This window comes from Desmodus rotundus, chromosome 1, assembly GCF_022682495.2.
Source record: "Desmodus rotundus isolate HL8 chromosome 1, HLdesRot8A.1, whole genome shotgun sequence".
Classification (NCBI taxonomy): domain Eukaryota; kingdom Metazoa; phylum Chordata; class Mammalia; order Chiroptera; family Phyllostomidae; genus Desmodus; species Desmodus rotundus.
In genome coordinates, this window is record NC_071387.1 from 30,405,043 (window position 1) to 30,691,009 (window position 285,967).

Sequence of the window (285,967 nt, forward strand, 5' to 3'; positions counted from 1 at the left end):
TTATAGCACCTTTTATCAAGGATTTCTAAATCCAATTATGATCTATTCTAATAATGCCCACCTCTCCCAAATGAAAATCACTATCAACAAATGAGTTATACTTTTTAAAGGAAATGTCGTATTTTGCAGATATGTTGGAAAGGAAAAACAGGTTGGGATCCACTGCCTCAGACACCAAATACTTTTTCAACAAAATGTTAAAAGTCGTTAATATATTTTAGCTAATTCTCACTATTCCATCTATTCTTCATCTTCTCTTTGGTTCTGGATCTTACCTTTCCAGGTATACATTCTCATATAGGAATATTACTTCAACTATGACTAATCTTCAATGGGTAGTAATTATATTTACTGTTTTTGTGTACATTTTTATTCTCAACTAAAAAATGGGTTTCTAATCCTTGTTCAAAAACAAATAGGTAAATAAAAATACGTGATAAACCTGGTTTACTTCTGTGTCACCTATAAAGATACTATAAGATATAAACTTATTAAGGACCTAAAATTGAGGCAAAACTCTTAGCTTTGGGAGAACTTTACAAGGGGAGGACCCCCCCCAAAAAAGGAATTTATTTATAAAAAAACTGTGTATTTAGCCCTGGCTGGTGTAGCTCAGTGGAATGAGCGCAGGCTGCGAAACAAAGGGTCGCTGGTTTGATTCCCAGCCAGGGCACATGCCTGGGTTGTGGGCCAGGTCCCCAGTGGGGACCACGTGAGAAGTAACCATACATTGATGTTTCTCTCCTTCTCTTTCTCCCTCCCTTCCCTTCTCTCTAAAAATAAATAAATAAATTGGGGGGAAAAAAGGGTATTTATTCTTACATGTTTAAACTTCAGTTACCTTCAAAGCACACTCCATTTGATGCAATACACTTAGTATCAAGACATTTTCCCCCTGCTCAAAATAGTTTTTGAATTCACTGATTTTGATGCCTTGTAAGTGCTTCTGCTGTTTTTTGTTTCACCTCTTCCACATTGGCAAAACTTTTCCCCCCTTTGAGGACTTTTTTCATCCGGGGAAACAAAAAAAAGTCACTCAGGGCAAGATCTGGTGAATAGGGAACGTAGGGCACAGGGGTCAGGCCGTTTTTTAGTCAAAAACTGCTGAACACTCAGCATGGTGTGGGCAGGTGCACTGATAAATCACCCGTCATGAAATGGGCAAAGACATTGAGAGTTTTTTTAAAAAAATTCACTGAAGCCAAATGCAGCCTCTCACGACATTGCCAGCTGGTACACTGAACACTCACCCAGTGGAGGAAGTCTGTACTACAAGGAGCCTACCTTCCTGAGGATAATTCCAGGTCCTGGAATTTTGGGGGGTCCCCCCTCTTACTTTCCAGCTGTGCATATTAAATCCTATCATCCTTCAACTCAGCTTAAACGTCACTTTCTCAGGGAAGCTTTCCTTGACCCACCGGACTGAATGAAGTGTCCCCTGCCCCAGGCTTTCACAGCACTTCCAAATTACTCATCATATTTCTAATTACTAATTTAAAGGAAATCTCCCACAAGCACAGATCACATACCCCCAGAGGGCAGGAACTCTATGCATTTGGTTAAACAATGGATTCCCCCAAACCCAGCAGAGTAACTGCTATTTAGCAGGACCTCTATAAATGTCTGTTGAATTAATAAAGAATAAATAAATGAATGAATCATCAGGCATTTGTTCTTCAGCCCTGATAAATCTAATATGTGCCTAAAAATGGAAAGTATGATGGAACAGGTTTTGAGGTCGTCTCCAAATATTCCACCTATTCCAACTATTCTCGTATCATCAACCAAAAATCTATACAGTAGATGTATCAAGTAGGTACCAATGGAATATTGATCAAAATGAGAGCTCTGCAAAAGTAACTCATGTTTGTTCAAAACCCAGGGACAGCCTACACGACAATTACAGTAACTATTCTTTCTACACCCCTTTTAGCTATACAGATATAATTTAGAAAGACTAGCCATTTTCTCAGTTTACCAACTCTCTCCCAAATTGTCGGGGAGTTCTAATGGTAGCTTTGGTGGCAAAACCAGCTGACTCCAAGGATCAAACAAATAAGAGCCAATAATTGTATTACTGGAATTAATGGAAATTTTTTACAGAAATAAAGAAAGCAACTTTGTTGTATATCTCAAACTTACACAAGGTTGTATGTCAATTATACCTCAATAAAGCTAGACTTTTTAAAAAAGATGATTAAATTCCGAATTAACAATACTGTACTGTATCCTTGAAATCTGCTAAGGGAGTAGATCTTAAATGTTCTTACTGGAAAAATAAAAGGAAATATGTAAGGTGATAGATGTATTAACTAATTTTAGTGTGGTAATCATACATACGTGTATCAAATCACGTTGTACACTTTAAACTTACACAATGTGGTTTGTCAATTATATGTCGGTAAAGATGGGAGCGGGGAAACAAACTTCTAATTCCTTTTTTTTCGAAGGGTACATTTTTACCTGTCTCCTTCTTGCACTGTCCTTCAGGTTGCTACCCTGTTGTCCTATTAGTTGAATGTGGCTGTCTGAATAACGATGCTCCTAACATTTATCAGTTTATATTGAAATGTTAGCTCAGAGCAATTGAAATAAAAGATGAATCCTTTCCTTTTTATTTAAAAGGTAAATTAATTCTAAAAGAAGTCAAAGGAATTATGCTTCCTTCAAAATCCTTACTGGATCCATCCTGAGGATCCAGTGTGGACTTAAGATAAAACATAATTCCGGTGCAGCACAGCAAAAATTAAAGAGCTAAATTACAGAGCTGTAAATGTGTACTACTCTTGGAGTCATCCCAAAGGAAAGGGATTAAGAATAGAGCCATAGGCACACCTGTGAATGTATGCCAAAAATAAACTACATAAATGTAATAAAAACTGACTTCCTTGGGTCTAAGGGTTTATCTCTTTCCCTGAAATGTGGAAAAATGAATTTAACAATTTAGCCCCTATGGCCTTTAAGAGGATTTCGTATCTTCTGTACTTGAAAATTGTGCTCAGCATAACTCGCTCTTCTTCTATTCATGTATGCCAGGGTTAAGGTTTGCCTGAGGCTATTTTGGTTCATGTTACTACTTTAATTAAATTCAAATGCATTTACTTTTTTTAAAAAAGTGTATACTCAGAAGATGAATATGAAATATGTCTTGATTCAGAAGGCTTTCTCAGCTTTTTGATGTCAGGCATACTTAACCAGATAACATAAGGTCCCTAGAAGAATCACAAAATCTTAAATCTGGTAGAGACCTTTCCGATTATCTCACACAAGATCCTCAATTTACATACAAGGAAACTGAGGTCCAAAGAGATTCGGAGCCCTACTCAAGGTTTTGTAGCTATTTAAGAACATAACCAGGACCAATTCATATTTCCGGCTCGGCAGAGTGTTCCCTAAGATTTTTAAAAATAATTTCAAGTAGGAATTAAAAAAAAAAATAAAAACTTCCTTCAAAGCCATATTTGAATTGGTTCTAACACCTAAATTTACTTCATGAATATCCACTTTACTTCCCAGTGGAGGATAAAAACCATGAAAGAAGCATTTTAACTGGAAGGCGTATCATACATCTGAGTTTGTCAGTTTACCACCCAGGAACCTCCCAAGTCGGTGCTCAAAGAGCATAGCAATTTCATGACCAAAAATGATTTAGGTTATGTTAAGAAACCAAAACATTAGTTTGGGAATGAAACTTATCTAAACAATTAAAATGTCTTAACAAATATAAAAGTCATAGAAAATAACTGCAAAGGCTCTCAACATTCTAAAGTAGAAGCAAAACCAAAAAATAACAAAAGTGGGAGCAGCATTCATTCACTGACTTTTTAAACCAGACAACTGAAGGTTTATTTAAGCTTTTGAATTTCACTATACAATCTTTAAAACCAACAGTTCTGTTCTAACAATCTACCAACTGATCATTCTGCTCTTATTTCCTTTGAAAGAACTTTCAGCCTACATATTTCTTCTTGACAGCAGAGGTATCTCAACGAGATTTAAATTTGCAGCTTAATTTCCAAACGCAGTTTCCATTGGAAAGTGACTAGTAGAGTTTATTTTCAACTTCAAAATCTGACTTACTTTTAGTGAGCTATATCCTGACAGTGACAGATTTTAAAAACTAAGTTGACTCTAGTGTTAAAATGTCTATTCTTCAAATGTCACTTGAAACAAATCTGACTGCAGCAGAGAATCCAAATGGGTGAAACGAGTCACAAAAAGGGAGAATACAAGATGTTGGTTGGAGAAAATTATGCTAAATTTATTCAGACAAGTCCAGCTGTTCTTGGGATACATAAAATCTTCTTATCGTATAACTAGTCCTACCTCGAAGCACTTCCTTCACCTTTCCCTTATCTCTTTTTCCTTTTCCTACGCAGTATCTTATCCTTGTAACTACCTTAACAATCCTCGCTTCTACTTCTTCCTCGGTTCATTCGCGACCCTCAAGATTCTCTAGAAAACAACAATACTGAATGTGCCAAAAGCATAATGCTGTCGGAAATAGACACACAGCCAGCCCACTTAAAAGTCTTTGGGTGTGATGGCCCAAGTATTCCAAACACAAAGTCGAGTTTTGGAAGGGCGTCGTGAGTCACTAAATTGAACGTTTTCAACACAGAGAAACAGGGTCTCAGAAACTTATTTATTCTTTGAGCCTAAAAGATCTAACTCAACCCTGTAACCTGAAATAAGCGTAAATTCAGCCAAAGGATGAGATTTCTAGAGTCACCAGCTAATCTGCGGTAGAGAAGCGGCTACACCTCAGGCATGCTGACTCCCAGCCAGTTTTCCAACTGCACCAGCAGCTGTTCCTTAAAGTTGAAGTTCACTGCATGCTCACAAGATGTGAGGGATAAAGGGGATCTTAACTAACACAGTCCACAACTCCCCGTTTTACAAGAGGGAAGGGGCACATCTCCCGCAATTTTTCTGGCCCTGCAGCTATTGCTTCTGACAACAGAGGCTGAAGCTGACCCAGGACTACTAGGTCCTCACAGGCCAGGCCCCATCAAGGTGCGGCTGAACCTCCGCGTTAAACTGACCCGCTTCTCCAAAAGACAGGGAATCTTGGGGGGAGTGGAGGTAAAACAGGCAAAACGGCCACCCCCACCGAGGCCACGGGCGCCCTGCCCTTTTCGAACAACGATCTCAGGCTTTGGATCGGCAGGGAAAGGCGGACACCCCAGCTGGTCAGCTGAGCCGCGTGGGGCAGCGCCGCACTGAAGGGCCACGAACCGCGCGCCGGCCACGAGTGGGGGACCGACGGGAAAAGCGGAGGCCGGCGAGAGAACACACGCTAGTTCCATAGCCCGGCGGGCGAGGCGGAGGGCGAGCAGGGGTCCCCCGATCACCGGCGGCTCGGGGTCCGTCACACACATACTCACTGCCGCGGCTGCGACCAGGAAGCACCAACCAGGAACCAAAACGCGTAGAGGGACGGGGAGGGGCGAGGACAAATGAGGTAAGGAAACCGTGTCCGCGAGGACCCGGGAAGAGGGAAGGCACTTCCGGGGAAAACACTGCTCCCGGGAGTCCTCTTCCGTCCCCGCCCACCCTGCGGGCTCTCGGTACGCATGCGTATCGTCTATTAACCCTTTCCTTCCCCGTTAATAATCTTTTGGTTTGCTCTCCTTGCTTTCCCCCTTTTCCCTTCACTGCCTACTTAAGAGATGCGTAGTCTGCATCTATAATAGAGGACACTTGGTTTGAATGACTTGCGCGAAAGAGATGTTACTTACCTGTCAAAATCCGGCTTGAGCTTGCACTCTTACGTGCGCACGAGAAAAACTACGTCTCCCGTGATGCTCCTGGGCCGGTTTCAGAACGGGCTCCACCTCCTCCTCTCCAGCCTTGGGCCACCCTCCCTACACCTCGTGGCACGGCGTCCCGGTGGAGACCAGGAATGCTCGCGGGCCGGAGCGGCGGGTGACTTACCCTACTGACTCAGAGATCTCCAGCGGGGGAGAAGTCTCATCTAGGGCGCCTTGCATGTAACTTCTGTGAGCTAAGTGACCTTAGGCAGGTACCTTCTATCTTTAGTTTGAAGTTGAACTTAGTTCGTACTGGGGGTGCTTTCGTCTGTTTTTCTTACAAGGCCACAGGTTTAACTCTTAGTGAACCTTGAAGAGCTGTATTCCTACTAGTGAATGAAGTGAACAGTGGTGCTTTGGAAGCTTCCGGAGGCTAGATGATTGTGTCGGGAGACTCTAGCTTCAGTTCCTCTTCTCGCTCTTCAATACTTGGTAATAATAAGCCCATCTGTACAACTTTATAAATAATAAAGCACTTTATAAATTCCTTGGCCCTCGGCAACAGTCCTGGAAGACAAGTTCGACATTGGTTCTTTTGGCCATTTATTGAACATCTGTTAAGAGGGAGGCAGTGCTAGCAACTGCAGATATAGGGACAAAATTTTTTTAAGTCTCTGATCTCCTAGACCTAAGAGTCTACCTGGGAACACAAAATACGGATAATTGGGTTATAAGTCTTAAGCGTTTGGCCAGAAAAATAGTTAGAAATTTTAATAAATATTATGGTAAGTGCTGTAATAGAAGAAGGACAGGGTACAATGAAAAGGTAAAATTGAAAAACGTATTTTGCAGAGAAGGAAACTAAGAAATGGGTCACAGAGTACTAGATTATTTAAGTAATGTGTATTGTGTAGAACAACTGTTATCTTAATAAAATAATTTATTGAGCTTTATTCAAGTGCCAGATTGATTTTTTCAATTCCTGTTTCTCAAGAAAAGGAAGTAGATTCAGGGAAGATAAGTTTCCCAAGGCCATAGATTAGAAAATGCTCCAAATTATTGTGCCCAATCCTCCCACTTAACTCATGTATTCAGTCTAGGTTTACTACACTCCCATGTTCAGAATGCTTTAGCCATCCCACTTGAAGTTATTTCGTAAAACCTAGAGTACTTTGGATGGCATAAAGGGTAGTACATGAGCTGAATCTGCCTCCCTATTCGCCACCCTGCTAAATCATAGGCAGTTGCTAGAACTCGCTGTTCTCGCCCACAACTGTATCTTTGCAGAGGGCATTCCCACTGTCTCTAAAGTCCTTCCTCCCTGGCCATCTAACATACTCCTACTCACCCTACTGTGCCTAAGCCCTGGGTCTTCAGGGAAACCTTGCAACAGAACAGGCGTTCCTTCCTCTAGGCTCGCCTACACTTTGGACAAACTTCCATTAAGGCAGTTATATTGTGTTTATCTTACCGTTGTCTCCCAGCTGGATTGTGGACTCCCTGATGGCAGAAACGTTGTCATTTTGTCTTTGTATTTTCCCCAGCTAACATAGTTCTTGTCAGACAGTGAGCACTCAATAAAGGTATTAAAGGAATGAAGGCAGTGTAACTCTGTAGGCTCTAGGAAACCAAGAGCCAGAAGTGAATTCAGTGTGGAAACCATGCCATAACCCCCCAAAACTGGAATGCATTGTAGTGCTCCATAACATTAAGGTGGGTATAAAGAGCTATGAGGGTCCCAAGGATAAAGAGATTTCCAAGGAGAGTAGTAGACACCCACCCTGCCTTTACAAGGTGAATTCTCATTTAGATGGCTTTTAGAAATCATAAGTTCCAGTTTCCTATTGCAGTGATAGGGAAACGGAAGCCCAGAAGGGAAGATGTGCCTCCAGTCAGTGAGCAGAGGCAGAACTTTGTCTGCAGTCCAGGTCTCTGAGTCTCTCCCTTTGAGGTGGCCACACACGTATTTCTCTTTCCACCTCATGCTGTCTCTGGTCCACACTTCTTGAGATCGTGGGTGGCAGCATGCTCAACTATCTTGAATCCTCTTACAGAGAATGTTCTAAAGAGCCCATTTATTCAAGGAAGGAAGCACCTGCTTTCCCCAGGGCAGTGGCGGTACTACATCAACAGTAAGGAGTTGAACTGGGGTGAAGGCCGTGACAAAGGGGCTTGCCTTACTACAGAGGACAGATGGGGGCGGGCAGTATGTGCTGTAGCAGGGTCTAGACAAGAGGCATATATTACCCTTCCATTATAGATAGAGGAGCTACCTCCTTTCTTTTATTCCAATTTATTAGTAGTACCTATAACCTCAGAACTAACTAATCATTTTGACCTCTTACCAGTTACTTCTCAATTACTATTCATTCACTGAGGGGCCACTACATAACAGGCCATTGCTAGCCACTTGAGATATATCGTCTCTTTCGCGTCCTCAGAATGACTCTATAAGGGAGGTGTTAACCCGTTCTACCAGTACAGAAATTGCAACTTGACAAGGTCATGTGACTTGCTCTAAATCGCACAGATTCAAACCCAATATTGTCTGAATCCCAAATCCGTGCTTTTCTGTGCCCAAAGCTGCCTATCAAAACTAAACCCCTTGAACCCTGGCCGAGTGGCTCAGTTGGTTGGAGCATTGTCCTATACACCAAAAGGTTACAGGGTCAATTCCCAGTCAGAACACACACCTAGGTTGCAGGTTCCATCCCTGGTCAGAGTGCCTCCTTGAAAGTGGAGACTATGATGACATGTTTCTATCTCTACACTCAGCACCTAGCTCAAGGCCAAGCACATAGTGACCTCACGGAGAACGCTATGGAATGAGTGGATCCAGGATGAAATGTCTGTCCAGTGAAGGCCTGCGTGCTATATGAACAGTGTAGTGGGACAACAGAAGAGGGAGCACCTGGCTGCAGAGGCAAGGTAGAAAAACCTCTTTTTGTCAAGGAGGAGACCAAATAAGTAGAAAGAAAAAACCCCAAGAAGCTAGCGTTCTAACAGCAAAGAAACCCACAGGCAATTCACAGAAGAAACCCAGAAGGCAGTGAACTATGATAAAGAGATGCTCGACATCACTAATAATCAGAAAAGTGCAAATGATCTCGTATGTGGTCATCACAGGAATACAAATTGGGAACGCCGTGTGGGGGTCTTTCTGATAGTGTCTATTCAAACTAAGTGACCTATGTTCTTAGTGTATGTACAAAGGTAGTTTGTGATAGATGAGTGGGAACATCGTAAATACTAGTCGGGAATAAAATAAATAGGGATACATTTATACTATTTTTAAAAAACTGTGCTGCTTTTAAAAGAATGATATGAATCTGTATGTACTGATACAGAACAAACACCAAGACACACAATTGAGTGAAAAATTGCAGAGCAATAGGCTTATTATATACTCATTTTTGTTATAACTTTAAAGGATATATGTGTGTATATGTATGTGTGTGCGTGTAAATGCATAGAGGAAATACTGTCTGGATACCAGTCAGTAACCTTGGAGGCAGGGTGTGGAATTGGAAGGGGATGAAAAGGGACTTTCATTTAAAACAAAGTGAGATGTGATTCATTGAGAAGAAAACCACATCACTGATGTGATATTTCAGCCAAAGCCCGTAACCTGAGGAAACTGTCAGACAAACAGAAATTGAAGGACTCTTGTCTCTTCAAAAATGTCAGTGTCATAGAACACAGAGGAGGACTGAGAAACTGTTCTCCGCCAAAGGACGACAGAGAGTAAACGAAAAGAGAAGAGATGTGATATATGCAGCGCGTGCTCTGGGACTTTCCTTCGTCATGAAGGGTAGTATTGGGACAACTGGCAAAATCCAAAGGAATCTAGTGCTGTATTGATGTTATTTTCCTGGGTTTTACATTGCAGTTATATAAGAGAATGTGCTCCTTTTTTTTAAGGCTATACACACCCAAGTACTTGGAGTAAAGGGACATCATTTGAAACTTCCTCTCAAGGGGCTCAGGGAAAACGTGTTGGGGAGAGGGAGAAGGAGAGAAAGAGAATAACACAAATGCGGTTAAAAAGTGAACATTTGGGGAATCTGGGTAGAGGTATATGAGAATTCTTTATAGCAGTTTTGCAATTTTCTGTAAGTCTGAAATTATGTCAAAATACAAAAGTCAAAGGAAAAAATTAAAGAATGAGTAAGTGTTCCAGATAGAAAAAGCAGGGGAATATTCTGGCAAAAGCAAAAGAGAAGCAAAGGAAACTGACAACAACCAGTGGCTCTGAGTGTCCAGAACATGTGTGGTCTGAACACTTAGGGAAAGGGAGGTGGGGAGAACAGAAATGATGAGCAACCCAACTCACAAATGGACACATTTCCCTGCTACCTAATATTGGAAATGAAGGTTTAAAGCCTTCTTTATACCCAGCCTCAAGCCCTACAAGAAAAGACTTGAGTTCTGGCTGCCCGATGATTTCATTGGCAATTTCTCTTCAACAGTGACTATAGAATAGTGACTGAAAGGGACATCTGGTACAACTCCCTCATTTTGCAGAAGGGGAAAAACTAAGGCCCAAAACAGAGAAGGGATTTGCCAAGTCCCAGCAAAAGTTAGTGTTATCGCTGACTTTCAGTTCACCATCCATCATTTCTTCTGTGGCACCAAAGTCTTAATGGTTGAGGCAGAAATAGAGGTTTGCAAGTGAAATGACCAAATGTTACCCTTTAAAGTTTGGATGATTTTCCATTTGCCACAAATACAGACTTAATATCTGTACAATTTAAAAATGTAATTATAGGACTAACCTTTTTTCGAAACCCTTTACCTACCCTTTTTTCTCCTTATAGAAATGCTGGCTTGAGATCAGATATTAAGATGATTTTTGAGGGTATGTAACCCTCCATCTTCTCAGATCACTGGCATCTAAATAAAGCACCCATAGAGATTTTTTAAAATGTAATTATAGAAACGGTTGTCACTTAAAGCCCATACATTGCAACTGATAAGTGCTGTTCAATTCGGGCTCCTAGTCTGAAGCAGCAATCAAGGCAATTCTCTGGAATTCTCAATGACATTGGTACCCATCTGGATTTCTTGAAAAGTTTAACATCCTTTTTTATTATTCATGATTTTGTGGTTCTTCAAATTGCAAGGTGATGGAGAGAGCACGCAATTTTCATCTAGGCTATGAAATCATTCTTGAAAATTAGGACATTCATATAGATGGTTTTTAATTTTTCCTAGAGATAGCTTTTCCTTATAAAATTATGAAATTTAGAATATATGTACTATAAATTAAACTGTATAATATCCTCATTACAATAAAATCCAAGGGATAAGGAGTTAGTATTTCGAGTACTCTATTCTCGTTTGTTATCATTCCTAGTTGGAATTGTATTCCTCAAAGCTTACATCTAAGTGATTACATAATGAATATTGACTAGCAAAGCTATTGAGATTCTAATGTATTTAAGAATCATTGGATTCCATACAGGAAATCTAGAAGCATGTCATCAGTAATGTGTTGATGTAATATGCGCACTCCAAAAGGCATGTCTTTATTTTAAATGGCCGTGAACCCTGGATCCCACAGATTCTTAATGCATGAAGGGACATCCATGCTTAACCAGGGATAAAACTTATTCAGGTTTCATTCTATAAAGGGGGAAACTTTCTTCATCTGCCTGTCTCAGACTCCAGAGTAATGCAATTTTCAGTCCAGACACGTCTTTGTAACAACATTTGCATGAATTATTTTCTGAGGATTGTAAAATGAAAACAAATAAAAATTGAAAATAATCAAGATCACCCTACCAAGTGAGTTTTGTATACAGTTTACAACAGTAACTTAAGCAGTTATACACAATAAATTATAGATGTTATGCTTTGTGTCTCGGTCATTAATATCCACTGTTTTTTACAAAATTGGTGAAACCACTGGCAAAGTGGGGCTTCAAAGTTCTGTCTCTATTCTGACAGAGTCAATATCTTCTTCTGCCTCTATTCTGGATCTGACATTCTTCCGTAAATGATACCAGTGTGTGTTTGTGTGGTGTGTTTCTTGTAACAGAAGTAGTAATTGCAGAAGACTCTGCTTCCTACCTGCCATACCCAAACTTCACACTTCTGTACAGTCTCCAACGACTATTTTTGCATGGCCCTAGCAATCCCTGTTCTTGCTTTGCTACTAGACAGACATACTAAAGGCCTGAGCTACTGCACATTTTCTTGAGAAGGTTCAATGTTTCTCAAGAATGGCTTTTTTTGCTCTGCTGTGCTGTTGATCTTAGAACTTACTTTCTCTCCTCTGTGTCTGTGCTTGGCTGTGCAGGAGCAATAGGAGCTTTAACAGTCTGCCTTGGTTTCTTGGTAAGAGAGGGAGCCTATCTATCTGACTGAACATCACCCAAAGAAAGCTCCAGGCTGCTTAGAAGACACAAATTCTGGTTCTGTTTAGGTAGCATCATCAAAGGCTCCTGTTTCCTATCTTCGAAGACCATCTGGGCAAACCTTGACCAGATTAGAACAGCACAGAATTGTGTGAATGAGACCAGGAAGACAATGGGCAGGAATTGCTAGGAGCTGTACTGGGTGGCAGAAAGTAAACGGCATGTTATCTGTGAAAATAAGAAAGTAGGGGTAGGCCACCGGTTGACCAGCAGGGTGACTACAGACTACCAGGACTAAAGGGATGTCATGTGGCACCGCACAGGAACAAACACCAAAAAGCCAGAAACGATGGACTCAGGCATTTTGGTGCATCGAGAGAAAAAAGATGAAATATCTGATAAATCGTGCTGAAAAAACTGCAAACAGGCAGTTAGAACCCACCTCATGCCACTCAAAAATAAATTACTAATTAGTCAAATTATAAATAAATTAGAAAACATTTAAGATAGTACTCTAAGGAGAAAGATGCCATAAACAAAATTAAAAGACAAATCACAGAGGGAGAGAGATTATTTTGTTTCTCTCACATACCCCAAAAGATATCACCCATCATATATAAAGAGTTCTCACAGTCAATTAGAAAACTGAATGCAACCCCAGAAAAAGAGACAAGGGTTTGAGCAGAAAGTATATAGACAGAGAACTAAAAACAACTGAATAACATGAGATGATCAATTTTCTTAGTAGTCTGATAAATGGAAATTAAAACAGTATAATTTTTTGTAAATCATATTGACAGATTATTAAAGATTGATAATATCCATCATTGTTTCATTCATTCAAATATTTATTGGGTGTCTACTATGCGTCGTGCATGGAAAATGATGAGTATATCAGACCCAATTCCTGCATATATGTTCTTGGGCTGAAAACAAGTTTGTCGTAAACAGCATACAGTTGGATTACATTTTATACATTCTGCCAATCTCTTAATTGATGCATTTAATCCATTTATATTTAAAGTGACTACTGATAACACAGAAATTATGTGCGCCATTTTGATATTTGTTTTCTATGTGACTGATACCTTTTTTGTTCCTCGATTCCTCTACTGTATTCTTTGTTTTTTGATTTATTTTAGAGTACCACTTTGATTCTCTGTTTATTTTATTTTCTGTCTATATTCTATTATTTTCTTATTAATTTATGTGGGTATTGTAACAGGGTACAGCCAAGAGGGGGACCCCAGATAGGGATGTGTAATGGGGTCAAGAAGAGCTTGGGGATAATTGGCTTCACACCACAGGGCCACACCTGCCGGGAATGCTGGAGGCTGTGGCCCATTGTGGGAGGGCCTGGAAGTGGGGCTGCGGAGGAAGATTGGTGCTGGGATTTAAACCCAGGCGTGGCAGCCATTTGGGGTTTCTTTTTGGGACCACACGTCTCTTTGGGGACCACGCGGCTTTGGAAGTGCTCCCTTTTTGCCACGTGGATGGTGCCAGGAGCCTGAACCACGGGCTTCTACTTCTTTCCTGAGATACGGTACCCAGGACTGGGCAGAGGGAGAAGGAAGGACTGTGTGTGTTTGTGGGTATTCTAAAGAATTACAGTCTGTATTACCTTTAAATAAATAATAATTCCTTTCCTTTTCACCAATCTCTGGCATTGAGAGACTTTTTTTTCTCTGGTGGTGGGCAAAGGGAACCTAGTACGGGGGAGGAACCCCCGGAGAAAGAGGGGAGATCCTCATATATCCTTCAGCCCCCCATGGTCTGTTCTGTAACAGTATGACCGATAACATGCTAAATTTGTATGAATGTAGTTTAAATTGATACCAACTTAGCTTCAGTAGCATACCTTAACTCTGCTGCCATCCAGCAGAATCCCCCGCTCCCCATTTATGTTGTTATTGTCACAAATTACATCTTTATACATTAACATAAACATAAGTTTATAATCATTGTTTTACGCGTCTTTTAAATCATAAAGGAACAAAAAGAGGATTTACAAACAAGAAATACAGTAATGCTAGCTTTACATTTACTTTTGTAGTTATTTTTGCCAGAGGTCTTTATTTCCTCACATGGTTTGAGTTACCATCTAGCATCCTTTCATTGCAGCCTGAAGGATTTTCTTCAGCGTTTCTGGAAGGGCAGTTCTGCTACAGGCAGACTCCACTAGCTTTTGTTTATCTGGGAGTATCTTAATTTCTCCTCCACTTTTGAAGCGCTGTGTTGCCAGGTATACAATTCTTGGGCGACAGGGTTGTTTTTCTTTCAGCACTCGAAATATATTACTCCACCGCGTTTTGGCCTCCATGCTTTATGATGAGAACTTGGCTGAGAACCACGCTGAGGATTTTTTGTATGGGACAAGTCGCTCCTCTTTTGCTGATTCCAAGACTTTGTCTTTGTCCTTGAACAGTTTCATTATAATCTGTCTCAGTGTAGATCTCTTTGAATTTATTTTGCTTGTAATTTATTGGGCTTCATGGATATATACGTCCCCATACTTCATCAGATTTGGGGAGTTTTCAGCTATTATTCTTTCAAATATTCTTTCTGCCCCTTTCTCTCTCTTCTCCTTCTGAGATTCCTGTATGTGTACATTGGTGTGCTTGCTGGTGTTCCACAGGTCTCCTGGGTTCTCTTCACTTTTTTTAATCCTTTTTAATTTCCACTTCTCAGACTGGATAATTTCAACTGACTTATCTTCAAGTTCACTGATTGTTCCTTCTGCCTAATAAAATCTGCTGTTGAGCCTCTGTAGTGAAGGGTTTTGGGGTTTTTTCCAGCTTTTATATTTTTCAGTTCCAGAATTTACATTTGTTTCATTTTGTAGTTTTTATCTTTTCATCTGTTATATATGCTTTTTTTTCCTGGCTGCTTTCAGTTCTTTGTGATGGTATCCTTTAGCTATTTGGGTGTATTTTAGGCAGTTAATTTAAAGTCTTTGTCTAGTATTATGGGTTGATTATATCCTCCAAAAAATCACAAATTGAATCCTTAACCTCTAGTACCTCAGAGTGTGACTTTATTTGGAAATAGGGTTGTTGAAGATGTACTTAGTAAAATGAAGTTCTTAAGGACACCTCATCTAATTATGACTAGTGTCCTTAAAACATGGAAAATTTGGACACAGACATGCACACAGGGAAAACACTTTTAAAGATAAAAGCAGAAATCAGAATGATGCTTCTCCACCAATCGTTGCCAACAAACCATGAGAAACTGGGCAGTAGACTTAGAATAGATTCTCTCTCACAATTAACAGAAGGAACCAACCCTCCTGACTCCTGCATCTCATATATACATATGCTATAGTGGCAGAAAATATCTGGAAAGGTACTTCACTTACAAAGCAGGTTGAAGGGGAGAGAAAGGATAGTGAGAAGTTGGACTTTCATTTTTTCACCTAATACACTCTTGAATTGTTATACCTTGTTACAAATGTATATTTCTGTTGTAACTTTGAAATATTGTAACTTTGAAAAATCAATATGTATTTTTTAATTAAATTGATATTTTAAGTCTTCATATGGAGTGCAAAATCACCATTATTACTGGTTTTGTTCTCTGGAGCCTTACAATGCATGTGAAGATATCAGAAATCTTGGATTTGATGGGTGGGCAGGATGGAGTGGAGTGAAGGGGGGGAAATGGGACAACTGTAATAGCATAATCAATAAATATTTTTTTTAAAAAAGAAATCTTGGATTTGAATTCTAGATTGTGTATCTTCTCTACTTCTCCAGACTTAGTCTTCTCTTCCGCACTGTAATGCCCTGGGAGGGGGGGACTGATCTCCACAGACTGCTTCAATAGCATCCTTGTTTTCTGGACTTTGTTTGGGTTTGAAAAACAGGAGGCAGGTGCAGGATTTAGGAGGCAGAAAGGAAGTGAGGTCAGCTTCCTACTCTGCTCTACAAGTCTCTCTGAGTTGGCTACTTTCCTCTTCCAAAGACCACAGATTCTGCCAGGTGTCTGTCTTGTCCACACAGCCGCTTCTTCCTTTCCTTACCCCTTTAGGAGTAGGGTTGGTGATGTTCCCTGTACTTACTACTAACTCTAGAGTACAGTGCCATCCTTATTGGCTTCCCTTGTTGGTAAGCCCTGCCCATCCCTTTGCATATAATCCCTTTGTGGAACTTTCCTCAATTACTTATTTAGAATGCACCATCTCTTTCCTGCTGGGACTCTGATTCATGCATCTGCAATGTATTAAATGGGTACATCTCTCTGGACTGAAATCAGCCTGCAACAGTCCAACAATCACTTTGCACGATTTCTGGCTTTTGAGCATATGTAAGTCCTTGGCTGGGTATAGGGATAGGAGGCATTTGGTAAGAGCAAGGAAGAGAGCTTGCTGCTTTTTATGCCAGGTATACACACGTGAGAGATAAGACATACCCAAACCATGAGACTCTGGATCCCAACCTGAATTATTGAATTAAGATTTGTGACTGCAGTTTAAGTAAGAACAGAAATATCCTTTTTACCTCTACTTCTGATTCTGTTCATCATCTATTGTCAATATCCCGGGTTAGCATCTGACAGTAACATGCTCAATGCTTGAACTTCCAAGGAGTTGTGCCTAGCCCAGTTCTTGGTCTGTAGCTGCCTCCATCACAAAGACCTTAATGGATTCTACAGTACCTCTCCTGGTCCAGGGAAACCTATGTGCTGGCAACATAGATGTATTAGTTTCCAGCAGCTGCTGCAACAAATTACCAAAAACTGATGGTTTAAAACAACAGAAATTTATTTTCTCGCAGTTCTGGAGGCTAAACGTGTGAGATCAAGATTCAGCAGGGCCATGCTTTCTCTGACAGCTCTAGGACAGAATCCTTCGGTGCCTCTTCCTGGCTTCTGAGGTTCTTAGCAGTCCTTGCCATTCCACAGCCAGTGGGTATAATACTTCATTCCCAGCCTCTGTCTCCGCATGGCCATATTCTCCCTCAAGTCTCTCTTCTCTTATAAAGCCACCAGTCATTTACACTGGCGTAGAGGCCCACCCTACTCCAGTATGAACACATCTTTTTTAAATTTTATTTATTGATTTTAGAGAGAGAGGAAGGTAGAGAAACATTGACCAAACATGCATTCATTGGTTGATTCTTGTATGTGCCCTGACCGGGGATTGAACCCACAACCTTGGCACATCAAGATGTTGCTCCAACCAACTGAATTACCTGGCTATGGTCAGTATGACCGTATCTTAACTAATTATATCTGTAATAACCCTACGTCCAGATAAGGTCTCATTCTGAGATACTGGAGTTTAGGACTTCAGCATATCTTAGTGGGGGTGTGTGTGTCACAATTCAGTGACGCAATATTCAGAATCCATAACAATATATATTCATAATTTTGAATGACTCAAATCTAATTAATTGCAGTCCTGGAAGATAAAATCTCACATATTAAAAAACTTCAGAACATCTTATTCAAGGAAAGCAATAAACAGAAAATAACCCTGAGCTGGAAGTCAAAGCGCAGGTTTATAGTCCTAGCTGTGACACGATTTTACCGTGTGAACTTTCAAGCCACTTTACCTCTGTGCACCTCATTTATAAAATGAGAATCCAGACTTAATAACTGCAAAGGCAGGTCCCTTTGAGCTCCCAACTTCCAAGATGCTTTATCATATGCATCCAGTGCTAATAGACATTTTGCAAATAGTAGTGTGGGCTTGTTTAAACTGTTTCCTCAGACTCCTTATGCTAAATGTCTCTCTGGGCTCATTTCCAATTACCGTCCCATTGACCGTGAGGTAGTTCGGTTTATTTGTGAAAGCATCTTGAGGATTCACTAGCCTTAATTCTGAGCGTCAAATATAAAGTCCCTGTTTAAAGCTCCATAATCAGAGCCAGATGTTTCTCCTGACATTATCACATCTTCTTATCTAACCTTGGTTCCAGGAAGAGTGTGGGGTTTCCTCTCAGGGAGACTCAGATGAATGCATTGGGTCAGAAGGGGAAGGAGGCGAGCGGGAAGATTTAGGGTCATGCTGCATGGTTTCCCTCATCATCCCACCTGTGCACTAGGCCCCCCATACATTCCTGTCCCCATTTACCTGCAGGAGGGACTCCTCCAGGGCAGGTATTCTATTTTATTCATCTCTGAGTCCCACACACACACACATGCATTAGTCCCCAAAACAACACCTGGCCCAGAGCCAGTGCTGGAGACAGGAAGGAGGAAAGGGAGGGAGATCAGTCATGAGACAAGATTCATCACTGCTCTGTTTCCACCCCATCACTTACTCTGACCCTCGTCAGCTCTAGGAACTGACTCTCCTTTTTTTTTTTTTTTTTTTTTAAGATTTCATTTATTTATTTTCAGACAGAGGGAAAAGGAGGGAGAAAAAGAGGGAGAGAAACAACAGTGTGAGAGAGAAACACCGATTTTTTTGCCTCTCATATGCACCCCTGACCAGGACTGAGCCTGTAACCCAGGCATGTGCCCTGACTGGGAATTGAACCAGTGACCTTATGCTTTGCGGGATGATGGCCAACCAACTGCACCACACCGCTCAGGGCTCACTCTCTTTTTTATTGAAAAATTGTGGGAAAATATACATAACAGAGAAATGAACCATTTTAACTATTTTTAAATATATATTTCAGTGACATTCAATACAATACATTCACATGGCTGTGAGACCATTATCACCACCCGTTTTCAGGACATTTTTGTCTTCCCAAACTAAAACTCTGTACCCACTGAACAATAATTTCCCATTTTGCCCTCCTCTCAACCCCTGGCAACCACCATTCTATTTCTTTCTCTATGAATTTGATACTCTAGGTACCTAAAATAAGGGGTATATAGGATTTGTCTTTTCGTGACTGGCTTAGTATAATGTTCTCATTTAGCATAATGTCTTCAAGTTCATCGTTATGGTTGGACGTGTCAGAATTAGGAGCACTGTCTTGAGAGCACCAGAACCTTTCAACTCCCTTCCCACACTAGGCTCTTCAAACTCTGTAGGAAGACACAGCTTCTTTGATTTGTCAAGAGCAAGGACAGGACTGATACGGCCTTCTGGTCTTCACCACATGGGCTTTGCAACCAGACTTTTGGGACCTCAGCTTTAGAGATTCTTTGGCCCTCAAGGACTCCTTTATTTATTTAACAGACACCTGCTTGATCTCCCTCTCTGTCCCAGTCCTATCCTGGGTGTTTATAATCTAATAGAATGAAATAGATCTGCAAATAAATGTGAAATAAGCTTCTAAGATAGAAGTATTTGGGAGTTCATGGGGACAAGAGTGTAGTGTTTTGGTGTTCACATATAACTGCGAGAATGAGAAAAGTCTCCAGAAGAGGAGTTAGTGTTCTCTGAGGTGAAACTGGAACAGTGGAGGACCATGCCGGGCATGCTAGGTAGGAAATTTGGTTTTATCCCAAGGACACTCAAGATGCATGGAAGGTGTTAGGCAGGGTAACATGGTCAAATGTGTGCTTTAGCCAGTCTCTCTAGTGCAGAGGACAAGACTAGAGGTAAGAGGCCAGCCAGTAAGGAGAGCATTGCCTTAGATCAGCCAACGGGTAACACGTCATGGTGAAATGGAGCCAGCTCATACTCGCTCATGAGAGCTGATTGTCAAGTTTTCAGAAATTTTGCAAGCCTGTTGTTAAACACAGTCATTGTTAGGAATTTAATTATGCAAACATAATTAAATAAATTATATATTTAAATGATAAAAATACTCATGTCATGTATTCCTAATTATTACACGATTATCTTTTCTCTATATTTATGTCTTTGTATCTGTATGGTGAAAATACTAGATGATGGTATGTCACTGCTCATCTCTTCCCAACAACATAGTCAATGAATGACATCACATCGGCAACTTGAAATCAGCCATTGTGGGAATATTTATACAATGGAAATCAGCAGCTGCTTTAGATCAGGACCTCCCCACTCCCACCTCCCTGAGTGCCAGTTATTAAACATTTACAGCACACCATTAGATGAGGTTTTCATGGCCTGGAGAGATGCACTCAGACCAAGGGGAAGTAGTAGAATCTTCTAGTTACTACCTGGGAAGACAGAGTAAATGTGCTAGTTTTTCAAAAATCCTCTAGTTTCAGTACCCGTCCACTGAGTGGGCATTGTGCCTTCTTAGGGCCTTTGCAAGAGGGAGCAAAGATTCTGCTGACTCTGCAGGGCTAAGGATTTTATTTTGTTGGCCAATAATATTCAACCAAGGGAGAGTAGAATTTCAAAAACAAAAAACCTTGTTTTTACCCCACCTCCCCAAGGTTTTGATTGAATAAGTCTGGACATCCTTGGAAAGGTTTAGCAGGGGTATGACAAGATCACATTTTCACATTACAGATAGTAACGTCACTTTAGTTTGCAAAAGGGTGAAGGAAGGGGGGTGGTTGCAGAGGCAGGGAGACCAGTTGAATTATTGCAGTCATCCTTGGGCAAGGCGACAAGAACTGAACCAGGAAAATGGCAATGGGGATGGACCGGGGAAATGTGGGAGAGGTAGAATTAACAATACATAGTGACTGGTTGAGTGTGGGGAAGGGGAAGAGTCACTAGGTGGTTGCTGAAACTGTTTATTGCGACAAAGAGAACAGACAAAGAACAGGTTTTTTAGGGGAACCACTTTTTGGCTCGCTGAATTTGATGTGTCTCTGGACATCCAGGTGGCAAAGTCTGATAGGCAGTTAAATGTAGAGGAATGGTACTGCTCGGAAGAGAGAGCTCTGTATATATACGTGTTGTATGTTTGGGAGTCTTCAGCTGAGATATGGCCATCGAAATCTTGGGCAGAAATGAGCTTATTCAAGGACAATGTGTAGAATGAGAAGAGAATCAAGAACAGAACCCTGGAAGTTGGACCCCAATGTTAAGAGGCAGGCCGAGGAGCTAGCAGCAAAAGATCAAGAGGGGAGGGGAATCAGATACAGGGATAGCATGGTAAGAGAAGTAGGAGAAAACTGGGAGGGAGTGGTGACTTCCAGTAGAGATTTTGGGAGACAGGACTGATTGTGGTGTCAGATAACAATTCCAAGTGAAAACTGGAGCACCCACAGGAAGAAGCAGCCAAGAGTCCCAGAGGCCACCTTCAGTGCAGACTAAGTGGGAGAAGCAGATGCCAGGCGCTCTGATTGGAGCGGAAGTGGGAGCTGAGGTTACAGACAAGCATGTGCAAGTCTTTTGAGGGCCATACTAGAAAGGGAGCCACACCAAGGTTTGAGGGGGCGTTTAGTGGTGTTTTTAAGATAAGAGAGACCTGAGCATGTTTGCTGCCGTGGGAAAGTAGAGAAAAGTTTGGAAAGGAAAGAAAGACTGGAAATGACCAATCAAGAGACCTATGGAGGAACACAGGAGAGGATTGCAATTGGCAGTTTCTTAAACTCGTGATGGGCACGTGAGTTTCCTGGGGATCTTATCAAAGTTCATATCCTGATTCAGTAGCTCTAGGGCCAGGAATTCTGCATTCCTTTTTTTTTTTAAAAGACTTTATTTATTTATTTTTAGGGAGAGGGAGAGAAACATCAATATCTGGTTGCCTCTCACATGCCCTGTATTGGGGACCTGGCCCCATAACCCAGGCATGTGCCCTGACTGGGAATCAAACTCGTGACCCTTTGGTTTGCAGGCCAGCACTCAATCCACTGAGCCACACCACCCAGGGCTGCATTCCTCTAACATGCTTTTAGGTGAAGCTGATGCTGCTGGTCAGCGAACCACGAGATCCACACTTTGAGGAGCAGGATGCTAGAGCTCTGAATGGTCATTGGGTGTTCGTTTGTCTGACTCCCTCTCTAGACCCTGAAGGGGAATTCTTCCAGATAATTCCCATTGTCTTATGCTGCACCTATTATATAAAGGTCTGTTGAATATATGGAGTATAATGGAATGTGTATTTGGCATTATTTACAACTATGAAAAATGGGAAGGAACCCTAAAAGTCCAATAACACAAGAATGGATAAGTTAATTTGAGTATAAATATACTTTGGAATATTCTAAAGTAATTAAACTGGTCATTGTGAAGTCCATATGATAATAGGGGGAATTTCCTATGACAACATTTTAGAAAGCATGTGAGATTTTACATATAATATTATGATTGCCACTGTGTGGAATTATGCATTTAGACAAGAACTAGAACAGAACAGAAAAAGCAACTTTGATCTGTTGGAGCAATAAGATCATGGATGAATTTTTACATTTAGATTTCTGTGAATGTTATAAAAATTGAGGCAAAAAATAGCAGTGTTACACACATGAAAGAAAAGAAATCAAACATGGATATTCTAGCTGGAAAACCAAGACAGAGATACAAAACCCCTACGTATGGTAGCTTAGATTTGGGATTGTACGTATTGTTTTATGTATGTGTGTTTCTTTGCTCAGTCATTCTTTTATTCTTAATTTGACAGCTTCTCTCTTCCTTTGTCTCTTTTTCCTTCCTTGACCCCCTTTCTTTATGTTTCTGTTCTCCCGTCCCTCTTTTTAAGACATCTCTCCCTTATGGAATTCCAATTCCCAGTGATGTCTCATTGAAGGAGCATATGAATAGCTGACACTATGTGATGCTTTGACACTTGGCTTTCCCAAGGCATTCCCCCACCCTTGATGCAGAAGAAGTTGTCAGAGCATGAAGTTGATATTTTTACATACTCTTCATGTACAGATGTCAGTCTGAAAACCATTCCCTACTATGACGACACATTCTTTGTCACGTTTTCTTTCTAGGCCAAGATCTGTTCTTGTGATTTCTTTTCTTTGGGGAGTTTCCAAAAGGGAAGACAAAACTTTAATGATCCAGCTTACAGATTCTGCCAAAAGGTAAAAGTAAACTTTTACATCTCTGACCATTTTTGGCAACCATCCTCCGGGGACAGGAGAAAACATGTATCAAGAAGGACCAGGTGCAATATAGAATCAATGGCCCAGTTGATGGGGCCAGATTCCTCAGCATGTTCCAAATCAAGTCTGCTTGCAGGATGGCCTATGCTTATGGAAGGAGCGACATGTGTAAAAGTAATAACCTTGTACAAAATACACAAGGAGAACCAGAAGGGATTCAGAGACAGTCCCATCCACCTTCCTGTATATTCAACAATACCTTCCTTAATAGGATCCCTGACAGATAGCATCCAGTCTCTGTTTGAACACCTTCAGTGATGGACATCTCTCTACTTCACGTGGCAACCACTTCATACTTGGCAAATGCTCTCCAGCATTCTTTCCTCCTTCTAGAAACAGTTCCAACTTCCTTTAGGGAACTGCTACTTCTTCATTCCATGTGATTTCTGACAGGACATGTGGTGGCAGGCTGCTCCCTGGCCTATTGCCCTTATATCTATGCCCTGTCTTTCCCCTGCTCCGTCCCGGATTGCACAGGAGAGGGTGCTGACCCCCACAGGCCCTCAGTCTCAGGCTCCTATGTCAGCTGGGTTTCGATGGGTCTGACAAATGAGAGGCATTGGCAGGAGATTGGAGGGCGAGGGAAAGGAGAGGCCAAGGCATGTCTCCCCTTCTCTAGAAGAGGAGGATGGTGCCGGGCTCGTGTACAGCAGCTGCATTTCTTTCATGCTTGGCTCCAAGTTCCCCTTGACAGATCCACCCTGGTTCCAACCTCCCATGGGTGACCCCAGCAACACTACCTTCTCCCTTAACCCTTCCAGTTTCGGAATAGCATTGGCCTCTCATTGTTGGTAGTATCTGAGCTGCTTCACTGTTCTAAGGAAGCCTTCCATACCTCTTCCATCACTTGTGTGTATCCAATACATTCTCTCTCTTCCCTTGGCTTTTTCCTTCTTTCTTTTCTTTCTTTCTTCCTTTCACGAGTAATTTCATGCATACATTTAATTATTTATTAGTTATTTCATGTGGCCACTTTTTCATTCAACAAGTGTTACTCTGTGTCTTCTGTCTGGCAGTTCCTATGCTAGACAGTGGGGATCCAAAGACAAGTAAGAAGTGGTTCCTCCTCTAGAGGAGCTAACAGTCTATTAGGGTTGGAGAAGGTATGATTCGGAGAAGACCATCTGGGGAGGTGGCACTGAGCAGAGTTTTTCTCTGGCCAGGAGTAGAGAGGAAAGGGCAATTTGGACAAAGGGAAGAGCAAGTGCGAAATTACACTGATGTGAGGAAGCTTGGCTCAGGTGAGTGAGTGCAAAGCCTCTGGTGTGGGGTGTCAGAGAGGCCTGTGGGGAGAGACGCAACTGGGAGCTGAGCAGGGATCACATCACAAAGGGCCTTAAACGTCGTGCCAAGGAGTGTGCACGTTACTCTAAAGGACCAGAGAGCCACAGAAGAGTTTTAAGCAGCATTTTACTTTTCACCATTTTAATCCCACATCACCAGGTATGTTCTTTTCACAGCACCAAAGGAATACATTTTCTGACTTCTCTCTTTTCCCATCCTTTGTTTTCTATCTGGTGCTCCCCATTGGCACCAGATAGGGAGTAAGATGGCCAGGGCACCAAACAGAGGGGAGAAGGGTAGGAAGTAGGTCTGGAAGAGCATCTGTTTCTCTTGAAAACATTCAGCACCTTCCTCAAAAAGTTAAGAATCATACCTGACTGGTGTGGCTCAGTGGGTTGGGCATCATCTTGCAAAGGGAAAGGTTGCTGGTTTGATTCCCGGTCAGGGCATGTGCCTGGGTTGCAGGCCAGGTTCCTGGGTGGGGGTGTGCAAGAGGCAACCGGTGCTTCTCTCACACATCCATGTTTCTCTCCCTCTCTTTCCCTCTCCCTCCCCCTCTCTCTAAAAATAAATCTTAAATAAGATGAATTCTAGATATGAAAGCCTCATGGAGAAGGGACATTTGAACTGGGCCTTGGAGATCTTTAACAGGTACAAGTAAGAAAGGATCTCCTGGAAAAAGCAAGGAGTATGAGCAGGGACAATGCACAAAAGAGGGGCAGGGTTATGTCAATACTGGAGTAGCATCCAGAAGAAAGGTAGCCTAGGGAGAAAGGTAGATGAAACAAGATTAGGAGAGCCAAGACTCTGGAGACAGAATGCATGCTTCGAATCCCAGCGGGGCGATTTACAATCTGTGTGACCCTGAGCATGTTACTTAACCCCTGTGCTTCAGTTTCCTCCTTTGTAAAGTGTGGCTGCTTCTATACCTACAGGTTAGTACAAACCCTGTAGGGTTGTTGTGAAGATACAGTGAATTAAAATGTAGTGCTTAGAACAGAGCCTGGCACATAGCAAATGCTATATATGTGTTAGCTGGTGGTGGTGGTGGTGGAGGTGGTGTCTTTAGGAGAGCTACCTGATTTTAGCCCCTGGGTTTGGGTACAGCTCTTAGAATGTGACCCAAGATCTCCAATGTTTCTAATGCAACCTGTGCAACACAGATGCCCCTGCCCAGCACTACCTGGCCTGCTCATACACCCACGAAACCTGAATATAGAGGGTGTGGGTATAAAGGGGTACAGAGCAAGGCCATCAAGAGAAATGCATTACCTCACCTTTGTTACAAGGCAACCATAAACTAATCCATGACAAAATGGACAGAACACTGGCCTCGGGATCAGGATACCTGGGCTCTGACCTGAGCTATGCCACTAATTCAGTAGGTGACCTTGGGCATGTCCCTTCCTCTCTCTGGACTTTAGTTTGACCCTCTGTAAAATAACAGGGAAGGATTATGATGATGTCTTAGGGGCTCTCTTCCAGCTCTATCATTCTGTGATTCTAAATCCCTTTATAACAAAGTCGTGGAGAGGAGCTTTGCTCTTGCAAATGGAGTGTAAAGTTAATCCTGCCTGCGCTGAGGCTAACTACTGTGCGTGTGTGGTTTATCCTACTTCATTAAACCCTGACTCCCCACAGAGCACGCGTAAGGCAGCCCAGGCAGGTAATACTGATGTGTTGCTGAACCGGGTCTCCTAATGGAAAATGATTTCCCCTCACTCTTTCTGGGGCATAGACACAATACCCATAACTCCCATTTTCCACACTGTTACTTTGCGACCTGTGCAGATTCAAACCCAATCAGAGGTATGGCAAGTTGGGTCCTGACACCTTATTTTTGTGCACCCTGTCCCATGCTGCAGGCCACACCATCATTTTACATATGAAGAAGCCAAAGCTCAAACACCTGAGGGAACTCGCTAGGGGCAGGCACAGGGTGTGAGCATGATGTAGGAAGTAAAGGCGGGGCTGCTCTTGAGTGAATGCTCACCAAGGGGTGGAAAAAAGGGAAGGCAATTGGGAAACTCTGAGGCAATGTCCCTGAGTGAAAAATTTCCCCAAGAATCCTTATCTTTTCTAAAAATTCTTGCAGAATCCTAGACTAGAAGAGAGCACCCATTCTAGATTGTCTCTTGAGGACAAAATTGAACAGTAACTGTCTTGGATTCCCTCCGTTTTTCTTCTTTTATTGTGAAGTACAGCACACGTAGATACTGAAAAACGCAGATACTGAAAAATGCCTAAAGCATCTGTGTATAGTTTCATGAGTAATTAAAAGTGAACACTAGTAATCTCCACTCCAGTCAGAAGATAGAGCATAATGTTGGGTGAAAGAAGCAAGACACAGAGAATCCACCCACGACGATCCCATTCACGGGCAGTTATAAAACTGACGGACTTGATGTTCGGGCAAAGTGACCAAGCTCTTCGCTCACTCCCATGCTTGTGTTTCTTACTCTAACGAGACAGAGTTATCTAGGCCTATGAATGTCCCACCAGAATCAGTCGGGGGGGGCTTTAAATATATATATGGCCAAGCTGTTCTACTACATCCCAGTCCTACCTAAAATGCAATCTCTGGGCCCTGGGGTCCCAGGATCTGTTTTGGTTTTTTTGTTTTGTTTTGTTTTGTTTTGTTTTACCACAAACTCAGTTGTTCAGGAGGGAACTGAGCCAGGCTGCATATCTAAGAGCCTTGATATATTAATAGTTTCTCCCCAATATTGTTTTTGTGGTTAATGCATTTTATTTTGCGAAGCAGCTTAAAAGATTCCTAGCTACGATGCTGCAAGGCATTCAGCTCTGTGCCGTGTTTACAATGCCTTTGCTGTTCATTAAACAAATTTACCCAGACCAACCCAACATGAAAGAAATCATCTTGTTTACAGTGAGCTCCTGACAAAAAGACATGTAGCAAAGACAGACAAACACACATAAACCTGGACCGCCAAGTGGGACATAATTTGCTGCCGCATCCAATTTTTCTCATTAGAACTTGTTGTATTTGAACATGACTCAGTACCCCGTGTAAATGCGAGGCGGTTAATCTTATTACTATATGGAAAACAAATTAATTAGTATGCATGCTCCTGGAGACGAGTTGTAAGGTTGGTGTTGGAAAGATTAGAAAAATACACTCATTACTCCAAATGATATCTGATGTACACGTCTGACTTCCACTTTAAGATCAGTTCCATTATATGGGCAACAAATACAGCTAATAAAAATCAAGCTTTTGTGCTCAGCATCTAAATGCTGAGATTGACCAGATACAGACATGCTGGCTTTTTTTTGTTGTTTTAAAACAAAGTCGTGTGATAAATAACTGCTTATCACTATTCCTCAGCTGAGACTCAGCTACCTCTCAGCTGCTGTAGACTTCTCAGGGACCAGCTCCCACCCCGACCCTAACCAGCTGAGAATGACCTTTTCTTTCTTCTATTGATACATGACCACTGCACTTTATATGCTCTTCCCTGAGCAGGTGCTAGCTCCCTTTAGTGGTCATCATAAACACATCTCATTTCTCCAGAGGACTGTGTGCTCCCTGGAGGTGGGGAATATGAGGTCAGTCCAGAAAATATCCAGCCATGTGCTATGAAAAATAGAGACATTTATTGAGGAAGATACAAGAAACATTGTACGTAAGACAATGACGCCTCAGTCCCCTTCAAAGTAGGCACCTTGGGACCTCACTTAGTTCTCCCAATCACCATCAGCTGCCCTGTTGTATTTTTCTGAATTTCATTGATGATCTGAAATCTTTTCCCTTTCAAAGGTGATTTTAGATTGGGGAAAGGCCAGAAGTCACAGGGCACCAAATCTGGGCTGTAGCGGGGTCGAGTCACTTCAGTGATTTGATATTTCACCAAAAAACTCTGCACGAGACGCAGTGCATGGGGGTGCACATTGCAGTGCTAAGCTGCCAATCACCAGGTGCCCGTAGCTGCGGCCTTCTGAATCATCTGAGTAGTTTCCACAGAGGAATGTTCAAGCTTAATGCAAAATTTGATACAGATTTGTTGCTCTACTTGCTCATTTTGAATGCAATGGCTACCTAGTACACGTGCTCACTCAACTGCATCTACCGCCCCCACTGCTAGTACAGTGAAGTCGTCATTGTTCACACATGCACATTACTGTCCACTCTCCTTGGCTGCCAGGTTGCATTAATGTTGCTCAAACTGTTTTCATTATATTAACAATGGTTGGACTTTTTCTCAATAGACCTCATATTTTTCAGTTGGAGGTTCAGATATTGATCAGAAAGCAATGTGACAAAAAAAATACAAAGAATGAAAAAGCTGTTTATGTACCAATGTGGAATAATCACCAAAATATATTGTTAAGTGCACACCTCTGGACTTCCTCTGGAAGTGTACCGGTAACATAGATTCCCAGAATACCAGGAAGGGGACTGTGGCTGAGGGACAGAGGCAGAAAGAGGCTGTTCTTCAGGTTTATTTTGTACCTTTTGAGTTTGAGTCACTAAAATGTGCTACCAAGTCAAAAAAAAAGACAAAGAGAGAAAACATTAAATTTAAAAAGAAAATCTAGTATAAAGGAGATATTTGTTCAAAAGTTAAAAACACAAAATATAAAACAAATAAATTTTAAAAATGTCATTAATGGTGTTACAGAATTTGGTTAAGTCCTTTAATAAATAAGGCTCTGTTATTTTAACTCAGTGTTACCAGACTTACTTTACCAGGGAGCTCCAAAAGAAACGTAAGGTATCCAATGTTTCCCAAAGGTTTTGACCCTGAAATCCTTGATAAGAATATTCACCTATTACTATCTCACAAAACACAAGTGACCCACTAAAGTGCTGTAGGCGACATTTTAAACCAGAGGGTGGGGGAAAAGGAGAGGTATTGACTGTGCTGCCGACTTCATGAATGAAGCTGGTCAAGTCTTCTCTTCTCTGAGCCTCAGTTTTGTCATCTCTAAAATAAGCCAGCTGTATGACATCTCTGAAGTCCCTTCCAGCTCTGGAGCTCTGGCAAGAATATATTATAGATCTCCTCCACGGTGAGCCCCTACTTTGAGTAACAGTTGAAGGCAAGGAGGTCTACAATGCTTGTTAAAAGAAGTTACAAATGGACATGATGTGGGTATATTTTTCCAGCTTCTTCAGGAACCTCAGGGATCAAAAACAAACAAATAAACACACACACACATTTCAGGAGGTGATAAGAAACCAATGCAATCATCTCTGATTCATTACAGCTACTGACACTGCCCAGTCTCAGCACTTCCACTTACTCACTTGTGTGTCCTTGGGCAAAGCCCTGAGTTGAGACTCAGTTTGCTCAGCTATAAAGTGGGTATAACAATTGCTTTGCTGCTTTCCTCAAATTCTTAGTAAATGCATTCAATTCACTACAGCAACAGAGATAAGAGAGTAGAAAGCGGATGGCAGGTTTGTCAAACCAAGTACAAATGTTGCTTATCAAGTTATCTTTCATTTATCAGTAGAAGGCCCGAAATTGGGGCAAGAGGGTGGTATGAAATTATCATACTCATCCATTACTAGAGGCACAATACATTTACAAAAGCCTTTTACAAAGTGACTTGTCCATGTATAACAAGAACTATAAAAGAATTCAGGCCCTCTGACCAAGTAGATCTAAATCTGGAGATTTTAGGAAGTAACAAAGAAGAAAAGAAGAGAAAAAAGAAAAAGTGAGAGGTCTAGAAATTGTACTTTGGGATTATCTGTCATAGTGCCAAATTGAGTCCTTCTAAATAGACAGTACTACGGAATGTCGTGTCTACTTAAAAGAGTGTTAAGCAACCATTAAAATAATTATTAAAACATTTATTTTTAAATGATAATTACAAAGACCATGTGGAATTGTAATGACAAGCTGTTAAGTGAGAAAGCCGAGTACAAAGCTGTAACTACACTGACAGATTACCTATGTAAATTTGGCCGGATGGAGGATGGAAGAGGAGCACCAAATTGTTCATTTGTTAGGATGGTAAATTCATGGAGAATTTTTTTCCCTTTTAATTTCCTTTATTGTTATAACACTGTAAAATAAATAAAATGAAAATATGGGGAAAATGCAATGAAAGTGACAGATAGGTACATTTCGTTGTATCCTTTGTAAATCCTTTCACTAAAGAAAGGGATTAAATGTGGCTTACCATAGCAAATCGTAAAAGAAGACCACATATTGCATTTCCTTCAGACCCTCTCCCCTTCTGAGAATAAATTAAAATATAAACACCAGAGTTGATTTTTTTAAATCCAGGATTATCTCATTATTCTCTTTAAAACATATACAGAAAGAAAATGTCCTTTTTTTCTTTTGGATGAAACGATTTCTCAGCCAAGTTCCAAATGTCTGCTCTTCCCTGTCAGTGGGGCACGGGTCCTCATCCCTACATTCTGCATTTCTCAGCTTGTGGCACCTTCACTCAGATGCATAGACAGTGGTGGAGGAGGTCCAGTCACACCGAAGGGACCCCAACTGGTCCTGTTTTGAGAAATGAGCATACTAATTTCTGCCCGGGCTGCCACCGAGGTCTGTTGTCGGGAAGCCCCAAATAACATGTACGAAGACCTGAGAGTGCAAGTCCTCCAGAACTGCGCCCAGCGGGTCTTTTTCCCGTAGGAGTCAATGTGGCTCAGTAGTGCACACACAGGGATAGAATCCGGGTGAGCGTGAGCGTCTGGGAGAGAGGGGGACTGGGTTTCAGGGAGGCAGTAAGTTTGAGCCCTGGCCAGTAGCTCGTTTGGTGAGATTGTGTTCTGATGTGCCAAGGTTGTGGGTTCAATCTCCTGGTCAAGGCACACACAAGAATCAACCAATGAATGCATAAATAAGTGGACAACGAATTGATGTTTCTCTCTCTTCCTCTCTCTCTCAAATCAATCAATAAAAAATTTTTAAAAATCTGATCGTGAAGTCAGAACTGGCTTTCAAATTCCAGCTCTGCCATGGAGCCTTAGAGATGAGATTTCATTCAACTCATGGTGATGATGTATATAAAACACAGTGCCTGCCATGGCTGGTGTGGCTCAGTGGATTGAGGGCTAGACTGAGAACCAAAGGGTCACGGTTCCATCCCCAGTCAGGGCACATGCCTGGGTTGTGGGCCAGGGCCCCAGTAGGGGGCGTGCAAGAGGCAACCACACATTGATGTTTCCCTCCTTTTCTCCTTCCCTTCCCCTCTCTAAAAATAAATAAATAAAATCTTTTTTAAAAATTAAATAAATAAATAAAACACAGTGCCTAGTAAATAGTGAGCACTCAAGAATTGTCGGTTATTCTAATTAGTCCTGCCTGTCTAATTTGCTGTGGAACCTTTGGCAATTCTATTTCCTTCACTGGGCCTCAGTGTCTCCATCTGTCAAATGGGACAAGGGGCTGGATTCAATGACTTTCCAGCACTGTTTTAGGGACAATGGCTTCACAGTGGTGGTTGTAGCAATGTCCTTTTAAAGACAGATTTATGTGGGAATCTATAGCCCATGGAGATACAACCATGGGAATGGGGTTCCAGAAACTTCCCACAGATTGGACTCTCAGCTTCATAGTCCTGCTCCTGTGTTAGTCCTGAATGTGCCCCCCCCTCCCAGGTGACATTCCAAGAACACTTTTTCCAGCTGGCATTATTTGTCCAATGGCACAGGGAAGATGTTGAAGCTCACCTCACACTGTCTGAGCAGATCTCCTCACAGGAGCCCTCGCTGCGCACCTTGTTTGTTCTGTCCTGAGGGCAACGACCCCCCGGAAACAGAGCTAGGACCAGTGCATAGAAGTTACGTGGAAGTCAATGGATGCTCAGTGAGGGAAAGAACTTCCTGGCCGCCATTCCATAACACAAATTCCATAAGGGACTAGTGAGCTCACTGTCCCCGGAGGATTCAAGCTCAGGCTGAGTAACTATTCAAAGGGATGCTGTAGAACAACCAGCCTGGATACAGCTTATACAATGTAATGAGGCTCACTATCCCAAGTTCCTGTGCTATTAATGAACTATGTACTGATTTATTATTACTTTAACAATACGTTGATTGATAAACTATTTTTTATACCATCTTCAATTTCTCTCTGAAGAAAATGCCCACTGGAAGTCTCTCGGGGTTAGGGGCTGGTGGGGAATCAGAACACGTGACTTCTGGCTCGTCTTTCTGTGACACTCTTTCTACAATGTATAGGACGTGTGTGTGTATAGCAGAGTTCACCTCATTAATGCACTATTGACAGCAATGATGTCTTTTCAGTTTCCATCTAGGATATGAGGTTTGCATCTTCTTTCAGCTCTGCCCAGCGCTGTTTTTCCCCAGCAAGTCTAGACCCACGTTGCCTTTTCAGAAATTTAGCAGCGGTATCATGACAGCTCTCGGATGTGCTTGAGTTGAATTTTTTGTTCTTTGCTTTCTCTCTTGCAGTGCTGGCAAAGGATACTTCAAAAAGAACCACATGATGTTTCAACACAGGAGAACCGTCAGCCTCTTCCTACACAAACCTTCACTCACTGCTCCTGTCAAATGTTGGGCCATCGGCTCTTCTACCAAAGAAGAAATATATTGAGTCAACTAAAAACAGATTTTCTTAAAACAGCATTGGGAAATCCAAGCCCATGGCAATAATACTTCATGAAGCCAGAGCCAGGCTATTAATATGATTTGGTCCTCACAACAGCCCAGAGAGGTAGGTTATGTGGGTGGTGATGAATCGCCTCATTATGCGGGTTGGCAAACTGAGGGCCAGAGGGGTGAAGTGCTAGGACAGCACGTGGCAAAGCAGAAAGCACAAGGCACGAACTGCAGAGGCCCCTTCACGACATGTTTCCCTTCATCACACACTGAGGTGAACATCTTTTATGTGCAAGTCCTATGTTGTACTGGGGTTGCGGAGATGGATCAGACGCTCTCCCTGATCCCGTGAGGGGAGAGAAAGACAACACTTGCTCCGATAGTGTGACAAAGACAATAGTAGAAGTGTGGGAGCCAGAGGGAAGCTGATGTGGTCACTCAGGGAGTGACCCTAGGCATAAAGCAGACACAAAAGCCCAAAAAGCAGGCAGCAGGGACCTCTGCTCAGCCAGAGGGGCTTGGCAGGAAGGAGGGGCTTGCAAAACTCAGAAGGAAGTTCAAGTGTTCCCATGGGTACCACCTAGGAGTGGTGGCTAATGGTTGAAACTGTGAGATTGCTCCTATGCAATTCTTACTGTACCTCCCTGGGACTCCGTTTCCTCACTGGCCCCAGTTTCATCACGAGGGGACATTGACTATCCCCTGCTCTGCCAATTCCTAAATAGGCCAAGAATTTTCTGTCTTCAAGCCATTGTTCGTCCTGAACCCTTGGCCTACAGGCCCCCTTCTGCCCATCTTTTCCAACTCATTCTTCCAGGCTTAGATCAAAGACCACCTCCCTCAAGAAATCTTCATAAGGTGCCTCTTTCAGAAAAGGATTCTTCCTTCATTTTCCTAACTGTATTTAATTAAAAGCCTGGCCAGATTTTGCCTTAGAGTCGAGGCTTATTTCTCTGCCCTGACTTCAAGTAACTCAAGGACAGGAGAGTCTTACTTCCCTTTAATACTAAGCACTTAAGTCGTTGTTGAATGGAAGTTGAATTAAAAATGGGAGCAGGGGACAGGTGGTTCTTTGATCCTTTGGAGGCACATTGAGAGTTGTTTGCAAATAGGGTCACTGGTACTTTTGGAATATGGGTGCTCCCACCCTGATAAGCTCTAAGTTCTCGTTATAAGGACAGATGTAGACCTGGTGAGGGGGGCAGGAGTCAGTGGAACACAGGAGTTTAGTCCTTGCCCTGGAAGAGCTTTTAAGCCAGTGTTTCTCAATGGATGGCCAAGTACCTTGTGCATCTGACTCACCTGGGGAAGTTATTAAGCATTCAGATTCCAAGCTCTTTCCCATACCGCTATATCAGGCTCTCTGAATTTGGAGCCCGGGGATCTGCATGTGATTCTTCTCACACTGAAGTTTAGAAGCTGCTGTTCTAAGGGAACAGAATGATTTACTGCTGGAAGAGCCTGGGTCCCAGGTGGAACCCTGCCCATTGGAGCTCACGATCTAGGAGGAGTGGTGAGGACTGGACACACCCTATCAGGCCAAAGCACAGGGAAGCAGGAAAGAGAGCGCTCAGGGCTGTGTGGCCAAAGCAGTAAGTGGCAGCCACCAGCTCTAGCTCTGGGAGGGTCTCCCATAGCCTGGGAGGATTAAGTAAGGTGCATGAGGAACATTCCAGGCTGAGGCTTTTTTGTTGTTGCTGTTCAATTTCCTAGACTGAGGTTTTGATGATTTTTGCAAACTTCCCAAGGCTGAAGGTGGGACATTGACAGCTTTCTTGTGTTTCTTTCCTTTGATCCCAGGGTCTTTCCCTTACCTCTCTTCCTTTGACCCAGGATTCCACTCACTCCATCTGGTAATATCTGTAGCTGCTGTTCTGGCAATCTTAAGGGGCTTGCCCACCTTATTCATCCTTTTTCCTCTGCCCCTCTCCACAAGCCACTGTGAATCCCTTCCCTCAGAAGCATTTACCTTTCCTCCCAACCCCCAAGTTCCTGGTCTGTTCTTTTCATAGCATTTTGCGTATATGTTGACATGCAGCAGCCTCATCTGCAAAATAGCAATATTTATCATGCCCTCCATGTCCTCATTTACCTAGCAAAGTTCTACTCCCCTTTCAACACTCCTCTAGGTCACTCCCCCCCAAAAGGTCTCCTCTGACCTCCCTCTTTCCAGAGTCTGGCTTGACAACCCTGCTTGGTTCTCCTTCAGCCCCCTTTGCTTATGCCCATCCTCACACTTTTAGGGGCTAAGTAGAGGTCTGTCCCCTCTGCACAAGGATTGGGGCTCAGGTGACAGTACACCCTGGCACTAGACACGGAGCCGTGCACCCCTTCCCAGGGTGGCTGGAGGATCAAATGACTGCTGCGTTGGGACTCACTAAGGGCTTCTCTGCAAATGTTCTTGCCCTCCTCTCTGGCACTCAGGACAGTGGAAGGCACTGGGCTGGCCCACGGGGCCAAGGGGGCAGGGGCCCTCAGTATCTCAGGCATCGTATTTTCCCTCTGGGTCTGGGGAAAGAGTGGAGGGCTATCCACATGGGGTATGTGGCCCTTCTGGACCAGGAAGCACACCTCCCCCCCTCCCCCATGCCAGCTAGGAGGCAGCTTCTGCCTGGGTGGCCAGAAGGACTTTAGGGTCTCCAAAGCTGCCTGGGCTGCCCAAACCCAAGCACCTGGCCTGCACTGAGGGCCTCAAAGGAAATGGAGGAACCAAACCAAGAGCTCACTAACCAGGTTTTGGTAAAAAGAAACCAGGACAAAACCCAGCTCTGAGCTTAATTAAAAAGAGTGCTTAATCCCTCCCCCAACAAATGTAGATCCACCACAAAGGAGACCAGGACTGTCAGTGGCCAGGAAGACCCGGAGCCTTATAAACAAGCGCTTTGGGCTGTGCAGGGCAGCTCCGCTATGATCTGATACAATGACTATTGTCAGGGAGGGCTGTTTTTCCGTGTTTTTGTATCCTTTTCTTCGCATTTTCTTTTGCTACCTAATTTCATGCATCAGAGGTCAAAAGACGAAAGGTCAGGCCTGGTTTAGAGGCAGCTAACTCCCCACCACCCGGAACGGGTGTCCAAAGGAGCGCTTTGAGACACCGCATGCAGACCCCCGCAGGTTTTCATCCCGGCCTGGTTTTCTTTTGTCACTTCACGGGATACACAAGTTTACATGCAAAGTACATCAAAAAGGAGGCACAAATTGCTGTACCAACGTAGGAAAAAGTGGCCCTCTTTCCATTCACCAAACTATTTCCATCTCATACCTTACTTGTAAGAGTTTGTGCCTAACAAGAAGCCCATCTGCGGGCCTCTCAACCTGCCCATGCACAGGCCCTTCTACATGCATTACATGTAATATAAAACCTGAGAGGTATTCCTTAATTGTTTTTCTCTGGGAGAATTTATAAAGATCTCTCCAGGAAATTACCAACATTTGTCCTAAAAATAGCTTTCATTGAGATTTTAGGCAACATTTTAGTGTAAATAATTTAGTATGGTTCTTTCAGTATGAATATTTTGTCTGAGACCTCCAATCTTTCCAACGGCCCATCTTGGATACTGAAGAATTGTGGATTTTTAGTTTCCTTGTGTGATAGGCAGGCACATATTTATAAAGAGAATATAGCATCATGCTTTTCCACTGGAAATATTTTCATCATTTAGGAGGGAAATGACTTTCTTGTTCTATGTTCAGAAGTTTCTCATATCGACTTGGGGGTATCTTTACTTTTTCTTCTTTTAGACAATTTTTTCGTCTATTGACCAGAGTCTATCAGACATTTGATGTCTGAAGGTCTGGCGCCCACCTCCAGTACAAAGTGAAGGAGAAGTTAGGCACATTGAGAGGTGAATCTGGTGATCGCTAGACAATGGTACTGGTGGCAGGGCTCACCTCCAAGGCCTTTTGGACCCCTGCCCAGCTCCTCTTTTCCATCTTCCTCTGGGCTGAGTTCTGGAGAAAGCTACCAGCAAATGGCCAGTCAGGTTGCTAACATTAGGTACCTTTCAGCAGCAAATCTGAAAACATTTTAGAGCACAGTTTTATTTTAGGCACGTTTTCAAATCCAGGCTTTACATCCCACAGTCCCCTCTTTACCCTATCAAACTTCTCCTCAAAAAAAAAAAAAAAAAAAAGCCATAGAAATCAGTCCACAACTTGCCAGCAGACTGTCCAGGGAAAGCGTCCCAACCCTGCTGTGATCCTCGGCTATAGCTCTGAAGTTATGACAGATAAATAGAGAATGTAGTAAGTGAGAACATTAAAGGGCCTACTCGCAGGCAGGCTTCACTTCCGTTTAACATTCCGATCTGTGTCCAAACATTTACAGAACTGTTTAACCTGTGCACTCACTGAAAACCGCTTGAAAGTAGGCTCCTGTACGCTCCTCTACTTCATGGAATCAAATGATATCACATTAAAATGTTATTAGTTTAAAACATATTAAATAAATGCAAGTCTAGGCTGGCACATGAATATTTAAAGCCCACATTGCACAGAGAAATACCAGAAGAAAAAGGGTGAGGATAGCTAACAATTCATTGTATGAATATAACTTTTCCTTCGCAACATATGGTTTTATTACTTACAAATTATGGCATTGTTAAATTTAAAAGGAAATATGAGAAGAAATAAACTGATTTACACTTGTTTTGAATGTTCAATAGAGTGCCAGTAAATCTTTTCAAGGCTTCATTTTGGATTCTTAGGTAATGGTGGATTCCTGGGATGTGTTGGCAAATTTTAAATGTAACTGACTGACTGTATTCCATATTCATAAATTTTGAATATAACTCCAAGAGAGTGAATTTTATCTCAAAATTCTTCAAGGGTTGCCTTCAAATCGTCTCTGCGCCTGTGTATACAGCATACACTTGACGTCTGCCCTGTGTACCTGCGCGCTGGAAACCAGTCGTGGAACTGAATTGAATTACTGGATTTGAGTTGGAATGAACCCATCCAAACGACCCAGCTCTGCGCTCTTTGAGGCTCCTCTCAATAATACTTTTAATTAAAGCAAGAAAGGCAGTAAAGTAAAACAACAACAGCAATAACCCAAGCAGGAGCACAGATTCCCGGAACACAACCCCATCGTATTTTCCATCGGTACCCTAGTATTTCTGGGTGGCGAGCCGCTAACACATGGTGCTCCAGCGAGCCAGCAGCCAGCGCTCGAAGTCCTACACGCGCAGAGGATCCCACTGGCTGCAGAAATGGGTGCTTTGACCCAAACCATTCCTCAACCCCTTTCCGCCGCAGGTGCCACTTTAAAACCTGCGGCGGCAACTGGCCTGTGTTGTGCACTTTCTGCGCTCTACGCGTGGGGAGAGGTGAGTGGAGAGGTGCTCCCACTCACCCGGGCGTACCCCTAAGCAAGCCCCAAGCTTGTGCTGAGAGGGACGCACTCGTCGCGAAGTGGCCTCCACCCTCAATCTTGATACTCTCCAGCCACTGCAAACGAAGTGGGGTGGGGCTGGGCTTTAGGGGTGCCGCCTGCCCAAGGTTCGGTGCCACGTGCGCACTCACTGCGCGGACCCCGAATCCTGAGAGTCCAGCTGCGGCCTCAGCAGCTCCCAGAAGTGGGTTCCCAGCGTTAGGGCGGGGCTTCCTCCTTGCCGACTGCCTGGACATCGGCTCGCACCCAGTCTCAGCCCAGAGCCCGAAGGCCAGGGTCGTCCACCGCGGCTTCTCCTACAGCTCAAACCGAGGGAGGCCCAGCGGCGTACCACGGTGGCCCAGCCTTTGCTGGGTTCCTGGCTGGGCGTTTAGGGATGGAGGCGTAGGGGCACCCGGCCGGAACTGGGTCCTGGTCGCGGCTCCATAAGCCCTGGCATCCTCAGGTGTCTCCTGGCCGAGAATAGCCTGACCTAGGCTTCTCGCTTCGCGACATCGGCCTCCCCCTCCCTAGACTGCAGTGTCCTAGCTGAAGGGAAGCTCGCATCATGCCTAAGCCAACCCTTTCTGCGACTCTTTTTTTTCCTGTCCCTCTGTCCTCGGTTCCTGCTTTCTTCCTCTAGAAAACGCCAGAGCGCGCGGGGGCCAGAGGATCTTCCCCACCAGCCCCTTCCCTGGTCCTCCAGTCTGCCTTTCCCCACGCAGTCGTCTCTCCCTCTCCATATTTTTTTCCTCTGTGGATTCTCCCCTCATCTCCTTGCCGGTTTAGCCAGCACGTCTTTCCGCCTCTAAATTTGCCTCTCCTTTTCTCCCTGGTGCAGCATTAAACAGATTCACGTGTACCAATGTTGAAGTTCCAGCCATGTGGACAGAAAGAATGCTTTTTCTGGCCTCGGAACATTTCCGGACACTACAGTTTGGCTTCCCCTGGAGGTGGTGCCAGCGCTGGATCCGCCCTGCAGGCCGCTGCCACCAAGGCGCTGGCTCGCTCTTTCTCCTTCTCTAACTGTGTCTGCGTATGTTCGAGTATGGATTTATCTGTCTATGGTTGCAAACCAGAGCAGGCTCTACAAACCGAAAGCTGAGAGGAGTTGGGTTTCTAGGATTCTAGGGCTGCAGCCCAGTGAGATGGGGGATTTTTCGGGGGTCTCGACGCCGATCTCCTCCTAGACTACACTCGCCCCTAACCCCTTGCCCAGTATCTCTAGGGCCGCAGCATCAGTTCCGTGTCCTCCGAAGAGGCTTGCCACCTGCTCCGCGGCGGGGAGCCGGTCGGCGGTCTAACGCTGCGGAAGTCGGGGAGGTCGGAAGCACACTGGCCAGGCGCGAGAGGAGCTGCACCCACAGCAGGCAGGGCGTGCAACAGGATGGCGGCTGGGCCTGAGGACCCCGCGAGGGGCGGGGCGGGCTCTGTGAATTCTGACTCGGGCACTGGAGCCACAGCACCCGCGCAGCGTTATAACTAGGGGCAGGTGCCCCATCGGGAACGCACAATTGTTTTGCCTTTGTCTGGAATGTGCAGAGCAGGACACGGCGGTGCGGGGTCAAGTATTTCGGAACCGGCGAGCCTACCCTTCGTGATGCTTGGCCTAATTCTTTGCCCTTCCTGGGTGCGGACAGGAACGAAGTAGTGGCCGGTGTCCCCTCCCTAATTCAAAAGCCGCCCAAAGTCAAAACACATGCATTTCGCAAACACAAAAGCTTAAGCCAATACACCAAAACATAAACCAAAATCCCCATCCAGATGCGCAGTTCATAAAAACAAAATCAATATCGAAGAAAACAAAATATATACAAACACAAAATTCACCTAACACAAAACACACAAACGACACCGATTAGCGTAAAATCGCAACACATCGAAGCTCCACGCAGAAGGAGCAGACTCTCAAACGACACACAAAAAGACAGCCTGCAAGGACAAAGTATAAAACACGCACAAAGTCAAAACACAAGACGGGAAACAAAACCCACACAAAAGGTCAAGTCTCACGGAGCAAAACCCACGAAAATGAAATCCCCGAAAAAACAACACGCAAAACACCGAAACAAAAGACCCTCTCTTAGATAATGAAACAAAACAAAACAAAACAAAACCCGCAGCAAACAAAACCAAACAAACCCTCTAAATAGAAAAACAAAACAAAACCCGAACGACTCCCGCCCCTCGTCCGGGGTGAAATGTCAATTCCGGGAGAGCTTTTGATCTCAAGGTGCGGACTGGGCTGCCTTTGGCGCAGCCTCCCCGCGCGGGCTGAGCCGGCGGGCGGGAAGCAGGGGCTGGGGCCTGGCTGCGGAGGGGGAGAGCCGAGCGCTCCGAATTGGCCCAAAATCAAATCAGCAGGCAGGGACCCCGACCCGCAGTTTGCTGGAAGGAGGCGGCGCAGGGGGACTACGCAGACTACTTGGTGGGGGGGCCGCCCGGGCATCCACAGCCAGGTTTCCGATTGTAGCAGAATCCGCTCAGTGGATACGCGGTGTCCGGCGCCACCGCGCCCCCCACCCCTTTTCTCCAGCTCTGGGCTCTTCCCCTTAGGTTGAGGCCCAGCCTCGTGACCACCCCCTCCAAAAAACAAACAACACCCTCGCCGAGGACCAGTCACTTTCCGAAACTGCCATTGTCCAGCGGGCCAAGAGTCCTCCTGTGGAGCTCTCCCCCGCCCCGGTGAACCCTGCCCCTTCGACCACCCCACAGCGGGGCCCCACCGGCCTCCAGTGGCCAAGCCCAGCAGCTGGACGCGGGACTGGGGAGGGGTGAGGGGAGGGAGGTCTTGAGACTGGGCCGAAGAGAGCGCGTCGGACAGGCCACTCCTCTGCCCTGTCTCTCTCGGGCTGATCTCCCCTCAGGAATCAAGTCCAGGGGCTCGGGGACGCCTCAACGTCTCAGGAGTTGAGGGCAAAGGGATTCCATTTATGGGCCGGGGTAAGGTGTCCGGGACTCCCGCCAGTCTCCAGGACCTTCTGACATGGTTCTGCTCAGCCCGGGTGCTCCAAAGCGGAGGCCCGGATTTTATCTCCAGCAATTCGCAGCTAAACCGCCGTGCTCTGGGCCACAGCGAGACATGGCGTAAGGAGAGCTGCGACCAGGGGGCTGAGTGGGACCCGAAGTCTTCTCGGTTCCCGCACTGTCCAAGAGTTAGGGACCCAGCCACAGTATCAGAGCTGCAGACAGGGGTGGGGGTGGGGTAGCCGGGAGCCCTGGGGACGGGCGCCGCCCTAGGGGTGAATCTGAGGAAACGGGATGTCTGGCAACATCTTGCCTTTGCACCCCCTTCAGAAGCACCTGCTGGGCAGATTGGTTAATTTCTTTAAAAACAAAAATCCGTCCTGCACCCCCCTGCGCGGCGGGGTTTGCATCTAGAGGGGTCCCAGGCCGGGCGCACCGAGAAGAGGGCCGCGACACCAAGACGCGGGGGTTTGCTGAAGGTGCTGCCGCGAGGCCAGGGCTCCAGGCTCGCCTTGGGTCGGCCCCTTCCCGTAAGTGCGCGGGCTAGCTCCCGGCCGCCTGAAGCCTTCCTTCCCTCCCCCCCAACCCCCTATAAAAGTCCAGGGCGCCGCGCCGGCGACACTGCTACGCTCCCGGCCTCCAGCACTGCTACGCCCGGCCAGGCCCGGCCCGGCCCGGCCCGCCCCGTCTGGCCAGCGGAGCAGGCCCCGCTGCACAGCGCGGACACCCTCGCCCAGCTCTGCGCCGGCAGTGCGGGGCCGCACGCTGGGGGCGCGGCGTGTCAGGGGACATCTTGTGATGTTGGCGAGAACAGGACATGATCTCACATGGCGAGAAGCTCTTTAGTTCCTTAATCATTTCACGGTGCCTTCGGACGCTTTTTTTCCACCTAAAACGTTTAGTTTCAGCTCAGTGATCAGCTACCCCAGCTCGGCGGGGGAGCGGAAGGCTTGAATTATTTCGACCTGTGAGCGGCCCCTGACGCCAGAAAAAAAAAAAAAAAGCACAAAAAAAGTGGAAACTTTTTTCCCCCCTGTTCATTTATTCCATCAAGTTCTGAAAAATCAAAATGGATTTAGAGAAAAATTACCCAACTCCTCGGACCGGCAGGACAGGTAGGATCGCGATACCGGCTCTAGGCGCGCTAAGCCCGGGACCCAGCCGGGACCCAACCGGGTGCTGGTCCTCCAGCGCGTCGGCCCCGGGGGAGGGAATGAACCTCATTTTCGCTGGGATTGACTGCCTGTCTGTTTGTGGCGCGTTTGTGTGTTTTTCGCCAATCTATTCCCAGACTTCTGCATCAGTCCCAGTGGCTGAGAGTTTGCCTTTTTTCCCCCTCTATTTCTGAATGTTTATGTAGGTGTCTAGCCGGAGGTCTGAAAGTTTGTTTGGGTCTGCGAGTTTACGCACGGGTTCAGCCTGTGCATGTGTGATAACAAGTTTGTGTGTCCCGTATTTTCAAGTGTCTGAGTGTGTGTCCAAGGCTTTAAGTGGCTGTGTGTCTTTATATCCATGAATGTGCTAGTGTGTACTTATGAGTTGGTGTTCCTGAGTACTGTTCTTTTGTATACAAAATGTGTGTCACACACACAATTTGGATAAGTGTATGAGTGTGTATCTACTCCTTTAAGGGCCTGTGTTTGTCATATCCCAAGTAACTTTGGAAGTGAGAAAAATGTGTACCTGTCAACAGCTCTTCGCTGTGTACATGCCAGTATACATGAGAGTGCCGGCTTCTAGGCACAAGGATGGGTCTAGGGCCTGTGGGAGTCTGCTGTGCTGGGCCTGTGAACAGTCAGGCTCAGGTCCTGTTCTGCTGGGGGATCCAGGAGTGGAGGTTTGAACTCAGGGTGCAGACCCTCCGTGTGTTGTGTGCACTGCCTCTCTCCGTGGGCACTGTTGAGCCTACCATTTATATGAAAGGGTCTCCAGTGGCAGGCACAGCCTTGGCAGGTGAGAGCAGGTAGCCCTTAAGCTAGTTGAGACATTCCTAGGGACTCCTAGCCTGCCTTCCCTTTCACCTAGACAAGCCTCTGACACTGGTGTGTCTGGTTGTGTGTATGGTGCTCAGGTTTTATCTTGTGGGTGCCCCTGCAATGGAAGAAAGTACAAGTGGGGTGGACATGTGTGCCTCGCTGGGCATCGAGTTCTGGTGCCTGTATGCACACAGGCCTTTCTGACAGAGGACCAGGTGTGCCTCCCACAGGCCCAGGCAGCGAGTAGCAGGGTGTGTTTATATTTGAGAGGAGATGGCAGGCAGCAGGAATCCTCTGTTTGCTCTGAGGCAAAAGCTAGGCACAGGAGCCTCTTTTACTCATTAGGCCAAGTGTGCTAACCCACACCAAACGCACTCCTGGCCCTGGCAAGAACTCCCCTTTCCCCAAGCCTGTGGATCTGTGAGCCCCCCTTCTGTACCCTAGCCCTAGATATAGACAGGTCAGAGAGCAGGAGAGGGGTGAACTTATATTCTAAACCAAGGACAATTCCCGGGGCTTAGATATGTTTCCAAAATCGTGACTGAAGAGAAGTTAGGGCAGAAATCAGAGGCAGAATTGAAGAGGGTTCCGCAGGTTGAGAGTGCAGGAAGGGGAACCTAGAAACACCCTCTGCCTCCATCCTTACTCCCCCTCCTCACTTCCCAAGTGCGACCCTTAGTCTGTAGGACTCCCAGGGGGGCTCGTGCGGGGACTAGGGGTTGTGTTTGTGTTGGGAATGGGTTAGAGGCCGGTAAGGGTTCAGGCGGAGGGTCTGCGTGGCTGGCCCCGGCTGCCTTTCCCGACAAGCTGTCTACAAAGAATCTAATTCATGGAGGTCGATGGGCTCTTTGATTAGTTCAATCGCCTGAATAATCGTTTAATCAATAAAGCATTTCATTCTTCAGCGAGATGGACCTGGGTGGGGTTGGGGGGTGGCCTACGGCAGGCAAGAGTTTTAAAATCTGAAGAGCCACGCCCCCTCTTCAAGCCGGGTTGGGGTAAGGGCCGCTTGCGTAGGTAAATGCGAACATCTCAGGTGACACTGCATTTTTGCCTGTCTGCCCCAGCCGGGGCCCCAGCCTGGGCCGCAGCTGGGGAAGAGGATAGCCGGGGGCAGCCAGGCTATCCTCTTGTTTGGGGGTTTCTGCGTGGGCTTCTTCCCTCTCCTAACTTTGAGGGTTTTTATGGGCCTCTTGACCTCCCTTTGCTTTCTTCAGAACTGTATTTCATTCTGTCTCTTGCCCTCAGTTTCCCCATCTGTACAATTGGGAAGGAGTCTATGCCTTTATAACTCTAAGCTCAAGATCGGGTGAGGTCGGCCTTGAGTAGGGAGGCGCTAGGATTTTTTTTTTTGTCTAATTTTTCCCTTGTGGTACCAAAAAGGAAAAAATGAGGTCCAGAGAGGGGCAGGGATTTGTGCGGGACTTTTCTGCCCTTACAGTTCTCATTCCTGCTGGGAGAGGAGATAGAATCCCTTGCTCATAGGTCCCCTTGGAGAAAAACTACGATTGGGCACACAAGCTGCTGTGTGAGTTAAGGCTCCCCAAGGCCAGGGAGACCAAGATAGGCTGAACACTGTCTGACAGGCAATGGCATCCAGACCCTCAGCTCTAGAAGGAGCCTGGTGGAATGATGCCAATATTCTCTACCCACGGATCTTCATCTTTCCGAACCTTGGGAGGCCTCATCTCAGGGGTTTTTTCCGCTATTAGACATATGGGGAAGCTGAGTGCTAGGTGCTAGGAGAAGGGGCTCCCTGCCTCAAGTCTTTAGAGAGAGGAAGGTAGCCCCAGAGCCCTTGCCCTTTGGGGTGCTCTAATAATGGAAATAAACCCTGACAACAGCAATTGGCATTGCCCTTGAAAAATGTGCTTAAATCTCCCTTTTGTCATCCACTTCAACAATTTCTGCAGACAGACCTGAGCCAGGCAGACGGGACTCATGACCCAGGAGCAGGAGTCAGCTCTGACCCCGCTAGCTGTGTAACTTCGGGTCAGTTGCTTTCACTCTTTGATGTTTTTAAAATGAGGATTAGAGAGGACCCACCAAGTTAGGACAGCGGTGGCCATGTCATCTCTGACTTTACCGAACTGAGCAACCGGTCTGAGCCCTGTGGGCGTCGCTTTGCCAGCAGCGAGAGGGAAATGGGCTGGACTTGGGCTGCGTGAGTCAATCTCAGGTCCACCGAACGCTATAGCCGCCCCAAACCCCCGACGCCGCTGGGCGCTGGAGGGGCTGGCGGTGGGGGAGAGAGGGGAGGCGGGAGGCAGTGTGTGCGAGTGAAGCCAGGTTTTCTAGCTGAGGACCGATGTGGACGTTTCTCTGAAGGTGTGTTGGCGCCTCAAACCTTATCCTCAATGGGCTTTCTTTCAACAGCAAACCTTTCAAAGTCAATGCGACTTACATAAATTGTGTTTCGTTCCCGGGCTTCCTGCCTCCAGCGCTTAGCACAGGGCTGGGCCCAAAGCCCTCCTGCCGAGTGAACGAAACCACGCGGCTGCTGTGCAGAGCGAGGCCCGACCGCTTTCAGCAGGGCGGCGTCGAGACCAGCTGCCTACTTCGTTCTCTCCTGGACCCAGACTCGAGGGCTTGTGAGCTTCCCGAGGCCGGACACAGGCGCCGAAGCCTGGCTTGGGCATGGAATCGCTGTGTTACTGAGAATGGTTTCCTAACCTCCCTGGGCCGCCGTTCATTGGCCTGTAGGGTTGGGCCAGGTGGCCAGGACATCAGGTCTGGCCTTAGAAGTTCCCGGACGCAGGCCCAGTCCGGAGGCGGTGAATTAACCGGGAGCCAGAGGGAGCCTCCCTCTGACCCGTGCAGCTCCCGATGCCGAAGGGGGATACTGTCGCCTAAGACACAGCCCTGAAGCAGAACACCTGTATGAAATGGGAATCTGAGCTATTTCTGCTCCATTAGCACCTGCAGTTCCATCCTACTCCAGCAGCGATCGGGGGACTCTGCCCAGCCTCCCAGGTATGGGATGGAAACCCGTTTGTGAGGGCATATCCTAGCTGGGTTCTTTTTATTTGGTATCGTACCCCGACCCGCACCCCCAGGCGCCCCGCCATTCCCAGAGTGGCTCTGGAGAGACCCTTCTGAGAAAGAGGTTCCTGGCCCACGGCCTTTCCTCTAGCCTGGACCTGCTATGTGACCTTGGACAAGTCGCATCCCGCATCAGCCTCACTTGGCGAATCTGTAAAATGGGGAAAGTATAACCTCGGGGCTCTTGCAGCTCAAAGACTTTACAGTCTGAGATGCCAAGCCAGAACTCAATGAGCGAGGCTGGAGGTGGAGCTGTCACTTGCTGCGTCCCTCAAGGCAACCCCAACCCCCCATCCCCTCCCTCCCCATCTCAGGTGGGAATGCAGAGCCTCCCGGTGTAAATCTAGTCACCTATCCACCCTGCACCACCGATGGAGCGAAAGCGGGAACCCTAACTCATCCTGGTCTCTCTTCTCTGTTTCGACCTATCTGCTACAAGGCGGGGTGGGGGTGAGGGTGGGGGAGGGTGGAAGACACGGACAGGCATGGCTCCAGACAAAGAAGAGATCACGCCGCTACCCCACCTCAGGGGCCCCAGAGGCCCGCCTGACGCTGTTTTCCACAGCTGTGCCCTGGAGGGGATGGGGACGGGTCAGCGCTGGAAACTTAACTCCCCATTTGGGGGGCAGCTGGGTCTGGGCCAGGAACAGAAAGAAGGTGGGCAAGAGGACAGACCCAGTGTAGGGTGTGAAAGAAATGGGGCGCAGGTAGAGAGAGGGAAGACTGAAGTGGAGAATGACCTGGGAGCCTTCCCAGGTCAGCATGTGCTCTGTCCTCCCAACTAGCCCGGGTTTAGAGTGGGCATCTCAGAGCCCTTGTTCTGGTGGATTTATGTGTAATATTAGAAGATCATCGCTTGTGAATTGGAAATGGTGGGACTTGGGACCACTCTCATGAGCTGCTGGGACAGGAGAGTCTTCATTGTCTCTGCCAGGGCCCTGGGAGACATAAGTGCTCACAGAACTATTGCCTCCTGGGTATGGACTGGCTGTCACATGCTTTCTTTTCAGAGACCAGTTCTTTTGATTGTGGTCCCAGGTTCTCACACCCTCCTGAGAAACAGACTCGCTGGTCAAAGACCTGCCCTTCTGGACCTAGAGGATTTTGTTATGAATTCCACCCATTTTGTCTTAAAAGAAACAAGAACTTCCCTAGGAGAGGCAAGGTTAGGTTTTCTCAGCAGCTGATAGCTGCAGCATGGTAGCACTCCTGGCATGGTTTGGCAGGCCCTTGCAGATAGAATGTGCCAGCCCACCCCCCCTCCTTCATTAGCACCAGTCAGGACTGGGTTCATTCAGTTCCCAAGAGGCCTTGCACCGGGTGAGGAATTGCCCCTGTGGAGAGAAGCCTCCAGCTCCGAGAATCACTAGCCTCCAAATCGTCTGGCGGCTCCTGGCCTGAGGCTGGAAAGAGGTGTTCAGGGCTCAGTGCTTGGCCAATAAATACGATCCAAAGCCTCAGATAACCTCCTTTCCCCAGGAACACCCTGGTTACCAACTTTAAAATAATGTAAGATTTCTTGCGTCTCAATGTCTCTGCCTCTCGGTTATCTCAGAATTGGGGACCATGGGGTAAAAAGAGGGAGAGGGGTGGATGAGGAGGCCATGGCTTAACAGGAGTTTGATACAATTGTGAAATGTTTCCACTAGAAGGAGACTTCATTCAAGACTAAATAAGCCAACTCTGCCCATTCTACAGATGAAGAAACTGAGAACGGGGCAGATGTGCGCACACTACGAGTCCATCGTGAGTGTGATGGTGCTTAGACTGAAAGCCCTTTCTCTATTGCTCTCCTTGTCTTTCTCCAACATTCGTTGTGTGTGTGTTTTCTGGAGACTGTTTCCCCCACCTTCACGCCCCATCCCCGCATTGGCTGTCCCCAATCCTTCAGGGCGTCCCAGGGTCCCATCACCGCAGCGGATAGGCCAGGCTCCCTCGGGATGTGCAGCGGGACTCTCCAGGCACTAGGTGGATCCCCTCCCCCCTCCCTCGATCCTTGCTTCACTAGGCCTTCGCGCCGCGGGTTTGTCAATGAACGTGGCGCCGCCGCCTCGGCCCCGCCTCCCATTTTCTCCCATTGCCCAGGTATCCACTAATTAGGCGGAGCCCGCTGGTTGCTCAGCCAATGGAGCGGTGTCTCTGGCTATGGCCGACTGCCACCGCTCTGATTGGCTCGATGAAGCGTGATTGGCATGTTAGCGCCCGCCCCGCCCCCGCCCCCGCCCGGAGGGAGGCTGAGCCCCGGGCGGCGCTGTCCACACGCAGCGGGTCCTGAAAGCGGCTCCGGGGTGGCGCGGTGGCGCACTGTGCGCGCCGAGCAGGCGGAGGGCTAGCGCCCGCGGCGGCAGTGCCGGCAAAGCCAACGGCGGCTCCATTTCAGCACCAGTAGTCCCGGCGGCCTTGGTGGAGGGGACCTTTTTCTGTCTTCTCTGTCCCTCCCTCCACGCCTGGGGCAAGCACGGCGGCCGTCCCGGAAGAGGCAACTGGAAGACGGTAGAACCAGACCTCCGAGAGAGGGCGGAGGGGCTCGAAGAGTTGGTGGGCGTGAGGCAGATACTCAGGCGAGGAGGACACTATCGCTGTTGTCCCTTTTCCTGGTCCCAGCGATGGGGGAGCAGCAGGAGCCGCGGGAACTTTGAAGGCAGCAGGTCCCAGGGTATGAAGACTACAAGCTCCCGGAGACTCCGGAGTCTCAGCCCCAACGTCCGCGGCGGAAACGTCTGCGAGCCCGCCTGGGCCCCACACCGCCAGAGAGGAAGTTCTTTGCAACTTCATCCAAGACGTCGGAGAGCGGGGTAGAAAGAGGCTGAGGCAGCAAGTCCGAGTCCCACAGACTCAGAGAAGCAGAGAGAAAAAGAATCCGGCGGAGACCAAGAAGTCAAGGAGAGACTCCAGAGGCAGCGAGGCCGCGGAACCAGCCTGGCAGCCTGCGGGCCTCGCCGCCCCCTGAGTAAAAAGCCAAGGGCCGGGTGTCCTGCAGGCCTCCTCAAAGCCACTCCTCGCCGAGGTCAGGGGCGCCCAGCCGTCCCGGAGGCGGGCCCCTACGCTATGCCCCCGAGGCTGCAGGCGCCTTGGCAGCAGCTACCCCGAGTCGTGTCCGGAGCCGCCGCCTGAGCCAGCCCGGGAAGAAAGCCGCCAGGAGTTGGGCGCCCCTCATCCAGCCGGACTGCAGTAGCGCGGTTTCCCGCCTCTAGGCGCAGAGCTCTGCGATCTCCGGCAGGGCGGCTCTGAGAGAAGCCCCGAGGCTTCAGCAGTGTTTTCTGAGTCCAGCTCGCAGAGTGCCCGGCCTGGCGGCGCGGCTTCTGAGCCGCGCTGGGCAGCCCCTTGGCGTCGGGAGGCGGCGGCGTGGGCCGGCCTGCAGTCTGGAGCGCCCCGATGGAAATACACTGTAAGCACGACCCGTTTGCATCCATGCATAGTAAGTAGGCGGCGAGCTCGCTTCTCTCACTCTCCGGCCGGGACGGGGTTGGGGTGCCGGACTGCGGGGCAGGTACCAAGGCCGGTAGGACCCAGGACTTCTGCAGCCGTGCAACCAAGTTTGCGAAGTGCAGGGCTCCCAGGCAGGGATGTGGAGCAAAGTGCCTGGGCGCCTGGGCCCGGAGCACCTGGCACCGGGAATCCCGCCTCCACCAACGCGTAACGTAGGCAGCGAGCTGCAGCCTTTCCTGCAGCCTTTCGGGGGCTCTGGCAGCGACATCTCAGTGTGCTGGGAGAATCCAAGCTGGGACCTGGAGAGGGCTCCGACTGGACTAGTCGGAGGGCACGAAGTTGTAGCGAAAGGTCAGTCTGAGCCTCAGCGCCCCACACCCAAATCCCGATAGCGCCTTTTTCAATGGTGGGGCTAATCAGGCCAAGGGCTTGGAGGGAAAGTGGGGCCCCAACCAGTGTCTTTGTGCTTCCATGTGTGAAGGAAGAGGTTGAAAGATAAGTGAGACACCGTGTCCAGAGCTCCCGAGGTGTTCTGGAGTTGAGGAGTGGGATTTGAAAAATCAACCAAGTAGAGGTCCCTGAGCTGAGCTGCTTAGAAGCCGCCGGTTCATACACAGACCCTTAAAGACACCTTCAAGTCCTTCTCTGCAGGACGCTTGCCTTATGATGGCTTCTATCCTAAACAAACAAACAAAAAAATCAAGAAGAAGCCAATTAGTCACCATACAGGCGCCCCTGCCTTCTGAAAGACGCCGCATGTGTAAGAGACGGGAAGGATCATTTTGGGCGCGAGCGACGCGGGCAGCGACCGGCGGCCTGACCCGCCCGGGTCTGCCCGTTCACACTTTGGCACAGCCTCCTGTGAGATGAGCGTTCCTCTCACGGTGAGTTAGCGCCGGATTAGATTTGGAGATTTCAAGGAAATACCAAGTGGAACGAATCGCGTTTTCCCTCTGCGCGCTGCGGAGCCGGGCCGGAACAAGGCGCCAGGCTTTGGAGGCATCCAGCCGGGTGCCCAGCTTGAGTCCCCACCGGGCGCAGGTCATAGGGGTGCTCCCTGGGTGGGAGCCGTCCCCAAGCCAGCTTCTCAGACAGCCCAGGATCTTGCTTACTAGCCGCGGGTCCCCTATTTAACAAAGGCAGCAGAGACCCGGCTGGAGAGAAGGGGAGTTTTCCTGGGTGAATTTGTCCTTTTTAATCCGGAGGGCCGAGTGGCTTAGTAGGAAGAGAAATGCTGGTCTTGGCGGCCGGGGCTGACTGCCGGCAGGTCAGTTTCTCTTTGTGTCAATTTCCTGAGTCGGAGGTAGTCCACCCAGGCCGTGCGGACGTTTGTGCAGAGAAGCCGCGTGCTCCGGTCCCAGCCCAAACGATTCCTCATCGTTTGGGGCCTGTGCCAAAAAGGTTTCTACTCTGTGGTGACCCCAGCGCCCCCGCAGCCGGCTCCTGCGCACACTTGAGCCAAGCTCGGGGGAGGCTCTGATCACGCAGAGCGAGACAGAAAACGGACGAGTTGGGGTCAATCAATACTCTGAGAGGTAGGCAAGCTCTCAGCTCGGCCAAGGAGTGACTGGGGAGGGCTGGCCGCTACTCTTCTCTTCTCGCGGTGGGGGAGGAATCAACAGACCCTCACTGCCTCCTTTTGCGCTAAGGGGCGCCCCAGAGGTCTTGCACAAGCCTGTGCGGAGATAGGGTGAGACCCGGTGGTCTTCCAGCTGTGCATGAGGATGGAGAAGGCAGCTACTTAGAGAGGTGCTGTTAGCCAACCGCTAATGACTGTGTATCTGTCCCTCCTTGTCCTGGCCTCCATCTGCCCCCTCCTTGAGAAGTGCTCCCTGCTCCCATTTTCAACCTCTGGGCAGTGCAGGGTGGGGGCTGGGCCCCAGCCAGCCTAGCTTCCAGAGCTGGCTTCTCTGGAAGTGCCCTTGGTTCTGACGTCCAGAGCTATTTGCTTGAACAGTGTAGGCCCTCTATGGGGCCTCAATTTGTTGGTGATTGGAGGTGGGGAATGGGGTGCACAGTACATCCTTAGAGATCTCTGGGTAGTAGGGGCTCAAACAAAGTCTCACCTCCCCATCACCCTTCTTGGCCCAGGTCAGGTTCATGCCCCTACTCCTCTGCCCCCATTGGGATAGGACAGCTTTTGGTGGGGGGCGAGCAGGGGCAGACCCTACCAGGAAATGGGCTTCTGAGTTCCCCTGCCCCCACCCCCTATTCCAGGCTCATCACTTTCTTCAGCACAACGCTTCCTCCCTCCCACCCCAGATGTCTCCCTTCCTCAGGTATGGCTACCATTTATAAGGCACTTTTAAAACCAGTCTCCCACCTGAGATTTGTCTAAACCTTTGGTTACACCCATTTTATGGAGTGTGATATTGGGGTCAGGGAGACAAAAGGGCTAAAAGTTCACAGGGGCAAACCTGGAGCTGGTTCTTGGGTCTTCAGGGATTCACAGAAGAAGAGGCGGAGGGACTTAGGTTCCAGAAGGAGGAGAGGGGACTGTCTGGGTGGGCGCACTCATGTGCAGGGTGCTGTGTCTGGTTTAACTGTGTCTGTGTCCATGGCCTGGCTGTCAGTGTGTCAGCATCTGTCCGTCACTTAGAGAGCGCATTAACGAAATGTCATCCCTGCTCTTCCCTGTGTCCCTGTTGGCAAGTCTGTGTGTCCCTTCATTCATCCTCTTGGGTGCCACTAGGAAAAATTTCAATGACCCTGAAAGGCCTGGAGTTCAATCTGCGACTGAGCAGAGACCCTCTCTCTAAGACCCTGTGCCTAGCCGTGTGGGCAGCATGTTCTTATCAGGGCCCGAGGAGCATCTGTGGAGGATGGCCCTCCCAGACCAGAGCCACAAAGGCCCCAGGGGCATCTGCAATTCAACCTTTCTCCCTCGGCACCCCCCAAACCCTTTCCTGTCAGTCCTGTGGGGGCAGGGCTGTTTCCCTTGTATCTGTGTGTCTGTTTCCTGGTCTTTGCCTTAATTTGTTCCCATCTATCTTTGTGTCAGTCTCTCTGTAAATTCCACTTGGCCCTGAAAAGTGTAGCTGAGTCTGTGTCTCCCCCCAGCTGCCCCCACGGGGATAAACGGGTACCCAGCTGGAGTCCACAGGAAGTCGAGGCTGGGCTTGTGTTCTCTGAGGAGTTGCAGGGCTGGAGCTGGGGTTCCGGAAAACAAAGGTCCCCCTCCACAGAAGTCCCCTGCGCTCCAGTTCCCCCCTTACTGGGCTCCTTCCATTTTCCTTTCTGGTCTCCTGACCTGCCTCTGTGCACTGCACTCACCTTTCTTTTCTTCCCCCGTGCTGGCTATTCCGTTCCCTTTTTCCGTCCTTCGCCTTTCTGACTTGAGGCTTCCCTTCCAGTCTTGGCTGTTCTCTTGCTGTCTGTCTCATTTATTCCCACTCTTTGCACCCTTCCCCTAACACCTCACTTTCCCTCTTTTCTTTCCCCATGTTGCCTCCCCCCTCTCAGGCATCTAGTTTTACTTCTTTTTAATCTCAGGGTAAGTGGCAGACATTGCCCTCTGAGATCACAGTTATAAACCACCTCCCTACCAGCCTCGAAATGTTTTATTGGATAGGACTCTGACTGAGGCAGAGAGGGCCAAGTGGGTTTGGGGGCCTTTTCAGGGGACTGACTGGTCACTCTGGGTCTTGTGTCAGCTGTGGACATGAGCATCAGACTCTGGAAGAGTACTCGTAGCCTGGTCTTTGTGGGCTTTGAGTATAGGATGGCTTGCTGTCACCTAGAATGCCCATGATACAAATTGTCCCCAAAGCTCACAAATGTCCTATAGGACTGCTTTTGAAATTTGAGTCCTCTGAAGGTTGACATTGTGTTTTGGGCAGAAAGTTTAAATTGCCAGTGATGTAGGGAACAGGGTCTTGCAGATGGGCTACAATGCCTGGACTAACAGGTTATCTCAAAACCGTGCTGGGTGCTTTTAGCTTCCTTTTTGTCCTTCCAGAGGAGCTTGTACCAATTTTGAATTTACCTTCTTCTTAAATCCAGCCTCTTCTTGAAAGCTCAGTACAACCTTTTTTTATTAGATGCTCCCAACTCCAGAACAAAGCCTTCTTAAGGCCCTTGACCAGGGGTGGCTGCAGCCGTTCAGTTTCAGGTGAACTATGCAGTCAGATTCTAATCACAAAGTCTTGTTTGGGATGGTTTTCCTTTTCTCATGTCTGGAGTGTTTTAGAACAATCAAAAACAATGAATGTTTACTTTGAAAGTCAGAGAGAGATTCAGCTTAGAATTAGAATTAAGTTCTGTCGTTGTCTATAAAATTGTGTTTTTCCTTGAAATCAGCCTGATGTTGGAAATTAAGGGATATATTCAATTCAGACTCTCCTGGGAAACTTCATGAATTGGCTTGGCAGTTTTTAGGACATAAGTTATGTTATAGGTACCTTTCTCCCCTCCATTTCAGATGTGTGTGAACCTGGATGTAGTTGAGAGCTGGGGAGGGGATGGAGAGCTGAGATGAGGTGGCTCTTTTATGTTTTAGTGTTAGAGAGAGTGTATGTGTGTGTGTGTGTATATGTATGTGTGACCTCTGAGATACCCTGGTTTCCATGGTACAGTCTAGTCCCGGGCAAGTCCCAGTGTAGATTATCACCCCCTCCCAGCCTCTGAGCTGCCAGTAGCATTGGTAAATGCTTGAACTTGGCTTTTGGCTTTTGACAGCCTTCAGTGATGTCAGTGGCTGATTAATAGCTCCAAAGTCAATAATGTTGCTACCCCCTATGTTTACTGGTTTGGCTCTTCAGTGGCTTGTGTCTCTGTTTCTCTCCAGATGGGCCTGGATGTCAGAGAAGGAAGCTTATTGGGCAGAGGAGATTCTTTCCTAGACTCCTTTTACTTAAAATTTGTCTCAGAGCCTTTGTAAAACCTGGGACTCACAAGCCTTCTTTGGCTTCTTTATTTCCCCTGAACCAACTTATAGCTGCTTGTCAATTGCAAAACACTCCAAAAATTTTAGGAAAACTCCTTTATAGCAAATCCTACTGCAGTAGAGTGGAATGCGGTCCTCTGACCCATTCCTTTTGTGTGTTCTGAGAGGGGACAGTGGTCAAGTCTACATATCAGCCTCATCTTTTTTGCTTATTTTTTCCAGCTTTATTGCAGTATGGGTCTCACCTTCTTAAGGAAAGTGTTTTTTATCAAGGCAGTGGCTGGGTTTTGTCTCAGTACCATGCAGATACTATTTAAAAATTTTAAAAAGTACCTTAATCAAATTGCTGATCTAAAAAACATTTTTCCCCCTGAGACCTAGGTTTATTAGAGTCATCCCTGTTTCTTTTGAAGATATTTGTTAAAAGGAAGAGCTTCATTTTTAAAAACCTCTTTACATTTGACATATTTTAAAATGTATTTTCTCCTGAGGCTTTTTCGTAGACCTCAGCATCATGTATGTAGTAAGTTGTGTCCCTAGAATAGACTGAGGTCGTCACATATTCCATTGTTACAAAAAGAATTGCAAGGAACATGCTAGTAACTAAAGGAAAAATAGTATGGAGGTGCTCGCCCTCAATAGCCCAATTGACCGGCTGAAGATTAAGCTTACTTTTACAAGGCAAGTTAAGGTGTTTATGTAGTCTGTGTGATCGGACTTCAGGCTCGAGACATCCAGTCTGCAGTGATTTCTGTGTGAGGGGCTCTGGGTGTTCGGTATGGCGCTGCGCCTTCTATGCGACTGGCTCTAACTACCCTTTCCCTTGCTTTCTGTTTCTGATCTGTTTCAGGACATGGAGGAGTGAATCAGCTTGGGGGGGTTTTTGTGAATGGACGGCCACTCCCGGATGTAGTCCGCCAAAGGATAGTGGAACTTGCTCATCAAGGTGTCAGGCCCTGCGACATCTCCAGGCAGCTTCGGGTCAGCCATGGCTGTGTCAGCAAAATCCTCGGCAGGTAAAGGCAGGAGCTCCAGGCTTCCATTGATTTCTCAAATAACAACCTACAACATGACCCAGCAGCTCGCCAGTGTGCCAGCGCCGCGGTGAGAACCATTGTGGCGCTTCACCCGCGTGCTCAGCACTTTAGAGTTTGCAAAGCGCTTTCGAGGCTATTCCATTCTAAGTAGCTCTGCTTGGGAAACCCCAGGGACACGTGGAACGAGGACTCAGTCAGGAGGGGTGACATGTTTTCTGAAAGCTTGGTTAATTATTCCAAAGAACCCAAGAGTAAGAGATTCTTGGGAATTTCCCCTGCACATCTTAGGTGAGACCAGGGCTTGAGCAGGGCTGGGTGGGAAATCCACAAGGTAAAAATCACCAAAATTACCAGCGTTCAATGTTTTGTTTTAATGTTTCCAAAAAGCACATTCCATTTTATAAAGTTGGCTGTCATTTTTAGTGTGGGGTTATCATCAACCTTCTGTCGGGCTACAGTATTTTCCTTCTCTGCTTTGTCTCTTTCTTGTGACAGGCATTGTAAGTATATATTAAATTAGAGGGGAAAAAAATCCAAGCAAACACTAACTCGGAAGTTTGACATTTGAAAGTTGCCACTTGACCCAGCGATTTGCTACAAGCAAAATGCTAACAATGCTGATTCTCCCAGAGGGCTGTACAGCCTTTAGCATTCCCATTGAATGGCCGGAGGAAAGCAGTTTTGAAATAAGGAAACAAACCTAGAGAGGCAAAGTGGCTGACCCAGGTCCAGCCCGCCAGTCAGTACCCTGGTGGAGAAGAGGACTTAGGGACCCTCAGACCATGAGCATCCCACCACACCCTGCAGCCAAAGCCACAGGTTTGTTTCCAGCCCTGTGAAGTTGTTAGAGGTCTGGCGGGGCAACCAGGAGCAGTCTGGGGTTTTAGCTGTTCAATGCTCTCTCAGGGTTTCTCTCCCCGGGTCAGAGAATAACCTTTGTCCTGTAGCTTGCGTTATGGTTTGAGAACAGATGCCTGAATAGGAAATAAATAGTTTGAAGTATGTCAGTGACATTGCGACTTCCTGCTTGCTCTTTCTCTTCCACATGCTGGAATTTAAGAAATTCTCTCAGATGGAAGGGGACAACAGTTTTTAACCTTGGGGAGCCTTGCTGGAGGCCAAGGAAGAAGTTTCAGGGCCAGAGGCCTGGCGGTCCCTTTGGCGACTTTGATTCCTGTGTTCATTCCTCATTCCCCTGCCCATCTTGAGTCACCTCAAGCTGTGGAAGCAGTGGGCTCCACTCCTGTTTGGAACTCGGCAGCAAACGAGCCCCAGGCAGAGTTCAAGGAAGAAGGCAGGACATCAGTGTGGTGTTCTTGTTAGATGGTGGTTTTATTGGATGGAGAATCAGAGTGAGAGTAGAAGAAAATAAAGGAGATAGAGAAAAAAGCAAGAGAAAAAAAAACAAAGAGAAAAGAGAAAGATTGATTTAAAAAAGAGAAACAGAAAGAAATGAAGACAAAAATAGGAGAGTGAAAGAAGGAAAATATTTTAGACTGTCTCAGCATCAGATTCTGAGAGCCGAAAGGATCTTAGATATCTTCTTGGGAAGCCTCTTCATTGTATGGAACGGGAGAGAGAGAAAAAGAAGGCCCTTCCTTTGTTTTTGCCGAGACATCTTTGCTGAGCCGACATTTTGCTTGCTCTTTGAAATCTTCTCAGGGCAAGATGCTGAGCCCTTCTCAGAGGGGATGTCTAGATGCCTATCCTCATATTCTGGTGCCTGGGAGCCCTCCAGATCTCCCCTGGAGACCGAAGGGGACAAGGATCCTCCCAGGCCCAGCCGGCAGCCTCCCACGACCCAGAATAGATTTGTCACTAGGTAGAGTGGCACTCGGAAGTTACGCGTCGCTCCGGTGCCTGGCCGTTTAAGTTGTCAACAATAAATTGGAATTTCATAGCTCATTATTTTCATAACTAAGAACCACAGTGGACAAAATGTCACTCTAATTAGAACTGCCTTTTAAGAAACAAGTTCAGCCCTAAAACAGTGTGACTGGGAATTTCTGAACTGGGGCTGTTCTATCCACTAATTTTTTTTTTTGTCACTAAAGAATTTGATGGGTGCACACAGGGTGACAGATTGTAGAGAGTGTATGGTGTGCGGTGGCCATCGTTTCCAGAGGCTAATGGCAAGGCAGGCAGAGTCCCCGGGGCTGGCAGAGACCCCCGTCATCTCGGGAAGGTGGCGGTCTGCCAGGAGTGTGGGCATTCAGTTCACAGAGTTCAAGGCTCCAGAGGGGCTTGAGAGGTACAGCCTGGTGGCGTGTGAGGCCCATTTAAATCCACCCAGAAAGCCCGGCTGTTGTCTTCTTTCACTAGAGCCTGTCTGGGAGGTTCAGGCCGTTTGGAATTGGGTGTTATGTTACATAGTATTAAACACTCAAAGGATTTTAATCCGCAACCTGTGCTCTTTATATTTTGCAGTTTTTCTTAATCGTTCTGTATTTCTGTCTTCACAACAGCACTGCAAGGCAGGCAGGGCCAACACCTTCCCCTTATTATACAAATGGGATAACTGAGGCCCAGAGAGGCTAAGTGAGTTGGCCAAGGTCACACAGCGAGTTTTTGTCAGAGCCACTGACTAGCATGTATACCTCTTTGCTCTCAAACAAATGCCCTTTGCACTGAACTGTGCTGTGTGTTGAGGGCTGCTGTTTGACTGCTGTGTGTAAGCCAAAGGGATGCGTGACTCTTTTGCAGAGAAGAAAGGGAGGTTATTTAGTCTGAACCCTCACTTGACACAGTTGCTAGCTGGGGTTTCCTGGAGTGTTAGGGTTGCCTTCTGAGTGTCTGGCCCGTGTGTCAGTCAGAAGGAAGACAGAAGCTTCTCATGTCAAGAGCACAGCCTCTTATGGTTGGCACAGCTCAGGTGGGATGGGCGGAGAGCCCACCGCCCCAGCCATGCGAGCAGGGCGAGTGCTGGCGGGGGAGGGGTGCTTCGTCCTGCCACCTTTTCAGACTTGCTGCCTGAACATTGCAGTTCCATCAACTAACATGTGCTGAGTACCCAGGGCAAGGTGGTCTGTGTGTCTGTGGCCCTTGCCCCATGACAGTGCCTGTTTTAGCAGGCACTTGGTGACTCTTGAGTGAGTGAGTGAATGAAAGAAAAAAAAAATACATGTTGAAATTCCTGGTAAATGGTAAAGCCTTCTACAGTTGGGGAGCAATGATGATGATGATGATGATGATGATTTAAAATTTTACAGCCAAAGCAGCAGTTGGCTGTAGTAGGAGGCACTCCAGATTCAGAGTCAGGTTTAAAAGCTGAGGCTGCCCCTAACTTCCAGGATGGGGTTGCACACGTCACTTATTCTTCTGATCATTGGTTTTCCTTTCTATAAGACCCTATGGGCCTCTCAGGATGGCTGTGAGGATGGAGATCATTCAAGGAAGAGCTCTGTAACCCTTAGAGCACTGTGCCTAAACAACAGGTTGTTGTGTTGATAGTAACACATGGCTTTCTACTGTACGATTGAAGGGTAATTAGAGGCCACAGAGATTCCTGTGTGACCTGATTTAGCTACTTTTCTAGACTTCTGGCAAAAAAAAAGTATTTTCTTAAATGTTTCTAAAAACCTTTCTTATGACTAATAACAATTTTCCAGCAGTTTTGGAAAGAAGGAGGATAGGCTGAGTTTTGCTTTATGGTCCAAATTTGTACATGACTCACTCTTGTCAATGAAAAATAGAATTTCCAATTCTACATCACTGCTCCCAAAATATCTCATCTGTTTCTGGAATATTCACTAACTCGGCCCTGCCCAGACTTACCCAGGCTGAGAATTTCAACATCTCTTCATATGTAAGCAGTCATTGTTCTGGGTAACCTTTCCCACCCATCCTGTGAAAGGATCACCTCTTCCCTTTACCAATTATAAACTCTTGTTGGATTTGAAAATTACCCATCATTTCTAAAATGTCTTTCTGGTTAAAAAGACATTTCGACTGTAAGATAATCTCCTTTGCAAGAGGAAGTCAAGAATTCCTCTGTGAATGTTGAGAGAGACATCCAGGGAAGGCTCAGATTCAGAAAAGGAATCAAGTCATTTTGTCACCCTGAAATGATCTTTCGTGGCACTCTTCTCCCTGGTCTCGGTTTTACCGTAAAGCCCTGACATCCTATTTGTGTTAACGAGGGAGCGGGAGCGCAGATAGCATGGAAATGCCCTTAGAAACAGCAATTTAGCTCAGGGGAGATCCTTGGAAGTGCTGCGTGATTTGTGGATGGGTTGGTTTTTTTTTTTTTGATTACTTGGGTTTTGACCTATATTTCCAGTTAATTCTGAAATCCAACACTCCCGTTAATTTTACACCAGGGTTCTTGGTTTTTTTTCTTCTTCTTATGAATAAATAAGTTGCATTTTAGGGGACAATTTTACAGAAGACAGATGAATCTGCTAGGGGGTGGGAGAAGTGGCAGATTAAAGGGGCAGGCGGCTCTCTGGGGAAATTGTAGCTCAGGAGGCTGGACCACAGGCCCAGTTTGGCCAGTGGGTTTTTTGTGCCCATGAGCAAGACGTTTAACCTCTGTGGATCTCTGTTTTATACTGTAGATGGCGACCCATTCATTTATTTATTCACTCATGTAAAATGTTTGAGTGCTGTGGAACTGTTGTAGGGATCAAATGGGAAAACTGACTTGGAAGTGTTCTGTAAACTGTAAAATGGTAGATAAGTGTAAAGGAAAAAATGAATGCATAGCATCCTGACCAACTGTCCAATAGAAATATAATGTCACATATGAAATTAAAAATTTTCCAACACATTTAAAAAAGGAAAAGAAAAACAGGTACAATTAACTTCAAATATATATATTTTATTTAACTCAATATATTAAAAAATCATTTCAACTAAAACCTGTATCAAAAATTATTAATGAGATATTTTACATGTTTTGTACTAAGTTTTGAAAATCCAGTATGTATGAAGTTTATAGCATGCGCCAGTGAACCACATTTCAAATTTTCAGAAGCCATGTATGGCTAGTGGCTGGACAGCACAGGTCTGAACCTTTTCTGGATAGGGCAGCCTGTTTTTCTGTTGCCAACGTCCACTTTGCCGGCTCCTCGTGGCTAAGCCCCTTTCTCCTTGGTCCTAGGTACTATGAGACGGGGAGCATCAAACCGGGGGTAATTGGAGGATCCAAACCAAAGGTCGCCACGCCCAAAGTGGTGGAAAAAATAGCTGAGTACAAACGCCAAAATCCCACTATGTTTGCCTGGGAGATCAGGGACCGGCTGCTGTCAGAACGAGTGTGTGACAATGACACGGTGCCCAGCGTCAGTTCCATCAACAGGTGAGAGGCCGCTGCCTGTGGGGGGCTAGGGGTCTGGGTGGAGTAGGGGGTCCTGGAAGCTCTGTGTGTGCCTCTTCTGAAGATCTGGTCTTTCCTTTCATGAAGGCCCTTAGGGGCCATCGGACCAGAGGGATGCCCACGGGTTCAGATGGGTCTCTCTAGTGCCCTTTTCTCTCCAAAGTGGAGTTGTTGCCCCAAGGTGAGAAGGCCATGCCAACCCTCTGACTCCTTGAGATTCTTCTGAGTCTCCATAATTCTCTTTACTACCCAACCCTGTGTGGAGTGCCTAACAGTGAATTGCCCTGATTAGACCTTCAAATGTCTCTTCCTTGTAAGCCCAGGCTCGAGCTCTTAGCACTGGCCCATTTCAGAACTTTCCAGGAAGAAAAATCTCTGCGTCCGGTTGGGGCAGAGGTTGAGCCATTGAGTGTAAGGAACGGAGCCCTGACTTGGAGTTGGAAGACTTAGCTCCTTGTCTCAGGTCTGCCACCAACTCAAAGTGTGACCTTGATGGAGCTCTTCCTCTCTTTGAGCCCAGGGCCTAGGTGGTTCCAATGTGGGTCTGTGATCTCCAAGAGCAATGTTCAGGGTGCTAGGACACTGTGGAGTTAGAGAGTTGCTCTCTCCCTGGCTGCCCCAGGTCTTACCCATGGACAGAAAGAACCAGGGAAACACCACGAGTGCCAGGCTCTTCCTAGGAGCACAGTGGCTCCTTCTCCTCTACAGTCAGATCCAGGCTATATCTAAGGGAGCTCTCAGAGCTTTAAAAATAAATTCCAGAAAGAAACTTTTCTACTGTAGGTGGTACAGTCTCAACTCTACTTAAAGGCACAGAATCAGGGGTGAAGTTTTGAGATAAACAGAAATGGTTGTTCTATAAACTCCTCAAAAAAAAAAAAAGAAAGAAAAGAAAAGAAAAAAAGAGAAACCAGCAGACTGAAAACTTGAGCAGTTCCCATTTCTTCAAGGTCATGCCCTACCCTTGTCAGTGCTGAGTCTGCCTGGGCCAGGGAACCCCTCACAGCCACCAGAAGGAGTGGTCATACTAGAATGTCTCTGAGAGTCCCTCTGGTCCTGACCGTTATTCCTTCTATAGTGACTCAAATGCACAGAATCACTGTGAATATATGCCGATGTTTTGAGCCCTGGCATTTGGTAAACCATTAGCCCATTTTTCTTTTCTCAATAAACCTTTACCTTGCCCCTGGCATCCTGCATGGTGCTGAGGAGAGAGAGGGGAATCAGGAACACAGTCCCTTAGTCTCTTCTAGAGGGCCTGCTTGCCCAGGCTGGGGTTCTGGCATGCACGCGGAAGGAAGTCTGGACGGCCTGAATTATGCCCAATAGGACAACTACTGTGGTGGGCTCAGGAGGAATCATTCCTGCTCTTTTTCTGGATTGTGAGGTGCTCCAATGGGCTTTGTGCGTCCCCTGCTTTTGGCTCGTTGCAGGATTTCCATGACCCAAAGCAACATGATGGTTTTTTTCTGGGTCTCCAAAAGCCATGGAATGAGGCACCGCTGCCCAGAGCAACGGTGGAGCAGTCAGCCTGCTGTGCAGGGGGAGCTCCCCTAAACCCGTGGGCAGGCTTCGGGGGCCCAACGATTTCCCAGTGTAGGGTATACATGAAGTTGGTGGATCAAAAAATAACTCTAGGTTACTTGTGGGATCCCAAACTATATAGGCCAGACAGATGATGTAACAAGCCAAGCAGGGCAGTCATAAAATGATGGGGAAACGCTGGGTCTGTGGCAGCCTAGACAGGCTTGTTGGGAAGGGGCGGTGGCTTCTCAGCCCCCGCTGAGTGCTGCCAGGAACGTGGGTCCCATTTGCGAGCCTTTTTCCATTCTTAAAGAGAAGCTGGAAACTAGGACTTGCGTGTGCGTGAGTGTATATATGCTTGTATATATGAAATCTCTCTATTTTTAAACAGTAGCAACTAATTTCCATGAAAAAAATGCCTTGCAGGACAAGCATAACTTAGTTGCAGGGCTCCAGCTTCTATCCTCTGTAACATGAGGAGGAAAACTGTTTCGTGATGAATTGGTTTGAATGTATTTTAGGAATATGTAACTAGCACGTGAAACCAGGGAGTGTGAACTTCATGAACTCCCCTTGCCCCATTTGTAATAAAGAATGAATATCCCCTATTAAAGTCAAAAAGTAAGTCATTTGAAGGAGACACACAAAGTAGAGAATGTGATGACGGACGTGGTGGAAGCTGTGAAGGGGCCCGTGAATGGGTGCTTAGGGAAGCGGTGGCTCAGCGGGCGCTCTGGGCCTAGAGCTGTGCTGTGCAGCGGTGGTGGGCAGGGCTCTCACTGCTGGTGGCTGGGGCCAAGGCTAGCCTCAGGGGCCTCCTGGGTGTCCCAATTCATAGTGGTGACCCAGCTGGCTGTGCCTCTAAGGTGCTTTCATGTCTGTGGTCCTCTACAGCCCTCAAAACCTCAGTCTACAGCCCTGTGACAGGTATAAAAACTGAGGAACAATGATCTTGGCATAGAGAAGGGAGTAGGGCCTGGGTCCCGTGATGGTAAGAGGAGGGTCTGGCTCTTTCCACCACTACACGGTCAGACTCTGCCAGTGACAGAACTGAGCATCTGCGGGAAGAGAGGTGAGGAGTAGAACAGTCATTCCTTCTTCCTTTCTGAGCCTGGCAGCCTGCGTGATTTGCTGCCTGCCTGTCTGCAGGCTTCCTCTGGGATCCGTGCTCCCCTCTCTTGTGCTCCTCAATGGTGGCTTCTCTCCAGGAGCACCCCCTGGCTCCTCACCACGTTCTTTGGTGAGAGCTCTCAGGTGTTTTTAACAATTGACCCTGCCATGCAAATTAAGTGTGGGACAATCTCCTGTTGCTGCATTCCGTCCTCCCTCCCCCAAGAAAGCCCGAGCCATCTCAGCACAATTTTACTTTCTATGTGAAGGCAAAGCTCCCCCTGCCCTCAGAAGGATACAGCTTCTCAGCAACTGTCTTGCAGATGTCTGTGTGTAAAAGGGTCCTCCCTCTCCCAACCCCTGCCTCCCTTGGAGAAAACTTCTCACTATTCGCACACTACAAACAGCTAGAGGAGGGAGCGGTGGCTGGATTTTTAGCTCTTCTGGTGGCCACAGGGTCATCTTCACTGTCTGCCCCTAGAAGTGTGTGCTTTCCCTCTGTTGTCTGGGGGACCAGCCTGGGGACCCATGACTGGCATGGGGTTAAACGGCACTGAACCAGTTCTGCTGAGCTTATGGGAGATTTCCTGGAACACAGACTGTCGTGTTGATGTGGCTCCTTAAGGACAGACACATGCTGAGCTGCTGCACAGGCGGCACGGGGGTCTTCAGATTCAGCCTGAGCGTCAGGGGGACCTGACTGTCCCAGAGCTGGCCCAGGTGTTGGGGAGAATGGAGCCTTCCTTCTTCTATTCCAGTCCCATGGCTCTGAATCAGGAGCTGCGTACAGGGGACTGTGAGTGGCCTTCCCAGTCTAGAGGGGCAGCTCCCGTTCACACCAACTGGTTGTTTCCTCATGAGAATGTGGGGCCAGAATCGCTGGGTGTTCTGTTTTTTTTTTTAAGAAGCTAGAAATGCGTGTATTTATGTAAAAGCTCCTAACTTAGAAACATTGGCAACTAATTCAAATAAAAGTAAATGTACGGTACAGGCCAGACAAAAATTGTCCAGCGGGAGACGTGGCCCGAGGATGACAGTTTGTAAAGCCTGCTTTTAACCCTAACTTGGGCAGCAAGCCTTGGAGACTGTCTCCCCAGCCCCTCCCTCCTTCTTCTCCACACCGGTCACAGGCCTGGGTGTCACCTGTGGGCCCTCTCCCAGCCTGGCCCAGTGGACCCCTGGATTCTTAGCGCAACTGATGGCCCAATACTTTGACTGTACCAACGGCAGTTTGATCAGCGCAATAGACATGGGCATTTCTCCAGTCCTCTCTCCCCATTTCCTTTTTTAAGGCGGCATGACTTTCTCTTTCAATGTAATTTTGTGTTGGGGGGGGCGGGCGAGGGGCGGTGGTGGTGAGAAGACCTAGCCTTCCGAAAGAGTAGGGGTGATGTTGAAATGGGATCCTTACAAATGCCTGTACTATCTAAAGTTCCTCAGGCTTTTCATCCTCAGATTCTAAATGGATTTTGACTCCAAATATGCTTTATGCTTCATACAGCACTTATTTAGCATAGGGACCACTTCCTTTGTGACTCAAAAAAAAGAAAAAGAGAGAGAGTGTTCAGGCATGGGAGCCGACTTGCTGTGTGATCCTGGGCAAGTCCCTGGAGCACTCTGGATCTTAGTTTTGTCACTCCGCGGAGCTAGTTGACGGCTGAGCTCCCTTCTCTGTGGGACCCTGTATTGCAGGACGTTCATGTGGCACCCAGGATTGCGCTCACGCTCAGCGAAGACAAGGCTGCACCTTGCAGTGTGAGCTGCCAATTGGCCCCCACTGTCTCTTGTTTAGAAAAGGTCCTGAGGGTGGCTGTTATTGTGACAAGCCTTGATGTTGCTTGTTATTTTTTTATTTTTTATTTCTTTAGAATTGCTATGATTCAATTAGTCTTGTTGTTGCCCCTGTTATTTCTTCTCAGTGGAGACGATACTCTTTGTCCTTTCTTGGCAGCTGCTGCAAGCAGATGGGCACAACTTCTACCCCTGGAGACGGCTTTGGAGGGTTTCCTACAATTTGGGTCTCGCCCATAGAGGACAGCCCCATTGTAGCCTTACGGTCGGCTGTGGGGATGGCTACCTTATCCCACCCCCCAGCTCCCAAGGGACCCCATGTGTTTTTAAGGCATTTTTGGAAATATGAACCTTATAGGGTCGAAGCTGGTCATTAATCTTTATGAAGATACTACTAACAATACCAGCTAACACTTATTGGGCACTTAACTATGCAGCAGCTTCTGCTCTAAGTCCTTCATTATTAACTTCATCCTCATAATAACCTTTTGAGGTAGGAATGAGTCTTGGTTCCATTTTACAGATGAAGAAACTGAGGTGTAGAGGGGTTAAGTAATTGATCCACAGTCATGCAGCTGGCGAATGGCAAGACTGCGATTCAAACCCCAGGTGGTTCTGGAACCGGCATGCTCCGTCGTTACGCTGCAGCTGCCTCTCAGTGATTCAGCACAATCGATGGTGTTTTTATGAATGATGTATACATATTTTAAAAGAAAAATAAGGAGGCCATAATTTTCTTTTTTAAAAAGTTTTTATTTATTTACTTTCAGAGAGAGGATAAGGGAGGGAGAGAGGGAGAGAAACATCAATGTGTGGTTGCCTCTCATATGCCCTCCCCACACCAGGGACCCGGCCTGCCACCCAGGCATGTGCCCCTGATTAGGAATCAAACTGGTAACCCTTTGGTTCACAGACTGGAACTGAATCCACTGAGCCACACCAGCCAGGGCAGGAAACATAATTTTCTTTGCTTTGCTTCTGTACAAATTTAACAGCCGATGCCTTAGAGTTAGGACTTTATGCTGGACTTCAATGGGAAACAGTTGTGGTATATTTTACCCTATATCTGTATATAGATAAACTATGTCTCCATCTGGTATATTCGTACATTCACATAGTGATATCTCTTTAGACACACACACGTATACAGAGAAGATGACATAGACAAAAATATAAAGATTAGATCAGATGCTAGCTTAATTCCAGGGGATCAAAAGGATTACTTCACTCCCAGGTATTTGTCAATATGCTGCATGTTTGCTTAGTGAAAATACGTGGTTTAAATATTGAAGAAAACAAAACAAACAAACACTCTGAATGTATTTGAGGCAGTACTCAAGCTGACTTGTTAAAAAAGGGCTAATGGCTATGGAGGCTCGCGTGGCCTGGGCTCCAGAGGGCCTGAGGTTGGGCATGAACAGAAATGTTCAGTCCAGGCTGCGCACCCACGATGCTGAGCGCCCTCGGTGCCGGGTGCGGAGCTGTGAGATCACAGAGGGCGGCGACAGCGAGGGGAGGTTCAGTGGAGGCACCTGCCACTTCTGCCCTTCCTCTCCATTTGCACAAATTGGAGACCCAGTGCAGCTTGAAACGAACTTCCAGAAATAATGGTCTGGAATGGGGGAAAGATCTTGCCTATAATGTTGGGTGAAAAGAGTAGGATATAAAACTGTATACATGGTTTAATCTTGATTCTGTTAAGAAAAAATGGGTATTTCCAAATATGTACAAGAATGCTAGCATAAAGGAAATACAGTTGACCCTTGAACAATGCAGGAATTATGGGTGCTGACCCCTGAGAAGTAGAAAATCTGTATATAACTTAATTCCTTAAAAACTCAACTATAGTTGTCGCTCCGTGTCCTCAGAAGGTTGGTTCTAGGACCCCTGCAGATACCAAGATCCTGAATGCTCACGTCCCTTATATAAAATGGTGCAGAACAATGTGACAGGCGGCTCTCTACATCTGTGGACTCCCAACCTCAGATTGAAAATACTGTTTTTGACTGGCAGTTGGTTGAATCTATGGATGCAAAATGGAGAGACCGAGGGTCGACCATATAGTTATTGAAAAAAATTTGCATGTTAAGTGGACATGCGTGGTTCAAACCCATGTTGTTCACGGGTCAACTGTACACGCAAATGTGGTCTTAGATGTCTTCTTTAAAGTGCTTGTCCAAATAATCTATAATGAGCACAACATACTTCTATGATTAGGAAAAACTCTAACAAATGTTCTTTTAAAAGAGAATAGTTGGAGGCACGAATAGAACTTTTCCCAAAGAAGCTGAACATTTTATTACCACCCATCTTTTTCCCAAATGCCAGGGAAGGAACTTTCTTGCAGACCCCAAAGGAACTTTTTGACTTGGCCATGGTTGACACAGGGGTCTTGGGGTCTAATGGAGGCTCCATGTGTTGTCCCAGCTGGAAATTTGCAAAGTAAGCTTCCAGAGCCCAGGGTTCTACATAAGGATATCAGAGTTGCCAGGTGGCAAAGGGGAGAGCACCACTCTTATCCCTTTTATGCACTGGACTTTTCCATGAGAGGGAGAGAGAGAGAGAGAGAAGGATTCAATTACCTGAAGTAAGCAGAGTGCCGTGTTCTAACTCCTTCACTGTGCTGAGGCCCACAATGGAACCGACTTGCCCAGGGTCACGATCAGGTTCCTATCTGAATGGAAGCAAGGTCTCCGGAAAGACAAGACAGAATACCCCTGGCTCCTAGCCCCAAAGAAGAAGCTTTTTCCATGAGGTTTTTGTAGACTTCTCTCAGCGAAGCCAACCAAGCCTCTCTTGGCAGCACCTTAACCCTTTCTACTTTCAGAGCAACTCATACATCCCCTTTGATGGGCGGGATGTTACTTCTGTGGCTGTCTAAGGCAGAGAAATAAGAGCTTGAGGGCTTCCAGGGGACAGAGAGGTCACCTTGGCCAGTCAGTTCTTTCATTCCACGGCGGGGGGGTGGGGGGGTGAGGTCCAGGGAAGGGAAGGAACTCCCTAATGTCACTCAGTGAATTTATGGAGCTGGAGCTGTTTCTGGGAAAAGGATGCCTTCATCATATCAGCACATCATCCTTTTCTGTACAAGAGGCACTTGAGGCCCTTAGAAGGGTGCAAGTTACCCAAAGACACCTGGGGAGGTAGGGGCTGAGTTGGGACTAGTCCATTATTCTTCCAACCTCCTAACTTCTAACCTGGGTTTATAATCTCCCCTCCCCCTCTGCCCCAGCTCGAGCTGTGCCCCAGCTTGATGTGGCTTTTCTGGTTGTCCGTGCGTAGCTAGTTGAGCTCTCTTTTCTGTTATGGTAAATAGCCATTTATTTTTCCCGCTGCCCGCAGGATCATCCGGACAAAAGTACAGCAGCCACCCAACCAGCCAGTCCCCGCCTCCAGTCACAGCATTGGTAAGAACTTTCAACAAAATTTTTAAGAATCAAATGGGCTCCAAATAGTCTAAAGAACTTTTAATCATTCTTATGGGCAGATAATTCTGCATAAAACACTTCGGCACACGTACTAATGCGCCTTCTTTGTCATTCTCCAAGGGCTGAACCCGGTAAATGAATTTTATAAATACTGCTAAAAGGTTTTGAATTTTACTGATTATTATGATAAATAGCTTTTAGCATGAGACAGAAAATTGAAATCTAAGCCAAAAAAAAAAAAATCCACTAATGGGGGTCTATAGAATGTCAGATAATTAAAGTAATAAATCAAGAAAGGGGTACTTATTCATAACATTTTCTGCATCATTAGTCAGTAAGTAGTTTTGAATGTGTTTTTTTCTTCTATCAACGAGCTCTTCTACAATTCTTTGTGCGCTTGCAGTCTTGAGTGAAGATGTGGCAAAACTTCTCAAACTTTCTCTCTCGCGCTTTGATCTCACGGAAAGTGTCAGAGGCTGCCAGCGGAGTTTCTGACACTCACGGTGAAGTCGGAGAGTGACCGTGACTTGTAAGGGTGGGAGTCACGTTTCCTACTAGTTGACCTTTGAACAACATGGGGGTTAGGGGAGGCATACTACCCTCCTGCCCCTCTTCCGCAGTTGAAACTCTGAGTCTAACTTTTGATTACCCCCAAACTTCACTGTCCTTCTATGTCTGCAGGGGGTTGGGTCCAGGACCCCTGCAGATCACAAAGTCTGCGATGCTCAAGCCCCTTATATAAAATGGCACAGAACGATGCATACAGTAGGTCCTCTGCACCCGCAGACTCCCAACCGCAGTTAGTTGGTTGAATTTGCAAAAACACAGTATACAGTGGGATGTTTGCATATTTATTTTTAAAAATCCACATTTAAGTGGACCTGCGTAGTTCAAACCCATGCTGTTCAAGGGTCAACTATACTCAAGAGTTCAGAAGTTTCCCTTGGCCTTCCCTTCTCTGCCAAGACATGCGTCTAATTAACGCATATTCTTTCTCCACTTGGGATAAAGGAAACCCCTCTGGTTAGCTGGGGGAAGGTCATTCTACTATAAGAAAGTGGGCAACCACTCAGCAAGCCTCTGACAGTTCTGGTTGCTCCGGTCTCTGTCAACTACACTTAATCACGCCGCAGACTCTGTATAGTTTCTACACCTCTGTCACTTCTTTAACTGGAAATTTGAACACCCTGTGGTGATGGGGAACTGGCAGAGGCCTGGCTTAGAGTCCTGGCTCTGTCAAGAACTCACCCAGTAAACTGTGTAAGTGCCTTCACCTGTTGGAGTCTCAGTTTTCCCGTTTGTGGACTGAGGTGCACAAACCAGGTGCTCTTTGAGGACCTGGTCCTCCATGGTTGCCTCTTTGGATGACGGTAAGACAGAATTCCTCCCTGCCATAAAATCATTCTTCATTTAGTAATCAATTCAAAAAGTGTTTGCTAACCCCTGCTATGCAGACCTTGGCATTGGAGACTACTGTTTTAATGAGGAGGCAGGACAAAATCCCCATTCTCAAGGGCTTCTCAGTCTAGTGGGGGAATGTAACAAAGAGAAGTTTGCAGAACACCGAGATAAAGCTCAAGGAGAAAGTTCAGGGTGCCTGATAGCCAAGGGGAGGGAACCACCTGCTCTACTGAGCTGGGGCCAAGAGAATTGAAAAGGGCTCCTGGGGAGATGTTTGTGGCTGAGATTTCACTCGTGTGGCTTTGTAACTATTTCAGGTCACTTAGCAATGAATATCAAACTAAGAGTAACTGATAATATTCTTCCAAATGTGTTAGAGGAATAATTCCACCATACTTGTAGGTTAGCAGAATGCTTTATGCCCAAAATTTTTGAAAAAACCCTATCATATAGCTGTATGCTCCCTTATAGTTTACACACTTAATGAGTGAGGAAAGGGAGGCTTCGAGAGATCAAATACCCAGCCCAAGGTCTCGTTGCCAGGAAGTGGTGGAGCAAGAATGGGAACCCCGGCCCTTGGAGTCTAGTGCCATCATGAAATGTTGGAACTAATCTCATCGGCTCTGTTAGCAACATGGCGAGCCTTGGTCATATCTAGTTGTTGTTGTGTAAAGTGCCAAATGACTGTGGTCTTCCTTCTTCCTCTGTTCTTTGCACCTTAACACAAAAAAGGTTGTGAGATTTGCATAAATCTATTTTGAGTAGCTTATTCTGGTGAAAGAAAAGAGAAGTTAACGATTTCTACTTCTCTGTCTCCTAAGGAAGATCTAAAATCAAACTGCGAGAAGAAAGGCGCCGTTCCCTCTAGGTCTGCAGGAGCGGGAGCTGGATGTGCTCCAAGGAAAGCAACAAACAGCTTCTCACACAATCCCCGCCATTTCCAGTAATTTCCTACACGGTCCCCTCAAAGGCAGCTCCACCTGCCTCCAGCTAGTTATAGCCCAAGGAAATGTGCCTGAGATTGGTTTGTAGGTTTTAATGAACCAAGAAAGAATTCCCACAGCCCAGAAATGGAAATTCAGCTGTACAGCTTGAGAGGACCCCGATGACTGGCTGGCTGGCCTCTCCCTTGGACTCTGGGGGCGAGGAGTTAATGCAAAACTTGCACGAAACCTCCCCTCCCCCATTCTTATCCTTAAGAACTCAGAGATCTGGCTTCAGTCACAACAGGTTGCTGACTTCTGCCTCCGTATCTGGGCAGCGGAAATCTAGACTTTAAGTCAGTAGACTCACGGCTGAGCCTGGTGCTACTGCTTATTGGCTAGATGACTTGGAACAAATCACTTCACCTTTGTGAAGCCTCAGTTTCCTCGCTTGCTAAATAGGGATAAATAATAGCACTCGAGATTGTTGCAAGCATCGAATGAAAAGCACTGTGTTATGTGGAGCATATTATTGGTTTTCATTATTAGTTAGTGAAGAGCAGATTACTGTAGGGGTTAAGACTAGTTTCTGGGTTCCAGTCACTCTGCCTCTTATTAGCTGTGTGACCTTGGGCAAGTCATTGACTTTCTCTGAGCCTTGGTTCCTATATCTTTTCAACGAGGTAATAAATGAGCTAACTTATAAGATTGTTCTCAGAATTAAATGAGAAAATGCTTCAATGCCTGGCACAGAGTAAGTTTTCAGAAAATGTTATCATTATTATATATATCAATATCATTATATATTATTTTTAGTACTATATTGATATTACATAATTAATATTAAAATCTAGGTGAACCGGAAGGAGAAAAGACAGCGAGGAACTGTAAAAAGAAGGGATAGTCTGCCATTTAGAGCTTTGTTGGCTCTGGGTGTGAGTGTGCAGGTATCTGCCTCTGCATGGATGGGTGGGGATGTAAGCCAGGAGTGAGCCTGCGGAATGAGGAAGTCTAGGTGGTGTTTAGCACTGGTTGGTGGTGGGCCCCAGCTCCCCTTTCTCTTCTCGGTCTCCCTGCTTCCTGTGTCCTTGGACAGCCTGGGATTTGAGCTAGTGCCCTTCTATACTGCCCCTTGCTCCTTTCTGTATTGTCAGTCCTCCTCATTGCCCATCTCCCCCCTGTCCCCTTCCCCAGCAGCAGAGAACCTGGGCAAATGGCCTGAGGGCTACCCAGGTGTGGCTGCTGCCAAAGGATGAATGTCCTCAGCACACACCCTCTTCCCTGTCCCTGCACTTCCACTCCCCGGCTTGGCTCTTGGCTCAGCAGTCAGACCCAGCCCAGTGCAGGGTGAGTGCTTTTGTTTTGGCACTCTGCTTCTGCTCCCTCTGTCCTGGGGCATCCCCACAGCCCTCCGGCTGGGCCCTGACAGCCCCTCTCCCTCTGCGCAGTGTCCACGGGCTCCGTGACGCAGGTGTCCTCCGTCAGCACGGACTCCGCTGGCTCTTCGTACTCCATCAGCGGCATCCTGGGCATCACATCCCCCAGCGCTGACACCAACAAGCGTAAGAGAGATGAAGGTAAGAGATGCGGGCCCAGCCCTGTCTGGGATGGACTTGACGGGTCTGCTTCGGGGCGCTCACTCAGGAGTGGAAGCAGAGATGCCTGCTGAGCACCCCCTTACCTGCAGAGCACCGAAGCTCCCCTCAAGGCCCATTCCCTTCCCTGGGCATGGAGACCCAGGAAGGGGCAGACAGGGAGCCGGCTGGGGCTCTGGATTTCTCGCTGGCCTTCCCTGATCTTTACCCCTTGAGTGGAGAACCATGTGTTTGGCCTGAGCTTTGTGGCCTTTAAGAAGACCTTGTGCTTACAGGCGCGAAGCTGGGTGTAGAGGGTGTGAGCACAACACCAGCATCCCCTTAGTGAGGGAGCCCTGGAGGAGCCGGAGGGGCTGGGTGTCCCTCAGTGAGGGGGGGCACACCTGGGGTGGAGGAGTCAAGGCTGAGCTGTGCTCACCTCTCTTAGAGAAGGCCTCCAAAAGGGGCGGTGTTGGGGGCTGAGGAAGTTAATAATCATCTCATCTCTGCCCTGGGGCCTGGAAGAAAGGAGTGCAGGGGCCTCCTGGGGATTACAAAGATGGCAGTCTTCCCGTTGGCTTTTCTCAACCCCTCAGTGGTACCAGTTGGGGCTTCTAGAGCTGGCTGCCCTACCCTGGACACTGGCCCACCTTAACCCAACTCTTCTTTCCCCTGGATGGGCTGCCAGCGCTGCTAACGTTAATGGGTTTGAGAGGGAAAGCGACCCCCTGGGAGTCTGTAAAACCTTAGTCAGGAAAGGGGGGGGACGGAAAAAGGGCCTTGGTCGAGGGCCTGAGAGAGGGCCTGAGAGCAGCGTGACAGAAATCTTGATTCAATTATTCTGTTCCTCAGCACAATTCCCGTTCTCAGCTCCCTGTAAGGGATGTATGTTCTGGTGAGCCCATGTCTAAGTACTTAAGATCTGTAACTAGAAAATTGAGTCAGCCCAGCGGTGGATTGGCCTGTGGGCTGTGCATCCCGGGCACTAAAGACGCTGAGCCTGTGGCCTCAGTTTGGAGCTGTGGGGACAAATCACGCTTTGGGAACCTGCCTTACCTCTTTGCCCTGCTCCTGCCGCTCAGGGCTGATGTCAGAGGTCTTTAACTCAGTGGGTGGCTGGGCAAACCCACTGTGCTTACTGCAGGGGGTGGTGGGCCTACCATTTCTTGTGGTGTATGGTGTCATCTGCTCTCCTGGTGTCACCTCGACTCAAAGCAGATGTGCCAAGCTGGGGCCGGGCTGCGTTTATCACAATGGAGGGGCCAGCTGGGTGCAGCTTCCTTGGGGCTGAGGGAGCCAGGCAGAGGTTTTTGGAGGAAGAAAAAAATCTAGTGTGATGTGCACTGCCAAGCAGACAGGTCCTGACGGGGGACTGTCTCGCTGTGTTTGCGGAGGGCCATATACTGCCTTTCAGTCTGTGGTCAGTGGTCACGTTTAGCCTCTCGGCTGCTTTCAAAGGTGTTGAATGGTTGGCATGTGGGTGTTGTTAGTCTCGACTGCTCTGTGCTGGTCAGATCATTCTTGAGGACTGTGGCCCATTTGGGGTTTTGACCTTTAATGGGGACAGTGACAAATTAGGATGTGTCCAGATGGGCATAGCCTGGATGAAGGGGGGCTTTGGAGAATACCTCAAAGCTCTAGGGATGTTTGGCACAAAGAAGAGAAGAATGAGCAGAACTCATTCCTTTAAATATTTGGAGGGCTGGCATGGAAGGCAAGAGCTGTGAGGCTGCTGTGTGGCTTCTAAGGCCAGTGTGTGGCAGACTCAGAGGACATTTCAGTTCAGTATAAAAAAGAACTTTGTAAATATGAGAATGGTCTAGAAAGGTAGTGAGTTCCCTGTCACTAGAGTTATGTAAGTGGAGCCTAGGTGGCTTCTTACTGGGCTGCTCTACAATGGTATTAGGAATCAGGTGCAGGATTGGATGATCTTTGAGATCCTCCCAATTGTGAAAGTTATGATCGAGCCCTGATCTCCAGAAAGACTTGGGAGGCGATCTAGTCTGTGTTCTGGGAGCGAAGGGAGGATGCTGTGATGGTCTCAGAAGCTTACGGGATTGGGGAAGATGGGAAACCCAAGCAACCAGAGCCCCACCCCCCTGTCCTGCATCACGGAGAGTGTGTGTGGTCGAGCAGAGAGGCTGGGCAGAAGTGCCCTTGCTCACACGGACAAGCCATCTGGAGGGAGTGCTGCCTAGAGTTTCCAGCAGAAGGGCTTGGTCAGAGTGTGCTGAGAAAGTAAGAACCAGCCACTGGGGAAACACAGGGGAATTTCCGGGTGACCTGGAAGGCTGGCCCATTGGGACAGCAGACTATGGTGCTGTTTTTCTCAGGAGACCTCAGCAGCCTGGGGGAAGGGTGATGGGGCAAAAGGGACATCAGGGAACATGAGGAAGACTACTGAGGGTTCTCACCCCCGTTTCTCAGATGAGGTGACTGGGGCTGGACAAAGTGGAGTCACTTGTTCAGCTCTTGTTCAGAGGCATCTGTAATTGGACTCGGGTTTCGCCCTGGGGTCATTTCCTGGTGTCACCCTTCTGCCCAGGCTTCAGGGCAGGACTGGGTGATAACAGTCCACTCACAGAGGGCCTGCCCTTTAGAGCTCACAGGTTGGCGGGGTTGACTGGCCAGCCCGAAGTCCCTTCAGTGGGCAGTGTGTGCAGTGAGATGTGACATGCGGGTGACACCGGGGGGAGGGAAAAGCAGGAGGAGCTGGTTTTGATCAAAAGGATCTGAGAATGCGCCTCAGAGGAAGTGGCCCTTTATTGAGAGAAAAACATTTTCCATTGCTTCTGTTGTTAAATTAGAAATTTAATTACTCAATTGCACTAGCCACATTTTAAGTGCTCAATAGCCACATGTAAATACAAGTGTGTGGCACATAGTAGGTGCTCAATAAATGCTCCTTGGGGCAATGGATCAGTCACATGTCCGTAGAGGCTTCACAATTAGTGAGGAGGGTATGTGTAGGGAGTCTCAACTAGGACTACTTCTGTTTGATATTTTTGGGCTTCCACAGAAACCTCTGAGTAAGGAATTCTGTAGTGAAAACAAATAAGTTAGAACACTGTTAGACCACTGGATTACCTGAGTGCTCTTTCAGCCTAGAGACTCTAGACGCTCCCCCCACCCCCCCGACGTTTGCCTCCAAGACAAGCCTTGGGAATGTGGCCACTGTGTCCCAATCTCAGATGGCAGAGGCAACAGATAAGGTCCCTGGGGACTCTGAGGGCAACTGGGGCAGGCAAGTTAAAGGAGGCTACAGGGAGGCAGAGTATGGCTCAGTGCAAGGAACAGCTTCTAGGCAACCTCCAGCCTGCACCAAGGATGGAAGCATTATCTTGGAAAGGCTGTGAGCTCCTCATCTTCGGAGATGTGAGCAGGGGCTGGACAAAGGGGAGCAGAAGAACCAAAGAAGGCATTCTGGTTTGCACTCTGAGACTTCTGAGGGCTGTTACACTCTGGGTAGACCGTGCTTCGATAGCTGCCCTGCGTCTGGAAGCGGTTCTGCCTGCTTGTTTTTCCCTCCTGCCATCTGACTCTGAGCCTGCCATTCACATAGACTTGCCTGGGCAGGGACCATATCGCACAGGGGTGTTTCCATTCCCGGCACGGCCCCATGGCAGAGGGCTGAAGCACAGAGCTACTCAGGACACTTATGGATGGCACCGAGAGCCAGGTTAGGGTGCTGCCCAGGTGTGGCTTGAGTCCTCTTGTCTCTTGGTTGAACTGACCAGAGAGCTTTCATAGAGAAGGCGGTGGGGTTGGCCTCAGGAATCCAGCTGGGCTAGGGGGACAGAGCCTGAGGCAGTACTTCCCTCCCCTGAAGGCCCAGAGGAGGTGGTGGCGGGGCTGGACTTGGCAGAGCAGGCAGGGTTGTGAATAGCAGACATGGGTGAAAGGGCAGCCCCAGACCCTCTGTTCCTTCCTGGGCCTTTGATCTCTGGTGGGGCCTCCTTCCGCCCCCATTCAGGTCCCCTCGACCACCCCCTCCCCTCATCCCCCCAGAGTTTGAAAGGCCCTGAACACACCGAGGTCAGCGGAGTGCGAATCCCTTTCACTAGCTCAGAAAGCCGCCCAATGCAGCACCAGTGTGGACTCTGGGGACCAGAAGCTTCTTTTCAGGAAGTGGAGGGTACGTCGCAGGTGGAATTTCCGGCGTTCTGGGCCCTGGACTGCCCTCTGTCTGAAGAGGCAAAGGAAGGGCAGCCCAAACCCAGAGGTGGCCTGTCCTTCACAAGAGATGCCAAGTCCAGCAAGACCCTCAGGAGGTTTGGGGGCATTTAGCAGGGGCTTCTGTTGTGATTGTTCATCCCTCTTTCTGGGGGTGTCTGTCTTGTCTCTGTCTCATCTCATGTCTTTTGTTTGGGGGTGCCTCTCATCCAGTGTTATCTGTGGGTTTATGCTCTGTTTGTTGAGACTCCCTCTACGTCTACTTCTGTCTCCTGGTCTAGAGTCCTCTCCCCCCCCCCCCCCCCCCCCCCCCGCCTTTCTCTCACGCTCACACACACACACATTCACTCTCTTTCTTCCTGTATTCACTCTTGCTCTCTCTTACCGACTCCTCTCTTCCAGGCTGGGAGCCGTCTCAGCCCTGCCCTGCAGACCTCCAGGGGCTCCAGCTTGGGGAGGGAAGGGCTTCAGAAGCTCACAGACCAATCAGGGTCCAGGGCCCTCCTGACTGTGGGCAGGCCCTGGCCTTCCTCTGTTAGGACCCTTTTCTTTTGCTAGATGCTCAGACCCTGTCTGCTGCTTCTGGGCTGGGGACTGAAAGCAGAGGCTGGAGCAGAAGGTGCAGAAGCCAGAAGGGAGTGGGAGGTGTGGAAAAGCTCCCCACCCCTGGAGGTGTAGGTAGAGGCTGCACAAAAGAGGGGCAGAAGAACTATGGAAGGCGTTCCAGTGTAGACGCCGTGCCTTCCGAGGGCTGTTACCGTCCAGGCAGCTTGTGCTCTCTGTCTGGAAGTGGTTCCGCCTACTCGTTTTGTTTTTCTCCTGCTCCCTAAGTCTGAGTCTGGGGTAGTAAGCCTCCCTTGTGGCACCAAGTGCACAGACCCCGCTTTCTGGAGAGCCCGAAGTACGGTGTGGAGGTGCTGAGGCAAGGGCACAGACTCACAGGCCAGGGGTGAGCTGGTTGGAGGACTTTCTGTGATGAAACCTTTGGCGAGTCACTCAATCTCTCCAAGCCTCCCATTTGTCTTCAGAAGAACAGAGGTGGCGCAAGTTTTATTGGTTACTGTGAGGGTAAAGTCAAGTCACATCCACGAAGGATTTAGCCCCAGGGCCTGGTGTAGGTAGTAAGCACTTCATAAATGGCCACGGAGGGAGAGGAGACGGGGGTGTGAGGCTGCGAGGCCAGTCACAGGCTGAGGGCAAGCAGGCTCCAGCCACAGTTCTACTTGGCAGCTGCGTTGAGCTGATCTGCCCGCCCCCCACTTCCTGTTTGTAACAGTCTGCTGTGTGGGCATCAAGACTGAGCAACAGTGCCCCCAGGTGTCAGCGCAGAACAAAGGGCCACTCGCTTTCCTGGTTTCCCGGCCCCCTTGATGGAAGAATACAAGGGTCAAGCCTCAGTGTGCCATGGACAGTGGCCCTGGGTACACAAGGTGGTAGAGGCACCCAGGACAGAGGGCAGAAGGCAGAGCGCCTGGGCCTGGGAGTGCTGAGCCTCTGGGAGCTGGGGTCACTGGCTTGAACCTCCAGACTGTCAGAGCTGGAAAGCCATTAGAGCATCCAGGACATGTCACTGGATGGGAAACAGGCTTGGAGAAGAGAAAGGGTCGGACCAGGTCACACAGCAAAAAACCCAGAAACACTAGAGGGAGAGAATGGACTTCTCAGGACATCCTTGGTATCCTGCTGCCATTTGATGCGACAGATCTCATTTTTTTCCTCTCCCCTCATTTCTTCCACTCTCCTACACCCATCTGTTTGACCTTCCCTCCCTGGCCTCCCATCTCTCCTCCTCTTCCCTTCTGTCTTCCTGCCCCTGTGTAGTCTCCGAGCTTTCCCGTCTCTGGGCCATCATCTGTGCAGGGCCTCCTATCTGCAATGCTGTCCTTGAGGCTTGTCTGTTGACCTGGATTGGTTTCCAGGGCCAGCCCAACCCCTGGGGAGATAGTCAGTGCCGGGCCAGTGGTCCTTCACAGCTGACCAAGGCCCTCGGATTCACCAGGGGCCAGCACGGAGCTTGGGCGACCAGACACACTCTGCAAAGAGCAAAGAAAGTGGCCACCACTTTGTCTTGGTCTCTCCTGGGGCTTCACCAGGGCAGCTCCCCTTCACCCCTTTGTCCTCCATAAGGTGTCCCCTAGATATGCCCTCAGGCTGGCCATGCAGGTGCAGAGACCAGGACCAATGTGCCTGGGGGGAGGGCATCACTTAGAACCCAGGTGGCAAATGCCAGCCCGACAGTCATGCTTTCCTTGGCTTGCCCTGTATTTAAAATGACTTCGAGTTAGTTACCAACATTTAAAAGTCAGAAGATTTCATATGTAGATGTCTGGCTTTTCTTGGGGAAATGAGAACATCAGATCTGGCAACACTTGGGTGGGCTTCCTTATGTGACAATGATCGTCTGGGGCTGCTGGGGCTGAGGTCTTCGGCTGGTCCCTCCTCAACTTGCTCACAGCCTCTGTGTTCTATTTTTCTCTGCCCTCATGCCTTTGAGTTTCTGGATTCTTAGTGTGGATTCTTAAGAACACAGCTGGTTGAGTCTAGTCTGTGGCAGATGAAGCCTACGGGAGGCAGGGCCTGATGAAACTGTGTGTGTGTGTGTGTGTGTGTGTGTGTGTGTGTGTGTGTGTGTGTGTGTGTGGCGGGGGGGGGGGGAAGGTTGGGGACATGGGCAGTCAGGCTCTCAAGCCAGAGGTGGGTGGGGTGAGGGAGGCCGTAGGGCAGGGCCAAGGCATCACACCTCTTGGCGGCCAAGAAGAGCAGTGAGATGGAGGTCATTCAGTCCACACCCTGTAGGCAGGTAGTCCAGGCACAGTGGGCACCAGCTCGCCCGGGGAGGGCAGGGCCTAGTTAGTGGCGGAGGTAGTGAGGACTGGGTTTTTATCTCCTGGCCTGGTTGGCCACTCCTTCCAGCCTTGCAGTCACTGGCCCTTCAGCTGAGCCCCAGGCAGACAGATTTCAGAGGCTTCCTTAGTAAAGCAGAGGACTTGAGGCCAGGTGGTCAATCCGAGGGGCTCCTTGGGCCTTTCCCTCGTTCCTGGGGCCTGTCCCTTATGTGGTGGGTCAGGTTTCAGTTCCTCCCGGCCCCCGGGTCCCTGAGTTTCACTTTGATTCAGTTTGATTCACTGAGTGAGAGCCTGCGTGAGAGCGCCATCACCACTGGACACCCCCCACCCCAACCCCACCTGCTTACCCACCTGCTTTGCCCAGGGCTCCTCCTCCTCTCTCCCTACCGGCTCCTTTCCCCATGGGACTGTGCACTGGTGTCTGGAGAGCCCCCGGGGGATGTGAAGGGCGGGGTGGCAGACCGTGAGGATCTCAGTGCAGAGAGTCAGTTCCGGGGTCTCTGAGAACCAGAGTTGTGGGGTCAGCTGAGGGGATCGAGGCTCCTCTGCTGTGAGCAGGCCCCTGCCAGGGCGGTCTGGAAGTCAAGGTGGAATGGAGTGGCTTTCTTCGCACCCTGTATGCCCTGTTGCCTTGTGGGGCAGAGGGTCCCGCGGTCCTTTCTCTCTGGCTTTGGAATATGGTTTAATCCTCAGCTGCACAAGTCTGTGGTCCAGGGCTTTGCAGCACTCCAGGTTACTGGAGACCAGGGAGGAGCCTGGGAGGAGGGAGCCAGGGGCTCTGGGTTCCTGCCTGACTCTGTGGCTGACTTCTTGGAGACCTTAGGGAAACCCCTTCCCCTTTCTGGGCCTCAGTTTCCTCATCTACCATATAGGATGAATAACTTCCTAAGGCTTTTTTTAGTATCAAGATTCTGAGCTTCTCCTAGTCCCATCACAAGTCCTTTGGCATTATTTTAGGCCAGGGGTTCTCAAACTTTTTGTTTTGGACCTCCTTTAGGCTATTAAAAGTGATAAAGGACTGCAAGGAGCTTTTTAGTATATGTGACATAATTAAAATGAACAAAAATTTACGCCCTGGCTGGTGTGGCTCATTGGATTGAGTGCCGGCCTGTGAACAGAAAGGTCGTCAGTTCGATTCCCAGTCAGGGCACATGCCTGGGTTGTGGGCCAGGTCCCCAGCTGGGGTGTGTGTGAGAAGCAACTGATCGATGTTTCTCTCACATATTGTTTCTCTCCCTCTCTTTCTCTCTAAAAATAAATAAATAAGTTTTTAAAAAAGAAAATGTCTCTCAACATATGTTCCTTCTATTCTCTTAAAAAAATAAATGAAAAACAATTTAAATACTTTGTTATTAATGATTCATTAAAATACCAGTAATAAAGAAGACATATAAATAATAATTTTGAAGTATGACAGAACTCTGTTCTCCAAATCAGAAAATTTAGTTAGAGTGGCATTGCTTTATGATTTTGCAAATCTCTTTAGCGTCTGACAATAGGAGACAGTTGGATTCTCAGGCCTTCTGCATCTGATCTGTTGTGGTATCACGCAGCCTAGAGCCTTTGGAAAGCTCCACTGTATACTTGTGAAAGAGCGAGAGTGAAGAAGTCCAATAGCATTTGGGAATTATTATGAAAATAGTTTGACCCCACAGACCCCTTAAAAGGGTCTTGGGGGGGCCCCCAGGGATCCCTGGACTAGGCCTTGAGAATCTCTGCTTCAGGCTGCTGCGAAATCTGAGGTTATTACTCACACAGATAGGAAGAGCAGTTAAGTGGTTTGAGTTTTCAGAAAGTGCCATCAGTTTGTCCTGTTCTTAGCTCCTGAAGGCAGTGAGAGCCATGAGGTCTTTGAGCTGGGGAAGGAGTGACAAGACTTGCTGGGCTTGTCTTCTAGCAGAGTGGGGGATGCGGCGTTTCCCGATCCTCCCCCAAGACTGAGCTTCCACAAGGAAGGCATAGCTACTGAGTTTCCTTTCAGTGCCAGTGGGATATCTGTAGGGTTTGAGGTTTGATCCCCCTGCTGTGGGCTTCCTTTGGAGGCCAACGGCAGCCACCTGGAGCTCCGTAAGAGCTGGGGAGTGGGCGTTTGGGACCCAAGCATGTCCCTCCTTCCCAGCTTAGCTCTGCATTAACCTACAGACCCCTGAGACTCCACTGGGGAATAGTTTTCGTGGGGGGGGGGGAAAGCAAATGCTTTTGATTAGGAATGAAACAAAATAAAAAAATAAAGAAGCGGACTTAGCATTTATCTTGGCTCCTGGCATTTGAGGAAAATCAGGTCCGAAGGCCGTCGAGAAAGGGGAGATCTTTGTTCTGAATCCATAGGGACCTCTGGGTTTTTCTGGAATGCTGTGGTCAGTCACTCGTGTGTGTGCATACTTGTGTGTAGGTGTGTAATTTCACTTTGAAATGTCCAGTTTATATTTTCACTGGTACAACTTTATCATTTGCATTAGTCCTTCCTGGGTCTAATGGAGTACAGCGCAGGCGAGGGAGAAAAAGAGAATGTCCTAAGGTAGTCTGAGAAGCATTGAGAGAGGGAGGAGAAAGGTGCCCCAGCAGATGTGCGTGAGGAGGTTGGTTGTGCTGAAATGACCTGGGCTGTGAGAGGGGACAGAGAAGGGCGTGGCTAGACAGACTAGTGAGGATGACAAAGGGGTCAGACACTTCCCAGCACCAGCCACCAGGTGGCACCATTGACCCAAGACAGCTTAGTTGCCATCGGGGTTAGGGACCAGAGGGGTAACAGGGCAGTGTGTGCTGGCCATTTGTGGTATGCTGGTAACTTGGTGGGAGGGGGCAGCGGGGTCCAGGTATGCTGACCATTTGCCAGAGTCTCACTTCTTTGCCAGTACGTAGTCAGGGCGTGGCGGGGGGGACCATTGCCATTGGGATCAATGAGGTCGTCCCTCACCTCTGTGGGGCAGATGTCCTGATACGAACCACGCTGGAAGTCCAGCTCTTGGTTCCTATTCTAAGCTTTTACTTGTTGCGTGACCTTGGGCAAGTCACTCCTCTCTGCCTGGCTTTCCTCAAGTGAAATGTGGAGGTTTGAACAGATGATTTTAAGGGGCTTTGTGCTCTGACATTCCGCGGTGCAGCAGGGCGCCCTGGAGTTGGAGTTGGTTTCAGGATCTTCCTCTCTCAGCTGTGTGACCTTAGGCAGCTCATTTCCCTTCTGTGGAGATTATAGCAACACCCCCCTCACAGACATTTGTATGAAACAGCAGGTCGGGACATGCTTTGCAAGCTTTGCTGGTGCTATAGGAGAGGGAGGGGTTGCTGTTTATTATTTCCCCTAGCATGTAAGTTCGAGAGGAGCAGCCACTCTGCCATCTTCACAGTTCAGAAAGTTTCTGCCTCTGCCTATGGCCACGACAAAAGGCTTTATGGCAGGCGTTTGCTCGGGCTCACTGCATCTCTGCTCTAAATATCTTTGGAATCTGCTCATTTTCCCCATCCCCACTGCTGCTGCCTTGGTCCGGTCATTTTCTCCTCTTGTTTGGACTGCTGCTGTAGCCTCCTAATGGTCCCCACCTCCACTGCCCCTGACTTCTCCAAACCGTCTGCCTTCTACATAGCGGCCCCAGCGGTACCTCTGAAATACAGTTCTGAACAATGACTTGCCTGAAGGGTTTTCACCGTTCAGATTGGCCCGTTGTTCTCAGAAGCCAGCCAGACATTCTCACAAGGCTGCAAGGCCTTCCTCGGTCAGAGCCCCACCCATTTTATAAGCCACATCCCTCCCACCCTCCTGTTTCCATGCTCAGCAAACCTCTTCCCTGCCCTGCGTACCACTTGTTCTCTCCTGCTTGCAGCCTAAGCGTTACTTGCATAGGTTGTAGGGCGAGGCAGCTGGGGTTCTGGTGCTAACTCTACCAGCGTCCTCTTGTGTGACTCTGGGCAAGTTATGAGTTTCCTGAGCCTCAGCTACCCTTTATGTAAAACAAGGGCACCAACTGTGCCTAGGATCGGGTTGTAACGTGGACAGAATGAGGTCATGCATGTGAAGTGCCCAGGATGACCCCTGATGCATGATAGGTGTCAGTAAAGGGTGCCTGTTATTATGATGCTGTCCCCACTGCCTGAAAAACTGTCCTCCCCACGCCACCATTTTTACCCAGCTTACATGCCCAAACTGCAGGACCCAGCTGAAATGTCACTTCCTAAGCGAAGGCTTCCTTGATGCTCTACTGTTAGCTCCTCTGGCCCTATCTGCCGCACACAGGACCTGCCTGTTGACAGAAATCACATTTGTCACTTACCTCTCTTCTCAGTGGCACTGTGAGGCCCACAGGGGGCGGAGGAGGGCCTGTAGTGGTCACTGTTGTCACCTAGTGCCTAGCACAGGGCCTGGCTCATGGTAGCACCCGTGTTCTGGATAGGACTCTGACTGTCGTAGAGGCCTGGAGCCCGTCTGGTGGGTGCAGACTGCTGAGTTGGACCCAGAGCCTGGCACCTCAAGCATTCTCCCACTCCTGCCTGCCCTCAGTCTCCATTCTCCCGCTGAGTCTGGCCCCATAGAAAGGATCTCATGCCAACCATTCTAGATGGGGAGGGAGCTCTGCCAAGGTCTAAATACACACGTGCACACACGTGCACGGACACGCATGCAGGGCCTGCGGCCCTGTTCTGCCTGCCTTACCTGAGCATGTGTTCCAGGCGAATACAGCTCACAGCCGTGAACAGAACGGCAACTATAATGGCTAGCGCTTATAGGGCGTTTCCTATATATATTTCAAATCATTAACACATTTTATACTCACCACTGCTGTACCGGGTGAATACTCTCATTATCTCCATTTTATAGAGATCAGGGAAATTGCCCAGGTCACACAGCTCCACAGTGGAGTGTTGGGACTGGCCTCCGGGGGGTTGGTTCCAGAGTAGCCTTACGTGCCACATTGGTCTGCCTCTCGCAGAGCATCCCGATGGGATGGCATCAGTGGGCATGTCCTCACCTCTCTCCAATATGGGTCTTCAATTCCACTTTTTTTTTTTCTAGTTCTGCCTGGTCCTCATCACCTTGCCAGACTGAGCTGGGAGGGACCTTGGCTCAAACCCCCCTTTCTTACTCAGGTACCCCAACACTGCTCTGCACACTTTTCTGTCACACCTTCCAGTTGGTCAGGTTCAAGCAGAGTTGGCTGATCACATGTGGACTTAAACCAAGCAGGGTAGTGGCCCTGAGTTCGAGCCCAGCCCTCCCAGTCGCTAGCTGCGTGAGCTTTGATGACAGCCTTCTCTACTTTGAGCTTCAGTTTTCTCACCTGTCAAAAGGGGATCATAATTCCTGCTTTTCCTGGTAGTTAAAAAACATTACCTATAATATTTTGATTAGGAATGGCAAGTTTAAAAAATATCAGCTACTATTATTTCTATGATCAGAGCAGTTTTTACCCTGAATCCAGATTCCTCAAGACGACCTTGTTAAGAACTTTCTAAATTCCCAGGCTTTTTTGTTTTCTCGTTCTCTATTTTTTAATGATCATTTTATTTATACTGCTATGTCTAACGGTAGGGTTATTCAGGCTACGATCAGAACAAAAAAGACGTTCCCTTCAGAACTCAGACTGGCAGGACTTCAGCTCCATGTTTCAGAAGCTAATCATTTAAGTTGCAGACGAGACGAGGGCAGCTTGCAGAGGCAGGGCGGGCGGAGAGGCCTGGGTTCCAGGTCCCAGTTCAGCCACTGTCTTGCTGTGCGATCTCAGCCAGGTGTCTGCCTTCTGGGTCCTTGATTCGGATGCCATGAGCCCAGACAACCCTTCCAGCTCCTGAGCCTCTCCCCTCCCTGCTCCCTGCTGTTCCCCCTCCCTCCTCCATCTTCTCTCTCTTCATCTCCTTTCTGTCTGAGACACAAATGCCATCCAGCACTTTTGAATGGTACTTTTGTTCCGCTAACATCTCTTTTCTGAAAAGAAGGATCAGTCAGGTTTGTATCTTTTAAAAGCTAGCACATTTTATCAGTTAAGAACCTGCATACCTCTCTCCCAAGACATAGCCTTAAGGAGATAGAAGCAGCAAAGGGAAAGCAGTGGAGGAAAAGCAGCAAAATCTCTTTGGGGGCCTGAGGTACAGTTGGTCCGTCCAGCAAATGCTCTCTTTTCCGGGAGCCCCCTTTCCCGCTCTTCCCATGACCCTAAGCATTCTGGCCTGACTCCAGTTACGACTTGTATCCCTTCCTAGCTCCCCACAGAATGGGGGTGGGGGTGGGGGAGGCGAGAGCAGAGCCTATGCCTGAGTCATCCTTGTCTCAAAACTCTTTGAAGTAGGGCTTGGAGCACTGGACTTGGAGTCACAGGGCCCTGGGTGGGAGTGATGACTTTGCTCTCCGATGCTGGCAATCTTGGGCAACACATTTTCTGGGCCTCTGTTTTCTTAGCAGCAAAAGAGAGAGCAGAGAGTCTTCCTCAAAGTCATGTGCAAATTTAGTGAGGAGCAGTGCGTGAGAAAGTGCTTTGTCAACTGGAAAGCTCTATGGAGGTATGAGAATGTCCTTGTAGTTCATTTCATGTGCCTGCTCTGTGACCTCGGACAAATCCCCTAACTTCTCCAAGGGTCAGTTCTCCCACCTGTAAAATGGGACTATAACCCTTAGGTCATACAATTCCTGTGAGAATGTAACAATGAATGTAAAACACCTGGCATAGTTCTTGGCAGTGGCAGGTGCCCAGGTCCCGGTTGTCCCTTTCCCTTTCTTTTTCTTCACATCTTCACACTACCTCTGCCTGTAACTACAGGGCACAGCGATTAAGCCCCAGGCTTCTGAAGTCTGGCTACCCGGCCTGAAATCCAATGGGCCGTTTCTTGGCTGGGAGATCTCGGGCAACTTTCCTAACCTGTGCCTGTTCCATTCTCTTGCCTGTCGAGGGAGGAGAGTAATACCTGCTTCGGAGGGTTGTTGAGCAGACAGACTGCGCCCATGAATGACTGGGGACAGCGTCGGGGCCAGGTGAATGTCGGTGACTCTGCCAGAGCTTGTTCCCTCCGCACACCCAGACACAGGACCCCAGCTGCCATCTCCTTAAGCCCCTGGCCCAGTAACCAAAGCCCGGCCTGAGCAGAGAGGAGAGGGATTCGCTCAAGGTCGCGCCGGGACTTGTATGCCAAGGTCTTGGAGGAATTTTCAGGGCATCCGCTGTGCCAGCCGCCTTGCTGATAAAGCCCCTGGAAGAGGCCAGACCCTTTTCTTCGGCCCTGCTCTCCGGGGCGCCCCCTTGGCCCGGAAGCGAGGGCAAAAAGGCCTTCCAGGAGGGCATCAGGGCATTGTCGAGTGTGATATGGAAGGAGAAAAAAATTCGACCGCGTCAGAACACGGAGCAAAAAGAAGCAAGTGCTCGCGGCGCCCTCGGGAGGGAGGCGGCCCTCCTGCCCGGCCTCCGCCAAGCATTTGCAATTTAATTGACATTTGGCGGCAGGAAGCCAATCAGTATAAGTCAATTGACGTTCCGAGATAAAACTAATCGCAGGCCGGCGCTCCCCCCGCCGGCGCGGCTCGGCTGGGCCGCGGGGCACAGCGTGGCGGCCGCGGCGCCGGCAGGTAATGGCGCGGGCGCGTCTCGGCCCGAGAGGGGGCAGCCGGCGGCCCGCTGATTGCGGCGCAGCCCACGGCGGCCGGCAGAGCCCCGTAATGAATGACTTTATTTGCCGGGGCCCTGCTGAGAACAATTGAGTTTGTTATGGTAACAACGGATGCCAGCTTTCCGGGCCCCGGGGAGCGCGGCGGCGGCAGCCGGGAGCTGGGCAGCGGAGCAGATGACGCGCGCCGCGGCGAGGGGCGCCAGCGGCGGGGAGCCGCCGGCCGAGGGACGGGAGCCCGCGGGACGCTACGCACGCCCGAGCCTGGGGGAGAGGTCAGCCGCCAGGCCGCCTTGGACCGGGGTGCTGGGGTGGCCTGATGTACACCACTGTCCCCTTGGACCACAGTGCAGAGCTGGCGTGGAATTCATAAACTCCTTGCTTGCTTGTTGGACTGGCCAATCCTCCCTGGTGTCCCTGCAGCCCCTTCTTCCCTCTACCCCCAAGCCTGGGGGGAGTTGTGTGTGCGTGTGTGTATGGGGGGGGCGCCTGGCCTTGCTGAATGATGCCCCGAAGCATCAACTTTTTGTCTCTTGCACCAGTGGATAAGTAGAAAAAGGGACAAAGGCATCCCTGCTTGGCGTGCCATGGCTTGACAAATTCAGGGCTGCGTTCCAGACCCTCTCATGTGTTTTGGCACTATCTCTGTACCCTCTGCCCTGGAGAGGTGACCTTCCTTCCATCTCTATCCCCTGTCTGGGTCCCCATGCTTTTTGGCACTTCCCACAGGAAGCCCTCCTTGTTCCCACAGAGAATGCTGTCAGCCACATGACTGCCTCTGAGCCTGGAAGCCTTCTACCTTCCTCCCTCAGACCATGGGTTGCAGGGGCCAGGGCCACCTCTGCTCCATCCCGGTGATTCCCTCTGCGCCCAGCTTGGGGCCTGACAAAGGGCACAGATGTGGAAGGAGTGGATAAGGGAGTGGACTTCTTTCTTCTTTGCAATCTCTCGCTTTCCCTTGGGTTACAGACAACAGAATTGCTTTTCTTTTTCTTTTTTTTTTTTCAGTTCTGTTTTCAGGCTTGCTGTCATTCATTCACTCAACAAACAGAACAAACCATGTCAGGTACTCTGCTGATGTAACAGGCCCCGCCCTTGGGGAACTTACCTACCATTGAGAGATGATAATGCAATGCATGTAATAAATATGTGTCAGGCACCTACTGTGTGCTGGTGAATGCCAAACATTTCTTGAGCTGGTGAAGGCCTAATAAGGGCTTGCTGAGGGCTTTTCCTGCTGTCATTGCACTCAGTGAACCGTGATACCACCCCGTGACAATCGTCTTCATTCACAGATGTATAAACTGATGCTTAGAGTGTTTAAGAAGCAGCATGATGCTTGTGGAAGGAGGCTAGATTGGGAATCAAATACTAGTTTGCTGTGCGAGCTCTGTCCATTTTCTTCTCCTCTCTGGGCCTCCGTATCCCCATCTGTAAAATGGAGGAGTCGGAATTGATGATCGGTGCTGGCCAGTTGAGTGGGAGCTGGGCAGGGGAGATTGAGCCAGGACCTGGGCACTGCTGCCAGCCCAGTGCTCCCTGGTTTTGCAGTGTGGCCAGTGGTGGGGTGGGATGCTCTTTTTTCCAGGTTTATGAGGCTGACAGTGAAACTGAAGCGCTCACCATGTGAAAGGCACTGTGCTCAAAGCAGCCTTAAGATGTGTAGGTATTACGACTATTTCCCTTTTGCTGATAGGAAAGATGAGAGGTTAAATAACCAGTCCAGGGTCACACAGCTAGCGAGGTACAGGGTTGGGATTTAAAGCCAAGCCGTCTAGTTTCAGAGCCTGTGCATTTAACTACAGGCAGAAGTCAGCTATATCGCAGGTTTGGTTCCAGACCCACCGCAAAGTAAATATTGCAATAAAGCACATCACGTGAATTTGGGGGTTTCCTACTGCACATAAAAGTTATGTTTATGTTATACTGTAGCCTATTAAGTGTGCAATATCATTATGTCTAAAAAACACTGTGTATAACTTAATTAAAAATACTCTATTGCTGAAAAATGCTACCTATTATCTGAGCCTTCAACAAGTCATAATCTTTGTGCTGGTAGAGGGTCTTATCTTCAATTTGTAAAAAAATGCAGTATCTGCGAACCACAATAAAAGCGAAGGGCGGTAAAGCGAGGTGTGTCTGTGCTCTGCTAGTGGCACAGGTAACGTGGAGGCCCCTTCCGCCCCTCCCCTGCTCTTCTACCTCACTCTTGGTCTCACCCCTCTTGCTCTCCAAGCTCCAAAGCTTATCCCGGACGTTTGCAGACAACAGAGCACTGATTTTTCAAGGTGCCTCTTCTCTCCCCGCCTTTTGCTCTTTACCTTGACACAGATGGCTGAGAAAAGGCACGAAAGAGAAGTTTCTGCAGAATCTGGGCCCCTTCCTGGTTCGGTCCTAGCTGGATTATTGTCTTTGGGCAAGAGGCTTCTGCAAAGGGTGAGGGGAGTCCAGGTGCTGTCTTCCAGGAACAAGCTCTCGCTATTCACGGCTTGGGGAAGTCCATTTATTTTGGAGTCATTTTTAACACCCATCTTCCTGTCTTTCAAAATGGGTCTGCAGAGCTCTCTCTCCCGGGCGATCTCCGTTTTTCAGGAACACAGATGAGGAAGATAGTCTTGCACAGGGGATGGTCCTAACTGGCAATTTGAAGGGGCTTTGGAAATCATACATACACAGTGATTTTAATTCTGTTGACGTAATGTCTTCGCTTTAAAACAAACCCTTTGTAGTGCCTCATTTGCTACCCGAAAGTGAAATTTAGAGAAAATATAACCTACCCTCATACATAATTTAAAAAGTCAATACAAAGCCCCAATTGTAACAAAAAAAGGGAAAGAAAAGTAAAATCATAATAAAATGATGTATTTCATTATGTAAATGCTCAGGCATGACCACACCAGCAGACATAATAAAATAGTTGCTCGCACTGCGTGTAGAAGTACTGTGCATGCAGGGGCTGCTAGTGTGGACAGCTGTGGTTGCTGGCAATACTAATACCTCTGGTGGCCTTGCCATCAGCAAACTGATTTTCTGAAATTGTGAACATGTCTTGATAAAATTCCAACAACAGCAAAACATAATCTTCCCTCCATTTACGTAATGGTTGTATTCCTGGAAAAGTCAGTGTCAATTAAAACACCGAGTTTGTGTGTATAGGTAAAACGGAGTTAGGTTCATGGCTCAAATATGTATAAAGGGGATTTTCCCAACCTGAATGTATGATCCACACGCCAAGGGTGTGAGGGATGTAGGGAGGTCCTTCACTGTGCTCCCGGGATGGGGCTGGGTAGCACCCTTAACTCCGTCCACAGCAGGCTATGACCCTTCCCCAGTAACAATAGCTTACAGATTTCCAAAATCTCCTCCTATATGATCATCCTTGTTGAGATCCTTGGGAACAAATGAGTTTCTTCCTCTCTGGGGTCCCTTCCTTTGGGAAGTTCTGGGACTTGGTTAAAAAGCCAAGTCTGCATATACTGTGAACCTGTTGTGTGTGAGACCTGGTGCTAGGCAGACAGGAAGCATGGCCTCATTTGTATGTGAGGCTGTGAAAGCATCTGACCCTGGCCCATGGTTGCCAAGCCAGTGAGTATAGCCCACCAGTCAGTGGGTATAGCCCACCCACATCTTACCTCCTGTCTAGGATACCCTCTGCCTCCTTCCTAACACACCCAAGTCCGAATCCTGCCTCAAATACCACCTCCTCCCTCCAGAAAACCTTCCCTGACCCCTCTCCTTTTACCCCCAGCTCCAGATAGGTTCTCTCTGTCTCCGGGCCCCCATTGCCTGCTCTTTGGCCTCCATTAGGGTACTTTTGCATGCTCGAATCCTAACTCCATCTCCAGGCCTCGTCCCTCTGACAGAGAATAGGCACCCCTGAGGGCTGAGACTGGGCTATTTCAGGGCTGGGCTTGGGGTCAGAGCACCAGCAAAAGACGAATGAATGCTTGAACCAAGGGGTGTGGCTTAGCCAGGTGCCCCTCTCTGTACACATCTTCTCCTTTTTAATTAAGCAAATGGTTTCCCTTTTCCTGCCCTTACTCCCTGTCCTCATTGGCTGACACGAGATACTCGCTCTGCAGACAGTGCTGCCTCATTGGGGGCCCACCCGCTTGCTTGCTCTGCCCAGTGCTGTAGGCTTGGCGGGACTTACTGACCCCATTGCGCAGATGAGCCGAGCCGAGTAAGACCACACAGCTGGCAAGTGGCAGAGCCAGAGGTGGCGCTCTGTGTGCCACCATCTTTGTCATTTAAATACTTCCAAGGGAGGAGTCTCTCCCCTGGGAGTCACTCATTCATTTACTGGCTCCTGACTCAGTGTTAGGCACTGTAGACTCAGTGGTGCACAAGGCTTTGTCCTTAGGAAGTTTTGTCTCCAAAGCCCCAGGCCAGGCAGAGAAGGGGAGCATCAGATGCCTCCAGGGCGGGAGTGGCCACTCTTTCCCAAAGCGTGGTGGCTGTCTTCCTTTGTACCTTGTTTTTTTGGCACTTAGAATGAAATGTCCACTTTTATCCATTCGAACCACAAGTATTCATCGTGTGCCTGCTATGTGCCAGGCGTTGTTCTAGGTGCTGGGGGCACAGCAATGAACTAGAAAGACAAAACTTTACTGTCATGACTGACATTCTAATGATGAGACAGTAAGTAAGGGAAATAAGCCCACCACATGTTCAGTGCCCTGGAGGGTAACACAGCTTGGTGAGGAGATGGAGAATGAAGCGGGGACGGAAGCAGGGTACATGCTGGTTTGCGGAAGGCGGGCATTTGAGCAGAGAGAGACTAGGGAGGGACAAGTGAGCCAAACTGGTATCTGGGGAGGACTGTTCCAGACAGAAGGGACCACACATGCAAAGGCCTGAGGCAGGGGTGGGCCGGGCTGAGGGACAGCAAGGAGGCCGGGTGTGAGCAGCATGAGTGGGAGGAAGGTCAGGGAGGCGGGGCTGCAGGGCAGGGTAACCAGATACAGTAGGACCTCGTAAAGCCTTGATTCACTGTGGATTTTGGATGGGGCACCAGCCCAGAGTGTCTAACAGTGAACTTCAGAGGCGAGTTCTGTCTCCTACTGCTAGCGAGTCACTAACTCTGGCAGACCTTCCCTCCTAATCCTGAACCTGGAGAGCCATTCCCGTCCTTAGCTCTCTCCTGGGCGACAGCCTCCATCTGGCCCGGGGCCTCTGTCTCATCTCTCTCCAGTGGAGTCTCTACACTGTGGCCAGATCAGACCACATGAGCCCCTCTACCTCACATCCTTTTCCTGTCTGAGTGAATTAAAAATGTATTGATATGACTGGATAAGGACCCAACTAGGGGACCTGGGATGTGGGGACTGAGGGAACTGGAAGGTGGGCTGTCATTTGGTGGGGAAGGGAGACAGCATGCTGTAGTTGGGAGGCCCAGAAGTCCTCCCCCTGACCCTCAACAAACCCCTAACCTCTGCCGTCTCTGGCCTCCGCAATGGCTCCCCCCAGAGGTGCCTGCTTTATTTATTGCTTCTCCCCAGTTCCCCGCGGGCAGAGGAAAGTCCATTAGTGTGTTTGCAGACAGGCAGCTCTGAGCAGATGCAAGGCTTATTTGCAAACTGTCATTGCCCTGGCTTTCTCCAGAGACCTACATGCTGGGCTCAGCCTCGTGGCTCCAAGAGCCACCTCCCCCAGGCAGACAGCCGGGCTGAGCCTATCCCCTGATTTCCCAAAGCGCAGAGTCTTGGCTTGCAGTTGGGAAAATTAAATTAAATGCCACAAAGGAACCATAACAGCACATTGGCCCATGTTGACAGTGGAGAATGGAGTTTTCTCTTTTGATAGGAGCTCAATGGCTTGGCATAAATTAGGGGTGGTGTTGAGAGAAAGCGCAAAAAGCCCTGGGCCTGGGATACAGGTTTGAGTCTCGGGTGGGCTGCTGAGTGTCTTGGTGACTTTGGACAACTTATCACTGTCCTCTGGGCCTCAGTTTTTAAGCTGAACAAGACCCTACAGGCAGTCTTAGAGTCCATCGTTAGCTCTGAAAGTCTCTGAAAGTCTCTGAATTGAATTTTGAGAATGTTTTCTTCATCCAGTAGTCGGAGACAGAACGGTATGCCCTGAATGGCTCTAAAATCCCAAGACTGCCTGGAGGTCAGCCTCAGCAGAGTAAGAGGCACTCAGAAGCTGAGACACCAGGGCTCTCAGTCTCACCTGGCCTGATCATTCTGCTGTGTGACCTTGAGCAAGTCACTCCCCCTCTCTGAGCCCCTTTACTCATCTGTTAAATGGAAGTGACCATTGCTTGCCCACGTCCTGAGGTTGCTTGAAAATGAGATTAGCTGATGAGTGTGAAAGCTCAGCGTGAATATGTACTTGAGGAGTGGTAGCAGTGGCGGTTATTGTTGTTGTCACCGTTTTCGCATACGCCTGACCCTGTCTCAGCACACTTGCTTGCCAGCATGATACAAGAATAGGCCCCTGCAGAGTGCGGAGCCCAGACAAGTTAGTTGAACTGTGTAAAAGGGAATGATGGTGCCTCCATACAGCATGAAGAGCCCTATTAATTTGTGCCGGCTCCATTCCACGCCATCACAAATCCACCATTGACGTGTATGTGTGTGTGTGTGTGTTTGGTGAAACACACCCCACAGATACACACAAAAAACACTCCAGTTCTTTTCAGCTGGGACAGGAGACGACACACGTTGGCAGGCAGAGGCTGATCTCTGTGTATCCAAGAGGAGTCGAGCCGGTCTGAGTATATCTAACAGGTCAAGCTCTGAAATGAAGAAGCAATAAGCCAGTGAAATGGTACTATCACCGAAACATGATTGATCAATTGAATTCTATCAGAGACAGTGGACAGTGAGATTAACTCAGGCCTGATAGGTTCAATGAGTTAAAGCATGATGTTCATTTCAGCTTCATTTCACCAGTCTTTGCTTGTGAAATTGGTCAATCAATAGAGGTTGAAGATCATATATATATATATATATATATTGGGGACCATCTTATGGGGAATATAATCTCGGTGGCTGGCTCTTGGCTGGGGCTGCCTGCCTAGGGTAATGGAGACAGAACAGGGACTCCATCAGCCCCATCGAAATGGCCTGATATCTTCTCCAAATGAAAAGTATTTTTGGATCTCTGATGATTTATCTTTTTTTCTTCCCACTCACTTTGATCTATGACAAAACCCATACCCATCTTGGAGAAATATAGTGATTTCTCCTGAAAACATTTGTGCGATGATCAGATAGATACACTTCGAAATATGAACCTTTTTTTTGGTTATATTGTCCTTGCGAAAAAAATAAAGAGTAATTTAAAAACTCAAACGGGGGTAATGCAAAGGTATCAGAGTAAATATGATTTTTAAACCCATTTATTTATTTATTTCTGCACGGTGGGGGGTGGAGACAGACTGCTGTGTGCGTGAAGGCTGAAGCAGGGACACATGCACGCAAAGCCCTTCCAGGTGTAATTAAAACGAAGCCTTTAGCATTCTTTGATCTCATTTAAAAGCACAATTCATGGAAACAAATCACCCTTTTGCTCCTAGTAATATTTCATTTGCTTTGGAATATTTTCACTATGGTGGTTAACATCCTTCCTAATTAGTGTGTGTATCTCTCTGGAAGGTGGAGTAATTAGGTACTACTGTATGAGGTAATGAACTTGGACAGTATGGATTAGAGAGAACAGACTTGTCCTGTGGCCCTACACAAGGTATTCCTTCCTGCCTGCCTGTTCCCTGAGGTCATCTTGATTCCTTTAAGTATAGAAAATCCCATCTCTTCATACCAACACCGTAAGAGCTTCAATAACACACTTGCACTATTTGTACATCAGAGAATGTATGAGGCTCTGGTTAGTGGATAACGGTGCTGAGCCACTAGACAGAGAGGAGAGAGCCTTGCACACGTGGCTACCCTGCTGTACCCCAAGTCTTGCATTCTGATCCTACTGAATACAACCCTTTCTCATGCACCATGCTTTCTTGTGCTTCTAGGCCTTTGCGTATGCTGTTCCCTCTGGTTGAGATGCACTTCCTCTTCTCTGCCATTTTCTTTAGCTAACTCCTTCTCACTCGTCCCTAAGACTGGAGCTTCATCTCTTCCAGGGTGCCTTTCTGGATCACCCTGCCCGATATCTGGATCTAGTGAGTGGTTTAGCACAGGGTTAGGGACAGACTCTGGAGCCAGACTGCTTGGGCTCGGGTTCCAGCTCCTCCATCTCTTAGCTATGTGATCTTTGGCAAGTCACTTAACCTCTCTGTGCCCAAATTTCTTCATCTGCAAAACGGGAAGGGATAACAACAGACTTGACATCATTGGGTTGCTATGAGGATTAAAGAGTTAAGGTGCTTGATATAGTGTCTGGCACAGAGGAAGCACAGATTAGGGTCAGCTACTACCATTTGGCTCCGGGGGCTGGCTCTGCTTCTCAGGCTCCCAGCACTTACTTTGCTACACTGGAATTACCCACTTGTCTGTGCCCTCCACTTGAGGGTAGACACTAGAACTCAAGCCCCTCTGTAGCTCAGGCGCCAAGCGCAGGGCCAGACACCCATTTGGTGCGTTTTGCTCAGGAATGAATGGACCCAGGACTGGTGTTTTCCTACACCCACCTCACCTTGGACCTACCTTCTGGCCCCAGACAAATCCCTTTGCCATCCTTGAGCGTGCAGTCATAGGTCCCTTGGGGCCTTTCTCTCCCTGACAGCCCACGACACATTGGGGAACACACGACACAATCAGATTCACTCGGGTCGAACCTGAACAGAGTTGGCAATTGTACAATTGCGCGTTTTCCTTCTCCAAGAAGAAAGATTGAGTGAAACTAATGGCTGAATAATGGTAGTTCCAATGGAATTTTCCTCCACGCCACTTTGATTTTTCTCAGCCTGCGGTCCCAGTTTAGGACGGGATTTATAAAATCACCCGGGACATCGATTTTGATTCTGGGCTGCCACAGGACATTTCTAGCCCTGCCACCCCAGTCCCCTGCACAGGGCCTGGCTCATAGTAGACGCTCTGGAAATTTCGCCAGCTGACTCTTGTTGTCTGTGCCCGGTATCCTTTCTTCTCATCTCAGCACCTTGTCCCGTCCCCTCCTTATCTCAGGTCTGGCTCTGATGGTCCCTCCTTCAGGTCCCCCTGCCCCCCCTTGTTAGTCATCTCCGGTCACCTAAGCATCCAAATGCCACCGTGCAGAGAACAGAAGCTCTGTGAATGATTTTAAGTAGAAGAATTAGTGGCATTAGGTTGTCACTGTTGGACTCTGAGTGATATAGGATCTGCCGTGTTTCCCTTTGGTGTGTGTTGCCAGGAAGCTTAGAGCTCAACTGAGTTTTGGTAGTTTCTCATTCTCTTGTTTAAATTTTATAAACTGCCTCGAATCTTTCTTAGAATTAGGTAGAATGTAAACCCTTAGTTGTTTAATCATCTGGGATCCCTGATGTAATGGAGATTACTCTCAAGAATTTCTACCGAGTTCTCTGATGATGTTGGAGACCATCCTACTGCTGATTCCCTTGAACCATTCAGGCCTGCGACCCCTCGAGGTCACTCATTCAGTCAACAAACCTTGATTAGCATCTCCTATGCTTGAGGTCAGACAGACCAGGGCTCTTTCCTCAGAGAGCTCATAATGTTAGTAGGGAAGGAAAGAAATAAAACTGCTTGAAATAACACATTTATTCAGCACTTACTATGTGCCAGTTACTATATACTAAGCATTTTACATTATCTTCATTCAATTCTTTCATCAACTGCAGATATTATTATTACATTTTATAGATGAAAAAATTGAGGATAAGAAAAGTTTAAGGAAGTTTCTCAAATATCATAAATTTGTAAGAGGCAGAGTGAGGATTTGAACCTGGGCCTGTCTGGGTTTGGGGTGCCCGGGCTTCCCTAGTGTGCCGTCTATCACAGCATTCAGCTTTACTCTACAACATGGTAAGAGGTATGCAGGTGCTCTGCCATGTATTTGCTGTGACCTTGGACAAGTTGCTTATTATCTCTGCCTGTTTCCTTGGCTACAAAATGGGGGTTCTGAGAGGACCACCCTCACAGGATGGGTTGTGAGGAGTGAAATGCGGGCCATTGTGGTGGCCTGTGTAGCTGGCTGAGGAAGCCCAGGAGGCAGTTCATTTGGCCTTGACTTGGAGGCAGCTTCAGAGAGGAGGTGGGGTGTAGGCTGAGCCTTGATGGGTAGAGGTGAAGGGGGAGCCAGCAGAGGGAACAGAATGGATGGTGGCATCAGTGAGTGGTATGAAGGGGCGCTTGAGGAATGAAGAAGAGCCTGCTGGGGTGCTGTTGAGGGATGTCTGCAGGGGAGATGCTGATTGGAAGGGCAGATCATGGAGGCCAGAAGGCTTGGGCTGTGCCCTGGGGAAGCCTTGGAAGGGTTTTCCTGGTGAAAATGATGATGGCCACAGCTAACATCATTTTGCTAACATCACAGCTAACAGAGTGCCTTTGTGCCAGGTACTCTGCTAGGCACTTCCAAGGGATTGTCTCATTTAAGTCTTACAAAATCACCGGGGATTATCCCGTACACCATGGTTCCCCATTTACAGATGAGGAAACACAGGGCTTTGGTCTTAGTAGTTAGCCTGAAAGTAAAGGGAAGTGGAGAGAGCACTGGGTCTTCAGGCAAGGGACCCAGCCAGGCACGAGTCCCAGCTGCTGCTCAGTTACCTCTCTGAGCCTCGGTTTCCTTATGTGTAAAACGGGATAAGAACACATCTCACACAGTTGTTTGAGGATCAGTGACAGGTAAGGATGCAAAAGTAACCTGGCTCAGTGCCTGGCCCTGAGTGGTGCTCCATCCAGGGTGAAGTCAGGGGTGCTTGGAGAAGCCCGCATCCTCATCATCTGTGGCAGGACCCCCTCCATTCTTTGCTAGACACAGGGGAGGCTCTCTCAGTTGTATGCATGGCATTTTGCTAATATAGGCCCAGAACAAATGCCCCATTACCTTCCTTTTATAACCCATGGTCACGCCTAGTCCCTCCTATGGAGAAATTCTAGAGCCACTATTGCCTTCGGCAAGCTTCCATTGCCTCTCAAACAATTTTTTAAAGCTACGAATTATACTGGTCTGAATTTGGTGGGGCTCTGTTTTATACACTGCTTTTAAGCCACTGCTGCCACCTGAGGAGATTAGCCCCAAGCTCCCTGCCTCATTGACCGAAGCTAGAAATGACCCTGCCCACGCGGGCTCGATCTTTCCAGCCACACTAGCTCTAGACTGCTGTGGCAGATGGCCTGCCAAGACCCGGCTCTGTCCCCTTGTTTTCAATCCGGGAGGCGGGTCTGGGAGGCATGGTGGGTGCCAGAGTCCTGGGGGAAGAAGCAGCAAACAGGTGGGGTGGCAGCTACCGTGGGACCCTGCAGGCCAGGTCTGGAGAGGACCTTGGACCCTGGAGTAAGGGCATTGGGGACGTTGTAGTGAAGAAAAACAATAATGATGGGATCTGGAAGTTATTTTCACCATTTCAAAAAGACTAAGGGTAAATGCATCCCAGTGAAGAAAACAGAGGTTTCTTCCTGTCTCTGACTTCCTCCCAGAAGCCCCCCAACACTGCCCTCTCTTCACATGTCCATTCCTAAACCAAGTGTAGGTAAAGGTAGGCTTGGGCAGTCATGTAAGGTGGACTAAATATTGGGAGGGAGGTCCCCTAAAAAGACTGCACAAACAACCAGAATGAGAAAATGAGTCAATGCCTACTTAATACTATTTGGTAGACCCAAAATCTAGGCAGATTTTGGAGGAGAAAACAGTTAGAAATGACTGACTTGGCTTCCTTAGTTTATTGATGGGGCCGCCCCTGAGGCCCAGAGAGGGAGAGGAGCTTGCTTGGGCTCACACAGCAAGTAAGGGCAGAGCTGGGGCTAGAACCCAGGTCTGCTGGCTCCCAGCCCTTTTCCCACTGGGCCCTGCCACTGCCCTGCCATGCTGAGAAACAACTAACTGTGAGGATGAAGAAGACTCGTGAGGGTTCAGGCTTTGGTAGTGCTTTGTGGAGAAATGGAACTCCAAGAGAGGTGGGGGCCTACCTACTGCCTCCAACCTTCTTTCCTGGGGATCCTGCCCCTCCGGCAGGGGTTGTGTCCTGAGGACCAGGATGCCAGAGGGGATTATGGAGATTCCTGTTTGTTTGTATTATTTTCCTCCCAGTGAGCATCTGTGGACATAAAGTACATGATGATTTTTAAAGAAACAAACCAGAGCCCTCCAAGAAAAATGCAAAATCCCTGATTCTGCTGTGCTCTGAAGAAAGCGCAATGGGTTTATGATCTTTTAAGACACACAAGAGACAGCTTTCTCTTGACAGATGGGAATCTGAGGCTATTTTGCTTCCTCCTCCTTTGCGTGACCAGACCCGATTGTGTAAAGCTTTTAGCTTCAAAGCCAGGTTGTGAATAACATTGGTTTAACCTGAAATTTAAAGCCAGCATTTCTTTGCTCCCTGAGACGGGGCTTCCTGCCCCTTGCTCCCCTGAAGCTAGCTTCCAGAATGTTAATTCTGACAGCCATGGTTGACTAAGCCCAGCACTGGGTCTATTACATATTATTTGATTTGGAGTAGAAAAAAAGATTTAAAGATACCATGCCCCCTGTATACCTTTGTACTTTTACCCATGTCTGTCCATGTATTTAAGCATACCATTCACATTGCAAGCTCGGATTTTTCTCCCTGGAATAAAATGGGCCCGAGAGTCTCCGTAGCCTGCCTCCCAGACCACATTCCCCAGTGAAGTCAGACAGCATCTCCGCAGCGCAGATGAGAGACACTGTGGAAGCTTCCGCTTGGAGGCCCGGAGGTTCTGATCGGCCTTCGGCTGACTTTCTGGTATTCATTTTTGTAATTGTCTGTGAGCGTATAATCTGTTTGTTTGTGTACCTACTATGTGCGGCACCCAGAAACAGATCGGCTATGTCCCTGGCCTTAGAACCATGAGCCTTTATTGGTTGACACTTCTGCCTTTACTGGCCTGATTATTTTCCAATGAACATTTGCCGCTTCTACTGGACGTAACTCCATGGTGACCAGGGCTGGGCCAGCGTTTGCCCACCACTGTATGCCTAGTGTTAGCACAGCGCCTGCTCACTGAGACTGGTTGAGGAAAGAAGGAATGAATGCATGAAGTCAGACAGAAGGGTACTGACATTTGCAGACCAGATCTGCAGAGTGAAGGTGGTTGCCACAGGTATTACTAATTTGTTCATTTATTCCAGAAATGCTCCCTGTGGAGGAGACAGAGATGAATTGACTGCGGTCCCTCCTCCCCTGTGGTAGCTAATAATGCAGAGTGAAATCGAAGGGTCCCAGGAGAAAGTGGTTAGAGGGGAAAGTGGCTGGGACATGAAGAAAGGCATCCCGGAGGAGGCGACGTGCGTGCTGCAGGCCGTGTCTGTCCTGGCAACACTGCACGTCAATGAGGGATGCTACGCCTTTCAGGAGGGCATGGTGGATCACCTGCAGCTGACGGGCTGACTCCAGGCATCGCCTTCAAATGCCCACACATGCAGAATTCATGTTGCCAGCTCCTGCTCTTTCCGAAGGAGCAGGCTTGGAAGCAGGGATTAGAAAACATGGCCGTATCTGAAGGAACTAGCGATTCAGGCCTGGGACTGAGAAGTGTGAAGGCTGGTTGTTTCCCCAGCCCCCTCCAGTGGCTCCCCACTGTGACCCCTGCCTGCCTCTCCAGAGTCTCCTGGGGTCTCTGCCTCTCACCCGCTCTGTTCCTCTCATCTCCTCTCATCCCTGGGCCTTTGTACAGGCAGTCTCCGCTGCTCGGCACACTCTCTCCACCCCTACCCGCTGTGCCCTGCTGACCCCTCCTCCTCCACTTTCAGTTCAAGCATGACCTCCCCTTGGAAGACTTCCCTGACTCCTCCCCACTATAAACAGTTAAAGGTAAAAATGTCTAGACACCTTTTCTACTTAGCAGTAATCACAGTTTGTAGTCGCAGGCTGGTGTGAGTACTTGACTAAAGTAGGCTGCCCTCAGTAGCTTGGAAGGAGGGGCCTTGGTCATCACTGTGTCCTCTGTTTTTGTTTTTAATATTTCCTGGCACAGAGTAAACACTTTATCAATATTTGGTAAATGAATAAATAAATGATTATATGGTTAGGAGCGTCTGAAGCTTTCTTAAGGAAATGACAGACCTTAGGCATCTGAGCAAAGTGACAGGGTAGGTTTCATCCACCTTCTGAGAAGAGAGAGCAAGTAGAGGTGCTGGCCGGGGTGGAGCAGCAAGAGCCATCACAGTCAGGGAGAATGCCTGGAGAGGCGGCTCTTCCCACCCGCAGTCCTCTGCTTGGAGTGTCTGGGTCAGCAAGACAGTCTAGACACCCTCCCAGCCATGGGGGCCGGGGACAGCTTTGAGAGAGCCAGAGTAGGACGCAGCGAGTCTTTCTGGCCAACTGGATGTGGGTCCCAATCAGGCTGTCTCTGCTTGGAGTATGTGTCCCCCGCCTTGCTGGGGATGGGCCTCCAGGACCCCCACTACCCACTATATGCACTTGAGTTGGCCTGTGCTCTGAGTCTTTACTCTGTGTTGGGCTCTACTTGGTGACCAGACAGTGACCTTGTACACAGCCGAGCCACCCTTTCTGAGCTTCCTCCATGGAGGCAAAGCTCTGCCTTTCCTCCCAACCTGCAAACACTGTGGGAGAGGGATAGAGCCTGAGGACATGGTAGAAGGATGACCTGGTGAGTGGGAGTGGCCTCCTGGAAGGGCAGAGTTGGGGCATGTCTGATGGGAGACGCCCAGTGGGAGAGAAGAGGCGGGCAGGTGAGGCCTTGGTAGGAGTTGTTAGGAGCTGGCGGAAAGGAAAGAGTCTTCACTCAGACTTTCAGGTCTGGCTGGCAGGATAGGGAATGGGGAGTGGGGAGTATAAGTGAAACTGGTGGACAGAGAGAAGTCTTTTAAGAGGGGATGTGGTCTCTCTGACATGGAGAAACTTGATAGCAACACTGTTGGACTGAGGCCAGGGTCAAGGTTTGGCAGGAGTGGCTGGGGCCAGGATGGCTGGCCAGAGTAACAGCTGAGGAGGAGCAAGCCAAGCCTTCTCCCCTTGTGTGTGTGTGTGTGTGTGTGTGTGTGTGTGTGTGTGTGAGACCTTTGATAACAGGGTTATTTGGTGGATGCCAACTGATGAGAGAACACGCTGGGCAGACACACACTGGGCCTTGAGCTCCCGCAGCCTGCTAGTCTTGGAGCCCATGGGGAGGAGCCGCTATGGAGGAAGGCATCATGGTGCTGATGAGGCTGATGTCCTGTGGACAGGGCAGGGACCCAGGCTCTGGTATCCTCTGTGGTCAAAATTTACCTGGGGTCCATTTTCTGAGGGCGCTCATGGGCCACCTCTGAAGGCTGTTCTTGCAGAAGATGCGGGGGTGCTCTGAGCTGTCACATGACGGGGACTTCCACGTGCCAGCCAACACTCGAGTGAACCTCAAAGCTGGTGTATTTGTTCAAATGTCAAGCCCTGTGTTACAGTTGCCCCCGGAGAGGACAACTGGGGAAACACCAACTTCTGGCAGCATCTCAGTGACACAATATCCCCCTGCCTCCGGCTCCTTGGTTGGCCCCTTTCCTTACATGGGTGGGGTTTAATGTGACAGATGAAGCCCAGGTCAGCAGTGTGCAGGAAGGGGGAGTGGGGGAGGCAGGGCAAGGCCTTGTGTGAGGAGGGGACCTGTCAGGGAGAGATCTGACGCATGCTGGTCCCCCCAGCACTTGCTTCCCAGTGGCAAAGGCAGAGGTGGTGTCTCCGGGCCTGGGCTCCAGCAGGGTCTCTGGTCAGCCTGCTAGCAGTGTGGTCCTGGAGAGCCCTGGGGAATGGTGGCCCTTGAGGTTATTTCCACCCGGAAACTTTTGGCCTCCTTGTTTTCTTTCATTTTGAACAGTTCAAGCCCCAGGCTTACAAAAGGTGTTCCATCGCATTTGCTTTTTTTATTGGTAATTTATAATATTTTCATTGGCATGTAAGCATCATCACCAAAGACTATTGCAGTGTGAAGAGCTAACAGTAAGGAACACATAGAGGATTTAAGCCTGTACTTTCTTGGTAATTTACATTTCTGAGTAGGCAATACATTTAAAGTTCGGCAACAAAACAAAATAAAACCGGCATACTATGAAAAGTCTGCCTCCCCTTTGTTTACCTCCGCTTAGTTCCTATATGCCTGAATTATCTAAATGTTTCTCTATTTCCTTCCAGAGTTCTTTTGAGCATGTGTGAGTGTGTGTGTGTATATATATATGCATTTTATATAAAATATATTTTAAAATGTATGTGCATCATACAATATACATCCCATAAAATATATATTAATTAGTATGTGTTATATAACTATAAAATACCATGTTAATAGATATATAATATTATATTAACATATTTATATTTTATGCATTATATAAAATGCATTATTTTCTTCCTTTTTACACAAAAGGTTGTTATTATACCTGCTGTGCTGTACCTGGCTTACTTATTTTTCACATGATAATGTGTCTTGAAGTTCTGTCCACACCGACTCACAGAGCGCATCCTCTTTCCCCTCGCAGCCGCACAGCAGTGCGCGGTGTGGGCGCCGTGTGGGCGTACCATGACTTACCCGTGCGGTCCCTGTGGCGTAGACTTGGGGGGCGTCCAGTCTTCTGCATCTGGGACCTGAACATGTGTCACTTCCCACGTGTGTAAGCCCAGCTGTAGAAACATTCCCAGAGGTGCGGTTGCTCTGTCAAAGGGAATGTGCATTGGTGACCTTGACAGACTTTGTCAAACTGTCTGCCGTAGGCGTGGGACCGATAGGCTCCCATCGGAATGCTGTGAGAGTGTCTGTTTCCCTACAGCCTTTCTAACAGCGTTGTATTGGCTGGTCACATGATGTGGCAGCAAATGCCCCAGGTAAGGGCATGAACTCAGGACAAAGCTGCACCTCCCAGGGGACTGTCAGTGCAAGAGTGGCAGTGGCACCTGCTCATTAAGCCTCTGAGTCCAATTTAGCTCCAGTGCTCAGGCAAATCGCTTGATCTCGCTAGACCTCAGTTTTCTCATCTGAAAAGTGGGAAGATAGTAGCATCTTCAGTGGGGTCACTGTGAGGACTGGACAAGGCGATGCGTGTAAACAGGGCTGCTCACAGTGCCCGGTGGGTGGCTAAGGGAGGCCGGCTCTGCAGGAACCAGCAGGGAGACTTTGGCCAGGATGCCCCTGTCTGTTTCCGGGCTCGTGGGGCTCTCAGGACATCTTCCCAGTCTCGGGGTCTGACATGTTTTTCCTCAGCAACTTGTGTAAGCCGCACTCACCCTTCCTCTCTCATGCTCATCCAAGGTATTCAGGAGTCTCCGGTGCCGAATGGCCACTCCCTGCCGGGCAGAGATTTCCTCCGGAAGCAGATGCGGGGAGACCTGTTCACGCAGCAGCAGCTGGAGGTGCTGGACCGCGTGTTTGAGAGGCAGCACTACTCGGACATCTTCACCACCACAGAGCCCATCAAGCCCGAGCAGGTACGCTCCTCCACGCGCTGCCTGCTACAGCTCCACCCAAACGCAAGCCTGGGCAGTCCTCCCAAAGGTGCCTGGCTGGTGTGGGTGAGAGCTCCAAGTTCTACTCAGAGGTAGCTTCTCCTTGTTCTTGGTCAAACTTGGTTGGTCACAGCATCCCATGAGGTCGGGAGGACTTGTTGGGGGTTCTGGAGATTTCTTGCCCGGTGCCTCTGTTTCTCCTGCTGGCCAGGAGGGGATGTGACTTGTCTGGCTGCTCTGCACTGTCTTGCCTGGTGGCCCTTCCCAGGGCTTTTCGCACAAGGCGTGTAATGATCTTCTGGGTCACTGGAGGTGGTCTTGGGTCATTATCCTGTCAGGGTGAAGGCGGAAATACGTAAGCACCCTATGGCCATAAGCCATGTTATGATGGTACTGGTGTGCACCCCACCGTCAGCCCTCTCGTCAGGTTGCCCGGTCCTGCTTTTAGAGACTGGGTCCAAGGGTTTGCAATGAAGAAATGCCTCACTGGACAAATGCCCAGCTGAGCCATTGGCAAGAGAGGGGAGAGAACGGGAGGGGGACCCCTTGCTGAGCAGCCCCCTGCACTGCCCTGGAGAAAGAAGCAGTCACTGCCTGTGGTCACACAGATGGGACAGCAAGGGTCCACCCAGTGAGAGGCTCCTGGGGCCTGGGTGAGGTCCAGATTCAATCCAGGACAGTAGTTCCTGATGCTCAGTCTGTGCTAGGCCCTGGGCTGGCTTTCTTGCCAGTGCGAGCGGCTCAGACACCGTTTCTGCCTGCCGAGAGCTCCCATAGGTCCAAGAGACCTAGAAGCAATGACTTTCCCAGAACTTTGCTATCTGGTGCTGGTGGTGAGGACTGGCCATGCCGAGCTTCTTCGACATGCTGATTAGATGCTGCTGCTGACGTGTTCTGAAAAAGCAATTCAAAACCGCGTACGCAAGCTCCTGTGGAGAGGAAAGTTGCCTGAGGGGACCTTGGGTGGTGAGGAGTGGGCAAGGCCTTCGGGCCACCATCCTGTGACGGTCTGGCCACCTCTCCACATTTCCTATGAGAGCTCTCCCAGACCATTGGTCCACTTTGTTCTCAGATGGGGAAACCAAAGCCCAGAAAGGTAAAGAGACTTGCCTGAGGCCACACAGCAATTGTGTATTCACTTGACACACATGGATGAGTGTCTGCTAGCGTACGACCCAGAGCAGATACCAGAGGTATGTGTGTGAACGAGGCAGGCTTGAGCCTGCCCTTGGGAGCCTACCGGTGTGTGGGAGGGTCACAGTAAAGAAGAATGGCTCAAAGGGTATGGATTACAGATGTGCTAGGTGCCGAGGAGGGAATGTCTGTGGCTCTCCAAAAACACAGAGCAGAGGCTGAGCCAGCTTGAAGGGGAAATGCATTTCTGCTGAGCCCAAAGAGGTTGGGCTGAATCGGGAGAAGGGACATGGGTGTGGGTGAATGAATGGGCCTGGCAGAAGGAAGAGCAAGTGCAAAGCCCTGAGGCGAGAGGGACAGTGGCAGGAGTGAAGGACAGAGAGAGTCAGTGGCCGTGCTTCAGGCAATGGCTGCCAAGAGGGGTGGGAGGTGATGTCGAGAGACGGCTCTGGTCGTGTAGACTGTGATCAGGATTTGGTCTTTCTCCCGCAGGTGGAGCGAAGTCTCCTCCGGGAATGGCGCAGCTGTATGGGCCGTACAGGCCTGATCCCATACTCAGGCTGCTGGGTTTTAGGGAAAAGAGTCTCTTTCCATCACAAACAGCCTTTCCCACTGCTCACAGCTCTTCTGAGAGAAGGCCAAGGCCACATTTCACCTGACAGAGCAGGAGAAGAAAAGGAATTTAGTCAGGAAAACCTCCTTAGGTGAGGTCTACCTTTCCCTCCAGAATCTAGGAGAAATTTATCTCCCAACCACTGACAAGATCCCAAAATTTTAGCACTTGTGGGGACTACAGAGGCAAGCCTTCGCCCTCCATCTTTAGGAGGCCCAGAGAGGGGACAGGCTTTGTGGGAGGTCACCCAGTAAGTGAGCGGTGAAGAGTAGGGGCCCAGGCACAAAGCCTCTAGCATTTCTGGTAAGCCCTTGTTTACGTAGCGCTGACATTCACTGGTATCAGTGACTGTCTTTCCCTCTGTGTTTCCCATGACCCTCAGAACCCACAGAACCTGAATCTTAGTTCATTTCGTTTAGAATGCCCAGAAAGACTGGGCAGAGACTACAGGGCTTCATAACCGGGAGGAGTCCATCCACGTGTCCGTGCAGTCACTTGCTCAGATACTCACATGCCCATTTATCCAACATGTGTTTTGCACACTGGCTGTGAGCCTGGCACCATGCCAGGCACCCCAGGGAGGGATGAGATGAATGAGGCACCAGCTCCTGGGGCAGTATGAGGTGGATTTGGATTCTGCAAGGCCAGGGAGAAGGTTCTGTAGCCCTGACGAATGGAGATATTGCCCAAGCTAGGAGCATCCAGGACGATGTTATGGAGGAGGTGATGTTGGGGGACCGGTTGACGGGCCCACGCAGAGATGGGGCCTGAAGGAAAAGAGACCTGAATTGAAAACTCGGTGAGGGCTCCATTTCTAGCCGTCTCGCTGCACGGTGTCCTTCAGAATGATGCGGACACAGCCATGGGCCTGTCTCCGACTGTGCGGGCGAGGCGGGCCTGCAGGCAAACCCGTGGTGGCTTAATGACTGACTCAGGGCTTTCTGGTTAATCTCCTTCACCTCCCCGTAATGTGCAGTAATGAGGAGAGATGGAAGGTGAGGCTGCGGGGCCGCTGGGCACACACACAGGCACTGGACTATGAATGACATACCCTCGCTCCCGACTCCCAATCACTTTGGACAAATGACGGTCTGAGCAAGGAGCTGCAGGCCAGGAAGGCAGGCACGTCAAGGGTACAGGTTCCTTGAGCCCCATCATGCTTGCTTTTGCCTTGCCTTGTGAGCCCCAGAGAGGACACGAGGGTGGAGACAGGAAGGGGGCCTGGAGCTCTGGCCGCTGAGGCTGGCCCCTCTTCCACTGTGAGCAGATCCGTGGCTCCAAGGGCTAGTGGCCTCGGTGAGGGCCCTGCTGTAAGTCTCATCGAGCAGCCTGATGGGGGAGAAAGAACATTTGCTGGCCATGGAGTTGGGGGAGTTTGACTTGAATCCTGGCTCCGCCCTGCTGGACAATTTGCTTTTTTCCTGTTCCCATATATGAGGCAGTAGTAACTGTGATTTTGATAATAATAACAACAGGGGCAGTAGAAAACCACAGTGGTCTTTCTCACCTACACATGATACTGTACAATTTTCAAGTTCCTTTCACATCCGTTCTCCCTGGACTTCAATGTCAATGCCTGCTAAGCAGACTGGGCAAGATTTGTGAGCCCCATCTTACAGACAGGAACATTTCTTCTCAGACTGTTCACCCTATGTCAGGCCCAGGGGGCTTCTGGGATTTGTCAAAGCCACAGAGCTAGAATTTGACCTCAGGATCTTCTGTCTTCATCTTGCATAAGATGGGTTGCATGGGCCTTCGTGTCCCCAAAAGATTCCAGAAGCCAGTGTTCTGACTGGCTGGTTTTTAGAACCAGCCTTTTGTAGCCAGAGTTCACCTGTTATTCTGGAACCCTCAGACACTTGGGTGCTCAAATCCTCCTAATCACCCACCCAAATGCCCACGGGAAGAACCTTCTTCAGGGCCGGGTTGGGGTCCTGCCAGTCACTTCCATGAGCTCAGGGCCCACCCTCACCTCACTGCTCTTCCGGCCAAGATCTGCCCTGGGTGGATGGGCCCAGGCTTCTTACTTTTATAGGGAAACTTAGCAAACCCTTGGTCCTGGGTGGAAAGGGTTAACATAGACATACTCCTGGGGCAAGGAAGGACTCCTTTTCAAAATAGCTATAGAAAAAGCAATTCTGTTTTCTCTACATGTGGAGTGAGTAAAAATCACCTTGGAGTAGGGAAGGAAAAAACAAAGTAACAACTGCTGGGGGTGTGCATTTGCATGCGCACGCGCTCGTGTTTCTGTTTCAGACAGGGAAATCTGCGTCAGGAAAACTCGAGCTGACGCTGTCGCGGGCGCTGTGCTCCTGGTGGGCGCTGGTCCCTCCTTCGGCCTCGGCAGGGAAGCTGCCACCAAGCACAGCCTGCCGTATTTACTCTCGGCAGACTATTAACCAACACCAAGCTATTAATCTGGCTTTTGAGCCTTCACTAAAGCCCATAAAAGCTCACAGTTGTCAAATGGAGTTCATTTTAATTTCCTTTCAATCACAGTAAATTATTCAGGTGATAAATCAGCTGGAGCAGCCTCCTGGCTGTAATAGAAACCCTAATTCCTGGCTAATTATCCAGCCCATTGCTGCCAACAGATCAATACGGGCACAAAATGGAACGGGCCCAGGGCCCTCCCTCCCATTGGGCCAGAGACAGAAAGACAGCTGGGGAAGGGGGACACGCTGCTGACCTCCCAGGAAGTTCAAAGGTCACGGGGGGTTAAATTGGGAGAGGGCCTGCCTGTCCCTTGTCTAACGAGAGAAAGCCACCAGAAATGCCTCCTGCTCTCATATGCTGCTTTGCCCTCTGGACGGTGGCATTTCTCCAGGCTTGTGTGTGTGTCTGGGGCCGAGCACTGCCTACTGCTGCGGGCGTCCCACTGCTGGGAAGCGGCCGGTTTGTGTTTTTGACCACGATGAGTTTGGTCATTGGGGGTGGCCTTGAACGCCTGCCTATCTGCGTCAGAAAAAGGGCTGGGACTGTGCGAGAAAAGATGCGGTGCCACACATGCTTGCTTTCCTGAGGGAGCTCAGGCTCCTGTGTAGAGTGGGTCAGAGCCCACCAGGAGAGGAGGGGGTGAGGAGACAGGTGTATAAGCTGAGGAAGGGGGAAGGCTTCCTGGAGGGGGTGTCTTTAGTGCTGAGTCTTGAGGGATGGGCAGAACCCAGTGCTGTGGAGGTTGTAGAGTTGGCTGGAGAGGGCGTTCTAGGCAGAGGAACAGCCCGGGCAAAATTGTGCAGAAATGCGGGGCTGGCAGGGAACTGCAAGCTGGTCCAGGTGGTTGGAATGCAGGGTGAGTAAAAGGAAGTCAGGGGCCTGGGGCTGGAGAAGCAGGAGGCGACCTGAATCCCAGGGGGCTAGAATGTGCAGATGAGGAGGTTTGGCTTTGCTTTGGGAACAGTGTGCCCTGAAGAGCCCTGAGTCCGTGGCCTGCACTGTTCTGCTCCCACTGAAGCAGCCTTCACTGGGGCCTCCTGCCTCTCACCCTGTCCCCACTGCTCTTCTCTTCTGGAGGCCCTTCCCCACATAAGAGCTCCTCGTGGTTTCCCACCACTTGAAACCTCAGCTTTTTATTTCCATTGCGACCCTTCACCGCCCCCACGTCCCTCTGCCTGCTTACAAGAGGCTCTGACCCCTCACAGCCGCATATGGGCTGAGCTCCATCTGAGACCATGAGCTGGCGTGTGTGTGTGTGTGTGTGTGTGCACATGTGTCAGTGTGCATGTGCACGAGCAAGGGAGCACCAGGCTTGGCTCTGAGCAGGCAGGTGGCAGGTACTGCAGTTATTATTATTTTCTCAGTGTTGTTGCTCTCACTCCAACCTCCCACTCAGGGTTTCCCTGCATGCAACACTCTTAGTCTGTTTTTAAATCCACTCTGTCCAGGCCCAGCAGGAGACTGCCTGGCCTGGGAGGCCTTCACTGACCCGCTTCTGCCTGCACTGACTTGCCTCTTGTCAGAGCCCCTAACTGCGCTGGGCTCTCCTCATCACTGTAGTCATTGTCGTAGCGACTGTGTGTCCATTGCTCACCTTGTGCCTGGCTGCAGTCTAAGAACTCTTCCTGCCTCTTGCTCTTCATCTGAGCCAGGGGGAGCCTCTGACACATTTTAAACCTGAGGTTATCAGGATTCAGTCCAATACAGATTAGATTATTCTGGCTGCTGTGAGGAGACTTGAAGGGTGGGGGACTAGGAGGCTATTGCCAAGGTGCAGATGAGGTCGCTGTCCCCTGGATGTCACTGTACCCCTGGAGAAGATGGTCTGCCCTGTCTGGGGCTGGCCATCTCTCCTGTTTGCGGCACTGACTAGGAATTGTGGTCTCATGATGCCCTCATTGTGTCTCTCCTGTCCCCTCTGCTCCTCCCCCAATTCCCACCTATCCCCAGGACCCCCAATTTAGCCAGGCTCCTGGGGTTACTAGAGTGGAGCTCATATTTGGTTCCAAACTTCCTGGTGGTCAAAGCAAAACATGAAACACAGTCAGCTGTGTGCTTCTCATTGTCCACCAGGAGAAAATAGGCTGGTTCCCCAAAGGAAGCCATGTTTTTTCTGACACTTAAGTGGAAAGGAAATTATCATGTGGGGTTCCAATGGAGCCCCTGCAGAGGTGGTGGGTACCGTCTTCAACGCACCCATAGAGATGCTGCAGCAGGTTTTATAGGGCTCTGTCCTACGGATAAACGCCACGATCACATGCCAATCCATGCATTTCTGCAGGGGCAGGGCTGCTGTGAATGCACAGCTCAGCCTTTCTAATATTGGTTAGCTTGAACTAAGAGAAACCCCATCCACTCTGGGTGGCCAGTCCTAGATTTTCCAATTTGATGCTCCAGGAAGATGTGTTGCTACCTGTGGGCTTTGTGACCTCCTGCCACCCAAGGTACCTGTGGGAAAATGTCCCCCCAACCCCAGCTGGAAGAGCTTCTCTCTTCTCACCATCCACTCAACTCGCGATGAGAAGGAGAATATAGTGGTTTGTATTTGACTTCTCAGATGAGGACTTGGTGTCCAGGAACTCTGTGGGTTTTGAGGAGGTAAGAGTTGTATGATTTAGAGATCACAGGAGCAGATGGCTCACCCACCCAGTTACATTGGAGATACTGGAACCGAGAGAGGTCAGCACTGGGCCTCCCCCGGGAAGCAGGCATGGGCCGATCTAACTGCCACCTGGAAGCCTGATAAACTGGAGGCAGACTTCTGACCCCAAGGCACAGTGATGCTGCCCAGGGTGAACATGGCCCAGTGAATGTCCTGGGCTCTGACCAGTCAGAGGAGTGACTTTTCCCGTGGAAGGAGCTCCAAGAGGGTGGTAGTGGCAGGGAGACAGGTAGGAGTTCCTTTTCCAGTTCTTCCCAGCATGAGGAGAAAGGATATAAACCCCCTCTTTCTGAATTGAGATGCTTACACAGTATGAACCTGGGTGTCATCTTACCTTTGGAACGAGATAACAACAAGGGTGGTGCTGGAATTAGACCTCTAAGGCACTGGCTGGCTGTCTCCCAGCCACACTCCCCCTTCCTCTCTACTGTTGTCCATGACCCAAGGGGCCTCGGCCTTCTCCACTTGCTCTGATGACTGGAATCTTATCTGGGGATGCCTGTTTCTTCCTAAAGAGCTCTTAAAATAGTTTCCAAACACTGAGTACTCCAAGTACTCTTGTCTTCCTGTGGATCATGCAGAAGGGTGTCTACCCAAGGAAAATCACTGTGCTGGATTTGCAAGACTGGGGCACATTTGAGGGAATACCGAGCAAGTTGCCATAGTGTAAAAGCAGGGGATGGACCCCTGGGCTATCGTGCTGGCTCATGGGATAGACATTTTTTCCTGAGTCGTGGTTTCCGCCTTTGGGGTGGGGGTTAGACGGGGTCATCCTTGAGATCCATTCCAGCTCAAACGTTCTGTAAGAGACAAGACAAATTGGAACTCCACCTCTTGTTTTCATTTTGACTTGTTTACAGTTTTTCCTCCTGTCTGCTCCACTCTTTTAGATGACAGGTAAATTCTGTGTATGTAGGATTTAAAGATTACAAGCGACTTGTCAAAGAGCTGCCTGTGCCTCACTGGGATGTTCTTTCATTCATTTATTCATTCATTCATCCAAGAAATTTCTACAGATATGTCATGTCAGTGACTGTGACCACCTGTGCTGTGCCGTGGGGCATACAGTAAGAACAATAGATGCAGCCAAAGGGACTGTATGAAATTTGACTTTTGAGATATTTCCCCCCAAACAAGGCTAACCAATATTTGCAATGAACAAAAGAGACGAAAGAACAGGCAATTTCAGGTCTACAGCTTGTTTGTTTTGAGAGTGCACTGGAAGTTTGGCTTAAGAAATTTGGCTAGTCTCAAAGCTCTTAAAAAACTCCAAACCTTTATTATATTGTAAATCACCCCCCCAAAAGAACATAGATTTCTGGTTTTGATAACAAGGTCTGAACTATTGCAGACTCTCCTCCCATCTCAAACAATAGAAATACTGGATCAAATGTAACAATTAATTATTTCTTATATATATATGCATATATATGCATGTATATATATATATATATATATATATATATCTGAGGTTTATATAATGAGGGGGAAATCCTCAGGATCTAGAAATTAGGAAGGAGCTCAGAGCCAGAACTCTAAGTGGGTGAGCCATTGTTCCAATCACCCAGGGCACTGGTCCCAGACACAGTTCCTAGTGAATAGGGGCTGGGCTTTGATGCTGGTGTTGAGACAAAAGATATGGCCTTAGACTTATGTGATATGGGACATGGAACGTGGACTCCTGGAAAAAACTTGGAACCTGGAAGGCCTAACTCTGCACGGAATGAGTGCTAGGCAAATTGTACCTACAGGCTGAGGAAAACAGTGAGGAAGCTTGATTCTGCATGGGACTCGGAGTGGAACAAAAGTTTCCCGTGGGAAGCCGAAATCCTAAGCTGGTGCCATTTACAGGCATGGCGCATCTCACTTTGTATCACTCACAAGAAACCCAAGAAGAGAAATTAATATGAAAACTAGGCTCACAGCAGTGAAATCCCTGAGATGCCTAGCAGAAGCCCACGCAAAACTTTCATCCGGACCCTTCCACAATCCCACATGTGCAACACACTGGAGTAGATGATAACTGCGGAAGATGAGCTCACACTTTAAAAATTGCAAACTGCACAAGGAAATAAGGGCAAGTCGGAAGACATACCAAGAAAGGTAGTATTCCAAGAACATAAAAGAAGAATAAGAAAGAGACTATCAAATGACTAAAGAGATGAAAAAGGACTAGAAACATTACAAAAGAATAAAACATCATGCAAAAAAGATAATCAGACTAGAAAACAAATTAGGGTTCTAGAAATAAAAATTTTGTCACCAAAATTAAAAATTCAATTTGTTTTTTTTTAAATACCAGGTAAGCCCTGGCTGGTGTGGCTCAATGGATTGAGTGCCGGCCTGCAAACCAAAGGGTCACTGGTTCGTTTCCCAGTCAGGGCACATGCCTGGGTTGTGGGCTAGGTCTCTGGTGGTGGGCACAGGAGAGGCAAGCACACATTGATGTTTCTCTCCCTCCCTTCCCCCCTCTTTCTAAAAATAAATAAATAAATTCTTAAACAACAGAAAAAGAAATCACTGGACATCTCAGGAACAATAATTTAATAAAGAAAGAAAGAAAGAAATACCAGGTAAGACACAGCTGAATAGAAAGCAAGTGATTTGAGAGACAGAGCTGAGGAAATTGCCAAGAACGTAGCACAGAAATCTAGAGCTGGGAAATATGAAGGAGCGGGTAAGAGATAAAACAAAATTTCATGTGAAGGTCCAACATACATCTAGTAGTTGCTCTGGAAAAATAAATAGAAAAAATAGAGGTGAGGCAATATTTGAAGAAATAATGGCTAAGGAATTTGTAGAACAAGTTGTTGCAAGACACGCATCGTTACGTTGAAGAAGCATTCTAAGTCCCAAGCAAGTTACATAAAAGTAAGAGCGTGTCTGGGCAAAACCAGTGAAACTGATCAGAGACAAAGAGAAGATTATGAAAGCAATCAGAGAGAAAGTATAACTTTTAAATTGACAAACACTTTTTAAAGCATCGGCAGAAGACAATAGTCTGAGGTCAATAGAAAATATCTTTAAATGTTAAGAGGTAACAATTAACCTATACTCAGGTAAATGATCATTTTTTAGAAAGATTTTATTTATTTACTTTTAGAGAGAAGGGAAGGGAGAGAAACAGAGAGGGGGAGAAAATCGCTGTTTGAGAGCAAAACAGTTGCCTCTCACATGTGACCCCAACCAGGGACCTGGCCTGCAACCCAGGCACGTGCCCTGACCGGGCATCCATGACCTCTCGGTTTGCAGGCCCATGCTCAATCCACTGAGCCACATCAGCCAGGGCAAGTAAGTGATCATTTAATAGTGAAGCCAAATAAAGACATTTTCAGACAAAAAGGGAGAGAGTTTACTACTTACATACTTGTGCTGAACAGCTAAATAATGTATTTCAATAAGAAGAATCCGAGAGACTTCCAGTTTCAGTTCTGACACGTAAGGAGCTTGGAAGTTGTCGCCTACACATTTATGACAGGAACTAAAACTGAAGATCAACAACTTTCCTTGACGCTTCAGGGAAGTGAAGTTGCAGGACAAACAGCTACTGCAGAATCTGGAGGGACAGGAGAATACAGAGAGTGACAGCTGAGATCTGTCAGATGGATACAAAACTTCATGCTAAAGATTTATTTACCTTAGTTTCTGTTATCCAATACATCGCGTCCAGGTTTCAACAAAAGGCAGGCAAGAAAAAACACAGTCTAAAGAGACAACGTAAGTGTTAGAACCAGACTCAGCTGTGACACACATGTTAGAATTTTTAGACAAGGAATTTAAAATAACTGCGATTGATGTATGAAGAGCTCTAAAGGAAAAAAAGTAGATGGCGTAAATTTTATGCCGTAAAAGAACAGATGGGTCATGTTCAGCAGAGACATGGAAACTCTAAGAAAAATCAAAAGGAAACGCTAGAAATAAAAAGCACAGGAACAAATAAAGTGCCTTTGATGGATTGATTCATCAGTGGATTGGACATAGTCAAGGAAAGAATCAGTGAGCTTGACGGCGTGTCAATAGAAACTTCCCAAACTGAAATGTAAAGAGAAAAAAGAATGGAAAAAAAAACCCCAAATCCCAAAGCCACTAGAACAGAATATTCAAGAATTGCGAGATAATTTTGGAATACTGGAAGGAGAAGACAGAATGAAGAAAAATATTTGAAGTAGCTGAGACACATTTCCAAAATTGATGACAGATACCAGATCACAAATGTAGGAACTCAGAGAATATCAAGATAGTTTGATATCTGCACCTCTGTTATTCAAAACTCAGAAAAGCAAAGATAGAGAAAATCTTTAAAAGAGCCAGAGGGAGAAAAACCACCTTACTTACAGAGGAACAAGGACAAGAATTATAGTGGGTTTCATGAGTGACACCATGTGAAGAAGAGAGTGAAGTGAAGTACTTAAAGCATCGAAAGAAAAAGCCACCAACCTAAACAGAAATCTATATTTTGGAAAATTATCCTCTAAAAGTGAAGGAGAAATACTTTCTCAGTCAAACAAAAATGGATTGAATTCATGACGATCAGACTTCCCTTGCAAGAAATGTTTAAGAATGTCGTTGTTCAGGGAGAAGAAAAATAATATGTCAGAAACTCAGGTCTGCAAAAAGAAAGGAGGGGAATTGGAGAAAGAATAAATGAAAGTAAAACGCATTCTTTGATTTTCTTTTTTTAAACTGATCTAAAAGGTAACTGTTTAAAGTTATAGTAGTAACAATGTATGGGGTGATTATGGCACGTGGATAAGTGAAATGAAGGACAGCAGTGTCACAAGGGGCAGGGAGGGGCAGGACAGGGCAGGAGACGTGGATGTTGCAAGGTAGTTCTATTTACTTGCAAGTAACGGAGACAGGGGATCTGAAGAGAGGCTTAGGCTTTGCTCACATACACTGTGTGGTCAATGACACATTGATTGCCGCTGGCTAAGCTTATCTGGGTGGGATTGCCCTCAAGCTCATCCTGTTTACAGCTGGTCTGCAAAATACTGTGCTACATTTTAACATTTAGCAAGAATAGCATTTAGTAAGAATGGCCAAGACCTTGAGACCTTTGTCCTGTCTAACACTTTTAGAGGATACAGACAACTCTAGGGTCGGGGTAATGGAATTGGTAATACTATTTTTTCAGGGCTGATAACTTTATCCACCTGTTGTAACTCAAAGGGGTTCCTGGCAAGAGCCGGCTCATCAGGATGAGGGTGTGAAAGGAAAGGGAAGAAGGGCTATGCTCAGCACGAGCGTAAGGGTTTGAGGTCTTGGAGCTGGACCAGTTCTGAATGACAGGGTGTAAGGTCTTACCTGTGGCCATCCATGGGGCTGGGACTGGGGAATGGAGATCAAGACCAATGGGGTCAAAGAGGTGTGCTCAGGGAGGCCCAGGGCCCAGGTAGACAACCGTGGGAGGTCCCCAGGAAGGGGGCATCGCCACGAGGGACAGAGGCAGTTACTAACAGTATGAAAGGACCGGCTTGGGCAGACGTGGGGGGTTCTGAGGTGGCAGAGTGGTATGGGGGAGCCGTGCCTGGAATTGGTGCTGGGAACAGGGAGTATGCAGACTCTTCTGTCCACCCCAGAAAGTCATAGGGAGGAGAGGAGGGCATGCTTCCCATTGGAGCAGTCGTCAGGCGCCGTTGTCAAAAGGACTCCCGGAGGCGGTACAGCATCCTGGTTAAGAGCACAAACTTCCAAAGCGGCGGCTTGTGACTTTGATACCTGTTGTTACTTTTGAGCCTCAGGGGAGATTATGATAAGTGATTGCCGGTTTAAGTCAGAGCCTGTGTGATTCTTCCTGTATTTCTGGGTTCGAGCATGCCAGTCCCCATCACGTCCCTAACAAACATTAGCTTCCCTTGTGTGCAAAGTATTATCTGAAACCTGCTTGGCTCCCCCACTGCTTTCACCTCAGTGTTCTCCTATGTAAAATGGGATAATGACAACTGTGTCATTTTGGGGGTACAGATTAAATGGGGTACACATAAAAAAGGCTTAGCCGGGGGTCCAGCCCATAACAGACAATCAATAAATGTTACTTCTCTTGTTATTATTATTACGAGCACCAAGGAGCATTTTTGCCACAGCCGAGGTCCCACAGAGCAGAGAGAAGAGGTCGTGGTGGGGAAGCGGTCAGGGCTGGCTGGGCAGGACAGGAATTCCAGAGGAGGCAGAGAGGCTGGCGTCAGGGGGAGGGATGAGAGATGGTCCAGAGGCGCTGTCTGACCTGCAGTGGCAGAACATTTGAGCTGTGGAGTTGCTGGGAACGCTTTCCTCCCCAGGCTTTCTGTGATTTCACTGTTTGCCCGGCTGCAGAGTACACAGGCAAATGAGCTCAGGCTTGGAGGGGGGAATCCCATTAAAGTAATCAAAACAACAATTTGTACCACTTTTCGAACTTGTGCCTAAGGAGCTAAGAAATCTCTGTAATAAATTATTAATTCTGAGTTGTATTACAAGAGTTTCCCCTGCAAAGAAGCAAGTTAACATTTCCGTGGTGGTGCAACAGAGGACGGGAGTTCCCTGGCCTCCTAGCTTTGTCTTGAGGCAGGAAGGGGGTATCCAGATGTGGACTCTCCAGCTTCTGAGCTTGTGAATGTTCCTCCGGGAAGGAAGGGCTGGGACCACCAGTGCCTGGGACTGTGCTCTCAGGGATGCCTGCCTCACACTCAGCCCGTCTGGGGACCCAGGCGGCACTACCCTGGTCACTCACATTGCCCATGCGGCAAGGTGGTTCAGAGCAAGGGCTCTGAAGTTTCCTGGTCCTGCCTGCAGCCTGGTGGCTGCACCTATTGGCTTTGTGATCTGATCAAGTTGTCCAGGCTCACTGAGCCTCAGTTTCCCCATCTACAAGAGGAAGACGGGGCTCCTAGTGTGGCCCTCTCCAAGCTGGTGCAAGGACAGAAGGGGAGGTTCCTGTGTGTAGGCCCTTGGACCATGGGAACACTCAGCAGGTGGTGTTTATCATTATTTACATCCTCAAAGAACGCCTGGACGACGCAGACAAGGCTCCAGCCCCCCCAGAGCTTAGAGTGTGGGGGCTGCACAGAAAGTGGGTAGGGAGGAGGATGAATAAGGGGGTGCCAGGAGGAGAGGAAGAGCAAAAGCATGGAGAATTGTGTGTGTGTCATTTGGGGAAGGGGGCGTGGTTTGGGAGGGCCAGAATGTGAGGGTTGATGACCCTGCAAAGCCTGTTTAAAAATATACACGCACACGCAATACTGTACCTAGACAGAGCATACAGTTAACTGTTTTATTTGTATTATTCATGTCATCCTCATGACAAACCCTTCCAGCTTAGAGTTATTTTCCTCATTTAAAAGATGAAGACAGGTATAATGGGGCTAAATGGTAATGGGAAAAATACAATAAAAAATTGTTTTAAAAAAAGATGAGGAAACTGAAGGGATGATACTTGATACCCCTACAAGGTTTAAATGTTTTTACATTACGTTTGCCTGGCAGGCGAACCAAACACAGTGGGTTTGGTTACCCAGTGTGATCTTTCCCGTCTTGGAAATCTCCGAGCTCATCACTTTTGGTTGCTGGAGGGTGAGGATTGCGTCCGGAGCTGCTGGGAAGGGGAGCGTTGCTTCCCCGAGGGACACTTAGGAACAGGTGTAGTGATTTACACAGATTTTCCTCAACAGATCCATTTGTGAACAGAATTTGGGTGTCAGGTTGTAGCATATGGAGTAAATCCGGAGACGCCCTGCGCTATCTGAGCCCTGGGGGCTGCGCTGTGTTTGTAGACGCTCTTGCTACTAACCTTCCTCTGGGCTTCTGATCCACTTTAGAACTGACATTTGGGATTTGGAAAAGGTAGCATTTCCCTTCTGTTTTGGTCCCGGTTGTGGCTGATTCCTCATTTATTCCTTGTGGTTTGGGAAGTTAGGAGCTAAGGAGCAGAGTGTGGGCCTGGGGCTTTCAAATTCTGTTGGGGACCTGCCTGTTAGTAAATAAGTTGCTTCAAGTGTCTCCTGGGGACACCTCACAGCTCGCCATTGAACCCTAATATCCTACCATGGACTTTACCCGCCAAGGGCTTAGGTGGACCTGCGACCTATCGCCAGCACCTGGTTTTCTCTTTCATGAGCCAGGAGTCAGAAACCTTCAGGTGTGCCGGGTGAGGGTGGGTAAGAACAGCTCAGAAATGCTCACATATGGTCTTGAAAGATGAGCTCTCATTTCCTTGGAGAATTAGATCCCATAATATGATTAGATCCCCTGGCCATTAGATCCCATAATATGGTAGATTTGGGGTCATAATCTCTAGCTGTTTCAACCTGGTGAACATGGGCCCAGGTTCTGGCTGGCTCTGGGGAAGTTTGTTTTCCAAGCTCTTTGAACTGCGGTCAACTGCTTGCATTTCTCCAGATCTTGAACTGGTTCCCAGTAACAGTTACATGATTAAAACACTCCAGCTGGCTGCCCGAGCACTGAGAGACACGGGAATCTCAGGGCCGCACTGCCCACCATGGCAGAGGTCCCAGGTGGGGCAGGTGGTGGGGGAGGCTGGGTGGGGCACCTCTGTGAGCCTCTGATAGAGCAGTGCAGGTTTCCGTCACACTTCGTTTTTAAATTTGCTGCTTTTGGGGAACGATGTGTGCGTTGCACCCTGGCACAGAGAATTGAAGTCAGATACCCCCAGTTCAGGACCGTGCTGATTTATAATAATAGAATGTTTATGTTGTGCCAAGCACTGGTTTGAACACTCCGAGTGTGTTGGCTCATTCATCCCTTCCACAGCCCTGGGAGGTGGGGTCTTAATTTTACAGATGAGGAAACCGAGGAACAAAATGACAAAGCAGCTTTGCTGAGGTCACACAGCTGGTGAGGGGTGGTGCTGGGATTTGAAGACCGGCTCCTCTGTCTTGGTCAAGGTGTAGCCCGAACAACTGGACCAGCTGATCCGATGTGCCAGAAAGAATGGCCGTGGGCCAAGTATTCTAAAGTTTTAAAAATCTAAAAATAGTTCTTATTTTTAAGATCCATTTCCCAGGTTGGAACAGATTTACAAATAGCCATTTATTTTAACCAGCTACTCGATTAGCTAGACAGATTTCACCTTGGGAGGCACTGGAAGTAGCATTGACTGAAGCTAGTTGTCCACAGGCAGTTTAATTTCCTTTGTGTTTCAACGACAGAGATGGGAGCGCAGCCACACCTGCCCCAGATATCTTCTGGGGCCTAACCCTGTGTCAGCGCTACACGGAGGAGAACTCTGGGTCTCCACCTTCCGGAGGCTGTGTGGCGGCGTGGACCCGAAAGAGTGTTCTAAGGAGACTCTGTCCCTGCTGGCAGGGAGTTGCTCCGCTGGCCTGTGTAAAGCTTCAGGCTCAGTCCCTGTCGGATGCCCTCCGTGGGGTCAGCGCCACTCCTGGCACGGCCTGCATTGAATGCTGGGCTCAGAGTAGCTTCCCTCCTGCCACTTGTTAGGTATCAAAATGCTTCCCGTTGTTACAGTTTGGCTCAGAGAAGCAATTGTTAGCGGGATTGCTTGGAGAACGTATAACCTGTGAGTCTTCTATGTATCCTAAAATTATTCCCAAATAAAGTCACTTAATTGGGTAACCCCCCATATAACCCCCTTTGAATTACTTTTACCGAGTTGCACTTTGGGGGTGATACGGGAACCTGCCTGAGGAGCACCCTCAGGGACCAGCTGTGGCCGTCACCCCTGGGTCTGGAGGACAGCCATGATTTCTCAGCCTGCTCCTTAGGGAGAGCCCTGCCTGGTGTGAGAGTCAGCAGGAGAACCTGTGAACAACGGGCGGTCCGCATATCATGGATTCCATGAAGTAACACAACGCACCAGGTTTCTCTGCTCCAGCTTGAAACGAGGAGGGCCAGGAGTGGCCTTTCCTGCAGCAAGTTCATAAGCCCCTTTCTTGGCCTTGAGGGTATGGAGAGCATGGAGTTTGAGAGTGTGGGCTTTGGCACCAGACTCTGGGGTCTGGGCTCAGTCCCCACTCCGTTGCTACCAGCTGCGTGGCCTCGGGCAGCTAACTGGGCCCTGTTAAGCCTCAGTTTCTTCGCCTGAGACATGGAGGTGGCGAGTGCTGGCCTTCCAGGGCTGTGCGTGGCTGAGGTGAGGGTGCCTGTGCAGCACAAAGCCACAAAGCAACTGAGAGCCAGAGAAACAGAGTCTGTCCCTTCCCTCCTTCCAACTGCAAGCGTCACTTTTCTGAGACCTGAGCTCTGATTTGGACCCACCTGTTTCCCCGCGGTGTCCCCTTGGGCCAGTCTTCCCCCTCAGCAGGCCTCACATTCTCACCTGAAAATTGGTGAGTGGAGATAGCCCAAATCCTTTCCCGCTCAGACGCTGCCTGGCCCTGTAGGTCTGGTGTAGGAGGCTCTCAGGCCTTCTCCTGAGCTGACGGGTGGGGTAGGGTCCTAGACAGGGGAATACATGCATTCATGCATCCAGCCACCGGCCACTGAGCACACTGCCTGGGAGACTCACGCTGGACATGCTGGGTGATGCAGAGGTACACAGAGTAGCCCTCAACACTAACGGGGTCCTGAGGGGCCCATCGGCACAGCTGTCGCCCTGCTCAAGTCCAGGCAGGACATGCTCATTGACATTTACCTGAGCAACACTCTTATTTTTTTTTATTAAATATAAATTTTTAAAAAGTTTAAAAATCAATTTAATAGGTAGTACATGCAAATGCTAACATTTTAGATGATACCAAATGTATACAGTGACAACTAAGTCTCCTCCTTACTCCTTTCGCTCAGCCGCCCACTTCCTCTCCTGGGAGGCAACCACCATTACCAGTTTCTCTGTATCCTGTAGAGGTTTACATACAATACTTGGGTGAGGACAAGGTATATGTGTATATGGGCGTATTCCAATATGTACATATCTCTCCCCCCTTTTGAACACATACGGTAGCAGAAGATATGCGTTGTTCTATCTTTGCTCTTTTCCTGTAACAGATATTTCCTTGTGATTGTTCCATCTCATTCTTTACAACGGCTACATAGTATTCCATTACACGGGGTATCTACTAGGAGCCCAAGTCTCCTATTAGTGGCTTCCAGTCTTTTTCTCTTTCCAAAAAGGCTGCAGTGAGAATCCTCGTCCATGTTATTTGTGCACACGTGGGATTATCCTGCAGGATAGACTCTCAGAAGCGGAATGGCTGGCTCAGTGCTCTGTATGCCTTGCGAGTTTTGAGAGCTGGACCCTCGCTCTCCCAAGAGGTTCATCGCGGGATGCGGAAAGACCTCACTCCCTGGTCCGCCCACACGGTGTATTAACAATCTCTTGACTCGTTGCTCACCTAATAGATGAAATATGATACATGGTGGTTTGAATTTGCTTTTCTCTTATATGAGTGAGCTCTGGCTTCTTATTTTTTCATATAAACTTTTTATTTGGGAATAATTTTAAATTTGCGAAAAGTTGTAAAGACAGTACATAGAATTCCCACAAACCTCCCACCCAGTTTCCCCGGCTGCTAACATCTTATGTAACCACTACCCATTTGTCAAAACTAAGAAATCGACATTGGCACAGTACTAATGACTAACCTGCAGACTTTGGCTTTTGAGCCAAGGTTTCCCGCTTGGGTGAGGGTGAGGTAAGGTGTACGCTGAAGGTGGCCTAGCGCCTCGGCCTCCCACAAGGTTGTGCGGGCCTGTGATTGACGTCATTCCCAGCACGGTACAGCCTGGACGCAGCAGCGATTGCTGCTTCTCCTCATTCCTCTGGGACAGAAACGCTGTTGCTGTTAAATCACTTATAGGCCCTTTATTGCCGACCCACCGGCATTTTCCCAGTAGAGGGAACAGCGTGTGCTAAGGCACAGAGGTATGAAACTTAAGCCTCTGTAGAATAACCCTGATGACACAAGTATTGCTTCTAGCAAAATGAACACATTACAGAGACGGCTTAAACCAACAATGCCGCCGTCAGTCCCTCCTTCCACCCCCCGGGGCAGTACTGCGGCTGCTTAGGTGTATATCCTGCTGGGCCATTTTCTGGGGAGCACAGACTTCTCAGGGTGCAGCCAGGGGTGGGGTAGCTGGCGATGACATTGGGCAGGTGTTGGGAAGCTCTCCCCTTCTTTTTCGGCTCACACTCCTGAGGAAAGCTCACGTCCCTCACCTGCAGACAGCACTTTATATGAACAACGAGCTTCCCAGCATGGCCTCGTTTGAGTCATAGCAGCTTCATAGCAGCTCTGGGTGGGGAGCATCTTACTAATGCTCTTCTTGGACAGGTGAGTGGAAGCTGAGGCCCAGAAGGGTGGGGTAACTTGTCCCAAACCACACAGCTAGAGGCAGAGTTGTACTTGAACTCTTGCTTCTGTTGCTTCCTGGAGGATAATAATAGTCACATCAATATTGAAGGCAAGGCTTGACCAGCCACCAGTCACTCTGCACACATTATCTCATTTAGCCCTCGGAACAACCCTGTGAACTAAGTACCATTATTAGACGTGTTCCATAGATGAGGGAGCTGGGTGAGGTGGTCGGTCTGTGGAGGGTGGAGCTGGGGTTCTAACCCAGCTGGGTCTGTTTCCTGGGCCTGCAGGCTTCGCTGCTCTGCTCGCCATCCCCCCATCGGGGTCTTTCTCTTACCCCACAGCTGCCTTGCAATTCGGTTTAGAGTGTCCCGGGCATTTTCACCGCCACTCACCGATCAGCGGTAGCAGCGTTCCTATTCCTGCCTCATTTCTCCCTGAGGCCGTGCGTCTGGCTGGCTCACCTTCACCCGTTTTCCAGGCTCTTCTCACCCACTCACCACCTGGGCCCAGGCTCCTCTCCCCTCATTGCACTGCTGTAGGCATAGCAGCGCACACAGCAGACCAATAGACAATGGCTGTCCTTAGGGAGCTTCCATTCTCCTGGAACGAAGGCAGTTTCTGACTAGGCGAGGGTTCTTCTAGGTCCGGTTCTGAGTGTCCCTCTGCTGGGCTCTGACTGTTCTGCCCTCTTACTGTTTGCTCGGCCAGGGGCACATTCTGGTGTCGGTTCTAGAGGTCCTGCCTGTTTCCCTCTCAAGACCTGCCCTCCTCCTACAGTGGCCTGGGAGTGTCGCCGTGGGCTCAGGGCAGGTCTCCGGGCTGCCCCCAGGGAACCTCCGTCTGCGTGATTTACCATGCCTCACCGTGCCACATGTCTTTAAAATTACAGTGGCCATTTCCCGCTGAAATAATTTCCACAAAGAGTAGTTCCTATTAGCGCAAGAGGCGTGCAGACGTCATGATTTATTATTATTTATGGTCCCAAGGCCTTGTTTATGCAGGACGGGTTAGGTGCGTGTGATAGAAATGCCATTATGCAAATGACATTGAATGTCCTTACTGTGCCTAAATAATTTTTGTGTTGGACGATTAAACCTCATCTGTTATTGATATGGGCTGCAGTTGGGCTATTACAGAGTCCCAACAGTACTTACTCCCAGTAATGGGAAAATGGAGAGAGAGAGACCAACACAATTGCCTCAAGTGCGCGGTGAGGGTGTGCAAGGAGTAGGACGTCTTGGAGGCCGGCGCTGAGGGAGCCTGCAGATTCCGCTGGATAAAAAAGGAAGGCAGCACCCGGCCATAAATTAAGTCTTGCGTTTGAGTGGGTGCCTTGGAGGATTTCTGGCCTTCCAGTGGTGTGATTCAGCTATTTGATTTAGTCAGGGGACTAGGCAGCCCCAGCCTGAGTCCCAGGGCGGCCTACATTGAGGGAGCTGCCGGCTGCAGCGGGGAGGGGGGTGGCGCAGGGAAGAGGGGTGGCCGCTGATGACACTGGGCATCCAATCTGCTGCACAGACACCACGGCCACCCACCGCTGGCCCCTGTGCGCAGCCGCCAGCCTGTGCTCTCACTCCCGCTCCCGATCTCTCTCTCTCTCTCTCTGTTTTGCTCTCTCTTTTTTTTTGACACAGCTGTGAAGTCCCATTTTGATCAGTGTTGATAGCTTATGAATTCCAAAATTGACAAAATTTACAGAAAAATGAGGATAATCCATCTTCCTTAGCGGCCTGTCAGGAGCTGGCCATACTTCATAATCTCCAATTACAGATGCTATTTTCCGACATTTACATGCAGATATTAGAACCAAATGAAAATGAGAAACAAAGAGAGAATGGAAATGCAGCTATTTATATGTATAAAAGGCAAACAGGTAAATTCGAGACGTTTAGATTGGATTTGGGGTCCCTTTAGGAGGCTGGAAAGAGACAGCCTTGAGCATGTGGGGTTTCCGAATAGAATGGTAAGACGTGTGGTCCACCAGGCCTGCCCTCGGCCTGGCAGTTCAGGTTCAAACTGGGTCAACTCTGCTGGGACAGCTGGGGGACACTTGGTTTGGGTGGGAGCATGCAGCACATCCCCCAGGATTTAGGGGGTCTCTAGGGATCACCCAGAACTCATGCCAAATAGGGGGACCACACTTATTTCACAAACAAGTAAGTTTAGAACCTTCAACATCGTTTAAAAAAAATTGTGCATGTGTACCGGGGAGGCAGAAAACGCCACCTGAGCCAGCTCTCTCTCCAAGGCAAATTTCAAAAAGTTGTCTCTTCGTTCTGCGAACCAATGCAAACACTGCCCCGAGGAGGGGACATGGGAAGGTGCCACGGCTTGTCAGAGGGGCTCTGGCCAGGTGCACAGGGAGTTGCACCAATAAACTTTAAAAATGGGATATAAATAATAAAATTAATGGGGAGAGAAGGAGTTCTGATATATGGGTCATCCGCTCCCTTCTCCAGGCTAATCTGGCTGAGAGAGGAGGCTTTGTAATGAAAATGTTCTTCCCATAAAATTGAAGGGAGAACAGCCTTGTTGCCCTTGCAGCTGTATGTGGCACTGGCTTCTGGAAAGCCAGAGATATTAATTAGCACTGCTTTGGATTAAGCTCTCCCAACCATGTCGGATGGTATGATTTTTTCTCTTTGTGAGCCTGACACGGGTGGCAAGGAGAAGTCTGCTTGGGTTTTTCCAGCTTACTATTATCTCTGAACTTTTCTTTTACTGGGGGATCAAATCTCTTTCTCGCCTAGAAATGAAAATGAGATATTTCAGGGTTTCCCTGGACAGTCGGTTAGAGTGACGCTGTTTTGTTGGAGCAGGAAGAGGAGGTGGAGAAGGTTGGGTGGGGAGACGTGAACTGCTCTGCCTTTGGCTGGAAAGCTTTTGTTTATTTGTGTGAAGCCTCTTTCCAGCCAGCAGGTTTATGTTATCTGATGTTTGATTTGTGGGAGAGAGGTGAAGGAAATAAAACTAGGAGGCTACATCTAACATATTGCATGTATGAGAGAGAAAAAGGAATTGTTAAAAATCAAACCCAACCCCAACTGTCACAAGTGTGTGTGTTTATGTGTCCAATCTCAAGGCCAATGGCTTGCCTGTTTCAGTAAATTATAGGTATTAGCACAAAAGAGATTATTATTCATGCATTGTTTCCAGGTACAAAATTCAAGATTCACAGAATTGACCCAAAACTGCAAAATGCAAACGTATTTTCAGTAATTAAAAGCAAGGGCTCTTAAGCCAAGTTAACCTTGATAAAAAGGTGGATAACCAGAAACACCATTGTTACTCTGCTAGTTTTTTCTCTGCTATTTACATTAGCTAAAATTTGGGTTCACAAATAATAGCTAAAACCCTAGTGTAGGGTCTCCTTTCTTTAATTTCTGATTTTTCAAAAAGCGAGAATGTTGTTACCTTCAGTGAAGAACACAGGGCCTGAACCAAGCCAACAGTCCGATGCCTGAATTTCCCTTCATGGTGTCACATGTTTTCATTTATTTTTCTATTATTTTGCAGGAATGTTAAGATCAATTGCTAATGTTGACAAAAACCTGAGCACTGCTGTCCTCTGAGTTTGTCATATAGGTCGTCCTCTGAGTCTAACTGAGGGGAATAAAGGATTAAGCTGACATCTGCGACTAAACCCATCTGCAAACATTTTCTACCGGAAAGTCGTTCCTGAGCCGGGGTGGGTAGACAAGGGAGGGGAAGGGTGCTCAGAATGGAGGAGGGGCCTGGTCACGGGTCAGAGCAGGCAGGTGTCTGAAGAGATCAAGATGCCCACAGAGGCGGGCCTGGCCTGCAGTCGGTATCCCTCCTCTGTCTGGGCCCCAGCGCCCCATCGTGAGGCACTGGAGAATCACAGTGAAGAGCACAGAGTTGGGGATCACACGGTACCTGAGCCAGCCCAGCAGGCCTCTCCACAGCTTACTCACTCAGGGGCCCTGCCCTCAGGATTCTCGCTCACACCGGGATGGGGTTGATGGTAATGGCAGAGAACTGATGCAGACTGGCGCTCAAGACCTTGGACTTAGAGTCGCACTGCTGGGGGGAATTTGGACACATTATTTTGTCCCCTTGTGCCTCATTTTCATCATCTGTAAAAGGGGAATCATAATACTTATCTCATAGGGTTGTCGTAAGGTGTAAATAATGTGTTTTAATGCGAGAACAGTAGCTGGTGTGGAGTAAGCGTCCAGGAAGTGTGAAGGTTCCGCCTCTCCCTCTGTGTGTGAGTTGAGGTGAGAGCTGGTCGACTCCTTTGAATCCCAAGCCCAGGAGAACAAATCAGCCGGGGGAGGCCGGCCCCCTTAGCCTTCTTCTCCTGGTACTTCTCTCACACAGTTTCTGGCTGGCCCCCGCAAGCCTCGGTGGCAAAGTGGGTACTCCCTCCCAAGGCTGCCTGTTTGCCTTTGCAGAACATTGCCTGTTAGAAAGTTCTTTCTTATGGGGAGCTGAAGGGGCAGAGAGGTGGCCTTGGACCTGAGGGGGGAGAGAGAGAGGGAGACGGACAGACAGACAGACAGAAAGAACACATGTGTGCCACAACTCAGCAGCAGCATGCTGGGTAGCGGAGAGGGTCAGCCAGGCCCACCTCTCTGCCCCCACCCTACCGATCTTACAGAACGGAGGGAAGGCTTTTCATGTACGGCCCCAGGATGACCTTCTGTCCTCCCACAGACTGGGAGTCTGTTCAAAAGAAAGTGAACCGTGAGCATCCTGGGATGCCCCCTACTCTCTCTTATCAGCTTAGGGTGGGAGGGGCCTCCCTTTGCATGTCCCCGTGTAGGCCCCTTGGTAGCCAAGAGGCCTGTGTTCCTTTAGGGGTGATGGGCCTCCCTGCTCTTGTCCCTTCCTAGCCCTGTAGCAGGATGGGGCGGCCAGGCCACACCATGCACCACCTGGAAGAAGCCTGTGGAATCTGGCTGCCCAAGACAGAGCTTTGTTTTGGAACTTGCCACCCCCTACCCCCATCCCACTCTTCTCCACATGAGGATTTGCAGCCGCTGTCACACAAGCAGGCCCAGCCTGAGCAGAGCCTGAGCTCCCGGACAGGGAGGCCTCCTCCCTCTCCCCCACATGACTTTCCCCCACTGCACCATCTTACCATTCAGGAGCTGTGGTCATCCGGGCTCTTGTCAACCACAAGAGGAGCTTTGTGCTCCAAGCCTTGGCGTTTCTTCTCCTGTATTTGGGAAGACAAATACAATGCTCCGGGCCCAGGGCCACTCTCCTTGCAGTTTTCTCAAGGTTCAGGGTGGGCCTGAGACCTTTACTCCTCCCCTCTGTCCCTGGCCCAGCCTCAGCCCCATAGGTCCTGCCCAGGCCTGCTGGTGGGAGCCGGCTTCAAACCGGGCGGCGATGCTGCCCCCAGGAGCCTCCCTGGCTCAAAGGGAGGGCAGACATGGAGCCCAACCACTGGAATAAAGTAGCATAGGACAAACGTCCTAAACAGAGAATGGGGAAAATGTCATGGGAATTTAGAGAGGGAAATGATTTATTTCAACCAAAGAGACTTACTTCGTAAAGTATCTAGGAAGAGATGGTATTTGGACTGGACAAGGGTTTAGACTGGGGCGAGGCTGGGAAAACAGCGTGAGCAAAGGCTTTGGGCGGAGGGGCCTTGGTGTGTGTGGTGTGGTTCAAGTGGAAGGCGGTGTTTGGAAGTAGGGTAGATCCAAGCTGAAGCAGGAAAACCGGGTTGGGATTTGGATTGGGGCCTGTGTGCCTCGGGTCACCATTACCGAACAGCAGTGGGAAGCCAGGGACAGTTTATAAGCACAGAATATTCTGGTTTGCAAATAGCACACTGGTTAGGGGTGGGAGAAAATGAACACTTAAAAAAATCATATGCAAAATCACTTTCCATTTCTAATGAACTTGTAATGAGCTCTGCGTTAACTGTGAGAACAGCATGAGTCAGCCAGGTGATGAGGCCACAAGAAAAGCAGAAGCAAGCTTTTTATGCCCCATTGAGGGAGTACAGAAGGGAGGAATGGAGGACTGAGACCCTTGCATGGGATTTGGGTGGTTTGGGAGGATGATTGTTGGAACTGGATCCCAGAGAGCACACCTGAGACTAGCACGAAGAGGCCTAAGGAGGCAGAGTTAGCTCTTTCTTATGGCCAGAGCTGTGTGGCCATGGAATGGCTGCCTCAGGAAGTAATGAGTTCCCCATCACTGGTGGGATTCAAGCATTATATAAAGATTAGCCTCCATAATCGCTGAGCTCTTTTGGACTCTGAGATTTGGGCTCACTAAAATTTTCTTAGTGGCTGGTGGGGGGTGGGGTAGGGTGCAGTGGGGGGGGGGCTCCTATTTAGTCAGTGCTGGAAAATTTTCTTCTACACAGAAACCACAATATGTGATTTCAGTCTCCTCTCTTGGGCTTCCCCTGCTGTTCCACACCACCTGGGAGTGTGATTGGGGCTGTGCTGGAGGGGGGCCTGGCAGGCTGTAAACTTTGCAAATCTCTTCCTGGAAGCCCCTCGATTCCACGGTAAACCATTCGACCCAGGCATGGGCAAGTCTGGACAGCCAGATGAGTAAAGGAGATGTCTTTTACACATATGGTCCTTTCCGATGACTAAAAGCACGTTGATATTGCTTATCCTCTCAGTGACCCTGGGAAGCACCTCTGGTGCTGTTGGCAAAGCCAGGCCATCGTACCTGTCCCAGTTCATTTGGTTCCACAGGCATTTATGTCACATCTGTTCAGTGCTGGGCACTGAGCCAGGAGCTGCTGTCACAAAGATGAGGGAGGCACAACTCCATCCTCGTGAAGTTCGGGGATGAGGGCCCTAAACAATTAAGTGTACAATGTAGAATGCTAAGTGCAGTGGTAGAGATGTGTCCACTTAGGTGTTCTAGGTACACAGAGGAGAGGAAATCGGGGAAGGCTTCCTGGAAGTGGGAGGCCATTCAAAATCTTTGGCAGTCCCCCTCTCCCCCCGCCCCCCAGTCAGTTAATACTAACAGCAGTGGTCATCAGTTTGGCCCAACCAAACTGATTAGGGAGTACTTTTGCAAACATCATACATAGTCCCTCCATTCAGCAAACATTTTTATTTAAGTTTAACTAATCTTTATTAGGTTTAGTGTGTGTGGGGGGGGTGGAATGCTAAAACCTTGCTTTTTGTTTTTTATTCTATTTAAAAATGAAACTTAACTTTGAGATCATTATAGATTCACATACGGTTGTAAGAAATAATATGGAGGGTTCCTGTATACTCTTATCCAATTTCCCCCAATGATAGCATCTTGCAAAATTGTAGTACAAGTTCACACTGGGATATTGCGGTGTAGACTAAAGATACAGAGCAGCTCCATTACCACAGGGTCCCTCCCGTGGCCCTTTTCAGCATTTTTAAAGTGTATATTTACATGGCTGGTCCCAAGAACTCAAATAATAGGGACTTGACATTCTTATCAGCCCCTCTGTGCCTTCCCATGCCTTGGGAAGTGAGGTAGGTCATACATCCCCTAGCTACAAATGAGAACAGGAGCCCAAAATGTGAGCTACCTGGCCTAGCTCCATAGAGCGTGAACTTGGCCATGTCACACTTGACCCCTGTCCTGCTGGCCCCGGGGCTGGTGGGCTTCCTCAGCCCACTCCTCCCCTGATGGCTGCAGGAGCCTGGGTTCAGCGACCTGGGTAACATGGGCCACATCGTCACCAGTCTGAAGAGGGTAGTCTAAGGCGGCCTCAGCCACACCAGGCAGAAACCCATTCCACACGGTGGGGTCCCCACCTGGGCGGGACACAGTCCCGGTGAGGCCTCAGAACCAGAAGGGCCCTGACAGTTCTGGTCCATCTCCCTCATTTGACAGACAGTGTCACCGTGGCCTAGAGAGCAGTGGCGTCTGCCCAGGTCTCCAGGCTCCCTGCCAATCAGTATAATCCATTGTAATCAAGGCAGAACTATTCCTTAACCTATGCTCTGCAGGTGCAGTTTTTATGTACCCAGGTTTGAAAAGTGTGGAAACTTCCTCCTCCTTGCTTCAGATTCAGAGCTCTCTCCCTAGCTGGAGGAGTAGGATTCGGTCTGTGGCCAAGGAGCTTCACAGAGAGGATGTGCCAGCCTCCCACCCTAAGTGAGCTTTACCCTCGAAGTTGGTAGTGAAGACTTCTCCAGATTCACTTCTGGTGCAACGGCACTGAGCTCGGAGTTGGCACGCCTGGGCTCCCCTCTCTGAGCTCTGCCTCTGCATCTGCCTTCACCCCAGGATTCCCAAGGATCTAATGGCCCTGCAAGGGCTTTGCAGCCCGGAAAGTGCTAGGCAGACGAGAGACCTGACGCTTCTTGTGTCTGGAACCCTGGAGTCCCTGAAGATGGCCTTGAAAAGAGCAAACGCCTGGCTGCCCTCAGCCTCTTGGGTCCTCTCGTTCCACGGGTGCTTGTTGGACAGCTGATGGGCGCCGGCACGTGGTGCCGTGAGTCAAATACATGCTGTTTGGGTTTTTTTGACTTTAATTATGGAGAATTTCAAAAGTAGATGGAATAGTCTAATCACCCGCTGAACACCCTCACCCAGATCCAGAGATTGTTGACTCCCCCTAGTCTTTTTCACTGACACTCCCGCGCTTCCCACACTCTGCTTTATTTGCAACAGCTTTATTGGAGTATAATTTTTATACCATAAAATTCACTCATTGGAAGCACACCCGCCAGTGATTTTTAGTGACCTGCGGCAACACCGGCACCACAGTCTAGCTTTAGGACAGTCCCGTCCCTCCGCGAAGACCCCTCGTGTGGGTGTAGAGCGGACCCCCGCCCCCACCCAGCTGCAGCCCACCGCTGCTCTGCTTCCTGTCTGTAGATTTTCCGGTTCTGGACATTCTGTTTATTTCTGGCTTCCTTCACCTAGCGTGCTGTGGAGGTTCATCCACGACGTACCTTGCGCCGGTGCCTTGTTCCTTTTTATCGTCAACCCCATGCTCCGCTGCGTAGACAGACTGCATTTGTTAGCCCCGCGTTGCTGTGAAGCCAACTGCAGGCACCACAGCAGTTCATCTGTAGATATTTCAGAACGACTCTGAAAGAGGAGGCCTTAAAAAGCGGAACCATGGTACCTTGATTGCACCTCACAAGTTAGCAAATTCTATAATGCCATTGAATACCTCATCGATGTTTATATTTCTAAATGTTTCATTATACCATAATATATTTTTAAAGATTTTATTTATTTATTTTTAGAGAGAGGGGAAAGGAAGGAGACAGAGAGGGAGAGAAACATCAGTATGTGGTTGCTGCTCATGTGCCCCCTACTGGGGACCTGACCCACAACCCAGGCATGTGCCCTGACTGGGAATTGAACCAGTGACCCTTTGGTTTGCAGGTCGGCACTTAATCCAGTGAGCCACACCAGCCAGGGTTGTACCATAATATATGTTTTTTTACATTCGTATTTTTTCCAGTTTGTTTGCTGGAATCAGGGTCCACATTGTAATTGATTGATGCATCTCTAAGTCTTCTCTAACCTGTAAGCCTTCCTCCAGCTCTCTTTCCGTGCCTTGGTATTCATCAGTTCCGGAGGGAAGCTCTACTTTGTCACGCGGCCAGTTGCAGAGGCAGAGAGCGTCGGGGGTGGCAGGAGACTTAGAGATCAAGTGTAAGTCCTCAGACAGATGGGGAGGCAGAGGTCAGCGAAGGGAAAGACCTGCCCACAGAGCCCTGTCGCACCCTGGCTGCCTCAGGCATCCAGACCGCTCTGCCTCCTCAATCTCAGGTCATCAGGCCAGGCCCTGGGGACACGCCTGTCACGCTCCAGCTTTCATCCTCCTCCGGGTAGGTGTGTAGGTAAGCAGGTGTCTGGTCCCTCAGGATGGGAGTGGTTGGCCTGGCTCTGGCCCAGCTCCCGAGGCCACCTGAGGCCCAGCAGTGAGCCTGAAGGAGCTCAGTAGGTGATGGGGAAGCCTCATGGCCCAAGGTGGCCGCCTGAGGCAGCCAGCCCCGCAGCCTTGCCCCCGCGCTGCCCCACTTCGTGCTGCCCTTCTTCTCACGTGTCTGTGTTTCTTTTCTCCTCCATGCTATGGCAGTGGTGCCCCGTGCTGAGGAGACAATACTTGGTGCAGCCCCAGGCAGTCCTTTTCCAGGTAATCCCCTAGGGACCCACATGACATCCAGCATACACTTTCCTGGGGCACGTGCCTCCTTGAGTCCCTTCTAGGGTTCCTTAACCTGTAATGCTGCTTAGTTTCCAAAGTGCCGCCCTTCTCTTTCTCCTCCAGAGGCTCACAGCCACGCTGGCAGCAGGCAGTGAGGGGCTAGACTTAAATCTCATTTTAAGAATGAGGAAAATGAGGCTCAATGAGCTCAGCTGGCTTGCCTAAGGCCACACAGGTGACAAAGAGTTGGAGCTGAGGCAAGGACCCCATGTTATCACTCCTGGTTCACTGTTCTTTTTCCACCATGGGGTCAAAAGATCTAAATGCAACACATAAAAATGAGCTAAAAAAGTCCATCCCCACCCCCCGTACCTCAGTTTCCCTTGGTTGGGAAACATAGCCCTGAGTATCCTGCTAGCTCAGACACCCGGAGCGTGGTGTCCGTGAGGAGGGCGTGGTGTTCTTAACCTGGAGGTCTCACAGGAGTCTGTGGCAGTAGGCAGAGAAGTTTCATCCCAATTGGGTGCATTGGAGTGGACAGTCTGTGAATTGCTGACCTCAGTTTCTCTTCCTGGGTCACAGTCAAGGACAGCAACAGGGGACCCTGATGGGAAGGAAGCAAAAGCCCAAAGTGACATCCTAAGAAAGAACTCCAAGAGCTCAGAGAAGTAGGAATGTGGAACATAGCTACTGCCCATGACTGTCAGTGGCCAGAGGTGGGGAGAAGGGGGCTGTGTTCACAAGTGCATGGGTGCACCAACACACACCTGCGTGCCCGCGTGCATTCCTAGGGTCTCTTTACCCCACTGGTCAGCCCTTGGCTTTCTATAACCAGAAAAAGAGGCACCAATCATGCCGTCTCTCTTTTCATCCTCTCTTCTGATCTCTCTTCCTCTTTCTTTTTCTGTCATTCTTTCTACGTTCCCCAGCCTCCGCTTTCACGGAGGACTTGAGTTGTCTTGCAAAATAAACAATCACAGGTATCTAAGTTTGCTAAGGTGGGAAAAAAGTTAAGAAATTATGTAGAGGAAAAGGGAATATCATTGTCCTACGTGTCAGCAAAGACGTAGTTGTGACAATGGAGCACTGAATTTGACTGAGCTTCCTGGCAGCCAAAGCAAAAGAGGGATATGTAGTGGTTTCCAATGTTCCTCTTGTTCAATCGGAGACAAATTAACCATTCATCAGGACAAAAAAGTTTTTCCTGGTAATGAATTATAGGAAGGATTGGCATGGAATTTGAATATTCTAATGGCCATGTCTCCAGGGGTTAAAAAAATTTCTTTGTATGGCTGTTTTCTTCATTGACTCTAACCAGTGTTGAATGCCTGACATTCCATCACAGACCAGTGAAGACACTTCTCTGGGGGCTTTAACTAATGCTCTACAGGGGACACTGTTTTCTGGTCACCTGACTTGATGAGAAGTGGAGGCAGAAGGCCAGGGTGTCACCGGAGCTGTTGTGGAAGCACTCCCCAGTTAACTTCTGAAGGTTGCGGCTAATGTCATGCTGATGGACTATACTTCCATTCATTCAACGGCACTTAGGGGGCTCCTGGGGTGCTTCATGTTCCATACTTTCAAGGCAATTGAGAGGGAGATAGAAAAACGTTGTGTATGGTGGGATAATGGAGGTCTGTGTGAAACGCAGTCGGCTAGGGAAGCATAGACAAGGACGTTATGATTTCTCTGTAGCAGTGTGGGGCCCTGGAGTGGCTTCATGGAGGAAGTGGCATTTGAGCTGGGTTTTGTGGACAAGGTAGGAGTTCACTCAGTGAATGCGTGAGATGGGCTCTCCGGGCAGAGGTAGGACAGTGCCTGGAGTTCCAGGGAGCCCAGGAGACTGAGGAGAGTGCAGTGGCCTGGAAATCATAGGCAGTTCAGAGGGACAGACAGTGACGAGAACTTAGGGAATAATCACATGCCAAAACTAAGTGACAGACAGCATCCCCGACTCATGCGGAGCAGAGTCAGAGCTGCGGGATCCCACCAAAAAGGAGAGACTGGGCTCTGGCCAGCCCTGTGAGGCGATAATAGTGGGAGCCACCGATGGAAAAGGACAGCAAGGCCTGGTCCCCAAGTTCTGCTGTCCCCTGAGCCCCCGCTCTTTAGGGAAGTTCACTTTGCCTTTTGGCAGCCAGTGGTGGTTGGGCGCCCGGAGTTTTGGACCTTCCACCACATGTGAAATGCAAGTTGAAGATTTTGCATTTTGAAAAGATGATCCAAACTCAACTGTTGAAGTGGCTGGACACACTTTGATAATGAATTTGTTGACAAAACAAAATCAAATAACAAAAAGGCCTTTCTATATGGACATTAAAGAAATTAAAAGGCAGGACACCTCCATGGGCCACCCTCTTGTAATTTTCTTAAACCCAGGATGGCTCTGCTTTTTTGGGGGGTGGGGTGGGAAATGGCAGCTTTCTCTTGCAGACTTAGCTGTCCAAACTGGAATCTAAGGGGGAGAAGGCTTGGTAGTGGGGTGGGGAGGGGTTCAGGGATGCTGACTCTGGGCTGAGATGCTGCCTGGCCCTCCAAAGGGTACTCATCCACTGTTCTTCCACATGTTCACTGTGCAAGCCCTTCACAGTCGAATCCCAACTTACTGACCTTTCCATCTTTACCTCTTCCATGTTCACCTTCTCCAACTGATGTCATATGCCCTGTTTCTGGGTCACTCCTGTCCGCTTACCTCGGAGCCTTCCTGCAGCTCTTCTCAACCTTGGGGGTGAGGGATTGCTCAGACTCGGCTTAAATACAGCCTTCCCCAAGAAACCTTTCCCGGCCACTTCCCGCCTCGTGTAAATTCATGGCTTGTGCTCTTATCCCTCTTGGATGGAGCTTCTGGGACCACGTGTCTTTGCCCTTGAGGTTTGTGGATGAAGGTCAAAAAGCATGTCTGGCCTTCACATGCTGTCTTGCACACAAGAGAGGCTCAATGACCGCTGAGCTGCCACTATGCTCAGGCCTCCACGAGGCCTCGGGCACTCGGAAACACAGGGAGGAGGGGTCCCAGAATCCTGGAAACTCCAGGAGACGCCATCTAGGAAGAGAGGCTTATCAGAGGCATTTTGATTTCCCCATCTTTGCACAGAGCAATGAACTGAAAGAACTGCTTCCGGCGAGCTTGACTTCCAAGTTTCATCTTAGCAAACCGGGAGGCTAACACCGTGACCAGGTCCCATTCTCTGTACGCGGGATGAAGTCTAGGCAGAAACTTTTCCCCATTAGGTCCCTATGGCATGGAATGAAGACTTTGCTGGCTGTAGGCTATAGCAAGAAATATATTTTCATCCCCACCTAGTACCTACATATCCATTTATATGTGAAACCAAGATTCACAAATAGAACTTACTCTTTCTATGTGTGAGACCCTTGGATGTTTTCTAGTCCATTCTAATTTCATCTTTTAAAATGTTGGTACTAGCAAATTGATTTCATATCTGTTAACGGGTCAGGATATACTGTGGTATAAAAATAATTAGGGTGATTGTCAAGACTATATGGTCAGATGGACCTGGGTTTGAATCCTGGCTCTGGCACCTAGAGGTGTGTGATTTGGGCAAGCCACTTCTCCTCTGTAATAGAAGTCTCAGTTTCTTCATCTGTAAAGTGGGGATAACATAGAACCTACTGTATGAAGGGCTTGCAAGGATTAAATGGGACAATACAGGTAAAGCTCCTGGCACAGAGTAAATGATTGATAAATGTGAGCTTTTGACATAATTGTGAAGTTTATGTCCTGGCACCACTTGTTAGGGTTCACAGAGAGAAGGCATGACTCCCGCCTCTTGGAGAAATGGTAGTCAGGCAGGACTTCCTGGTGGAGGAGGCACTGGAGCAGGGTGGCAGGATGATCGGAACCCAATACTGTCCTCACAGTGACCAAGAACCCTGTGTGAGTATCCCAGGGCTGCTTGTTTCCCTTCCATGAAGGGCAGACTTGTTCCCAAATTTGGCTAGACCTGGAGCTGCCCACATGAGATGCTTTTGCCTTTCTCATTTATGTCTCTAATCCACTGGCAATTGATTTTTGTGTCTGGTGTAAAGTTAAGATCTAATTTCTTTTCCCCTCTGGTTTCTGAATGGATAACAGGTTACCCTGCACCGTTTATTAGTGCCATCCTGTGCTGACTGGTACGTCACTGTTCTCATATATCAGGGTTCCATATACGCACAGATCAGTTTCTGGACTTGCTTCTGTTTCGTTGGTCTATTTATCTGTCCCTGTGCGAATCCCCACTGTCTTAATTACTGCAGCTTCATAGTGGTTCCTGATGTCAGGGAGGCGCGTCCCTATCTTGTTCTTCTCCCTTAGAAGCACCTGGGCTGGCTTCAGGCCTGTGCTCTTCTCTGCTGGAGGTGACTGAAGGACGCCGGGAGCTCTGGACAAGCTGTCCTCAGTGAGACTCCATCTCAGGGGCTGTGCCTGCAGCACCTTCAGGACACACAGCCACCATCCTCCCTGGCTGGTCTTTGAGCTGCCCAGGAAGCACTTTCTAATTCATTTGCAGAGAAAAGTGCCAGGAATGTGCCTCAGTCTGAGTCCCCTCTGCCTGCCACTTGCCTAGTGGGCCCTCCGGTTTCCCTCCCTGTGGCTCTGTCCTCGTCATCCTACCCAGGGTGCTTACAACTCCTTTCAGAAGACTGCTTGCTTCCCTGACCCTGTCTGCCAAGGACATAATTCTGGACAAACGGGTGTGTCTTCCATTGACAGTGCCAGGGTCCTGGAGGGGACTCCCCACACCAGAGCTTGGCATGACAACTAAATTCTTTGGCTTAGGTGTTTGCAAATATTTGCTTTGCTTGAAAATAAGCCTGGGGGTTGGGTAAGAGGGAGAGACCTGTCACTTATGCTTATAAATTAGTCTGTCCTTGAGTGGGAAGAGCTAGGCGGCATCTTTGCAAACTTCTTGGAGACCATTCTGGCAGGGGCTTGGGTGCCAAGGAAATGACTCGCGGCAAGCTCTGCCTTCATGACGTGGCAGAAAGGAAGGAGCGTGACTCGGGACCAAAGGCACGCGGTTGGTACGGATTCGGTGAACAGATGTACTCATGGTACAGTGTTTAGCCTACAGGTATTCACATGCTTCCAGAATTCCCAAACGCTGGCCGGACTGTCAGTGTGTTTGATGTATTGAATTTGGGAAGAGAGGTTAGGGCGAGCCATCCCCTGCAGTGGGACTCGGCCCTGTTGGCCTTAGGCAGAGCCCTCCTCCCCTTGGGCCTCAATTTACTCATCTATGAAATGACGGTTTGGATTGGATAATGTCTCAAATTTTGGTTAATCTTGTTTCTGTGATTCTGTCTGTGGTTTAAGAGCACAGAATCAGAAACGTTTCTTTCCAGCTTTTTGGCAAAAAGGCTCTTATGTCTCCCTTCCCGCATTGAAGAGGGTGGTTGTCTCTGGCAGCTGGGGCTGGGCGAGGGGAGCCTGCAGGCCCTGGAGAAGCTGTGTTTGAATTCTCTCAGAGCTGCACTGAATTCTGCCCACCTCTCCTCCTGGGTAGGAGTCAATTCTGCATACTGTCCTGTTCTGTCCACACCTCTCAGTGCCTGGGTGTTCATGAGCCCCCTGGAGGCCTTGGCCCTGGCATGGCAGCCCAGCTAGGTGGCTGAGCCCAGAATGCATTTGGTTGGGGTGCTTTGGAGTCTCGGTGCTGAGATGTCTCTGTTTTGTTTTCTCTTTCAGACCCCTGAGTATTCAGCCATGGCCTCACTGGCTGGAGGGCTGGATGACATGAAGGCCAACCTGACCAGCCCCACCCCTGCTGATATCGGAAGCAGTGTGCCTGGGCCGCAGACCTACCCCATTGTGACAGGTGAGGGCGTCTGGGGTGTGGGGGATGAGCGACAGGGAGAGAGAGTGGGGGAGAGATTGAGAATGCCTGTGTGGAGGGAAGAATGGCTTCCTGGTGCTTTTGGACTTGACCGGTCATTTTTGTTTTAACGAGGTTGTAAGGTCCTGGAACAGGTCAAGCAGGAGACTGCTGGGGCCAGGGGTTGTGGCTGCGTTGAGACACGGCTGTAGATGAAGACACGGTGCTGAAGAAGCTGGAGGAGAGCAAATGCCACATGGACTGTGGGCTGGGAGGGGTGGCAGGAAAGTCTCGTGTCGGGGGGCCCGGTGATTTCAGGATCCTCTGGGTGTGGGGCCGAGTGTCCGAAGGTCTGGGACTCATCCCCCTCCCGAGACAGGCAGCCCTGGTCAGCTCCAGCCTCAAGGAGGAGTGGGCCTCCTGGCAGATTGTTGTTGGCATTTCAGATTTCCAGGCAGAGGTCGGGTCCTGAAAGGCTGGAAGGTGCTTGGTGTATGCAAAGCAGCTGCCTTTCTGGAAGGCCCAGGGCCAGTCTCTTTAGCTGTCTGTGTAAAGATAAAGAGTTTGGGCCCTGGAGGTCCGCTGCTGGGTTGGAAGTTGCCATTGACTAGCTGTATATAAAATCTTGAGTAAGTTATATAAGAATTATGGGCTGTGGTTTTTAATCTCTAAAGTGGGAATGATGATAGCACCTCCCCCATAGCATTGTAAGGGCTAATGCATGAATGCACGCAGGGTGCTTAGACTTTTGTCTAGCTGCAGCAAGCCCCCAATACGTGTCACTATCATTATTTCTCGGAGCCCTGGCATGGCGGCTGCTCACTGCTGGGATCGCTGCTGCAGAAAGGGCTAGACCGGAAGGACCCAGATGGAGTCCCCTCCCTGCTCCAGCAGCGCCAGGACAGACTCAGCTCTGGGAGGCTGTCCAACCTGGCAGGAAGGAGGCAGTCTCTGATACTGTATAGACGGACAGTGGGGACTGATGGTAGCACTCTGGCCAGAGCCTTTGGGTCCAGCCTGAGGTAGCAGGATGTCCTTGCAGGCTGGTAGGCAGGACTCAGTCAGTAGTGACTGAGACAGGTGTTCTTGGAAATGCAGGTAGACTGTGATTGTATCAGGGAAGCTGGGGGCTGTGCTCAAGTCAGAACCCTGGGGAGGGGCAGGAAGAGACAAGGTCGCAAAGCAGGGAAGGTCCAGCTCTGAGACCTGGGCTGGCAGGTCTGCCGGCACGGCGCTCATGGGGCTCCAGCAGAAGCAGCCGGGACCCCATTTACAGGTGTGGGCATCATGTGGGGATCAGTCAAGTGGCAAGAGGGACTTAGTTCCCTGTCCGTCTGACATGCAGCTGAGCCTGCAGGTGGGGAGGTGTCTCCAATGGGGCAGCAATGGGGACACGGGGAGCCTCAGTCAGCATGATATCCTACGAGGTCCTCTCCCTGGGTGTCACAAGGGTCCGTTACAAGGCCTCTGATGGCACCCCCCCCCCCCCATTTTATATATGTAGAAACCAAGTCTTGGGGAGGGGCAGTGACTTGCACAATAGAAGGGATGAGGGAAGAAATTGGAGTTGGCCCACAATCCTAGGTCCTGGTCCTTGTTGTTTTCAAGGGACTACACAAAACGGGATGGGGGTGGGGGAAGTGGAAAGAAAACTAGTTCATTACAATAGTAACTGTGGCTTTATCGAGTACTTACTGAGTACCAGGTACTCTGCTAGGCAAACTCGTGCTACCCTCAGAGGAACCCTGGGCGGTGGGTGCTATTGTGTGCAGGTCCACTTCATAAACAAAGAAACGGAGGCTTTGGGGCAATCACAGAGCTGGCCAGAAGTCACAGCCAGTGAGTGGCGAAGTTCAAACTGGATTCCAGGGCCTGCACAGCCAGCCACTCTGCCACACAGATACTCCGGGGGCTAATCCCAGAGCTGTCACTTCCTTCCTGTCTGGCTTCGGATGCATCTCTGAGCCTCAGTTTCTCCATCTGTGCAATGGTCCCGGTCTCTCAGAGCCCCTTGAGGATCAAATGAGACCCCCGAGGGGACCGCTCTGTAGAGGGGTCAGGGTTCATGGGAAGCTTGGCTTTAGCCTGATCACAAGAAGATCCTATTCTACCATCTAAGCACAAGCCTGTTTCGATGGAAAAGAAGCCAGTACCTGCTGAAGCTGAGTTGGCACATCTGAGACGCTGGTCCACTGAGGTGGTAAACTGGGTGGCCAGCTGGACAAGGGATAATCCAGCCCACAGATATGATTCCTGGGCCCACATAAGACTTTTTAGAATTTTGAGTCAATATTTAAAATTTTTAAATCTGAATTTTTGACTTCCCTTGAAAAATCAGAAGATCTGGCCTCACTGAACTATATTCCCATGTGACTGTGGTAGGCGGGGCGGGGGCGGGGCGGGGGGGGGGGGTGCCAGTGGCAGCCAGCTCTCAGGACAGGCCCACCCCTCAGCCGAGCTCGCATTATCCTACAGGGCTGCAGGAAGAGGAAGTGGGGTTGAGCGCCCTGATCCAGAGTCGCGCTGGGAGCCAGCTGGGTGGTGCAGCGGCCACAGTCGCGGGGTCTGTAGGAGGCTTTGGCAGGCCAGGTGGCAGGTCTGGGTCTGGGCTGGGCTTCCAGGGAGCCCTTGACCAAGGACTTCTTTGTATTTTGATTTGTCCATTTAAAAGTGACATTCTAGAGCAGAAAAAGAATATAAATATCCCAGACCAAAGTCAGAATTACACTTATTTTGAAATTTAGAAGTATTCCAACTATAAATGTTTCTTTTGTAAGATAAACATATTATAATATATTTTAAATATGTTATAAATACATTTAAACTATACTACAAGTACATTTAAAATATATTATAATATATAATCATTAGTTTTCACATAAATAAATAATAGCTAGCCAGAAAACATAATAGAAGAAAACATTTATACTAACACCAAAAGAGAAAAATGGAATGCTGAGGGATAAATTTAACTTTAAAACTCCACTAAGGGAGGTTGAAGAATAAATGGAGATGCACACTTTGTTCTTAGATAGGAAGACTCTGGATTATAAAGATGTCCGTTCTTCCTAAATAATTGATTGACTCAAAGCAATCTCATCAAAATAACAGATTTTTTTTTGGAACTTGTCAAAGTTACACTGAATACTGGGTAAATAAACACTCAAAGGTAGCTAGAAAAATTCTGAAACAGACTCATGAATCAAACAGCATATTTAAAGGCATTGTGATCAAGTTACAGTAACTAAAACTACTTGTTACTAAAGTTGAAGTAAATAGATGAGTGAAAAGGCATACGGAGTCCAGAAATAGACTCGAAGTTACGAGGGCATTTATCAATGCAGCCTTTCAAGTCAGCAGAGAAAGAACCAAATCATTCGGTGAATGGCATCAGGACAATGGGCCTGTGGGGTCCACGCCTCATTCTTTATATCAAAATAAATTCCAAGTTGATCAAACTTTAAGCACAAAAAACATAAAACCATAATAAAACTGGAAAAAGAAACATGAGGAAAATGTTTTATAATCTTAGAGTGAGGAAGGCCTTTTAAAATCTGTTCCAGATACTAAAGACAAAGAAAAATAATATAAATGACTACTTACACTTAATTAAATATTTTGTATTTAAGAAAAAGGCAAAGAACAAAATTAGAAGGAAAACAGAAGAACACAAGTGACAAAAAACTAATTTCCTTAATATCTAAAGAGCTTTCAGAAATTAATAAGGGAAAAATTAGTTGAAAAAACAGGTAAAAAACATAAATAGGAAATTCATTGAAAAATGTGGATGTCCAGTAGCACGTGAAAAGCTAGGCACCTGACTCACAATTTTAAAACTGCAAATTAAGATAATCATGAGGCACTTAAAAAAAACCTATTAGCTTATTAAAAATTAAAATGTTTCTTGAGGTCCAGTGTCAGAGAGGGTGTGAAGACAGATATTCTCAAACGCTGCTATGCGTGTGTAAATCGGTGCAATCTCTTTTTGAGGGAGATTTGGCAACATCTGCCGAAGTTTTAAATGCACACACCTACCCGCTAACCTAGCACCTTGATGTGCACGGTTAGGACTTTGGTTCACAGGTTTATTTGCACGGACGCACAGTGAAACCTACCTCTGTAAAATTGCTGCAGGATTATTCACAGTGGCAGACAACGCAGTGTCTACCGACCGGTGCTGATTAAATAAATCTTGGCTCCCTCACACAGCAAAGCACTCTGCAACCATTAAAAAGAACTAAGTAGAGCCATCTGGGCCGACATGAGTAAATGTCCACGATGGAGTTCTAGGTAAATGCACAGTTTATAGGATGACATGTTAAGTATGATCCCACTGTTGTCAAAGCTAAGAAGGACACACGCACGGAGGCCCAGGCACAGACACTCAGGTCAGTGCTTGTATGTGAGGACTCGGTCGGAGAAGATGCCCCGCGCCGCCCCCCGCTGGAGGGGCATTTGGTGCTCTGCTCAGACTGGGCTGCTCTGCCCAGTCCCACCAGCGTCCCCCCCTTGGTTGGCAAATATTACCAGTGCCTCTTTACTCTCCTGAAGCTAACTTCATAAACAATATAGCCTCTCTTCACATCTGACTTCAAGGAAAATCAAAATAACGCCGTAACTATGAGATGAAGGAGGAAGTGAAATTGCATACAGTTAGGTGAAGTGTCCTCGGAAAAGTCCATAGCTCTGGGCGTCCAACCTCGGGAACTGAAGGCGCAGTCTGGGGCTCGCCCCACACCCAGAATCACTGCGGACGCAACAGCCCTGCACACGGACTTTTGCAGGAGGGTGGACGTGGGGACTCATCCTGCCTAGGACTGTGAGTGTGACTTTGCCGATAGGTGAGCCACCCTTGGCAAAGTTCCAGGTAAAACAAGGTACACCCTTTGGCCAGCTTACATGGTAGCGCACTCCTAGGGAATTCAGCGTAGAGAAAGACCACGGAAATTGCAAGTTCACATTCATATGCCAATGAAGTTCAGTTCTGGATTTAAGTAATTACAAACAGATTTTTCACCTACATGAATGGTTGGCAAGACACGGCAAGGGTGGGGAATGAAGGAAGACTGTTGCATGGGACGTTCCCCTGTAAACTGGTAACGCCCCTCAGTCACGTGAAAGCTCTCACAAATTTTCAAAGCACCTCCTAGGGGGCAGTTGTTGACCCCGCTACCAAATGTTAGAACCCGTGAGGGAGAGCCCCGAGAGCCGGCAGGGCGGAGTGGGCCTCCCAGTCCCCATGAGGCTTTCATCTCATCCCCCTCCCCCCCCCCCCCCCCCCGCCCCCGCCCCCGCCGTGTTAGTGGATGTCCCGACACAGTGCTGAGCTCTTCAGGGGAGAGCTTGAGTCTTCCAGCCGCAGGCCTTACTTTCTCCCACAGCTGGACTGTGAGCGTAGCTCAGGGCTCTAGCTGGGCCATGCCAGCCTGGGGCCTGGGGCCTGGGGAGGGGGTTGGGCAGGTGGCCTCCATGCTGCTGTGGCCCAGTCCTCACACCTGGAGCTGCCTCAGGACGATCTCATTAGAGAATAATTTCTCTCTGTCATTGATATGCTACATTAAATATTAAGTTAAACCCCTGTTCCACCAGCCAGGGCCACGGTTCAGAAACTGCTCGCTGTTTGCAAGCCAGTGACCTGGCCAGCCGGTTCCTGCATCGTCAGCGGCCCATCCTGATTGGGACTAATTATCTGCAGGTGTGTCCTTGGGCCACAGGCCTGCTATGTGCCCAGCTCCCAGGGAGGCAGCGGGTGAGGCACCAGTGAAGGGCCAGGCAATCTTGCCCCAAGCTGTGCCCACCCAACCCTTCGCCTGAGAGAACAAAGGAATGGGACAGCCTGTGTCCTTGCTGGCCCCTTCCCCTGAGGGCCATCTCTCTGCGTCAGCAGATTTGAATGGCGGGCAGAGACTTCTTCTGGTTAAAAAGTTTGGGAAACGCTGGCCTGGTGGATGACCCAGGCCCTGGGGTCTGAGGCTCCCCCTGGGCACTGTCCCCTCTACGCAACAGACCCCACACATGGGCAGCAGGTGAACACCCGCAAAGACAGAATGACTGCCGAGTCTCTAGACCACCAGCCCTGATTCGCTGTATCTCTGAGGTCTGATGTCTGGAACCTCAGGGCCCCAACCTTGGATGTGCAAGAAAGTCCATCCTCCTTGGCCTTTTTTGTCTAAGCTGTAGCTGAGGGCTGGAGGAAAAGGCTCGGGGCCAGGAGTCAGGGGAATTGGTTTACGTCTGTCCTCTGCCACCTGAACTGCCCTGTCCTTTGGCAAATAGATTGTCCTCTCTGAGCCTCAGTTTTCCTAACTATGACGGGGGCACAGCAATTTCTACCCCATTTGACTCATTTGGCCGTTTCAGGGATATAATGAGATAGGAGGGGGAGAGGGTTTGAGAGCTGCCCAGGGGGCGTCTGAGTGTGCGTGGCAGTTGCAGGAGAAGGAGACAGGTAGGCTGGGAGGGTCATTCAGTCCGCGGTCCACCTGCTCACTTCACAGCTGGAGAGACCCAGGTCTAGAGAGGGGAGGCGGTCTCAAGGCCACAGCCAGTGAGTTAGAGCTGGGCCTGGGGCTCACCCGGGGCCCTGGCTGCTGTTATGTGATCGGATGGACTAAGAAATTTTAGTTTCAGTGTCCAGAAGGCATTTCTTCTAGCATATAGTTGAGAGTGCCAGGGGGAAATCCAGGCTGTCTGGCTGGAAGCCCAGCTCCACTGTATCCTGAGCTGGGTGGCCTTGGGCAACTTCACCGGCCTCCATGCCCATGTTCCCCATTAAAAGGGGCCCGCCGTCCAACTTCCTCCCAGGCTTTCTTCAAAGATTACGTGCGTGTGTGGTCCTTGCAGGGTCTGAGCATAGAGCCTGGTACATAAAACCCTCAATAAATGGCAGTTAGGGGTATGTTCATGAGCTCTTGTATCAAAAAGTCTAGCCAGGTGCTCGGCTGCCCTGAATGGCCATGTGTTCCTCTCTCCCTGGGGAACAGTTCCTCTGACCTGTTTCTTGTGACCCTTTTTGAGGCTCAGTCAGACCCAGCTAATAACTCCTCCCAGAGTGAAATTATAATGAATAATAAAAGCAAAAAGACAAGAAATGCCTTATGTGTCCAGGCAGCCAAAAGGTGCAGGGGAAATGACAATAGAAGCTGCCACCTGCATAAACCATGGGCAGCCAGGGAGCTTTCCTAGGGGTCCTGGAAGGCGCTGGGTGTCCGTGGTGTCGTGTGTGGTGGAAAGGAAGCAGAGTATCGGCAGTGACTGTTCAGTGGACTGTCAAGCTGTGACCGGCTGGGAGCACAAAGGTGGCCGTGGTGGGTGGTCTCTGCCCTCAATGGGCTTCCCTGCTGGGGACAGCCAGACAATCCACAGCAAACAGAAAAAATGGGCAGTGCAATTTTGCAACAAACTGGGGGAGAAAGTAGAGAGAGTCTGGGGCTAGGGGGTAGGGTGAGTGGAATGGGGAGAATGAAGCAGAACCTGTCTAGGAAGGTGACATTTGATTTACAATTCCATCCATGAGACGCCTCTGAAGATTTGGGGGAAAGGCAATTCCGAAAGAAAATACAGCCTCAGAAAATGCCTTTTAAGTATATGAACGAATGAGCAAATGAGGTAAAAAGAGGGCGGGACCATTTCTCAGTTCTCTCTCCACTGCCAGTTATGTCCAGCCACAGCCAGGCCTGGGGGACTCTCAAAGTTAGTGGACACTAACTTCCGAGATTAGGTAGCCCCACCTTTCACCCACCCCTGGGATCTGTTCTACATCAGGGATTGCTCACCTCTGGTGATGGGGATTTCACTACCTCAAAGGCAAAGAAGCTTTAAACAGCACTCACCTGAAGCTGTTCTCCATTAATGTGATTTCCTATCCCGCTGGCGAGCAGAAGCTGAGGTGTCTGCAGAGTCCAGGCCAGCACTCGCGCTATGAGCTCAGACTGGGGCACTGCCCAGCACGTCCCTCCACTGGCATTTGGTGTCCCCATGATCCAGCCCAAAGGTTGTCTTCTCTGCTTCGTGTTTTTTAAACTTAAAAAAAATAGCCCTAACATTTTAAAGATCAGAGACGAACAACCCGAATGTCCGTCTGTAGGGGACCGGTTCAGTGGAGAACAGCTCCTCCGTGCGCTGGAATGCCGTGCAGTTGTAGGGAAGAATGAGGAAGCTCTTCATGCCCTGATAGGGAAGCTTCCAGGAGATACATGATCCAAACCGAAGCCAGCATGGTGTGTGCAGATGCCAGCTTTTGTGGAAAGAGGAGAGGGACGGTGGGAACGCCTATCTGTATTTGCGTGCACGTGCGGAAAGAAACTCTGGAAGGATAACCAGGGAACTGACTGCGGGGAGAGGACTAGACTGAATACTGTTTTTAATTTTAATTCTTTGAACCTTGTCAATATGGCACTGTTAAAATTTAAACTTAAAAGTGCCTTAAAAATCAGGAGATTGAACATAAAGATCCAAATGTCTAACTTCTCTTGAAAAACGGGAAGACTTGTCCACCTTGGGCCCACGTGCCCATGTGGCCACACTCAGACAGACTGAGAGGGGGCTGCCCTCTCTAGACCGGCTATGCCCTCCTGTTTGCCCCAGACACCACCTGGCCAGCTCGTTGCTCTTGCTTTACCTGCTGGCCCCTGTGGGCTTTTGAGTTTTTGACCCAGCTCCAGCCCTGTCCTTCCTGTGTCCTCTTATTTCTGCTCTTGCCCAATAGAACTCCCCCGCCCACGTCAAAGCTCAGTGTGAATGCTGTCCAGCGACAGGGCCTGGAGTACTGAGTGTGAAGTTCTCCAGAAAAGCGCAGCATTTGATCACAGTGTGGTGCTGGCCAAACGGAATAGTGTGGCCTGCTTCAGGGGACCACAGCCCAGGGAGAAAACGTAATAGCCAAGACTGGAACGTCCCCACATATGGAAGGCTATTTGCATTCCAGAAAGAGTCAAGATGAATCTGACTGGGGTTTAAAGTATTTGGCTTTGGACTACTAAATAGACTCATACTTATAGATTCTACAGAAACTTAGAGTTTTGGAATCTTGGTGTTTGGAAGGATACTCAGAGGTCCAGAGAAGCTGGAGAGCTGACCATCTTCAAGCCACAATGAAATTCAAGCACCTCTGTAACCAAAATGCTCATCAAAGGAAAATATGGTCTGTTTTCAGGTTAGCACAGTGCTCCCCAAAACTATCGTTGAATTAATATTTGTATAAAGGGCAGTGTCAATGAAAAAAAATAATTTTAGCAGTAAGTAGCCTGGTCGTTTCTGACCTTGTATTTTGTAGGATAAAATGAACAAAGCTGGCCGGCCGGCCTGGTAATACACTCATAGATTTTTACGGGCAGCTCTGAAGCCGACCTTTTCAAATAGCCTTCGAGCAGGTTCCTAGGCCTCCAGCTTCCCAGCCCACCCTGCTGTGATCCATCTTCCTAAAATAGCGGTTTCATTATTTGGAAATTGCTTGTTCTCTTGGTCAGAGATCTCTCCTGCCTTGCCATTATCAGGGAGAGCAGAGGCACCAAACTGTAGTGCCTGGCAGCTAGCAGAGCCGCTGCCGTTCGTTATTCATGCGCTCCTTCCTTCTTTCCTTCCTTCATTTGCCCATCTCTCCGTCAAACCCACTCCTCCTCTGTGTCAGACCATACATAGCCTAGGCCAGATCTTGAGGGTCATGGGTCCTGCCCGCAACATACCCATAGCCTGATGGGGGAGGCAAATGTGGACACGTGCACAAAGCAAAACAAGATAAAACAAACAGGAAAAAGAAGGATACAAATCACAGGCAAAGCCAAGTGTTTTTGATTGCTTTTCTTAGTCTGTAGGATCCGGGGAACACTTGGTGGAGGATGCGATGTCTAAGCTGCTCTGGGGGAGCCACATTCTCTTGGCTTCTCTGCTCTGAAGCTTGCTTTAGTCTCCCTCAGCCTCCCTTTGATAATTCCTTTATGATCACAAAGTAATGCAGGCTCACTGTAAAATAAATTCAAATGGCTGGGAAGTCAGTATAGCTACCTGTGACTGTACCTCCTCACCCCGTTCCTAACCCATTCTGCTGATGCCGTCAGAGTTGGTGGTTTGGTATTATGCCCTTCCAGAACCTTTTCTATGCAAAAAACATAGGTAAAAACCTATGAACAGTAAATGAACAGTAAAAACTGTTCATACCGTTGTTCAATTTTTTACATGTCTATTGCACGCTTATGGACCCCCAACACGTCAGTAGGTACAGAACTCCCGTCCTCTCCCACGTTCTGGGTGAACCATCACAAACATCTCTTGAGCAATATAGGCTATGGAATCTGTGTCCTCAGGGCTGAGAGGTGACTTGCTGTTGGTATTTGACACCCAGGACTGCAAACAGAGAAGGACAGGGTCCAGGAAGGGGAGAGGGCAGGAAGCCTTGACATCCACAGACCCAGGGCTATTGGCTTAAAGACAGCTGACCCGGGGCCTGGCTGCTGCCTCTGCAGTGCTCAGGGCTGTGGGGAGGGAGGGAGGATCAGGGGAAGCCACAGGGAGGCAAGGTTTAGTTGAGCACAAAGAACTTTTTAACAGTGTGAGCTCCTGGAAAGTGGAATAGGTTGCCTCAGGAGATAATAACAGTGATAGCTAATGTTTATTGAGCATTTGTTATGTGCTTTGGTTCATTTAATCCTTTACAAAACATAGGTACTATTTTTGTCTCAACTAACACTTACGGAGACTGCCTGAGTTCACACAGCGAGGAGTAGCGAGCCGGTTTTCTCCTAACCGCCGTACTGTACCGCTCTCGCAGGTAGTAAGCTCCACGCCTTCGGAGGTATGCAAGCAGAGCTCTCCCCCATTCACCGGCAGCACAGCTAGACCCATGGCGACTGGGGTCTGTGGAAGCTGATCCAGGCCTGTCTTTTTACCACTTCCCAACTCAGCCGTGCCCGGTTGTAAGCCTTTGTTTCTGCTGGTCCCTCTGCTTACAAGGCTTCTGTAATTTGCCCAGAGGTGGCAGCAGTCTGCTGTGAAAGGAAGAGTGTTGGGCTGACTCGATGGCAGAATCACAGATCTTCACCCAGCTGTGTCCTAACTCCCTGGTGATACTGGGAAACACCTCCCCCCCACCCCGGCCCCCGAGCCTCAGTTTTCACATCTGCCCAGTGGGAGCTGTAATCCCTGCGGGTCTCTCCCTGCAGGACCATGGTGAAGTGCACTCGAGCTGGAAGCTGGAAGGAGCTGTGCCCTTTCTTGTGAGTTCATGGAGCCTGTGCCACCTTAACAGTGTTAGGTGGTCAGGTCCTATGTCCCCAGAAGGAAGGCAAATGTGAGCTGGTGCAGGGCTTTGCCTGTAACAGGTTCTCCAACAGCTGCTGAGGGACTGAGGGACTGAGGAACCAGCGAGCTGCCAGTCTTTGCCACGTGCCTTTAGGGCAGATATCCAGGGAGCGGTCCCCAGGTGCCACCTCTTCTAGGAAGCCTTCCCCACTGAGCCCTGGACCAGGCTGCCTATTATCTCGTTGTACCTTGATTTTTAATTCTTTGTGTCCAACTTAACTTTCTCTTTAGACCATGAGGTTCTGATCTCTGCCTTCCCCAGCACAGCCCAGCAAGGGGCTTGGAACACAGTAGATACCCAGGAAGTGTTTGCTGGGTGGCAGGATGGATGGGTGGATGGATGGATAAATGAACTGTCTACTATGATTGGTTGTTACTAATTTCCCCAAATCCTATCCTTCCAAGTAAGCGACTTTCAACCAGTGTGCCACAAAAAATTTTAAAACATGCAGTACCTGACTGTTCAGTCAGGGGCACTGACCTCTTTTCCCTTAGATTGTCAAATAAAAAAAATGACAACAGCCAACACAACAATAGCCGTTGATGTGAATAAGTAAAATTACACCAATTTTTTGTCAGATTGGCAAAAAATATATTTTGGGGTGTGCTGCAGAATTTTAGTAATTAGTTTATGTGTGCCGTGGGATGAAAAAGGTCGAAAATCATCGCCCCGGGTTATTGCCAAGCTTATTGACACGATTCACACACTCACATATACTTTGATGGGCATGAGGGACCTTTGAATGCAAGACATTATCACAATTATTATTTCTCCCCAAACGCATAATAAGAAAGACTATACCCCTGGTCTGCTGCCTTCCCCGCCCTGTCCCCCCTCAAAGTTCACAGCCTAGGGAAAAGCTTCTCTCTACTTCGTCTCTATTAGCTTTCGTTTTCATTACCCGAGAGGCTGTAGAACTTCTACTTCCACCCCTGGATCTTTTGTAAATGTTTGATGGGGATGGTTTCAGCGTGAGTCCTTAGGGGCACCTGCTGCCGTCTGCGCTTGTCCATCCAGAGGAGGGTGTGTCTTTCCAGAGCCACCAGTTCCCTTCGCAAGCCTCTGTTAAACCAGGTCCGGGATGGGGTCACATGCCCTCTTCCAGGACAGGGTGGCAAGCAGCCTACTTGGAGGGCTGGCATCTAGGGTAGGGGCTAAGATAAGGGCTCTCCCTCCAGAGCTAATCTCAGTCCTGAGCAGGACCCAGTAAGCCCAGAGTCATCAGCAGAGGCGACAACTAATGCTTGTTCATTCACTCGGCATCAGGGATTGTTCTAAGCACTTTACGTATGTGACTTGTCTAATCTGCGTGACCCCCCTGTGAGGGAGTTAGTCGGATCAGCCCAATTTTACAGATACAGTAACCGAGGCACAGAGCAGCGCAGACCTTGCTCAAGGTCATATAGCTTCTAATTGGTGTAGCCAGGTTGCACATACAGTCAAGTCCTAGAGGCCACTGTGTCAAACTGCCTGTCATTCACCTGGTCTGTTGGTGGCAGGGAGGAGATCTGACCAGAGGAGGCCACTGGCCGCTGCTCGACCTGGGCAGAGTGGGATGTGGAGAACAGATCACAAACAAAGCTGATAGGTGTATCAGGGCCACACGTTGGGCGTTCTGCCTGATGCGGCCAGTCTTAATCCTGGGTGGTATCTGGTTGAAGGGCATTGGGTTGACTCGCTCTCCAACAGTGGGCACCCCGCCTGTACCCAGAGAGACCGGCCTAGCCTAGCTGGACCTCAGCACTCAGGAGGCCCTTAGCGAAGGCTCATTGAGTGGAAGGGCAGACAACAAGAGGTATCATTGTGCTTTCTTTCTTGGGAAAGTTAATACTTGTACCTTCTGGCATGTTCCTTCCTGGACCAGGCCCCCTGGCAAGCCCCTGGCAACCCTAGAGCTCTCAGTGCCTGTGGCAACCCCCTTCCCTGGGCCATCCCCTGTCAAATAAGGGGGCCCCAGCACTTCCAGCAACTTCCCACCTAGACCTCTTTCGTTGTTTTGTTGTCGGGAAAGAAAGCAATCATCACTGCCTTTGTTAAATAGACGTTTTCACTCTTTCCCTGCTCAAGTGCGGGTGGAAGGGTCATGCCATTTAAGTCCTGGTTCTCTGTAGGAACAGGCAGTTCAAGTCCCAGCTCTGCGCACCACACCCAATCAGCTTCCTGCTTTCTCCTCCTTTACTGCCCTGCCCACCTGAGAGGGAGAAAAAGATGCCCAGCAACAGTCCAGGTAGTGAAGGGTGGGAGCCTAGGCACGGGCCCTTGGGCAGGCTGGCAGAGACCCACACTGGGGTGCCGGAGAGGATGCTGGGGTAGGTGCTGCCCTGGTCCTCACGTGGGGGTGGGCTGGGGCCGGAGGACTCGCCTAATCAAGTGGAGCCTTGGGGTGTATCTCCTCCTCTCTTGGATCCCTGTCGTCTGTTATGGTCAAGGTATCTGGATTTAGGGAGGGCGTCCAGGGGGTCCAGCGGGGTGGGGCAGGGGTGGCAGAGGGTGTACTTAACAGCTCTGGGCAGTGACTCCTTCCCAGCTGGCCTGGTACTCTTATGGTATCTTTCACCACCGGTTGTGTCTGTCTGCATAGCTTCTCAGAGTGTTGCCCGAAAGAAGGCCGCAGCTGGCACAAGTAGTCGTCTCTGGCAGTATAGGGGTATAGTCCAAAGAGATACCTGTATTTTTCTTATTATCTTTAAATCTCTTTTGTACTAATGAGTCTGTTGAAGTAAAAGACTTCTGTAGCACCCAGTCTGGGGCCCCAGAGTCCAGGGTAGGGCTGCTGTCCTCTTACCACTCTGTCCTCTGGTCCTGCAGCCCATTTCAGCTGGCTCCTACCCCAGGCCCGCAGGGTCTGTGCCAGTCTGCTGCCTGGAGCATGCCCGGCAACTGCCCAGTCTCTGTGTGGGCTGAGCACACCTCCGGCTGGGACCGGCCCTGCCCGTGGCACCCCCCCCCACCCCCGAGGAATCCCTTCTTTGACCTTTGTAATTATTCCTATTCAATCTTCCTTTGTGTTTTTTCCTCCCCCCTCTCCGAGGTGCTCAACTCCTGCACTCTCTCCAGTGTATTAAGGATGTGAGTGAAATTGATGACTGGGATGTCTCAGGTCTTTATGATGATGAATGACTTTCACTGACAAAGCTTTTATTGTCTGTGATTTGGGAAGAAGGGGGAACTGATATATCAAGGCTGCCTGTCACACCATTTAATACAGTTATAAATCCTGACGTCACTAACTGGTGGTCAGGGGCTGGAGAATTCCACTGGCCGCTGCTTTGCCAAGTCTTTATGGATATCTCCCCCCCTCTCCTTTCTTGGCTTGGCTGTCACAATTGTGTTTAGGGAGGGGGGATGGAATGGCTGGATGGTGACTTTAAAAATCCCAGGGGCAACCTGGGCCAGGGAGGAGAGTGGGAACCCTCCCCACTCAAGGAAGGAGCAGATGGCGGGCCTTTGATTCTAAGTGGGCAGGGCAAGTGTTCGGTGAGACCAGGTGCGACTGTCTTCTTGTGTGTGCGCCGCCCCTTACAGCTGACCAAGTGATTTTACATGTTAGTTATCAGAGCTTCCTTATAGTTTTGTGGGAGAAGGGGGCAGGGAAGGACGATTCCCCCTTTTACAGAAGAGGAAACTCGTCAAAGTGACTTGGCCAAGGTCACGCCACAATCTGGGCCCATGCAGAGGATGACTTCTTGGGCGAAGCAACAGAGCCCCACCCTTAGGAACTGTGGGTGTGGAGTCAGACAGCCCGGGGTGCCCATCTGAGACTCACCACTGTCTGGCTGCTGGTCTCGGGAGTGTCCCTTCATTATTCTGACTCTCAGTTTTCTCACCCAGGAATGAGAATAACACTCCCCTCATAGGGTTGTTACGAGGATTAATTGAGATAATGCATATAAATTCTTAGCAACATTCCTGGCCCATCAAGAGGGCTTGATGAATGTTTTTAGAAAGTGGAACTACAAAGAGAAAAGTGCATGGTAGATGTCACAGAAGCAAGGGGAGGGCCTCCTGTGCCCACCTGAGGTTGTGTGGGAAGGGTGGCCGAGGAAGCTTCGTGCAGGAGATGACACTGCTGATTGGATCGAGCAGGGGTCAGCCAGACTGGGGAGACAAGTGAGAAAGGATGTACCAGGCAGAGGAACAACAGGAACAGGATAAAAGCAGATACAGCATAGGCTGAGTGAGGAAATGCAAGCAACTCCAGGCGAGGGGAGACATGAGGCTGGAGATGGGGGCGGGCGGTCAGACTATGGAGGCTCCCAAGGACCTGGGATCATAATCTCTGGATGCTGGGGAGCCTCAGAGGACTTCAGGTACGGAGTGGCATCTTCAGAGAAACCTCTTGGGGGTCTCGACAGAGGGCGGACGTAATGAGCATGAGACCCAGCAAGAAGACCTCAGGTATCGAAGGTGGTTGTAAAAGTCCAGGAGAGAACGAAAGAGCACCTGCACCCAGGCAGCGGAAATGAGGGCAGAGGAAAATTTTTGAGGGATAGATTTGGCAATAGTCAAATATCAGGTTTAGGTGAGATGCCGAAATGAAGGATGGCTCCCCTGGTTGGAGTTTGGGGAACTGGGTGGATAATGGAGCCACTGGCTGAGAGGAAGACAACAGGAAATGGAGCTGATTTGGATACCCGGACTTTAGGGTGCCCTAGGGATGCCCGAGTGGAAATGTCCAGAGGGCATCGGGGGAGGGGTCAGGGCTGGGAATGCGGATCTGGAAGCCATGGGCATGGAGGAGGTGGGTCACTCGTGAAGATGTAGAGATGAAAAGGGTTGAGAGGAGAAGAGACCTAGGAAGGGACTCTGGGGAACAAGGGCGGTGGAGAGCGGAAGCATGGGGAAGTCTGGGAAGAGGTGATTGGCGAGAGACAAAGTGCACCACCAACGTGGAGCCTGTGGCAGTCACAGCTCTTGGTTGAGAACAACAGAATTCTCTCTGGCTGCTCAAGTGGAAAAGGGATTTTCTGAAGTGTGCTCCAGGGCACCACAGAGCCAGACTCGGAGACTTCACAGCCAGGAGCCTCGCCTGGACGACAGAAGCACACTGCTGGACTGCTCCTGGGGAGACGCCACACACGGCCCGTGGACAGGCTCGTGCTGCTGTCACCGGACACCAGATGTCACCACTAGAACCTCCGCCTTGGCAGACCGACTCTACTGCCGCCACCTCTTTGTGTCACTACTTTCTGAATGAACGGCTCACGTGTGTGTGTCTGCCTGGTGGAGCCGGAGGGGCCTGTGTCCTAGCTGAGAAAGAGGTGGGAGCTCAAGCTTCTGACTTCTTCTGCCTTGAGGAGCCTGAACCCTTCAGGTGGAAATTTCTCCAAACAAATGAAAGGTGTTCAGTGGTGTCCAGCGGCTAAAAATGTTTGAGCAACGAAGGAGTGAGTGAAGAGATCCCGGATAACAAGGGCTGAAGCAGGGGTTGGCTTGGGCAGCTGGGAGGGCCTTGTTCTTTGAGTCACTTATCGACTATAGTCGACCCCTTCCTACAGGATTTGAGGCATTGTTAAATTCAAACCCACGGACATATGCACATAGGCCAGAAACCACGGAAACAGAGGGGAAAATGATTGCACTCGACTCCAGGAATGCCTTAGTGAGGAGAGGCAGCTGGGCTGGAAGCCTTGGGGTTGGGATATATTTTCAGGATTTAAGTGGCTTAGTGAGTGACTGGCCTGGGGGAAGAAGCAAGGATCCAGTGGCACAGTCCAACCTTAGGAGTCCTGGGGGTGGCTGGGAGCTTATTCCCTTTGCTAGAACTTGGGCAGCTGCTGAACTTTGGTCAGTGGCTTTTCTCCAGCGGGAAGAATAGGAAGTATCTCACCTGTTGGGCTCAAAAAGAAAGCCTCCCATTCCTTTTTCTTAAAATTTTGTTGTATTTTATTGATTCTAGAGAGAGGGAAAGGGAGAGAGAAAGAGAGGAAGAGAGTTATCAGTGTGAGAGAGAAACATCGCTTGGTTGCCTCCTGCATGTGCCCCGACTTGGGACCCAACTCCAACCCAGGCATGTGCCCCGACCAGGAATCAAACCCGTGACCTTTCGATTTGTGGGATGACCCCCAACCAATCAAGCCACACCGGTGAGGGCAAGCCTCTCGTTCTTAAAGGCATGAAATCCCCAACACCGGACACAGGACTGGGCCCAGAAAAGTGACTTGGGAAAGGCTTTTTGAGCAAAGGAAAGAACGAACCAGTAAGCATAAGTCTGCCCTCAGCTCTACGCCAAGCATTGAGCTGGCACCATAGGGAGACAGATCAATGGGCCATGGTCCATGCCACGGAAGGGTTCAGTCTAGTATCTTCCGCCACAGCCAGCAAGCGCTGAACCATGGAGCTGGGTACAGGGGCTCTGGGAACACTGAGGAGGGAACATTTGGCTGTGGGTGGGCAGGGCAGAGCAGGGCAGGGTGGGGCATCTGGGAAGGTTTCCCACGGGAGTGATGTGGATGGAGTCTGCTGGGTGCATGGCAGCAACATTTGCTAAGGCTTGGGAGCAAGGTTAGGGCCAGAGGGCTGAGAAGCTGGAGCCTACTCTACTCCAGTAAACTGGGGGGCAGTGAGAGTTTGGACTTGATCCAGAAGCTCTGGGGAGCCATTCAGGGAGGGAGCCAAGGAGTACAGGGCCCTTCTGTAGAGGGCCTGGTGTATTGGAGGAGGTTGGGGCCAGGCCGGGAGACAGCTGGGGGTGGGAAGTGATGGGAGTCTGAACTGTGGCCAGAGTTGGCCGTGGACGTAGTGGGGCTGTGACTTGGTGACACCCTCAACCTCCACTCCAGGGGTGTTGGTGGGAGAGGCTGTGTCCTTGGGTGCCAGGGTGTCCAGGCTGGGCCTTCTTGTCTGGGGGCGCTCTGGAGCCTGCTGGGTGCCTCATTATGCCGCTGAAGGGCGGGGAGAGACAAGAGCAGCAATGGAGATGCTGGATGCCTCCTGCTGGTGTGCTGAGTGCTGGGCAAACCACATGAGATCCCATCTCACGCATAATGTGCATCCGAGGACAAAATTAGATTGAGAAGTAAATGGAGCCGAAAATTTCCAAAGCATTTCCCGTCAAGAAGCTGTTTGATTGCGTGTTTTAATTCTGAGTCCTCCTGCCCCGTAGGCTCATTTTGGTGGGGACGGCTGCAGCAGAAGGGGATAGCAGAGGAACACCAGGGACCGAGGCCCGGACCCCAGGCGAAAGGAGAAGCCTTCAGTGCGTGCTGGCCATGAGACCAGGCTCCATGTGGCTTCATCTGCCGGGGGGCCTGGTTCAGACCTCAAACAGCCCTGTGGAGAGGGTGTTATTATTGTTCTCATTTCGTAGACAAGGAAATGAGGGCAGAAATCACATGGTAACCTGTCACGGTCACATATATAGCACGCGGTTGGCTGGGGTGGCAAGCACTGGCCTGCTGGACTTTAAAACTCAAGCTGATGCCCATCTGAATGTTCCCATTCTTTTGCCAGAAGGCTCTGCCTTCTTTCTCCTTCTCCTTCTCTTCTTCCTCCCTTTCCAAAGCCCAGGAACCCTGGAAGGCAGTGCAAGGGGTATATTCCCATTTTGCAGATTTGGGAAGTGAGACTCAGTGAGGTACAGCCATTTGCTGGTAGCATGGAGTGTAGAAGCCAGTAGCGAATTCTGTGAAATCTGATCCCTGTGTGGGATCCCCCTGCCTGCCTTCCTGGACCAGCAGGGCCAATAAATATAAAGATGTGACCAAAAAAATCTTCAGGGGGCTTCTTCACTCACCAGCAGTGTGGGCAATTAGAGATTTTCCAACAATTGTTAAATTTTTAAACTTTTTTTGTCAAGAAAGTTTTTATTCCCATAAAACCTTCGTGGGAAGCCCTTAATGTAAACCAGTCGGAACTGAGATTCAGTGGTGCGGGGGTCCCCCAGGAGGTCCAGAGGAGCGCAGCTGGAACCCCCGCACTGGCTGACTTTTAGCCTCCTGCGGACTCTGGTGCTCCCCGATTCTAAAGTGGTCTTCAAGCCACTGTGAAGGCGGCTCACAGAACACGTGCATCTTGTACTCAGCCTGGCTCTCAGTTCCCCCCTCTGAAACCTCACACCTCACTCCCCAGTTGCCCACCTGCCTCACCCCAACCTCTGCCTGTGACTGAAGAAACAGACCAAAGCCCAAGCACACTGCCTGTCGCGGCTCATCCGCTGGTGCAATGGGACCCCCTCTCACCACCAGCCCTGCCCGACTCTGCCCGAGCCCTGCTTCCAGTGCCCCCGAAGGAGCCCTGCCTACTGAGACCCAGTTCCAGTGCTTCCTCCTTCAGGGAGCCTACAGCCTGACCGCTGGCAGTGAACCTTAGGTCTGCCCTTCGCTGACTGTGCCATCTTGGTCAGGACATGTCTTCTCTCTTAGCCTCAGTTTCCCCAGCTGTGGTCATTGGGATGGTGAATAACCGGCCAGCTCACCCCAGGCCTGACCGACTCGTGCACTCGTTCCCACAGGATGCCCCCTGCTCAGTAGAACCCCCACCCCAGGTTGCACAGGGCACTCTCACTTCTGTGATCCTATGTGGGGCTCCTGATGGCCCATGAGGGAGTGAAGGCAGGGGTGATGCCAGAACTGGCGATGGTTTACCAGCAAGAGCCTGAGCTACACGGGGTCTCTCAGAAGCTCTTACCCCTGGCTCAGCCTCTCTGGGAGGGGAGGGGCAGGAAGGGATGGGCTGGCGACTGGGCAGCCTGCATTGCCAGCCAGCAGTGCGATTTGACGCGTGTTCTCTGCAGCACATTCATTTGCCAGCACCCTGGGAGGTGCCTCTGAGGGTGGGCTTGGTTCTCCCTGGCAAACAACGCACCTGCCCAGCCTGCCGCTCACATGGCCCCCCCGGGTAGTTACCAACTGCCACCTCACTGTGTGGTGGGGGGAAACAAACAGAGGAGTGGCAAGGCTTTCTCAGCTCTGGCTCTGGCTCTCTGTGACGTCCACTGTCCTGTTGTCCTCTGGACCAATAGCGGACCAGCCGAGCCACTCTTTTGGGAATTGTGACAGGCCCCCATCCCTTTCCAAGACGTCAGAAGCGTGTCTGAGGCTTTTCTGGCTTAGACATTTACCTATTGACTATTTCTTCAATACACAGGCTGTCAGCCAGCAGATGTGGTGTGGCAGAGAGCTGGGTAATATGCCTTCCTCATGTCTCTAGCATTGTTTGATTACCCCCCAGGTGGGTGGCCTGGGGTTAAGACTCCTGTACACAGAGAGGCGCGGGGACCTGCCTGAAGGCACAGTAAGGAGGTGGAGAGCTTTCGGACCCCAACTCCAGTGCTGACTGGGGCTCAGTGGGCCTTCACACTTGGTCCTCCAGCCCTGAGCTTACCCTTCAGCTTAAAAGGTCCAGTAGGTCCCTCCTACAATGCTTGACTTCATTTCAAACCCATCCTAGACATGGAACTTGGTGGTCAAGAGCACGGGTGGCCTGAGTATCTTTCTTCCCCCGACCCCTACCCTATTTCCTGCCTGTGCAAACTGGGCCAAGTTACTTAACTTCTCTCAGCCTCAGATGCCTGCTCTGAGTCCTGGAGGTAATAATGGCATGGTAACATGTGGGCGCCCTTGTGCGGGCTGGGTGTCTCTCAGTGGTTTACATGCCTGAACTCTTTCATCCTTTTAAACAGTCTAAGAGGGTGATGTTATCACTTACAGATGAGGAAACTGAGGCATAATTTTGCCAAAGGTTACAGAACAACTGGTAAGTAGCAGAGCTGAGGTCTGAATCCCGGCAGTCGGCTCCCAGAGCCTTTGCTCCTAACCATTAGGCGCGCGCAGGCTCTCGGTGACCACAGCCGCCACCGCCGCTGAACAGCAACGACAACAATAACTTCCACCTCGTAGGAGTGTGTTGATGACTAAATGACATAATGTCCACGAAGCACATAGGACAGTGCCTGGCAAATAAGAATTGCTAGCTCCCCTCCACTCGTCACTACGCATACTCGATGGTACTGTGGACACATACAGCTTTGGGTGGCGCTATTAGTGTCCTCGCTGTGCCTGGCCCTGTGCTGGGAGCTTTACACACACTTGTTGATTTAATCCACGCAACCATTCCATGAGGCAGATACGATTATCTTTACTTATAGAGGAGAAAACGGAGACACAGAAAGGGTAAGCCATTTGTTCAAGATCATGCAGCCAGCAAGTGCGGAGCCAGGGTCTGGGTGGAGGCTGCCAGCCTGTGGCCCTGGTCTCTGGCTGTCTTGCCACACAGCCCCCTTTTACAAAGATATAATGCCCCCCAACCTGGAAGTCCACTTCAGGGGAACTCGATGCTTTCCGTGTGTTTGTGTATTCCTTCCACTTCCCCTTTCATGATTGTGTGGTTTATGCAGACTCCACCCCTCAGGAAAGAGGACTTTCCCAACCGTCAGGGTTGGGAAGTGTGTTCTGAACTAGCAACTGGAGGTGGGCAGATCTGATGAAATACTGTGGGCCCTGAGTTGGAGGGGGGAGGGGGACTGCTCCCCTCCGCATTTCAGTCCAGCCTTGGGACTCAGGGATTCTGAAATGCCACGGGGCAAAGAGACGTTTCCTCCAGCCAGCTTGGGTGGGTGAGGACTGTGATCAGCAGTGGAGGTGTGGCGGGGGTCTCCGTCAGCAGTCTGCTCTCCTGCGATCTTTGCCGTCGACATGCACCACACAGGGGTTCTCCGGGGGCCCCTCCGGGACTGAGATGGGTGTTGAGCTTTTCTCTATCTGCTACTTATGAATACAGAGGTACCAAGCCAACTTTCAAAACACTAGTGTCTCGCTGAAGAGAGACACCTCATTATGCCGGAGTGACATAAGCTCACCTCCCTGCAATGACCCCGCCCGGGGTCACCTCTGCGGCATCACTGCACGGAGCCCGGGACAGAGGTCTGTAAGCGGGAGGCTTGCCCTTCCGCCAGGCGCCTCAGACTGCTGAGGTTTGGTTGTCTCAGGTCTGATTATGTTGTTTTCCTGTCTCCATCCGTGCTGCTCACCTGTCACCTCTCACTTGTCCTAGTGTCAATTTGCCTGGCTCTGGAAGTCTCTCTCCTTCTTATCTTGCTGTTTTCAGTCTGCTGGAGGCTAGAAACCAAGGCACTGAGCTCACTGGAACTGTGTGCGAATATGATTGGGCCTGCCAGAGCCGGTGCCCGGAGGGACCCGAGGGACCAGCTTTGTGCCCACCTTTTGGCAACCCGCAGCCAGGATGTTGGGCTGAGATGGCTTGCTGGCACATTTTGGGTTGGTGGGACAGCACCGTACTTACTGCCCCTGTCAGGGCTGGATGCTGGCCGGGAGGAGGCCTAGTGGGACCATGAGCTGTGAATGAGTGACTTGGCCAAGGTGCTTCTGGCATCACGATGCTGTCCTTGAAAGTAGGAAGTCCCTGCTGTGACAGCTGTGGCCGGATTGCTGCAAAAGTGGGAGCAGGGGGCAGGGAGGAGCCACGCGCTCCGAGCACCTTGTATTCATCAACACCTCCCCTTGGAGACTGTGAGTGCACCCCTTGGGGGCACAGACGGTGTCTGGTTCTGAAGATAAAGTTAATTTTAAATGAAAAAGTTAATTTCAAATAAGAAGTAATACATCCATGTAGTTAAATATTCAAACCATACAGAAAAATATAAAATGAAAAGTAAATCTCCTGCCCCCAGCCCTAGCCCGCCCATTCACAGTGCCTCCCCGAGGCCACAGGCTCGCGCATGCGCTCAGTGGCATTCTTCTGCGTCTCTCAGCGCATACTTCGCGTCTCTATTCTACTAGCGTGAATGGAGTAGTAGGGCACACAGCGATCTTCTGCACTTTGTTTTACTCATCCAGCGATGTGTCGTGGCACTTTCTCCACAATCCGTGCATTCAAATTGACTTCTCTGTTTTTCAAAACTGTGTAATATTCCATCATAGGGAAGTATCAGAATTTATTGAACCCCGCCATTATGATACATATTTTGATCATCTCCCCTTCCTTCCTTCCTTCCTTCCCAGAAAATGTAAATATTCATGTGGTTTTCTGTGTATTTCCATAGGTAAAACTTGGAAGTAGAATTGCTGGTCAAAGGGAAGGTGTGTTCTGCATTTTCAGTTCACCTACTGAGGCAGAACAGTGCAGGGCGGGAGGTGGCAATAGCAGGACTCTGGCCTCAGGTGGCCTCGGTTTGCATCCAGCTCCACCTCTTCCTATCGAGGTACCTTATCTGCAAATTGGGGATTATGAAGATTTATATTTCCCAGGGTGGCTGTGATATTTAAATGAGATAATACATATAAAATGCTTAGAATGGCGCTTGGCTCATGGTAAGAGCTGTGCAAATGCTAATTGTTACTGTTATGGACATTATTATTGTTGTTGTTGTTATTGCTGCTATTATCATCACCCAGGTCCTCTGGAGCACTCAGGAAGGTGCTTCGAATTTAGTAGGTAGCAGATAAGGCACGCACACATGAATGAATGAAGACATGAGCTAGCCCAGAGTTGCGCCTGCATTCCCTTGCTGGAAATACTGGCTTCCCTCTGTCTCTGGAGCAGGGCCTGTCCTGGCAGGGAGGCCCAAGCCAGGAGTGTGGCAGAACTCTGCAGCCTTGCTCATTAAATCCCTGCCTTTGTCGGTTTGTTACATTGGACCAACAGTTGCTAGTTGGAGGGAGATCATGTTGCAAGTGTGCATGAAAACACTGACTGAGCCCAGTGCCTGCTCTAAAATGCCAGGCAAATGAAATTCCCACACTGTCCAGAAACTGAAACACAGGGTTGGAGTCTGGGCGTTCCCAGTGATTCCGGGGAAGTAGGTGAGGTGGGTTCAGATGAAGGAACGGGGAGTGTGGAGACTGCAAAGTGAACAGCGCCCTGATGAATGAACTGTCAGAGTTCCCTGCTCTGCAAACCCAGCTCAGATCTCGAGCCAGTGCAATTAAAGGGAGGCCAGTCAGAATTAGTGAAAAGTGGGGGTTAAGTAATTTTCAGAAAAGAAATGTAGGGTTATTATTTGTAAGTAAATAATAGCACCTAAACTAATAGCTAATAAACCCGTCACTAGGAGCCTGCCGGGTCTGCTGTAACGACACTATGCAGCTTGCTGGCAATTAGCACGTCCACTGTGTGCGGGCGAATTGGGCAGTTCCACCTCCGCCAGCCTTTCCCTTGCAGGTGTAAGACTCGCCCTGTGCACCTCCCAGCTCGGCACACTCTATACTTATGGCGGGGCCGGACAGAGGGAGACTTCGGAGCGGCCCCTGTTCAAATTGTCACGCATTTCAGACACGGCCGGAAGGAAGGAGCCTGGTGGTGCACACAGGACCCGAACACACACACACACACCAGGGTTTGTGTAGCAGACACTGTGCTCCCCATACCCCGGGGTCGGGCTGTTTCTTTCCCCCGCCCCTCAGGGGACAGGTCACTGTCATCTGCCTCAGTGTTGATTGAAAACCTCCAGCTCATGTCACTCAGGCACTGTTGACTTTTTTTTCTATAACAAACGTTAAAGCATAGTTTTTTAAAAGTTGAGGACATAACGCATGTGCAAATATAAAAGGAACACCTGTGAAGATTTTATTCAACTCATAAATTAATGAGGGAACCTATAAAAAGATAAAAGTCATTCCATGAGCTTTTCAGAAACTAGGGGTTTATATTGTCCATCAGGAAAAGCATTTAAAAAATGTTGAATAAAATTGATAGATTAGGCACAAAGTTGGTTAATGTCCTACAGGGCTTACACCCAAACTATTGGGGCTGTCTCTCCTACCTGGTAGAAACCTATGTATTAACGTGTAACTTCCCCATGTCTGATCTCTAATCTAATAGTAAAGAATCATCAAACACGGGTATATTCTCTTAGAGGTATGATTCTTGGGTGTGCCTAGTAAATAATGCCAGGTACATGGAAAGGCTATGCTTTCCACCTTTATGGCCTGTTTTTAAAAGTTTTAATAATAGCTTTTTATACTCAAAAAGGTCTCTCCTGGTTCTGTGACTCTGAGGCAGGGCTTTCTGGGAAGATGTCCTAGCTGTGCCTGCAGGTTCAGGCTAAACGATTGCACTAGGACAGAATGAGAGCTTTGGCTTTGGAGCCTCCCTGAGTGCCCACGTGGTTCCAGATCAGCCTTCAGGGTGGGCAGAGTGGCTCTGTGATGGGATGCTGGGACAGGGGCCTTGACAGGCCGTCCAGAACGGAAGGCAGGGAGGAGGAAGCCAGGAAACAGGGGAAAGGGAGGACCAGTCTGAACTGGGCAGATCAGGGCCATGGGAAAGAGGGCCCTGGGGGGAGGGGGGAGAGTCACGAGGGGCTTGGGGACAGACTGGACGTGAGGGAGGAGGTGTCATTGAAACTGGCATGGCTGGGAGGCTGGGGCTGTCACCCACGAAAACAAGAAAGATGACAGGAGCTGAGGGCTTTGAGAGATGGATGAAGGTTGAGAATTGGCAGTCTGAGAGCTAGACATGGCCTTTGTACAAGTTTTCCTTGGCCCTCTGTGTCTATTTCTAAAACTGGATTAGTGTCAACATTCACAGACAGCAGATTCCCAAATGCAGTGGAACCAGAGTTCTAGCTGCTTTTGCAAACTAGCTGGAGCTGAATGGGGGCTGCTCCCCGGGCCAGGTGCCCGGTCACCCAGGTGGACGTGTGGTGAGAGGGCCATGCAATAGTGTGCACGTCAGCAGCCCCTGTCTGATCCTGCAAGTTCCTTTCCCGGAGATAAGAAATGTGACGGATGCTTACCCCGCTTTCACCAGGACTTAATCCAGGGGCTCCAGAGAGTCTGGTGCTGGGGCATTAGTGCTAAGGCAGGGTGGGCGGGCACTGCCATACCCATCTGGACAGCAGCCAGCACCAGCCGCCAGTGCCATCAACACAGGAGTAAGATGATGCCTCTGACTCAGGGAATGTTGGAGCAGAAAAAGTCCTGAGAAACCACCTGTTCCCACTGCTTGAGCAATCAGATGGGAAAACTAAGGCCTAGAGAGAGATGGAACTTACCTGAGGTCACACGGCAAGTTACTGATGCACTTTCCAGGGATGTGCAGGCTTCCTGGGCATTAAAAGTCCCCAGTGGATATGATTGCCATTTTGTGAAAAACTTTGCCTCTCTCAGCTGGCTCTGCCATATTCCCTTAGAGCCTGGGCCTCATGTGTGCGGTTGGCCCTCCTCCGGGAGGAACCCCCAGCCCAGCACTGTCCAGGCCAGCAGACCCTCTCCAGCCAGCGAGCCACGCCAGCATCCTGCCCCACCCCCCCAGCCCCATCTTGTTTGCAATAACTCCTGGCTTCTCAGTGGCTTTCTTCCTTCTTTCCCTTGCTCACACGCACGGGCAGGTAGGTAGACAGGAGCTCGGCTGGTGCCCTGTGGTATTCAAAGTGAAGGGTTTTCACACTGTCAGGGTAATGAATTCTGTAAGGGTTTGAAGAGAGGGGCTGGGAGGGTCTCCATGTCATGTGTCTAGGAGTGACAACCCCCAGTGGTTAATTACTGCCACACGATGAGAACCGAGCTGGTAGCAAAATGAGATAAGTTCATTATGAGCTAAATTTGAAGTTAATTGGATTCACATTTCCCCCCATTAGTGCACATAGAAAGAGCCTACCTAGAAATGAGCTGCGTGAGAAAGAAAAAGTTGCATCTAAGCAAAAACAGATAAATCAGGCCTCCTTAATTCAGTGGAGTTCATGACAAAGGGCTTTCTGAGATGCTGGTGAGACGGGAACCAAAGTTCCTTTCCGATTGTAGAACTAACATCTGATTAATTTCCTCTTGGCAGTCTATGGTCATACCACCCTGAACATGCCCGATCTTGTCTAATTTTATCTTGGCAGATATTTCCAAGCATCTACTGTGGGCTAGCCAGTGTAGGAGCCTCGTAATGACTGATTGTTAAACACCCCCAGCCTTGGTGACATGCCGGAAATACGTTAGAGAAGGGACAAAGGCGCCAAACGTGCTAGTGCACTGCAAGGTCATCAGATCCCAGCTCAGTGCCGGGAGAGTCTTTGTAGGCGATCAAAGCAAATGAGAGGCTTGAATCCACTCTGGGTTTTCCCACCAGCTGGTGTCTGGCGTCGGCTCATCTTTGGATAGTTGTCCTTAGAAAAGTCCCAGGTAGCGTGGTGAAAACAAAAACAGGTAACATTTATGAAGTCTCATGTCAATCAGCTACTGCCACAACACCGATGCTTAGCAAAACCTCACCAAAGCTCAATCATCTCTTCTTGCTCATGCTCCTGGGGGTTGGTTGTTGGTTGGGGGTTGGCTGATCTGGGCTGGACTTGATTCCAGCTGTAGGTTGGGTCCATCTCTGCTCCACATGTCTGTCTCCCTCTTTGTAGCAGGCTAGCCAGGACCTGTTCTCGTGGTGATGGCAGAGGTACAGAGGGGCACGCCCAGCCACACAAGCCTATGCAAGCTTCTACTTGCCAAATATCTGCTCACATTCCATTGGCCGAAGCAACGTACGTGGCTGAGCCCGACCTGAACGGGTCGAGAAGCACATTGCCTCCAGCAGGAGGAACTGCAAAGTTTAGTTTTTCATAAAAATAAATTTATTTGTTTTTTACTTATTTTTTTAATTATTATTTCTAATTCATTAGGTTTAAAAAGTTTAATATTATGTTTTTCCTACATTTTTGGTGTCAAATTACCATTCCTTTTCAAGATGATGGTTATAAGGACAGGGCTAAGGGTCGCAGCCAACAATTCAATCTCCTGGGGTTTACATGTTTTTTCTCACTGATCCTTCCCCCCAGTGCCCCAGGAAAGAGGCGTGTTTTTGTTTGTGTTGCCGAGGGGGGCACAGTATAGGGGTTCAGAGTGCAGACTGGCCAGCCAGACAGACTGGGTTTGAAACCTGGCTTTCTCACTTACTAGCTGTGTGACTGTGAGCAAGTCCCTTAAACTTTCTGTGCGGTAGTTGCCACCAATAAAATAGGCATAAGAGTCGCTCTCTAATAGGGCTACTGCAGGAGTAAATGGATCATAGTTTCCTGTCTATAAGTGTTAGCTAGATGAGTGTTGGCTATTATTATTCCCATCTTACAGATGGGGAAACCGAGGCTCAGAATGATTAAGGAACTCTCTCAAGGACACACAACCAGTAAGTGGTAAAGCAAGGATTCGAGCCTGGGCAGAGCGCTGTGCTCTGCTGCCTTCCTTTCCGTTTTGAGCTGCGGTCAGCTTCTCTGTGACTTCCCCACAGGGTCTCCTAAAGTTTATTGGGAATTTTATAAGCTGTGAGGATTAAATGGAATAATGTTTATGAGCAGCCTACCCCAGTGCCTGAGGTGGGAGGGTGTCGGGGACCTGGGGATGACACCAATGCTGCCAGTCTCTCCCTTCTTTGCCCACCACACCGCAAGTGATAACTCAGATCTGCCTCTGTGGCCAGTCCAAGGAAGGCACATGCAGCCTCAGGCGGTAACCTCTGGATCCAGGGACATTTGCCGGATGAAACTGGAGCCATGGACAATACAAAGGAGTTCCCTAGTCACAGGAACTCAGAGGCAGCTATTTGTAGGATATATGTGGCCATTCATCAGTTCCTCTCTGCACGGGAGGAGGGACGGGGGGTGGAATGAGCTCCCCAGCATGGTGGCCAAGCCCTGAACCCTTCCTGGAGCTCACACCAGGCTCCACTGAGGCTGGAAGCTGGAAGCACGCCCAGCCCTTGGTCCAAGGAGGACGTAAGCGCCCTCCAGGCGGCAGCTCACATTACAGGGTTGACTGTGGAGGTTCCAGAGCTGCGGGCGCAGTTGAACTTTAAGGTAGAAAAGTCTACTCACGGCTAAGTTATCTTTCATGTATTTGCACTCACAAACCAGTACAGGCTCTTGGATATCATTGAACTAAGAGCTTTTTAAAAGAAATTGGCAGAGACTGATGCTCAGACTAAATGGTTTGCTCAGAGTCCCACAGCAGTCCAGTAGCAAAACCGGGGCTCCGATCAGTTAAAAGGCCCTGATGGCCTTCTTGTCCCGGCTCTCCAGTGAGGGGTCATCAGCAGTTGCTGTGTGCCAGGTTCCGAGCAGCCCCGCCCCTTCGGAGCAGACTGATACTGGAGAGTTCATTCCCAAACAGACATTGACACCCACCTTCCCTTCTGGCTTCTGACAGCCCTCTGTGACCATACCCTCTCTTTCCTGCTTTAATCAGGTTACCTACCGCTTCCGGTTGCTAACCTGAATAGCAGAACCTCTTAGTTCTCAGCCTTCCTTAAGTCCTTGTCCGCCCCCTTCCACACACACACCCTCTACCCCACCCAAGAAGCTCAGATTGGAGCCCCACCACCTGGAGTCAAATCCCTGCTCTCTTTCCTACTAGCTGTGTTACCTTAGGCAAGTTACTTAACTTCCTCCTTGCTTGGTTCCCTCTTTTATAAAGTGGGCATGATCATTGTTCAAACCTCACAGAGTTGTCAGGACGATTAAATGAGTTCACGTATAGAAAAGAGTAAGAATGCCTGGCACAAGTGAGTGCTGCTTTATCATTAGTAACATCATCACCTCCATCTTGTCTGTTCCCCTGGCACAATGCTCCCTTCGCATTGGAAGAGATGGCACGGGGAGCAGGGGGGCCATCGGAAGAGGCAAATACATAAAGGGCCTTGAAAAAGTTGGTGGAGGAGCTGGCTCTTGAGGGTGACCCTTGGAGACTGGATGAAAGCTTGGACCGATGGGAGTGAAAAGAGAACAGTTAGAAAGGGAGAGGCAGGAGCAAGGGCGTGGGGACATGAAAGAAGTGCCGGGCGGTCTGGGGAATGGCCGGGGACGCCGGAGGTGGGGAGGCTGGAAAGGTTGCAGGTGGAGGACAGAATGAGGAAGGCATTGGAAGCCAACCTGGAAAATCTATGCTTAATGAAAAAGGCAGTGGGGAGCTACTGAATCTAGGGAGATGTTGATTCTAGACTTCCATTACCTGGCTGTCTCACCAAACGTTTTTATAGGTTCTCGTGGATGAGCTGATCTGCCTGTGATTTTCCAGATTTAAGATAGAGCCAACTAGTTTTGGAGTTCCCTCTCCCCCAGTGTTTATGTCTCTATCTCGTCGTCTTGTACCGGCTGAAACTTTCAGAACAACTTTCAGGAATAATAGGTTTCCCCGACATGTTCTTGACTTTATTAAGAATGCTTCAAGCATTCCACCAATTCGGTGTGATGTTGACTCTAGAGTTAAGATCAATATCAGATCAAAGAAGTATACTCCAATGCATATTTCCTAAGAGGTATTGTAGGGAATTAATATTGAGTTTAGGTCAATGCTTTTTCCATAGCCTTGATATGATCATATGTTTTTCCTCCTTTGATACATTAATGTGATTTCCCAGCCAATGCTTTAATATTGATCATCCTTGCATACCCCAAATAGGCCTTATGTGGTCATGGTATACTATTCTTTTTCTAATATTGTTTGATCAGTGAGATTGATTTTTTTTCACGTATATTAATAAATTGTGAGTCTAGCCTTTAATTTTCATTTTGGTGGACCTTTTTAAGGTTTTTACAGCAGGGTACAAGCTAGCTTTATGCTAGCTTGGCAAAATAAATTGGAAAGGGTTTTTTTTTTTTAGTTTTTACATATTCTAAAACAGTTTAGTAACAGAAACATGTGTCCTTTAAAGGTTTAAAATAACTTGTCCCCTCCCCACCCATAAAAGAACTTGTTCAAGAAGCTAAAGGGATAGGCTACCTTGTTTTTAAAAAGAATTTAAGAAACGACTACTTATATTTCTTCTAAGGTTATTAGGCTGTTCATATTTTCTATCTCTTCTTGAGTTAACTTTGGTAATTCATGTTTTTCTGGAAAATTCCACTTTTGTTGAGCTTTCCACATGTATTAGGAGAGGCCATACATTTTCTATGTTTTTAACAGCCTCTCTTCTGTATCTCTGGTGATACCTTCTCCCAGTTCCTTGTTTTGATATTCGTGTCTTCTTTTTTGACTATTTCCCCAGATTTGTCTATCTTTCTGGTCTTTTGAAATAACTATTCGCGGTTGTATCTATGGTTGTGTGTCTTTTTCTGTTTACTAATTTGTTATTTTCTGCTTTTTCTTTATCAATTCCTTTCCCCTCCTTTTCCTAGGTTCATTTTATTTCTTGTTTTTAAAGCTGGCTTCTTGTGTTGAGTGAAGCTTTGGTGAGGCACTGACTTTCAAACCTCTGCTTTCAGGGTCAAGGTTGTAAAGCACGGGTAACAGTGGCAGAAACGACTGGAATTTAGCCCCCCGTTGAAGAAAGAACCCGATCCCAGGGGCTGGCGAGCTGGATTCCACTACCAGCCTTGCCTCCAATCAGCTGGGTGTCTTTAGGCATGTCCCTTCCCCTCTCAGGACTCTCTTATCCACCCCAGGCAGTCATGTGGGCAGCGGATCTCATGCGGCTCGGCCCTGTGGGCTCCCCTGTACCAGGCCGCCGCTTAGCAGGATGACACCCTTCGCCTTCCAGGAGGCAGACACGGCTTCCTCCTGAGGGGCTCCTGGCTCTCATCCCAGCACATTTGCCCACAGAAACTATGTAGTCGAATTTCAGTCTGTATGACAGAGCTGACAAGCAGTGGTGCCATTGTGGCCTGAAGGCAAGGTTCAGCCTGGGTGTCCCAGCTGAGCCACGCGGAGTCTCTGGACCCAGGGTGAGAAGCACAGGCAGGTGTATGTGTCAGGCAATGGAGTGCCGTGGCTGAACGTGTGGACTTTGACATTGTACTGCTTAGATTCGAATCCTGGCCCTTGCTGTGCAACCTTAGACAAATTACTAGACCTTTCTCTGTCTCACTGTCATGTAAAATGAGGACAGTATCAGTACCTTACCTCACAGCATGGTGGAGGGTTAGATGAGTTAATAATTTAAAGTACTAAGAACAAAGTATTATTTAGTGAATAATAATAAAATACTAAAAGTACTGGTGTTTCGTAATGTCTAGGTCAGCGTTGTTGGTTTGTCGTTGTCATCAGTAGGGTGCCTGCGAGCCTGATGGCAGGGCCCGGGTGGGAGCATGGGGACAGCCCCGCCCACGGCTGTCTCCTCTCCACGCCTCGTAGTCCGGCCCTGGCCCTGCTCCCGCCCGTGCACTGACCAGTCTGACGCTGCACTCGTTCTTGACCGTGAACGGAGAGGACTGTTATAGGCTCCAGAAAACTCCTGCTTCTGTATCAGGGCCGCTTCTTTCATGTTCTCAACCAACATTTGCAGGCCTGTGCCATTCCGACCTGGGTGCAAAGGCCTGATCCTGGAGCTTACACTCTGTGGAGAGGAGCTGCTCTGGAGGGTGTGGGGGCTGAATTGGAAGAGGAGGAGGGGGGAGGCATGAGACAGCTGGGGAACCCCCTTCAACCACTTACAAATGTGGGCAGTTCTGCCAACTCCAGTTATCTGTTTAAGCGCAGCTTTTATGGGGGGTCATATGCAGACCATAGGGGGAATCAAGGACCCCTGGGGGCATTTGCTCCCCTGTCACAATGCCTCATGTGAAGAGGCACCAGCCACTCTTGTCACAAGCCCGGATGCCCAGTCCAAAGCTCGGAAGGTAGTAAGCAGAGGGGAGCTTCCTGGGTTCTGGAAGGTAAGCAGAACCGTAAGTGAACCGAGGCAGCCTCTGGGTGCTGGCTGGGCCGTCTGCATGACCAGCGCTAGAAGGGCTGTTCCTCTCTCTGGGAAACATTCATGTCTCATACCGTGCGCTGGCTTATAGTTTTTGGGGGTGTGGTCAGAGGTGGCCCTTCTTGCTGAGCCATCTGCTGGTGGGGCTGAGCTCAGAGCCATGGGCCTGTGTACTACCTGCACGGCCTCACTGGGCCTAATGGGGGGCTCCTGGGGCCCGGCCTGGCTGTGTGCCATCAGGAGCCGCTCTCTCACACCCCCGGACCTCTCCTGACCTCCTTAATCCTCAGTGTCCACACCCAGAACAGGTCGAGGTTCTGCCCTCCCTCCCTCGTCCCAAGGCCGCCTCATTTCCCACCCTCTCCCCAGCGGCACCCCTTTCTTTCAGGAGCAAGCAACTCTCAGTCCCATGAAGTGGGGTGGGGGCTCATCTTCAGGGGCCCACAGATAACCACGGCACGGTGCAGTCTCGCAGGGTCTGGGTTGTTGGTCTCGCCCATGAGCGCCTTGTTACCGACACGTAACTGGCGGTATGTGATGGGGCAGACAAGCCTGAGAGTCACTCCCGCAGAGTCCTGCTCCTCCAACGCTTGGATGAGCCACCTGTGCACACATTTCTTCACAAAGACCCTACTAGGCACCAAGCCATGTGGTGGAGGCAGGCTGTGTGGGCTTTGAAGGAGGAGTCACCCCTGTTCTTCCAGTGCTCCGAGCCTGCGAAGAGGGGGGCACACAGTCCCCAGGATTTCTGCCTCCATGGGCTGAGACCTTAACCTCCAGGTCCCAGTGCCCAGAATGGTGTCTGGTATCAGAAAGGACTGGCTCTGGGCCAAAGGAAGAAGAATTCAGTGAGGGCCAGAGCTGTAGGGGTTTGGGGCAGAGGGAGGCGTCTGAGATGTTTTTGAAGGCGGAAGGCGGGCGGTGTGGGGCTGCACGCAGCTGGAGGAGGGGGCAAGGCGTGGTGGTGCAGAAGTCCTAGTCCTACTTGGGGGGAGAGAGTACGTTTCCCAGGGACACAGCCGAGCATCCCTGGTTCCCGTGAGTGGGGCCTGGGTGGCTGGAGGGGTGTGTGCTCAAGTGTGTGTCCGTGCGAGTGAGCCGAGGAGCTGGGGGCATGTTGGTGTTTGGCGTCCAGACGTGACGCATGTGCAGATATCCGGGGAGCCGTGGGCAGGAGCAGCTGGCCGCGGAGACGCTCACCCTGTGATTTGTTGCTTTGATTCCTCAGGCCGAGACTTGGCGAGCACAACCCTTCCCGGGTACCCTCCGCACGTCCCCCCCGCCGGACAGGGCAGCTACTCAGCACCGACGCTGACAGGGATGGTGCCTGGTGAGTGTGCATTGTTGGCGTCTCTGCAGCATGGCGGATGGGGTTTCGGTGGGGGGCGTCCCCCCCAAATAGCCCTGGTGACCTCTCTGCTTCTGAGAAGTGGACCTGAATAAATCAGGCAGAGGTCTGCACTCTCAGCCTCCTCTGCAGCTGGGCCTGCAGGGGGCTGGGACCGGGCAGTGGCAGCACCAGGGAAAACATCAGAGAGAGGGGGGCTATTGGCTGTCGCTCAAACATCCCCTCATTGGCCACACGGGAAGTCTGAACACAGAGGGGTGCAGGACCTGGTCGAAGGTCGCCCAGCCAGTGGGGAGTGGGGGCCCTCCCCATCCTCTCTCCTCCCACCCTCCCTTTCCCACCCAGTTTATGTGACATGAACACAAGGAAGCACCGCTGAGGTCCTCTCCGTGGCCTTATTCCGTGGAAATGAGGACCACGTGCTCAGGGCAGACAGCTGTCCTCTGGTGGGTTTGTCACTTGATTCTCAACTGAACACCCTGTGGCCATTGAAACCTGATCTCCTCGGGCTGGCAAGGTGTCAGTTTCTTTCAAGACATTTGGAAAGGAGGCCACCCTGTGTGCTTCCACGGACGACACATCACACAGTAGTGGCTGGGGACTAAGGGCACAAGCACAGCAGGGACCCCCGAAGTATTGTCTTTTTGAAAAATGTTTTAAAAAATGATCAGTGGAAAATCAGGTTGAAGTGTAGTTACACTTCTCGGAAGGGCTCGTGTCGCCCCTTGTTCCGAGTCACTTGTAGGGGCCACACCACGCACTCAGCGCTGGGGCCTGCACGGCCGCCCCCTCCCAGCATGCACCGTCGACTCTCTCCGGGCCTGTGAAAAAACCAGGCTGGTTACTTCCTCCCTCCCCACCTGGTGGGTTCCCCCTCCCCACTTCTCCGAGCCTCACAACGGCTCTGAGAAGTAGGTGGGTGAATCCATCACCCCGCTTTCTTGGCGAGGAGATTGAGCCCAGGAAGGGTTTGGGACATGCCTATGTCACCCGGCAAATAAAAAGCCTGACCCAGGGTGAGCCACCCTTAGACCTAGGCAGAGGGACCGACTCTCGCCCTGCAGGCCTCCTCCCGCTGATGGCCGGCCATAGGGAGTCTGCGGGCCAAAGGGATCTGTCTGCCTGGTACCTGAGTCCCCCGCCTTTGTAGCCCCACTAAGGGTGCTGTCTGAATAGCCCCAAGCCTCCTCCGGCCTCTTCCCCGACCTATGTCGCAGCCGTGCGTGCCCCGGGGCCAAGCGCTGGCTCCTTGTGGGGGTGTGGACCTGAGGGCTGGGTGCCCCCACCTGTGTGCGAGGCCTCGCAGGACAACGAGGGGAGCTGGGGGTGGGAAGGGAAGCAGGGCAGATGGTAGCTCAGGTGGGCTCACCCCCTGCAGCCAGGTCCTGGTGCAGATGCCAAGGAGTCCCCGAATTCTAAATTCACTCCTGGCTTTCCAGGTTATTACGAAGATGTGTTTAACAAGGTAGGAGGACAGAGCATGTTTCATTTAACGGTTTGTTAGCTTGATTTATGGCTTTTAAATACGAGACATATGGGAAGCGGCCTCTGGGTGTGCTCCTGCCCTGGGCCTTGCCAATGCCAAAGAGGTCTGCCAAGGTGAGACCCGCAAAGCCTTTGCCTTTTCTGCTGCAAAGATGGGCCATGCGGAGCAGAGGGAAATATTAAGCATGAGGCAACTAGATCGTGGGATACCCCCATCCTCATTTCCCAACTATTAGCAAATCGGGGGATCCTCAGGAGAAGGATCTGAAGCCACATCCATTAGTGGCCCTTCGAATTTTTGTAACATTTTTAAGAATGCAGAGTGCTTTCCTAGGAGCCCCCTGATGTTACCACCCTTGAGGTAAGCTGGTCTGGAGTGTAGCCCCCATTTTCCAAAAGAAGAAGCTGAGGCGCAGAGCAGCTGGGGAATTTCCCGAGGCCTGAGTCTGCAGTCCAGCACTCCTTCCTCTGTTCTCTGCCGCTGTGCGTGCTCTGAGTTTGTCCACGCAAGCTTCTCAGTGCTCCCAGGGGTGGGCGGCAGTGGACTGACAGGTGGAGCTGAGGCCTCCCCGCTGCAAACACCAAAGAGGCCGAGCTTGGAGAAGCCTGGCAGAGCCCCCAGTGGGAACTAATGGCAGCTCCTTGCCCATTTATGGGGGCAGCAGGAATCCCAGGCCGAGCCTCACCAACCTGCTGGCAGCGGCCGGGCAGGCGCTACCACAGTGGCGTGGTTCCCCTGAGACTCTGTCCCCACAACAGAGGGAGGGCGCACAGTGTGCTCCTTCTGTGCACGTCTCTCCCCTCCCTTTCTCCTTCTCTTCTCCTCACACACCCAGCACTCGGTCCGCGCCAGGCTCTGTGTCAGGGCGGGGAGTCTGCACTCAGTGGGCACCGTCTTCAGTTCCTGTTCCTCAGTGTCCAAATCAGTAGCGTGCCTTTGGGACTGCTTCCAGCATGACTTTGATATCTGTTTCTTGGATGGCTTCACGGGATGGTGCTGGCTCGTGTGCACGGTCTTTGCTGGAACTGCCCCCAGGGCGGGCCCACAGGAGACGGCCCACCTTTCAGCAGAGCCAGTCCTTGGCCTGCCATCCACGCATCACTGTGGTCTGTCCTCAACTTGCCTTCCTGGCCTCCTATCCCAGCCTGTCCCCATCCTTGACCACTCACTGGTTCCCAGAATGACTCACTGTCCCTGGTCAGTGTCCCTCTTGGTTCTGCACCCTCAGCTTAGACCACTTCCTGTCCGGGCCTGTTAGGATCCAGTGGCACCCTCTCAGGGCTGAACACACATATCACCTGCTTCACGAAGCCTTCTGGGTAGCCCTCCTCTGGGGGTAAAGCTTTACACTTGGCTTTGCTATGCCGCGTGGCCCAGTGTGCTTGTGGCCCAGTTAGCTATGCCACTGGGAAGTGACCTTGTTGAGGGCCAGGCCCTCTGCCTTACTTCTCTTCTGTGCTCTTTATGGACCCTAGTGCATAGTAGGTCCTTTAATGGGTGTTTGCTAAGGGAAGGGGTCAGGGAAAATCAATATTAACCCATGAGTTCATTTCCCGTGTCTGCTCTAAAAAATTACTACAAACTTAGTGCCTTAAAACAATAGAAACATATTTTCTCCTTGTCCTGGAGCCCAGAAGTCTGAAATCAGTGTCACCGGAACAAAATTGAGGTGTTGGCAAGGTCTGGAGGCCTTGGGGTAGACCCACTGCTCCCCTCATCTACCTTCCTGTGGCTCCCAGCGTTCCTGGGCCTCTGGCTGCATCACCGCAACCTTCAAACCTCTCTCTGCTCCGCCTTTACTGCACCCCTCCGCTGGAGGTGTCAGATCTCCCCCCGCCTCTCTTATAAAGATTCATGTGACTGAATTTAGGGCCCGTCCACATAGTGCAGGGCGATCCCCCCATTTCCAGATCCTTAACTTAATCACACCTACAAAGACTCCCGCCCCCTGCCTTTGTTGGCTATGGAATTGACATTCACAGGTTGCAGGGATTAGGATGTGGGTGTAGCACAACCTGTTGGAGGATTTCACCTTCACGTATGTTCAGATTTCTGATTCAATACCTCTCAGGCGTCTGGACCTGGGAAGCATTTCTTTGATTGTGAGGTGCTGAGGGTGATGCCGTTCCGTAGGGGCTAGGGGCCGGAGGTACAGTTTGGAGAAACCAGCCAAGAGCAAGGTGTGGGGAGATCTGCTTATGGTGCTTTTGTCTCTCTGAGGCTATTCCAGGGCGATGTTTCACTGTACGGGATGTCCTCTCTTCCCGCCTGCAGGGAATCCAGAGAGAAACTGGAAATCCTCTGAATTGCTTTTCCCAGGCTAGGTTTTGGGACATTTGGCTGCCAGGTCTTCCATTTACAAGGGAAGGCTTCCATCTGTAAGGTTTGTTTTTAGGACAATGGAGGGAGATTGTCTCAAGGGTACATTCCAGCAGCCCAAATTTTGGGCCTGAAAAAGTAGACATTACGTTTTCCTGTATTAAATGCCAGCCTGTTGGCTTGGATTCTTGTTTATTTGAATCCTGAGTCTGCCGTTAGGGTGCTGCCTGCCCTTTCTGGCTCAAAGGCATCCTCACATCTGCAAACTGGGCTCCTTGGTCTTCCCCAGTGTTTGTGGGTCTAGTTTCTGCAGCTCTGTGGACCCCATACAGCCCTGTGCTGACCAGTTACAGGGAATAAAGCCAATACAGCCACCTCCTACCAGCTCCTAAGGGAGACAGTTTTCAGATTTTATTTTTATCAAGTCCCAGCCAACGCCAAAACTCTCACACCAAAGATTCTGTAGTGTCTTGGCCAGTGTAGCCAGTTGATTCTTGTCTGAAGATAATTGTGCAGTGTGATATATACCGACATGGCATTTGAAATTCTTAAAAATTCTATGCTGGGGGAAAAGGAAGGGGCGCTCCCCGCCTTTTGGCTTTAGTGAGTCCCAGGAGCAAGGTAACCATCTTTGAGATGAACCAGTCAAGGAACACCAGCCCCCAGGGACCCCCAGGCCCCACATGCTTCTTACTTGACTCCTTTTTGGAGGCTTCAGGCCAGAGTGCCAGGAAATCTTGACCATGTCCTGTTCGCCCCCCAGAGCTGTGATAGACACGATGCTGTTTGAGAGGAGGCCCTAGAAGGAGTGTGGTGGGTCCTCAGGTCCTCGGTCCTGGGCGCTGTACTTGCCATGGATTGGTGCTCACCATTTCTAGGTGCCTTTCAATCAGATCACTCTTTTAACTGATGGCTTTTGTTTTCTTGACGAAGTTGGAGGGTGAGGAGGTCTGGAACAGTAGCAAAAGCCCAGCAGACACAGGACCCCTACCCCTGCACTGGGTTCTGGCAGGTGGTATGAGAGACAGGTGTGATTTCCTCTGCTTCCAGGGCTCAGCCTCTCCCTGCTGCTCCCATTGATGGCCCCACCTGCCCTGACCCTCTCATCCCTGTGGGTTTCACCTCCTCAGAGGGCTCTTCCCTTTGACCCAAAATGTATTAGTCTCCTATTGCTGCTGTAATGCATTACCACAAACAAGTGACTTAAAACGAGAAATTTACCACCTTACAGTTCTGGAGATCAGAGTCCAAAATGGGTCTCGCAGGACTCAAGTCCAGGTGTGGGCCGTGTTCCTTCTGGAGGCGGCAGGGGAGAAGCGTTTCCTTGCCTTCTCCAGCCTGTAGATACTGCCCGTGTTCCTTGTCGCAGGGCCCCATCCCTTCAGCGCATCTTCACAGCTGGCAGCGCTGGGCGGAGTCGTTGTCTTGCTGGTTCTCACTCCAGCCTTCCTAGCCCATGGATTTGAAGCCTTGGGATGTTATCCGACTCACTTAGGTAATCCAGGATAATCTCCTTATCTTCAGGTCAGCTCATTAGCAACCTTCATGCCCTATAACCCGCCCTGCTCACAGGTTCCAGGGTTAGGATATAGACAAGTTTGGTGGGGCCTGTTGTTCTGCCCCCCACACCATCTAAGCCAGGACCCCCACCATGACTCTCTGAAAGCATCTCGTTCTTTCACTTGTGATGCTAAGCACATGGAAAGAACTTAATCAGTGCTTCACTCCTTCCTGGTCAGCCTTCCCCTCAGGTCTGTGCAGTACACGAGTGTTGCCCGTCGCAAGGCTCTGTCTGCTCCGCTCACCACTGTGCCCCAGTTCCTGGCCGAGTGCCTGGCCCGGAGTAGCACTCAGGAAATATTAATTAAAGAAAGAAGGCTCTGGGCTGGCTGCCGTGAGAGCTGGGGCAATGCCCCTGAGGATGCTGGGAAGCTTCGTGGTGAGACAGGGAGGCTGGGTGACTAGAAGCACGGGCTTTGCTCCTAGTCAGACTGCCTGTTTTGAATCACTGACCTTCCTCTCTCACTAGCTGTGTGACTTGGGGCAAGTTATATCACTTCTCTGTGCCCTAGTTCTTCCTCATCTATAAAATGGGGATGATGATAATAAGAGTGAGCATGAAATGATGCAATACCGTATTTTGCCGTGTGTAATGCATGCCCATATTTAGTAATACCCATGTATAATGCGCACCCTTATTTTTCCCTCAAAAAAGGGGAAAAGTGGGCAAAGAGCGCGCACTGTACCTGGCAAAATATGGTATATATAAAAAGCCTTAGAACTTTGCCTGGCACATATTGAATGCCTTAGAAGTGTTCATTGTAGTGCTGCTGCTGCTTGTTTATACTGAAATTCGAGCCGGGTATGGTGGTGAGAGGGGAAGCCTAGCAGGCATGCCTAAAGCTGGCCTGGCTGAGTCGGCGTTAAATCAAGAGCTGCCCAGCAAAGCTCATACCCCATAGATCAATGGGAGCATCAATTAGAGAAGAACCCAGCCACCATCAAGGGCATTTCCAGGCAGGAGTGGGGGCAGACGCTGAATGCTTCAGGTCTGGAGAAAACTGAGAGGCACCTGGGGTTGGTCCAATTAGGAATCATGTCTTGGTGAAGGGGGATGGTAAGCTATGCTGTGGCATGTGTACCCTTGGCCATCTGAAGAGGAGGGCAGGGGCATTGGGAGTGGGGCAGGGGCCCAGCCAGTGGCTGGGATGGGTTCACACGGGTAGGGGTGTGGCCTGCCCGCCCAGTGTGGGTAAATGGGGTTGACCGGAGGGGACCTGATGGAGGAGGCTGGTGGCCAGCACGGTTAGGCTTTGACTTGTCAACCTTTGGAGGCCAAGCAGACATCTAGGCGAGGCCCTCTGCAGACAAGTGGTAAAGCAGGTCAAGAGCACAGGGGCCAGGTCTGGCCAGGACAGGGAGAAGTGAGGGCTACTGTGGAAGGATTGTGGTTTCACTGCTGCTGAGCTGTGTGACTCTGCACAAGCTCAAGGCCTCTCTGAGCCTGCTTTGCCTTCTATTTTTGAGGATCATTTGAAATGATGGCTGTGCAGTTACTGAGGCCCCAGCCATGTGAGGCAGGAAGGATACTGAGTTCTGGAGGAAAGGAGATGTGGGTTTCCTCTGTCCACCTTAAGCCGCTCCCAACCCTGAACTTGCAGACTTGGGGGCCAGGAGACTCAGCACCAGGCAGAGGCTGAGCTCAGCCAGGAGCTCCCTGTGTGACCTGACATGCCGCTTCCACCCTCTGGGCCAGGGGTAGAACATTCTCTGCACAGCTCCACAGGCGTGGTCGGGACCAGTCAGTGTGAGTCAGAGGGACCCCTTTCTCAGTCTTGTATAAAGCCCCTTCCCCAGAACTGGAACTGAAGATAGGGGAATGGGCAGACTCGGGAGGGGCCAGCAAAAGCCAGTGAGGCCGGTGGGACAGGAGCATCAGGTGGGAGATAGGACCAGTGCTCTTGAAATGCCTTCCTGGCCCAAGCATTGGTTTAGGGAGTGTTTGCTCAGGGAATTAATGGTCTTTGTTCTTAGCTCTTACTACCCCCTCGACAAGGCTTCTGGTAGTTCTGGGGCCTGGGTACTCTCAAAGCTCCCTACACACCTTTCTTGGTGCACAGTTCTCCCACCTGTTGATCGTTTCTGATTCTTTGCTGCCCTCTAGTGGCCTCCAGCCACTCTGCCACAGCAGGAACACAGCATTTACCCCAGGGGATGCCAGGTACAGCCAGGATGAAATGGCAGGTGGCCATTTATTTGTTCATTCATTAATTCTTCAAACATTTCCTGAGAGACACCGGGTGCTAGTTCTGAGCTAGGTGTGGTGTTGCAGATACAGCCCCTGCCCTCAGGGAGCTCACAATCTAGTCGGGGAAACACAAAATCATCTTTGCATGCTATGTGAATAGCTAAAATCTAGGTATGCGCTGAGGAAATGCACGGGAGGGGGCTGCTGAGTCTGCTGGGACAGTGTGTGGGGTGGGGGAATCAGGGAAGACTTCCCAGAGGAGGTCATTTGAGCTGATCAGGTTGCAGTAGCCATCCAGCCACGCATCCATCCAGCCATCATCCATCATTTCTTCTTTTCTTTCCTGCTTTCTCCCCCCAATCCTTCCTTGCTTCCAACATTTGTGAACCATCTACATGTGTCAGGCACATGCCTTGGGGGTGCAAAGGTGAAAGCCACGGCCCCTGTCTCTGACAAGTTCTCAGTCTGTAGTTCAGACGGCCAGTCAATAAGGACCTAGGGCAGGGGTGTCCAACATTTTGGTGTCTCTGGGCCACACTGGAAGAAGAAGAGTTGTCTTGGTCCACACACTAAATACATTGAGACACATAATCACAAAAAGTATCTCATGATGTATTAAGTAAATTGACAACTTTGTGTTGGGCTGCATTCACAGCCATCCTGGGCTGTGTGCGGCCCACGGGCTGCAGGTTAGGCACCCCTGAGGGGGACAGATATGGTAACAGCTAAGTTCAGAGACTCTGGGAGTACAGTGGTGGGGGGGGCATCCTCGATTGGGGGTGTCAGGCAGAGAAGCCTCCAGAATTTTTCTGTAGGAGAGCTGGGGCAAGGAAGGGCATGTCTGAGGCTGCTTTTGCAGGGAGTTTTGCTGAAATTGAGAAACGATGGCCACACCGAAGAATGGGGCAAATTAGAGGCATAACTAAAGCGTCCCAAGTCACCCATGGTGCTGCCCTGGGCCGGGGAAGAAATCTAGGAGGAGATGAGTCCCTGGCGTGGCTTGTCCCTCAGGGAGTAGCCCATGTTAGCAGTGGGGGGTGGAGTGAGGAGGGAGAAAAGGAAGGATTCCGGCAGGGCACAAAGGTTCTGAGACCTGCTTTGCTTCTGTTCACACTGGAGTCCTTCCAAAACCCAGATCGAATTTACTGGGGTCATCTGGCTTTTCCCCACTGGAATCTGGAGCTCCTGTCTCCAAGACCTCATCAGCTGTCAGCCCTCAGCTGGACCTACTGCCACAGCTGAGTCTGTGGGCCAGTCACCTGGGACACTGCTCTCCAGAGAATTTCTGGCAGTGCCCGGAGCCTTTGGGGGCCAGAGAAAACTTCCCAGTGAAGCCAAATAGCCTCTGTCCATAAGCTAATTCCACCAACAAGCCACCCCACAACCTTCCCTGTGCCTTATAGTCTACACAGGGAGCCAGCCGCACCTTTCATCCCCAGCTGCAATTGGAAAGCACCTTGTGGGGTTGGGTGTTTATCCCCGTCTCAGAGGCTTGCTAGCTGAGTTCAGAGAGGTGCCATGCCTCACCAGGGAACGCAGCCAATCAGGGGCGCAGCGGGGCCTGGCGACTGGAATTCATGTCTCAAGTTCACCCGGGCCCTGGTGCCCATGAAAGTGAGAGGGAATGGGCTCTGGGCCTTGTTTTCCATGAGGCCCCGCAGGGCTGTGGATGGCCCTCCTGACCCAGAGACCTTTTATGGCCCAGGAGAAGCCCTTCCCAGCTGGGACACCAGGCAACCACACTTCAGATTCTAGTATATGCCCTCTACTCCCCATCTTCACCTGCCCGTCTTCGACCCATCCTGTTAGGCCCCAGTCAAATGATCTGTCTTGCAGGAAGCCTCCCCTCCCCCAACAGGGGCCCCATCTCTCGCTGAGCATAGCCCGGGCACTGCCCACCCCACAGCCAACCCCTGTCGAGCTGCAGTGACCAAAGGCTCCCACCTCCCCGTTCCTCCTCTCGGATCCGCCACGTCCTGTTTGCCTAGTCCCTGCAAACAGTAGGCGCTCAATGCATATAGGTGGAATTTATTTGAATGTGGACGTGCCCCTTCCAGCACAGAGTCAAGGGCTTAGAGTCCCTCTGTGTGATAAACAGGCCTCAGCTCGCCTTCCACGCCCCCACTCGCTCTTCCAATATTTGCTCTGGCTCCTCTCTGGAAGACGCTGAGACAATGGCCCTTGTTACCCTCTGCTTGAGTTATTTATTTTTTTCACTTTTCCCTCCTTCCCCTCTCGGGGGACTCGCCTCTCGCCCTCATCCCTCATGTTTTCTCTTTCACTTGACTGTCACTCTCATTGTCCTCCCGGGGCCGGGAGCGCAGGGTGACAGGCAAGGGGAGCCCAACCGGGCTGGGGAGGCTGAAAATATAGTCATTAATGGGACCCGCGAAGCCCAGATGTCCTCCCTGAATGCGGGTAATTTGTTTTTAATGAAAAACCACGCGGTGACCCTGAACAAATGAATTTTCTTTATAAGGAGTCTCTGTGCGGTGGCACAAATAGCGGGCCCGAGTGGGGAGACTTAGATCCAGGGTGGAAGAAAGAGAGAAAGAAAAGAGGGGAGGAGTGGAAAGGAGAGGCAGAGAGATAAAGCAGGGAGGAAAGGAAATTTTAAAACGGCAACTGTGTTATCATGTCCTTTTGTCTAAAGAGCAATCCCAGGTCCCATTGGGCATTGTCCTTCCGGAGCAGGATGTGGGGCTGTCGTGGCCCCTTCAAGGGCTTGTTCACAGCAAAGAGAGGAATGGCAACCACCGTCTGGAGGGGTCTTTACAACGTACAAGCCTCTTGTTCACGGGGATCCCAGAGGATGCCCACGGTGGCGTTAGGAGGGTGTGGTTATCGGCCCCATTTCACAGAGATGAAAACTGAGGCTTAGGAAGAGTGACTTGGTGGAGGTCACACAGCTAGCGAGCAGGGGAGTCCAGGTGACAAGGGAAAGACTTTGAGGATCTGGGGTCTGAGGCTCAGAAACACTGCTAAAATCCAGAAACTGCTGCCTCAGAGAGGCAGCGGCCAAGGCCACGGGAGGTGCCGGGTCTGTGCAGAGGGGCTTGAGTAGAAGCAAATCCCTGCGGCGCCGGGAGCTGTCTTTCCATGCGGGTTGTGTGAATGAGCAGAGTTCCTGAGAGCACTTTGGGTGGGAAATTCCCGGGAAGAGGACTCCCCAAAAAGGAGCCAGCGTCACCTGGGGAAATGGCTGCAAGGGAATTGGAACCTGGAGACCAGGTAACCCAAACACTAGCACCCAGGACCTTGTGGGGGGGGTGTAGAGCGGGTAACTGGGGACAGCAGGAAAGGCATTGACTCAGTGGAGGTCCAGGCTGAGAGCCCTGCCCCTGGGTTTGGGGGAATCCCCCCAAAGGAGAAGCACTGAAGGCCCAGATTGGGGTGCGTCTGTGTGGAGTGAGGAGGGGTCAGTTTTAACGCGTATGTCCCAGGGGACTGGCGATGGCCCTTGTGCCCTCTGCAGCCACTCCTCCTGTCATGGATGGACAGGGCTGGATACCACGGAAGTTCAGAACTCAGCCTGGGAGTGTGCAGATGAGGTCAAGGAGAAGACTTGTTCAAGGTCATACGGCATGTCAGAGGAAGAGCCAGGCTGCCCTCTTGCTGTGGTGGCAGCCTGCCCTGTTGTCCCTGCTGGGCCAGTGGGGAATATCAACCCTCCCCCCAACATACACACTTTAGCCCTTCAATGAAGCAACGGAAAGGAAGTATTTTTCCCCTGACCTGAGGCAGGCCTAGTGTCCCTGGGGTGGCCCCTGGGGTCCTGGCTTCTAGGTCAACTCAAAGCAGGCCTCATACCCCACCTACCCCAACTTTGTTGTGTTCTCTCTGAGCCCACGTCCTTCCCCCGGCCCCGGGGCCCTGGCCAGCTGCAAAAGCGCCTCCTGGATTGCAGGCAGTTTCCGTCCCCAGTGCCCGTCAGGGGTTCCGCCTGGGACCTGCAGGCCACGCCAAGGCCTAGTTCCTCTGCACTCTGCGTTCTTCCTAGAGGTGGGCAGCCAGACAGAAATGATTGTTTTCTTTTCCTGGGTTCAGTTTCCCTCTGGAAATTGTGACCCAATTAGAAAATTAGGCAAATAGAAAAATCTGGCTGCGGCCTGGCTGAGGTTATAAAGTCTCAGCTGGCATTTAGGGCTCTGCTTCCCACACCAGTCTGTGAGCCTGGCTGGCCCGGGCGCCCTCGGCACCTGGCGCAGACTTTTCCCGGGGCTGTGCTTCTCTGCGACTGATGGTTTATTCCCCACTGACTTCCAAGCTGGGCTTGAGGCAGCTTCTTGGCCTTTCAGTAACATCCGTTCAAACCTGAAATCCCTGAAATAAAATAGGAGGCCTGCCTACGGGTCACTTGGAGAGGCCCAGGCGTCCCCTGCTGGCCCTGCCCATGAGCTGACTGGCTTTGAACAAGCTCCCCCCCCACCCCCACCCGGTGGTCCTGTGCCTGGAACTATCCACACTTCGATTCTGGGAGCAGGGAGCTCGCATTTTTGGAAATAGTTTCTGTCTGGGTACATTCCAGAGCGTGTTTCCAAAAACATACTTTTAATCAAAAAGCAGATCGCTAGAAAAACTGGGACAAATTGTGATTTTGACAGTGGATGATTACACATTCCAGAAGGGGTTGCCAGGTGGTAAATAAGCTCCTCTGGTTAGGTCTTGGATTAATTATACCGCCAGTGAGCTGACCGGGTGGGTCACTAATTGTCCTCATTTGTGGGATAAGTTCTAGCCTTCCTTCCTCCCTTCCTTCCTCCCTTCCTTCCTTCCCTCCTTCCTTCCTCCCTTCCTTCCTTCCCTCCTTCCTTCCTTCCTTCCTTCCTTCCCTCCCTCCCTCTCTAGTGCTGTTCCCCTCCCTCCCTTATTCCCATCTCTCTCCTTCATCTCTCCCTCCTTCTTTCACTGACTCACTCACTCATTCAATCATTCAATCAGTCATTCAGTCATTCATCGCACAATCCCTGAGCTCCTCCTGAGTGCTGACCAGTTCAGAGTAGACACGGAAATCCTGAATTTCTCAAGACCCAGGAGTGTCTATGAGGAGACTCACCCACGTTACCTGCTCAGAATGGAAAGAAGCCAGCTTGAAGGTGGTGGTTTTGTGGGATTGCTAGGCCCAGGGACCAGACAGGAACTCCTGGGGGACCACAGAGGGTGAGGTTTGCAGGATGCAGGAGCCGAGGGCTTGACGGCCAATGGGGAGGGATGCTCTGGCCCGTGGCCAGCTCACCCTGGGTCTCCCCGGGAAGGCTCCAAGAGAAGCCTGGCCCCTTCAGATCTCCCTCCCTGAACCGGGTGCCAAGCCTGTGTGTACAAACGGGGGGCTCCGTATTTAGGATCGGGGAGGAGCAGGGAGCTGCCCTGAATGGCTGCCCGCTTTGGAAATTTCTATGCATTTGTAATAACAAAATTACCATAATTTGCTCGTTAACGCAGCTAGATCAGTCAAGCATTGTTCCATCGCAGGGAGGCCACTGCGCCTCTCTCTGTACACTCTACACACCCCAGCCAGCCTGCCAGCCCGTTAGAGCGCTGGAAATTAGCATGCAAATGGTCCTAATTCGGTGGGCGAGCTGTCAGGCAGCGCCTCTCTGGCCTTGTCTCTGTGAAGGCCCTGACAGCCCAGCTCCAGCGCCAGCCCACCCTCCTCGCTCCAGCCAGGAGGGGCTCCGAGGGGCACCTCCAGACTGACAGCTTGGCGGCCTCCCTCCCTCCGTCAGCGCCATCAGGCCTGGCGGCAGCCTCCCTGGGGAGCAGGCAGGGCCTGCCACCATGCTGGCCAGACTGAGGAGGCAGGCAGGCGGGTGGGCTGGTGGGGGAGGCTGGCTGGGGCTCAGGTCCACCAGTCTTGGCTGGACTGGGGCAAGGGGCAGAGCTAGGGCAGAGGGGTGGCCTCCGGCTCGGGGCCCAGTTGGGGCACATGGACCCTTATGGCTGATGAGTTTTGAGAGTGTCCCCGGGAACTCTGAGGCACCTTCCCCCACCTGCACATCTATAAAGAGTAAGTTCAAGTCCTGCCTTGCTCTCCCTTCTTTGTATTCCAGGGCTGACCTTAACATATCCCTGCTCCCCTTCCCCCACACCTGGAACATCGCTGTCCAAATCTGTGCATGGAATTCCTCCAGCTGCAATGGGGAATGTAGTGGAGAACGGTGGGGGTGGGGGATGGAGAAGGTGTATGGTGTAGGTGGGACATCTTGGGCCAGTGCTCAGCACCTTTGGGTCTCAGTCCTGCCTCCAGGTTTACTAGCCTATGGGGGAAGTCACCTTCCCCACTCTGGACCTCAGTCTCTGAATTTTTATGGTGGAGGCACCTTTATGTTCTTCCTCCCAGAGTCGTCTGGGATAAGAGGGAGGAAGAGGCCTGCTCTGCAGCAGTAGCTGACATCGAGTGCAAACTTCCGTACCCCAGGTCCTGTGCTAACTGCCTGTCCTTCCCCAAGCTGCATACTCTTCACAGTAACCCCATCAGGCCAGGGTGGGTGTTGCTCCATTCCATAGACGAGGAGGCCGCAGCCTCAGCTCGCAGAGTAACTTACTTGTCCAAGCAGCAGGACATGACAGAGTCCAGTCTTCCTTTCTCCAGAGCCCTTTTAACGAGAGGAAATGCAGGACCCTGAGAGCCAGATCAGGCCTCTGCCGTGACCCTGACTGGACTGATGAGGCCCCCTTGCAGGCAGCCTGTGCCTCCTCCAGTGCTTAGCACGTCCTCAGCACTAAAATATACATGCGCTGAAAGAAGAGCACCCAGGTGGGCCCAGGTATGACTGCCTTTGGGGATCCACTGTGTCCATCCTTATGTTCCCCTCCCGATGTGTGACAGCAAAGTGACGAAGCTGCTGCAGGAGAAAGAGGTAAAGCCAAAGGGCAAAGTTCCCCCCAGGCTGTCCCCAGGCTGTTTCTCCAGACCTTGCCCCTTCCTCCTGCTGAGGGGGTGCAGCCCCATGCCTGGTGGGGTGAGTGGAGAGCAGGCTGGATCTCAGTCCCCACATGCCCAATCAGCTGCTGGTTCTTGTGCGTGAACAGCCTACTCCTCCGTACATGGCTGCCAGCCACCTTTACTGGGTCTCTTAGCTTTCAGATAAGTGGAGAGATGAGAGAGACCCCGAGAAATTCAAAACCCCAGCTGGCTCCTGGCTGCCTAGGGAGCAGAGGGGGCTCATGAGCCCGTGTCTCTGCTGCATCACAGCACCACCCATCAGCCAGCACAGAGCCTGGCACCGAGCAGATGCTTGGGCAAGGTTTAGAAACCACACTGAGTAACACGTGGACCAAGAGAGAAAATAAACACACACACATGTACACTCATGCAGGAAGGAACTGAAAGCCATCCAGCCTGCCTATCTCAAAGCAAGTGCCTTGAGCCACGGGTAACTCTTCATTTCCATGTGTCTTTTCCTTTCCACCTGCTCTTTGTTTTGTTTATTCGGGACCCATGACATGAGCCTGATGGAAATTTGGGTCTCTGTGTACCAACCTCTCAATAGCCACTGCTGAGCTGTTCAGAGCATCTCTTGGAGAGAATAAGCCCTGTCAACCACAGGATCCAGGCAGGCACTGTGAGGACAGCTCAGGGACACGCACACTCCCACCCCAGAGGGCCAGGCTGGGGACGGCTGAAATTCCCTGGCCCAGGCCAGTTTGGTGCCTGCAAACTGCATTTCTACTGGAGGAAGAATTGCCCAGGCTCCCCCTAGTGGAGAGTCGGGATGCGTCGCTCTCCCGCGTTCCCGGTGTGTGGCAGGACAGGACAGGACCACCTCCCTTGCTACACCCCTTCTCAGTTTGGTAACAGCTGGTACATCCATGCTGTCATGGAATCCTCACCACAACCCAGCAGGTACTCTCAGTTTTTGCTTTTGCTATAGGCTCAGTGAGAGGAAGGGCATGTCCCAAGGTCATATAGAGCCAGCCAGGGCTAGAATCCAAGGTACTTTCCCTTCCACCCAACAGCTCACACCTGGCCTCACTCCATGAGGGTCCTTGGTGTTGGCCAGCAGACCATCTGCTTGCGTGGCCACACAGCCTGGCCCTTCCCAGCTTCCAGGGCATTAGGCTCCAATGACCAGAGGTGCCCACTCTGTGGGTAGATCAGTCTTGTAATAAATACTTGCAGTAGCTCCCTTCCTGGTCTCTCCACTCCCACCCTTTGCCAGAGTGAGCCCGTTACAATCTGAGTCAAGCCATGTCCCTCTTTTGCTCACTCAAAGTAGAGGCGAGAGTCTTCATCTGAGCCCCGCCTTCCTACTTCTCTCCTTGACCTCATCTTCTGCCTCCCACCCCTCACTTCTCCCAGCTACACAGACCTCCTCGATGCTTCTCCAGCACACCACCCACACTCCTGCCTCAGGGCCTTTGCACTTGCTGTTCCCTCTGTTGAGAGTGCTCTTCTTACAGATATTCACATGACTCTCACTCCCTTCAGCTCTGTATCCAAAAGTCATCTCTTCAGTGAAACCATCCTTAGTCACTCTAAAATTTTACTGCTTTATGTTTTCTCCTTCACACATACTGTATGCTTTATTTTTAACTTGTCTTGTTTGTTGTCTGTGCCATTCAAATATAAACTCCGTGGGGGCAGGAGCTTTTGCCTGTTTTGTTCACAGCTGTATCCTTGGTGTCTAGAAAAATGCCTGGTCCTTAGTCAACATCTGGGGAATGAATCAGTGGATGAAATATTGGCTGTGTGTGCCTCGCATCGAGGTAGACACACTCTGGGTCTCCCCAGCACACCTGTGGGTCCCTTAGGAGGCTTCTTTACTCTTCCTTCCTTGGCCCCTAAAGATATCTCCCCGCCTCTCCCTTCAGGTCCCTCCCTACAAAGCCACCTCTCAGCCAGGTCTGTGGGCTGGTCCCGGAAACACAGATGAAAGTGTCAGTTTAATTTAAGAAGGGAGCGATCTCCATCAGCACAGCAACTTCGGGGCTGACTCACTCACTGCACTCACGGGGAACCTGAGGCCTGGCCTGGGGAAGGCCATGCTCCAGTGACTCCATGGTACAGACAGGACTTTATCGGGGCTCTTGCCTCCCAGCCAGCCGGAGGGCTGATCCTGATTCACGCCCCTCCACAGAGCCCGGGCCTTATCATGCTGGCTGAGTGATGGTGGTGGCTGCCCCGCGACCTGCTTGGAGGCCACCCACGCTAGCCAGCCCCTCTTGGCAGTCAGTCTTCTTCCAGGTCGGCCATTTTGGGGCCACCTTTTCAGAGGGCCCGGGGACTAGACGCCAATGTGCCTCTGAGGACACCGGGAAACTCCTTAGCGTGGGTTGTGCTTCTCAGGCTTCACTGCACACAAACCACCTGTGGACCGTCCCTCGGAAGTTCGGTCAACCTGGAGCGAGGCCCAGGCTGCTGCAGCCTTTCTGACAGGCTCCCCAGCGCTGCTGCCGGCTCCCAAACTCACTGCACATGGAAGCACTTCGGCAGTCTGGGCAAACACTGAGACCTGACCCCAGCCAGAGATTCCGAGTTCGCTAGCACGAGGCGTAGCCTGGTCTTAAAAACCGCCCTGCATCCGGCCCTCTGGGGCAGCTCCACTGTGGGAGAACAATGCGGCTTAAAGAGAAAGGGGTTTGTTGATGTGGTGAGGAAGGGTGAGGAACTGGGGGGCTACATGCCTCCAAGGCAGCCTCTGGAGAGGGCACTGGAAGGACTGAGTGGGGGTGCAGGTCCTGAAGGAGGGGGAGCTGCTGAGACCCTGAGGCCAGCAGGGGGGAGGGTGGCGAGCTCTAAGAGCCCCTCCAGGCAGAGGAGCGGCCAGCAGAGCTGAAGTGACTGGATGACCCTGCAGAGTGCCATCTTTGGCTCTGTTCTTGACCCTGACTTTGATAGAGAAATAACTCCCCCATCCCCTCCTCTGCCCAGCCTGCCTCTCATACCTGTACCCGCTCTCTGGTCCCCAGTCACCCAGGAACCGAGTAATTTATGTGTGTGTTGTCCCCTCCTGCAGACTGCGGGCTCTTGGTGGGCAGGAACCGTGTCTGATTCATCTCCGCCTCCCCCAGGCCCTGGGCGGGTTAGGGGGTGTGGGCAGGAAAGGTGTGTGGAATTGAGTGCAATCCTTGGGGCGCACTGGGGCTCCCGGCCTCTGCGCGGCTGCGCTCCCAGTACACAGCAGCGCCCGCACATCTTGGTAGTAATTGTGCAGGTAAATCTTGTCTGGTCTTCTCGCAAACACTTGGTCAGGCATTCCATAAATATGTCAGCAGCAGCATTAAAATTTGATGGCAGGAGGCACAGGTCGGGACTAGCACTGTGACTTCCCAGCAAGGTATGACACCATCACCTCCCTCTCATTAGCCAGCGGTGGGGACGCTCTGGCCTGCTTGCTGAGCCAGACCCAGCCAGGGGCAGGCGATTTCTTCAGAGGAGGACCCCTGGCTGCTCTGAGGGACAGGCCAAGGTCTAGGCCACAGAGAAGTAACTCAGCTTTGGGCTGACGTGGGGCCGAGAGGGGTCCTTGAAGGCTCTGGGAGTGGGCCGGGAAGTTGGAGGGCCTCAGAGCTGGAGGGGGCTGGGGCCACTTTTTGAGTCTGGGAGCGGAGCTGGTAATAGGGGCTGGGGACTGGTTTCAGCTTTAGAGGCAGCCTGGTGGCAATTGTCGATTTGCCCACAGAAAGGCCTCCCAGAACACTTTAAAAGGGCATTGGGTTGGTCTCATTCAAGCAAGCAAAGGGGCATTTGGGCAGGAGTCAGGGAGGAAAAGTATTCCTAGTGGCAGAGACGGGAAACCAGTTTTGCCTGCCTCCCACCCGCCGGCCTCCAGGCTACATGAACATGGGAAGGACAGAGACAGATGAGATCGGGGTCCTGGCTCCTAGGTCAAGACTTCCCCTACAATCAAGAATTTGGGGTGCTTGTTGAAATATGAAAAAAAATCTGGAAATATAATTTGCACTAGAAAACAAGCCCCAGGGCGCCCTGTTTTTCGACAGCCCCACAGAGCATGTGCTGCGTGCCGAGGACTGAGGGGGGCACCAGGTAGCTCCTCACACTTTGACTCACGACAGACTTGAGTATGTCGGCATTAGTCCTGAGAGTGCTGTCATGCCGCGTCGCCCACGAGTATCTCAGGCTCAGAGAGGCAAAGTGATGTCTGAACGGCCACACAGTTCAGGGGCCGAGGGGCTCTGACGGGCCCCGGCAGCTCCAAGATTGCAGGCTTCCCCTCACCTCAGCTACCAACACAGAGTGAGAGTCACGGCTGCTCTCGGTCCCCGTGCAGAGCATCGGTGCGGCCTTCTCACAGTTATTTATACAAATCATGATGTGGCTCAGACCTGGCTAAGGGTTTCTGGGTGTGTTAGCCAAGGTCCTACATCAGCAGTTGCCTTGTCAGGGGCTTCAGCGAGAGGAGTCGGGCCTCTGTGGCTTGTTTCCGCTGGAGGGCACATTGTGTCCTGCTGAGCTTCTTCCTGTTTTTGAGGAGCTGGAGACGGGCCTCACCCCCAGGCTCCTTTCCATGGGGATGGGGCAGTGCATTTTGACTGTTTAGAACACAGCCAGGACTGGTGAAAGGTGCACAGTGACAGATTTCAGTAACCCATGAAATGATTCAGCTTCAGTGTCCTTCAAGGACCAGGTCACCGCCACTTCCTACAAGAAGCCTTCCTGGATACCCCAGCCAGAACAAATTATAGCTTCAGGTCTGTTCCCAAATCCACCCTGCCCTTTGCTAGTACCCAAATGTCTAGTTCTGCGTCTAAGAATCCCCTTAGATGCAGATAGTTTCCTGAGGCCTGGGGGTCCTAGCACAGAGCTCTGAGTGGAGTAGGGCTTCTGTGAATGCTGAATCGAATGGACTGACCACAACCCTCAAGTGTTCATTAGACATCATCCACCACAGATGTGTGAGTCGGATGTTCCTGGGAACACTATGTGGTGTTACCCCAACCAAACTCTTGGGCCCGGCCGCCTGGCAGCCTAGATGGCGGGATGGAGGCTTCCGGCAACATTCTGGTCACTCAGAAGAAGTCTTCAGGTTTCTAGGCCAAGCATTTTTCAATGGCCTGATGAGCACTAAAGAAAAACCTCCTGTTTTCAGCCCAGCTGCAGCCCCACAGAATGCAGCCCGGTCCTACTCTCTTTGAGCTGTAACTATCAGTGGGTTTTGCTTTAAAAAAAAAAAACGAAAACAAGACACCTCTTTGTCCTTTTAGAGTGAGCTAACCTTGGTGCAGTTGTTATGTGGCAGGGAGTCCCACTGAAGCCTGGTGGGGTCCTCGTCCCTCAGGAGAGCACCCATTCAGGGTCCCTTTCCACCGTGGGGCCTGTACCCTGGCCTCTTCAGCCAACGTAGCCCTCTTCCCCTTTCTGTGTGCTTTGCTGCCTTTCTCTGTCTCTCTCTCTCATGCTTCATCCAAAGATCAAAGGCCAGTGCTTCACCAACACTTGGTAGCACCTGTTTCTGCCTGATGGTGAGAGGGGCTGGCTCGAGGAATGTGTGTTGGCACAAGCAGCGCCCAGCCAGCATCTGGGCTGCAGGCAGGCCCTGTGCCGGGGGCCAGGGGGCTGCTGGAGTCTGTCAGCCACACAGGATCAGGCCTGGTTCCTGCCCTCAGGGAGGAGCCGCAGGCTCACCAAACGGGGAAGGGAGGTAGGGCCACAACCACTGAGTCTGGGCAGGGGTGGACCCAGGGCTGGGGGTGCAGGGGAGTGTGGGAGAATGCTCTCTCTCAGTTGAGACAACTGATCCAGAAAGGCTTCCTAGAGCAGGCGGTATTGGAGGTGGGTCTCCACAAGTCTAGGGATTTAGACAGGAGGAGAGGGAGGAAGGAGGCGTTTCAGATGAAGGGGACAGCATGGGAGGAATGTCAGTTGGCCTGGAGCATGGCTTTAAGACGGGGGGCATGGGGTGACACCTTGGGAAATGCCGTGGGAACCAGGCCCTACAAGGCCTTGACTGCCACCACAGGTCTCCTGGACATTATTTACAGGCTGGGTCTTCAAGGCTGGTGTGTGGTGGGGGTGCTGTAATAGGACAGTGGGTTTGTTCCCCTTGAGTTCCCTGCAGGGTCCTTGATTTCAGGACAGCAAGAAGTGAGCTGAAGGCACAGCAGCCTCCTCTCTCCAGAGGACCAGATTGAGGCCCAGAACCATCACTCAACGGCCTTGTGGCTGGTTATTGGCAGAGTTGGGGCTCCAGCCTGGTCTCCAGCCCCATCTCGCTGTGGCCGCCCCCCGCCCCAGCACTGCCATCCAACTGCAAAGTCAAGGGCTCTTCGGGCGAAGCAGAAATGAGATACATTCTGCATTCTCCCCCTCACTCTCACCCTCTCTGTCTGGGTTTTTCTCTTCTCTCTGTTTTTCTGAAGGCCTTCGTGGCTGGCCTGAGCTGGTGGGAGAAGAGGTTTTTCCCACGAACGGATCGATGCTCTGCGTGCAGGCACCCTGGGCTGACAGGGCTGACCTTTACTGCGTTTACCCTGGTTCTCTTCTCCCTGCTGGCAGCCCGGGAAGGCCTTGCTCTGCAGAGAGGGAGGCTGAGAAGCCTTGGCCTCCAAGGGCGTGGGGCCAGGGCTGGGTGCAGTGACAACAAAACAGGAGGAGTCTTAGTGCAGAAACCCCTTTGAGGTCAGTTACTTGCATCTCTCCCGTATGCACAGCTTTCACAGGTGGGGAAACTGAGGCTCGGTGAGAGAAGGGACTTGGTCGAGGTCACTCAGAGAGCTTTGACAGAGCCCCAGAATCCTGTGTGTGTGTGTACATATCCATACACAGAACGGGGTGGAAGTAGGTTTATATTCATTTGTATGGAAAATAATACATTAGTTAATAATAACACAAAATAAGCCCTGTGTTTCACATACACTACAAACCTCTTTTTGCCCACCTTATATACATGCATATATGTGTGTATGTGTGACACAAATTATTATATATACACGTATATGTGTATATTATGTGTATATGCATGCATGTTGTATATGTAATACATTGTAGTACATAGCAATATAACACGTTCATTATTGTATATCACATATGCAGTGTACAGACGTGAAAGGCGGACTGCCTGCGTGGGGCGCTGTGGTCACTGCAGCCTCAGACAGCAGCGCACTGGGTACCCACTGACCCCAAGCCACAGCACAACATATGTTTTTACAAAACTATGGGGAGTAGCTGGGGAAATCTCACAGTCCTCTTCCAATCCTTTCTTCCCCCTCCTCTGTAAAGAGTTTGTCTCAAAGCCCAGTTTCAACCCTTCAGAAATAGAACTTGGCTGCGAAGTCACTTTGAAAGTCTTTCCATATGTTAATTACAGCCGGCCAAGGTCTCGAGCAGAGGTGGGAGCCCACCATCTGCAGATGGGGTCGGCCCCCAGCGTGCTCTGCAAATCCCCATCATCTGGCAGGTGTCGTTTTGGGTTAATTAAGAGCTATGCTGAGCCGGTTTACCTGTCACTCCTGAGAATTTTAGGAAACTTCGACTTTCTTGCCATCTCTGAGCTTTTAGTGAAGGGGAAACTGAAAACATCTCTGATCCTGGTGATGTTCCTGGCCCTGGGTCCTCCAGGACAGCTACGTTAAGTGCATTTTTTTTGTGCGCCCCCTATAAACTGTTATTTTAATCAGTCCTTTCTAGTTACCTCGTTGGTTTTTATAACTAGCTTTAATATATTTGGAAGGCAGTACTGTTTGGGAGAAAGGCACAATGTATCCTAAATGTCTTCCTTTAAAAAAATATTTTATTTATTTCTTTTTAAAGAGAGGGGAAGGGAAGGAGAAAGAGAGGGAGAGAAACATCAATGTGCAGTTGCCTCTCTCGCACCCCCCACCGGGGACCCAGCCTGCAACCCAAGCAGGTGCCCTGACCGGAATCGAACCAGCAACCTTTGGTTCACAGGCCTGCACTCAATCCACTGAGCCACACCAGCCAAGGCCTAAATGTCTTAAAGCCTCTGCTTTCTCTCTGTGTCTTTGAGGAAAGAACACACCTTCCTTGGCTTTATTCTGTCTAGTGGCTTTGGAAGGGTTTTTGATTTGCAGGGCAGGGGCCTCTTTCCACACTCGGGGTTTGGGTCGGCAGTGCTAACTCAGAGCTCAGAGTCCGTGGGGGATAACTCTATCAGATCCCCTGGTAACTGGGTTCTCAGTAGGTCGAAGTCCTCCTTCTCCAGTGTGAGAGAACTTGCTCTGGGGTGATGATAATGTTCAATATCTTGATAGAGGTTTGGGTTACACAAGTGTGCACATTTGCCAAGACACAGCAATAGTACATTTAAAATGTACACACTTCCTTATGTGTATACTTTGCACTCAAAGAAAAAACTTGTAAACAAATAATGAATTTTACTTAATGATATGCATGTTAACATAGTTAGGGGGAAGATATACTGATGTTTGCAATTTACTTTGAAATGCATAAAAATAAGATGAATGAAAAGCTAGAGAGGTGGAGAGATATATGATAAACAAGTATAAGAAAGTGTTCATGGTAGAATTAGGTAGTGGGTATGCAAGTATTCACCATCAAATTCTTCCACTTTGCTGTGTGTTTGAAAATTCACCAACCTCCCATGTGTGGAAGGGGCTGGAGGGGAGGACTTCCTCTTCCCCTGCTGGCTGCTGGCTGAGCCCCAGGAAGTGTTCCTTGGGGTGGTGAAAGCCCCAGCTCCCTGCTCTGTCCCTGCCTGGCTGTGTGGCCTGGGGACAGGGGAGGTTGAGGGAAATTATCTCCCACATGTGTCCCAGTCCATTATCTCCCACATGTGTCCCAGTCCTAATAATCTGACACTACGAGTAATAGCAGACGTCGGTGAGGTTCAGTGTAAGACAGCTTTGTGTGTGGATGGTGGTGGGCCTATCAACTCCAGGAAGGAGCACGTTGCTTGGGGTTGGGTGGGAGTGAGGGGAGTGGTCGCCAGTCCTTGGATGTCCAGTGAGAAGCCAAGTCCCTTGACCCTGAGCCTCAGCATGTCGGCTCTCTCGCCTTCCAGGGGGTGTCGTGAGACGGGGTGCCACACCCCTGGAGAGTGCTCTTCATCTCCTTCTAGTCTCGCCCTCTTGTTTTTTTTCTTCTAAGAGACCAAATAGAGGCAGTTCCCAAGCAGTCCTTCTTTTCTGCCTTCCTGGCCTCAGGGGACCCCGTGTGCCTGGCCTCTGCCAAGTCCCTTCTCTTTTCTGAGCCTCAGTTTCTCCATCTATCAAACCCTCCGCTCCCTTCCTGTTCTGACATTTCTGTGGGTCTATATTTCTTTCCACCCCCCGGTTAGTCTCCCCGTCATCCCTCCCCAAGATCCTGGCAAGGAGGAGTTGGGGCTGCGGTCAGAGGGTTTGGGGGGGATGGCAGAGCTTATTTCGCCTAGCATCCACAAAGAGAAGACACCAACCCCTCACCACACAGGGGCATGCAAAGATCTTCTGTAACTATGAAGCCACTTGATCTTCTCCACCAACTTAAGAAGTAGGGACTTTCCTTCCCCCCATCTTACGGATGAGGAAACTGAGGCCCAAGGCCACCCAGGCTGTAGGCGCAAAAGTGAGCCTCCCTTGGGAACGCTGCAGAAATCTTGGGGAGGACATGGGACTCTTCCAGGAGGCGGGGAGTGAGGGTTTGGGCCAAGGTGGTTGGTGTCAGGATGCCAGGAGAAGCCAGCTGTTGTTGGCGTTCTCAGTCTGGAGCCATTTTCTGTTGTCTCCTTCAGGGTGGGCAGCTCTGGGCAGGAGTGGAGGTGGTAAAGCACACCTGTGGGCCATGAACCTAAAAGGGGACCAGCATTCTCTTCTTGGTCCCGTAGATGGCAGCTGAAGAGGGGGCGTCAGTCCCGAGTGTCCGGAGTTCTGTCGTGTACCATCTGTCTAGTCCCACCTCCCTGCCTTCATGCATGCAGTTGCCCCCTCTGGCCCCATCACTCCTTGGCCCAGGACAAAGCATACCAACAGCCACTGGCAGGTCTCTGGCACCTTGACATCAAGGCAAGCTTGACGCAAACCTCATGCCCCACCTCGTGGACGAGTCCCATGTCCCCCCCGAGATTTCTAGGACTTGCCAGGGGAGGCTCACTTCCGCTCGCTCACCTCTGTCTCAGGCTGCCGGACGTCACTGAGTTCTTGGCCTCTGCTCTACACCGCTCTGGGAACACAGTCTTTCACCTCACCCCGCTGACCACCCAAACACGGCCCTTAGCCGCTCCCCTCGAGTTCCATGTGGGGAGGAAACACCAGCTCAGCTGTACAAGGAGTTCAAGTGTGTAGCAGGTTTTACTAAATGTGTGGGAGGTGGGAGAGGGCTATAGTCCCCAACACAGGTGACTTAGTAGAAAGAGGGGAAGGGACCATGGTGTCCTTTGTGCTGGGCAGTCACAGAGAAGTGTTTACTGTGTGATCTTTGTCTTGCGTCAGCTGGCTGCACCTCTAGGGGCCTCGACAATGAGCCAGAAGAGGAGACCTTCCTTTTCTGCCCCGAGAATACCGTTGCTGGACTTGAGGAGCATCATTTTGTGTCTTTGTACGTTGCAGCTATGCCGTCTCCTGGGCTCAGACTCCCTCTCGCTTGCACTGTGGCGGCAGCCCCCTGGCTGACCTCCTGACCTGACCGTAGGGTCGCCTCCTCTGGCCTGTCCTCCAGATTCTGGCACTCCCTGGTCTGAAGGCTTCCCTGGTCCTGACCCTGATGGAGAAAAGCAGAATGTTCCTGTCCCGCCCCACTCTGCTCAGTGGCTGGGCTCTGCTGGGGCCCCATCAAGACCTGTCCATGTAGATAGAGGTCATGCTCTGACCAGTCCACCCCTGGACCTTTGCTGTGCTTGGGATGCCTTCCCTCCCTCTGCTTATCAAAACCCTGTCAGTCTTGGCTCACACGTTCTCCCCACTCCAGCAAGTGTTCCCAGGGCTTTCCCTGGACCTTCTCTTGGCTGAACAAGACTCACTTTTCTAAGCTGCTGTCATGGGATTTGAAGGAAAGAAGGTGAATGCTCTTTGGGTGTCATGATGGTGGTAAGTTCGGCCAGGGAAATGGAGCAGCAGATTGGAGCCTCCAGACCCAAAGAGAGCCAGCATCAGGTGGGGCCCACTGAGCCCTAAGGAGGGGACCTCCCTCCCTGCAAGGCCCCTGGGAAGTGAAAATCAGGCTCAGCAGACCAGAAGGGCTTTAGACCTGTTTGGTCTTGTCTGCCCTTTTACAAATGGGAGACAGAGGCTCCGGGTGGGCCATGTGCTTATCTTGTTAATTCTGCCTCCTCCTGGAGGATGTCAGCTCCATGGAGGCAGGGAGTTTTGTCTGTTGAGTTAACATCTCTATCCCAATGCCTATCTAGCCCAGGGCCTGGCATCTAGCAGGCACTGAAATGTATTTAAGCACAATCAACAAGATATGTTAGATTGTGACCAGTTCTATGGAGAAAAACAAATCAGGAAAGAGGGGTAGGGGAAGGAGATTCCATTTAAACGCAGTGGTCTGGGGAGACCTCTCAGGGAAGACAGTGTCGGAGCAAAGCCTAGAAGGAGGCGAGGGGAAGGCCCACGGGGGCATCTGTGCAAAAGTGCTGTGCGAGAGGTGCAGGTAGGCAAGCCGCCGGTGCTTTACCTAGCGCCAGCTGTCCACCCGGGGCTGGGGGCAGGCAGCACACGGGCGCAGAGAAGAGTCAGACTCTCACCTGCAGGGCAGACACTCCAGCTCACAGGGGCCCCTGAGCAGTCAGGGCGAAGCCAGTGCCGAATGTGTAGGAGGAGGGGTGGGGCAGGGCCTTCTCTGAGGAAGAGGCATCTGAGTAGCGCTGCAGAGGCCAGGCAGGTGGGAAGGGGGTGGAGGATGGTGCACGACACTGACTTGGGTCCATCTTCTACTGGAGTTGGAGCCGTTTAGGGCTCTTTGCCAATTTGGGGACAAGATCGGGATCTGGGATGGATAGCACAGACATAATTAACTGATTAACTTCAGCTAAATGGACCCAAGATGCCTTTTCAGGGGCTGGAGATCAGGGAGGTTTCCTAGAAGAGGTGGCCTTGGAGCCTGGCCCGGCAGACAGGCATGACACTGTCAGATGAAGATGGAGAGATGGCCTCAGCCAGTGCAGCCCGTGCCCTGGGCCCAGGTGCAGCGCTGTCAGGAAGTGCCTCTGATGGGGCAGCTTCACGGGCGCCCGGGGCCTGGATGAGAGGGCGGTTGTCCTCCTTCTCCAGGCTGCTCTGTCTCTCTGCTCCCCCACCCTGCCCCATCAGAGGCCCTTCCAGAGGAGGAGGAGCAGGAGGAGGAGGAGGAGGAGAAGGTGCTGTGGCTCTGATGGATATGCCGGGGCTGGGCTGCAGCAGCCCAGCACTGTCACCACACTCTCCCTCCGATGCCGGAACCTGACACCCTGACCACTGAGGCATAAAAAACAGAGAATTGGAAGGCTCGGCCTGTCAGGCTGGGAGTGGCCCCCAGAGAGGTCTGGGGGGGAGCACACGTGTGGATGTGTGTGCGCGCGCACACGTTCTGCCTGTGCAAGCGGGGCGGTGGAGAGGAGGCGGGCTGGGCCCGGGTTAGGAGCAGCTGGCCCCTCAGGCCTGCTTTATTGTCCCGGCCACACCTGGCTAAGTCCCGCAGGCCTTCCGTTTGGGTCTGGGCTGGCAGGGGAAGAGCGGGGCTCCCATTTTGACATCTGTCCGGTCCCTCCTGGGGGCTCCTGCCCTTTGGACATTTGGCATCCTTAAGAAGAATCCACAGAAGCTTGTTTAGACTGATGGTGGCCCCTCGGGCAGTGTAACTCTTGTCACCACCGCCAGGGAGGGGCCCACATGCTCTGCAACCAGTGGCTTCAAAAGCCACTCCGCAGCCAGCTTCTGACACAATCTGGGCCAGGCACTGGGGGATTCTGCAGTGAGTCAAGCCCAAACCCTGCCCTCTGGGGGCCCCCAGTCACAGGGAGGAGACAGGTCGTAGGGAAGGAATTTTGAACTCCCCTCCTGTGACTGGCTGGTGGTAAAGAGGCTCTCTGGGGGCTGGAAGCGAGAGCGCTGGGAAGGGCCAGGCACAGTGTCCCTGTGCCGTGAGCAGCTGGGCAAGAGGGAGCCATCCTCAAGTCCCACCACACCCCCTCACACGCCCCACGCTGTCCCCAGCCTGGCGCGGCTGCAGTTCCTGTGTGAGCATGCCCAGAGCCACTAGCAAGTGTCCCTTCCCCAGTGCCCAGCACCCCCACCCACCCTCTCCTCTGTGCTCCCCTAAACTTTCGATTCGTCTCTTCATCTCGGCAAAGTGCCATCTGCCTGCTCCTGGCAGAGGGCCTGACTTTACGTCTCATGGTCCCCATTGGCTGAGGCCTCGGGAGCAGCCACCTCCGGACTCTCAGCACAGAAGGCCAGACGAGAGTTGAGGTCGCCTTCCGCTCTCAGTCCAGAGCCGCTCAGGGAACACGTGGGATATGGGGTCCTGGAGTGGCCCCAGGCAGGGCGGAGAACCAGGCAGTCGGGGGCTGTGGACTTGGGTGGGCGTATCGAGGCTGTTTGTGAGAGGACCTGCGCACCTGTCTCCTCGCCTGCAAAATGGGCCAGTAGCCCCAGGGAACACCTGGCACATGGTGGTTCCATGGTGCACAGGTGAGAGGCTGGTGTTCACTTCCACTAACAGGAAAGAGTTATAGGGGCAGTCTAGACAATGCCAGTGACAGCTGTCCACCTCCTAAGGGTGTGGACCGGACCTGCCTTTATTGGTTACGAAAGTACCTGCAATGTGTGCAAGAGACTAATGCCTTTGGCGTTTTCCGAACTTGCTTGACGTTTGGTTCCTGTTTCTCTCCCACTGACAACATGCAGGGAGTGACTTTTCCGGGAGCCCCTACAGCCACCCTCAGTATCCCTCCTACAACGACTCCTGGAGGTTCCCCAACCCGGGGCTGCTCGGTGAGTACTGGTGGAGGCCCTGCAAGGGCCCTGGGCCATCAGCTGCCCCATGGAGTCCCCTAGGTGGGCCACGGTCCCTCACCATCCCGACGCCCGGTCGCTGAGGTGGGGCGGGTAGCTTCCCCAAAAACATGCAATCTGGGGGATGTGCTGGCGCCTTAGGACAGTGAACACCACTCCAGGCCTGCTGGGGCCCTGATTCCCAGTCGCCTCCCCCCAGATGTTTTGGTGGATACAGGAAAATGGCACAAAACAGGAACATAGACAAAAAGGGCACTGAGGCAGAAAGAAGAAAGAAGGGGAAATGCCTGCCCAAAAGTAACTTATACTTCTTAAGAATCATTGATTATTCAGATGAGAAGTTTCTAAATAGACAACAAAGAAGCCAATTCAGATTGAGTGATAGTGGCTACCTGTCTTGATGAGGACTGTGAAGCCCAGGGAGTGATTAGTGATGTCTGCTGTGGTCATCACCATAGCCAGCTCCACTGGAAATGGGTTACTTTGTGGCTAAAGACTTGCCAAAGCATGCCATTCCAAGCTCAGCTGGTGCCTAACCTCTGCCCAGGCCTCAGACTGGCAGATTGTCCATGGCTGGGGCCAGCCTGACCAGTGAACCTCACCTAGATACCCGGGCCATCCCAGAGACCCAGAAGGGCGGCTCAATCCTTAAAAGGCCTTTTGTTTTGTTGAAATGAACTTACATAAAACCAGTGGGCCAGCTGGAGCTGAAGTTTCTGGAGCCTGAAGCAGGAGCCCAGGCATCACAAATACCACTCACCTCCTGGGGGCAGAGCCATCCAATCAGCCTGCAGGCAGAGCACTGACCCCTCCCTCAGCAGTCAGCTGGGAATTTTCCTCAAAGGCCAGACAAGGACATGCCTCAGAGACCATCCAGGTTTGTCTGTCAAGCTTAACAGGGCTGCTTAGGACAGACACATGACATGCACACCATCATTTGCTGGCTATCACCTTCCATGCACCTGGACCTTGGGCTGCCCAAAGCATTTTGGTGTATTTTGCACCATTGTGGATGAAATAAGGAACAATGCCAATTAACGTTCCAGGTCCCTGTGCCTAGAGATTTCCAGTTTTATAGACAACTAGGCTCTTACTATTTATTGGTGGCCTCCCGGAGAGGCTGAATCTGTGCGCTGACCTCTCAGACTCCCTTTTTGGTTTTGGTAAAAATTACTGCTAAATATTGAACCACTTACTTAATGCTTTACCTTAAACACTTCGCCAGGAGGCCCTGAGCTTTGAGGGGGCCCAGCCATCAGTCTCGGGAGGCAAAGGCTGACCATGATCTCCCTGGGCCAGTCTTTCAGCAGGGGTGAGGGTGGGGGTAGGTCTGGAGGCCTGAGCTTGGGAACTCCTGCCTGCAAAGCAGCCTCAGACACAGTCCTGTCCCACAGCTGCTGTGAGACCTACGGGGGATGTGGTGCAAAAGAGGCCTGGGCCAGACTGTGGGAGAGGCTTCTGGTGATAGGGATATGACCCTAAGAAGGTCATGTTGACCTAGGACCTTTATGTACAGCTATGTCCTGCCCAAGGGATAAGTGCAGGCTGGAATCAGGCCCATGCATGACACAAAGCCCAAGTCCTGGCACAAGGCTACAGCTGCCCAGAGCGGGCACCTTTCTCTAGTTCTCATGAGGTGTCATAGAGTCTCATTTGCCTGGGGGCCCAAGAGGCAGAGGAATGGTGAAGGAGCTACTCAGGAAGGTGTGGCAGATGGGTGGAGTAGGTAGCGGGTGATCCGTGGGGCCATGGGTGGGGTGCCCTGAGACCAAGAAGCTTGCACTGATTGTGTGGGCAGCTAAGAGCCCAAAGGAATGGCGAAGAGAGGGTGGGACTACACTGCATCTGAGATCTTTGCTGCTCAAGCTGGAGTGAAATCCAGTTCACATCCCATTACTAAGCATGGGCTGCATGCCTGGTGTGGAGAAGATGTGGACTCTGTCCCAGCGAGCTCCCAGGCTGCGGGTGAGGGAGCCCTGGGCAAGTGTGTCTGTGCTGGGAGGGGCCCAGAGCCTTGAGGGGCCAGAGCCCACGTAGAGAGGAAGAAGAATCAGAACTCTGTTCATCCAAAGGAGCACTTGCCAATCATGCAGGCACTGGGCAAAACCCTTCCTGTGGCTTATCTCACTTTATTCTTTCAACAGCATATACTATTATCTATTATACAGAAGAAGAAACTGAGACTCAGAATGGTTAAGTAACTTACCTGAGGTCACACAGCATGCAGATGGCAGAATGAGGGCCCAAACTCAGGTCGCCTTGACTCCAGAGCCTATATTCACAACCAGTGTGTGATGTGGGATTGTTACTCTCCCTGACCGACTCAGTCAGAACAGCCCTACAGCCAGGAAGAGAGGCCTCACCCCTCCATAGGAGGAAGCCCTGAGAATTCTAGAGCTCTGACCACGTATGAGCTGAGAACAGCTCTGGTCTGTTTTTTGAAAGCCAGGTTATAGTATTTATCTGTCAGGCTTTCAGTTGCAAACACTAGAATGCACTTTGGCTGATTTAAGCAGAAGACAAATCTATTAAGGGATACTAGGGGCTCCCAAAATCTCTGGGAGGACCAAAGAGACAGGCGTGGGACCCACAGCCAGGAACAACACCTAGCGACACCACCAGTGTAAACACACCTGCTGTTGCCAGTTGGCACCATCAAGCCGCCCACGCTGTGCTGCTGCCAGGGGGCCTGAGAGCTCCGCCCTGCCACTGCCGGGAGCCGGATGCCTCTGCTACCCACGCCCCGCAGATGGGGTCTCAGCCCATCTCCTCAAGTCGCTCCCTTCCTAACTGAGGTCATACATGAGAGGGTCTACCTGGCAGAGACCAGGTGACACATCTGTACCCTAGCAGCAAGGGAAGCTGGGAGAATGAGTTCTGACCTCAAGCTCAGAGAGGCAGGCCTCCTACCACAGGAAAACAGAAAAGGCTTAAACATGCTGGGCAGCTACAGATGTGAGAAACGGCCCCTGTGCCGCCCGAGTCGATAACCTGGGGAACCATGGCCAGGTCATCAGCCAGGCTGGGCCTCAGGTGTAAAATGAGGATGATCACCACTGGCAGCTTTATTTAAGCAGCAGCTGAACACGATGCTCTCTGGAGGCCCACTTTCCTAAAGATGAGTGAGGTGCCAGGCTCACTCTGACACAGTCTTGCAAATAAGTCCCAGGCCGTTCACATCTACCAGCCTGCCTTTCCCACAGAGTATCTTCGGGGCTTTCTCTGGAAGGGTCCCACGGAGCAGGGGAAGTGGATTGATTTCTGCTGTCAGGGGAGGGCACCAGGATGTGGGAACCCACTCTGAGGCTCCTTGGTGCTCCTGCTAGATCAATGGGCACTGTGGGAACTGGAGAGACCCTCTACATACACATTCCCAGGGGCTCACGCCCTCATGCACACTGCCCACCCCTGGGTGGGCCTGGATGAAGCCTCCTTCACAGATGCGCCACCAAAGTAAGGGTGGCCGATGCCACCTAATGAAGTCACACACTTACGTCCCAGGAGAACTTCCATCTGTGCTGAGCCTGCTCCTCAGGAGCTGCCTGCCTAGCCAGGGCAGCAGGACCAGCATCTGGGGGCCCCCAGGCAGGCTAGGCCAGTTGGGGGCCGGGGGGGGCCGGCAGGGCAGGAGGTGGAAAGAAGGGCAGCGGCGATCAATTAGGATTAGAAAGGGAGTGTCTGTGGCCGCTGTAAAGGGATTACAGAGTGAGTGGGAGCCCGGAATGACTGTGTCAAGAAGTAAATTGATGATAATGTGAATTAGAGAGGAAAAATGACAGAAGAAAGGACAAGTTTATTCTAGATGAAGGTCTAATGGGCACCAGGAAGACAGAGTGCTTTGTGAAGTGATGTTTTCATTTCTCACGGTAAATGCAAGCGTTTTTGATTTTGCCGTGAAACCTCGTGCTGGGCCCTGGGCAGCCTGGCCAAGAGATTAGGCGCTGAGAGCAGGAGTGAGTCAGAGCAGAGGCAAGAGGCAGTGGGGGGTGTGGGTGGGGGGTGGTCACTCAGGGGGTGAGGCAGGGTCCTCTGAGCGGGCTCACTTCCATTTCCTGTCCCCAAGGCCTGTTTTGGGGGGCAGCCCCTGCTCCTTGGCCATGCCCAGGCTTGCAGGGACGGCACACACGTCCTCACACTGTCCCCTTCGCACAGAAGAGAGAAGAGAGAGAAGAAGAGGCTTACATGTGTCTCTGAGTCAGGGCTCTGGCCAGGGGAGTGACAGAGGAAGCAGCAATTACTTCATCTCTGGGAATACCTAGGCATGGGATTGATGGCCATGCCTTTGGGAACAGCACAGCAAAGCACTGCCCACTCCTCCACGTCACGGCTGCCCGAGCCGCCTGTGTTCGTGGGGCCGCGGGAGGGGGCAGTGTGTCTGCTCATCGGGGCTGGGTTTGGAGGGGTGGTGGCTGGTGCTAAAGTGCCACTAGCTATATGAGCCTTGGGCGGGGACTTACTCTCTGTGCCTCAGTTTCCTCCACTGCTAAATGGGGACAATACTAGTTTCTACCTAATAGAATTATGGAAATTAAAGGATTCGTGGATACAAAGTGCTTGCAAAAGCACCTTCATGTCCTCATCTCATGGTGCCTCTTACAGCACTACTGCAACCTCCTTTTACAGACGAGACAACTGAGGCTCAGGGGGGTGGGGCCACTTGTTCAGGGGCACTCGGCCGAGAGTGACAGAGCCTGGCTGGCAACTCCCAGGCACTGGTGCCCGGTTATGATACCTGGGAGACTTGCCAGGATTGGTTTGGATTTGGGTGAGATTTCAGAATCAATACGTGTCACCTCCCCTGGGAAATTAAGAACCTTGCTATTCCCACCCCAGCAGACGTGTGGTCTAGGAAGGCTCCCAGGGCCCCAGCTGCTGTCCACTTGGCTAAACACAGTCCAGCTCAGGGGGAACAGGCCATGAACAGAGCCAGGGATGGCAACCGGAACTCCAGGCCCGGCTCTGGCACCGAGAGGCCCTGTGGCTTTGGGCGCCTGGCTTTGGTTTGTTGAGCCAGTTTCCCCACCTGGAGAAGGAAGAGATGACCTAAGGTCTCTGATCTCGGTGGTTCTAAGGCCCTGCTGGTCTCCCAGAGCCCCTTGCACTGTTTCTTCCCTGGGGAGGAGGGCAAACACAGAGCGTGACTCCTGGAGGCCTCATCCAAAGCATGCAGTCCAGTAACACCACCCAGAGACAGGGGGAGGGTACAGGGCCCTCCCCCTGGCCCTGTCTAGAGGTCACAGGAGGCAGGCAGTGTCCCCATGTCCCAATCTTCTTGTCCTCCAAGCCCAGCCTGACCCGCTTCCTCCAGGAAGCCTGAGCTTGACAAGATAATCTTGCCTTCCCCAGAGCTCTTTTCTCAGAGCTCCGATCCCCTTCCTTCCTCTGAACGTGGGCCTCAGGTACAGGGCTGCAGGTACAAGGTCGCCCTCCAACCTCCACGCCCTCTTCTCTGTCTTCCAGGCTCCCCATACTATTACAGCGCTGCTGCCCGCGGAGCTGCCCCACCGGCAGCCGCCACTGCCTACGACCGGCACTGACCCTCGGAACCAGGCAAACGCCAAGCACTTATGACACATATCACTGAGGGCGATAGCCTCCCAGCCCCCTCCAAAGACGGCCAGAGGGGCCCAACGAGACCATCCCCCAGCGAGCTCCCACTCTCCTGAAATTCTGCCTCCCTTTTCCTGCCAGGGACTTGGGGTTCTATGGTATGGGTGCCAGACTTCTAAACACCTGTCCATTTCTCAGAGTCAATTGCTGAGCTTCTCCCAACAGTGATGAGGTCTCCACAAACCAACAGACTGTTCTGCACATTACTGCAGCCCAGCCAGCCTGCCAGTGCCCCAGCTGTCTGCCCATCTGCCCGTCTTCCTGCCCCAGGCCTGGGACGGAGACCTTGCTTTTGTCATTTCAACAGCACCTGTGTAAATACCCTCTTGCTTTTTACCTGGGCCCGAGGGTCCAGCTGAGCAGACTGCCCACTGCTATGCATTCAGCACTCCCAGTGCGTCACAGGAGGTCTTAGACCTGTGCGCAGAGCGTCCCCTCTGCCCTGGGTGCCCCCGTAGGGTGCACACAGAGCTGTCCATTGGACTGAGGATGTCCAACTCGGGGCCTTAGCCTCCTGCTCTTCGCTACTTCTTTAATGTCTGGACTAGGACTCTCACCAGACTGGTATGCTCCAAGCCCCCTCCCTGCCCCCCAGCTGAGACTGCTCCCCAGGAGACACACACTTCGGGGAGGTACCCTGGCTTCCTGCTCCATTTCCCTGGGTCCATGCAGTGTAACAGCCCTTTTCCATATATCAAATGACTCAAAGAACAGTCTGGGAGATCCCTCAACTACTGTTCTAAAGTAAGACGCCCCAGGTGCTGATTGCATTGTGGACTTGGAACGTTAGGGCTGGATGGGACCTGGGAGATCATGGTCCAAGGTGGGGCCTGAGGCACTCCTGACCCCCCAGTCCTTGGAACCGCCGGCCTGAACTGGCATGTGTTTTCTGAGGCATTCCCAGGCTCTGATCCCTTTGGACACCCACCATGGACACTGCCTCTACCCTGAAGGACCCCAGCGAGTGGGTCTGGGCAAGCCTGTTCTGCCATGGAGACAACGATGAACAAAGAGGGGCTGCCTGTGCTGGAGACGGCGCACACCTGCAGCAGTCCACCACAACTTCCTGGGCAGCCCTTCCCCGCCCTCGAGGAGCCTAGCGTGCTGCTGGGACTGGAGGAGCTGGGGTGGGGGCAGATACCGACCTTCAAATAGTGGGTATCTACCAGTTGATACAAGTGGCCATAATGGTCAGGGTCATGGCCAAGGGCCACGGGAACTTGGAGGGGCAGTTGTAGAACTCACGGTGGGCAGGAGTGATCAGAGTACAGCCAGCTGGGAGGGTCAGGGGTACAGAGGAAGACCTCCTGGGAGAGGGACAGGGTGGGCAGTGAGGAACTGGCAGGTGAACTGGGAATGGTTTTGAGATAAGGGTGCCAGGAACCACCAGCTCTTTGCCTAGGGCCTCAATCCCTTGCACAGTCTTTTCTGCCAGCTCAGAACAGCCAGATGGAGGCTCTGTCTAAATCTGGGCTGAATTATAGCAATGACAGTGGGCTTTGCATTTCATGGGACAATGTCCCCAAAGTTTACATGTCACCAGGCTGGCAGAGCTGGGGCAGAGAGAGTCCGCACTTGAGGTTATTGACCCTGTGAGGTCTCGTTTTGGCTGCACCTCTGCCTTGATGTGGGACCTCAGACAAGACTCTTCCCCTCTCTGAGCCTCGGGGCAGGGCCCTGTGACATCTCTCTCCTTCCTGCCTCCCTCACGGGGAGCTAGGGCAGGCCCTCCATGCTGAGCAAGCGTATGCAGGTGGGTACCTGAGTCCTGCTAATATTTGGACCAAGTGGGAAACAAGAACACCCAGAGGGGTGGAAATCAGTCTTAAGGAAGACCTAGTCCAGCTCCCCTCAAGGGAAACTGAGGCCCAGCTGGAGGGAGCCTGGGACCACCCCTGGAGACAGAGCAGACCTCCTCTGGCCACCAGCAAGTGCTTCCTCCCCAGCACCCCTGCAAGGTGGTGGGGCAGAGAGGAAACTGAGGCTCAGCAAAGTGGAGTCCTGACTGGCAGAGGTGGGGCTGGGACTTGGCCCCTTACCCCTGGCATGTGGAGATCCTCCCATCCCTGGGGAGGGAAGTTGATGGTGAGCCAGTAGGGGATAGTTCTCTGCCTACTGCCGCAGACGGGGCGGCCTAGGGCTATTAGAACTGCTGAGAAAGCCCAGTCTCCCAGGGTGGAGGTGGAGCCCATGAGCCCACTGCAGGCACACCCACTGCCCTGGAACCTGCTGGATGAAACTGTTCTAGCCTCCACCTGCCAGGCAAAATGGAAGGAAGTAGGTTAGCTGCCCCCTGCCTCCCTTCTGAAGGAAGTGATGGGGTCAGGGGTCTGCTGCACAGACCTCTCGACCTCTTGTATCCTTGGATCCTAATCCCTCCTGTGGTCTCAGGCTGTTCATAGGTGGTCAGCTTTCCCTGAACTGGCTGCCTAAGGCACAACCATCCTCCCTCAGCAAAGCCCACCTGGCCCCACCAGTGCCCCTCTACCCATCCTGTTGCTCCTTGGCGCTGAGATGAGCTCCCTCCACACCTTTCCTCTCTCCCCTGAGGCTCTGCTGGTCCTCAGACTGCATTTGTATTCATTAGACAGCCACTGATTTCTCGGCTGCCAGGCAGAAGCACAAGAGCACACGATGCACAGGCATGTTCTTACACTCACAACCGCTCTCCCCAACGGAGTTCCCACACTGCCTGGTAGGGCTGCCTGGGAGCTTGGAGAGAAGGGTTCCAAAGGACACGGTCGTTGATGCCAGAGGATTCTAGATGGAAAACACAAGGCCAGGGCCTTCACCAGCATTGTGGCAAGAGGCCTGGGACGTTTCTCCATGGGCCTTTAGCCCCATGTTCTAGCTCTGACTTTTTGAAAAGGACATTGTGGATTTTATGAAACTTTGGTTCCATAGTCTAGCTCCAACTTGGAGAATTCTGATGACATATCAAACCTGGCGTCCCTTTCCCAAGGCGCCTTAGTTTGGGTTAGCCCCTTCATAACTGAGGTTCGTATGGTGCTTTGCAGTCTCTGACCACCCCCTGGGGCTGTCACGATGCTCGTTTTACAGATGGGACCTGTGAGATTTACGACTCACAGGGCAAAGTAGAGGCGAAGTGAATTCTTAGATCTCTGGGCCCAATTCTCTCTCAGTGGAATTGCGCTTCTGTTGTGGGAGAGTGTGGCTTAAAGACACCCTGCTACCCCCAAGAAACCGTCCAGAGCTGCAGTGAGCAAAGAAAGAACAGGGAGCCAGAGGCTGGCCTGACGGAGGAGCCTGGGGCTTGGAGGTGTTGCTGGTCCAGCCTGATTCTCATGAACACCAAAGCCAACCCAAAAAGCCTTTGCCCAGACTCACAGCAACCCTCCTGACTCACCCAGACTCCCTTCCTGCTGTGCCCTGAAGCTCATAGGGGATTGACTGGAGCTCACCCAAGGCCACCCCACAGGCCTGCCAGGGCCTGGACACAGGCCCAGCTCTGACTCCCAGGGTTGAGGCCTCCAAGGGTCATGAGATGCCTGCTCACTCTTTTCTTTATCCTTTCTACTGTGAGTCAGACTCCGGGCCTGGCAGTGACAATAGGCAGGAGTCCCCAGGCAGAGTCATCAGGGCCATTGGGGTGCCCACAGTCCTGGGAAACACACACCACCTCGAAGGCCCTGACCTAACTGCTCCCCGGGCCAGGCAGGTGGAGTAAGCTTGTACCTTGGGCAGGACATGAATCAGCACGGGTGGTAGGACCCAAGATCCAAAGGCTGCGTGCCCCTTCCATTGGCATTCCACTGTGAAAGCTTTTACAATGCTCTGCCCACCAAAAATCATATGCCTATGGGCCACTGGACACCAGCTTGTGACCTCAACCTTTGTCCAATGCCCCCTCGCTTCTTCGCCTCCTTGCCCTTCGTCGCAAATGTGGGGGCAACGGGAGCCCAGACCGATGAACTGCAGGTTGTCCAGCCCCTGGCCCCTGTCCTCCTCCCTCCCCATCCTGGGCTCCTGGAGACAGTCTGGGCTTTGAAGGTAGGTGAAGGCAAACGTCAGAGGTGGCGGGGTGGGGGGACTGTTGACTTTGGTAGGTCAGTGCTGCTGGGGCCTCTCGCGTGTGCGGGGAAGAGTCCCAGACGTGACCGCAGGGCACTGAGGGGTGAAATCCCTTTATGAGAAGTCACATCCCAGAGCAACTGCCCTGCCTTTGGCAGCCCCTGGCACCAGCCACCCCCTTCTGCATGACATTTCAGCTAGACTTCAGCTCCTAGCCACGAGGGGCAAATCTTAAACCAAGCGCTCCTGACAAATACCTGGAAACAAGATGCGTCTGAGGCACGGCCGCCCCGAGGGCAGAGGAAAATCCAGGCCCCTGCAGGCCAGGCCCAGGCTGGGGCCGGTGGACCCCACCACACTCTCAGCTGGACCAGCCCCCCGGTGACCCTACTAAGAGGCCGGCTCTGCAGTCTCGGACTTGCCACCCATCCGGGAACTTGCCTCTGATGGTTTCCAGGCACGCACACCAGGGCTCCTGGAGAATTTATTCCTTTAGTTCTTTTGTCCTGGGAGAGGTCCAAGGCAAATGCTTTTCTTCAAAGGTAACAAAATGCATTATTGGGAAGTTGGACAGTCAGGCCATGACCCCTAGCCAGCGGTCTGCCCCACCTGCCGGCAGCCCCTTCAGCCCCTGGTCCCTTCAGTCCCTGTACCTCAGGATTCCCTCTTACATATTCATGGCGGAGACACAGTGTTGATCCGCACTTCCCCACGGTCAGCTTCCGCCTCCAGAGTGGCGGCCAGGTCCCGGCGGGGGGGGGGGGGGGGGGTGGCGTGGCAGAGGACTGGAAGCAAGTCCCTTGCCTGCTGCCCTGACGAGGGAGCGGGCTGTGCTTCTCTGACATGGCTGCTTGCTGGGAGCAGCCAGGCACCAGTCTTCCTTTCATCTGCTATAACTTCTCAGTATTGGGGTCCTGTTCCTAGACCCCCCAAAATCAAAGGGGACCACAGGGTTCTAGAGTTTCAGTCCATGTGCTCCCAAGGGGGCCATCTCAAGTTGGGGGTTAGAATCACCACGATTCAGCGAGTCTTGGTGGTGTTCTTCTCACATCTTAGACTCCTGAGAGGCTCAAGGAGAAAATGCAGCGACGTATCTGTTACTGAGGGGGTCTCCATGCATTCTACAGGGGCCTGGGTCTCGGGTAGTGTGTTCGGCCTGTGGGCAGGAGAGAGAGGGCAGGAATCTGCCCTTCAGTCTGGGGCAGCTCTGTCCAAAGCCCAAGTAGGGAAGCATGGGGAAGAGCAGGGGAGCTGTGTGCCCCTCCCTGACCTGCGGCCTGGCTGCAGGAGGCCAAGTTGCAGTCTCCCCAGACCCGCTCACCCCATCCAGCGACTGGGGATGCTGGGCCGCCCTTATTTCCTAAATCACGACGCTTGTTGCCACATCCCGCATTGTCTCCAAAAGCACCATTAAGAACAAGTGATTTGGGATGATGGATTTTTGATTTACACACGGCGCATTTCCCTCGGAGTGGAACAGAAAGGAAACCATTTAATGGCTCCCTTATTTTCAAGCCTGAACACATTTTAATGAAACCATTTTATTGCACTCGAGGAAATGGAGAGTTGAACACTCCCACCATTCAATAACCAATTAATTGCCATAAAACTAAAAATAAAATAAATAAGTCCTGAGTGTATTTGAAACTCCCTGCAAAGCTCCAAGCCTCCCACTCTGGCCTTCCCCTCCATCCGTGCACAGGAGCGTGTGTACACGCGCACGTGCACACACACCCACATCTCAGACGCACTTGAAACTCAGAGAAAGCACGGAGTCTTCTCCTGCCAGTTCTCGCCTGCTGCCCTCTGCCTTTGGTTAGAGAAGGTGCGCAGACCTGGCAGCAGCCCAGCCTGGGGCTCAGGAAGAGGCAGGCCCGACCCCTGGCCCCGAGGCGCCAGCACAGTGTGGGGTAGTGGATACCGAGGGCCCCGCTTCTTGGCCCCAGCTGCTGGGCCTCCAAGTTCGGGCGGAGGGTAGATCAGGGTTCCGCCCTGACTCCTACTGGAAGATGCTGCCCTGGTGTTTCACCCTCTAGTGGCCTTTGGACATTGAGTATTTGTAGAAATGCAGATTACATTGCCATGGAACTCTTTGCCAGGAAGACATCAAAGAAATATGTATCTACTGTATCCGCCAAAGTTTGTGATGCCTGCATAGAAGCTTACTTGTAAAAAAAAAAAAAAAAGTACAAAAAAACAAGAACAACAACAAAAAAACACAATTAAATTGCCTTTGAAAGTGGGAGATGATCTGTCTCCAACAGATTGAAAACAAAATGCTTCTTAAAAATGTGTATGTTTTGTATTTTTTTTCTAGTAGAAAACAACTGAAATATTGATGTTTTTTTCTTAGTGACGTGTGTTGCTTTTGTGTGTAATAATATTTGAATGTAATGACAGCGGTGCCAATTTGCCAAAGATGTTGGACATATTTTTCTTTTGTTGGGAGGAGGGCAGGGGCTGGGGGTGGGATGTGGGAGAAAATGGGTAGGGTTTTGGTTTAATTTTTTAACTTTTTCTTTTCTGGTCAAACCTGGAATTTGTGGTTTTATTCTAAGTTAAATGGTTAACTGCAAGACTTTTATTTTAGATTAGTTGGAAAAACTTGCAATAAGATTGGGTAGTTTCGATATTTGTATGTCTGTTCATGAGTGACTGTTCTTTGTGAAAAATTGATTTTATGTGATCTTAATGTGAGATAATTATTTGTAAATATTTGCCATAATTTTATTGGTTCCTAAAATAAAAGTAATTTTTTAAGTTCAGAATAAGAGTTTGAGCTCATTTGCTTTATCACCTCATGGATGGTCTCCGGCAACTTTGACAAAGCCACAAGGAGTTGTGGGGAATTTTATTGGCTCTTCTGATGAAATTGGGGTCCAAACAAATCTGACCAACTAGAGTGGTGGACTGTGGCCTGAGCAGGGGCGGGGGAGACAGAGTCTTACCCTGGAGAAGCTCCAGGTGAGCCACCAGCCGGCTTGGCCAAATGGAGCGATAGTTGAGCCCCGACCCTGGATTTGACTCCTGGCTCCGATGATACTGGCTGGCTGGGGAACCTCGGTTGAGTTCTGTAACCTTAACTTCATTAGCTCTAAAATGGTCAGTAACATCCACCTCATTCATTCATTCAACAAACAGTGCTTAGACATCTACTCTGGCCCAACACCGAGGACACAGCAGTGAACAGGGCTAACAAGGACCCTGCTAACATGAAACTTCCAATCGCGGGGCTTCTTGTGAGGTTTACGTTAACACACATCAAATCTGTGCTCGTTAGTAGTGTGGGCACGCACACTTCCTTTTAACCCTGACCTAGGCCAGATCTTAAAACTGGGTGCTCCCGCATGCCTCTCACATGCAAACAGAGCTCAGGAGCCTGGGGACCTTTTCTTTGGGCTCCAAAGCTGCAGGCCCTTTCCGGCCAGAGCTCGGAGCTCAACAATCCACAGTCCTTCTGTGGGAGGTACCCTGTCCCTATGCCTTCAGAGCTGAGCATTTTGGCTGCACAGAAGCCCAGTGGTGTCTTTCCGGCAGGGCCAGGGCAGCTGCAGACCCGAGGCCTGCCCCTGCTGGGTGGTGTCAGTGTGCAAGGGCAGGCAGGGACCGCTGCGCCCCTTGGCACAGTGTGTGCGACGCAGTAATTGCCAGAGATGGAGTAGGCGAGTGACCGTGTGGGGGCCCTGGGCTGCGACTCATTCATATTTAATAAAGCTGGTTGCACAGCCTCCATTCATTTTGGCAATGGATGGTGACGAAGGTGATTCCTGAGGGAGAGAGAGAGATGCTGCTGCGGCGGAGCCCTGGCCCAGCTCCTTTCTTCCCAATGGCCATGTCTTAGAAGCACACACTTCAAAGAGAAGCAGCAGCGCTTGGGAACTCGTGAGACAGAGCAGGTGCCTCCACCCCGATGTTACAAGTCTTGTCTCTGGGTCTCCTGGGACAGAGGCTTCATGCCTACTGTCCTCAGATATGGGGCACCAGGAAGCAAGGTGTGTGCAGCCCCTGCGCAACAGCAGGTTGGAGGCCATGGGCAAGTCCTCCAGGAGAGGGTGGAAATGCCACCCTTGCACACGGACAGGCAGCCTCCAGCAGCACCTCTGCCCCCAGTGACCATCACAGAAAGGGGTGGAGGGGGAAGCCTGAGGTCTGCCACGGGGGGCTGTAGCTTCAGGCCCACTCCCTCCTCACACTCCTGCTGGGGCCAGGCCCATGCTAGGTGATGGGGACAGAGGTGACCCATGAGGGGAGAGACTGTACCAGGGCTGTGGAAAAGGCAGAGGCATAAAGTCTCCTAAAAGCCTTGGCTGGGAGTCTCAGCTCCAGCTCTTGCCTGTCAGCGTGCTGATATAAGCAGTTAACTTCCAGGAGCTTTGCTCCCTTCGTCTGTGATGAGCCGCATAACATACGCTTAGAAGGTGATATGAGGAACAAATGTTATGCATTGTGTGAGAGTTCCCGCCAATGACAATGTGAGTTTTGCCAAGATATTTACCCTGCTGTAAGGAAGTCAAAATTTTACATCCAGAAGTCAAGCTGTAGTCGGACCCTCCTCTGAGCTAAGCTCAGTGCCAGGTGCAGGAGGAAGGTTGCTATAGACTGAATGGCTGTGTCCCCCCAGGATTCATACATCGAAACTGAATCCCCAATGCAATGGTATTTGCAGGTGGAGCCTTTGGAGGTGCTTAGGCCATGAGGGTGGAGCCCTCATGAGTGGGATAGTGCCCTGATAAAAGAGACTCCGGAGAGCTCCCTCACACCTTCCACTGGGTGAGGAAATTGGAAAGAGGATCTCTCCCGACACTGAATTTGCGGGCAACTTGATCTTGGACTTTTCAGCCTCCAGAACTGTGAGAGATAAATGCATGTTGTGTAAGCCTCCCAGCTTATGGTATTTTTGTCAGCGGCCCAGACAGCCTGCAAACAGCAAGGCTGGAATGCAGAAATGAACCTACAAGGAGCCTATATCTGGGGCAGCTGAAGTGCATGTTTTAATTCTAGGCAATCTGTGACCACTGCCACCTACCAGTGGGGCATAAAGAGAGGTGTGGGCTCTCAGAGGGGATTCCATGTTGGGGGAGGAATGATTCCGGTAGGCTTCCTGGAAGAGGTGGCTTTTGAACTGAGCCATGAAGGATGGTCGGGATTCTTTCAGAAAATTTTAGAGAAAGTAGGAAGGAAAGGCATTCCAGGCAGAGGGAACAGTGTGCACAGAGCTCTGGAGGTGAGGAAAGGGTTGTGTCAGAGGAGACAGTAGACTGAGGTAATCAGACACTGGCCTTTTCCTTAAGCCTGCCTTCTGAGGCTCTGTGGGTGCCACTGGATCAAAGGTAAGGGCTAACCTGGGCTCTGGGTCAAAGACGAGGGCTAATGTGGGCTGGAGTCATTGCCTAGGGCAGGGGTTTGGTTGCTCGAAGAGGAGAGGGCAGTGGCAAGTGCAAGCAGAAGCTGCAGGTCCTTCCTGGAGGCTGCAGAGGGGGTGGGAGTATATGGATTTCCAGCCCCACAGATCAAGCAGCTTCTGGACCTCCTGGCTAACTATGCGGGGATGGGGTGAGGAGACTGTTCTAGCTGCCCCAACACACGTCACAACAGCTGTGTCTAGGAGAGGAGGGTGGTCTGCACACCCCAGGGAGGAGGAGGTGGCCATCACAGCGAACAAAGCAAGAGGCAGCCCCACTGCAGAATACACAGCCAGTGTGAGTGTGGACCGCTGGGGACATTTGCACCCCAAATGATCTCATTTCTTTGGCTGATCTGTGTGTCCTGATTCTTCTTCAATGAACGTGCATTATACACAATATATAAAAATAATTTTAAAAAGTTAATGCTGCCGCCTTGACTTGTCCCACCTGCAGGCTGTGATGGGAGCCTTTGCAGGCCCCACTTCAGACCAGCTCGGTGGGGAGCGGGGGGAGCCTTACCTGAAAGCCCACCTGCATTTGCTGGTGCTGCCCTAACCACGCCTGCAGAACGGGTGGCTTAAACAACAGAAATTGACTTTCTCACAATTCTGAAAACTACATGTCCATGATCAAGGTGTCGGCAGAAACAGTTTCTTCTGAGGCCTCTCTGCTTGGCTTACAAACAGCCATCTTCTCCCTGCGTCTCCACGCGAACTTCCTTCTGTACGTGTCTAGTCTCCTCTTACCGTCATATTGGATTAGGGCCCACCCCAAGGATCTCATTTTAATTTAATTACCTCTTTTTAAGATTCAAAACAACAGCCTCAACTTTACAAAGATCTTTTTTGAACATACCCGGTTCTGGCGAGGATGTGAGGAGCTGGACGCTCCTCTGCATTGCTGCCCTGCTGTGCCTGACAAAACGCGGCCAGAGCTGCCCAGGTGTCCCCAGGCCTGGTGCGGACCCCGGGGGAGCCCTGGAGGAGCAGGTCCTCCCAAGGGGCAGAGCAGGGCTGCTGCGCCCAGGGCCTGTGTTTTTTCCGCTAGGCTGGCTGCCTGCAGTCACAGAATGACGTTTACAGCCCAGGTCAAGCGGGAAACATGCGTTTCCAGCCTAAGCGTGTCATCTGGGAGGGCACGCCGGCAGCAGAGGTCCCCCCATTATCCACAAACATGTGTAAATATCGGGACGGCTCGTAATGTAACCAAGAAAATCACTTCCCGTTGTTTCCCCTTCAGCGATATTTTCTGCTTGGCTGAGTTTGCGCAGCACACTGGAAAGGCCGACTCATCAGTTCCCGTTGTTAATCAAGAGCAGTAATTGTCCGAGTTCCAAGCCTCCTGACTTAGACTTTGCTGAATAGGATAACAAGTTCCAAAAATGCTAAGTAGTAGTTTCTATAAGTGGGCCTTTTTAATAGGGAAGGCCCCTGAAGAGGAATTGGAAAGGAAACCTCTCTGTAGTGTGGAATTAAAACATGGTGCACGCTTTATAGAGCATGGCAGATAAACTCCTGAAAGTCCTAGAAGTTCTTAAAGCATGCACGATGTGGGTGCAGGCTGATCTCCTTGTTTACAGTGGGAGCCTGTGAACTGGTTAAAGCGGAGCCCGCCGAGGTAACACGCACAACCTCCGACTTCAACGTCTTAATGCAATAGAAGTCTGTTTTTCTCTCGCACAACTGTTAAACATGGGCATTCCTGTAGCTGGAATTTATTAGAAAGTTCTAGATATAACCAAGACGTCAATAAAGAAGGGGAGGAGGGGAGAGCAGGACGCAGCACAACTGGAAGGAGCTTTGGGAAAAGGAAAAGGTGTTTACACCTCAAAGAGTTGTGACTCCTTAATAAATTGATTTCAAACGCATTATCTCATTTAATCCTTACACCAACCCAATGAGATAAGCACAATTATTACCCTCCTCAAGTTTACAGATGAGGAAACTAAGCCAGGAGAGCTCTGATACCTTGTCCCAGCCCACACAGCTGATGGACAGGGGCACTGGGACGTGCAGCCAGGCTGTGTGAACCCAGGCGCCATCTCTGAGGGTCACTGCCTCTGGCTGTGTGCTCAGCACCCGGCCCAGCAGCAGGCAGTGGGGGCCTGGTGGAGAGGCCAAGGGGATCGTCTTCCTCCTTGTAAGAGAAGCACTCGCTGGGCGATCCCTGCAAACAGAGTTCCCAGGGACCTTCTCTCATGCCCCACCTTGGCACTCCTTGATGCAGCTGGAAATTGAAACCAGAAAAAATGAAAATTCCAATAAAAATCATCAGTCAGCAGGACACTGTCAGGATCTGCATTTTTAAATGAATTGCCAGTTGTTTTCTCCTTTCTTGAGCCAGCCAGTGGCCCGGGATCTGGGCTCCATGCCAGGATCTCCATGGCGGGGTGCTGGGGGCTGGGGGCACAGGGCGCCTGGAACACGGTCCCTGCCCTCCGGCGGTGTCCAGTCTGCTGGCAGGAGGCATGCCCGGCAGGACAACGGATACACGGAAGGTCCTTCAGTGACTTCGTTTCAGTACCATGCTGATGGGATGCCATGGGAACTTAACTCTTGCTTATGGTACAATCGCTTTCTGAATAACGTCATTTTGCTTAAAGTCACAGAACCTAACAACCACACGTTAAGTGAGGACTTACTGGATGAGTGAGCAAGTCAGAAAGCAGCCTCTAGGAGGTGCTGTGGGGACAGGCAGGAAGGACAAGCAGGCCCAGGGGTGTGATACCAGTAAAAAGCGCCTTTGCAGAGCAGTTAGGATGTCCCGACTGGCCAGGTGCACCCGCCATGGCCTGTGAGGAGGGTCTATGTTTTCCCCAGATGAAGAGACACCTATAGAGAGGTCTGTCGTTTTCCTCTGTTTCCACAGAGAGGTTAAGCTGTTGGGAGGAGGCGGGCCTCTCATCGCTGAGATGCCCAAGGTGGAACCGGACACCCATTTGGCAATATGGAAAAGGCTCATACCATAGTTACTGGACTGGGAGCCTCAAAGGTGTAAAATAGGTTTTCATTCATATAAAAAAATTTGCATTAAAAAAGATAACATGTATAGGTGTTACAAAATTCAAACAGAACAAAAAAGTGGACAGTGAGTCTCATTCCCACCTTGACCCAAAGCTCCCAGTTCTCTTTCCCAGGACTTGTATCTCCTTATTCTTCCAAAGATAATTTATGCATATATTAGATAAACATCTATGTAAATATAGAGATTGTGTGTACACATTTCTCTCTATTCAAAGTATTTTCAGCCAGAGAACCTAGTTTCTTAATAAAATTTCTTTTGAGGAAGTCCAGAGGGTTTTCTTTTTCTTTTGGCAAAACTGGAAAGAATAGGAATTTTTTTCAAACCCTTGTCAAGTATTTATTTTATTGCCTATAATAAAATAGATCAACTATGAATGACTGAAAAAAAAAATCCAGAATGACAATGGCTTAAACAAGAGAGAAGACCACCCTTCCTCCCACATGTGGAGTCTGGAGGTTGGTGAGCCAGGGTTGATAGGGCAACTTAGCTGTGGGAGGCCCCCAGGGACCCGATTTTTAGTCGTCCCTGGCCCTCCAGAGGCTGTGTGCCTCAGCCTCGAGGTCTCAGATGGCAGCGGCAGGATTTCAAGCAGCAGGTCAGAGGTCGGAGACAAAGGAGAGACAGCCAGCTGTCTCTCGAGTAAGGTTCCGGGAAGCTGGCCCTTGACACTCCTGCTTATATCCAGAACTGAAGCACACGGCCACGTCGACCTGCAGGGAGACTGAGGAAAGTGAGTGACCTATCTGTTAAGTGGCCCTATTGGTCCGGCTACAAATTCTGCTGCCATGGGAAGAGGAGAGAGTGGATATCGGAGCAGAGACCCATTCCACCATTCATTCGGCCGGTTGTTACTGAATAAATGCTTGTTGGATTCAGTTGAAAGGAGGTGGGGGATGGGGCACAGATTTGTGTGAAGATGGCAGAGGACCCAGAGTTTCTGCTTCAGAAACTCAGAAGAGGCACCGGCTGAACTCCCCCACCCCCAGAGAGAATGTCACCTCCCTGCCTGATCCCTCTCACTCCGTGTCAGAAGAGCTTCACCTGGGTCTCAGCCTCTCCATCTGCACAAAGGGGAAGGGGGCATGAGGTCGAACCGCGTGCTCTCCGGTCCTTCCCTCTCAGAAGCTCAGCGAGTCTGTGGTTCTAAATGAATCAAAGGCAAGACACCAAACACTGACCATAAGGACTCAGGGTCAAAAATGAGAGATTAGAGATACTGAGAGCTCCCTGGGTCTGGCCTTCCCTGTGGTGATTCTCAAAACAAAAACAAAACAAAACAAAAAAACCCTCAGAAGCCCCAGACACTTGATCCTGCCTGACCAGTGAGCTGAATCTATACCAACACTGGCACCCACCCAAATGCTGGGAAGAAAGTGGAGAGCGAAATTGCAGAGCTCTGGCCACAGTGAGGCTCCTGCCATTGGAAATTACCCCCAAGTCAAAGAGGTGTCAGGCTGCCCCTGGCAATAGGCTGCCTGTCAACAGAAGGTGTCACGGTGGGGTGGGAGTGGGGGGGGGAGCCATTAAAAACGGTGGCTTGGGGGTCCATGAGGGACAAACGATGGGGAGGGAGGAGTAAGGCTTTGGCAAAGAGAAGCCTGCCTGCCTGCCTGACCTAGGAGGCTTTTTTGAAGCAGAATTATGTTTGGATGAGAATGAACCAAAGGATGTTATTATTTAGTCTCCAGACGGCTTTGGGGATGTTCCACAGCAAACCCTCCAAAAACACTGAGCTTTTCAGAAGTCTCGAGACATTTCCTTATGATGAAGAAACTGGCTTAGTGGGGGGAAACAGATATCAGGATAAATAGACACTTCTATGAATGGAATATAGTAACATCATCTAATTCTCCAGGGGCTGGAATGAGCTGGTTTTAGTTAATATTTGAGAGTTATTGGGGAGGATTCCTCATGAGGAAGAAGTTAAGCCACGTAGAGCTGAAGTGCTGCAGGAGCTCCCAGACTGCGCGGGGGCTCCAGATGTGTCAGTGTGTCAGATGAGCTTCATCGGGCAAAATGCTGCCTATGGATGGGGGGGTGGGGGGTGGGTAGAGGACACAGCCCCAGGAATTAGTTATGTGGTGATTACGGCTGCTGGAGGACTCCTCAGAAGTTCAACTTATGCTTAACCAAGGAATATTTTAAGTGAAGAACATGCCTACAGAATGTTTGGCTAATCACAGTCCCGGTGTGCAGACAGTCATAGCAGCTCCAAAACGTAGAGGAAGGGAAGCCCAGCTGCATCCTTCAGTCCCAGGCCAGCCAACAGCTGCTTCTTCTGCCAGGACACTAGGGTTGCTATCCAACTTCCTCAGCAATTCTAAACCTGGGGGGGGTTTTAATTTTCTATCTTGATGAAAAATGTGTGGTTTACACACTGTCGCGGAACAAATAGAAATGGGATTTATGTTGTACAACTTCCATAGTTTGTTTGAGTTTTTTCCATATGTCTTCGACAGTCCTATCACATTCCTGACAGCTACATTATTTTTTTTCTTTCTGGGAAGTTAGGGAGAGGCAGGGAACGGGTTCTCCCCTTTCTCCACGAAGCCTGGCTTGGGAGTATCGGCGTGCAATTAATGGACTTATGCACGTGTGGCTGTTGTTGAGAGAATTTTTGCACAAATGAGCCTGGAGTGTGGGGTTGTGTGTGTGTGTGTGTGTGTGGTAAGCTGGGCTCCAGTGTGTGTAAATGTAAATGTTAAATGTAGGCAGAGGTGTTTGGCTATATTTTTGTGATGTGGCAGTAGTGCTGGTGGTGTATGTGTATCTGCAATAGATACAATTCACCAATTAGATGTTATTCCCATTCAGAGGTCACAAATAACCAGCCCCTCTCCTGCCAATATCCTGCACTGATACGCACTGGGCTCGCCCGCGGTTAGGAAGAGTTGCATTGCTTTCGTGTGTTTCCAATTGGTTTCACACGTGTGTTTGCAGGTGTGGTACTTTAATGAAATGTGTGAAGAAAATACTGCCACTTATTAATCAAGGTACATTCCTTCCCTCGGTGCTGCTCTGTCAAACATGACATCAATCCCAGTACTTTTACTAATTTCTTTTTCATTATCAAAGCAGATTTACAACTTTGGAGTCAGGCCATTGGTGAGGGTTCCCCGCCACCCCCACGGGAAAATTCATCTGTATCCTAGAATCAGCTTGTAGCTCAATGTAAATTCAGTGTAGAATTTAGTCAGTTATTAAGTGGATTTAAGTGGCTGAACCCTGGTGTAATCTGACCAGCAATGCATGAAGGAAAGAGTTGGAGGTGTAAAAAATGTCAAATAGCTTTCTCAGATGCATTAAACTATTAATAAAGATAAAACGATCTTTATGTTTGGGGTTTAGAACATCTCTTTTATGACATCAAGAAGCCACTTTGATTCACGACTCGTTGGCTTCAAGGTCTGGTGTCATTACTCAGAAGGTGTCAGGAAGAAAACCACGGACAAGCTCCTCAGCAGGGGGAGAGGCAGGAAAAGGAACGGAGTTGAGGAGGGCCAGGGCCCAGCTGGGTTGAGCAGGGAGGTGTGACAGGGAAAGGCTGATGTACAATGTAAGGCAACTGCCGACTGATGCGTCGTGCACACGCACTGTGGACCCCTCTCCAGGGAAAGCCACTTGGCCTTGGGATATGTTCTCTGGGGTGGTCCTGGCCCCCTGCAGAGGGGTCAGCCTTTGGCAAAGTTGGTGGGGGAGACGTATGTGGGGGTACTTTCCACGTGTCCCCCTTGACCACCAGACCATCCCTTTCCTCTGCCCTGCTGTGTATCCCAGGAGGCTGATCTCTGTGGATCTCTTCACCCAGACCTCTGGCCTCTGGAGACACCAGCCAGAGACAGGAGGGAGAGGAGGGCGAGAGGCCCGAGGATTCCTCCCCCAATCCCTCCTTGCCTCACCCCAGTTCTGTAGGGGCTGCCTTCTAGAGGGTCCATCATCTGGCAGCCCCTCCTCCACGGCTCCTGCTCTTTCTCCAGGTCTGGCAGCCTCATTCCCTCCCCTTTGCCCCTCAGCCTAGGGGTGTAAGAGATCCCCACCGCGACCTCCCTCCCCATCCCGTGTGGGTCTCCCTAGCACTGCTCACCCCTCCGCCAACAGTCTCACCATGAGTGGCCAACCATTTTCTGCTGGGGCCCTGGCTGTTCCGGAGGAGACTTCCTGTTTCAGAGCACTGGACTCTGACTCTGCTGGAGCTGTGTGTGTTGGGGCAGGGAGGGCGGCGGGGGTCAGGTCGAGTCAGTGGGATAGGGGGACAGGAGCCAGGGAGAAGGAGCCTTGGCATACATAATGCAGCTGTTATATGAGGAGTATTGGTGCGTGGCAGCCTCTCCATCCGAGGCTTGTCGGGTACCTCACTGCTTGCCCCCCATCTCCTCGTTCAACAAACATTGGTTGGGAAGCTCCCAGGGTCTGTGCTAGGGAGACCCTGCCCTCATGGAGTTTGCGGTCCAGCGGGGGACACAAACAAACATACACTTCTTGCAAGCCTGTTAGTGCCATTGTAGGGGGCTCGGGGCTGGGCAGAAGGGCTGGGGAGGGAAGATTTCCTGGAGCAAGGAACATTTAAACTGCATGGAGGACCAGAAAGATGAGAAAGATGCCTGAGGGAAGGAGTTGGAAGAGGTGCACAGGGAGAGTGCTGTTTCTGGCTAAGAAAACAGCATGCAGAGAACCCCAGAGGCAAGAGGCAGCTGGGCATTTGACAAGGGCCAGGATGCGGGAAGCTGAAGAGCACGAACAAGGAGGCGCAGGCAGCCAGAGGTAAAGCAGAGGGTGGGCTGCGAAACCAGACCTCAGCCTACCAGGTGAAGGCAAGAAATGACTGGAAGCTGGGTGACTCCAAGCTGGGAACCAAGGTGAGAGGGACCTTGCCAGGGGAATGGAGAAAAGTGGGTTCACATGATCTAATTTGAAACCCCCCACTTTCCAGATGGGGACACAAGGCCCCAAGAGGGCCAGACCTTGGTCAGGGTGCACAGGGAGATAGGGACCCAGGGTCCCGGCTGCCACAGTCAGAGTCCAAGGGAGCAGCCAGGGCCTGGGAGCCACCTCATCCCGAGGGGCAGGCTCCTTTGGCAGGGGCCTGGCGAGCAGGCCTGAGGCCCTGGCGAGCAGGCCTGAGGCCCTGGTCACGGGCATGTTTCCTCAAGGGCTGGGTGGTCTTTGGACCAGAGGGGCCCCACCCCAGCAGGGCCTGGACCCTCACCTGGGTGCACCCTGGGCACCTCCTCCCAGCACCAGGGGCTCAGCCCAGGTGACTGGTGCTTCCCACCGAAATCATTGGAATATTAAGCTAATCAAAGCCTTTCCTGGGAAGGGATGGGGCTGGGAAGGCAGCCCTAACGAGCCGCGTGTCACTCCCTCCACCCTGCGAGTCTTTCGCTGTCCCATTTGTCTGGCTGTAATCTACATTTCAAATGATTACATGGGAAGCTGAAGTGGTAGTGACAAGGATAAACGAAGCTTGTTAAACTAATAGCTGCACTAATGCCCAAATATGTGAACTTCCCGACGCAGGCCGCATCCCAGCCTGGCGGAGCTGTCAGCCCTGCTCCCCCGGGCTCCGCCGCCAGCCGCGGCCACATGATGAATGGCCCTGTCGACCAAACTCATCCGGGGCCCAATTAAACAGGCAGAAATGAACTGGAGCCGTCAGGCAGCCGGGGAGGGGGGGAACGAGCGAGACAAGGCGGGGGGGGGGGGGGGGGGGGCGGGTAGCTACCTTACACAGACGGGAGAAACGGGGAGAGGGGCGGGTGGCGTGGGCCAGGCACTGGGGTTAGAGGGAGAGCGGGGAGAGCGTGGGGGGCCAGAGGCGGGAGAGAGAGGTGCCACCGAGAGAAGAGATGCCGAGGCACGCGGAGACGGGGCGAGAAGGGAGGGCGGACGCGGCCCGCTACTGCGCGGAGGCGGGATGGCGCGGGCGCGGAGGGGCGCGGAGGGGCGCGGAGGGGCACAGAGGGGCACGGTGGCCGCGCAGCAGGGGGGGCGGAGCCGGGTGGGGATGGGGCTGGGAGGCCGCGCCGCGGGGCGGGGGCCGCGGGGGGGCGGGGCCGGGGCCGGGGGCGGAGCCGGGGGGCAGGGGCGGGGCGCGGGGGCGAGCCGGGCGCGAGGCGCGGAGATGTGCCCCCGAAAGTCACGGCGGCTCGGCGGAGGCAGCGGGAGAAGTCGTTCTGTCAGAAAATGGTCATTTAATGGTTTGCCGAGCCCGCGACAGATATGTCATCTGAGGCGGCTCGGCAGCAGTCCCAGGGCGATTCATTTATTAATTACCAGCTTCCAGCCGGCTCCCGCGCCCCCTGCCTCCTGCCGTCGCCAGCGCGGTCCCCCGCCCCGGCGGCAGGCCCCGCGGGCGCCTCGCCCCATTTTCCAGAGGGCGCTGCCACGGCCAGAGAGGGGCCGGCCGCCCGCCCGAGCCCCGCGCTGAGCAGGCCGGTATCGGGGCTCCCGCCTTCCCACCCCCACCAGCCTCCCAGCCTCCCCGCGGCCCCTCTGGCGGGGCCTCCAGGACCGAGGTCGGGAAGCCCGTCCGGGGGCAGCCCCTGTCCTTCCGCCCCCACTTTCTAAAGGAAAGAGGGGAGGCCTGGAAGGACACCCTCCTCTTCTTCAGCACACATTACACCTTCTATTTCACAAATATAATCACGTTTGCTTGCATAATAATTTTGTGTCCCTTTTTCTTTTATTTAAACTCATTTTTACAGCCGTCTGACCTACCCCTTTCCCCTTTTAGCAGACCCTAAGCCTTTTAAAATGGGCTTGACCCTAAGTTTCTTTATATTCAGGCCCAAGGAGCTAGTCTCCATGAGGTGAGCACTAATATCTTGCGTGGTCCCTTGCTAATGAGAAATGTTTCACCAGAAATGTTTAGTGAAAAAGGAACACACTCACATATGGTGTTAGTGCAAGCCCTGACCCCTGCACACTTGTGCACCTGCCTGGCCTCCCCTCCCCTCTTCTTCCCAACATCCACACACCTTCCAAGCCGCCGGGAGCTGCCATGGAGAAAGAGAAACGGCAGGGGCATCTCCCAGTTCCCAAAGAGTCAGGGACCCTCAAGAACCAGTGACCAAGAGCTCTCCCAAAAGACCAGCAGTGAAATCCCGGTTCCAAGAAGAGTGCCAGACCAGAAATGGTGGCTCTGGCTGGAGGTGGACTTCTCCCAGAGGCCCGGGGCAGGAGGCCTCTAACGGCTGGCATGAATCTGAGGCATGGGTCTGAACCTCCCACCTCCACTACTACCCCTGAAATCTCCAGATGACTCCCTCCAAATTGCTCAGGCTCCATGTCTGCAAATGAACTTAGCTCCTTCTCCAAAGCTGCCTCCGCGAAGTCCCATCCCAGCCAAGGGCATAGGCTGCCTCTGTCGTCTGGCTTCAGTACAATCCCACATCTACTGGTCACCAAATACCGCTCAACCAGCCTTTTGGCCCAGCAGACTTCATCCCTCTCATTGTAAAGGTGGGGAAGCTGAGGTCCAGAGAGAGGAAAGCACTTACCTAAGATCACAGTTAGCTGAGCAGAGGCCCAGAGCCAGAGCCCGAGCCCAAGTCACCTGACCTTGCTCCAAGGCTCTTCCTGAAAAATAACATAGCCACTGACCCTTCTGCATCAAAAGCCCTTGGAGGAGCAATGAGACCCCTACTGAAAGCAGAACTCCACAGCTTTAGTTAATCTTGTCATATGGAAATTATTGACCGTGTCTTTCAACAAAAGTTCATTAAAAATTATGTATTAGCCCTGGCTGGTGTGGCTCAATGGATTGAACACCAGCCTGTGAACTGAAGGGTTGCCAGTTCGATTCCCAGTCAGGGCACATGCCTGGGTTGCAGGCTTGGTCCCCAATATGGGGCACAAGAGAGGCAACCACACATTGATGTTTCTCTCCCTCTCTTTCTCCCTCCCTTCCCCTCGCTAAAAATAAATAAATAAAGTCTTTTAAAAATTATATATTATTATTACTCTCTCCTTAAATGACGCAGCCCCCCAGATTACTCGGATGAATACAAACACTCTTCATGGATCATTTGCCTACAGTAGACAGTCTGAGAAAAGGACCATGTGGTTTTTATTAGCTCAGCTTTGCTTCCTTTGGAGCTCTGTTCTTCTAGGCTGTGTGTAATTTGCCTGGGGCTGCCGGTCAGTCTCAGGACGTGCCTGAAAAACAGTAGCACCTCTTCCCTCTGGCAACAGTAATTGGTCCAGGAGATGGGCATGTGACACATCAGGGCCAATCAGAGTGCTTCCCTGGGATTTATACACTGGCATAGATACTTCTTTTTCTACTGCAATGTAAACCTAGAACTTTCAACAGCTCTTTTTTATCGACTTAGAGGCAGTCCAACTGCAATGAGGTCAATATATAGAAGGAAACAAACCCAAGAGACGGAGAAAGAGAATTCTAATGTCTTGGTTTAAGCCCTGAATTCAACCATGCCCTGGAGGTACCCAGTCCCATGGCTCAATTAATTCTCTTTAATCTTTATTTCACATTGAGTTGGGATTCTTTTCCCTGCACCTTAAAGAAGTCTAAAACTAATACAAAGCCTTTTATCGTGTCAGTCTGTTTCACACAACAGCTGGTACACACACAGCCCTCTGCTCTGGACTACTTGGGGTACTGTGTTCACACGTACATTCTCTTGCCACTAGGGAAGAAGGTCCCAGCTGCGGGACCCTGTGCCCCTCACCCTCCTGCCTCTCCTGCACTGTCTCCTCAAAATCTTGGGGTTTCTCTTTGTGGAGAGAGAAGTTCTGACCATTGAAACCCTTCTCTGGGCTTCACAGATGCCAGAGGTTCTAAGATCCTTTTGGGTTACATACTAGGTGTCTCCTGGGGTGAGTGAAGGATACTCTCTCACTCAAGTGGTCTGATCACATCGCTGAAGTGTTCCCAAAGCTTCAGCGACTCTCATTCACCGGCAGAAGTCCAGACTCCTTAGCCTGACACTCAAGACTCTTCATAGTCTGCCCTAGCCTCCTCATCCTCTACTACTTCCTCCCTCTGGAGTACCTTGCTTGTACTGTTTCTCCTCTTTGCTCTGGAAAGTCTTTCCTGACCTTCTAGGCCCAGCCCAAGCACCACCTCTTACAGAAAGCCTTTCTCATCCCCTAGAAATAATGAAACTTGTTCTAGGGCCTCCTCCAGCATGTTGTTTGCCCCTCTTTTGTGGCCATCCTATAGTTTGTCTTGTATTAAATGTATTGTTTCTTTTCCCTAACTTTCCCCTGCCCACCCTATCCATGTCCAGACTGGGTAACTCTTAACCCATCCTTTAAGTCTCAGCTTGAAGGTCACTTGCTCAAAGAAGGCTTCCTTAGCTGCGTCACCCCAACAAAATGTGTCTTTGTTTTCTTATGCTCACATCACACTAGACTCTTTCCATGTGTGCATGTCATAGTTGGTAATAAAAATTGTATTACTGTAATTATTTGATTTATGCCTGTTCTAATATCCCTCATTAGAACATATGCTCCTATAAGACCTGAGACTTTGTTTTGTACCTAGAATGGTAAATGGAACATCAGTCAATATTAGTGGAATTAGTATTAATAGAATCCATGACTGAATAAGTGAATGAATGAATGTTTTCCTTAGCCCTTTACTAACTGGGAGCTTGCTGGGGTTAGGAACCATGTCAGTAATCTTTACATTCCTTCTAGCTCCCAGCATGTGGTCCAGAGTAAGTGTTCAGTGAACATGAATTTAACCATCCACAGGTACATGGACTCTACCCCTGTGATAACATGAGCCAGGAACCTAGGGCCTCCATCCAATCTGGGCCAAGAATTGACAAATTTGAATAACCACAGAGAACATTCCCTAATCCAGGTACCCTAGGGCTGCAAAAATGACCAAAACAAGCCTCTCTATCCTTGGGGAGCATAGAGTGCAGTTGTCTTGAGTGAGTTGTTCTGACCCATCGCCTCCCCAATGGGGTATGACATTGTTCTCAAGCTTTGTTGTTACAAGATGGACTTACTCAACTCCTCAGCAAAACACATTACATAAGCATCGTGCACACACATGCAAATCCAGAGTGGGCAATAACCCCGAGCATATTGGAGTATTTGATGGGATGGCCAAGGAAAGCAAGCCAGGAGCCTGCTTTAAAAACAATATTTATTTATTACAATTGGTGGAGCAATGGGGAAAATTGCCATTTAGGATTTTACATTTAGCGAAGTGTTTTGTAATCAGCACAAATTCTCCCAACAATTCTCGAGGACAAGTTGTTTTTGTCATTCCCATTTGCAGGCAAGGAGAAGGTAGTGGGAAAAAGTGAAGGGAAATGCTGTGTTTCTACTTTGCAAAGGACAAGCTAGAAGAAGAACTCTGGCTTAATTGGATGTAAACAAGCACTTAAAAAAATTTTTCTATTATGTGCTGGGCAGTGGCAATCTGGTTGTATACGAGACCTGCATGAGGTGCTGGGCTCTGGCTCACTGCTGGTTTCTCTGGGGATATATGTCCTTTGTCTCACCCAGAGCTGAAAACAATACGTTCTCTTACACCTATCATTATGCTTAGCCATCTCTCTTTTAAAACTTCATGCAAGTTGTATCAGTCAGGATAGGCTAGGTAATGCTGCTGTAACAAACAATCCCCAAATCTCAGTGTCTTAAAACAAAATTTTATTTCTCCCTCAAGCCATATGTAGGTCAGCAGAGGGTGCTCTGAGATCCAAGCAGATGGCGTAGCTTTCAACTCCAACATCATTGGTTAATGTGCTAGAGGGAAAAGAGAGTTCTGGGGTCTCTCACATTAGTAGTAGCTCAGTGCCTTGGTGCAGAAGTGACACATATCATTTCAGTACTCACTTATTGGCTGAAACCAGTCACACAGCCCCACCTAACCATGAGGTCTCAAGGAAGTACAATGCTACCCTGTGTCCAAAAGGTGGGAGGAATAGAAGTACTTGGCAAACAGCAGTAGTAACTATCATGCTGGTTAAATATTATCCGTGCCAAGGAGAAAAAGTAAAGCCAAATTATGGGGTTTGTTCTTAAGTCTGGAAAAATACCAACCCTGTGGGTAAAAGGGATTTTTGCAACTGATTATTTGTGCTTTTTAATGAAGGCAAAAAATCCTGACTTTTACCAAAATCAAGAGTTTTTAGGGATATATTAAAGAGAAAACGTCTACCTAGTGCAATAAGTGTGGCTTGCTGGGTTGGGCATTGTCCTGCAAACCGAGGGGTCAGTGGTTCAATTCCCAGTCAGGGCACATGCCTGGACTGAGGGTTTGGTCCCTGGTTGGGGGCATGTGAGGGACAACCAATCTATGCTTCACTCCCACACTCATGTCTCCCTCCCTCTCTTTCTCTCTTCCTTCCCTTCTCTAGAATCAATTTAGAAAGGAAAAAAAAAATTAAAGACAAGAAAAATAAGTAAAAGGCACACAAACTGCAAAGGAAGAACTGAAATTGTCTCCACAGATAACAGGACATGACATAAAAGAGCTTGAGGAGTGTTAGAAAAACCACTAGAACTAATGAATGAATTCAAACACCACAGTATATACAATCAATATAAAAATCAATTGCATTTCTATACATTAGGAGTGAATGATTAGAAAGTAGTATTAAAAATAAATACCATTTATAACACCATTCAAGAACAACAGACCCTTAAGGATAAATTTAACAAAAGATGTAAAATTCTCTGCCGAAATGTTAAAACAGTGCCAAAAGGAATTAAATATACCTAAATAAATTGAGTGAATTAAAAATTGAATTGAAAAATCCTGGATTGGAAGACTCAATATCATTATGTCATTTTCCCCAAATTGGTCTAAAAATCCATTGTAATCCCAGTCCAGATGATTTTAAAATTTATTTGGGAAGGCAAAGGAACAATAACAGTCAAGACAATCTTGAAAATGAATTACAAAATGAGAAGACTTAACCTACCAGATTTTAAGAGTTACTATAAAGCTATAAAAATCGAAAGAGTATGGTTTTGGTAAAAGGATAGACAGATAAATCCATGGAACAAAATAGAAGGTCCAGAGAAAGGTCCACACATATGTGGTCACTTTATTTTTAACAAAGATGACAAAGCCATTAAATGGGGAAAGGACAGGAAGACGTCTTTGACAGATGGGGCTGGAACCTACGGACATCCACATGAAAACAGAGAACCTTGACCCTGTGTCAGACTACACACAAAAATAAATTCAAGATAGGTAGATTATAGCCCTAAAGGTAAAAGTAAAAACAAGAAAACAGAAAAATATCTGTGTGATCTAAAGATTTTTTTAAAAAATCCTCACCCCCCAAGATATGTTTATTGATCTTAGAGAGAGAGGAAGGGGGAGAGAAAGAGCGAGAGAAACACCAATGTGAGAGAGAAGCATTGATTTGCTGCTTCCTGTATGTGCCCTGAATGGGGATCGAACTCACAACCTAAGTATGTGCCCTAATCGGGAAGAGAACCAGCAACCCTTCGGTGCATGGGACGATACTCCAACCAACTGATGCTGGTTTTCTTTAAAAATAGTCTAGTTCAGCATTTTAATTTAAACTACCCTCCTTTCTGTTTTAGAGGTGTTTAGTCTGATGAATAGAAAATTGAGAAAAACCCAAGAGCTGGTTACAAATTTCTGAATGTCATAGGAGAAGGGGTTAAGAGTTTTTCTGGATAGCCCTGAAGGGTGAGCCTAAGACCAATAGAAAGGAGACAGAGTGTCAAGGTCCAGTTCCATGAAAGGAAAAGCTGTTCTCCTAAGCACAGCCACCCCTTCCTCAGAGCCCCTCCATAGTCCAGTGGAGGAGATACGACTGATTACACCTCCAGTCCATGGACTGGGAGATTGAGGCTGGGAGAAGTCACATAACTCGTCACACACTCAGTGACAGAGGCAGGGTGATTCCCTGTCCACTCTATCTGTCCCCGTTTGAATGGCAGCTGAAGGCGGTACGGCTCAATAGCTAAGCATGGAGGCCCTGGAATCACACATATCTGGGTTACTGTCTCCACCGCTGTGAAGCTGGGTGACTTTGGGTTAGTGAACCTTTCTGGACTTCGGTTTCCTCATCTGTACAATGGGAATGATAATAATAATAGCTACCTCATCAGATTGACTTGAGGACTAATTGAGATGATGCATGAGAAATGACACAACATCAGGCACATAGTAAGTGCTCAGTAAATAGTGGTTATTATTGTTCACCCTGGAGACCAACCAGGGGTATGGTATCCAGCACCAATGGCTCGACACAGCCTTGAGGTCACATCCTATAAGATGGAAAACAGCTGGATCTTGTGCAGCGTTTGCCATGCCAAGGAGGCCCAGAGACCCAATTAAAATTGCTACTCTGTTTGCATGATCAAATGTCAGGGTTTTTTTTTTTTCTTCCCACAGAGCAAAGATTTTTCTTATCAAAAATCTATTCACTAAAATGCTAATGATCATCAGTGATTAGAAACTGCTGCTCAAATTTTGAAAGTTCCCAGTGGGCCTCTCCGACATGGCTTGTAACTTGTCAGTTGAAGAAATGTTCTCAACAAATCAAACTTAGCTGTATATGTTTAAAAAAAAAAAAAAAAAAAAAAGGATTTCATTTCCTTAACGCTTCACTGTGCAGATCCAGGAGGGACTTTCGAGTTAAGTGACAGAGACCACATTATTGGTTGTGGAGTCAGTTCTAATGGAGGTCTCTCAAGGCAAGATATTCTCACATAGGCCCCAACACTGCTAACAAAATTCCGTCAAGCTTATCTTAATCTCAATAAGCATTTAGTTTGCTAAAGAGAAGCACAGTGGGCAATGTGCTTTCATTCTCTTCTCTTTTTGTCTTCCTTCTCCCTCCTGCCTTCCTCTTTCAGAGGAAGCATCTATAAGGCGGTGTGCTTCCACGCACCGCCAGGGATCCTGGCGCTGTCAGCCGTCCTCCCTGGGTAGACATGGGTGCCTGGAGCCTCCTGGGCTCGGTCTACGTGGCCCTGCACACCCAGACAGGCTGACGATGTGGTGGGTCGGTTCCTCCTGGGCTCTTGGATGCCCTGCCACATGGGGGCAGTCAGGAACAGGAGGCCTTCAGGCCAGCACAGGGCCCATGCCCCTAGGGGTCTGCTCTGTAGTGTCAATGAGTCAGGGCTATAGGTGGAGAGACAGCATCCAGGGGTCTGCACTGCAGGGGATGACTGGGCAGTGTCTCCCAACTCCAGCAACACCCTTTCTCTGTCGGCAAAAGCTCCACAGTAGCGATGCACTGTGCATTTAACCAGCACACGGCCTACCACATCTCCCCAACAAGAGGGAGTGGGGCACTTGGATGAAAATCAGAGAAGTCTTATCTGCCAGCCAGCCAGCAGCCATACCGTGAATCTCATGTGGGATCCTACTAGGGACACAGTGACAGACCTCAGGGACTTTTGGACTTGGTTGGGGATATAAGACACATAAACAGCTGCTTGGAATATCGGGTGGAAAACGCTATGAGGGAGGTGTTGGGCATTCAGGGGACAGGGGGACTGATTCCTGCTTGGGTGGGGGGGCGCTGGGGATACCTTCCCGGATGTACTTTCCCTTGGGGACATCTATCATTTCTTGCAGGAGCTTCCAAGTCTAAAGAGCTTATTATTCCCTCCTGCACCACTTTGCCCTTGGGACTGTAAATCAAAAAGTCCAGTTCATAGAAATCCTCGACTCCGGAACAGAGGAGGGAGAGGCTCACAGTTGGTTTAAGCTCCCTGGCAGCCTTTTTGAAGGGGAAGATGTTTGAGAGCCGCCCTCACTGTGGTTTGTAACTGGAAGGCCTTTAGGGAATACCTACACCAGCTCTTCGACTGTGGAGCCGCGCCAGAGAAGGAAGGGATGCTGTCAAGGCGACACGCTGCATCAGGGGCAGCACTGGGAGTGGAACCCGGGTCTCATGCCCCACACCCCCATCGGGTGGGAGGTGGGGCGGGAGAAGGCTGGTCTGTGAGCACTGGTCTGAACGTGCTACCCAGAGCTCCTGAGACCCCTGTGCTGGGTCCTTTTCCTCATTAATTACCACCAATTTCCTGTCCTTGCAGCCAGAACCTAAGCCCACCCGCCTGAAACTGCTTCCTGCCCCAGAGGACCCAACTGAAAGCCCAGAAGTTGAGGCAGGGACCTTATCTCATCCATACTGTGCTTCCTGCGTTTTCCTTTTTTAAAGCCTCTGACCAATTCCTTGCCCTGGCCCTGGGCCTCTGCCCCAAGGGGCTGGGGTCCTTTTGTGGGATCACTGCAGTGTCTTCAGCCAGCTTCCTGAGCTGTGCTCCTGTGAGGTCTCCGGGCCCCATGGGGGTGACCCTCGCCCCCACCCCCGCCTCTCACTCTCTAAGGGCCACACCAAAGCAGGATACAACCCTGCGGAGAGCATCAAGGAAAGCTATCAAATTAGCCTTGCTTTAAAAGTCACATAAATTAATACAGCTAGAAAAGAAAAACATAAACCGTGGATTTGACTAATGAAAATTACACTACTTAGAGCCAGTGAAGGAGCTCAGGTTAACTGATCCACAGTTATTTGCATCATTATCACGGGTCAGAGCAGCTTTGCCATGAGTTTAATTCGGTGATACCACTGAGCTCTGGAAAAGTGTCCTGGGCCTTCCTGTTGGCCGCTCATGTCACTGTGTCAACTGCTGCCAGTTTTTTAGAAAAATCCTCACCTGAGGATATGTTTTTATTGATTTTGGAGAGAGAGGAAGGGAGACAGAGAGAGAGAAACGTGGATGTGAGAGAAACATCGATTGGTTGCCTCCCGTACACACCCCGACCAGGGACAGAAACTGCAAGCTGGGTAGTATGTGCCCGGGCCGGGATCAAACCCGTGACCTTTAGGTGCACGAGACAACAGCGCTTTAGCCAACTGAGCCACCCAGCTGGGGCTCTGCTCCCAGTTTTAGCAGGGAGAGGATACAGCTTAAAAACGTTTTGCCATATTCAGATGTTGCAACAGTTGTTATGTTCATAAAACCGCCATGTCAAAGGATTCCGGAGGCCACCTACGTCAACCCCAACCTCCGGAAGGAACCCCAGCCGTGCCTCTCGGGGAGCGGTCATCCAATCTGTGCTGGGGGATTTCTGGTGATGGGGAGCCTACTACCTACCAGGAACTCCGTTGGATCTTTGAGCGACACTAGTTGAGGAAAGTTCTTTCTTAGGTGGGGTCCAAAGCTGCCTCTTTGTGGCTTATACCCTCAGTCCTGGTTCTGTTGGTCTGAACATGAGTTCACCTCCCTGTCATCATCTCCCACAGTCCCTCCAACAGTTGCAGACATTGCGACTGCTGGGTCCCAAGAGGCAATGTGGGATTGCGGTGGAGACTGATTATTTGGGTTGAAGTGCTGGTTCTACCGCCTATTGGCGATTGTTATGTTGAGAGAGTTATGAAATCTCTCTATGCCTCAGTCACCTCAACTGTAAAATGGGGATAATAGTAGTTATCTGGTAGGGTTTTTGAGAGGGTCAGTGAGCCGATGTGCAAGAGGCATTAGGACGGGCCTGGCGCACGGTGAGCTCCTCACACCTGTGGGCTCCCATTGTTTTCTCAGCCGCACAGACCAGGGGCTCTCCACTTACTCACCACGCCCCCTGCAGATTACTTGTGTCTCCTTCATATGCAAACGATGTGAGGATCCTGTGAGTTCCTCAGATAGATACAAGAAAGAACATAGGGTTGTTATGAAAATGAAATGAGTTACACCAAGTAAAGTGCAGCGTACAGTGGCTTAGCACATAACCTCGACCACTATTTGCAATTATGGTTATGGGCGCTTCTTCAACTATTCTAAAATAGAGGAGAGAGATCTTTGGGTGATACGTGTCTCAAATCCAGCTGACTTTTGAATCACAGCTTCGCTGTGTACCTAAGTGAAATGTCTTAAATAAAGATTAGGCATGTGTGCAGAAAACTGCTCTAATTACTCAGCTTGCGCAGACACAAGCCCGTCTTTGGAGACTCGCACAGTCTCAGTTACCGGGTCCCCCCAGGTATCGCGCTTCACGGTGATGAATGGGAACTGATTCTTGGCATGGAAATGGCATTTCCACGGGGCCTCTGCGGCAGCAGCAAGGCGTTAGGTCGGTGCTTGAAATGCAGTCTTGGAGAGGAGCCCAGGCTGCCTTGGAGAACACCCAGCTCAGCCCTGAGACTCAGGGAGGACGGAAAAGCCTCTCACACGTGGGAGTTCTGGGAGCACCAGGGACTCCAGGGGTCACAGGCAGAGCAAGAGCTCCAGATATGGCTGTTCCATCACAGAGGCTTTTTCTGGGCAAATCAAACATGCTGTCTAGAAAACTCCAAAGCCAATAAATGCGACATTTTATCCCCCTCTTTTACCCACAGCTTTCCTCCTGCCCCAGCTCTTATTGTTTAAGTTTGACTATATTTCACCTACACCTTCCCATGCATTCTCTCAGTAGACTCACAATACCCATCTGAGGCTGGTGGTTTTGTTCCCATTTAACAGGGAAGGAAAGTGAGGCTCAGTGTGTATGTGTGTGCGTGTGTGTGTGTAAACTCTTCCCCACACCCTGTGAAGACAGGCACAGCCAGACAAGCTTTGGCCAATGAAATGAGAGTGCAAGTGAGGGGGCTCATTTTAAGAATCAATGAGTCACCATATGTTCTCTCCACATTGCCTTGGTCATTGCAGAAGCAGTGACGAAAAGAAGCCACCACACACTGGGGTTCTGGAGTTACTTTTATGAGTAGGGCCTCCAGCAAGCCTTTAAGAACATGCAGTGTGGGCAAAAGATAAACCTCTGTCATTTAAAGCCATTTTGATTTTGGAGCTGTTTGTTACTGCCGCATAACCTAGACTACCCTGGCTGATGTAGAAACGTTAAACAATGTGCTTAAATCTGGAAGCCAGGTTTGTCTGGTTTCAGATCTTGCCCTCCAACCCCTGCATGACTACACTGCCTTCTTTCTTCCTGTTTCTGTAGTTCTTGGCCTTGCTCCTCCCCACACCAGCCCACAGAGTAGATAATGACACCCCAAGGAAAAACGGTCCCACTCTACTCTGTCTAGCAGGTAGTAAGTATTTCCTTGATCCCTGAAAATTCTCCCCGGCTCCCATCGGTTTGTGTGTTTGTTTCCTTACAAAGATAGCCTGGGCCCCAAGGGCAGGGGGTGGAGTGAATGGAGCCCTCTCTCCCACAGCTCTCTAACCGTCCTCTGTGCCCTCCGCCCATTCTGAGGAGCCATTTCCCTAAAACTCCGATGTCACTGGTTGCTCCCTTATTAAAACAATTCCGTGTCTCCCCATTGCCCTCAGAAGAGAGGCCCAGCACTCAAGACCCACCATGAACCGGTGCCTGCTTCCTCTCCAGTTTTTATTCCTGTCTCTCCTCTTCACAAGACCCTCGCACTGGCCACCATCCGTAGGAAATACTTATCACCCAGACCTCCCAAGCACAAGCCTACAGGAATCCCCTCCTCCCTGATCCTTTCCACCTTCTTCTGCCTGTGACACAGACATGTGCACACATACAGGCAGACATGTGTGCACACGCACAAGCACACACACTCCCATCAGTTGCCCCCTCCCCTCCATCACCCTTGCGCCCCCCACCATCCCAGCCTGAGACACGCTGCACCACCCTTGTCTTCACATGCCCTGTCTCCACCACCCGGGCTGAGGTGCTGGGGGCAGAGACCACATCTGACTTTTTCCTGCCTCCCTAGAGACCCCACAAGGCTGACCCGGAGCGAGGGCTCTGACATTGCAGCACGGGATGCCAACTGGCAGCTGCCTTAGGCTGAGCTCCCACAGCAGACCAAAGAGGGCATTTTGCAGCATCCCCTCTGGTTCCCCTGAGCAAGATCCAGCTGAAACAAACAAAAACAAACAAACGTGTTCTCTTCTCTCAGCCCCGGGCTTGTTCTCCCCCGCCCCACCAGCGCTGTGCTTTCAAACATCATCTGCTCTCCCCTCCAAGGTCTATCTATCATCTTCGCCAGAATCTGTCCCCACGGGGCTGTGGCACGAGAATAGTCAACATTTAACACAATCAGAGCTTGTACCACTGTGGGGGAGGTGGGGTGGGAGGCTGGCGGGGCTGAACACTTGTCTTCTCACTGAGCACAAATGCCTGCAGATGGGAGGGATTCTCTCATGAGACCCTCCTCCTCCTCCTTCCCCCATTTCTTATTTTCCTTTTATCAAGGAGGTGGGGCAGGGCAAATGCAAACCTTGGGCCCATCAGAACACTCACCTCCCCTGCCCTGGCCGTATGTCTTGGCCTCATTTAAGTGTTCTTACCTACCCATCACCACACAGCCGTCAGTGGCCAGGGATTGGGGAATATAGGTCATTTACACTCCTTCCTGCCGTTGGTAGCAGCGGCTGTACCTGAACACTGCATTGATAGAAATCCATACAGCTCACAGTAGAGAAGCCCAACTTAAAGGCTCCGAGTGGAACTTCAGGTGGACCGGCACGTTTGTAAAAGGGGAGAAGAAGGAGAAAGAAGGTCAAAGAAAGATATGTAAAGTCATTTTAAATGGCATCTATGTTTAGAACCTCCTTTTCTTTCAAATTGCTGGTTTCAAACATTTACTTGTGGGCCAGGGCAAGAATGATAAGGCAAGTATTGCAGATCCAGTTCTAGATTCCTCTCCAGTGATGTCCGTGTCCAAAGAAATGGTATTTCTCTGCTTGACCCTGGCTAAGGGTATGCTCAGGGCCAATTCGGGTTAAGTGTTAGGAGACACAGTTAAGAAGGAAGGACCAAGAGAAACAGTGGCTGCTTCCTGGAATCCCCTTCCACCTCCCCTTTGCCTTTTCAGGGTGGGCATGCCCCCATTCTGCTTGGGTTTTACTCCCAAGCCATTGAACTGTGGCCCCAGGAGTAGCCATCAGATGCCCTCTCTGACAGCCTATAAATGCCCCACTTGCCTGAACATGGGGCGGAGACACCTCAAAGCCGCCCCTTGCCGGGGGCTTGATTTGCAAGTACAGAAAAAGAGCAAGGCACTCAGTAAGCACGTGCTAGTCCCAACTCACCACACAAACAACCAAGTTCCAGTTACTCTGCTCCAGGCGGCACCGAGCCTCCTGGGCCTTTGCGAGAGGGTGGCTTCCCCCCACCCACCCAGGAACAGGCTGATTGATTGAACTGAATTCATTTTTCCTGCTGAATACAGAGACAAGTGCTTACAAATTGAATGAAATTGATGTAACGTCTGCATGTGAAGTTATTCAATTTTCAAGCCTCATTCTGAGCCTTTAGCATGCTCCTCACAGTTTTAGGGCCAATAATATTTGCTTTTTCCCTGAACAAATATAGAAACGCTTCCGGCGCTGAGAGCCCCTCTTCGGGGTATTTGCACTGCATTCCATCTCTGTAAGCACTTGCTGAGGCATGATTGGTCCTGATACCCAGCAGCTGGCTAATATTCCTTGAGTGCTTACTATTTGCCGGGTATCTTTACATGTACATCTCAATTATTCCCCATGAGAATTCTGAGAGGGTATTACCCCCATTTCACAGATGAGGAAACTGAGACTCAGAAAGGTGAAATGGCTCGCCTAAGGATACACAGCTAGTCAGTGGAGGATCTGCCTCCAAAGCTATTTCCTCCTCTACAGCCCCTGTCACCCATGAGACTGCCGGCCATATAAGGGTGTGAGCCAGCTCCCACTTGAGTTGATGTTGAGTCGTGGCAGAAAATCCTTATGAATGAACGCATAAATGAATGAATGAACAATTGAGTGAATCCCTGCCACTCAGAATGAGGTTCCCACATCCTGTCTTCCATGCTCCATCATTATGCTTCTTTGACCCTGCTCTGGGAGCCCTAGACCCAAGACATCCTCCCAAGTCACATCTCTCCCCCCACAGCCCATGGGTTGTGAAGCACGCAGGGCCCAAACATCAACAGCCCCATGAGGAGGAAACCTCTGAAAAACTATCTCAGCTCCCCGGAGAGCTCATTTCTGAGTGTGCTGAATGGCGGTGCCCAGGACAATTGTGACAGTCCAACTGCCATGGCAGCGCTCTGCAGCCCTGGCAACCTCCTCTAGCCATGACCTTGACCATACTCACCATAGCCTCAGCTGGCAGGCTAGGGAGGAGTCCTGGGGGAGCAAGGGGGGAAGCAGGCTTGGAGAGGGAGGTCACAGCAGAACTGGGGCCAGGCCCTGTTCCCATTCCTCTGGCCCACAACACACCTTTTCTGACCACCAGAGTCATGGAGGCCCATTGATCTTTGGCCCTGGTTTGCAAGTAGGTTTCTTTTTGAGTTAATAGGAAACAGTATATGATTGATTAGTAATGTCTGCCATGAGCAAAGGTAAGAGCGACACCAGAGGTGAAGTATATCTATGGATCTTTCCCCAGACCCTAACGAATAGGCCTTTTCCCCTTCAAGACAAAACTGTTTTTGAATTACTTCTTTCTTCCTGTCTCCAGCTCAATAAGATTTTCTGACCTAATGGCCAGATCTTGGGAAATTTCACCTTAATGCTTGCTACCTGGGAAGGAAGGATTTGATAAACAATTTAACACAGACTTCAAGATTGCAAGGGGAGTGTTTAATTTGCTCGAGAGACCCACTGTCCTCAAGGGCTCCAGTCCATTAGCTTTGGTCCAACTAATGGCAAGTGAGTTTTCTATATTCATTAAAACCAGACTTGGGATTTGGCTTGAGGGGCAGTGAACTGGGGAGGAAATAGCACTGGACTCAGGAGGAATGTTCTTGATTACCTGCTGTACATTTTGATAAAGAATAAAATGGTGTTCTAAAATCCTTTTAAGTCAGACTTCTCTGTAATATAGTCAGGTGCACCTTCCCGTGGAAACCAGGGGTCCTCCCAGAACGAGGTTTTCAGGTCAACTCAAGCCAGCTCAGCTCGGCTCGAGCCACGTCACCTGTCTACTCCCACTCGACTGTGCTGGCAGAGACTGAGATATGACAGGCCCAGCTTGCCTTCGAGAGGCACACCATCTAATCCCCATATAAGGGGGACTGCAGATGAGGGCAGTGAGGGACGAGCCCCTGCAGGTCACCGTTATCCCTGTCCTGAGCCCCTGCCTCTCCTGCTCCAGCTTGCAGAATTCAACTTATCTCGGCAAAACACATTCACGGGATGCTCTTAGTGCCAAGAGTCTCAAAAAAGGCAGAAGATATGCCTCTGTTCTGTCTCTGCACTTCCGTTTCAGCCATCCTAGCCATGAGAATAACACTCCCTATTTTGGGGCTGTTGGGAAAATTCAATGGGAGCCTGGATGCGTCACTCACTAAATAATAGCTTCCCTTATCTTCCCCCGATAGGCTTGGTATTCCTCGAGGGCACATCGTGTCCAACTTGACCCAACCTCAGCTCCCACAGTGGGCCTGGTGCTCCATGGGTGGGGTCACATAGTGCACTGGTTAAGAGCGCAACTTCTAGGGAATTCCCTCTTCCAGCCTGTGTGACTTTGAGTGGGTTACTTGGCCTCTCTGTGCTCTGTTTACTCATCTTTAAAACAAATAATAAAAATAGTAGTGATGGTCCTAGCTAGAATCCACGCAGAACTTACTGGATGCCAGGCACCATTTTCAGTGCATAATGTACATGAACTCATTCAATCCCCAAACCACACCGCTAGGTGGACATTGAAGGCTTTTGCTATTGACCAAATATTTCCAGTTGCACCTTTAGGCAATTAGTTGAGTTATAATCGTACACCCCCTTGGAGTTAGATGTGGCCACGTGGCTCGCTTTGGCCGATGAAAGCGAGCAGTTATGCTGGTCTGTCACTTTCAGCAGTCGGTGCACGATTCGTCATTCTCTCTGTTGCTCTATCAAGAGGCCAGAGTGACAATGACATTAGCGCAGAACTGTGCCCTTAGCTGATCCAGGAAGGACTTTGCAATGTGATTGAAGCAACTTTAGGCCACTGAGATCTGGGAGATGCTCATTACTACAGCATAACTTAGCTAGTCCTGACTGATGCCCACGGGGCCTTTTATTGTCCTCATATACTATGGAAACTGTAGTATCTATGTCATGGCTAAGACTCAATATTGCATAAGCTGGTTCATGCAGATTGGCACATGACAAGCCCTTATTAAGTGTTAGCTATGAGACATGCAGACATAGGCATAGGTACAAATGTGGACATAGCTCTGGGCCAGTAAGTCTTTCTAGGGTATGGCCCAGGGCAGCCCCGGTCCATCACGGCCTAGAAGGAAGGCCCAGGTCTCCACAAGCACATTTCTGTGACTCCGTCACAGGCCAGAACTTAGAAATTAGCAACCTCAGCAGATGCCAACCCTTCCTTTGGTTCTTCCTGTCTGTCTGGCCATCGACCTTGACTCATTAGCAATTGTTCCTGGATGGCTGTGAGCTGGCAGCCATGGATTTTCTTTCCTTCTGGGTTAAATTTCTGGCCATCAGTGGGTGAGTGTCTGTCACCTGTTCACCTGCATCTGGCAGAGCTCAGGAGAGCTGAGAGGTTAAGGGAGGGAGGCTGCGACAGCTAGGGAGGGGCAGGAACGCTTGGGCACATTCCCAGGCCCACATTCTCTGATCACCTGCCTCATATCCTAATCATTCCTCATTGACAAAAGGTAGTATCATCAAAGGTTACATGTGTACAATGCTCCCCAGTTTAGAATGAAAGCGATTTCCTTTTCTTTATGTACACAACCCTTATTGACCCCTATACTAGGTTGGTATTGCTGCCCCCACCAACTCACAATTTTAGTAACAGCAGCAATAATACTAGCTAATCTTTTGAAAGTTTATTCTGTGCCAGACCTATGCTAAGCACTTTCCATGTATTATCTTGTTTTATCCTCCCCACAGGTGTGTGAGATGAGGGCTAGGGTTACTGCCATTATCCTACAGATGAAGAAACTGAGGCATGGAAAGATTGTAACAGGACCGAAGACACAGGTAGAAAATGGTGCAGCCAGGGTTCAAACACAGGTGGGTCTGGCTCCAGAGCCCCAGTGTCCTAACAGTAGTGGCTATGAAGAGTTGAGAGGCAGAGAAAGGGGAGCTGGGATCTCATTTTCTCAGGCCTTATAAGGTAGGTCTTATCGTCCCATGTTACAGATGGACTTGCTAAGGACAGAGATGTAAGGCTGTGATCTCACAGAGATGTGAGATCACACAGCACACAAGTGGTGAAAGAAGAGTCATTCTCAAGCACGCGTGTCGCCAAAGCCTCCTCCTCACAGGAAGTCACCAGGCCTGGAAAGTGGAAACAGGCCAGTCATGCAGAAGGGTACCACAGACCAATAATATATTTAATGAGGACATAAGCAGTTTGTAGAAAGCACAGAAGAAGGGTAATCAAGGAAGGCTTCCCAGAGGAGACAGCATTTGAATAAAGACAGGAGAGAAAACTAAAACCAGAAGAATGGTACAAAGGCTGTGTACTGTTACAAAGAGAGCCAAAGGTGTGGTTATAAGAGGGTATAGCCAGGGGGCCCCCAAAAGGAAGATTTGTAATGGGGTCCAGAACTCAGGGTGTCCAGGAAATATTAAAAATATGGGATGTCCTCACCCCCCACAAGTCTGAAATGAGGGATGGGACACATGGAGCAGGGCCACTAAGAGTTGTTTTGCATAGCAACAGTTTTGCAGATAACTTCTAGAGTGGTCATTCAACATATCTATAACCTTTAATTGGTTTCATAGATATGTTAAATAGCTGTGGCTGTGCTTTGAGCCAGGGAGAAGGGAGTGACTTCTATCCAGGATGTAACTGGGAGGCAACTCCCCTGGTTACAGAGCCTGCATAAGAGCTTGGAGATGATTGGCTCCCACAACAGGACCACACCTGCCCGGACTTACTATGGCAGCTCAGAAAAACTGGAAAAATATGGGAATGCCGGCAGGTGTAGCCGATCGTGGGAGGAGTCAGAAATGGGGCTGCAGAGGAAGGTTGGTGCTGGGATTTAGACCCAGGTGCGGCAGCCTTGACAAGAATCAGCACGCAGCTTTAGCAGAGAAGAACCACGCACTTTGGGTGTCCCTTTGCCATGTAGCTTAGGAAGCTGGAAAGCAGGATGTAGCAGCGATGCAGAGCTCTCTCTTAGCAGCTTGTAAGAATGCAGGAGAGACACTGCGGGAAGGAAAGGGGTGAAAGGACTCTTGCTGGTGGGCCATGAGGAGGTGCCATGTGGTTTTGGATTAAGAACTAGAGATCCCAGTGACACAGCTGGTGGTGCTGGGAGCTGAGGGAGGCCTACCAGCCGAGCACAATTACTGGGAAGAACCAGGGGCTACCTGAGCCACAGACTTCTATTTCCTTTCCTGAGATATAGTACACCAGACGGGGCAAAGGGGAGAAGGGAGGACTGTATGTGTTTGTGGGTGTTTTAAGGGACTTTGGGATTTTAATGAAGACATTAAGTCATTACTCTTAAGTCTGTATAACTTTTGAACAAATAATTCCTTTCCTTTTCACCAATCTCTGACATGGAGAACTATAATTTCCTGGCAGCGGGCAAGGCGAATGTAGTACAGGGGACCCCAGGAGAAGGGGGGTCCATTTGGTAACATTGTGCGACCCCCTTCTCCAGTGGCCAATCAGGGAAAATCGTGGGAGACCACACGCACAGTAGCTTTAAAGTAATACAACTACTGGCACATGTGCAGTAAAAGCCCGCCGAAACTAGCCAGGGGGGATCTGCCCTATAAGAATAGAATCCCTCCAGCCCATGAGGTCAGTCTCTGCTTGGAGTTGGCCTGCTCCCATGTTCTCTGCTACAAACTCTGGGTGTTTGGTTTAATTCTTTGTCCCAATCACCAAGAACCTGGTTACCTGTGTCCACCTGTGACATGGTGACCGAGGTAGCCTGAGGCTGCCATTGCCCGTGTGAAGGCTGCCATAATAAGATCCCCAGCTGAATTTCTCCTTTGCTAAGGCAGGAGACTCAGGCCTCTCCACTGAGAGGGGAAGTTTTGGTCACCCTAATTCCCCATCCCCTGACCATGGGAGACTGCGGGCTGGGGGTAGTAGTCGTGGCGGCCTGAGAGTTCTCAGGGGACACATACATGAGGACCTGGACAAACTTTCTAGCCCCATCCAACTTCCCCACTACATCCAGACATGTCTTTTTGCAATTATAATTCCAGCTTCCCTTATTTTATACCTGCCTGCCCCCATCTGGAAAGAAACTGAGCAAGAGTAAGAAGGGAATAAGATGGAGGCATAGGTAGACACACTGTGCTTCCTCGCACAACCAAAAGAAGGACAACGACAAATTTAAAAACAAAAGCCTGCCAGAACTTCCAGAAAAATCTAACTGTATGGAAGTCTGACAACCAAGGAGATAAAGAAGAAACATTCATCCAGACTGGTAGGAGGGGCGGAGATGGGCAGCTGGGGTGGAGAGGACTTGTGGCAAGGCGGCAGCTGGAGGATCTGGGCGGGCTGGGCGGAATGGGCAGTCCCACATTTGCATACAGATAAACCCAGAGGAACAACTGAGGAGTGAAACAGACTGCGCAACCCAGGGCTCCAGCACGGGGAAGTAAAACCTCAAAACCTCTGATTGAAAATGCCTGTGGGGATTGAGGAGGCAGCAGGAGAAACTCCCAGCCTCACAGGAGAGTTCACTGGAGAGACCCACAGGGTCCTAGAACATACACAAGCCCACCCACCCTGGAATCAGCACCAGAAGGGCCCAATTTGCTTGTGGGTAGCGGGGGAGGTGGCTGAAAACTGACAGAGAGCAGAACAATCGGCATTGTTCCCTCTCAGACCCCCTCCCTACATACAGCTTCACAATGTAAAGTGGGTTGCCCCGCCCCGGTGAACACCTAAGGCTCTGCCCCTTACTACATAAAAGGCTCTCGGAGACCAAAAACATGGCCCAAATGAAAGAACAGATCAAAGCTCCAGAAAAAATACAACTAAGCAACAAAGAGATAGCCAACCTATCAGATGCACAGTTCAAAACACTGGTAATCACGATGCTCACAGAAATGGTTGAGCACGGTCGCAAAATAGAGGAAAAAGTGAAGGCTATGCTAAGTGAAATAAAGGAAAATGTACAGGGAGCCAACAGTGACAGGAAGGAAACTGGGACTCAAATCAATGATTTTGACCAGAAGAAAGAAAGAAACATTCAACCAGAAAAGAATGAAGAAACAAGAATTCAAAAAAATGAGGAGAGGCTTAGGAACTCTGGGAAAACTTTAAACATTCCAACATCCAAATCATTGGGGTGCCAGAAGGAAAAGAGGAAGAGCAACAAATTAAAAACTTATTTGAACAAATAATGAAGGAGAACTTCCCCGATTTGGCAAAGGAAATAGACTTCTAGGAGGTCTGGGAACTTCAGAGAGTCCCAAAGAAGTTGGACCCAAGGAAGCACACACCAAGGCACATCATAATATACGCAAGATTAAAGATAAGGAGAGAATCTAAGAAGCAGCAAGAGAAAAGGAGTTACCTACAAAGGAGTTCCCATAAGACTGCCAGCTGATTTCCCAAAAGAAACCGTACAGGCAAGAAGGGGCTGGAAAGAAGTATTCCAAGTCATGAAAAGCAAGGACCTACATCCAAGATGACTCTGTCCAGCAAAGCGTTCATTTAGAATGAAGCATTTAGAAGAGCAGATAAAGTGCTTCCCAGATAAGGTCAAGTTAAAATAGTTCGTCACCATGCCCTTATTATATGAAATGTTAAAGGGACTTATCTAAGAAAAAGAAGATCAAAACTATGAACATTAAAATGACAACAAACTCACAACTATCAACAACTGAACATAAAAAACCAAAAACAAAAACAAGCAAACAACTAGAACAGGAAGAGAATCACAGAAATGGAGATCACATGGAGGATTATCAGTGGGAAAGGGAAGGAGGAATGGGGGGAAAAGTACAGAGAATAAGAAACACAGATCGTAGGTACAAAATAAACAGGGGGAGATTAAGAATAGTATAGGAAATGTAGAAGCCAAAGAGCTTATTATATATATGACCCATGGACATGAACTAAGGAGGGGAATGTGGGGGGGGGTGCAGGGAGGAGGGGAATAAAGGGGGGGTAAATGGGACAACTATAATAGCATAATCAATAAAATATATTATAAAAATATTAAAAAACAAACAAACTAAACAAACAACTAGAATAGGAGCAGATTCACAGAAATAGAGATCACATGGAGGGTTATCAGCAGGGATTGGGGGAAAAGGTACAGGGAATAAGAAGCTTAAATGGTAGGTACAAAATATATATATGGGGGGAGGTTAAGAATAGTATGGGAAATGGAGAAGTCAAAGAACGTATAAGTATGACCCATGGACATGAACTAAGGCAGGGAATGCGGGCGGGAGGTGGGTGCAGGGTGAAGGGGAATCAAGGGGGGAAAAATAGAACAACTGTAATAGTATAATCAATAAAATATGTTTTTAAAAAGAGTAAGAAGGGAATAAAGTAATAGGAACTTTTTCATCTGCAGCAGTCATTAAATGCTCTCTTTGCCCATCAGACTGGTCTTTAAATGCAGGAGGGGTCTGGGGTGGGTGGAGGGGCATTGTTAACCACTGCCTTGGTGTGGCAGCTGGAGACAGGACTGACGGACTTGGAGAAGGTTTTCTAGATTGTGCTGAAGTGATGAAAAACAACGGGTCCCAAAATGGAAGTAATGGCTCACAGGACCTCTCCATGGATCCTGCTGCAGCTGCAGACACTCTGCCTTGCTCCTTTTTCTAACAGGACTGAATTAATTTGGGGACCTCACAAGCCTTGTACTCCCATTTCGATTACAGACAGACCTAGTTTTTGCAGAACTCATTAACTAGCAGGTCTGTGGGGACCTGGGCTTCGAAGCCTGGCTGGACAAGCCCTGGGAGCCGGCTTCCCAGGAATCCAGGCACCAGGAGTGTGGGCCAGGCGGGTGCTGAGTTTGGGCCTTGGGCCTCGGAGAGACATTCTCGCTGTTCGTGTGAGTCTGAAGGAGGCCAGTGTGTGGAGGAGGAAGAGCAGCCTGAGCTGCCTGCTTCTCACCCGCATGCCAGGCTGTGACCACTAGGGGACTCAGCACCAAGTGGGTATTTGGACATTGGACAATTCAAGTTCTGAATTTCCTATAAAAGGTCATCCTCCTAGTAGCAATGAAACTTGTCAGCATAGGGAAGGAAGGCACTGAACCCCAAAATGGAGACATGTGGGCATATTCTAATGCAGACAGGTCCTCAAGGTTCAGCTCCAGGGTCCTCGTCCAAAAAGCCTTCTGCGACATCCCCGCTGGTCTGAGTCCTCTCTCTGCTGTTTCTGTTCCTATCCCAAAACAGTCAGCCCCCCATACCCTGTAAAGTGGGTATTTCCCTGCATTGCATGCGCCCCCCCCCCCCCCACTGAGCTGAGTCCCCAAGGGCGATCTCCTTGGACTCTTTGGATTCCCAACCTGAGCACACAGTGTGCGCCCTGTTTGCTTTTGCATACACGAACCCACAAATGAATGAAAAGTGGCTGTAGGGAAAAAATGTAAAAAGAATACAGTATCTCATGCAAACCTTCCCAACAGCTTAATACTGAGAGATGAATGAAGACAACCGAGTGTGGTGCCAATATACCTGCTTTTCCTAGGCAGGGATCTAGAACCGTGTACGGCAGGCCCCCCACGGGGGCAGTGGGGCAGTGGAGCGTAAGCGTTAACCCAGTCTCTGGGGCCAGACTGTTTAGTTCATGTCCTAATCCTGAACTTAACTCTGTGACTTTGGCCAAGTTACCTACCCCCTCTGTGCCTTGCTTGCCCGTCTGTAAGATGAGGATGATAAAACAGTACTTACATACCTCACGGGATGGTTACTTGTACGGCACTTAAAGTGGGGCTTAGCACCCTGTGATGAGCCATTGCCTCCACTCCTCTCTGACCCACTTGAAGTCTGGGTTTTCTTTGTCTCACACCTCCCTCTCCTACCACCTTCCTCACCTCTCACCTCAGTAACCAAGCTGCGCTGGGCTATGAGGACCCCTGGTGGTTAAGACATGGAACTGCCTGACCCCTGCAGCTTCATGGCCTCCCTCCGAGCTTAACCCCAGGTGAAAATATTGACTATAGCAAGCCCGCACTCCTCCGTGCCTTTCACCGTTCAAAACTCAGTTCACGCCACCTCAGATGCCCTCTCATACATACATGAGCCTCCTCTCTAACTTCTGTCCCATTGCCTTTAACTAAACTTCTTCCTTTGTCTCTATTACCTCTTTTTAATGGCCATCCTACCTGATTTTGTTCCACCTGAGAACCTAAGTGTGTTTTGGCTGATAAGCTTAATAGTAATGCTGTGCTGTACTGTCCACTATGCCAGCCACTAACCACAAGTGGCTATTTTACATTTACATTTACATTTAATTTCATTAAAATCAAATACCATTAAAAATTCAGTTCCTCTGGTGCACTACCCAGACTTCAAGTGTTGAGTCAGAAGCTACATGTGGCTTGTGGTTACTATATTGGATACGCTCGTAGAACAGGTCTGTAATTTGCAGAAAGTTCTATTGCACAGCACTGCTCCCCATCCCTCTAAATAAGAGAGAAACACAATTTCAACGTCCGAAAAGAACAGACAGGATAAAGAACGAGCTGTATACTCACCTGTGTGTGTGTGTATACATACCAGGTCACACACACACACACACACATATGTATGTCATATATAGTCAACCCTTGAACAACGTGAGTTTGAATGACAGCTCTTTTCAATGAACACTGTAAATGTATTTCCTTAATAAATTTTTTCTCTAGCTTACTTTACTATAAGAATATAATATAATACATATACAAACTATGTGTCGTAAGCAAATGTTTATGTAATCAGTAAGGTTTTGGTCAACAGTAGGACATTAGTAGTTAAGTTTTTGCGAGGCCAAAAGTTTGATGTGAATCTCTGATTGTGAGGAGGGTCGGTGCCCCTAACACCTGCCTTGTTCAGGGGTCCCCTGTATATATACGTATACATGTTTATACGTATACATATTCACATACATATACATAATGTTAGATACAGTTATCTACCTGTCTATCTGTATTTGTGTATATTTTACATAATACAGGGGTGGACAAAAGTAGGTTTGCAGTTGTTCCTATGGAAAATAATACAATAATTAATAAATTGTAACACAAGAGTAAACTCTGTGTTTCATGTGCTAACAACTGTAAACCTACTTTTGCCCACCCTGATATTTTGGGGCCGGGGAAGGGTTCATGCGTTATAACCTTCAACCCCTTTAAAGGTACTTGGTATTCAGAAGCCCTTTGGAACTTTATGAAGGTATCTGACAATCATCTATTGTGTAATTCAACCTGCTTTTTCTTCTCAAGCAACTCTTCCTGTGCTTGTTAAACTATTTGTGGTATGTTACGTTAATCACACTGATAATGGCAGGAACAGAGCCCATAGTCTGTGTAGTTCAAGTCCATAAAAGCCTGGTGTCGGTGCCCACACAGTACACGACAGCCCAGGAGATGGATCCTCTTCTTGTTGGAGAAGCCATGGTTTCCCCTCCAGCCTTTTCTCGGTAAAACGGCTGGGAAGGGGCAGTCACAGTGTGTGTGGCCTGCCCTGTCCCTGCTCCCAGTTCACAGGGCGGGGGGCGGACCCAGCAGACTCTCTCCCCTGAGACTTTGGAACCAGGACACTAAGACACTGGCCAAGAGCCAAGGGAACAGAGTAGGAAAGCCTTGGAGCTTTGAGGCTATTTGAGGCTACTTTACGTTTTTTAAATCCTGACCTGAGGATGTGTTTTTTATTGATTTTAGAGAGGGAGGAAGGAGGAGAGACAGAGGAGGGATGGAGAGAGAGAGAGAAACATCAGTGTGAGAGAAAAACATCAATTGGTTGCCTCCCTTATGTACCCCGACCAGGGATCGAACCTGCAACCTGTTGCTGTACTGGACGACACCCTGACCAACTGAGCCACCCAGCGAGGGCTGGAGCTACCATTAATGGGTCGTGTGCAAGCGACGACTGCGCAGAAAAGCCAGTCCCGCAGAGCCAAAGAACGAAACAGAAGCCCTAGAGACATGAAATAAGAAACCAAGCATTCCGTGGTCAGGGGCGAGGGGTGGGTGGCAAAGTGGAAAAAACAGGTACTTGAGGTCTTTCCTGTTTTGCGGGGCCCATCTGTACTTCTTGTGACTGGGTGTGTGACAGTCCTCACTGTCCTCACGACTCCTTCTTTCACCGGAGCCCCGAGTGGACTTCTGTACCTCGCCTCGAGGTGCTGTCTAACTGGGCTCTCAGTGTCTCGAAACAGAGCTCTGACAATGATGAATTGTGCTTGTCCCTGCCGTCCTGCTCCCAGGATTAATTTTGGTAAACACCGTATGATGGCCTGAGGGACCCAAAGGAGAAAACTAGCTGGGAAGGGACTCAGCAGCTGTCTATCAGGCATTTCCTGGGTTTCTCCGATGTGCTAAGCCCTAGGGGAAGGATAGAGAAGTGTCCTTTTCCTTCTACTGCCAAATCCTGGCAGGGCTCTGCTCAGTGCCAGCACTTCCTCGCAGCCTTCCCAGACTTACGTGTGCGTGCATGCACACACGCGTGCACACACTCATGCACACACACACCCAGACTCCTACGGGACAGTCTTGCACCTCTATTTGGGCAGTCTGACTTTCTTCCTGTATTATAGTTCTATGCATCCTGAGCTTGTCTCTTGCTAATACGTGAGGTCCCTGAAGGTAGAAGCTGACTTCTGCTCACCCAACTCACCTGCCCAGTGCCCAGCACCCAGCAGGTGATAACTAGTTCGGGTTGGATTACTAGGTAAATGTTTAGACCACACTTTTGGTCTTCAACGTGTCTAACCTCTCTAGCGTGTGCATCCGAAGCTGCAGAGTCAAAACCCAGGTCTTCAGGATGCTCCGCAATGCGATTGGGCACAATTCTTGTTTTATGAAAGAGTACATACACTATGGCTGGGAGAAGAACGGATGGGCTGACTAATCTTACTCCTCCAGAAAGAAATCTCAGGGTCCCACTATTTTAATAAATATTTCCCCCATTCCAACACACCCCTCCCTCTTGGACATGTTATTCTGAGCAAAGGTGGCTGGGGCAGGGGGTGGGGCCTCCCAAATAGAAATAAGGAGAAGCCCCAGTTAGCTCTGGGTGGCAGTCTCCATGGAGATTGCCTGGTGAGGCCGGTTTGGCCGGTTTCACCGGTTTGACTGATTGGCTGGCTCACTGAAGTGATTGACAGGACAAGTTTGGACCATTAAGGTGAGGAATGCAGGTATCTGTCCATATGCATTTTCTCCTGGTGTGCAGCAGCTAAGAGGTAGTTCAGCATGACCCCCAAGAGGACGTAGTCCCTGTTGGCCCTTTAAGTATAAGCTGTCCTAATTAAGGACATGGCGCACGACAATCAAGTGCTCATTACCAAACAATTGGGAAAAACTCTGTCATAACAGGGGCCAGACCAACTTCTGATGCCTATGGAAGGGTTACGTGTTAACTAAATTCCAATATCACTAAAACACTAATGCTGATTAAACCTCGGTTCCCTTTTCTAGATCAGGGATGGTAAATAGGTTTCATCTCACTGGTTTGGTGATAGTTGCTTAGAGCTGGTGTTGAGAAGGATTCTGAGGTCAGAGTAAGTGCTGGTGAATGACCTGGGTTTCACAGAGTGAAAATGGGGACACTGAGGAGGGTGAGTCCAGGCAAAGGGGCCAGGACAGGCAAAGGCTCAGACACGAGGTCCACCCAGGGGAACATCAACACCAATCGCCCTGAGAGTCCAACAAACAGCAGCTGAGAAATGTGGAGTGAGACCATCTGGACCCGAGAGGCCTGCTTTGAAGGCCGTGCTGGCCAGAGCCCCTGTCAGCTGTGATGGCGAGGAACCCTGAGGAGGGCGGGCAGCAGAGCAAATCTGCAAGGTCACTGTGACCCCCTCTCCTGCCAGTAGCTCCCTCTTCTCCCCCAGGGGGACAAGCCTGTGCCTGCCTCATCAAGAAGCTCACTGTTCATTACGGCTGCGATTCCCAGCCTGGCAGGCAGTGCCAACGCGGTGCTCCCCTAAGCCTTTCACGCGTCTGTCTATCTGCCCTCCCGGAGACCACCTCCTTCCCCAGGCCAAAGGAAGCCCTGGGACAGGCACCACGTCCCCGTCCTCTGAAGGCTCCCGCAGCAGTGGGTAAAGTCTTACCTTCGGCCTGCAGCCCCTCTCCCATTCTCCTTACCTCCTACCACTCCCTCACCTGCAAGTAGACGGTCGCCTCCAAGGTTTGAATAAAATAAAAACTGACAGTGTGGAGCCATATTCAGGGCTGAGCTACAAAGGATTCACGCAATTATCTTTGTCAGAATTCATTTTGTCAATGATCCTCTCCTGTTCAGGTTGCTCGCCACTAATATCTTTCTAAAGTTTGAGGACACTGAGAATACAGGGAGAGAAGTACCAGGAGCGCGTCTCGAGATTAGAACAAGCTGTCTGTCACAAAGCGGGCAAGAGCGAAGTGTGTGAACCCCAGGTTGCAGAAAGTCCCCGAATCACAGTGAGACGGGACCTTAGAGACAACTGGTCCAGCCCTCTGCAATATCAACCCCCCTCTCCTCAGCCCCCAGCTCAGGGTCAGGGACCTCATCACAATTCAGACCCCTGTGGCATCCTAGGGAGTGTGGGCGGCCCCTGCCACGTTCCCTCAGCACCTGCCTAGTTCAGGAAAGGGCAGCCCTGGGTGGGACAGCCATGCATAGGTAGTCCCCACCGTCCTCCTGTATCTGTGACACGCACATGCACGCGCATACACACCCACCCTCCAGTGGAGAATCCAGTGCCAGTGACCTCCAAACCGATCAAGGCACAGCGTGCTTCTGCATGGCCCTCCACACCTGGGTGTCCATGACAACTGGCATTGCCCGCTTGGGGAGCAAACGGGATCTCAGATTTAACATGTACAGAGCTGAGCACCTGACCTTCTCCCCTGGCACCTCTAATCCCTCTACTTCCTCATCTCAGGTCATCTCAGATCCTCGCAACTCTGCCCTTTGAGTAGCTCGTGCAAAAATCCTCAGGATTGTTCTCGATTCCTTCTGTTCTTTCAAACCCCACATGGAATCTGTTGGCAAATCCTATCAGCTCTGCTTTCAAAATCTGCCCAGAATCTGACCACCACTCCCACTTCCATCTCTCACCTGTATAACCTGGTCCCTCACTGACCTACAGTTTCTTCTCCACACAGCAGCCGGAGCGGCCCTTTAAAAGCATAGGTGCAGTGATTTGGGGTCGATTTTTCTTGAGTTCCCTTGATTTGGGTTTCTGTTACTAACCAGCCCACACATCCAGCTTTGTAGAGCCTTGCGCTTCAGGGAGGATCCCAGATGCTCTGTCATCTTGCCCTCTCAGCCCCCACCCCCTCTGCCTTGCGTACACACACACTGCCCCTGGGGGTGTCCTCGTCTGGCAACCAGCTCAGGCTCTTAAACATGACCCGCAGGCTCTCTGGATGGTCCTCATGGACCGAAAAGCTAGCAAGAAGCAGCAAGAGGGCCGAAGAGAGTTTTCTGAAAATTCTACCCGAGGAATTCTCCTTCCTAAGTTTGAAGCAGAGATCATTAGCCAAAGAAGAATGAAAACAAACACGTATGACACTCCTGTGGGATGTTAGGGAACTGGGTGTCAACAGAGGTTGGGGGTTGACAGGGAGAGATGTGAAGGAGGGAAAGGGAGGGGGAGGGAAGAGGAGGGGGCAGAGGAGGCAGCCTCCCTGGGTCTTGTCAACCATTTTTCCCCAGGCATCTCTCCAATCCGGCCCTGCATCTCTTACAAGAACACCCACAGCTGACAAAGTCTCACAAGAAGATAATTAAAGTGCTCAAAAGGGAGGGAGGCTTCCAGAAGACCAGTAGAACTTTCCAGTCTGGAGCACCACAGGCTCAGAGAACACTAGATCACCTTCTAGAAAAGCCAGAAAGCCAGAGAAGAGTCACAAGGAGCTCACCATCAACTCCCAAGCCAGTGCCTAGGAGGTAGCCTGTCATGGACGAAAGACAGTTTCAGATAAAAGGGGAAAAAAAACGTGGGGGGTTATGAATAAGAAATGGTTGGTAAACTTTAAGAACGCAGGATCTCAGCTATCAAATAACAGCATGTTGAAGAAGGACTTAGAGAGTTTCGGAGGCCTCTGGTCAGAGACAGCTTGGTAATGTTTTTTGGTCTTAATATTGATGACAGACAGGGATGGATACAGACCAAAGCAAGAAAAAGGCAGGAAACTGGACGGGAGGAGGAGACCAAAGAGATGAGACAGGGAGTAGAGAGGGAGGACAGATGACGGGAAATGAAAGGCAAAGATTGGACACAGAAGGGTTGGGATGGAAAGAGAACAGGTGGGGGACTGGCAGAGCGACCTGTACCACCATTTCTCAGGACAGAGATGCCCAGACGATGGAAAGGGTTTGTCCAGCTGCATCTAGGAGCACGCAGAGACAGGCCTCGGCCCCTGTGGAGGTGGCAGAGTAGGGTGAGGAGGCCGACGGACAGTGACTCGGTTGATAACCCTCATTAAACAAAACGGCACAAAGAGCTTTATTTGAATGTCCAATACTTGATAAAGTTCAAACCCAGAGTAATTTCTGACATAAAAGATCAATAAACAGTTTCCTGGGCTGAATCCCAAGGAAACTGGGACACTTCCTACAGGGTTACTAGGATGAATTCTCCTTCACCTTCTAAATAAACACTGACTTATCTCTTTTAAAGAACTTTTTTGTAAGGCAAAGGTTAGCTTTGTAAGGAAAGACAGGATGGAAATTAATCTAACTTACTGTGACCTCCTCGGGCTGGGTTTGAATTACATTTCCACGTGGCCTGTGAAGATCTTTCGCGTCTCTCGCTCCATTAGTTGGTGTACTTAGCAAAGGTCGGGTAATGAGCAGGCGTACTTTCTAGCCCAGAACACGATCCTTCCGCACGCCGGTCCTGCGCGGCTGGTGCATCTGTTGGAGGTCACCCGAGCGGGTGTGAGCCGTCTCTGTGACACCTCCTGCTGAAGTCTCCTGAGAGCAGCGGACATCACCTGCGCTGGTTCCACGTGGCTCCCAGTGCTCTGGGGCCAAGGAGAATTTGATAGAAGCCCTTAAGCTTCTTACACTCCCAAGGGGAAATTCATGTGTGCCTTTCAGAGAAATGCTTTATTTCAAGCCAACTGGCTAACTAAAAGTCAAAAGGAGGAAGAGGAGAGGAAAAGGAGGAGGCAGGGAAAGGAGGAAGAGGAGGAGGAGGAAGAGGAGGAGGGAGAGGAGTAACTTCAGGCCAGATGCTCCCTGACCAGTGTCCACCAACAGTCCAGCGATGAGTGAGGGACATCCTTTGCCCAACTCATCATGAGGCTCCCCTCGGAGGACACCTCCCCACTGTGCCCCAGGGACCCATGCACATAGAGAGGAAGGGCTCCCATACTGTTCTTTAGGGTAAAGACCAGCACACTGAGCTCCCCGGGCTGGGATAGCATGATGATATCACTGTGGTACCCCCTCAAGGGTTCCTGGCTCCCTCTTTTTCCTGCCACTCTTTGCCTTCCACTTCAATGGGCCCAGAATCACGCCAGTGACCGGCCCTCCCAAGGGAAGGAGAAACTGGGAGATGAAATGTGAAATCAGACAAAATTCAGAACAAGGGCCTGCAGCCCTGGCAGGCCCCCGCATCCCAGAAAGCCCGTCAGAGGATCTACCCAAGGCTCCCCCATCTTGCCAGCCTGTCTACTCACATGTGTTATTCTTCTGGAACCAGCCATCGAAATGAATAGACTATTTTTCATTCCCTACCCAGGATCTAGAGTGATCTTTTAAAAATGTAAATTGGATCATGTCATTTTCCTTATAAAGCCCTGTGATGGCTCCCAGGCCCCCATAAAATAAAATCCAAATTCCCTGTCGTGCCCCACAGGGCCCTGTGTGGTCTGGCTGCCGGCTGCTGACTGCCTCTCCTGTCTGATAAAGTGCTGTTCTTCGCCGTCTCATCCCACTCTAGCCCTGCTCGGCAGCCTTACCTTTCTCTGGAGCTGCGAGTCTCGTTCCCAGCTCAGACGCTTTGCACAAGCTGGTCCCTCAACCTAGAACACCTGGCTCCTCCTGTCCTGGCTCAACCCTGACTCACTCCCGCTCGCTGCTTCTCATCCATCAAATTTCAACCTAAAAGTCAGAGAAACTTTTAGGTTCCTCAGAGAAACTTTCTCCACCCACCCATTGAAATGAAGCATCACCCCCACATACATCTTCCTTTCCCAACACCGTTTTCCTCCTCTCTGTAGTGCTTCCCTCCGTGCATGTCCACTTAGCCATTTGATTGTCTCCTTGTTTATCAGTCTTGCTCCACCACGCAGCAAGTTCTAGAACAATGCCAGTGCATAAAGGCTACTCAATACTCATTTGTTAAATGAATGAACTGATTGATTAAATAAGCATTTACTGACTGTTCCAAGGTTGTGGTAAAGATCAAGTAAGATACCACTATGGAAATAGGAATGGCTATCACCATCAGCATCAGCTATTTCTACCTGCAATAAACTTGCAGAAGACAAGACAGCATGAACCAAACGCCAGCCAGTTTTGCCAGGCTGGTTATTTCTGGCACTGCCTGAACAACAGCAACCATGGAAAAGGTCAAGGCTTCGCCCCGCTTTGCACAGCAAGAATCATTTAGAGTCCAATCATTTGGATTAATCTCTTGACTTGGGTTTGATCTGTTTTTGTCAGGCAAGCAAATACATATTGATATTTGCAAAGAGCTTCGTGCATGTGGTGCCCACTAAAATATGGCTGCATTTTCCAAAGTAATTGTCTCTGGAAGCTCATTCCCAGCTGCGCTGGCTCGTTTAGTGAATCTGTAGTAAGTATGGTATTGATCCAAGCAGCAAGGGAGGAGCACGTTAGCCTGGCCCACGGGAGGGTGATTACTCCAGCTGCACGGTCACTTCCCAGACTCGGCTGAAGTCTAAAACCACACTGACATGGTGTGGAAGTGAGCCCTCTGCCCTCCCCACCCACTCACCCCCTGCCACACATATTCACACAGGAAGTGGGATCTGAGCTGGCCACAAGGAGCGGCAGTGTGGTGGCAGCATCTCAAAGAGGCTCTTAGCATTCATTCCTTTATTCATTCATAACTGAAATGTCTTATAAAAATGAAAATACTCAGTGCTTGCTGAGACGCACTAAAGTGATATTCTCATATGCTGCTACAGAAATATCAATGAGCACGGTCATTGAAAAATCCAGTGTGACAGGGCATATCGCAATGTCCATATTCTCCGACCCTGTAACTCTACTTCTCTGAATTTATTCTCAGTAAACAGTCACGGGTGTGTAGTACTGTTTATAAGAATTAGAAACGTCCAAAAATAGGAGATTGGTTAACTGAATAAGCTATTATACATTATTTCAAAGAATACTCTTCAGCCATAGAAAAGCATTTGTGGTTTTATTAAGTGGGGAATAAGGGAAAGCAGCTTTCAAAACAATGTGGACAATTTGTACAACATCATCCCAAAGTATTTAAACCTAAAATTGCAAAAATAGACAGAAAAACTGCTGGATTGGTAAAAGAGGGGATGGATGCACAGAGGAATGTTGAACTATTCTCTATGCTTTCTGTGTTTGAATTGTTTCACAATAAAAACATAATGAAAGAAAAAGAACTAAAAAATATATACAACAAAATATTGACAGCGAATGTAGGATTCCAGGTTATTCTTTATTTTGCTCTAAGGGGTTGTCTATATTTCCCAATTTTTCTAAAATAAACTTGAATTTTTTTTAAAAAATACTTTATTTATTTATTTTTAGAGAGAGGGGAAGGGAGGGAGAGAAACATCGATGTGTGGTTGCCTCTCTCGCACCCCGTACTGGGGACCTGGCCTGCAACCCAAGCCTGTGCCCTGACTGGGAATCAAACCAGCGACCCTTTGGTTCGCAGGCCAGCACTCAATCCACTGAGCCACACCAGCCGGGGCTGAACTTGAATTTTTTAAGGTTAAAAAAATAATAAAACTTTCTTTACAAAGAAAGCAGCATTCACACACAGCACCCAGCTGGGGAGCACCTGCCGGTGCGGAGCCTGAGCAGCAACGGAGAAAACGACGGATGGGGTAAGAGAACAGGCATTAGAGGTTAAGAGGAATGGCTTTAAGGCAGGAAAACATGTATGGAAAAGATGGGTAGTCCTGTCTGGTTGGTTAGGACCTGTGAAGGGTGTGGTGGGAGACCAGTCTAGAAGGGCCAGGAGGCCCCAGAGACAACCGAGAGCAGTAAAAAGGGGCAGGAGGCTCTCAAAGGGTGTGTGTGTAGGGAAGCTCTGTGTCAGAATAGACCCTGCAGGTGAAAGGTGGTTGGATAGGCCACATCACAGGCATGGCATCCAGTGGAGAGGCCGGAATGTGGCCAAAAGAGAAATAAGTTGGCCAAGCCCAGGACCGTGGTAGTGGGGCCATCCAGGAAACATGCCCCCAGACCCAGCTAGCACTATTCCCTCTGACCCGAAGCCCACCCACAGTGTCCTGAGCCAGGCATGCTGCCCACAGGACCACCTGTACCAGCGAGGGACAGGTGCCAAGGCACAGTGTGGGCTCTGTCTCTCCGACCCTCCCCGCAAATGTTGTCAAAGATTTAAAACGTTGACAAAGTCAAGGTCAAGGAAAGACTAAAAGGGTGTTGTAGAAAGTGTAGTTACTTGGCCTTTCCTCCCAGCTTTGATATTAATGCCAGATCAGAAGTCAGGGGCAAAGTCACTGCCCTGGAACAAAATTCCCAGGCTCCTGACTGAGGACAGTGCCCTGGGCACAGCCTCCTCTCCTGGGCCCCGGACCCATTTGTTCTCACTGAACAGCCCATTGGTGTCCAGGAGTTTAATGGGCGTGGCTTCCCTCATCCAAACTGACCCTGACCAGCACTTGTCCCGGTACCGAGGCCTGTCCTCTCAGAAGAAAATACACAAAAATTCCCGCCACGCACACCTGCGCCAACCAGTCCCTTATGCAAACCATACGTGGCTTTTCTCAAAATCAGAGTTGAAGGCAGAGCCGCCTGTGGGCTGAGTGTCCCCAGCACCCCCACCTCCTCCTCTATTTCCAGCCCCACGGAAGTGACAAACAGGCTCTTTCCAAGGCAAAGGAGATGCACAATCAATCCGCGCCTGCAGGGCTGGGCCACAATTTAAGGAGAGGAGAAGAGAAGATAAATAAAAAGGCCTATTTTCGAAAGCGCCGTTTAAGCCCAGAGAGAAGCCATAATAATGTGTGCGCTAGCTCTGCTTACTTTCGTCCCCGGCTCTCTCAAAATCGCCCTGAGATAATCAAAAGGAAGTGAAGGGGAACAACACGGACTCCAATCAGAAGGGATGTGGTAATTAGCACCCGATGCCTGGACCCCGCTGTCAGGCGGAGCAGTTGGTCACCGAGGGGCCTCCTGCTGTCTTCCAGTGGCAGAGACACTTCCCGCCTCGCCCTGAAGTTGGAAAACACAGATCTGACACATCCAAGACTGTATTTCTGAAATCATCTCTCAAAGAGATAAATGGCTTCCTCCTGCCAGCGTTGTCCGACCAGGGTCTGGGAATAGATAAATTCATTTACTCGGGAGCTTGATCTCCATTTTTCTCCTGACGCCATTTATAATCCCATCTCTTTCAATGTTTGAGGCACTCAGTGTGATGAATGCGCCCCAGTATAGGGTGAGTGGTGACATCCTCACCGGGAGGACGGAGCGGCCCGTCGTAGGTGGAGCCCAGGTGATGACCGGCTCTCAGGTCATGCTGTGTTCAGGAAGCCACCACACAGATGGGTCCCCTGGAAGGGATTGCACTGGGTTCCAAGTAGGAATTCTTGTCTGCCGGCGCTGTACAAGCTGAACGCTGCCTCAAGAGACAGGCACTGGCTGAGATCAGGCAGGACAGGCTGCCTGGCCCCCGACAGACAGTCCAAACCCTCAGCTCCTGCGAGAGCTAGATGGGCCTAGAGAAAGATTCTGTCGCAGTAGTTCCTTCCGGGGCCTTGACAAAGAAAGACCATGAAAGTTATCCCCTTCCGTCTCCCCGTTGCCTGTCCAGACCTGTGAGCCTTTGTTTTCTCACCCATGAAGAGGGGTCTTAATCCCCATCTGCAAGGGTTCGGAAAAGCCACATAGAGGCACTGGTGACATGCAAGGGACGTCATTCTCTCCTAACCCATCAGATTGCAACAGAACACCTGGCCCAGTGTGCCCCAGCCCCTGTCACGCATTGACATCACTGGGGAGCCATAAAATAAATAATAAATAAAACACGATGCCCGGGGTCCCAGCCTGGACTAACTATATCCCATCTCTGTTAATGGAGCTGGCGTCAGAAGTTCTCAATGTGCAGCGAGGGCTGAGAAGCTCTGGCCCAGTTTACTAACTTGCCCTTCCCTTTTCTCTGCGCCCGTGGGGTGAGAGGCAGCTCCTGGTCAGGCTCTAAATGGTTAGTTAACACATGGCTGCTTCAGGAAGCTCAGGGGCAGCCCTGCAGGGGCCTTCCCCCGGAGGGACAAAGGAACGATGGCACTGGTAGTGGCACATCCACAGGGACACTGGCTTGAAGCACGGACAGTGGTGACCACGGAGCAGCTGTTTGCTGAGCCTGTACTGAGTGCTGGGCACGGTGCTGGGTGCTTGGTGCTCACTGTGTCTCTCCCTTAATCCTCGTCATGACCATTGAGGCGGCCCTGTTAGGAGAGCAGTTTTACTGACGAGGGCACTGAGGCTTAGAGGGGCCAGTAGCCATCCAGGGTCGTGTGTGGCAGGAGAGGATGTCACCTCTGGTCCCATGACTGGGCACACTCATCACCTTGCTTCTTTGCATGCAAATTCCTGTTCTTGGGTTAGCCTAGGTGGTAACCAGTGCCAGCTTTGAAGTGGCTCTAGGGTGTTATGAAGAGCGCATGTTTGGCGGCCTGCTAGGTGTGAATTCACACCATGCTTTTAACCATGCCTGGGCCCTGGCTTTAGCGGACCGGTAGCAGAATGAGGCAGGCTCACAGAACGGTGACCTGAATGGCAAGGGACCTGACCCCAGAGACAAGATCTTTAGTACTGAAACACACGAGGCCAGCCGCAGATTAAGCTGCAGAGTGGCTTCCCCATCAGCCCTGCGCTGAAGCCCTGGTGGAAGGGGCACGCGGGGGGGGGGGGGGGGGGGGGGGGTGCGGTGTACATGTGCATCTGTGACTGAGCTGTCCAAGATGGCCCACCAGTCAGTGACTGAATTCGGAATCTCAGGATGCAGGACTCTAAGGACAGTGCTCTTTTTCTTAAAACAGGGTCACTGCAGGAGCTTTGACCAAGGGCATGTTCTCCCTGGGGAAACGAGCCTCCTGGTGCAGTTCGGCCCTGGACTCTTGGCCTCATGTCTTCACAGCTACATGGCAGATATGGTGGCTTGGCTCTCGACGTCCTTTCCACCCCCACCCCCCTTCCAGTTGGCCTTCCTGTGCTGTAGAGGCAAGAAGGCCCAAAGTAACATTTCCCAGATGCCCTTGCAGCTAAGGGTCCAGAATGACTTAGGTCAGCCAATCAGATGTGCTTGTGTAAGAGCATGTGACAGGTGAGGGACAGGCAGGGGCTGCACTTCCACTGCTTCTGCCCCTTCAGCTTGTGCTGTGGTATTTGCAGGAGTCCCCACAGGTCAAGAAGCAGAGGCTGGGCGTCACTGCCTTACTGCTGCGGGGTTGGCTGGCAGCTGCTACCGTGTTTCCCCTCGTCCTGGCTATGGTGGAGGCCGGTTCTGCAGTGTCGTTTCTCCTCAGGCCGAGGGTCTGTTCTTCCCATCCTTCCATCAGTACAGTGAGCACCTAGTTCTCTGCCTTAAATTCCTTTCTTCTTAACAACTGAAGTTACATTTATCATCTGCCACAAATGAACCTGATTCACACAGGTACACTCCCACCCCCTCACCTGGTCTCAAGAGTGGGACCCACAGGAAAAAGGGGGAGACAGCGCCATACTGTACCAGCAGCCAGAGATGGAGACCTCTGCCTCCAGCCCACAGGGGGCACCTGAGGGAAACACCTGCCTAATCCGAGCCTCAGTCTCCACATCTATACAGTGGGGGCAGCAGTGAGGCCCACAACCATCGGCTTCCGGCAAACACTCCCTGGTCCTTCAGAAGCTAAGCCAAGGAGCGGGGCTAGAAACAGGGAAACTGGAGCTGCGCAGTGTCTCAGTTACCCTGTCTGATGGCTCTGCAGTAGGACACAGAGCAGGGACAGTGCCTGGGGAGGGCGGTCAGCAGAGCATCCACGGAGGGAGGCAGCAGCAACACACTGGGGACAGGGAAAGGGGAGTTGTATGTGGAAAAACCATTTGAACAGAGACTCAAGCCTGAGAAAGTGTTGGGAAAGTTTGGGAAACAGTAAGGTGTAGGGCAGAGGAGGGGAGAGCTGGATGCAAAGGGTCCTCAGGAGGGCAGGGCCAGGTCCTCTGGAGACATGTGGCACCCGGTCCCCCTCCATCCCTGCCACCCTCCCAGCTTCTGCCCCTTCACAACCTACTAAGTGTTTTGGCCTCCACAGCCAACCTGTGAAATGGGAGGCAAGTCATATTTGTCCCCATTTTGTAGATGAGGAAGCTAAGGCTCAGAGGCAGGAAGCTGACCCAAGGTCACAGAGGGAGTTCATGGGGGAGCTGCCCCCACCGTGAATTCTACTCAGGGGGCGTGGCTAGACCTGCGGGTGGGGCAACTGCAAGCTGCCGCTGTTGGCGGGTTGTCAGAGACCTGATTTCAGAGCTGAATGAGGATCCTGGGCTGCTGCACAGAGATCAGGGCCAGAAAGACAGAAAGGCCTAGAGTGAGGGTAGCATGGGACTCGCCTGCCCCCCGCCCCCGCTCCAAAGTCCTGCCAGTTTGCACGGTTTTTAGGAAAAAAGACACAGGACCTGATCCCAGTCTGATCCCAGCTGTCACCTGGGAAAGGCTCGCCACCTCACTGAGTCTCAGCTTGCTCATCAGTAAAATGGGTATAGCAAACCTTGCTTTGGTTCCCCCCAGGGTTTTTGGAGAAACAAATGTGATAAGGGATATTAAAGCCCCTGGCCACTCACGAGCCCCATCTGCCTACAGTCTCACTCAAAGAATGGGGGGTAGAGGGAGGCACTTCCACACACTCAGGGCGGTCATTTTTCTCTCTTGTCCCTTGTTTCCTGTCTCTAGTCAGTATTCCCTTTCCCTCTCTGCCCAGCCCGTGTGGCATCGCCCTGTTCTTGTCTCTGTCCTGGGGCACAGAGGCAGACAGATATGGAGAGATCACATCTCATTCCTGCCCTCTGGGCAGCAGAGCCGGAAAACCGCACGCATGAGCTGGGCTTGGCTGTGACCCTGTGCAGCCGAGGTGCTCACCCTTTTGTTTTGGGCATCTTAACACAGTGCGGCGGCTTCCTGCATCCCACCGCCAGCCCTGTGAGGAGTTCCATCCCATTAACTCCTACACGTCACCATGGCAACACAGGCTCCAGACTCTCCCAAAGATAGGAGACAGGAGTACTGATGCCAGGGGTGCTTGAACTCCATCTCCAGATATGCCGGAGGACCAGACCGGATGGCCACAGCGCCTGAGCTCCGACACCCCCCGCCCCGAAGCAAGGCGCCAACAGCCCCTGAGTGTGCTAGCAGATGGCTGTCACCTTATTTCAAGTTGAGCTGCTCCATGACTGCGCACCTGCCTTTTCTCCCCACAGCATCGGAATGCAAGCTGGCTCATGGCAGAGCTGGAGCTGATACAGTAGTAATGCATAGCAGCTGTACGCTCCCGTTTTCTCCTCAACTCCCCGGGGCAAAACTCTGCAGTGCATGTGGTGGTTCGTCTCATGCTATAGAAAATCAAATAAAATAAAGCTCAGAGAGGTTAAGCAGCATGTTCAAGGTCACACTGCCATCAAGTGGAAGACAACATTTGCATTCAGGGCTATTTTTCACTGGGTATATTTGACACGTCCGTAGTTCTTACAGTATGCCAGACATTGTTCTGTGCTTCGTGCACATTAACTCTATGAATCCTCATAACAACCCCATGGGCTAGGCATTATCCACAGCTCCACCTCACAGATGAGAATAGCAAGGCACGGAGAGGTGAGGTAATTGGCCCGAGTCGCACAGAAAGAGATGGAGCCTGGATTCAAGCCCAGACAGTCTTGTTCGTGAGTTCGTGTCCACAACCACTGTGTCCATTCTGGGGCTCCTCACTCCCAGCCGCACCCCACCCCTCCCCGAAGTCGGGGAACGGACCACTTGACCGCCTCCGATAGCCACGCCTGGCTTCTCTCTCTGAACTGACTGGCCTCTCAAACGGAGCAGCTGGCTAGTTTTGAGGATTTTATCTCTCCAACCATCCCGCAGCTTTCTTTTCCAATTTCCCTCTCTCTCAAAGTAATCTCGCGTTTCCACTCATTGCTCTGGGCTTTAAAAGGCTCCCATTTGGAACAACAGCCAGGAATTGTCTTCCTTCAGAGAGAAGAGCCTTCGCTGCCCTCGCAAGGGAAGTCCCCCTTGTCCTCCCACACTCAGCCTGTCTCCAAAGACCATTAACGCCATCACTTAACAAGAGGCCAGCCTTAATGGAAAGGAGGAGAGAGGAGGAGCATTGTTAGAGGTTTGAAGGGGAGAAGAAATCATAAAATCCATCAAACCTGTATTTGTCTCATTAAAAGTGTTTCTAATTTATAATGTCCTGGAATGAAGATGCCGCCCAGCTGTGCGGACCTAGGAGTGCTGCCGGGTGCCCCCCTCCCACTCCGGGGCCCCCTCTCCCACCTCGCTGGGACTACCATCAATTTCTGCTCATCAGCGGCACTTACAGTAAATGGATTCATTTGTGGCAATGGGAGCTGAGAGACAAAGGTGACAATATAATTAAGGTTTTTAATTCTATGCCTGAACAGTTAAGTCCAGAACTCATGATAATTAGCTGGCTGTAATGAAAGATCTTTAATCGTTATTTTCCCTTTGTTTCCTATAATTGTTCATTTTGGCCAACTACATTTGTCCTTTCATTTGAATCCGACTTCACAGTTTTATGTCACTCCCATTATTCCTATACACTTCAAAGAAAATTTGTTGTGGAGCTGGTCACTTACAAAGTCATGGCAAAACGGCACAGGGAGCTCATCCGTGTGCAGCTGCTGATGGGGCCCTGGCTGCTTTCTGGAGGAAAGGGGAAGAGAGGAGGGCTGGGCTCCAGACGGCCGCAGGCCCGGGAATGAGCCTGCAGAAAAGCGGCGCCGGGAGGAGAATGAGAAAAGTGGACCCTTCACAGCTGGACTGGCCACAGTCAGTTTGCAAACTGCCCCGTTCCTGGAATCACCTGTGTGATTATTATCATCGAGCCCTTGATTCTCAAATGCATGTACTATGTGTCCACAGCTTACCATCCCTATTACCAGGATGCATCTTACAGGTGATGTGCATATTTACTGTCATGGCTACCTTTTGGCTTTCCTAAAAAGTTATGAATTGACAGTTTCTTGCAGGGGATGGTACCTTAGATTTAAGGAAACATGGTAAGAGCATCATCGATACAACAAGTATTTATTGAACACCTGCCACATTCCGGGCAAGGCGCTGGGACCGCAGGGATGTGTAGAAACTGACCGGCCCCTGTTCTCGTGGTCTCCACCATCTGAAGCATCATCATCAGTCTGGTCTCCTCTATCCGTGGCTGGCCAGCTGGCCAGGACGTTGTTTCATTAGCTGTGGACTCTTTGGATCTGCTCCAACAATGGGTTCAGGTGGCCAGATTTCTGGCAGGCAAATGCCTCTCAGAAACCAGAACAGCAAAGTCAGAGGCTAGGAGCATACAGCAAGGGGAAGAGGCAGAGAGGAATTTGAGTTCTGTCTCACAGGCCCCCAGGCCAGGAGAAGAAACCAGCTGGGAAAACGGGGTGGCAGGATCGTGATAGGAAAGGAAAACTGGCCTCAGACAGGAAATATGAAATGTATTGGGGTGTGGGGGACACCTGGACAGAAGGCCTGTGACATACTCCATGTCCTTCTTCTCTTCCCCCCACTCCCCAGCTGTCCTGAAAGTGGCTTGCTCCAGGCCACGTGGCGAGTTCATATTTCCGGAGAGGATTAGGGCTAATGTAAGTCTCCGCTGATACGTTGCCCTTCAGCCCGACTTTGTGAGCGTGGCTTTTTCTCCAACTCCCTTTCGTCACCAGTTCCATGAAGAGGAAAATCAGGCCACCCCAGTAAAATCCTTGCTCCTCCCCAATCCGTTCGACACACCATGTCAGAGTAGGTCCTTTGTTATCATCTACCTCACCGTGCACCCCCCCACCCTGCCTCCACAGCAGCAGAGACTGGCCGGTCCACCACGGTGTCCCCAGTGCGAGGACAGGGCCTGATCCAGATGAGGGAGCACTTGTGATGGGAATCAATGAATGAAGCCAGTTAGGAACTGACCAGACCCAGCCGGGGTTTCCAGTCCTTCAACAAACAACTCGTGAACCCCCTGTCTGCGCTAGACCCTGAGCTCAACACTGAGGCATTAAGTCAAATAATAGAACAGCTCTGTCTCCAGGTTGCTCACAGGCTTCCAAGGAGCCCATAGGACACAGTGGTTAAGAGCAAAGGTTCAAATCTCATCTCCACCACTAATTAACTGTGTGACCTTGCAACGAGTTTCCTATTCTCTCTGTACCTCGGTCTCTTTATTTATAAATGGGACGATAACAGCAGCCACCTCAGATGGTGATTTGAAGAATAAATGAAGTAATGTGTGAAAGTGGTGAGAACAGAGCCTGGCCCGTTACAAAGCAGCAAATGATGGTAGCTCTCCCAGCTCGCTGCCGGTCCCTGGGCTCAGGGCACGCTCCCTCACGTGAACGCCCATACCTCCCCTGCTCCACCTTCTCCCACCCCGCTCCTGGTCCCTCAAGGAGCCGGGGAGGCAGAGTCAACAGAGAGAGCACAGGCTGAGGAGTCGCCAGGGTGGGAATGCAAGACCTGGCTCCACCAACTAGCTGTGTGACTTTGAGATAGAAACACGTGAAATGGACCATTTCCCCCAGAACCCAGCCGTGCTCCCTTAGGACAAGTAGAGAGAGAAAGAACGGCTGCTCTGCCTGCTCCACGGAGCGTTGTGAGAATAAAACAAGAGAGTGGATGTGAAAGTCCTCTGCGGGCTGCAGAGGGATTATTCTAATCAGAGCACCGCATCCGGGGGTCACCTGGGAGGGCTGGACCGGGCGGTGTGTGAGTGAGGACAGACAGGAAACCACTGGCAGCGGGGCGGGGGTGAGCAGAGGGTGACAGATGCCTGACACCTGCACAAGCAGGGCCTCAGTGAGCTTTGGGGGCGCACCCTGGGGAAGCCCCATCCCCCGACCCTTGATGCCGATTTCTGGAGCCTTCCCCCCAGTGCCTGCCAAGATCACTGTGACAGCAAGTGCCACTCCTGAGGACTCACCCTGGCCGCACGGCTGTTCCTGTGCCCTTGAGTCTATTAGACAGAACAAAGTGATTAATTATTTTACTGTCTTTATGGCATCAACTTCAACTTGCTTCACATCCAGATTTCCAATTCCATAAGCCTGAGTCTTAAACACAGGAGGACATGTATTATTGAACTATTTATAATCAGAGTTTTTCAGAGCAGAAAAACCTCTGCCAGGCTAGAGCTACACAACCAAAATTAATGATTCCAAGACCAAAAGACGATCTTTCCATAATCAGAGGGGTGTGGAATGCAGGCAGGGAAAGAACAGAGGGGTCGAGCCTGGATTCAGGATGGCGAACCATTTTCTACTGAAAGGCACAGACCCCCCACCCCCACTCCACAAGGGGAAGGCAAGTCAACTGAGGAGTGGGTGTCAGGGGGCACACCATGCAAAAACCAATTTGGGGGGGGGGGCTCTGTTCTTTGGAGCAAATGACTTAAGCTGGGTTACCCCAGTCATACCAACTCTGGGTTTAAAATGGGGTCGCGTCACTACTGCTAACCGATGTTTCATTTTCATTGTGCCCCCTCCACCTGGTAATTCTGAATTTCGAGGGGCTTCCAGCACCTCCCTAGTTAGTTGTGGAGAACTCATGTGTTTTCCCCAGCAAGTCCTATCAGCCACCGCTTCTTCTTCTCCTTCTTCAGTTCCTGCCAAGTCATGGGAGAACACCCCACCACTGCCTTGGGACCACCTTTAGCCACCTTCCAACAGGCAGCAGCATCTCCACCATGGGCGCCTCACAGCTCCCGGTGGCACTCAGCCAGCCTTTGTCCTGGTGGGGATGCCTCTCCCTCACTTTGGTGTTGCAGGGAGATTTGTGTTCCAATGATTTGCAGAGGTTTGATCAGAGCAGCCCTTTCCCACTGCAACCCCATCCCCGCAGGCCCCAGACATGAGTCTGTGATGAACTTGGACCAGGAGAAATGTTCTCAAACAAATACTCCTCCTTGCTGATGACTCCAGGCTGGTTGCCAAGCCGAGTTTGTGGGTCTGCCCCTCTGAGCCGCAGACAGGTTCCTGGAGGACCCTCCCATCAGTCCCCCAGAGAGCCTCAGCCCAGGATCCAGCTGGGTCCCTGGTGCAGACATTGAGAGGACAGGTGCAGAGGGGTCACTCCTGTTTGCTGAGCTCCAGTTACATGCCAAGTGTTGGGTCAGGCTGTGTCCTCACAGAAGCCCTTTAGGTGATTGCCATTAGCCCCATTTCACAGATAAGGTAACTGCAGCTCAGAGAGGTTAAGTAACTTGTCCAAGGTCCTCCAGCCAACAGGTGGTACCAGGCTATACCAGCATCTGTCATGGTCAGGTGAATGCCAAGATTCAAACTTATGACTCTCCTGCTTCTTGTTTAAAACAGAAAACTTGACAATCCATTACCAGCCCTTTGTCTGGAAAACCCTATTCTCAACATAGAAGAAAAAATGTTTTGTTTGTTTATTGCAAGGGAAGCAGAAGAAAGGACTACCATTAGCAAACACAGGCACAGGTTTCCCTCCTAGAGCTTATGTTTGCTGAAGTGAACTGTAGCCTTAAAAAGATGACCCTAGAAAAAGGCATTGTGACTTCTATGAAAAGCCTTGTTTTTAAAAAAATGGTAGAGGCTGGCCAGCTATTCATGAAACCTCTTTCTGCTTCGCCTGAGCCTGGAGCTAGGTGGACTACATTTCCCAGTCTTCCATGCAGTTGGGAGTGGCCATGTCCCTGGTTCTGGCCAATGAAATAAAAGCAGAGCCATGTGCTCTAGTTAACAGCTCTGGCCCATAAAAACCTCCCACCTGCTCATTCCCTTTTCATCAGTTTGATGCGAATGAGCCTCATGACCTTGGAAACCACAGGTTGAAGGTGGCCGATTCAGAAGGTGACAAAGCCTGGGTCCCTGAACTAGTATGGAAAGAAGATCACCCACCTATCTAGAGTTGCCAGAATTAGCAAAACCTAAAACAGGACTGAATGTAAATTTCAAATAACCAATGAATAATTTTTTAGTGTAATATGTTAGGTACAACCTGGGGGCAGAGGCAACCCCAGTTACCTTTCTGAATCAGCTCTGGGCCTTTGCGATCACTGGGCAGATAGTTATCACTTGGGACCTACTTACACAAAAACAAAAAACCAATCTTCATCTGACGTTCAAATTTAACTAGATGTCCTACATTTTTTCTGACAACCCTACACCTACCAGAACCCCTGCCTGATACTTTACAGGAGTGACATAAACACTTGTTGTGTTTGAGCCATGATATATGTGGAGGTTTGTTATAGCAACTAGCATTACCCTAACTAATACACCATCGCTCTCTTGAGGCATCAGATGTTAAACCATCCAGGCAGGTGGTCTCAGTCTAGACCGATCAGCATTTATGCAAGTGGCCGTATTGTCACAGGCTCTCCTTGGCTGGACCGCAGGAGCTTCTATCCCTTTCCCTGCCACGGACACATCTGCATAACACCAGGGAGGAAAAGGGTACTGACCCCTCACCCCAGGAGCTCTCCAATTGCATCACCAATAATTCCAGGAGATTCACGAACAGGTGCAAACCAAGACCCCAAAGACTAAGTAGCTCAGGGGCGAAAGCGGTGCAAGAAGGCTTTGGGGGAAAGTAGCAGCAGCACTGAGCCCCTCCTGGGAAAATGGTGATAGCCACCAGCTTTGGCAGCTACAGAGCAAGTGCCGTGGTGGATAATAAGTGACCGGTCAGTCCATGCTGGGGCTGTCTGGATCCGGAGCTGTGTGCAGCTCACGGAGTCGGGAATATGGAATCTTGCAGCCAGGTCCTGGAGCCCGCGGTGGGAGCTCCCGGGGAGTTATCTCCAATGTGGCCCAGAAAAATGAACCAAGGTTCTGGAGCTACATAGATACAGGTCAAGTCCTGGCTTTGCTTGTTTTTGAATTAAGGTCATAAAGTGACCTTAAGCAGGTTATTTTACCTCTCTGATCCTCAATTTCTATGTCTACAAGATGGGATCACACCAGATACATGTTGTAGAATTATGAGATAATGTACCCAAAGCTCCTAGTTGGCGCGTAGCAAACGGTACGTCCTCCCCCGAGGCTGGAAAGAAGACGTGAGGGGGAGCTCACCTTCTTTATAACTCCCGAGTTCCATGAATATGCACGCCCTATCTCCCTTCCTCCTCTCCCCACCCCCCACAACACAGAGACCACTGCAGCCAGGGCTGAAGGAGGTATGTTTCTGATGCCTCCTGCCAGTCAATGACTACAGAGCTCCAACCACGACAGAAATAGGGTTCCAAATAGAAGCTGGGCTCCAGACCAGCCCCCCACACCAGCCTGTCACATAACATTGGTAAAACTCTCTTAGTAGCAGGGTGAACTATTTTTTAAAGATGTTATTTATTTATTTTTAGACACAGGGGAAGGGTGGGAGAAAGAGAGGGAGAGAAACAGCAATGTGTGGTTGCCTCTCGAGTGCCCCCTATTGGGGACCTGGCCCGCAACCCAGGTATGTGCCCTAACTGGGAATAGAACCAGTGACCCTTCAGTTCACCGGCCAGTGCTCAATCCACTGAGCCACACCAGCCAGGGCAGCAGGATGGACTTCAAGTGGACTAGCCTGGGAATCCAATCACCACTTCCAGCCTTGTTTCTCCAGACTGAGCCTCATTCCTTCAGCAGACGCCCCTGTGAACCTAGCCTTCCAGGGCTGGCAGGTGAGGCCTGAGCTTCGGGCCCAGATGCTCATTGCCAGCACTCCCATCACTCACCTGCTCGTGGAAATGCTCCCGTTGGCTCCTCTGGAGCCATTACCGTTCGTCATGTTTATCTGCACTTTGGTGCGTTGGGGATTCACACACTCCGATCTGTCTTTGCTCATGAAGCAATGGCCCAAAAAATGGTAATGAGGCCTCTGACGCGGCAGCGTTACCACATTCTTTACCTTCAGGGTTGCCCGATTTAGCAAATAAAAACACAGGTATCCCAGTTAAGTCTGATTACAGACAAGTAATGAGTCACTTTCTTAGTATAAGTATGTCCCATGCTTATTTGGGACATATTTACACTAAAATAATGATTCACTTCTATCTGAAATTCAAGTTCAATGGGGTGTCCTGTATCTTTTCTGACACCTGTGCTCCTGGTACAGCTGGGTCACACCCATCTAGAGAGTTTTCAGAGTCAGGCAAGAACTGGAGACATGGGGCACCTTTCTCCTTGGCCAGATTACAACCCATCTTTTTCTGACTTCTGCACCCGCCTGACCTTTCCACAACAAGACTCCTACTCTTTCCCAAGTATGCACTCACTTTCCTACCTCTAGGCCTTTGCCCACACCATTTCCACTGCCTGGATTATCTGTTATTTGGTGGTAAGAGTAGAGCTCTCTCATATTGAGAGCTTGGACTCGTTAGCACTGTAGTGTGCTTATTAGGAGCATACTGGCTCCCCCAGCCCTACTCAGGCAGCATCTGACCAGAGGCCCCAAAGCTCTGTGCATCTGGGCGGCCCCCTCTACACCTGCTGTGGGGAGCTGGGTGGGCAGAGATGCAGCAGAAAGGGCCGGCTCAAGGGTCCCGCAGGCCCGGCTCCTGGTCCCCTCCACTCCCTCTGAGCCACACATCCTCATCTGTGAAATGGGTGGGATCACCCAGGTCCTACCTGCCTCCCAGAGTTCTGCCAACAATACCTGAGGAGAATCTGGGTTTCAAAATATTTTCTGGAAGCCCAGGCCACAGGGGCCAACCGATCTCTCATCACCCCTCTGCCCAGCGGACCTTGCCCAGCTCCTGCAATGTGGTCACCCAGGACCCGGTGCCCAGGGCAGGCTTAGCTCACAGCCATGAGGTGAGCAGCGAGCAGGACTCATTGGCTTGGGTTGGCATGTGCTCTCTTTAGTAGCAAATTTCCTGCTCCATTCTTTATTTTTCATCCCCCTCATAGGACCTCCAAGTAGCTAAATGTAGTCCTCTCTTGGGGGTGGGGAGGAGAAAACAGCGGCACTCGGCCCAGGGTGTATTAATCATGTTTCAGGAGAGAAACCCCAGCGCCCAGTGTGGAGAGGGGAAATGGAGCTGAAAGGGGGGATACTGCAGGGAAGGGTCGGTGATCCCACTTGCAGACCCCCCGTGGATCCTGCAGTGGCTGAGCTGAGGAAACTCCCACACAAGCAGCCAAACCTTCTCTGGGAGACAGACCCGTTCTCAAGGAGTGCCTTCCCCCCTCCAACAGAAGTCTGCCTGACAACTTCCCAAGGAACCCTTGTTCTGAAATGATGGAGGGGCAGAGGGGGCCTCTGGGTCTCTTCAGGGGAGGACCCCATGAGACTGCTTGTCCTGTAATTTCTTTGAACAGCAGAAAAATCTGGACAATGTGTGGAGCGCTGGGTTGTCCAAATGCCCAGCTCTGGAACAGAAGCTACAAGACTTAACCGCTGAGCCTCAGTTTCCTCATCTGTGAGATGGGACTGTTAAAACGTGCTCTATCTACATCCCAGAATGGCAGAATGGCGAAGGCTCTCTAGTCCACTGACAGGCAGGGAAACTAAGGCCCAAAGGAAGGGTTTGAGTGGTTCCCCTACTCACTAGCCCGGCGGCTTCTCCTTTATCTCTTCTCTTTTCATGCACTTAAAAGAGATACTCTGTCACTTTGTCTCCAGAACACTATTTCTATCGTATCTGGCTTTTGAGTCAAATTAATTCACACACAAGTCTTTGGAGCCATTTTTCATCCCCAGAGAGGGATGCCCAATCCTACCTTCCCCACTCATGGATCCTGCACAGCCATTCAAACACCAATCCACCCCAAAACCTCTCCTCATCCGTGAGCAACCTGAGGTCAGAGTCTGCAAAGACTCCAGGGCATGGCTCAGAAGAAGCCCAGGGCTTGTCCCCACCCAGGCTGCTCAAAGGTATGTCTCTCTCCCCGCAAAGATGCCAGGAGAACAAGGGGCCGCCTTTAAGAGGACGCCATTTACAGTCACCCCTTAGCAGCGACAAGAACAGGCCAATGACCTTCATAGGAATCCCTCGTAGAAACATTTCAGCCCCAGCCTGTGACAGGCTCCACTGACTCCTGGACATAAATTACTTGTTCATTATCAAGCCCTGACATGGGCAAAGGATGTCAGCAGCTTGATTGTGCCTGTGTCCAGTGGCAGGCGTTTGCACGCTGGGCTGCCACTGTCCGTGGTGCTGTTTTACGTGGGCTGGAGAGGCTGCCTTCATCACTGGACAGGCTCCAACTTCAAGCCACCGATGGGCCTCGAGCCTCATGCAGGCAGCACTGGAGTCTGGGCTGGGTGGCAGGGAGGATGCACAAGTCCTGGTGACAAGGTGGCCAGAGGTAAATGGAGATGGAAATTCAGCACCAATGCCAAGCTGCATAGAACCTGACTTGAGTTAATTCAGAGAGCTAGTGAGTCAGGAACTGTGCTAAGTATTTACATGAACTGGAATCATTTGGTTCCCAGGGTCAGAAACACTATTCCCACCGCCAGCATAATCCAAAAGGTAAATGTTATGGGGATTTACTCAAATAGTGGAAACACAGGAAGGACAGGGATGATGCTGGACTTCAGGGATGAGTCAAGGGCAATCAGGGCTCTCTCTCCACCTCTCTGCTTCTCTCCAGGTTGGTTTTTCTGATGAGTCAGCTGTCCCCCAAGGTCAGAACCATATCTGCCGGCAACTTCAAGGTCACATCTTCTATCTTTACAACAGAGAAGGGAGGGGCCTTCTTTCCCCAGCTAGAGTCTAAAATCCCAAGGACAGACTCTGATTAGCTACACATGGTCACCTGCTCTAGCTAAAGGAGTGCTTTCCTGAACCCTGCACCCTTCAGAGCAGCGGGGAGCACTTCCCAGAGGAAAGGGATGCCCCACTGGCCATAAACCCCATAAAGGTTCTTCAAACATCACATACACTATTTCATTTTTCCTCACAACCACCCTGTGAAGTAGACACTATTATAATCCCTGCTTTGCAGGTAAAGAAACTGAGACCCGGGAAGATCAAATGATTTGCCCTAAGTCACCCAGCGAGAAAGTGGCAAAGCCAGAGATCAGATGCAGGTCAGCTGGCCCCCACAGCCCATCCTCTTTCCCCCACTCATGAAACTTGAACCTGGCAAGTTGAAAGGGACTTCGTAAAACCCTGTTAGTCTTAGACAGATCTGAGGCGGTTTGGCTCGTAGACTAGAAGACGTGGTGGTGACAGGATGGGTGTGAGGGGAGGGGCGGCCAGAGTCCTCTCAGTCCACAAGCCTGGCTGCAGCACCTGAGCTGGATCTGCTCTGTTTGCCCTGAGAGAACTGTTAGGGCGGAGACCGGGTGAGAGGAGAAAAAGGAGGCGAGAGCCCGAGTAAACCTGTGGGCTTGATCGTGAGGGCTCCTCCGAGCTCAAGGGTGATCTGGCCTGTGATGGGCAATGCTTCTCCCTGCTGAGCCCCCTTTGTCTGCTGGAGGCTTTGTGCATGGAATAGAGGTCCTCCTGCCTGAGGTGGAAGCTGGCCCTGTCTGTATCTGGCCCTATGGGCCAGGGAGGGAAAGGCTGAAAACCACCCCCACCACCACTGACAAGGTATCTCAGGTTGTCACAGCTGCCTCCCGCCAACAAGAAGCTGAAAGAGCAAGCAAAGCCCCTCTGGCCACGAGCTTCATCTCTCCCTACCTCTGCGCCCAAACCAGATCTCCTCCTCCATCACCTGTTTCCTGGAGTTCACACTTTACACAATCCCTGGGTGGACACCAGGCAGGACTGATGCCCCCATTTTATTGAGAAGCAAATTAAGGCCCAGAGAGGGTGTGACTTTCTCAAAGTCACACAGCTAGAGAGTGATCTTAGTGTTGTTGTCACCATCACCAAAATTTTATCTTGTCCAACCAAAATGACAATAGTTTACTAAAGCACATAAAAGTAGTTACTCAATATCTGTGTGGGCATAACTGTGCCAAGCATCTCATACAGCAAGAGAGAAGGACTGTGGCTAATATCCCCAGGGGACGGACTTGTCTGGGGTACACAGGGAAGTCCCACGTAAGAACATCAGTTACTGAGAAAGATACAGGCCAGCTCCCCTGGGTGTTGGCTCTGAGGGGAAAGTGGTGGTCTGAACCTGCCAGTGTCTGGGCCAGAAGGGCCTTCACACCCCCTGAGGCAGCCCTGCCACTGTGCAGATTGGAGCATCGAGACCCAAGGAGGGGGGCATGCCCAGGAGGCTAATCCAGTTCAGTGCTTCCTGGAGTCATCCTTCTGAGTCCAGAGAAAACGCCCCTTCTTGGAAGACTTCCCTGGTCTCCTGATCAGAATGGACTCCTCAGAGTTCACCCAGAGCCTCACCAGACCTCCATACCAGCTCGTGCATGGTATTCAGTGCCTGCTGCTGTGCTCTCACTCGGCCAGCCCAGACACCCTGCAAGGCAGGACCTGAGTTCCATCAGCCTCTCCCCCACCTCCACCCCCACCCCCAGTGGGACAGCAGCTACTTAATAAGAAATGGAGGACCTGAGGCACCTCTGAGCTGAGCTCCCCTCATGGGGGTTTCCCTTCCGCTCTAGGACAACAACCCTCTGGAGTGAGGAACCCCCTGAATTCTGGCTTTAGAGTAGAACTGATGCAGAGAAGCCCACCAATGCCTGGAAGGCACAGGGGTCCAGGAACACTATGGCCAGGCCCTGCCAACCATCATTCCGCAAAGTGGACACCACCCAATGACAACCGAGGGGCCAAGAGACTGCCTGGTCCAACTGCATCCTCATTTTCTGAGTGGATAAAGCTGTGACTGGACCACATCTAATTTGCAGGGGCCAAGCCCGGTGCCTGGCATACGGGAAGTGCTCTACCATGTTTGCTGAAGGAATAAAGAAATGCACCAAAAGACAACAGAACTGGTGCGGGAGGAAAACCAGCATTGATAGGACACCTGTGACAAGCTGGGTGTTCCTCATAGGTTACCTCACTTAACCCCCAGCCACTTGCCCAAAAAGAGCTGATCCAACCAAAGCTCAAAGAGGAGCTTCACAGCCAGCAACTGAGGGGCTGTCTGGTCCTAGGCCCTCTCCTCACTCAGAGTCTTCACAGAAGGATGAGGCACGGTTCACAGCCATGGGGCGGGGGGTATAACTCTCTTGTCCACCGTTACTTCCCATCACCCTGCTCTAGGCCTGCCTCAGAGGAGATGCCCGGTTGGCCATGAGGTAGTGGCTATTGCCATGGCAGTGTCCCCTGGCCAGCAGCTGGAGGAGACTGAAGCAGGCAAGTCCCAGGCCCAGGCCAGGAGGCCCCATGAGGCAGAGTCCCTCTCCAAGGTTGTTCCCGCCCCCCACATTGGGCCTCCTAGGATAGCTTCCCACCTGGCATTGCTGGCAGAGGGCTTCTTCAGACAGAGTCCCCGAGCCAAGCAAACCCTGAGGTCCCCAAACTTTCCACTTCCATAAAGTGCTCTGATCTTGTCAAATTGCTACCAGAGGAGTCATAGCTGAGTGAGCACTTGCCAGGTTCCCGCGCTCTCCCGAGAGCTGTCACCGTCCTCATCCATCATAATTGAAGCGGTCCACCTGCTCCGGGCCCATCTTTCAACTGCAATGATGGCTGAGATGCGATAGATGTGTCTTGTCATCACCTTGACTTTTTTTTGGAGAACACAAAGGTCAGAAGGGATCCCGGGGCAAGTGAAGCCCTGATCTGAGGGTGGGGTCTGACCATGGCCATCTGCTACAGCCCTCCAGCTACCTCAGGCCCAGAGGGGAGCTGGAGACTTCCCTCACCCACGACCCCAGGTTCCTGCATCTGCCTGCGATCTTTGGATCTGCAGAAAGACAGACTCTGAGGGCCAACGGGGTTTGGAAGGCACTGGTTTCCATAGTACCCAGACTTGGGATGACCCGAAGATAGAACTTTGACATGTGTCTCCTCTCCGCCCATACCCAAGGTCACTGGCCTTGGGCCTGTTTGTCTGGGAAGAGAAATGGTTATCACTGGTTATCTGCCCTCAAGTCTATTGATGAGAGCAGAGAGACAGGAGTCAGGTTGCCCTGCCTTGAGGACCCCAGCCCCAGCCCCACCAGCAGAGTCACCTTCCTGAGCAGAGCTCTGCCTGTTTGTAGTCCTCCTGCCCAGGGGCCTCCCCGGGCTCCCTCTGCATGAAGAGTAAAGACCAAACTCCTTGGCCTGGAACTCAACGCCCTTGGCAATGAGCACCAAAGAAGCAGGTAGTTTGAGGAGCAGTAGAGCCCCTAAAAGAACCAGTGCTTGCTTTAGACTAAAAGAACCAGCGCCCACTTGGCTTAAGAAATTCCATTTTTTACAGTCAGAGATGTTCTAAGATACAAAGGAATGACAGTGGAAGAATGAGCTCCCTGCCTCCAGAGGCATTCAAGTGCAGCCAGAATATCTCCTGGAAGGCTACTACTGGGGCTTTAGAATGGGTTCAAAGCCATAGTCATCTTGGAAACTTGTGGGGTTTCCATAAGAATGGGATTTTTACCTAAGCAAATGTATTCTCCTCATTGGGGCCATGTCCTGCCCCTCCTGCCTACCCAAGGAGGTGCCCACAGTCTAGGCAGAGGAGACTCAGAGAGGGAGGGGCCGGGACAAGCAGTCCCCTCTCCACCTCCCAGCCTCGGTGAGAATCGTGCAGTGCCTGACCCATGTAAGTACTTAACACATTTTTGGTTATTGTTATTATTATCCCCATTTTAAAAATAGAGATGATGAAGTTACATTCCTTGTCTGCAGTTCCATAGCTGGGATGTGGACAAGCCAAACCTGACTTCCAGCCCACCCTCTAGGATCTGCTGATGGGCCTCAGCGAACAAGTTCTTTCTTGTGCCCTGGCTTGATGGGAGAGGACCGAGACATTCGTATGATGAAAAGTCCTCTTTCCAGGCACACAGGCATTTGTGAATGTTACCTTGGCCCCAGAGCAGTGTCCATGGCCTCTGAATAGACACACAAGCCTCTCTGCAAATAGACTGCTCCCTGCTTGGATGTAGACCAGAGCTCCCCCACTGACCCCACCCCTGCCTCCGCTCCCTTTCTTCTTCCACCCAGGGTGTCCAAAGGCAGGTCCCCCAGCTCCCAGGTCCTCGGGCCTGACCACCTCTGCTCTGGATACGGCAGCAGCTTCTGCTCTGCATCTTGCTTCACACACAGCCGTCCGTCTTCCCAAAGTTCCTGAATGCTCCCGACTGGGTCACTTCCCTGCCAAAAAAGCCTCCCATGTGGGCTGAGCTCATCGGCCACGAGGCCCTGCATGCTGACTCTATCTGCTTTTCCCATGCCCTATTTCCCTGCCCATCATACACTCTACTTTGCGATCCCTGGGCCTTTGCCCTTGCTGTTTCCTCTACCTGTCACCCTCTTCCCCAACTATTCTAATTCCCTTCCTCCTCAAAGCCTTGCCAGCCTCCAGGGCCAGGGAAGGGGAGGCTTCATTGCCATCTCCTTTCCCAGCACTGACTTCCTCCCGCCTGGTGCCTTAGCTGGTGTCCCCGCATCTGTCTCTCTCCCTTTTTTGAACCCACTGAGGGCCGGCTGAGCCTTGGCCACCTCTACTTCCCCAGCACCCAGCATTGTGGGCAATCAATATTTAGAAAAATTACATTATAGGAATTCGGCCTTACTTTTGTATAGTACTGCACTTTTAAAAGCACATTCCCATCAATTACCTCATTTTACCCTTAAATTTCTCCTCCCGTGGTGGCCAAATATTATCCCCATGTGATGGATGAAGAAACTGAAGTTCAGTGAGGTTAAACGTCCATCTGTGCTCCCACGCCCGCCCCACACCAAGATCACACAACTGCTCAGTGGCAGGGCTTGACCGGGCTCCGAATGCTCTGAAGCCCAGGCCAGTGGTGTGCCCTGCCACACCGAGAGTATCCAGGAGCGGTTAGAAATGTTTGAAAAATGCCGAGGCATGGGAAAACACACCTGATGACTGCTCTTCTGTGTTTCTGAAAAGGAAAGAAGGAAGATGGCCCAAACCAAAGACCAGTGACCTTGACACAGACCCTGGCAAAACTGATAGGTTGTGAGCAGCCAGAAGAGGCAGACATTAGTGGGAGGTGGCAAGGCCTGGGTGAGACCTCAGCACCCACTTTACCAGAGTGAAGTGCTCATTGTAAAAATCTGTGATTCCACCAGGAAGTGGGACTCGATGTATTTCCTGGTCAATTACCTTTGGTCTTGGAGTTCCCTGGGTTCTCTCCCTCCTTGCCTGCTAAGTGTTCAGTGCTAGTCTTAGCCGACTTCTTTTAGCCACATCTGTGTGTGTATGTGTGTGTGTGTGTGTGTGTGAGAAATCCTGTAAATTACCCAGTACCGGCTGCCCATCCAGGGGCTCAGGTCCTGTTTCTTAATGATGATTGATGGCTTTGAAGATGCAGCGGATCAATACAGTCTGAATTCCTGAACTCTTGACAAGATCTGGAGAGAACACACATCTCAATGCCTGCCACACAAAAGCAGATGGGGGTCTGCCCCGCACCTTCCTACTTCTTCCAGGGTCAGACCGACCAGAAATGGGGCCTCTTGGGGTCACCCAGAGAGATGGTGCGTCAGATTTGGTCTGTAGTATGTCAGCAGTTTCTTCATTCACTCCACAAACGTTTAGCCATCTCATCTGTAGGAGTCTTGGTATTTGGAGTTGGATGTGGGCAGAGACAGCAGGGGTGGAGGGTAAAGGCGAAGGCCTGGCCCCTAGCCTAATGGCATCTGACATATTGAAGGAAGTACTGCCATACCACACGTGGCAAGATCAGACAAATGCTGAGCACTGTCTGTTCTACGCACCAGGCATCACGCCCAGCTCTCTACATGCATCCTCTCATTTGGTCCCACACAACCCTGAGGAACTTACTGTTATCTTCCTTGTTTTACAGCAGGGGAAGTCCCAGGTGAGGTCATTTGGCTAAAGTCACAGAGCTAGGAAGTGGTGGAGAGAGTCCTCACCTTGGCACAGATGAACTTTCACAGAAGGGAGAGATTACCTGGGCATGGAAGGAGGAGGGAGGTCATGGTGAAGATTAGGCCTGTGAGCAAGACCTCCAGGGACAGTTGAATTCTGGGGAGATGGGGAGGGAGAGCATTCCAGCCAGACCCTGTTACTGGAGCAAGGCCTCGGGAGGTAGGCAGGAGCCTTTGGAGAAATGGGGAGAGTAGCTGGGTTTGCATAAGGCAGAGGCCCCAGGGGCAGCGACAGGCAGGGATGCCCCTGGAAAGGGCCAAATGAGACAACACCCAGCAGCCGGTATTTTCCTGAGTGGGGAGCAGAGAGCCACGCACATGGCAAGGTGGCTGTGCGGGAGAGAGTCACGACCAGGGCTGTGTGTCCCCCAGAGCAACCTGGAGGTTGTTGCCTCAACAGCAAGACCACTGCCCATCAGAGAGCTGGCTGGGCAGGGAGCGATGGAGAGACTTGCAAAGTACGCGCATGGTTCCAGACACGATCGGAGCGTGGGCTGTGCAGGATGGGCCCCGGCCCACGGCCTCGGTTCCTGGGCGGGTGGCGGGGGAGGCCGGGGCAGGGTGGCAGCGGGAGGCTCCCCCACGACAGGTAAGTGATTGGATTAAGAGGCCTGTCTGACAGGATGTCCGTTCAGCCGCAGAGGCTAATCAACTTCCCCATCCTGTCTGCTAATAAATCCTGCTCCGGGGACCACTCGGCCTGATGATCTCTCCTCGGGGACCACCGCAGACTCTCTCCCGCAGAACACTCGCGCAGTCTATTAAGGAGCCGCCGTGCGCCTGTCAGGCCCGCGGGCCCGGGGCGTCTCGGGAGGTGCCCATCACGCAGGTGCGCCCGCTCCGAGGCTGCTGCACCGCACCAGCCATTGTCTGGCGCCGCGGGGCGGACAGCCCGCTGGGTAGCGGCGCGGGGCGGGGTGCACTGGCCGGAGAAGCGGGGTGTGGGGGTGGGGGTCGGGGGTGAGGGAGTGGGAGGGGCGGGAGCTTGTCTCTCTCCCTCCGCCCCGCGGCGCCCCGGACAGCTCTCGGCCGCTGCGAGATGTGGGGCTCCTGGAGGGCTTCTAGTGCATAAATTAGGAGACTGCAATTGTTGGATCTATACCATCTATAGAGAAGATGTATAAATAAATTAAAGCTTTAATTATTTTCTTGGATTTGCTGCAACTCAAGAGAGCTAGCGGAAAGCTGTCTTGGGGAAGGCCTGACTCTCTCCAAAAACTGCTCTAGGTTGCTTAGCTGCGGTGATTTCTCTTTTTCCCTTTCTTTCCCCCGCCCCTCAAAGGCACGGAGGGGGTGGGGGCAGAGAACCGATGTCCTTTGTTGCACAAGATAAAAAGTATAGGCCTTTTGACTTGTAGCCCCAGCTGCTTCCAAAATAGGATGCGTCCCCACCCCCAACACACACACACTCACCAACAGCTTTCTTTTCTGTGAACAGTCTGTGGGCAGAGTTCAATCCCACATTTTCATCAGATCTGAAGAACCTCCAAGGGCGTTATTAAATATGTGAAATACGCCAGAAATATTCGAGCAATCCCCATCTGGCCCTGGGAGGAAGGAAGAAAGGACCGGGAAAGTAATAAAGTGTGTTTATTTTTTAATCTAGATGACATGTTTTACATCATTAAAAAGGACAATTATTTTTAAAATTCAGCCTGCACGCTTCAATGGTTCGGGAGGTCTGCCGCCACAGAATCCGTCAGAACCTCCCTCCGCAGCCAGGCCTGGGGCCATCCTCAATGCCAAGTCGCATTCTCAAACGTTCAAAACCACGGGGGCAATTGTGAGTCATTCTAAAAGCCTTCATCTCTGAGTCACCTTTCCCGGGAGAAGGGGGTTTCTCAGAGGACCCTGAGCTCAGGCAGAGTTTCAAAGGGCGATGGATGGAAGTGGCACAGGGCTCAGCACGCCCGGCCCTTGGCCGAACCACCAGTGTCTCTGAAACAAAGCACCAGTTGTCCCACTACGAAACCCCGCCCAGTGCTCTCCCGGGGAAGTCCCACCTCTGAGCTGTGTCTGGTCCAGGGCCGCACCTCAGTGAGGGAAGCAGTGGGGTCTTCTGCCCCCTCAGCTGAGGCCAAACGCAGGCCTCTTCACAAGATACCCAACACCCTTGTCCCCCTTCCTTCTTTCGGTCTGCTTTGGACACACGCCTGAGGTCAGTGTATTAAAGCGCAGTTCTGCTTAAAAGCATGCACCCCTTTTGGCTCAGCAAATGGATCTTTAAGAATATTCAGGGATGCAAGCAAGTGATTGAAAAAGCTCAAAGATGAATCTTAATGACATTTATCATGGTGTTATTTACATTAGGTCAAGCCACACAAAATCGCCACGTCTTAGGTCAAGAATAGCCAAATGTTAGAAATTTCACATTGTTCGGGTTAATAATATTTAAAAACTTAGAACCCCCCAAATGCCCCTTTACAGGAATGGTTGGCTGCATTTCAGTGCCTACTGGGATATTATGTAGCTGTTGGAAATGATGTTCCCAAAGTATATTTGGTACAACATAAAGATTCAGAATTAATGTAAATGAAAAGAAATACATAAAGTCAGATCTTTTTTCAGTAAAAATGAAAAACAAATATGCAGAGATAAGGACCCCAAGAAGTTAAAAAGGGTTTGCATGACTTTTATTTTCTTCTTTTTGTTTATCTGTATTTTCTGACTTTTATTAACAAATATGCATTGCTTATATAATAATAAAAGCAAGCAATGAAGGGTTAAAACACACAATAATAAAATGAAGAGTGGAGCCCCGAGATGAATCTGAGATGCTGACGAAAGCAGAAGAGAGGAGAGGGTCCTGCCAAAGACCCCACCTGAACACCGCCGCCCCACTTTGTGGTGGCTGGAGGCAGGCAGAGGCAGTGTGACCAGATGCTTGGAGAAGGCGCTGTGGACTGGGGTGGTGCCAGACCACCCTCTCTCGCCACATGACCCAGGCAGCTGCCAGTGCCAATGGGAGCTCCCTGGCTGCTCTGGGTCTGGCCTTGGAAGAGGAACAAGAGGAGCCGAAAGCACACGTATAAGGAGGGATCTTATCTGAAAAAAAGCTGGACTTCTAGGAGTAGGCAAAGAACCGTGGCTCTCCAGGGCCCCAATGCTCACACCATGTAGAGGCACAAGCAAGCGAAATCCCAACACATCAACTCCAAGAGGACCATGGCAAGCAGCTGTCACAGCAGCCGGC

At 50.2% G+C, this 285,967-nt stretch overlaps 2 protein-coding genes and 1 pseudogene across 8 annotated transcripts in view; 2 read left to right on the forward strand and 1 right to left on the reverse strand.

Moving 5' to 3' along the window:
• The window catches only part of ZCCHC7 (zinc finger CCHC-type containing 7), a 214,322-nt gene extending 208,811 nt beyond the window's left edge, over positions 1 to 5,511 (reverse strand). Inside the window, exon 1 of one of the 4 annotated variants that reach the window (XM_045195178.3) lies at positions 5,299 to 5,317. The gene's annotated coding sequence lies outside the window, so the exon portion shown is untranslated. Of the gene's footprint in view, positions 1 to 5,045; positions 5,271 to 5,298; positions 5,318 to 5,383 lie in introns of those variants that run through there. The other 3 variants (XM_045195177.3, XM_024559926.4, XM_024559925.4) reach the window with 3 other exon arrangements.
• A 36,532-nt stretch (positions 5,512 to 42,043) lies between these two features.
• Positions 42,044 to 212,781, forward strand: PAX5 (paired box 5). Of its 4 annotated transcripts, none has more exons than XM_045195266.3 (10): positions 42,044 to 42,311; positions 55,379 to 55,544; positions 60,667 to 60,864; positions 68,650 to 68,714; positions 72,508 to 72,636; positions 104,558 to 104,733; positions 139,654 to 139,783; positions 173,863 to 173,964; positions 202,278 to 202,364; positions 207,846 to 212,781. In XM_045195266.3, the coding sequence occupies exons 1-10, from the start codon at positions 42,266 to 42,268 to the stop codon at positions 207,920 to 207,922; spliced, it is 1,176 nt and encodes a 391-aa protein (XP_045051201.2). In that variant the 5' UTR covers positions 42,044 to 42,265; the 3' UTR covers positions 207,923 to 212,781. The 4 variants fall into 4 exon arrangements, with proteins under 4 accessions (XP_045051201.2, XP_045051202.2, XP_045051203.2 ...); XM_045195267.3 differs by lacking the exon at positions 42,044 to 42,311 and adding an exon at positions 48,500 to 49,632; XM_045195268.3 differs by lacking the exon at positions 42,044 to 42,311 and adding an exon at positions 48,502 to 49,602.
• A 73,107-nt stretch (positions 212,782 to 285,888) lies between these two features.
• The window catches only part of LOC112304327 (sal-like protein 4 pseudogene), a 3,024-nt pseudogene continuing 2,945 nt past the window's right edge, over positions 285,889 to 285,967 (forward strand).

Bases quoted from the DNA above. Each gene is read 5' to 3' on its own strand.
- PAX5 (XM_045195265.2), top strand. From the start codon at position 49,781: ATGTGGAGCAAAGTGCCTGGGCGCCTGGGCCCGGAGCACCTGGCACCG. The intron at 49,995-55,378 runs GTCAGTCTGAGC...GATCTGTTTCAG, and splicing joins GCACGAAGTTGTAGCGAAAG to GACATGGAGGAGTGAATCAG. The intron at 173,965-202,277 runs GTGAGTGTGCAT...GACAACATGCAG, and splicing joins GCTGACAGGGATGGTGCCTG to GGAGTGACTTTTCCGGGAGC.